The following is a 288,358-nucleotide window of genomic DNA, read 5'->3' as shown; positions in this document are numbered from 1 at the left end:
GAGATCTCATCAGTGGATGGCATAAAGGAGAATAACAGGTTGGAATCTATTAATAAGTTAGATAGGATGGAGGTGACATTTTAACCATGTCCTGGAGAATGAAAAGAAGTCAGAAGTGGGTTCTAGGCAAAGGAGGAAGCGTGTACAGAGAATCTAAAGTGGGAGCAGATTAGGTGTGTTCAAGAAATTTTAAAAACGAAAGAAGGGAGGGAGGAAGGAAAACCAGTATTGTTAAGTGATACAAGATAGAGTTAAAGAAGTCAGCTGTCTTAGATTCAAAGATATTTGTTTATGGCAAGTTTTTTTAAGTATTTTTTCACTCCAGATATCACTAAAAGTCATATCTGGACTTCTATCACTCCTTCCTTAACTCCTCAACTATGAACATTTCAGTTTAGCTACTATTTAGTGACATTTTAAATTGCCACATGAAAAATGATTCTGGTAAAATAATTAAACATTTCAAGAAAAATCTCACTTTAGCCTGAACCCAAAATACGGTTCACCCAAACACTTCCCTAAATCCCTTGCCTTTCACTGCTCTTCTAACTGAAGACATTGTTGTTCATTCAAATACTAATTAACTAAAGACCTCTAATGGAGTTGCGCACCTTCCACTGATGTCTGCCCCCCTGGGCTGAATGACAGGTAAGTCCCCAGCCTGAGAATATCATTTAAGAGCCCAAGGAATTCAGCCTTTTATAAAGGCATTGTAAAATTCGCTACCTTGGTACAATTTTCCAAAACTGAACCAGGAAGAAATAGAAAATCTTAACAGACCCATCACAAGCACAGAACTTGAAACTGTAATCAGAAATCTTCCAGCAAACAAAAGCCCAGGTCCAGACGGCTTCACAGCTGAATTCTACCAAAAATTTCGAGAAGAGCTAACACCTATCCTACTCAAACTCTTCCAGAAAATTGCAGAGGAAAGTAAACTCCCAAACTCATTCTATGAGGCCACCATCACCCTAATACCAAAACCTGACAAAGATGCCACAAAAAAAAGAAAACTACAGGCCAATATCACTGATGAACATAGATGCAAAAATCCTCAACAAAATTCTAGCAATCAGAATCCAACAACACATTAAAAAGATCATACACCATGACCAAGTGGGCTTTATCCCAGGGATGCAAGGATTCTTCAATATCTGCAAATCAATCAATGTAATTCACCACATTAACAAATTGAAAAATAAAAACCATGTGATTATCTCAATAGATGCAGAGAAGGCCTTTGACAAAATTCAACATCCATTTATGATTAAAAACTCTCCAGAAAGCAGGAATAGAAGGAACATACCTCAACATAATAAAAGCTATATATGACAAACCCACAGCAAACATTATCCTCAATGGTGAAAAATTGAAAGCATTTCCCCTAAAGTCAGGAACAAGACAAGGGTGTCCACTTTCACTGCTACTATTCAACATAGTTCTGGAAGTTTTGGCCACAGCAATCAGAGCAGAAAAAGAAATAAAAGGAATCCAAATTGGAAAAGAAGAAGTAAAACTCTCACTGTTTGCAGATGACATGATCCTCTACATGGAAAACCCTAAAGACTCCACCAGAAAATTACTAGAGCTCATCAATGAATATAGTAAAGTTGCAGGATATAAAATCAACACACAGAAATCCCTTGCATTCCTATACAATAATAATGAGAAAGTAGAAAAAGAAATTAAGGAAACAATTCCATTCACCATTGCAACGAAAAGAATAAAATACTTAGGAAATATCTACCCAAGGAAACTAAAGACCTATATGTAGAAAACTATAAAACACTGATGAAAGAAATCAAAGAGGACACTAATAGATGGAGAAATATACCATGTTCATGGATCAGAAGAATCAATATAGTGAAAATGAGTATACTACCCAAAGCAATTTACAAATTCAACGCAATCCCTATCAAGCTACCAGCCATATTTTTCACAGAACTAGAACAAATAATTTCAAGATTTGTATGGAAATACAAAAAACCTCGAATTGCCAAAGCAATCTTGAGAAAGAAGAATGGAACTGGAGGAATCAACTTGCCTGACTTCAGGCTCTAATACAAAGCCACAGTCATCAAAACAGTATGGTACTGGCACAAAGACAGACATATAGATCAATGGAACAAAATAGAAAGCCCAGAGATAAATCCACACACATATGGACACCTTATCTTTGACAAAGGAGGCAAGAATATACAATGGAGTAAAGACAATCTCTTTAACAAGTGGTGCTGGGAAAACTGGTCAACCACTTGTAAAAGAATGAAACTAGATCACTTTCTAACACCGCACACAAAAATAAATTCAAAATGGATTAAAGATCTAAATGTAAGACCAGAAACTATAAAACTCCTAGAGGAGAACATAGGCAAAACACTCTCAGACATAATTCACAGCAGGATCCTCTATGATCCACCCCCCAGAATTCTGGAAATAAAAGCAAAAATAAACAAATGGGATCTAATTAAAATTAAAAGCTTCTGCACAACAAAGGAAACTATAAGCAAGGTGAAAAGATAGCCTTCTGAATGGGAGAAAATAATAGCAAATGAAACAACTGACAAACAACTAATCTCAAAAATATACAAGCAACTTATGCAGCTCAATTCCAGAAAAATAAACGACCCAATCAAACAATGGGCCAAAGAACTAAATAGACATTTCTCCAAAGAAGACATACGGATGGCTAACAAACACATGAAAAGATGCTCAACATCACTCATTATCAGAGAAATGCAAATCAAAACCACAATGAGGTACCACTTCACACCAGTCAGAATGGCTGCGATCCAAAAATCTGCAAGCAATAAATGCTGGAGAGGGTGTGGAGAAAAGGGAACCCTCCTACACTGTTGGTGGGAATGCAAACTAGAACAGCCACTATGGAGAACAGTGTGGAGATTCCTTAAAAAATTGCAAATAGAACTGCCTTATGACCCAGCCATCCCACTGCTGGGCATACACACTGAGGAAACCAGAGTTGAAAGAGACACATGTACCCCAGTGTTCATCACAGCACTGTTTATAATAGCCAGGACATGGAAACAACCTAGATGTCCATCAGCAGAGGAATGGATAAGAAAGCTGTGGTACATATACACAATGGAGTATTACTCAGCCGTTAAAAAGAATTCATTTGAATCAGTTCTGATGAGATGGATGAAACTGGAGCCGATTATACAGAGTGAAGTAAGCCAGAAAGAAAAACACCAATACAGTATACTAACACATATATATGGAATTTAAAAAGATGGCAATGACGACCCTGTATGCAAGACAGGAAAAAAGACATAGCTGTGTTTAACGGACTTTTGGACTCAGAGAGAGAGGGAGAGGGTGGGATGATTTGGGAGAATGGCATTCTATCATGTATACTATCATGTAAGAATTGAATCGCCAGTCTATGTCTGATGCAGGATACAGCATGCTTGGGGCTGGTGCATGGGGATGACCCACAGAGATGTTATGGGGAGGGAGGTGGGAGGGGGGTTCATGTTTGGGAACACATGTAAGAATTAAAGATTTTAAAATTAAAAAAATAAATTAATTAATTTAAAAAAAAATTCGCTACCTTGGATAATGACTTAGAAGACCTAATTCCTTCTCTCAGAACTTTCTACAGACAGGCCCTTGGCTTAGGGCCCAGTCCCCTCACCCTCTGTCTTTCTGCTGAAGGAGTAAAACTAGAGAACAGTAGGGTCTAATCTGGTTCTGACGGTCTTTAAGCCTGGGTTGTAATCAGTCTTCCTGGGAAAGACTTGGCCTCTTGGAAATAAAAGATCTGGTAGACTACTCTGAGCCAAGGTTTCATAATGAGAAGCCTCTCTCTGCTCATTTCATTGTCCACCTATGTCTTCCCCTCTTCTAGTTCCAAACTTGAAAAGAGCGAAACTCCAGCCATTAGGAGATTCATCAGTTGGTCTAGTTTGAAAGAGTTGTATCATGTATGTGTGTGTGTATCATCATGGTGTACATGACATCCCTGATACATACTTATCTTATAACTGGAAGTTTGTACCTTTTGATTGTCTTCCGCCTGTTTCCTCTCCCCACAACCCCTCGCCTCTAGTAAGTACAAATCTGATTCATTTTTCTATGAGTTGGTTATTTGTTTTTGAAGTGTAAGTAAACTACAACCCTATGTTAGCTCCTCTTACACAACCTTGTAACTTGATACACATTTCAAAATGATCGCTACAGTAAGTCTAGTTATGAAATGTCACCATACAAAGATATTACACAATTATTGACTATATTTCCAACACATACAGTTCATACCAGTGATTCATTGATTTTGCATCTAGAAGTTTGTCCCTCTCAATCTCCTTTATCTATTTCTTACCTACTCTCACCCCTCTCCCCTCTGGCAACCACTTGTTTGTTCTCTGTATTTACATCCCTTATTTCTATTTTGTTATCTTAGTCTATTTGCTTTGTTCTTTAGATTCCATATTTAAGTATAGTCATGCAGCATTTGTTTTTCTCTGACATTTCACTTAGCATAATACCATATAGGTCCATCCATGTGCACACATATATATACACATATATGCTATGGAATATTGTATTATATTATATATACTGTATACTATGCTTTTGTTGTTGTTTAGTTGCTAACTTGTGTCTGACTCATGGTGACCCTGTGGACTGCAGTAACCCCAGGCCCCTCTGTCCTCCACTACTTCCAGAGTTTTCTTATATTCATGTCCATTGAATCAGTGATGCTATCTAATCATCTCATCTTCTGTCACCCACTTCTTTTCCTGCCCTCAATCTTTCCTAGAATCAGAGTCTTTTCTAATGAGTTGGCCCTTCACAAGAAGTAGCCAAAGTCTTACATTTCAGCTTCAGCAACAGTCCTTCCAATGAATATTAAGGCTAATTTCCTTTAGGACTGACTGGTTTGATCTCCTTGCAGTCTAAGGGACTCTCAGGAGCCTTCTCCAGCACAATTTGAAAGCATAGGTTCTTCAGTGCTTAGCCTTCTTTGTGGTCCTATTCTCACATCTGTACATGAAAGCGAAAGTGTTAGTCACTTAGTTGTGTCTGATTGTTTGCGACCCCATGGACTGTAGCCTGGAAGACTACTTTGTCCATGGATTTCTCCAGGCAAGCATAGTGGAGGGGGTTGCCATTCCCTTCTCCAGAGGATTTTCCTGAACCAGGAATCAAACCTGGGTCTCCTGCACTGCAGGCAGATTCTTTGCCATCTGAGCCACCAGGGAAGCACATCCATACATGACTACTGGAAACACCATGGCTTTGACTATAAAGACCTTTGTGGGAAAAGTGATGTCTCTGCTTTTACGCTCTCTAGGTTTGTCATAGCTTTTCTTCTGAGGAGCAAGCATATTTTAACTTCGTGGCTGAAGTCTATGTCCACAGCGATTTGGGAGCTCAAGAAAATATAATCTGTCAATGCTTCCACTTTTTTCCCTTCTATTTGCCATGAAGTGACAGGACTGATGCCATGATCTTAGTTTTTTAACATTGAGTTTCAAGTCAGCTTATTCATGTTCCTCTTTCACCTAATCAAGAGGCTCTTTAGTTCCTCTATGCCTTCTGCTATTAGAATGGTATCATCTGCATGTCTGAGGTTGTTGATATTTCTCCCAGCAATCTTGATTCTAGTTTATGCTTCATCCAGCCCAGCATTTTGCATGATGTACTCTGCATTTAAGTTAAATAAGCAGGGTGACAATATATAGCCTTGATGTACTCCTTTTCCAATTTGGAACCAGTCTGTTGTTCCATGTCTGGTTCTAACTGTTGCTTCTTGACCTGCATACAGATTTCTCAGGAGGCAGGTAAGGTAATCTGGTATTTCTATCTCTTTAAGAATTTTCCACAGTTTATTGTGATCCACACAGTCAAACATTTTAGCATGTATCTTTTCTAATTAGTGTTCTTATTTTCTTCCAATAAATATCCAGGAGTAGAGTTGCTGTATCCTATGGTAGTTCTATTTTTGCTTTTTGTGGAAGCTCCATACTCTTTTCCAAAATGCTGCACTAGTTTACATTCCTGCCAGAGGGTTTCTTTTTTCTCCACATCCTTGCTAGTACTTGTTATTTGTTGTCTTTTTAGTAATAGACGTTCTGACAGGCACAAAGTGATATCTCATTATGGTTTTGAGTTGCATTTCCTTGATTAGTAATATTGAATATCTTTTCATGTGCTTGATGGCCATCTCTGTGTCTTTTTTAGAAAAATATCTATTCAGGTCCTCTGCCCATTTTTTAGTTGGGTTGTTTAGTTTTTGATGTTGAGTTGTATGAGTTCTTTGTATATTTTTTATTTTAAGCCTTTATCAAATACATTGTTTTCAAATATTTTGTCCCATTCAGTAGGTGACTTTTCCATTTTGTAGACAATTTACTATGCCATGGTAAAATTTTTTAGTTTGATGTAGTCCTATTTGTTTATTTTTGCTTTTGTTTCCTTTGCCTGAGGAAACCTGTTCAAGACTGATGTCAAATACTGCCTGTGGTTTCTTCTAGCAGTTTTATGATTCCAGGTCTTACAGTTAAATCTTTAATCCATTTTTAATTTATTCCTGTGCATGACTTGAAAGAGTTGTCCAGTTTGATTCTTAAGAGTATCAGTTTCTGACTGGTAAGTGTTTTTCCAGTTAACTGATCAATGGAGAGAATTCTGCACTGTGCCTGAAGAGAGAAAAGTGAGAATAATCAACACTGATTTTTTAAAATAAACTAGAGCTAAAGTTCACATTAGTAAAATGAGATTAATAAACATTATAAGTAGATGTGAATCTTCTCACTTAGGTTCTTTAAAGAACAAATTACAGAGGCATAATCCTCGTTGGGAATTATGTGGATAAACAGTTATAAAATATGAAAGAGAAAAAAAAGGGAGAAGATTAAGAAATCACGGAGGAAGAGTAGAAGGGATTACCCAAAGAGTAGCACTAGAACCTACCAATAGACCTTATATGGAAATAAACAGGGAATTTGCGATGGTCAAATAAATTTGAGAAATAGTAAGTTAACAAAGGTCAACAAATTTCTCTACTCCAGGATTTCCTAGGAACTTTAAGATGCCAAAGTGCACAAAAAGTAAAATACAACGTTTTGCATTTTCTCAATTTTTTTCATTTTCTTTTCTTATCTTCCCCAAATCTTTGACAATGGAATCTCCCTCCACTTCATCATTATTTCTTGCTGAAGGACAGGGAAGCCTGGCATGCTGCAGTCCACGGGGTCACAAAAAGTCAAACGTGACTGAGTGAGTGAACAATAAAAATCTTATGAGGTAAATCACTTCCATCATGTCCAACTGTTTGCCACCCCTTGGACTGTAGCCCACCAGGCTCTTCTGTCCATGGGATTTCCTAGCAAGAATACTGGAATGAGTTGCCATGCTCTCCGCTAGGTGATCTTTCCAACCCAGTAATCGAACCCACGTCTCACATCTAGCATGTATTGGCAGGTGGGTTCTTTACCACCTGAGCAAAACAACCTGAGAAGCCCCGGCATACTGAGAAAAGTCCAAGGGATATCTACATCCATCTCTTAGCCAAAACTTCCAATGGCCCCTGCTGCTTACAAAATAAAGCCCAAGTACCTTATCATGGCCTGGAAAACGCTACTACCACCCACTCAGCCTCTTACCCACTGCTTCTCCCTATAATAAGTGTTTTAGCAACCCCAGCCCATTTGTGATTCTCCCAAAATACATCGTGAAGTACAAGGAGAAAAAGGAGAGAGGGGGCTAACAGAAGGAAACAGAAAAAAAGAGAATGTTAGATTGAGGAAGTGCTCAGTAGAGCCAAGAAATAATATTTTTTTCTTTTTAATGCTTTGATAGTTAGGGCACACCAGTGGCCTCAAAGAGAACAGTTCAATGAATTATGGTGGCAGAAGCTCAAAGAATTCTGATAGCATAGAGGAATGAAGCAGAAATGGAGAGCAGAGACAGCTCAGCAGCAACTGCCGAGTAACTTAATCATTAGATGAAAAGAAGCAATAGTTTGACTTTCAAGAGAAAGCCAAAATAAACAATGGAAGTTTTTAGGAAGTTAAATATTTAGGATAGTGTTTGATAGGAAAAAAAAAAATAGAGACACTGACAATATAGGCAAGGGATATGCCATCTTTAAGACCAAGCTCATCTACATGAGAAATCCCTCTTTGAGCAACCTTCCACACACACTCAAACTAGGTGAGAGGGCATTGCATGTCACACAGGACGCTGTGCACACCCCTATCATGGCAACGATCTTTCTAGATTGAAAGTCTTTGTTTATGGATCTTCTCATACACTGTAAGGCTCTTAAATGAGCTTCTTTTTGTGATCACAAAATTAGTGGCTTAAAACAAAACTTTATTATGTTACAGTTCTGGGCATCAGAAGCCCAAAATAGCTGTTAAGGGCTAAAATCAAGTTGTTGGCAAAACGGTTCCTCTGGAGGATCTAGGGGAGAATCCATATCATTGCTTTTCAGCTTCTAGAGGCTGCCTTCACTTCTTGACTTTGACTTTGACTTTGACTTTGACTTTGACTCTTGGTCTTCACATCACCTGGATCTCTGCTTCCATTATCACATCTCCTCCCCTCCAACTCTGGTTTTACTGCTGCATCTTTCCATTATTAAAAAAAAGTGACAGTGTTAGTCACTCAGTGGTGTCCAACTCTTTGCAGCCCCATGGACTGCCCATGGAATTCTCCAGGCAAGAATACTGCAGTGGGTAGCCATTCCTTCTCTAAGGGATCTTCCCGACCCAGGGATCAAACTCAAGGGTCTCCTGTATTGCAGGCAGATCGTTTACCATCTGAGCCACCATTATCAGGGAAGACCCATTATAAAGACCCTTGCAATTACATTAGACCTGCCAGATAATTTGGGTAGCCTTTCTATTTTAAGATCTTTAACTTAACCACATCTGCAAAACCTCTTTTCCCAAGGAAGGTAGCATATTCACAGACTGGGAAGATCAGGATGTGGAATTTGGGGTAGGCTTTTATTCTCTCTACCTCATCCCTCAATGGCAAGTATATGCCTCAGTCATCTCTATATCCCAGATTCCCAGATCATAGTCTGTGCTCAATAAACATTCATCATCCTCTCTGTCTGCACTTTGTACAGTGCTTTTATGTATTCTCTGTTCATTCAGTTTGTACAACTACATGCTTTGAGGGGGAAAATGTTGATTTTTAGGGGAGAGTGTTGCACTAAATTAGAAATTAAAGGTAAAGGTTCTTAGTTCCAGATTCCCCATTTCCAAGTAGGCAAATCAAAACTCAGACAGTTGAATGACTGTCATACCCAAGTGGTAAAGCTAGGAATTGAAACTTACTCTTTTTCCGGTAGTACACTAAACCATCAACCTAGACACAGGGTGTTCTACTATACAAGGTTTCTAATCAGCATCATACAGCTGATAAAAGGATTGGAAGGAGTAGGTATTTGTAACAGTGTTTCTCCTGAGATTATGTGTATGGATTTACTTAATCAGGAACCCTAAGGAGGTGATGCTTTACTCTTACCGAGTAATTTTCCTTTTACCTCATTTGATTTCCAACTGTTTATTTCCCAAGGAAAGAATAATCCATGAACTCGTGGACCTTACAGGGCCAAACACAGGCCACACTTCCCAGTATTGTACTGCTTCTGTCCCTTTTGACATTGGCACAAGCCTCCATCCAGATGAGACTGTTTCGTGTTCTCGCTGGAAATTTCCTCCAGTGCTCAGGCTGGCTGTGCTTGGCCGTGTTGGTTCACAGATGGGAATTCTGGCTGAGGTCACTATTACACTTTCCTGCTCTTTCAGGCTTTGAAAGCGCACTCACCTCTCACCCAGATAAAATTCCCACCTCTGTTCCTTCTTTCTTCCTCACTGCAAATCCACTTGTAAGTCCAAGTCTTCCAGGGAATTCACCCAGTGCCTTTCTAAACCAACAAGTATATGAAACTTAAGCCAAGTAACTGAGTCCACTGATCTTTCTATCAATAGACATTATTCTAGTCCTCAAATCATTTCCAAACTTTAGTTTATCTTACTTTTAGTCATACATCCTTGCATGAAATGTTCCCTTGGTATCTCTAATTTTCTTGAAGAGATCTCTAGTCTTTCCCATTCTATGTTTCCCTCTATTTCTTTGCATTCTCTTAGGAAAGCTTTCTGATCTCTCCTTGCTATTCTTTGGAACTCTGCATTCACATGGATATATTTTTCCTTTTCTCCTTTGCCTTTGTGTCTCTTCTTTTTGCGGCTATTTGTAAGGCTTCCTCAGACAACCTTTTTGCATTTCTTTTTTCTTAGGGGTGATTTTGATCACTGCCTCCTGTACAATGTTACAAACCTCCATCTGTAGTTCTTCAGGCACTCTGTCAGATCTTATCCCATGAATCTATTTGTCACATCCACTGTATAATCATAAGGGATTTGATTTAGGTCATACTTGAATGACCTAGTGGTTTTTCCCACATTCTTCAACTTGAGTCTGAATTTTGCAATAAGGATGTGAGAGCTGGACAACAAAAAAGGCTGAGAGCCAAAGAATTGATGCCTTTGAACTGTGGTACTGGAGAAGACTCTTGAGAGTCCCTTGGAGAGCAAGATCCAACCAGTCAATCCTATAGGAAATCAACCCTGAACATTCACTGGAAGGACTAATGCTGAAGATGAAGCTCCAATACTTGGGCCACCTGATGGAAGAGCCAACTCACTGGGAAAGACCCTGATGCTGGGAAGGCAGGAGGAGAAGGGGATGACAGAGATGAGATGGTTGGATGGCATCACTGACTCCATGGACATGAGTTTGAGCAAGCTCCAGGAGATTGTGAAGGACAAGGAAGCCTGATGTGTTACACTCCATGGGGTCTCAAAGAGTCAACACAACTGAGCAACTGAATAGCAAAATCATACATCCTACTGTTAACTATCCTACAATGCCTAAAAACTTCAAGTATTTACTGTCAAATATCTTATCATTGTCATTATAGTTTTTATTTCATATTCTCTCTACAAATTTGTCCTTTTTTCTCCATATTTTTTTCTATTAGTATTCTACTTTCTGTTTACTTTCTCTCCAAAGTTGGAAAATCTTAATTACTTTCTTCATCCCTGTTTTGTCTGATAGTTATTCCTTTTCCAGATAACTGCTTCTTTGGGAGTAACTGTTGCTACTGCCCTCAAATATTAATATGATACTGGGAGAGGGTTGCCAATTACAGCCCCCACCACCCTGATGCATCTCACACACACACACCACTTGTTGCAGGCCTGGGCAAGGGACGAGGAACTGGGCAGGTAGAGCCAGTTACAGCAATGTGACAGGCTCAGGGCTGTGACTAGGCTGCACAAAATCTTCCACTGTGGTTTATTCACACTGGAGCAGGGGGAGAAAGGTCCATCTGATCCTCTATGGTCGCTGAGCTGGGAAGATTTTCTTCAAGCCAAGAACCTGGAGCAATGAATAAATCAAGTGTGCCCCCTTAGCCATGTTGTATGGGGGAAAAAAATCTCTCTGCAACAGTAGAGAAGAGCACCACCAAGCAAAGGGAGCATAGATGCAGAGAAGCAGAGAGAGCCCTGATACCAGCTGACCTGAAGGCCAGTTCCACCCCATTCTTTCTAATCGCATGGACCAATGAATTCCCTGTTTCTTTAAGTTAATTTTAGTAGGGTTTTTATTACTTACAATCAAAAAGTGCCCAACTAATAGAACCCTTTTCTCCCACTCCTTATTGTTTTCTCATATTATATCCATATTATGTGTGTGCCCAGTTGCTCAGTCATGTCCAACTCTTTGCGACCCCAGGGACTATAGCCCTCAAGGCTCCTCTGTCCACAGGATTTCCCAGGCAAGAATACTGGAGTAGATGGTCATTTCCTTCTCCAGGGGATCTTCCTGACCCAGGGATCAACCCATGTCTCCTGCATCTCCTGCATTGGTAGGGAGATTCTTTACCACAGAGCCACCTGGGGAACCCCATATCCATATTATATCATCCTGGAGCAATGTCTTCTTTACAGCTAATTTTTAAACCCAAATCATCTTTTAAGCAACTCACAATCCCTTCAAATCTATAATGGGTAGAATAGAACTGTATCTTTCTAGAGCATCAAGAACCAGAAGACATACCAAGGCTGAAATGGGCCTTCCTAGAAAATACAGTCTCTGTTTTAGGTCTGTACGTTCCAGTATGCAGTGCATGGGGTATCCTGAAGAGCATTTCAATAATCCATGAACAGGATACGCTGGCTATCATACCTGAAGTCCTTAGGAGCCATTAGACTTGTGGAACAGGTGCACAAATGCCTGAGAAACTTGAACAAAACAAAGTGAACAGCTCTCAGCAATAGAGAAGCAGTTTCTGAGAATACCCCACACCCAATGAGGAGATACAGGATGCTGACTTTCTGTGCTACGCATGTGTGCTAAGTTGCTCAGTCACGTCCCACTCTTTGTGACCCCATCGACTGTAAGCCCACCAGACTCTTCTGTCTCTGGAATTTTCCAAGCGAGAATCCTGGAGTGGTTTGCCATTTCTCCCTCCAGGGGATCTTCTTGTGTCTCCTGCATTGGCAAGCGGGTTCTTTACCACTAGCGCCACCTGGCTGTGAGATGAAAGGAAAAAAATCTCATTAGATGGCAAAATCTATATATCTCATTATGTAAGATACATGAGTAAAAGGATAGGAAATGTAAGAGGCTAGAAAGATGGAAAGTGGGATCAAAGGAAGAGAATGATAAATGTAAGTCAACATGGTGGTGGAGTTGCGTTTCAGGGATTGGACCAGCAGTGGTGAGCAGCAGCTGCCCCGGACCATGGGAGAGAACACAGCAGAGCCTTACCCACAGAGAGTGGGCAGAGAGGAGACACCAACAGCCACCAGCTCTGTGCCCCATGCTGCACTGTGCTCCATTCTCACTGAAACACCTAGGGGCTCCATCTAAGCCATGACACCTGGCATATAGTTTAGCAGGAAGTGGAGGTGTTCCCTGTTCACTGTATCGAAACAAAACCAGCCTTAACGCTCACTTTGCTGGCACTGGATTGTAAACAGAAGTGTGGCATCTCAGTGAAGTCATTCCTTGATTTAAATTTTTAAATGAAAGGCAAAAGTCTACAAATGTAAAATGTAGTTGATAATCTTACAAAAAGAAAAAATAAATAGATTTCCATGTTCCCAGTTGCTTTAACCAGCACTGGACCTCATGGTTTGCCATGGGAGGAGGGAAACAGGAAGGAACGTGGGCAAAGGCGCTGTTGTGGGAAACAAAATAACTCCTAAAGTTCTGTTGAGAAAGTGACTCAAGACGAGATTTCCCCTCTGGAATGGCAATGAGCAGGAGGCTCCAGGAGTATCAGCATCTGGTGAAAAAGCTTAAGCTCACCCTTTTTGCCTTCCCTTTGCTTTTCCAAGCCAAGAGTTACTTTTGTTAACCATTACAGTTCAGCCCCACCAGTGCTTTTGGGAATTGAGGAATCGGCTTGTGAGGGTGTCTGTGTGCTCAGTCACTCAGTTGTGTCCAACTCTTGTGACCCCAGGGACTGTGGCCTGCCAGCTTCCTCTGTCCATGGGATTCTCCAGCAAGAATGCTGGAGTGGGTAGCCATTTCCTTCTCCAATCAGTGCAATGAAAGCAGTAGCTGCTTTGAGAGGTTGGTTATGAGCTAGCAAGGGATGCCCAGAGCACAGAGGAGTCATCTGGAACAGAATGAGCAGCTAAGGGGACAAGTCACAAACAGGATAGATTTGTGGGGCATGTGAGCATTCCTTGGGGATTCTCAGTAACACATGGGGAGGGGTTACAACAAAATACTGCATTTTCAATGGGTAAATGACAAAGACCTATTGTGTAGCACATGGAACCCTGTTCAATGTTATGTGCCAGCCTGGATGGGGGTGGGGTTTGGGGGAGAATGGATACATGTGTATGTATGGCTGAGTCCCTTCACTGTTCACCTGAAACTGCCACAATATTGCTAATTGGCTATACCCCAATACAAAATAAAAAGTTTAAAGTTACAAAAAAATAAAATAAAATGCTGCATTTTCTGTGCAATGGAAAGAACTCTTACATTATTCATCCCCTCTTTCTGCCCCTTCCCCTCCCTCTCTGCCTCTTCTTCCTCTCTAATTATTATTATTATTCAGAGTAAGGGGCTCCTAAAGTCTGTAGAACATGAGGACCCAAAGTTTACATTGAAAGCAAAGGAACTAAAAAAGAATGGGTACATGTATATGTATAACTGAATCACTTTGCCATATACTCGAAATGAACATAATGTTGTAAATCATCTATACTCCAATATAAAATTAAAAATTAAATTGAAAAATCTAAACTTATAGATTGTCACAGAGCCCCTGTTTGAGTTCCCTGAGTCATACAGCAAATTCCCACTGGCTGTCTATTTTACATATAATATTGTAAGTTTCCATATTACTCTCCCCATTCATCTCACCCGGCTGATTCTTGATGTTGAGCAGAAAACAACAAAATTCAGTAACAAAAAATAAATAAAGTGGTAAAAAAAAAAAAGTACAGAAAAAAACTTAAGCTCAGAAATAGTACCTCTGATATTTTTCTACTCAAAATGAGGTGCAGCAGGGCCACTGGCACCCACCTGTGAGTTTAGAAACGCAGGATCCCAGGTCCCAAACCAAACCAAAAAAAAAGAGAAAGAAGAGCAAAGGAAAGCATACCAGTTAATCCAGACAAAATTATTTATCTACTCTCTGTGATACTGGTGAACAGGCTTCATATAAGCCTACAGAGATAGAATAAGATGCCCCTTTCATAAACTGAAGAATGTACACTACTTTCTCTAGTTCTCAACCATATAGCATCATAATTATCATTTTTTTGGCTCAATGACAAATCATAATGTCATACGAAAAACTGAAGCTGGCTGCATCATATGCATTTTATAAGGGATAATTTTGATATTTCAAAGCAAACTGGTATCAGAAAGCTAAGTATAGTTGGGAAAAGATAATCATTAAATTACACCTCATAAGAAAAATGGAAGGAAAGTATTTTGAGGGTGTTTTAGCTACCAATCATGCAGAAATCAGAAAAAAAATTAATTGTACACACCTGAGAAAACATTTCCTCATAGAAAACATTTCCCCACTAATGCAAGTGAAAATTTTCTATCATATGAATATAATCATTGTATTAAAATAAGAGATGCATGACTGTGAAATCTGTAAAAGTAGCTGGTCACACTCAAAATGTATGATATCATTCCTAAGGTCACACCCAAAGTATATGATGTCATTAATAACTAATGAAGAACCCACTGATTTTAGCTAGGTGGGGGTTTCCTAATGAAGATTCTATTTTTAGTCACTTTTGCAGCAATATGCAACCATATGACCAAGTTCCTGCCAATGGGATGGAAATGGAAATGGTGTGCACAACTCTAAAAGTATCCTAAAAGGGATAAAATGTGATTCTTCTTTCTTTTCTCCTTTCTGACGGCTGATGTGGGCAAATAACTGGGACTTTGGTAGCCATCATGGATAACACTCAATGCTCCTAAGAGACAGCAGAGAAAAAAGCTGGAGGATGCCACATTCCTGACAAATTCATGTCAACCCTGTATGCTGATCTCTAGAGTAAAAACATCTGGAGTGGCTACATGAGGTAATGAAACATTCTGGGTTAACACAACAAGTTTGGTTTTTCTGCCATAAGACACTGAACAGGCTTCCAACAAATTCAAGAGGAAAACTAAATTACTTTCTTTTGTAACCTGGGCTTTGCAGCATGTAGATTCCTAAGAAAGTGTTTATTGAGTCACAAGTTTAATAACTACTAGTAAACTCGTGGAGCTGAGAGAGTTCAGTCACCCAGTTTTGTCCGACCCTTTGTGACCCCACTGACTGCAGCACGCCAGGCTTCCCTGTCCATCACCAACTCCCAGAGCTTACTCAAACTCATGTCCATTGAGCCGGTGATGCCATCCAACCATCTCATCCTCTGTCGTCCCCTTCTCCTCCCACCTGGAATCTTTCCCAGCATCAGAATCTTTTCAAATGAGTCAGTTCTTCACATCAGGGGGCCAAAGTATTGGAGTTTCAGCTTTAACATCAGTCCTTCCAATGAATATTCAGGACTGATTTCCTTTAGGATGGACTGGTTGGATCCCCTTGCAGTCCAAGGGACTCTCAAGGGTCTTCTCCAACATCACAGTTCAAAAGCACCAGTTCTTTGGTGCTCAGCTTTCTTTATAGTCCAACTCTGACATCCATACATGACTACTGGAAAAACCACAGCTTTGACTAGATGGACCTTTTGTCAGCAAAGTAATGTCTCTGCTTTTTAATATGCTGTCTAGGTTGGTCATAGATTTTCTTCCAAGGAGCAAGAGTCTTTTAATTTAATGGTTGCAGTCACCATCTGCAGCCATTTTGGAGCCCAAGATTAAGTCTGTCACTGTTTCCATTGTTTTCCCATCTATTTGCCATGAAGTGATGGGACCGGATGCCATGATCTTCATTTTTTGAATGTTGAGTTTTAAGCCAGCTTTTTCACTCTTCTCTTTCACCTTCATCAAGAGACTCTTTAGTTTGTCTTCACTTTCTGCCATAAGGGTGGTGTCATCTGAGTATCTGAGGTTGTGGATATTTCTCCCAGAAATATTGATTCCAGCTTGTGCTTCATTCAGTCCGGCATTTCACATGAAGTAAGTTAAACAAGCAGGGTGACAATATACAGCCTTGATGTTCTCCTTTCCTGATTTGGAACCAGTCTGTTTTCCCATGTCCAGTTCTAACTGTTGCTTCTTGACCTACATACAGATTTCTCAGGAGGCAGACAATGTGATCTGGTATTCCCAACTCTTGAAGAATTCTCCACAGTTTGTTGTGATCCACAGTCAAAGGCTTTGGCATAGTAAATAAAGCAGAAGGAGATGTTTTTTCTGGAACTCTCTTGCTTTTTTGATGATCCAACAGATGTTGACAATTATCTCTGGTTCCTCTGTCTTTTCTAAATCCAGCTTGAGTATCTGGAAATTCCTGGTTCATGTACTGCTAAAGCCTGGCTTGGAGAATTTTGAGCATTACTTTGCTAGCATGTGAGATGAGTGCAATTGTGTGGTAGTTTGAACATTCTTTGGCATTGCCTTTCTTTGGGATTAGAATGAAAACTGATCTTTTCCAGTCCTGTGGCCACTGCTGAGTTTTCCAAATTTGCTGGCATATTGAGTGCAGCACTTTCACAGCATCATCTTTTGGGATTTGAAATAGCTCAACTGGAATGTCATCACCTCCACCAGCTTTGCTTGTAGTGATGCTTCCTAAGGTCTACTTGACTTAACCTTCCAGAATGTCTGGCTCTGGGTGAGTGATCACACCATCATGGTTATCAGGGTCATGAAGCTCTTTTTTGTACAGTTCTTCTGTGTATTCTTGCCACCTCTTTTTAATATTTTCTGCTTTCTGTTAGGTCCATACCATTTCTGTCCTTTATCAAGCCCATCTTTGCATGAAATGTTCCCTTGGTATCTCTAATTTTCTTGAAGAGATCTCTAGTCTTTCCCGTTGTGTTGTTTTCCTCTATTTCTTTGCATTGATCACTGAAGAAGGCTTTCTTATCTCTTCTTGCTATTTTTTGGAACTCTGCATTCAGATGGATATATCTTTCCTTTTCTCCTTTGCCTTTAGCTTTGCTTTTTTCCTCAGCTATTTGTAAAGCCTGCTCAGATAACTGTTTTGCCTTTTTCCATTTCTTTTTCTTGGGAACGGTCTTGATCACTGTCTCCTGTACAATGCCATGAACCTCTGTCCATAGTTCTTCAGGCACTCTGTCTATCAGATCTAATCCCTTGAGTCTATTTCTCACTTCCACTGTATAATCATAAGGGATTTGATTTAGGTCATATCTGAATGATATAGTGGTTTTCCCTACTTTTTTCAATTTAAGTCTGAATTTGCCAATAAGGGGTTCATGATCTGAGCCACAGTCAGCTCCCAGTCTTGTTTTTGCTGACTTTATAGAGCTTCTCCATCTTTGGCCGCAAAGAATATAATCAATCTGATTTCAGTATTGACTATCTGGTGATGTCCACGTGTAGAGTCTTCTCTTGTGTTGTTGGAAGAGGGTGTTTGCTATGACCAGTGCATTCTCATGACAAAACTCTGTTAGCCTTTGCCCTGATTCATTTTGTACTCCAAGGCCAAATTTGCCTGTTACTCCAGGTATCTCTTGACTTCCTACTTTTGCATTCCAGTCCCCTATGATGAAAAGGACATCTTTTGGGGGTGTTAGTTCTAGAAGGTCTTGTAGGTCTTCATAGAACTGTTCAACTTCAGCTTCTTCAGCATTACTGGTTGGGGCATAGACTTGGATTACTGTGATACTGAACGGTTTCCCTGGAAATGGACAGAGATCATTCTGTTGTTTTTCAGATTGCACCCAAGTGCTGCATTTCAGATGCTTTTGTTGACTGTGAGTTAACTCCATTTCTCCTAAGGGATTCTTGCCCACAGTAGTAGATATGATGGTCATCCAAATTAAATTTGCCCATTCCAGTCCATCTTAGTTCACTGATTCCTAAAATGCCGATGCTCACTCTTGCCATCTCCTGTGTGACCACTTCTAACTTACCTTGATTCATGGATCTAACATTCCAGGTTCCTATGCAATATTGCTCTTTACAGCATCAGACTTTACTTCCATCACCAATCATATCCACAACTGGGCATTGTTTTCACTTTAGCTCCATCCCTTCATTCTTTCTGAAGTTATTTCTCCACTCTTCTCCAGTAGTATATTGGGCACCTACTGACTTGGGGAGTTCATCTTTCAGTGCCTATCTCTTTGCCTTTTCTTACTGTTCATTGGGTTCTCAAGGCAATAATACCATTTGCCATTCCTTTCTCCAGTGGACCACATTTTGTTAGAATTTTCCACCATGGCCCATCCATCATGGAGCTGAAGTGCTAAAAAGATAAAGACTCAGGTCAGTCATTTCTTTCTGTCTAGCCCACCAAAGGGTTGGGACAGAGTCTGCAAGACCCTGCACAGTTATATCTTATAAGCCAAAATGTGTAGATTTCTCCTACTTTGGATCCTTCCAACTTTCCTTGCTTATTTCCCTGCTATCAGAGTTTTGCTTTGTTTTGTTCCTTTTCATTTGAGGCTTTTCAGGCTCAAAGGGAATGGAGGCAAGTATTTTTATCCATGCTTGGGAAAAAACTGAGAAAAGGACCTTCTGACACTTCTACACCTAAATGGAGATGACAATCACAATTAGTGAGAAATCCTCAGTGAATATTTCCTATAGCTACCAAACCAGTGACATCTTTCTAGAACAAATTTTTGCAGTCCTCTCTTTGCTACCCTAAAATACAATTCAGAGATAATATAACTGATCTGCATATATAAATTTTAAAAAATCAATATAAACCTCAAACTATAATATAAAAGAAAAAAAATAAGAATAACATTTTTTCCAGGTAAGTGCTCAAGTATGATCACATTGGAAGACAAGAGTGCCCCCACATTTTCAAAATGTTCCCCAGGCAACTGTTACCATGAAAGGTGGTAAAACTTTGGGGTGGGAATAATGCCTCTTCTTCCCCTACAGGGACAATCATGAAGGCCTTGGTAGTTTTATTTTATTAATAAACATAGCCCTTTCCTAAAGCAGTATTACTACCAATGTATTCTAGCAAGCAAACTTCTGTTAATGAGTGTTATGTTATTTAAAAAAAAAAGTATAGTCCAATAGTTTAACAAACAATAGTTTAAATAGATCTGAATGCTTTTTTTCTTCCCCTAGGACACTTTCTTCCTCTACAGTCTTGAAGATAATCACTGTGTGCTGTGACTCTCATTTCCAAATGTATTTCACCATAGAACCTTTTTCAGAGGGACATCTCTTGGGTTCAGAGTCTTATGGAAGGAACTTACAAAACACTGCCTTACAGCCCAAAAAGGGAGGGTTTCTGGAAGATCTGAGATCTACTTGTGGAAGAGTAGCCTTTACTGAACTAATTCATTTTGCAGAAAAGTGGCCATGTTAGTCTTCCCTGGAACTTACAAATTTGCCCTATTTCATTTGTTTCATGAGACGGGGTCAAACAAGTCAAAGTAATCTGAAATCAGGAACATCTTCAGAAAAGGAGAATTTTAATGCTGCAGGAGGTATTGACATATATTTGTGTTCATATTTCACACCACATACATTTCTAGTTATTTTAACATCACAACTATTCTGCTCATAGTATTAACAATGAGGCCTTAGAAAAGAATACAGGTTGTTGGATATCTTTAAAGAATATGTTTTGCTAATAGTCTTCAACTTATTTATCATTTCTGAAGTTCCTATCTTGTATAAGGACATATTTATAACCATTGCTTCATTTCATCCATATAACATATCCATGAGAGATTGTTAGTTTCATCTTCCAGATAAAGAATCTGCAGCTCAGGGTTAAGTGCCAACGTCACAGAATATTTTAGTTGCAGAACTTGGACAGAGACCAAGTCTATCCTGCTTTTCTAAAGCCCGTGTTTTTTTCCATTGCCTCCCTTAATTAGGGGAAAATTTTAGAATGTTTCCCTTTTTAAAAAAGATCAGTTACAGCAATTACAAGTTAACCATCAACTATCAGGAAAACAGCCACCCATGAGGACCCAGAATCACTCATTGCTTGAGGGTGCCAAAGCCCATGCTTTAGTGCACATATTTTAACTGATGAACCTATACTGAACTGCTGAAAAGTTACAAAGTCTAAATGATTGTCATGTTTTTCTTCCTCCCTCTGTGTCACCTGGTTTAAACTTCAAGGTGTGTTCTTTGAAAACCGCTGTTTCCAGTGACTCATTTTGAAATCACTGATTTCATCTTCCTGGTTCTCTGCAAAGCCAGGAAAGGAGATCAACACCACATTGTTTTCACCTTCAAACACATTTACCCTGTAACCGGAAGAATCCAGAACTGTTATTGTTAATTCGTTGAATAATATGTTCTTGTTTCATCTTTCACAAAAGCAGAAATTCATTGTGAAAACAGGGTGCGCTGCTCACCATCTGATTAATCCACCAGCATTTTCAAAGGATTTTTGTAAAGGATTGCAAAGCATTCACCTATTCAATCAACACACATTTATTGAACACCTACTTTGTATCATAAATTGTTCTACATTCTGGGAAGGCAGTGGTTAGACAAACTAGATCTTTTCTCCTTGGTGGTTGTACACTCATGATAAGCATATAGATACAAATTATCTTTCCAGACACAGAAAATATCTATAAAGATGGTGGTATGCCACAGAGTGACTGAGTGAAAGGTTTCTGTAGATTTAGATAGACTTTCTAAGGAGGCAACATTTGAGCTGAGAGCAGAATACCCACAAGGAGACAGTGATGACATGATTTGGAGGAAGAGTGTTTCCAGGTGGAAAGAAGAGCCTTCAGAGGAGAACAAAACTTGAAAATTTGAGGAATAGAAAGGAGGCAGAAGCAGCTGCAGAGTGGTTAGAAAAGAGAAAAAAGTGGATAAGATGTTAACAGGCTCCAGGGCCCATGATAGAAAACTTAGATTTCACTCCAAGTGCAGTGAAAAGACATTGAGAGATTTTGAGGCTGCTGTTTGGAGAATTGACTTAAGGCTGGCAGAAATGGGGCAGAAAGACCTGTTAGGTCAACTGCAATAGACCTAACAGGGCTTTCAGTATAAACGAGAAGTACTGATGCTTGAACTGGATGATTCAGGGAAGATGGGAAGAAGTAAAAGTTTCTTGGAATAGAACTGCCAGAATTTGCTGATAGATTGCATGAAGGAAAGGGAAAAACCTCCAGAATTTTGCCTAAACAAATGGATTGATACTGAAGACATTTTCTGAACTGGGGGAAAGTAGGAGAGGCATAGAATTGGGAGAGAGGTAGGAAATCCAGGATAGAGTTTTGGACATGTTAACTTTGAGATTCCTTAGTCATCTAAGGGCTTCCCAGGTGGTGCTAGTGGTAAAGTATCTTCCTGTCAATGCAGGACACACTAGAGATGCAGGTTCGATCCCTGGGCTAGGAAGATCCCCTGGAGTAGGAAACGGCAAACTGTTCCAGTATTCTTCCATGGAAAATTCCATTGACAGAGGAATCTGGCAGGCTGTAGTCCATTTGTCAAGTAGTAGCTGAGTATACAAGAGGTGAGAGGAGGGGGCCATAGCTGGAGATATAAAGTGTCTCATAAGGCCCCTGAGAGCTGAACCCTTTGCAATATAGTCATTTCCAAGTCTCCATGTACAATTGATTTGCTCTGAAAAAGTGAGTCTCCATGGAAATATCTAGTTTCAGTCTGATTTCCCACTCACTGAGGCCTTTCTGGTCTCTGTTCCTTTGTCAATAATCTCTTCTTGTTCAAAAATAGACTAATAGCCACCTAACCCAAACTAAATGAAATTGCAAATCTTCTTTGGTAAAGCCATAATTTCCCTTCCAAGACAATCTAGAAGACTTTTGTAGGATTCTTAGGAAGGATGACTTTTGACCACCAGTCTGATCCTTGGACACTGTCTTCTCATTTCTTGTAGTGTCTAGATTTCAACCAATTGCCAACTAATCAATTTATTGGTTATTTAATGGCTTACTCATCTCCAGATATATTTGCTTTTTACCTGGGAGATTGAAAGAATGAAAGATCTTGAAGAACAAACAATAACTCTCAAGTGGTAGGAATTCAAGCAGGATTTCTCCAATCTTAATACATGGGTTGTTTCCTTTCCTAAGGCCTGTTGCATCAATTTATTTTCTCATACTTTCCGTCTTAAAATTTTCTTTCTCCATGAATTTCTGATGCACGTTATGACATGGATGAACTTTGAGACTATTATGCTAAGCAAAGTAAGCCAGTCACAAAAAGATAAATATTGTATAGTTCTACTTACATGAAATATCTAGAATAGCCAAATTCATAGAAACAGAAAGTAGAATGGTGGTTTCCAGGGGCTGAGAAGAGGGGGAGATGAGTTTCTGTTTAATTGGTACAGTTTCAGTTTTGCAAGATGAAAAAGTTCTGGAGATTAGTTGCACCCTGTGAATATACTCAACATTACTGAACTGTACACTTAAAAATGTTTACAATTGTAAATTTTATACTGCATGTATTTTACAATTAAGAATTTTAAGAAATTTAAGCTAGGAGTAAGAAAGTTAAAAGGTATATAAAGCATGAAAATGATTCAATTTGCTGTCACTTTAAAGCTGGAGGAGACCACCTAATGGGGAATTCAGGTAGCCTCTACTGGAAGGACTCAGCCAGAAAATAGAAACCTAAGTCCTATCACCATAAGGAACTGAACTCTGCCAACAACTTGAAAGAACTTGAAAGTGGATTCTTCCCCAAATCCTCTTTATAAGAGCCAGCCTCATTGACACTTTGATTGCTTTTTTCGAGACCCCAAACAGAGGATCCATTGAGTCATGCCAGACTTCTCAAATACAAATCTGGGAGAAAGTGAATGACTGGTTTAAATGCCCCCCAAAGTTACATTTTTTAACCTCAAACTCCCACTTCCATAAGATCCCACTCTGTCTCCTTTCCTTTCAGTTCAGTTCAGTTCAGTTCAATTCAGTCGCTCAGTCATGTCTGACTCTTTGCAACCCCATGAATCGCAGCACGCTAGGCCTCCGTGTCCATCACCAACTCCAGGAGTTCACTCAGACTCATGTCCTTCCCTTTACAGCCATACAATTAGACATTCAATGTCTACTTGACTTTTCTGCTGACTCTACTTTCCCACAAAATGCCAAGTTTCAGTGGATATTCCAAAGTTTTCTCTCTTGATTTTTGTGGGTTTTGATGCACCTACTTTCTCTTTTATGAAACCATTTCCTCCTATGGATTCTATAAACCCACCTGTCCTTGCCTGGTTTCCCTTTTTTTGCTTCTTTCCAATCTCCCCTGTAGAATCTACTGTCTCTAATTAAATCTTAAATTTATTGCCTCCTGGGGTTCTATTTTTACCCTAGCTTTTCTACTCTACATACTCTCCTTGAGAATATCACCTCTTTTTTATGCGTGTGTCATTGACTCCAAACATATTTCTCTGGCTTGTGCATGTATGCTAAGTCATTAGAGTTGTGTCTGACTTTTTGAGACCCTATGGACTGTAGCCCACCAGGCTCCTCCATTCGTGGGATTCTCCAGGCAAGAATTCTGAAGTGGGTTTCCAGGCCCTTCTCTGGGGAATCTTCCCAACCTGGGGATCAAACCCACATCTCGTTGTCTTCTGCATTGCAGGCAGGTTCTTTGCTGCTAGTGCCACCTGGGAAGCCCATTTCTCCGGCTTGTACCTCCTGGTTAAACTTGAGATCCCTAATCCAACTGCTTATGGGACAGCTACTCTTTAAAACCCAAAAAGTCTTCAAATTAATTATGCCCACTCATTCCTTCAATACCAAATCAGTGCCTTTTTCTTACAGTTGCCATCTAGATAAATATCACCCAAAGTAGAATAGGATAGACTTTGTCTATACTTTCTTTCCTCCCTTGCCAACAGGGCCACAGTCCAAACACTCACCCAGGCCTAGTAGATTCTACCTCCTAAATATCTCTTGAATCTGCCCCCACCACACACCTTTCTCTATACCTACTCTCATTCCTTAGTTCTTTCTTTAACCTCCTCATTCTTAATTATAGCAATAGCTTCCTAATTGCTTTTCTATCCTAACTGATCATGCTTTTATCAGTTCATCCCCATACAAGTCATTCTCCACCCCAGAATGACTTCTTAAAAGGCAAAGCTGATATTGTTTCCCTTGATTACACTCCTTTAACAACTCTTCATTTTTCTTGATAAAGTCCAAATTCTTTTTCTTAGTGTGCAACACCCCCACAAGATCTTGCAATTGCTCAACTCAACTCCCCAACTCATCCTCTCTTCTAGGTACCTTCCGTTTGGATCATACTAAATTATTACAAATTCAGTAATACGTCAAGATGTTTCTCATCTCTAGTCCTTTTGGACATGTTGTTCCTTATGTCCACAATTCTGCAACTCATTCTTCAAATCTTAGCTCACTTCCAACCTTCTTGAAACCTGTTCTAATGCCACAGTTGCATTGAGGTGTCTTCCTTTTATCCATCTATATCACATCCTGTGTAAATCAGTAGAACTGTTTTCCACAGGTCTCCTGAGAGTGGTCATTGGCCTCCTCTGGCTCCACCATGAGAAGGCACACTTCTTGAGGATGGAGGATGAGTCTTACTAGCCTTGTACTCATAGTATCTACCACAGCTTCTAGCGCCAACCAGTACCACAAGTATGTTTTAATATACAGATATATACAGGAATGAATTGTCCTTTGCTCATTACTTATTAAGAGCTGACCATATTCAAAAAATGATACCAACACAAAAATGTTATTTTTGCCAGCCTGGTAATAGTAATGATAGCTAACATTTACTACATTCAGCGTACTATGCCACTTTACCTTTGTGATTTTATTTGTACATCACTTCATGGGAAATAGATGGGGAAACAGTGTCAGGCTTTATTTCGTGGGGCTCCAAAAATCACTGCTGATGGTGATTGTAGCCATGAAATTAAAAGACACTTACTCCTTGGTAGGAAAGCTATGATCAACCTAGATAGTGTATTCAAAAGCAGAGACATTACTTTGCCAGCAAAGGTCCATCCAGTCAAGGCTATGATTTTTCCAGTAGTCATGTATGGATGTGAGAGTTGGACGGTGAAGAAAGCTGAGCGCCGAAAAATTGATGCTTTTGAACTGTGGTGTTGGAGAAGACTCTTGAGAGTCCCTTGGACTGCAAGGAATTCAAGTAGTCTATTCTAAAGGAGATCTGCTCTGGGTGTTCTTTGGAAGGAATGATGCTAAAGCTGAAACTCCAGTACTTTGGCCACCTCATGCGAAGAGTTGACTCATTGGAAAAGACTCTGATGCTGGGAGGGATTGGGGGCAGGAGGAGAAGGGGACGACAGAGGATGAGATGGCTGGATGGCATCACCAACTCGACGGACGTGAGTTTGAGTGAACTCCAGGAGTTGGTGATGGACAGGGATGCCTGGCATGCTGCAATTCATGGGGTCACAAAGAGTCAGACATGACTGAACAACTGAACTGAACTGAACAGAGAACATCTTTAAGACTTGTAAATATTACAGTTATCCCATATTCAGGTGAGGGAATGGAGGCATAGGAAAGTCAAGAGATTTGTTCAAAATATACGAAATCAGGATTCAAAACCAGGCCTTTCTGACCCGACTACACTAAATTGCCACCATATAATGAACTGTTTAGATGGCCTAGATTTTGAAAGACTCATTCCCCTTGTCAGACAATGTTCAGTTCAGTCGCTCAGTCGTGTCCTACTCTTTGCTACCCCATGAACCGCAGCACGCCTGGCCTCCTTGTCCATCACCAACTCTCAGAGTCCACCCAAACTCATGCCCATTGAGTCAGTGATGCCATCCAACCATCTCATCCTCTATCGTCCCCTTCTCCTCCTGCCCTCAATTTTTCCCAGCATCGGGATCTTTTCAAATGAGTCAGCTCTTCGCATCAGGTGGCCCAAGTATAGGAGTTTCAGCTTCAACATCAGTCCGTCCAATGAACACCCAGGACTGACCTCCTTTAGGATGGACTGGTTGGATCTCCTTGCAGTCCAAGGGACTCTCAAGAGTCTTCTCCAACACCACAGTTCAAAAGCATCAATTCTTCGGCACTCAGCTTTCTTTATAGTCCAACTCTCACATCCACACATGACGACTGGGAAAACCATAGCCTTGACTAGATGGACCTTTGTTGCCAAAGTAATGTCTCTGCTTTTTAATATGCTGTTTAGGTTGGTCATAACTTTCCTTCCAAGGAGTAAGTGTCTTTTAATTTCATGGCTGCAGTCACCATCTGCAGTGATTTTGGAGCCCAGAAAAATAAAGTTAGCCACCGTTTCCACTGTTTCCCCAACCAAAATTGACACACATACCTGGTCATGCAAGCAAATAGCTATCCTCACAGCTATTCTAACACACGTGTGTGTTCAAACAGCTCATCAGAAAGCAAGTTGCAGATTGACTAGATGTATTGTGAAAAGTAGTTCTTTTAACCACATTTGGGTTTATAAAAGCTTGCAGCAGAAGGTAACAAAGCTCCTGCTCCATAGAAGGGGTATGATGAATTTGTCAGATTGTCTACTGAGCTCCATCTGTCCTCAGTGTTGTGTGCAGGTGAAAGAAGAGCGATGGGAGAGATGCTGAAGACTGATGAGGATTTAAGTCTCTGAGATAATGCAAACTTTGTAGCTTCACTTTGATTTATCTTACTTATTAGACTTGTAAGACATTGTTTGGAAAACAAACGTTTTATATTAAATAAAAGTTTGAAAACATTTAGATCATGAAAGCAAATTTTCTTTGACTCTGTGTTAGTGGATTTCCCCAGGAAATTTTCCTTTGGGAGAATTTCCATTTGGATGATGTTTGCACATCTTCTACTTGAAACAAATCTTCCTCCTTTCAGTCAAAAGATTCTCCTCTACCTTTGTTGAAGAGTTTAAGCCTGAAATATAAAATATTCTGTTTCTCCGTCATGTCCAACCCTTTGTGACCTTGTGGACTATAACCCGCCAGGCTCCTCTTCCATGGTATTCTCCAGGCAAGAATACTGGAGTGGGTTGCCACACCCTTCTCCAAGGGATCTTCCCAACCCAGATATCAAACCCAGGTCTCCCACATTGCAGGCAGATTCTTTACTGTCTGAGCCACCTATGGTATTCTCTTAAAGGAAGCCTAAAACAACACAGTGTATATCTAGTTTTTTTTTTCCCTATGAAGACCCATTAACAAGATTGCAAAATTCTCACCTGACCAACCAATCAATGTAGGATCTAGTTAGTTAAGAACTCAGAAACTTCCAGAATGATGCTTATTCATCTTCTCCACCATGCTACTCCATGCTTGAGAGTTGAAATTGTAATAATTTGTTTTCCTTTGAGATTCTCCCCTGTCATTCCCAGTGGACCAGGGATGGCTAGGAGGCAGTCCTAAACCTTGCTTTTGTTTTATTTATAGTAGGATGCGAAATTGAATAGGACACATCCCCATGGTAGATTTTTAGTACTGAAGGGAAGACAGATCAGGGAAACTGTGATTACAGTATAGGTGTTGGCGCAGCAGTAGATAACATTTCTGCAATATACTAATGGTTTCCTTTTTCATTCTTCCTTGTGTGAGACTCTCCTCTACAAAACCAGATGCATTGTTACTTCTGGGAGGATCTTTTTTGTTGTTGTTATAGCTGAATGCAAAGAAAGAGTCACTGTTCAGCTTTTGATTTGTAAGAGAGGATCTTGAAGCCCATGGCAAGATTGTAGCAATATAAGCCAGAACTTGCTAAAAAATAAAGGTATCTCTAAAGTTCAGTAACTTGGCCTTTCCATACCAGGAGCAAAAAAAAAAAAAAAAGGGAAATGTTAAACATATAATTTTATTATAAGCTCTAAATATAGATAAATTTAAGCTTATAACTAAAGGGAAGTTACCATCCACTAAGGAGTAGGAAGGGGAAAGAAAGAATTCCTGACTTGAGGAACAGAGGTCAGATAAGGAGATTTGAAGGAGGTCAGAGCCCACAGAAAATACTCCTTATTGTCATATATGAGAGTTTTCAAAGAAGACTCTGTGTATGAGAGATGCTGGTGTTTTTCACACTTAATTTCTCTTTTTTAGTTAGAGATTGTGCTATGAAGACACGTGTTTTGAGAGAATGTATTTCTTGAGTGGTCTTAATGAGAAAGTAAATTTACCAACCTGTGGTTCAGCTAAAAGTGCTTGATTAACATTTTTAACAACTAAAAAAAAAAAAATTAAGGAGGTCAGGGCACAGAGAGCATGGTCGTGGGTCCCTGAGTCTATCCCCAGAACAGGGAGACGGGAGGGGTTTTTGGTAAGAGTTTGCCACAAAAACCCCAGACAGATTGAGGGAGAAATCTAGAGCATCCCTGCTAGCACTGCGTTCTCCCAGGCTGTCCAAACTGACCTTGAAGCAGCAAAGAGTGGAGACCAGGGACTGGTGTGGTGCACTTGACTCTGCCTTGGTACTTACGAGATGTGGAAGGAACCCCAAAGCTCCTGGATGCCTCCTGGGATGTGAACCATGCATGCTGGCTGTGAACTGGCTAGAGGCAAAGGCAGGCCAAGCAGGATATGAGGTGGAGTCCCTGGAACTCCTGGGAGTCCCTGAAGCACCATAAGGTCGCCGATTGGCAGGAGATAACAGCTGAGCTCTTCAGGAGGGATCACTCACCTTGGGATAACAGACTCTGAGTTTCAACAGTCAGATGCTCAGTAGCAATTTTAATGTGCACAGAGGCTGCCTCCCAAATAGTAGGTGAGATGAGCTTAACAGAGAATCAGAAGGAAGCAGAAAGGACAACACAGAAACCATTGACCTCTTCCTGGATAGACTGGTCCATGCAAACATTCTCCCACTCGCACTCCAACTCCTTTGAGAAGGGAGTTAGAACATTTGCATTGTCTGATTATCCAAAAGGGACAGAATTACTTCACAAGGAGCAAGTTTAAAGATTTCCAACATTCCAGAAATGAGAAGTCCAGGGCCAGATAAAGTCAGTTATCACAGAATTGAAAAGTGTTTGCTTTGGCCCACAATCTGAGTTGTGGGTCATCGCTCTTGACCTTTCTGCACTATGATTGATTACGCATCATGGCCTGGGAATCTAGGAGGTCAGGTTTTTTTTCAGACTGTGGAATTAGAAAACGATTCCCAGAAGAATAACATCTAAAGGAGAATTTTGAAGGGCAATCAAGAATGACCCAGCTATGAGGAAGCAGAAGTATATTTCAGGAAATGCAAAAAACACATGAGTCAGGGTACTTTGGTCAAAGTAAGTACAGCTTGCTCAAGGAAATCAAAGTTGTGTGAACTCAGGAGCAAAGGGAAGTCAGCTGGAACAAGTAAACTGCGAGGCTGCTCTGCTAATGGTTGTGGAGATTGTACCTGCACGGGACTTGGAGAGGTTAGGGGTTGAAACACTGCATGTCCTTTACTTTCCAAGGGCTTTGTGTACCCCACAGCAAAAGGCATGCTCCCTGAGATGCGACCACCCTTCAGAGGGTGTTCACACAAATGCTTGCTTCTCTTTGTAAGCTTACATCACCAGGCTTTCTATGCCTGCAGTGGGTGCCTCCTCAGTTTTGCACAAAAGCATCACGTAAATGAGCAGAAATCCTTGAAATATGGTCAGATTACGGCAGACCATGCAAGCTACTTTAAAGGATTTAGACTTGAAGGATGATCAGTGAGGAGCCACTGAGAGTTTCTGGACAGTGGTGTGATATGACAGAACAGATTATTCCACATAAGCTGTATGCATGGTAGATTGGAGCCAAGAGACTCAGGAAGTTACTGTAGTTGTCCAGGCATGAAACGAAAAGGGAGATTTGATGGTATCCATGGAAACCGAAAGGGAAAGATAGGGAAATTATTTTGAAGGCAGAAACAACAGGACTTGATTACTGATTGGACATGAGTGTTAGAGAGAGGCAGCAATAATAAATGACTCGGGGTTTTGAGCTTGGAAGCTATGAGAATAAATCTGAAATGGAGATGCTAATTGAGAGAGCTGCTTTGAGAGGAAAGACAGAGAGTTTGGGTGAAGGCATGTTGAATTTCACATCATCCAGAATGTGTAAGTGGAAATGCTCTCCACAGATTTGAAAGGGCAAGACTAGAGTAACATTCTTCCTTTTCTTTTCCCCTTCTTTCTTGCCTTCTCCTCCTCTTCCTTCTTCTTCCTCCTTTTTTGTTCACTCTCCATGATTTTGAGTGCATCTGAGGCTCTTTTTCTGAAGACTTTTGGGAATACATTTAGCACTTCCCTTGGGTTTCCCTGGTGGCTCAGATGGTAAAGCATCTGCCTGCAATGCGGGAGACCTGGGTTCGATCCCTGGGTCGGAAAGATCCCCTGGAGAAGGAAATGACAATGCACTCCAGTACTCTTGCCTGGATATTCCCACAGATGGAGGAGTCTGGTAGGCTACAGTCCACGGGGTCACAAAGAGTCGGACACGACTGAGAGATTTTACTTTACACTTACACACTTTCAGTAAATGTGAAAAAGTTTGTCACCCTTATCATTGTCAACTTTGTCTTCAAATTAACGTGAAGTGTTATTCAACACATATTTGTGTTTGTCGCTTTTGTAGACAGACTTCACCATAACAAACTCCATGCCCTTGAGATAATTTTGCTCTATGACAGACAATATTTTATAGGATCGAGGCATAGAGAACACACAGAATAGAGTAGTAATCATTGAACAATACCTCCCTGAGATTAAAAGTAGTATTCATGTTCTACAAGGAGGAAATAAGGGAAGCAGAAGGGCACTGGGCTAGACAAGACCAGGTAGGAAACTGGTCGGGAGGTAAAAGAGAAAACTGGCTAAAATTTCTTTTCTGGATAAGGCTAACATAAGTCATCATCGCCTTAGGAAAGAATCACAAATTTAGGATGCTGCTTGGATGATAGTTGTAATTTTCGTTCACTCAGGACTTAACACTTTGTACCCATTAACTCCTCGTCTCCATGGATTCCAGGACTTGTACAAGACAGCAGTTCCAAAAAAAGCTGGGCTCAAACAAAACAAATTTCCAGCCCAGCAGGTTGAACCACTTTAATGATGATGAGAAAGACCACAGTATTTCATGAGGAAATTCAACTACTTTCTGGAAAAAAAAAAAAAATCAGAACATAAGAACCCAAAAACATTGTTGTTGATGGCGGCTGCTCTGGAAAGCTCTCCTTCTCTACCTTTGAGAAACTGAGGGCCTTCTGCACGAATGACCCCAGGAGGCAGCTGCTCATCTCTGCCCACTGGACCAGCACATCCCCTGACTCAGGCATCTGTTTGCCCCTGCTGCTGTTCATTGCAGGAGCAGAGTGTGGCAAAGAGTAGCCTGCCATATCGTCTGTCTTAGAGAGGAGGGTCAACTTTAAGCAAAAAGAAAGAGGAAGAAATGGCATGCTTTCTCCCTTGCTTTTTCACTTAGCCAGTTTCCATTGCAGTCTAACACCGTGGACCAAAATCTGGGCTTGGAGTCAGGTGACTCAGTTTGGTCCACTAGTGGGCAGGTCATTTAAGCTTTGTGCCGGTGTTTCATCTGCTACTAAAGAGATTTAGTAAAGTCATGGATGGTTGTTGAGGAGATTAAGAAGCTCAATCAAGATGGTACCTTACAGGCAGAGGCACACTTCACAATCAAATGCTGTTGGTACCAGTGGAGTCCACATTCCCATCTTTAGAGAACTCTGGATTAATTTAAGTTTCTCTGTAAACTGTAACCATCAAACATTCGCCTTTAACTTACATAAGATGTTTTCTTCAAATTTCCCTTAAATTTTTCACTCTACCAAAGAGAGAAACTTTTTAAAAAAGCATCTTTATCTTTTGCAGCAAGTTCAATATGTGAAAGCTCGATTTCTTTGCTACCCACAGTTTCCTCTGGGGCCTTAGCCTTACCATCATTCTATGACTCACTGCTTTACTTTTCATAAATAGATGCTAAATACTGTCCCTGGTTCTATTGGAAATGGCAGATAAAAATACTCAAAGAAAAAAGCTCAGCAAATACAGTTAGATTTGAACTATGCCATGGATTCCGCCCTCTCTCCTCTTTTCTTGCCTTCTCTTGGGTTTTCTGCTCATCAGCCTGTCATAATCAGTGGCTGACAAACTCTGTCAGATAAGTCTGCGCTCGTTATTTCTCATTCCCATGAATGCATAGCCCTTTAATTAAAATGGGGGAAGGGGGCATCTCTAGCCCTCTTCTTTTTTCCCTCTTGTCTTTCATTTGTCCATTCTTTCCTGCACTGTATCTTTCTCCTCTCCTTTTCATTCCTTCTTCCTTCCCTATGCCTAGGCCAAGCAGGTATCCGCACTGGCCCCATAAATGTTACTTCCTCCTGCCAGAGATTTAGTTGATTTGTCACCTGATTTTCAATTTTTTAATTTTAGTTGTATTAATTTTTAAAATTTTATTTTTGGAGGATAATTACAACATAGTGTTGGTTTCTGCCATACATCAACACGAATCAGCCATAGGCATACATATATCTCCTCCCTCTTGAACCTCCCTCCCACCTCCCACCCCATCCCACCCCTCTAGGTTGTCACAGAGCATCCGCTTTGGGTTCTCTGCATCACACAACAAATTTCCCCTCGCTATCTGTTCTACATATGGTAATTTGTGTGTTTTAATCATCTTTATGGATTACCGAGATCCCTGGGAATCCTCAGGTGTTCAGAGCCAAGGAAGATAAAAATACCCAGCATCATTCTAAGGCCAGTTTGAGAGCAGAAACCAGAGGCAGTGGGGACCACTACATTCCAGTCAAGATGGTAGCCTAAAGATAGCAGTGCAAAAGGGATGGAGAGCCGCAGTGGGCATAGAGATCGCGTTCTTTCAGGACATTTTCTCCAGTGGACTCATTTTTCTGCACATCTCGTTAGCAAGGCACTGACTTCCTCGGTTTGGAAGTAGTGTTCAAGGATATCTGTACAGAAAGCAGCCTTGGAAGATAGAGCATTTTCCTCTGGAGCAAAGGGCAGGCTTCCTCATTGATCACTGTAATGGATTTGCGTTCCCCAAGCTGAGGGTAGCTCTCCTGTCATGAAACACTCTGCGTGTGCAGCTGTCATCTAGACCTCTTTGTGTCACCCTGTGAGAACCAAGACTCAAGGAACTGCCACAAGAAAATCCTGATACGCTACTTCTATGTCAGTGAGTAATGAAGTCTTTTGCCTCTGGCCCAGACGTCTTGTATCTTCTGCCGATATCTATGACACTGTGTGTGCTAAGTCACTTCAGTCATGTCCGACTCTCTGCAGCCCCATGGACTGTAGCCCACCAGGCTTTTCTGTCCATGGAATTCTCCAGGCAAGAATACTGGAGTGGGTTGCCATGCCCTTCTCCAGGAGATCTTCCCAACCCAGGTATTGTACTGCAACAGACTCATGTATTAAATTACAGGTAGGGTAAAACCTTAACCCTTTTGAGCTCTTAATAATTTCCAGACATTATAATATTTTAGACTGACAGTAAGAATAGAAAACAAGTAAAAATGTAGATGTCAATTTTTTATCTATTAATATCTTGAAATAAATATACCTCACCCCCTTTGACACCCACTTCCATCTAGTCTAATGTACCTTCTTAACCTTAATATTGATGGGCTCTAATGGACCATTTATTCAGTAGAGTGGATTTCTAAAAGCCATTTCCAGATTAAAGTTTGTGTGCCAGGATTACATTTGTTTTCATTAATAGAGAGAGGAGTCGAGCGGCAGATTAGAGTTGACTTTGCAATCACTTAATCAGCAAATGCAACCTGAGTACCTTCTTATTACTGTGTATAAGAGTTGCATAAAGCAGCCTCTGTTCTCAAAGCATGCTAACTTCCTTTACGCTAATAAAGAAACACTGCCCCATAAAAAGAACCCAAATGGTTAAGCCACTCATTCAGGCAGTAACCAGGAGAAGCATTTTTATAAGAGGGCTTTAAAAGTTTTCTCCCTGTCTATTCTGCTCCAAACAGAAAAGCAACATGAAGACAGACTAGATACCCTACTGATGCTGAAGAAACACTGACCTTCAGGGAACTCAGACTAAAGAGTCCAGATCTATCAAGCCAATATTTTTCTGGCACTACTGATTTATAGTAATCATAAAATCAAACATTGCTTTTTGTCATTTCCAGTTAATTCAATCCATAATGATAATTATTTGTTGGGAGGAAAGAAAGCAGTGAGACTTTAGGATCTGGGAAAGGAGCCATGCAAATACATACACACACACAATTTTCACATCAGCTTGAATCATGGCATTTTCTAAACAATAGTGTTCAAATGATAAAGGTGTTTTACAGTTCAATTAAAAACTTACAGTCTATCCATAAGGAACACCTGTGTGGTTGCCCACATGGAGTGGGAAGGGAAGGGATGGATTGGGAGTCTGCGGCTAGTCGATGCAAACCGTTATATATAGAATGGATAAACAACAACGTCCTACTGTTTAGCAGAGAACTATATTTAATATCTAGTGATAAACCATAATGGAAAAGAATATGAAAAAGTCTCTGTGGTCCCCAATTCAGTCCAGAATTTTACCTCCTAACCAACACAGTACTGACCCCTGAGGTTTCTGCCACTGTCTTGAGAGAGAGAGAGAGTAGGAGTACTGGGTACAGCTTGGTTACTGAAAGCCCACCAGGTTCTACAACCAGGGCACCGAGCAACTAGCCATTAAGGTAGTGAAGGGCTTATAAGGCTAGGAGAGTCTCAGGGCTTGCAGCCTTTCTGTTGGAGAGGAGGAGCGCCAAAGCTGTTCTTCTTCCCATGACCTGCCCCACCAATCACAGTTTGTGGCTTTTAGTAACACTGTCTTTTTGCTTTGGACTGGTTTCCCTGTGGAAGAAGGCTGGAGACATTCAGCAGAAGTGCCATGGGCTACACTGCTTGCTGTCTTGGCCCTAAGACAGGAGTGAAGATGAGAACCCAAGTATCAGACTCAGGTTTTCATAACTGAATAGGCAAAAAAATCGTTAAGACCTCCGCATGTTTCAGATTGAGGGGGGGAGTAGTCTAAAATGAATGATACTTTTATAACAGTCAAGACTTCGGTTTGATCATTATAAAAGGTACTAGTTGGTCTACAAGTTGTTATCTTTTCAATTAACAGCCAGTTATGTCTACAACTACTCATAATGCCTCCACTAAATGAGAGGGCTGAAAAAAAAAAGATGAAGTGAAGCATAGGAGAGAGTTATATCATTTCCAGCACTGTACACTGATGGGGAAAAAAAGGAAAATCTCCAGAAGTTCCAACATTACACAGACCTGGGCAGTAGTACTTTGGAAGCAGGGTCATTAAAGAAACACATGAGTGTGTGAATGCATGCTCAGTCACTTCAGTTGTGTTCGACTGTGTGCAACACTAGACTCTGTGCAACACTATGGACTGTAGCCCACTAGGCTCCTCTGTCCATGGGATTCTCCAGGCAAGAATACTGGAGTGGAGTGCCATGCCCTCCTCCAGAGGGTCTTCCCGACATGGGGATTGAACCCGCAGTTCCTATGTCTCCTGCACTGCCAGGTGGATTCTTTAACTGCTGAAATACAGCTGATAGAAGCTCAAAGTATGAATTCTGAGCAGTTGCAGAGAGCCTGAGAATTCTAAAGTAGTATAAGAGCTCTGATTCAAGAAATAAATCATTCCAACACAGACCTGTGAGGAATAAGGAATAGTGTGGCATACAGAAGATAACAAAATCACATCCTAGAACAAGATGAAAATGGGGAGGGGAACGGGGCATAGATATTTCCCTTAGGCATTCCTGACCAAATATTTACCAGTTCTCTAAGGAGTTAAGATGGGAAATCTTATGATTGCTTGAATGTGTAAGATTTGGTAATTTGGTATGTACCTATGTGTATGTATATTTGCTTGTTAACTACTTAGCAAGTGGGACCTTGTACATTCTAGGGTATGTTGTTTAATTATCCTCATGTAATTCTTCTTGTGTTCATTACCAGACCCAGTGTGAAACTCCACAGAAAATATCATAATAAATAATTACCTGGAATAGCTGTGCCCAGTGGACAATCATAATCAGATTCTGGTGATTTGAGTGAGCAGACATTAGCAACAAGCCTTCCAGAATGTTGCGCCAGCAAGATTATTCCTATCTGGAAATGCCATACCAACATACTGGCAGGGTACAGAGCTACAGAAGAAGGGGTCCAAGAGATTTTGTGTGATTTAAAACTCTCCCCATAGAGGTGCGATTTGATAGAACTTGATGACCTGGTCACCCACAAGCCATCTCCTTCATCAGCCTGACATGTGCCTGAAATTCTCCACTCCTTTTGTTGAGGCAAGCATGATGTTAACATGTAGTTGAGGGGAAGCGGTGATTGACATGCTTTGCTTCTACTCAGGCACTGCAAGGTTATTGCTTCAGATTAACTAGCAAGGAGTCTCAAATACAGTAAGTATATTTTTACAAGTCTAAAGCTGGGTCAAGGGGTTACAAAAGTATAAGTGTAGTTGTGAACTTTACAATTTTTGAAATCATAACAGTATTATAAGGACTAAGCTATTAAATCATCACAAGCATGGAATAGGGTCATTTTAATTGAAGGAGAAAAAGACAGGGCAATAGGTCCAGGTGGAATGGAAGAGGGTGGGGCCATCAGTCTCAGAGAAGATCACAGCAGTCACAAGTGGAATGGGAAGATGGGAAAGGAACGGGAATCGCCAGCTCTGAAAAGACAAAGTCACAGGGCAGCTCTGGGTGGCCCTAATATTTCCACTTAGCCCTTGAAATTTTTGCTCTAGTCTTCAGGTAAAGAAGAAGTAAAAGTGGACAAAGATAAATATGGATAGAATGGGTGCTCAATTCATGGTTTCCTGAGTCCCTATGCTGTGCCAACCCCTGACTCTCCCCACTGGGCCAAGGACCAGGTAGTGGAAGGCACGTTCCCTTAGTAACCCACCACTGAAGACTCCTCATGCCCCACTTACACTGAGCTTCTGTTCCAAATATTCTCAAGGCTTATCTCAAGCAGAAATAGAGTTTCCTTCACACTTCTGAGAAAGGGCTGTAATTGCTGATTCGTTATTTAGTGCCATAAAGCTTAGCGATAGTATGAAAACTTTAAGCACTAGGAAAGAAACAAAACAGACACTCAATGGCATGAAAGTTGTTTGAGTTTAAAAGATCATCATCTACCTGATATCCGAGCAGAATAGCACCAGCTTTTAATGCAGCTCTCAATTCCCTCTGCCAAAATGAGCTTCAAAAACATCTTTAAGAAATAAATCTCCCAGCCCTCACACCTCAAAAATATCATGAAAAAGCTAAATAGTTAAAATTAAAGCGATGAAGGATTCACTAAAGCAAGTCATGGTAATTCCTTTACTAAGTAGGAAAGCAACTCACTTCAGATTTAGGGGAAGGTAGACCTCAGTCAGACTTTGCCTAGTCAGTGGAGGCTCTTCCTGCCTTGGTTGGAGAGCTCCACCTAGTGTATCTACCCCACTACACTGCAAACAAAAGCCCTCCTTGGTCAGCATCCCAAATACCCAAGGCTTTGAAAGCCCAGGGCCAACACTAATATTTATAAGCATCAGTTGGACATAGGTGTCTTGGACTGGAGGATAAAGAAAGAGGAAGGAAGGGCCAGCTCTGAAGATTAGAAAGAGGAGTATTTTGGAGTGTGGAAGGACAGCTTTAGATTTCTTCTTACCACCCACACACCCGGTCTGACCCCCTCTACACCAGCCCACTTTCTTGGCCTTACCTGCCACCAGTCCTTGGCTCCAAGTCTGCACAAAGCTGAATTCCTCCTCATCTCTTAACGTTGTTTTCCATGGCTTCATTCATTCCATTCCTACTGCCTCAGCCTCACCTCCAAGCCAAAGCCTGTGCATCTTTCGATTACTAGTTAAGAACCTCTTTTCACTTCAATGCAAGCTTTCTTTCCAGTCTCTATGATTCCTCATACCGTGCACAAAGAGAAATTATTTCTCAATTAAACTGCTTAGTGATATCTCTTGGAGGTTTTTTATTTAATTCTTTTCTGGTTCACTAGGTATCATGTGCTTTGGGGTAACATCTCAACAGATTTTTAAGCTCCTGGAAGGCAGTGGTGATGCAAGATATTCATTCATATCACACAGCACCCAGAGCAGGGCCTTAAACCAGATCGGCGCTTTCTTTTGATCTTATGCCTTCTTCTTCAGAACTTCTTTCACTGTGCTCTGTGTAATTCCTCATAAGAACTTATCTTTGGGAGAGAGTTCTGAATCCAGTTGTTAATCATGTACTCTCTTACATTCACAACACGGTGAATGAGAGGATGGAGTGAGGATGGGCAAAAGTGGAAAAGAAATACCTGCAAAGCTGAAGACTGAATAATTTTTTCTTTGCTTTAGGGGTTCCTCATGACCCAATAAACCCAATAACCTAACAAGCTTAATTTTAATTACTCAGCCAATGCTATGGAAATTCTTGAATTCCTTGTTTTCATTAATATTTATAAACAGATTAATGTATATAGCCTGCTCTGAAGCATACTAGCTAAGATCATAAATTTTAGAAAATGTGTAAACTAAGCTCAATTTCCAGCTCTATCAGTTGTATCCCATGTAACCCTGGACACATTTTTTGATATCATCAAACTTGCTCCCCCATATGTAAAAGGAGATAACATTCACCTAAAGGGATTTTTAAGAGAATTAAATGAGTAATATACATAAATCACTTATTGCAGTGCATAAGAGTAAGTGTTGGTGATGATGGTGTTAATAGTCACAAAGTCTAACAGGAACCTGGCCCACAGGAAGTACTCAACACACTACACACACATACACATCAAATTAAATAGAACAGAGAATAGATTCATCCTATCCCAGACACTATGAACAAGTACCCCAGACACCTGACCAACCACTAGGTGATGCAAATCCACAAAGATCCACTCTTGGCCCTGCCTTCAGCATCCAGTACTTGTCGGAGCAGTTCATTTATTACAGTCTTCTCTTTCTGCTCTTGTCTCCTCTGAATCTCTGAACTCTTCTCCAAGTTTCTACTTCTGGCGCTTCTGTGCTGATGACCCAGTGGGACAGGCCCCTGTGAGTTGACCCCCATGCTCTTTGACCCAGCTGAGAAGCATAGTCTGGGTTTACATACTCTCTACTCAGTAAAGGTTGCTTCTGCTTCCCATCCTTCCAGGGAATCCCTTCTGACCTCATCAAGGGAGGGAAATGGGCCACCATAATCTGAATGAGTAACTAACAAAACAACAATATCCGTCATTTACTTGAAAGATGAATACACTCTCAATACATTTTGACCGGTTGCAGGAAAATAATGTATTCCACATTTTAACATTGTACATTAGCCTGTCTACTGTTTGAGATTAATGCTTACCACTGTTAATTTTTACAATAAACTATAAATATGTGTCCTGCAAATGTGATGTGCCAAAACCTCTTGCAACAGGATGATTATTGCACACATACGGAGGACCAAGAATGTGTGAACTTGACAAAGTTTGTCCTTGGTTTGTTTTAGCACCGTTTCCTGGCAAACTGTGTGATGCACTGTTTTTCCTGTTATTTTGCTTTCAGCTAGTTGTCAATGAATATCCCTCAGGTGTGAATTGACATTGCCTTAAGGTGTTTTAAGTGCAAAGACATATAAGTCTTAAAATACAATACCTCCCAGTGGTATTGCACTTTTATATGGAACTCTTGAGGTGAGTCCCAGGAGAAGGGCTCTTAGTGTAAGATTTCAGATGTCTTGAAAAAGGTTGGAAATTACATCGGTTCGTGAAATTACATCATTTGTGGGCTTGGTCACTCCTTCATCCCGCTAACAATAGAGCCCAGACAGAACAGAGAGTAGACAATAAAAAGATAGTGATGAATATATAAAATATAGGACTCCCTTCTTTCATTTGATTTCTGAGGTTAGAAGCAGAGCCATTGACTCACAGCTGATCCAACTAGAGTGTTAAAACAAGCAAGGCCAGCCGTGAAAAAGCCCCTCCTGATTTGGCTCCTGACAAACAGCAGCTTTTTTACGCAAAATAACAGCGCCTTTCCCTCAGGTAAAACCTGAAATGGCTGTGCTTTCTGTGAAATCCAAATTGGCCAAAGACTTTGAAAGGATATCATTTTGATACTGAAACCATCAACATGGAGAGAAAGTAGAAATGTTCTTTTTAGCAGGCAGGATGAGTCATAAAGACCGAAGATAAATCTATAGAACTCTACCTACGTTATTTCCGGATGGCTGGTGTGTATGCGTGCTCGTTCACTTCGGTTGTGTCTGACTCTGTGACCCCATGGACTGTAGCCCACCAGGCTCCTCCGTCCATGGGATTCTCCAGGCGTGAATACTGGAATGGGTTGCCGTGTTCTCCTCCAGGAGATCTTTCCCACCCAGGAATTGAACCCATATCTCTTGCATTGCAGGTGGATTCTTTACTCACTGAGCCAGCTGGGAAGCCCTCCAGATGGCTCAGGGCACCTACATTCAATGAACAACATAGTCCTAATCCTCTAATGTTGTATTCTTCCTATGCCCAGTTCAACAGCATAAAGCTCGCCACTTCATTTTGCTAACAAATTGAAAAAAAAAAAAAAATTTGGAGGAAACTGTGATGGAATCCCAAGCCAATCAGTAAAAAACACAACAGAACATTAAGTATGGACGTAACTTGGCCAACATGCCATAGAGGAAGGGAGGGGATTGTGGGAGACGCAGCATGTGGCTGGGGTGGAGAGCCTCAAGAGGAACCAATGATGACCACGGCCAGGAAATAAAGGCCCTGTGTGTACAGGGATGGGGAAAGGAATTACACCCCAATCCTGTAAGCATATTAGGGAGCATGTGAATATCAGAGTAAGCTTCGATGGAATGATTCCTACTACATTAATGCATCCTAAGCAAGGTCAAAGACTCTCACTAGATGAGAATTAAGCAGAGATTTCCAGTTTCATATTATAACCTCTGAATTGATGGGTTTTTTCCCCTATTTAAGCCTTAACATAACTATATGTTAAGAGTTTCTTGCCCTATATATTTCAAGATTTACTTCTGATAAAAGGAAATATGTTAACCCAAAAACAGTCTACGAAACTTATTGCCTGGTAAATTTATACAAAAAAGTAATGCAGAGTTATTAAATAAGAGGTCTGGAAGACATTTTATTCTAAAATCAATAGATTTATATAAAACCATCATGGCATAAGGTGTGAGATAACACAGAGAATGTCCATTAAAATGTGCAGTAGGGAAGTAGAACTATCTCTGGCGTCTTTTCCAAATTACACACATCTACCCATACATAGTTTCTGATGGAATCTCAAAGGAAAACTCTTCCCTTCCCAACTCAGAGAGGAAGACTGTTGTGGATGGACAGAAGTCATCAGGTGTGTTGACTGAGAAAAGGTTGACAGTCATCAGCAAAAAGAGGAAAACCACTGAGTTGAATGGTTTCAAACCATTCAAACCCAAGAATTGAATATGGGTTCCCACACATACCAAATACTTGTTTAGGGCTATTAAGTAACTTCTCCCTGAATCCATTTCCTTGTCTTCAAAAAAGAGCATTGAGGGGTAGTCAAAGCTACTTTACTAGTTTAAAGTAAACATTAAATAAGATAATATATGCAATAATGATATCAAAATAAATGTTAGTGGACTCCAAATTATATTGTGCTTTTCATAACTATTTATGATATTTTATCAAATAAATATGTCATATTCTACCCACTGTTTTCATTTTACCTATTTTCATTTATATCAACTTTCCCAGTTTGTACCAGAAGGATTTCCTGGATTGAATATTTTTAATCAATTTGTGGGAAAGGAAGTTCTCAAAGGAAAGACTCTGCTCTATATCCGATGAAATCACCGGCATAGTATTTAGAAAGTTAAGAAAAAATATCTTGTTTACAATTATTTGATTCAACATGGAAATTTCCTTAAGTTTGGATTTCTTTCTGTTGATGTCATTGGCATAAAGTCAAACTGCTGAATATAAAGATATGAATCTAGTGTTTATGGAACAAAGCTGTGAAATTCTATCAAGTAACTTATATTTTATTCTCATTGGTGTTATCAATTAATGTGAAGTTGGACAAATAATTTTCCCAGATTATGAGTTAGTCCATCTAAAAGTCTATGGAATGCCACCTACCTGTCAAAGAAATAAATACTAGCATAATTCCATTGTAGAATATCACAAAACTAGATTTATGTAAGTCTACACGCACAAGGATAAAGTCTTATTTGCCTGTTCCTATTCATGTATCACTAATATTTCTGTATTACTGATATGTATCTCAGTCAACACGGGTGTATATGCTGGGAACTCCATGAGATTTGCAGTTTAGTGGATCAGATGAGAAGATTATGCTGAGACCAACATGCTCCTTTCTTCACCTAATTGTTTATCCACTTAACTGAAGGTTACCATTCTCTTTGGAAATCCATAAGAGTTCTAGGTAAAACTGACAAAATGATTCATTTTCTTAGAATTTTGTGATGTAGTTAACATTCATCTTGGAACCTTCAACATTTAAGAAAAGAGTCAAGTGTAGAAAGAAATTCCAAAGGCTATTTAAGAAGCAATGGGAAGGAATTTTCCCCTTCCTCCCCATCACACACCTCGATCCTCTATTCATCTAAAATACTGAGAAATCAATACAGTCAAATGAATATGTGTGAATTTATCATTGTCTAAGAGGAACTGTGCCCAGGCTTTACAAGCTACATTTCTGCAGCTTCTAAGCTGTCATAAAACGTAGTTTCATTTAGCTGAGGTTGAGAATATTGGGCAGAGTCAAGGTGAACATCCTGTAAAGAGCTTTGGAAACACTCTAGGGAGAACGCTGAAGCCATTAAGTCACCGGAACAACAGATAAAGTGGATTGTTCTAGAATTTTCTCCTAGACCTCCTTCCCCCACCTCCACTTTCACTTTGGCAACCAGTATTAAATACTGGTTCTACTCTGTTCGTGAAATAATACTGAAGGGAACAGGAACTCAACATTTACTTCCATTTATCTCAAATCTAATCAAGAAAATATGACAAAATTTCTAACACTTCCCCTGAAAGATGTTTTAAAATGTAGCTATATAAAATACATAAAAGTATTTAAAAATCATATTAGTAATAAAAAATCATTCTTAGGCTCAGAAATTTTGCCTAAACAACATCCTTCTCTGGAGTGCTGATAAAGCAGAATAAATACTCCTCAGAAATATTCAATTGCAAAAGGTCATTTATGAAGCGACAATTTTACAAATGAAGAAATTAGGATTCAGAAAGTACAAATGATTTGCCCCATCATGGACCTAGTTCAGAGAAGAGCAAGTTGTTTCTTTCACTTACTATCATTTTTTTAAATCATTTATATATAATTCCTGAGTATCTATTGTATCCACAGTGCTGTCTAAGGGCTGTGCAGCATATAAACCCAGACAAGTCATGATTCCTGCTCCCAAATATATTATAATTAGACATGATACAGAAAAAAAAATGATAAGCATTATTTACCAAACATTTATCATGTGAAAGAAATTAGGTCAATGTCAGGATTACAGACATTATTTCTTTATCTAAGTGTTATTTTCTTCAAGTCACATATGGGAAAACCCGATACAAAATGGTCATGTAATTGTCTCAAGTCACTTAATTCATCTGAAGCAGGGGTCATATTTGAACCAAGATCTACCTGATTTCAAGACCTTAGCTCTTTACTACACCTCTGAAACTTAACACTTATCCTCAGAGGTGATGGGAAATACTTGAATTAAATGTAAAAGGCATTTTTGAAAACAAGCTTTATTTACCCTGGAATAATTTACGAGAGAAACCTACAGAATTTCATCTTCTCTAAGTAACTTAAAAGTAGATTAGATTTAAAAGTGGGCCTACGTGATTGTTTAATAGGAAATGAAACCAAATGTCATCTCAGGCTGTCTTCCAGCCTCTGACTCTAAAGAAAAACAATGACAACCAAAAAATAAAAACATCTACAAACAATAATGTCTTTCTCCTGTGTTTTCCCTTGCGTTCACATGAACTAAAAAGGTGATAAATATATTGTAAAAATAGTAAGTGCAATGTCGTGGGAACAGATGCATGGACTATGACACTTTGAGGTGGTCTCAAGGAGATTTTGCAGAATTTTTCATAGTAAAGCCTGGTACTGAAGTTTGGGCAAAGAGGAGTGTTTGTGTGCAGTGATGAAGCCTGTGTGTGGGGGAGGCAAACACTGCAGATGGCTGGAAAAGATGCTAATGCTGGAAGGCCCATGTGATCGTTGGCATCCCGAAAGAGAGACAGATGTTTCCTCAAAAGAAGAATTTTAGAACAAGTGGCTTGCAGTCCTATTCAGGCTGGGTTCTTTAGCTGCATCTCTGGGTCATATATACATTGCAGCAACTATGCTCTTCCCTCTGTATCCCAAGAAAGAGACAGAGCAGATAGCTAATAATCACAAGGACTTTAATAATAGTACCTTTCACCTGAAATACTTTTTTAAGTTTTCGAGATGTTTTCACGTTTTCTAACACTTGCTTTAGAAACTTTGCTCACAGAGTGTGGCCCTCTACAGTGCCCCCACAACACTCTGTACCTTCTTTTCCTCATAAACCAGTCCCCTAGTATTCAGTTTGTAATACACTATCTCTTCTCTGCTAAGCTATATGCTCATTTCATGGCAGGGGGTATGACTGCCTTATTAAAACCCCAGGGGCCCAACACAATGCCAGACCCTTAGCAGGTGCTCAAAAGCATTTTTTCTCAGCACTCCTGAGAATATCTCTAAATATTCTCAGACATTCCAGAGAGGCAGAGTTCTTTCATTAGGCTGCCTAGACAAAATCATTCATTCATTTATTCAACAAATAATTTTTAGTTCATATGTGTCAGACTCTGCACTAAATGATTGGGAGATTGGGATTCTACAATGAAAAGAAGAAAAGGGACAAAAACTTTATACTCATGGAACTTGCATGAAAGCATAACTATATTTGAGATAGAAATTTTAAAATCCAGCAGTTTGACTACAAAATCCTTTAGTTTGCAGATTACATATGTGGCAAAGGATCTCACAGATTTTCCATCTTGATCGGGTGGAGATATGTGTCCATATAACCAGGGGAGTTTTAACTTGAGAAATAAAGGGATAGAAATTTATTGAAATGAATATCAAAGCCACCCAGGGCCATTCTTCCATGTGTAACATTAGAATATTCCCCAGTGGCTTTAGCACGAATACATGTGTCCTGTTGTTTCTTGCCATATACTAGGGTTCTGAGTAATGGGCCATAGGTTCCGATGGGAATAGAAACTTGTGAAGTGCAGAGATATGTCCAGAGAAGGAAGGTGAAACTAACATGTACCAAACTGTTTGCAGGTGCTAAATTATGGTTGATGTTTTCACATACTACGTCATCTCATTTAATCTGGACAATAAACAAATAATAAATTAAATCATATGCTGCTGCTGCTGCTAAGTCACTTCAGTCGCGTCCGACTCTGTACGACCCCATAGACGGCAGCCCACCAGGCTTCCCTGTCCCTGGGATTCTCCAGGCAAGAACACTGGAGTGGGTTGCTATTTCCTTCTCTAATGCATGAAAGTGAAAAGTGAAAGTGAAGTCACTAAGTCGTGTCCGCCTCTAGCTACCCCATGGACTGCAGCCTACCAGACTCCTCCGTCCATGGGATTTTCCAGGCAAATCATATGGGCTCCCTTTTATTTCCTATCAAGTGAGGAAATAGGGTCAGAAGCAGAGCTGTGTCTTTACATATCAATAGAGAGATTATAGCTTCTGCAGTGAACAGAGCTTCTAAATCACTTATTAACTTCCCAACTAACAAATGTATGAACTTGCTTAAAGAGTGAATAAATGAATGGTCTCTCCAGATACTAAGAAATTTGTTGTTCATGACCCTGCGCCAAAAAAAGAAATTGGAAACCATCAGACTAGAGAGAATGGCTATCTACTTTCTATTCAGCCAGGCAAGATGCTGTAGAAAATATGGAAACTGACTACAGCTGTTGCTATTTAAAGAAATCCTGACTTTTCAGATTCTCCGCTCCCTTTCTTAACGGCAATTTTTTCCCCTGTCCTTTAGGTCACAAGCTTTTCTCCAGCTGAAAACACAGCTGTCTTACAGAAACACTGCATAAGAAAATTAATAACAAGAAAACCCAGAGGAATCAGGGAAGTTGTGATAAGACTGCTTGATGCTTTTTCTTTATTCAACTGGGAACTTCCTTTGGGCTTCACTTGCTGAGTGCTAAGAGGCCAGGGGAGAACTCTAGGCATATGGAAGGGGCTGGGGTGGGTGGAGAGAAGCAAAGAAAAGAGAGAGTAAAGGGAATTTTACAAAGGAGAAAGGTCTCCAGCTGGGGCTGGTCCAAGGAAAAATCAAGGTCAGCAGAGGGGCTTTAACACAATCCTCTGCACCTCTCTCTCTGCCTCCCTCGCTCTCTGTTCTCTGCCCTGTTCTCATCACCTTTCGTTCCCATTCCCTTCCCAGCTGCTCTGTTTTCTATCCCCTTAAGCACCTGAAACAACAAATGCTCTGAAACAGGAGTTAGCCCTGTGTGTGCAGTAGAGCCTCGTTTTGTCCAAAAATTGTCGGGGGGGGGGGGGGTGATGAATGCTTTTTATTTTATATTAAAACATTGGACACTACTCATGTTTCCCTTTGAATGCAACATTAGCAAATCAGTTTTAGTTTTACGGGTTCTAGAATATACAGATTTTTTTCTGTTTTTAAAAAATTTTATTGGAGTCTAGTTGATTTACAGTTTTGTGTTGGTTTCAGGGGAACAGCACATTTAACTTTTATTCTGGCTTTAGAATCTAGACCTGCAACTAATTACTTTTAACTTTCAACCACAAACAAACCTGTTAGCATGCATTAAGGTTATAGTGGCTCAAGAGTCCAAACCAGAATGGAATATACCCTGCAGGCAGGAATTGACACTCCCTTTCTCCTTCTGAAGTTTAATAGGTACTTCAAAGGCGGAACCGTTGTGTAGGGCCAGATATCAGAATATATATATTCTTTTTATACCACTTTTGGTCTAGATCAATGATAATCAAATTCCAACATGCGTAAATACTACTGGAAAGCAAAATACCTCTAAACAACTCTTACGACTCTTTAAACATTAGCTAAGAGCTTTTCAAACAAAACATTGCCTCTAAGTTTTGACTTTTGAACATGCCCAGGTAGCAAAAGTCACTTCCATTGTATGTATTTTTTTCTTTTTTTCTGGAGAAAAAGTCTTTGAAATACTCTCTAAGGAATTTAAAACCACCCAAGGTAAGAATCACTTCTCTTCCTATGTCAAATCTCTCTCACATCCTTTTCCCTCAGGCATATCCTATCCCCTTGCTAAATTACTATGGCTTAACTGATAAATTAATCGGAGTTCAATTTTTCCTGGTTCCTGTACCTGCCCAGCACACGTACTTTACAAAAGACTTTAGCACCCAAACCCGAGAGAGTAGGTGATTTGGGGACATTTCAAGAACTTTGCCAGGATCAGGAAGGGAAATGTTTGAGTAAAGGAGTCAAAAAGGATTTTTAGAGTCTCTAAAACCACACCTTATAAGTAAGAACTGCCTCCTCCTTAAGGAAATTTCTTCTTGGCAATCTATCCATCCTACACCATTGCGGGTATGTGGCACCATCAATGTGACTCTAAATTGCCTGACTCTAAAGATCTTTAGGGGAATAAAAGAGAAAGGACCTGAGAATCTTGAAGCAAGAGTGAGGTCTTGGGGGAGAGCTTCTTAGGCTTCCACCACCCCAATCTTCCATCTCTTGAAAGAGAAGAGAATAAAATCGGCAAATATTATAGCCAAGCTCCTGAGATCCATCTCATGCCTTCAGGTCAGACAAGTATACAGAAATTACAGATCCCAAAATGATTCAACACAGTTGGCATTCTTTGCCTCTGGGAAGGGTTGCTGTTAAAAGGAGGTTGGCACACAGGGCCACCCCCCAGCCAATTCTGGGTAGGGAAAAATAACACTGGGAGCTCCCATTCCAACTGCCACACCAGGTAATTACTAATGCCCACTTGATCAGTCTAAAGAATCCACAAATTCTCTACCTTTGGGGAACATTCTCAGGTCATCCCCACTTAAGCAGCAGCTCTTTCCCTCCACAAAGCAAAAATCACCAGGACAGTACACCTCAGAGCATGCATGTGCAAAGCAATAGGGAAAGCTGAATCCAGTGTCTTGTAGAGATTTGATTATGGCTGAGCAATTACATGAATAAAAAGGCTAGAGATAATAAACACCTTTCACTCAGAACACTGCATCTGCACTTTGGGCAACTGCAACTAGAAATACAGAAAATTCTATGCAATTAGATGTAAAACCAATGAAGAAAGTAATCTATCTGCACATGGAGTCTGGGACATAAGAGTGTGAGGCACAGCAGAATAGCAAGGTAGGCCCTGGATAAAGAACTAACACAAAAATGTTTGTTTGCTTTCTTTGGTCCTGTCTAGCAGAGGGTTTCACCAGTTCTTTGGGCTGGAGGAAGCAGAATTACTACCAGAACAGGGTTTTTAGTTTGTTATATACTACTATTTGTTCATATTAGCTATGTAGTCAAGTTCATATAATTTTCATTTTATAATATAGACTCACTAACCACAGATTAATTCTTCTATTTTCTTAATAAAATCCAAGATAAAGAATTTCCTCATATATTGTTACATCAAGACTTCTGGACTATAATGAAACTTCAATGAACTTTGCAGTCAAGATTCTCATATCCAGACAAAAATTCTAGGTAAACAGCAGGTACTCTTATTCCATATTTTTGTTTTACAAACAAGAAACATAAAGGATTGAGGGATATATTTCCCCTTCCAATGTCCCATGGATTTACTCTAATCCTTCTAGGTTTTAAAAAAGATGCAATCACAGAGTCAGGAAGTAGAATTGTTCTCCATATAAAGCTAACAGGATTGCATACTCAATGACTTTCCATCTTAGCCTCAGAAACATGGCCCCATATCACTCACTGAGCCCATGTAATGCCTGGCACAAAGGATCTGCTCATGCTCACCATTCATGTCTCTGTTTCTCAAAAAACATCTCTTGCCATGTGACTTCTTCAAACTCTATCCAACAAGCTTAACCATATTATTATTATTGTTTTGTTTGTTTGTTTTTTGATTGTAGAAAATGGCTCCACCAACAGCCTTGGTATGCGTTCCCTTCTATCAGATGCCACTGGGACTTTGAAAAGTAACTGGTCCTCAATTTGCTGATTTGTAAAATGAGGGTTTGGTCCAGAAGGTAATTTGTAAATTGTATATTTAGAAGAAACATGAGTAAATGGTACTCTTCCCTGTGAAAAATGCGTTAACAACAAAGAGATAACACTACATACCTATTCAAACGGCTAAAATCCAACATACTGATAATACTAAGTGCACAGAGGTAAGTGAAGCAATAGGAACTCTCATTTAAAGCTGGTGGGAATACAAAATGGTACATACACTTTGGAAGACAGTTGCTTATAAAACTAATAGTCTTATAGCAGTTGTGCTTCTAGGTGTTTGCCCAACTTATTTGCAAACAATGTCCATAAGAAGCTACAGATGAATGTTTATATCAGCTCTATTCATAATTGCCCAAAACTGGAAGCAACAAAAATGCTCTTCAATAGGAATGGATAAACAAACATTACTTCATTAATACAATGAAATATCATTCAGTGGTTTAAAAAAAATGCTGTGTACTTCCAATTATACGACTTTTTGGAAAAGGCTAAACTATGGAGACATTAAACAGATCAGTGGTTGCCAGATATTCAGGTGGGAGGTGAGTGGGTAAGGTTGAATAGGTGAAATGCAAAAGATTTTTAGGGTGATGAAACTATCCTGTATGATCCTGAAATAGTGGATATGTGACACTACACATTTGTCAAAGCCCGCAGAACATTACAACATAACGTGCAACCTTAATGTATGCAAATATTTAAAAAATCATTTTGGAGGTCAGAGGATCCCAGGATTGAATTTAGACTGTGACAAAGGAATCTAAATATATTATAGATTTATGAAACAACCTCAATGAAGACAGCAAAGAATTAGGGTGCTGTCCCAAAAAACACTGGAAATCAGGGGAGTCTATAAGTCTAAAAGGGTTCTACATGTTCTATAGTTGATAAAGTTGTTTCCTGTGAAATATAGGTTAACAATTCTAAAACCACTAATGGATATTGGAAATGAATTAGTGCACAAATGGATAGCAAATGATGGAAGCCAGGTTTCTCACTATTGGAGTGGGAGATTACAGACAAGCAATGGGAAGAGTCTAGAACAGTCCATGTGGTAACAAGTTAGAGTTGGAGGCATCAGTATAAGCTAATATTTAACTTAACATAGATACAAATGGTGCATACAAAAATATTTATAGATATGTGTATAAATACTGGTAAGAATACATACACCTATCTCCTTGCTTTGTCATCTGAGAGGACTTAGAAGCAATGACATTTCAACAGCAATGAGCACTTCTGGTGCCCAGCTCTTGGTTTCTAACACCATTCTCCAAGAAAAGAAATGAGAATTCCTTGCAGAAATAGATGATTTTAGGACTTCCACATAAAATACGAAAAACGAGCCTAGAGCAACTTGTAGTGTCAGAAAGCACGCAAAGCAAAACAAAACCCTGCACTGATGAGGGGTGGGGGAGTGTCAAAGTATACGGGAGCCAACTGAAACAGTTCCTAATGACAAGCGTTGAAATAATTTCAGAAAAAAAAACAACGTTGCATTGGATTCTAACCCAAAGCATAAAGTAAGTATCCATGAGTTCACACTGATGTAAATGATTAGATAAATAAGTAAGTAAAGTAGAAATAAATCTGAGCAGAAAAATTCCAAATAATGTTTGTAGATACTCCACCCTAAAGAAAATGCAACTTATCCCCACTACTTAAAGATGGGCTCCGCATAATGATTTTCTTCCAAATAGTACAAGGGAAGGGGAGAAACAAAAGAGTAACATTGTATAGTGAAGAAACCTGAAAAACACTGCCTCAAGCCAGGTGATCAAAGTTAACACCAACAGTGATAAGTCACATGGTTAGTATGTACCCTTGATATGATTTAGTGAGAATGACATTCTACCTAAGTGGTCATCCTCCCCAAAGCACATTACCCAATCCAAGCATGAGAGGAAAAAAAATAATCAGACAAATCTCAACTGAGGGACATTCTACAAAATATATGACTAGTGTTCCACGAAATTTTCAAGGTCCTCAAAACAGAGATGTCTAAGTTGTCACAGCCATAAAGAGACTTGATTACTGAGTGTGATATTGTGTCCTAGATGTTGTTGTTCAGTCGTTCAGTCATGTTGGACTCTTTGCAACCCCGTGGATTACGGCATGCAGTTTCCAGATGAGATTCTGGAAATTAAAAGGATATTGGATTTTAAGAAAACTAGAGTTCACAGGATTTCTGAACGAAATCAATGAAAACTGAAAGTGAAAATGTTAGTCACTCAGTCATGTCCTACTCTGTGTGACTCCATGAACTGTGGCCCACCAGGTTCCTCTGTCCATGGAATTCTCCACAAGAATACTAGAGTGGGATACCATTCCCTTCTGCAGGGGATCTTCCTGACCCAGAGACTGAACCCAGGTCTCCAGCAATGAAGGCAGTTTCTTTATCATCTGAGCCACCAGGGAGGCTCATAGTATCAATGCTGCTGCTAAGTCGCTTCAGTCGTGTCCAACTCTGTGCGACCTCATAGATGGCAGCCCACCAGGCTCCCCCATCCCTGGAATTCTCCAGGCAAGAACACTGGAGTGGGTTGCCATTTCCTTCTCCAATGCATGAAAGTGAAGTCGCTCAATTGTGTTCGACTCTTAGCGACCTCACGGACTGCCCCCTACCAGGCTCCTCCATCCATGGGATTTTCCAGGCAAGAGTACTGGAGTGGGGTGCCATTGCCTTCTCCGCATAGTATCAATATTGGTTCACTAATTGTGATAGGTGTTCCACACTAATGTAAGACATTAATAATAGTGGAAACTGAAAGTGGAATATATGGGAAGACTGTACCATCTTCACAATAATTCTGTATATCAATAAAACTGTTCTAAAAAGAACATTTATTTTTAAAATTATCCATAGTTGGATAATTGGATAATTTAAAATTTATCCAAATGTTACTATGCTCCTGCATTGTATTGGGCTGTTGTCTATAAGGTGGCGAGCAAAACAAACCTGCTTCATGCCCTCAGGAACTTATCATCTAATTTGAACTGATGACATTCAGCAAATACTCAAAGAGAGAGAGAGAAACTATGCTGTGAGGATTTTATAAAGTCTAATGGCTACAGATATGTAAAGATGTCCTAAGACTGAGCCCAAAGGAGGAAGCAACATCCTCTGTCCATGGAATTTTCCAGGCAAGAATATTGGGGTGGGTTGCCATGCCCTTTATCCTTCACTCTGGCCCCACAACCACAGGCTGACTTTTAATTCAGCTAGCAAACACTTTCTGTTGATGACAAAGAAGACTCTATGAAAGGTGGGGTAGGCAGGACTTGAATGGATCTAATAGAATCAGAAGATCTGGCATCAAATTCCTCATCCCGTCCCTTATTAGTCTTTTAATTCCCTGAGCTACAATTTCCTCACGAATAAAATTTAGATGATAATACTTACATTTAAGAGTTGGTATGAAGATTAAATGTGATTTTATAAACTGCCAGGCACACTTAATGTCTATTTTCAGGCCCAGCTAAAACCTTATACAAGTTAGCTCCCTTAGTCCATGTTCTGTCCCATAATGCTGTCTTCCTTTTTCTCGAGTAGATCACAAATCACAGTCTTGCCAGGTATGCTTTCTCCTTTCTCCCCACATATGCTTCTTTCTCCTTGAGAACTCTTGTCCCTCCACACCTGACTTTCTTATCTATAAAAGCCTGCTGTGCAATGACACTACAACTCAACAGAGCTGCCCAAAATGGAAAAAAATCATTTTTTTCTACTTGCTTTGCTTTCACACAAAGAAGCTCAATTTATCTTGCAGAGGGCAAAAGGAAGTTTCTTCCAATTTATTTCTGGAAGCAGGGAATATGTTACAGAGAAAGAGAAAAAATTAGAGGACACAACTGCATGTAGGAGATGTTACCTCATTGACTTGTATACCGCTAACTCAGACTTTTTGATAATTAGAAGAATCCAAGTGTTTCTATTGAATAAAAATACAGGCTAGTAGTTGCAGTGCAATATGTTTAGTGGTATATTCTATTTAAATTAATTGACTTGATAGAAACAAACCCATGTTAAATTACATTGATGTTATATGAGCACACTCTTCTAGTCATTTTATATGTATTAGATAATTGAGTCACAACCATATTCTGGATATGTGATGTTGTATAGCATTAGTAATGCCAAGGATGCTAAAACAACCAAAGGGCTCAACAAACATACAATAGCTGTGTGTAAGATGATGACAAAAAAAGGTGTTGTTAGGATAGGAGTGAAAGGAGAAAGAAATACTTGGAATGTCAAATAAGAAATGTTCTCAGGTGAACAGTCATCAGAAGTCCCAAATCCATTGCCTGGTTAATCTTAATTTTTAATCTAATTCAGATGATGGTGTCTAGCACCTATTGAAAAATTGAGCATATTAATATCATCAGCAGCCCTGAAGCAAGCACAGAATTAAACTTTATCCCTGCCTCCCCTCTCCCCATCCTAAAATGTGATTGAGTTAGCATCTGTTTAGGTAGGCTGATTCTAATAAATCTAGAGAAGATGTCACCTGCAACAAGCACTAAAAAGACTACAAAGAAGATTTTGACAAATACATATTCTTAGTTCATTCTAATGAATTCATAAATATGTATTGCATGCAAGTATGCTAATTCACTTCAGTCATGTTCGACTCTTTGTGACCTTATGGACTGTAGCCCACCAGTCTCAGTCCATGGGATTCTCCAGGCAAGAGTACTAGAATGGGTTACCATGCCCTCTTCCAAGAGATGTTTCCAACCCAGGGAACAAACCAACTTCTCTTATGACTCCTGCATTAGCAGGTGGTTTCATTACCACTAGGGCCACCTGGGAAGCCCTAAATATATGGTATATACTGCCAAAACTATTGATTCATTAAAATACACCTCTTTAAGAATATTTCATAGCTTGGTGTGATCCACACAAGTCAAAGGCTTTAGGGTAGTCAATGAAGCAGAAGTAAATGTTCTTTTGGAATTCACATGCTTTTTGTAGGATCCAGCGTGTGCTGGCAATTTGATCTCTGGTTGCTCTGCCTTCCAGCTTCTAGTCTTCTCTCTAGAGAAGACTCTAGAGAGGCCCTTGGACAGCAAGGAGATCAGACCAGTCAATCTTAAAGTAAATCAACCCTGAATATTCATTGGAAGAACTGGTGCTGAAGTTGAAGCTCCAATACTTCGGCCACCTGATGAGAAAAACTGACTCATTGGAAAAGACCCTGAAGCTGGGAAAGATTGAGGGCTGGAGGAGAAGGGGACAACAGAGGATGAGATGGCTGGATGGGCATCACTGACTCACTGGATGTGAGTTTGCACAAACTCAGGGAGATAGTGAAGGACAGAGAAGCCTGGCGTGCTGCAGTTCATGAGGTTGCAAAGAGTTGGACATGATTTAGTGACTGAACAACTGCCAAAAATATTTATTCACTCAAATACACCATTATTTCTCTACTAATTTTAGCTTGAATACTATTTGAAATATTTTTCTTGTAGTACTTCCAAAAGTATTATGAAAAGCTCTCAAGTAAGAAAAAGTTGTACACATCTTCTACAAAGAAACTAAGAAAGTACTCTCAATGTCTTCTGTTTACTATTCTGTCATTAATATCATGCACTTTGCCTTTTCACAACAGTGCCCTTTTCACAACATCTGTCATCTGTTTTAAAGACGGTGAAATAATTTTAGGGATACTAAATGCCTGACTTAATGTCTTGCAACAAGTAAATGATGGGCCTCCTTGCCTAGGACCAAATTACAAGTCTCTCAGTGTATAGCCAGAACTAGACCTTTATAAGATCGTATTATTTGCAGTACAGCTGCACTGAGAGTTGTTTATTAAAAGAACATTTTTCAATTTAACTGTTTATAAAACACATATTAATGAGACTGAGAATGTTAAACTTTGCAGTATCAGAGGAAAAGGAAATTACCCAACAATCTGTTCTGTTAATTAATGCTGACAACAAATCACTTCAGAAAATCGAGTTAAACCCTCAACATTAATTCATCTGAGAGAGACTCATTTTGTAGGATATAACTAGTAATGGAGAACTTGGGGATAATCTTGGGAATTCTGAAGAACTGGAAGGATTCAGAACAGAAAAAGTAACCGTGTTCAGAGATAAACAAACCACTCCTTCCTTCCACGCTTGTTTCAGTTGAGATTCTTTTTGTTGAAAATAAGAGACACTAACTTAGCTTTGTTTAAACCAAACGTGGACATTTTTATTATAAGGACTCGGTGCTGTACAGAATCCAATATTGTGTGTTTGGGGCTAATGATTCTGAAGGCTCTATTTTTAAGCATTCTTTGCTTGGAGGGAAGAGACCAGAAAATAGAAAAGCAAGTCTAGAGAGGACTCAAATGGTAGAAAAATCTGAACAGACTTGTTTCTGCATGTACAGAAACGCTCTCAGATTCCCATAATTAAGATACTCAGACATGGGTGGGGACTACTAAGTTACTGGAGTTCAATAAATGAGGACAAAGGAAAATTTTGGACATTCTTGGCTGAGACGGTAAAGAATCTGCCTGCCCTGCAGGAGACGTGGGTTCGATCCCTGGGTCAGGAAGATTCCCTGGAGGAGGGCATGCCAACCCACTCCAATTTTCTTGCCTGGAGAATCCCATGGACAGAGGGGCCTGGTGGGCTACAGTCCATGGGGTTGCAAAGAGTCAGACATGACTGAGTGAAGCACACGCTAAGGTAGCTTTATTTCTTTCCACAGAAGAAGCCTGAAGACATGAATTACACAGAGACTAGGAATGAGATACAAAAGAGGGACAGGGATTCTCCACAGACCAGTGAAGAACACAGCATGAGATTTCTGCACCAAAGCTGTCCCTGATCGGTGACTTTGGTGCAATGAAATGGCTTTAGCATGGGGAAAAGCTGGGGGCAGTAGGTAGGAGGGAGCCAAGGCAAGCACCCTGGGCAGTAGCATCTGCTCTTTGGCATTGGGAAACGTGGCAGCAGGCCCTCCCCTGGGCAGAGAAGCTGTGGCTGGGAAAAAAGTAGAATGGTGTTTGTGCCACGTCCGTTATAGTGAGACTCTCCCTAAGGACAGCTCAGAAATAATCCATAACAGTTTTAAAGGAGTCAAGTGAATAGGCAGAGTGAAGGAAATAATATATTTGTCCTGATTTTCTGATCCTCTTCTTTTACCTCTTACCCAGTGTGGCTTGGGAAACATGATGTATAATACATCACTAGAAATATGTGACTGTATCTCTCTATCTCTAATTACCTTGGAGCCATACTATTCACGGGACTTGACGGTAGAAAAGCTGTTTTGTACATTTGTCTGCCCTGGCCTGAGCACTATTTGACACACTGTAGGGATTTAATAAACCTTGGTGTTTATGACAAGCCTGATGCCTTACACATATGGTCTCCTTTCAGGGTCATTTCTGTTCTCTTCAAAGGATTGGTCAAGATGTCAGTAAGTAATACATATGGAATATAGCAACATAGATCTTTTGAAACCCAGAACACGTCTATTACATTCATTTTATTAATTAATTAAAGAATTCCTTTTGGCTGCCCTTGGTCTTCATTGCTGCGTGCAGGCTTTCTCTAGTTGCGGCCTAGCTGTGGTGTGCGGGCTGCTCTTACTGGTGGCTTCTCTTTTGTAAAGCATGGATTCTAGGGCACTCAGACTTCAGTAGTTGTGGCATGCAGGCTCAGTAGTTTCAGCTTGTGGGCTCACGATACTTGTAATACTCCATATAATACATATACTACCTACATTCCTGAAAACGCTATGCAGTGAATTGCATATATAAGCAAATGCTATTTTAAACAATGATCACTGAAAAAAAATCCAGAGTGAGAATTCATTTGTAAAAGAAATAATCACTTATTCATTTCTTTTGTAGATTTGTCTTGCTTCCTTAGTCGGTTTTCAGAAAGGGGATGACACAGCAGTGTGAGAAGAGCATGGGATTAAAATCAAGTAGACTAAAAATCAATTTTTATCTACCATTAACTAGGTGCGTGATCTCGAACAAGTTTCTAAGATTTATTGAGCATGCTTCCTCATCTGTAAGCAAAGCTATAATCTCACAGTTTACTGGGAGGAACCATATAAGGAGGTTGTACATATTAGACGCTCACATATGTCATATTTTGTATTTTTCTCTTTCTCCATAATTATATATATTCATATGGAGATTAAAATATATGCATATATACTTTTGTTGTTGTTGTTCAGTCGCTAAGTCATCTCTGACTCTGTGACCCCAAGGACTGCAGCATGCCAGGCTTCCCTGTCCTATACTGCCTCCTATCTCCCGGAGTCTGCTCAATTCAAGTCCATTGCGTTGGTGATACTATCTAACCCTCTCGCCCTCTTCTACTGTTGCCTTCAATCTTTCCCAGCATCAGGGTCTTTTCCAATGAGTCAGCTCTTTGCATCAGGTGGCCAAAGCACTGGAGCTTCAATGTCAGCATCAGTCCTTCCAATGAATATTCAGGGTTGATTTCTTTTAAGATTGACTGGTCTGATCTCCTTGTTGTCCAAGGGACTCTCAAGAGTCTTCTCCAGCACCATAACATAAAAGCATCATTTCTTTGGCACTCAGCCTTCTTTATGGTCCAACTCTCACATCTGTACATGACTACTGGAAAAACCATAGCTTTGGCTATATGGACCTTTGTCAGCAAAGTAATGCCTCTGCTTTTTAATACACTGTCAAGGTTGTCAATTCCAGGTTCCTATGCAATATTGTTCTTTACAGCATTGGTCTACACAAAAAAGATCTTAATGACCCAGATAACGATGATGGTGTGATCAATCACCTAGAGCCAGACATCCTGGAGTGCGGTCAAGTGTACTTTAGGAAGCATCACTACAAACAAAGCTAGTGGAGGTGATGGAATTCCAGCTGAGCTATTTCAAATCTTAATAGAAGATGCTATGAAAGTGCTGCACTCAATATGCACACACACAAAAGAGAATTCAAAAAAAAATCTACTTCTGCTTCATTGATTACACTAAAGCCTTTAACTGTGTGGATCACAACAAACTGTAGAAAATTCTTAAAGAGAGGGGAATACCAGACCAACATACCTGCCTCCTGAGAAATCTGTATGCAGGTCAAGAAGCAACAGCTAGAACCAGACATGGAACAATGGACTGGTTCTAAATTGGGAAATGGTACTTCAAGGCTGTATGTTGTCACCTTTCTTATTTAACTTATGTGCAGAGTACGTCATGCAAAATGCCAGGCTGGATGGAGCCCAAGCTGGAATCAAGAGTACCAGGAGAAATATCAATAACCTCAGATATGCAGATGCCACCACCCTTACGGCAGAAAGCGAAGAGGAACTAAAGAGCCTCTTGATGAAAGTGAAAGAAGAGAGTGAAAAAGCTGGCTTAAACTCAACATTCAAAAAGTGAAAATCATGCATCGAACCTGGACTGGTGATTTGTTTAACATGTGATAATTTACATGTTTCAATGCCTTGATACAGGGTACTCAGGGCTGGTGCACTGGGATGACCCAGAGGGATGGGATGGAGAGGGAGGTGGGAGGGGGTTTCAGGATGGGGAACACATGTATACCCATGGCGGATTCATGTCAATGTATGGCAAAACCAATACAATATTGTAAAGTAAAATAAATAAATAAATAAAACTGAGATTAAAAAAAAAAAAAGAAGATCATGACATCCGGTCCCATCACTTTATGGCAAGTAGATGGGGAAACAATGGGAACAGTGACAGACTTTATTTTCTCGGGCTCCAAAATCACTGCAAATGGTGACTGCAGCTGTGAAATCAAAAGATGCTTGCTCCTTGGAAGAAAGCTATGACCAACCCAGATGGCATATCAAAAAGCATTACTTTCCCGACAAAGGTCCATCTAGTCAAAGCTATGGTTTTTCCAATAGTCATGTATGAATGTGAGAGTTGGACCATAAAGAAGGCTGAATAACAAAGAACTGATGCTTTTGAACTGTGGTGTTGGAAAAGACTCTTGAGAATCCCTAAGACTGCAAGGAGATCCAACCAGTCAATCCTAAAGGAAATCTGTCTTGAATATTCATTGAAAGGACTGATGCTAAAGCTGAAAATCCAATACGCTGGCCACCTGATGCAAAGAACTAACTCACTGGAAAAGACCCTAATGCTGGGAAAGATTGAAGGCAGGAGGAGAAGGGGACAACAGAGGATGAGATGGTTGGATGGCATCACTGACTCAATGGACATGAGTTTGAGCAAGCTCCAGGAGTTGGTCATGGACAGGGAAGCCTGGCATGCTGCAGTCCGTGGTACTGCAAAGAGCTGGACATGTCTGAGTGACAACTGAACTGAACTGAGGTTTGTCATAGCTTCTCTTCCAAGGAGCAAGCATCTTTCATTTTCATGGCTGCAGTTACCATCAGCAGTGATTTTGGAGCCTGAGAAAATAAAATCTGTCACTGCTTCCATTTTTCCTCCTCTAATATCATATATATCTATGCATATATAATATGTATATACACATATATAAGCTATGGGGTTTCTCTAGTGGCTCACATGATAAAGAATTTGCCTGCATTGCAGGAGACCCAGGTTTGCTCCCTGGGTTTGTAAGATCCCCTGGAGAAGGAAATGGCAACACACTTCAGTATTCTTGCCTGGAGGATTCAATGGACAGAGGAACCTGGCAGGCTGGAGTCCATGGGGGTTACAGAGTCGAATACAACTGACTGACTTTCACTGCTACTACCACCACTATTAATATGTAACATATATAATATTCACATTTTTTGTTTCCAAATAAAATAGCATTTTTAGAATTTTTAAGTAATATATACAGAAATAAAAGTTTAAAAACTATACAAGACAGGAAAAACATCATAACACCTCAATATTCTGGATAAAAACTATTAAATTTACACTTTTTAACCATTTCAAATTTACTTAAATGAGCAGCTTGCCTTACCCTTTTATTACTACTTTTGACTAAAGTTGAAAATTTCAACTCAATTCCTATTAAATAAAAGAATAAATGATTGAGATGCACTTTTCTACATCCCTCCATCTCTATGAAAATTCCAATCAGGTGGTCAGTCCAAACCTGCCAAAGAAACAAGACTGTATAAGTATTTCAGATCAGATATTTAAACATCCTTTTGTTTGTTTGTTTTGCACTGAAATGATACATCTAGCTTCCCCAAAATTTTATTGTTGGTAATTTTATCTATCCTCTAAATTATAGGAAAAAAGTTTGCTCAAAACAGCAATGAATTCCAAGAGTCAATTTCAGATAGCTTTTCTTCTTGTATAATTTAGTCACCCAGATGCCATGTTTTATATATTTTATAACATAGTCACTCAGATACAATGACTATTATTTGCTGCTCCAGTTTTAATATTTTTGTATTTGCAGCTGCAAAATGGGCTTCAAATATGCTCAAAAACTGGTGTATTTCAATCACAAGGTTTTTCCCAGGAGGAAAACTAGAATAAATTTTGTATGGTAAAATCACTGATTTGCATTCTGCGACCTTAGCTGATTTCTACAGTAATGTGGAAGAATTACAGGAATCATTTCTGGAACACATGCGTCATTGAGTTTGCTAGAAGTGAGTAATCTGAGAGCTTAAAGAGGCCAAAGTATGAGTTGGAAGAATGTGTTCCTCAGTGTTGGGAACTCTGTGTCAAAGAAATTTGTCAACGTGTTTATCTCCACATAGGACATTCATTCTTATTTTTAGATTCTCATTAAACCCAGTAAAGTAAGTGTCTGCATAAACCGAAATTTCATTGACATGCTTGGGATGCATATGGGTAGAAATTACATTGCTTCTTATTGTTGGTAATGCTTGCTTTAGAAGCAGAATCTTAAAAGTATTTTAGTAACCGAATTTAAAAAGCTCTTTAGTTTCACTCTTACTCAAGTGGTCAAATCCTGTTATCATAAATGTAGTTTCAGAGAAAAGAAAATCACTAGCAAAATATTGGTTCACAAGAGCCAATGTGTTAACACTGAACTTAGGTGCTTCAAATTAAGTGATACAATTTGAGATTTGAGAATGACCTTAGAGATTATCATCTTATCCAACCTACCTCTCTTTATAGGTGAGTGAATTTAAGTCCATAGCTGTATCTCTTGTTGATCTCATAGCATCAGACACTGATATGCCGCTTTCACGAGCAGTCTCTCACAGGTTGTGAACATTAAAAGATTTTTTTCCCTAATAAGTGCTAAAACTAACTGTGTTCTCACCCTGTAACCAAGCAAGGACTCTATGGGGCCTTCCTGTAACAGACACCTTCCCAAAGTCCTCCACCTGCCTCTTTTCTGTAGAAAAACTTTATCCTCCCAGACCTTCCCCAAGTTCTGAAGAGTAAATTTAATCAGAGAAGACAGAAAATGCAGAAAGAAAGGAAAATGGTCGAGCAAGAAAGTAATAGCAGTTTAACCATTAATGCAAAGAAATAGAGGAAAGTAACAGAATGGGAAAGACTAGAGATCTCTTCAAGAAAATTAGAGATACCAAGGGAACATTTCATGCAAAGATGGGCTCAATAAAGGACAGAAATGGTATGGACCTGACAGAAGCAGAAGATATTAAAAAGAGGTGGCAAGAATACACAGAAGAACTGTACAAAAAGAGCTTCATGACCAAGAGAATCACAATGGTATGATCACTCACCTAGAGCCAAACATCCTGGAATGTGAAGTTAAGTAGGTCTTAGAAAGTATCACTACGAACCAAGCTAGTGGAGGTGATGGAATTCCAGTTGAGCTATTTCAAATCCTGAAAGATGATGCTGTGAAAGTGCTGCACTCAATATGCCAGCAAATTTGGAAAACTCAGCAGTGGCCACAGGACTGGAAAAGGTCAGTTTTCATTCCAATCCCAAAGAAAGGCAATGCCAAAGAATGCTCAAACTACCACACAATTGCACTCCTCTCAGACACTAGTAAAGTAATGCTCAAAATTCTCCAAGCCAGGCTTCAGCAATACGTGAACTGTGAAATTCCAGATGTTCAAGCCGGTTTTAGAAGAGGCAGAGGAACCAGAGATCAAATTGCCAACACCCGCTGGATCATCGAAAAAGGAAGAGAGTTCCAGAAAAATATCTACTTCTGCTTTATTGACTATGCCAAAGCCTTTGATTGTGTGGATCACAATAAACTGTGGAAAATTCTGAAAGAGATGAGAATACCAGACCACCTGACCTGCTTCTTGAGAAACCTATATGCAGGTCAGAAAGCAACAGTTAGAACTAACTAGACATGAAACAACAGACTGGTTCCAAATAGGAAAAGGAGTACATCAAGGCTGTGTATTGTCACCCTGCTTATTTAACTTATATGCAGAGTACATCATGAGAAACGCTGGGTTGAAAGAAGAACAAGCTGGAATCAAGATTGCCGGGAGAAATATCAATAACCTCAGATATGCAGATGACACCACCCTTATGGCAGACAGTGAAGAGGAACTTAAAAGCCTCTTGATGAAAGTGAAAGAGGAGAGTGAAAAAGTTGGCTTAAAGCTTAACATTCAGAAAATGAAGATCATGGCATCCTGTCCTATCCCTCCATGGGAAATAGATGGGGAAACAGTGGAAACAGCGTCAGACTTTATTTTTGGGGGGGCTCCAAAATCACTGCAGAAGGTGATTGCAGCCATGAAATTAAAAGACGCTTACTTCTTGGAAGGAAAGTTATGACCAACCTAGATAGCGTATTCAAAAGCAGAGACATTACTTTGCCAACAAAGGTCTGTCTAGTCAAGGCTATGGTTTTTCCAGTGGTCATGTATGGATGTGAGAGTTGGACTGTGAAGAAAGCTGAGCACCGAGAAATTGCTGCTTTTGAACTGTGGTGTTGGAGAAGACTCTCGAGAGTCCCTTGGACTGCAAGGAGATCCAACCAGTCCACTCTAAAGGAGATCAGTCCTGGGTGTTCATTGGAAGGACTGATGTTGAAGCTGAAACCCCAGTACTTTGGCCACCTCATGCAAAGAGTTGACTCATTGGAAAAGACCCTGATGCTGGGAGGGATTCGGGGCAGGAGGAGAAGGGGACAACAGATGAGATGGCTGGATGGCATCACCGACTCGATGGACATGAGTTTGAGTAAACTCCGGGAGCTGGTGATGGACACAGAGGGCTAGCGTGCTGTGATTCATGGGGTCGCAAAGAGTTGGAGACGACCTAGTGACTGAACTGAACTGAACTGAACCGTGAATAAAAGTGAAGGACCTTCAGTTCCTCCTCAAGCGCTATCAATAATATTCTGAGACATATCCTAATGAAACCCCCACCAGGTGGAAAAAGTTAACTACGTGCTGCCCACAAGTGTGTGGACCCCAGATGGCTGGAACCAGAAGGTTGATGGTGTTCATTCATGATTAGCTCACCACCAACCAATCAGAAGACTGTCCACGAGATAAAAATCACACTCCACAACCACCTTCTGCCACTCTGTTTTTGAACCCTTTCCCTGAGGGCCTTTGGGGAGTTCGGGCCTTATAAGCACTAGCTACCTGGATGCCTTGCTTTGCACCCTGCGCTAAACACTGAACTTTCCTTCATCGCAACCTGGTGTCAGTAGATTAGCTTTACCTCAGGCAGGCAAGTGGACCCGAGTTTGAATTAGTCACAAGCACACATCAGTTTCCAGGCTAGGGAGCAGGCTCCCTTCAGGCATCGCATTCTGACTCCATAACTGTGTAGCCACTTTCAGTTATTCAAATAAGCACATTGTGAATTTAAAAACTGAGTGTTGCTTCCTTTGACTTCAGTCTCAAATTTGATTCTCAGTCCTCTTTCTCCCTGCCCTGGCAAACTAGACTAATGACTCCAGAAACTTGGAGGAGGGTGAGGAGCACATTGCTTGACTTTTCCCCCTTTCACCCCTCCTCTTCCTGCTTCCTATCCTCCTCTGATGTGGAGTCAGGGAGGAGAGGAAGTGACAAGTGAACAAGGCTCCTGTTCTGATCTGCCCCCCTGAGGTTTCCATCTTCTCCCTGATGGTGGTTTCCCCTTTCTGTCTTGCCTGGGCAGGCTAGCAATCCATCCAGTATGACTGACATTCAAATGCCCTGAACCTCCCCTGTCATCTATTCTCCCTTGCTTCACTGGTAATGTCACCCAGTCTGGTAGCTTTATACTAAAAACCCATGACATCCAACTGTCTGATCCTCATCTTTACTTGGATGCTCAACAGGCTTCTCACAGTGAACATGAGCATAAAGCCCGCTCCATCTGCTGTCTCTCCCGCTCAGCTGACGGCAGCCCCATCCTTGTTGCATAAGCCAAAATTTGGAATCACTTTTATTCTTTTCTTCTTCTCTTACCCCACATTCAATCTTTCCACAAATTCCATCATCTCTCCTTCAAAATTACATCCAGAATCCACCTCTTTTTACTGCCTCCCCTGCTGACATCCTCATCTAAGCCATCACTGACTCTGACTGCAATCCATAGCAATGGATTTCCAGCTTCCAGCTCAGTGTGGTCAATGGGGAGCCCTGAAGGAGAAGGGAGGGTGAGAGAAATGGACATGTCAGGGGTGTAATAGAGATCTTTTAATGGGTCTGCCTTGCTTTCCACAGTTTTTCTCAACACAGCAACCAGAGTTGATCCTGTTAAAACATAGATCAGATCATATCACATATATGTGTAGTTTAAGTAAACAAATGCATGTATCTATGAAACAGAAAATGACACATAGAAATGGAGAACAGACTTGTGGTTATGAAACAGGGAGGTGGAAAGGGAAGGAATTGGAGTTTGGGATTAGCAGAGGCAAACTCATATATATAGGATGGATAAACAACAATGTCCTACTGTGTAGCACAGAGAACTATATACAATATCCTGTGATAAACCGTAAGAGTTTAACTGCATGCGTGCTAAGTCACTTCAAGCGTTCTGTCCAAATTTTTGTGACCCCATGGACTGTTGCCCACCAGGCTCCTCTGCCCATGGGGATTCTCCAGGCAAGAATACTGGAGTGAGTTGCCATGCTCTCCTCCAGGGGCGGGGGGGTCTTCACGACCTAGGGATCGAACCCACATCTCTTATGACTTCTGCACTGGCAAGCGGGTTCTTTACCACGAGTGCCATCTAGGAAGCCCAATAGTTTAATTAACAGATCCCAATTAAACTCTGACATCTCCATTTCTCTCATCCTCCCATCTCCTTCAGGGCTTACCACTGACCACGCTGAGCCAGAAGCCAGCTGACACATGAACCTAGCAAAGAGCCTACAGGGATCAGCCCACCCAAGCAGGGGCAGGGCAAAGATTGGATCTGAGGGCAGCAATCAGCACTGCACCAAAGCAAGAATAAACACATTTGGCAGAATTTGAAAATTTGTTCAATAATTCCTATCGAAATAGATGCTGTTTCAGGACATTTCAAAATGCATGTTTTAACTTAAACAAGATTAAATGACTTATGCGTCCTTAGTTTCCAAAAAATTAAAGCTCCCTAATGCTAAAACATTATTAGAATAGATAACAACTCAAACAGAGCTTGTAAAGGGAGCTCTTGTTGGATTCCACCGCATAATAATCCTATTCTGTTGGCCTTTATGGCATAAGAGATTGGTAGCGGTGAGGTGAAAAAAAGGTTAGAGGTTAACATGTTATTTCTGGCTACTCCAGTTGCAGCATAGGAAAAAAAAAACAGTAATGGTTCAGATTTGATCTTGATATTAAACTCAGTTTTTTATATTTTTAGAGAAATGAAACTAGTAAATAAAATTGGAAGATAAAGTTTCTTTTTCTTCTATTGGACATTGTAATATTATTTTAACAATTAAAATATTTTACTCTGTAAAAAGATTGTGTCATAACATTCAAGAGTCCATAGTCTATAATTTGTTAGGCAGAATGTTATGACAAGAATAACAATCAGACTATTATTGCATGAAGATTATGATAACTTAGGAGCAGTAGAGAGTGAGTGCCCAGCGTTTTGAGTTCCAACACATGAGTCTGAGTGTCACCTGGAATACTTTCCTAGCTGCGTGTTTTTAGACAAAGAACTTGACAACTCCGAGTCTTGGGTCTTTGCAAATAATAGTACGATCACAGCACCACTTGGTGGTGATGACTTAAAGAAATAAAGTTGGTGACTATGATTGCACAAACGTTGGCTATTGTTTTCTTTTTTATATCAGGGACCCAAGAATGAACCTTCCTTTTATTGCATGAAAAAACATGGAGCACACACATTATGTAGTCAGAAGCAATCTAAAATAGCCATGATATAATTAACCCAGTCTCCAGAAGAGAAAACGATTATAGGAATAGAGAAGGGAAAACAGTTTTCTATGCCTTATCCATGGCAGCAGCTGAATGAAGACCTTCAAGCTCACTGATGGCCTCCATCTATTTTACTGAATCTTTGTGCTCAGTTGCTTGTTATGTGCAACTCTTTGTGACCCTATGGACTGTAGACCACCAGGCTCCTCTGTTCATGGAATTTCCCAGGCAAGAAAATGGAAGTGAGTTGCCATTTTCTCCTCCAGGGGATCTTCCCAACCCAGGGATCAAAACAGTGTCTCCCACATGCCCTACATTGCAGGTAGATTCCTAAATAGTCCAGAGGTATAGGGCTTACCTGGGTCTGGTAAGCCATGAAATATGGTAACCAATGATTTTCCACAAGACAGGGGTTTAAATAATCACAAGACATGAAGATCACCTGAACATTTTTGTCTTAAAATAATTGACACGGGGTTAGGAAAAATATTATTTTATAAGTCCATGTTTCCTGCAGCAGTTTTCTTATTTAAATACCTTGTGGGAAGCTGTTTGTGTAATCAAATCACCAAATCAGTTTCCAATTGTATTCCTCTCTAATTCAGACCCTGAGAACTGCTCTGTCACAATTCACTCGCTCTTCTTTTCAAAGGATACTTTGTTTTTCTTTTCATAAAAGTACTTTTTCTTTTTTTCACAAAATTACCTTCAGTTTAGTTCCCTGATGGAGTACAACAAGGAATTCATCATGCCACGAATAGTTACAAACCTCCAGTTGCCATGCCCTCATCTAGGCTCTTGGTATACATTAAGAAATAAATAAAGGTCCATGCCCTTGTGGAGCTTATGTTCTACTGGGGGATACAGACAATAAATAAGAACTATAATAAAGAAGTAAGCTACATAATGTGTTACATGGTTAGTATTACATGGTTAGTGTTAGACGGTTAGTGTTAGGTGTGTTGGTGTTATGAATGGTAGCGCAGGATCAAAACTGCTGAGTTGGGTTTGGGAAGGAGGCAGATGGTTCTCCCCTGCCCTCTCAACCATAACATTTAAAGAGTGGGGATTCTCCAACAATATAAAAAGATCATACATCATGATCAAGTGGACTTTATTCCAGGGATATAAGGATTCTTCAGTATTTGCATATCAATCAATGTGATACACCATATTAACAAATTGAAAGGTAAAAAACATTTGATTATCTCAATAGATGTAAAGAAAGCCATTGATAAAATTCAACACCCATTTATGGTTAAAAAAAAAACCAAAACTCTCCAGAAGCAGGCACGGCAGGAACATAACTCAACATAATAAAAACCATACATGACAAACCTACAGCAAACATTATCCTCAATGGGGCAAAATTAATAGCATTTCCTCTAAAATCAGGAATAAGTCAAGGGTGCCCACTCTCACCATTACTATTCAACATAGTTTTGGAAGTCCTAGCAATCCAAAAAGAAAAATAAATAGAAGGAATCTAGATTGGAAAAGACACACAGATGGCTAGACACGAAAAGATGCTCAACATCTCTCATTATCAAAGAAATGCAAATCAGAACCACAATGTGGTATCATCTTACTCCGGTCAGAATGGCCACCATCAAAAAGTCTACAAAAAATAACCACTAGAGAGGGTGTGGAGAAAAGGGAACCCTCTTACACTGTTGGTGGGAATGCAAACTGGTACAGTCACTATGGAAACAGTGTGGAGATTCCTTTAAAAACTGGAAATAGAACTGCCATACAACCCAGCAATCCCACTGCTGGGCATACACACTGAGGAAACCAGAACTGAAAGAGACACATATACCCCAGTGTTCATTGCAGCACTGTTTACAATAGCTAGGACATGGAAGCAACCTAGACATCCACTGGCAAACAAATGGATAAGGAAGTTGTGGTACATATACACAACGGAATATGACTCATCTATTAAAAGGAATGCATTTGAGTCAGTTCTAATGAGGTGGATGAAACTGGAACCTATTATACAGAGAGAAGTAAGTCAGAAGGAGAAACACCAACACTCTAAATTAATGCATATATACGAAATTTAGAAAGATGGTAACAGCGATCTTTTATGCAAGATAGCAAAAGAGACACAGATGTAAAGAACATAATTTTGAATCTGTGGGAGCAGGCAAGGGTGGGATGATTTGAGAGAATAGCATTGAAACATGTACATTAGTTCAGTTCAGTAGCTCAGTGTTGTCTGACTCTGTGACCCCATGAATGGCAGGACACCAGGCCTCCCTGTCCATCACCATCTCCTGGAGTTCACTCAAACTCACATCCATTGAGTCAGTGATGCCATCCAGCCCTCTCATCCTCGGTCGTCCCCTTCTCTTCCTGCCCCCAATCCCTCCCAGCATCAGAGTCTTTTCCAATGAGTCAACTCTTCGCATGAGGTGGCCAAAGTATTGGAGTTTCAGCTTCAACATCAGTCCTTCCAGAGAACACCCAGGGTTGATCTCCTTTAGAATAGACTGATTGGATCTCTTTGAAGTCCAAGGGACTCTCAGGAGTCTACTCCAACACCACAGTTCAAAAGCATCAATTCTTCGGCGCTCAGCTTTCTTCACAGTCCAACTCTCGCATCCATACATGACCACTGGAAAAATCATAGCCTTGAATAGATGGACCTTTGTTGACAAAGTAATGTCTCTGCTTTTGAATATGCTATCTAGGTTGGTCATAACTTTCCTTCCAAAGAGTAAGCATCTTTTAATTTCATGATTGCAATCACCATCTGCAGTGATTTTGGAGCCCCCCAAAAATAAAGTCTGACACTGTTTCCACTGTTTCTCCATCTATTTGCCATGAAGTGATGGGACCAGATGCCATGATCTTTATTTTCTGAACGTTGAGCTTTAAGCCAACTTTTTCACTCTCCTCTTTCACTTTCATCAAGAGGCATTTTAGTTCCTCTTCACTTTCTGCCATAAGGGTGGTGTCATCTGCATATCTGAGGTTGTTGATATTTCTCCCGGCAATCTTGATTCCAGCTTGTGCTTCTTCCAGCCCAGCATGTCTCATGATGTACTCTGCATAGAAGTTAAATAAGCAGGGTGACAATATACAGCCTTGACGTACTCCTTTTCCTATTTGGAACCAGTCTGTTGTTCCATGTCCAGTTCTAACTGTTGCTTCCTGACCTGCATATAGGTTTCTCAAGAGGCAGATCAGGTGGTCTGGTATTCCCATCTCTTTCAGAATTTTCCACAGTTTATTGTGATCCACACAGTCAAAGGCTTTGGCATAGTCAATAAAGCAGAAATAGATGTTTTTCTGGAACTCTCTTCCTTTTTCAATGATCCAGCGGATGTTGGCAATTTGGTCTCTGGTTCCTCTGCCTTTTCTAAAACCAGCTTGAACATCTGGAAGTTCACGGTTCACGTATTGCTGAAGCCTGGCTTGGAGAATTTTGAGCATTACTTTACTAGCGTGTGAGATGAGTGCAATTGTGTGGTAGTTTGAGCCTTCTTTGGCATTGCCTTTCTTTGGGATTGGAATGAAAACTGACCTTTTCAGTCCTGTGGCCACTGCTGAGTTTTCCAAATTTGCTGGCATATTGAGTGAAGCACTTTCACAGCATCAACCATATGTGAAATAGATGACCAGTGCAAGTTTGATGCATGAAGTAGGGCACTCAAAGCCAGTGCTCTGGGACAACCCAGAGGGATGGAATGGGGAGGGAGGTGGGAGGGTGGTTCAGGATGGGGAGACATGTGTACACCCACGGCTGATTCATGTCGATGTATGGCAAAAACCATCATAATATTGTAAAGTAATTATCCTCCAATTAAAATAAATTAATTAATTTTTTTTAAAGAGTGAGGATTTTGTAAAGACCCACATCCTTTCCTCTAGAACAAGGCTTCATACTGGCAAGTAATAGCTTGTTCCCTTTCAGTTCAAGCAAGTAATGGCAATTTTATATAGTCGTTTTCACTCTTAATTTCCAGATCTGATTTTATGGAAACTAGGATACTCTAGTTTCTACATCCATCATATTTCATTAGGGCTAATTTAGCTTCTCCATCTCCAAGTCCTTGATCCTTCCATATTCCCTTCACAAATAGAATAATCACCAGTTCACATCTGTTGACATCACAATAGTCCAATCAGTCAGTGCTTTAGCAATTCAGTTCTAAGACTTTCCTGGGACCTCATTTGAACTTCTACCAGTACCAGCCCATCTTAATAAGAGACATATTTTGTTATGTGGCAAAATTGTGGGGTAGTTGAACACTGAAAGGAAGACCCTCCAAAACTCATTTCTGAGGTTCTTCACCCATTTTTTACTATACTTTCCTTCTCCCCTCCCTTCCAAGGTACAGTGTTCTGATGGCAGCCCAACTCTGTAGTACAACTCTCCCCAGGATTACCTGGTGGGTGGCACTTCCTTGAGGACTTTCCACATAACCTGTGTATCAGTGGTTGATACTGAGTTAATCCACCATTACATGATCCAACTAAAGTAAAAAAATTTTAAGGGGGGACGTGGTTTCTGGCCTCATCTTATTCAGCCTTGTATCTCTAGGGCTCAATGTACCTTAGTACTCAATGCATGTTTGACTAATGAACAGTTGGATAAATGAATGAATGATTAACACTAATACATGAAAATATGATCCTGTCGGAGGGAAGGAAACAATGTGAATTTTAAGTTGTTGAAACTGAGACGACACCTCTCCTATATTCTGCTTTATCACCTATTTGTGCATGTTTTCATTTCACAATATTTCCTTTGTCTCTTTGTCTGCCTGTCTCTTCCACTGGATTCTGAGCTTCTTGAGAGACTCTACGCATTTAGCTGCTTCATTTCCAGTCAGCAACATCCCGGATAGGAGAAAACTTCTTTCCCCACTACTTGTTTCCAGCCAGAGAGGACCAGGAATGTCTTTTTTTCCTTCTAAGAAAATCGCAGGAGGAACTTCTAATGTCTCTCACAGCCCTCCCTCACCCCGTTTAGACTGCTTTCTTCATTGGGAAGTGCAGGGGAAGAAACCACACACACTCACCTCAGCACCATCTGCCTCCCCGTTTGGGCTGACTGCCCTCAGAACCTCGGTATTCTGTCACTGCCCTGGGGTAAGTGTACGAGGTAGGCTGGAGAGTGAGGACTTGTACTGTCCTTCCAGCCCTGGGTGGGTAAGTCTGCCTCATCCAGGAGTTAAGTGTTAGGTGGTCCACTGGAGATGCTGTTTCTAAACCATGTTCCCTAATCAGGCTTACCAGCAAAGACAGTTTTGTATCTCTGTGAAATTCCTGCAGCTGTGACTGAATCCGCTGAATGCCATATCCGGCAAAGGGCCTGGCTCATCACATGTGCTCAAAAGTGGGAGTTTAATGAAATAATATTGTCGGGGTCTTTGTGATACTTGACAAGAAATGTGAAGGATGAGCTAGATCAGCACAAGGTAACTTCGATGCTCAGGAAAATGTAGAGTCAGTTCTGATTCCAGTCTAGGACTCATTCATTTATTTGGTACTTAGAGGAAAGGAGTAAAATAGGGGGAGACACAGAGTGTCTGACCTCAGCTCTGTGTTTCCTTATTATTATATCATCATGTCATTAACATCTTCAGCCTGAGCTGCGGCAATACTTGTTGTCTTTATCCTGGGGATGCCTTTCTCAAAGTATGTCCCATGGGATTCTGCTTGAGGAAGATACTCTTTGGGGAAAAAATCATTTTTAAAGGAAGAAGATAGAGCATTGTGGTCAAGACCATGGATTCTGCAGCCAAACTCTTTTGGTTCATATCACAGCAAAGCCACTCACTCATAATGCCCTTGGCAAAGATATGAAAGCATTCCTGGCCTCGGGACTGTCATGCCAGAAAAACAAAGATGTGCCATAGAATTGTTATATGGATTAAACGAGGTAACCTATGCAAAGCATTTAACGTAATAAACAGTACATAGTTGTGTGCATGCTCAGTCACATCCAATGCTTTGCAACCCCATTGTAGCCCGCCAGGCAAGAATACGGGGGTGGGTTGCCATTTCCTACTCCAGCAGATCTTCCTGACCCAGGGATCAAACCCACGTCTCTAGCATTGGCAAGCAGATTCTTTACCACTAGCACCACCTAGGAAGCCCAGGAGGCTTGGTAAATGCTGACTTCCTTGCATACCTTTGATAACTTTATTACTTCCCTCTGTTAGAGATTCACAATTACTGGAAGTATCCTAAGGGCTCTGAAGTACACTACAATATACATTGACTTCCTAAATGTATTTCACCATGAAATCTTTGTGTGTGTGTGTGGTTTTAAAATTATTTCCTAACATCCATGTAAAAACTTTATGCACCACCACCATAGGATTTTGAATATAGCTAAGAGCCACAAACACCCTGGTGGTCATCCAACCCTAAAAAAAGGAAACACAATTCAAACATATATCCCCATCTGGCTGGAGGGGCATCTCTGAAGCCTAACAGTGCAGCGTCCCCCACCATCTGCCTTTTCAAGACCAGTGCTACACTCAGGCCCTAGTTAATTGAACATTCAAAGTGCCGCCTGCAGGCAACGATCTCAGTGTCTATTTTGACTCATCATCCGACAAAATCAAGAGATGAAAGCAACATCTAATGGTGGCGAATACATAAATAGCCATTTCCATTCACTTTCAATTACCCTGCAGAGGAATCTGGTCACAGATGAGTTTAGTAAATTCACAGTATGTTATCCTCGATAGCCACGCTGAGCAAAATCACCCAATTTGTTAGAACATTAATCCTCTAAAAGCTTGCAACCCTAATGATTTTATGGCTTCAGATTGCTTTAATGGTAAAGCTGAGAGGACCACCCAAAGAGGCCTAGGTGTGCCCATCAGACGTGCAGACAGGCTTCTGATAATGTACATGCAAGTCGTGTTGCCTTGATACCTGCTTTGCACTGGGGTGGCAGGTGTGCAACACTCTTCTTTGACTATAGGTCATTCACAAAGTCACCTCAGAGGAATGTCCGGTCCTTTGAAAGTCAAGATTGCATTCCATTTACTTCTGAATGCCCAGTAGTGGACAAAATATCAAGCCCACAGAGTCTGCACAAAATGTATTTGTTAAATAAAAAATCAAATAAGTGACAGGCATTTACCCTCAGGAAAGAGGGGAAAAGAGAAAGAAGGAAGGAAAGGAGGAAGGAACAGAGAGATGGGGAGGAAAAAGGGGGGAGGGAGGGAGAGAAGGAGCAAGGGAAGAGAGAACGGTCATTTTTTCATACTTCTCAGTCTGAGGGCTAAGGTGAAGGCCCTCTTGATTCTACTTGTGAATCTGAAATTCAGAAGCGCTGATAACTTCACAGTACCCCTGGTAGAGTTATGCAACAGCTCAACGTGGACTGTGGACCATCCTACGTGGGTTTAAATCTTGATGTCTCTTCGTAGCTGTGTGACTCTGAGCCAATTATTTAGCCTCTCTGTATCTTAGTTTCTAAACTATCAGACAGGGATGATAATGAGGACGAGCAAGAGGACTGAATATATAATCTCGGTACTATCTATCTGTGCATCTCTGTTTGTCTGTCTACGTAGAAGGTCTGGTACACGGTAAACACCATGTAAGCCTGAAGGACTAGGAGAACAGCGGTAATGAGCTTATGATCCTTGTTTCCATGTCAATGGCTCTCTCTTAACGTAACACACTGATCCCTTTTCTGCATCTCTTAGAATTCATTTCTCAACAGGCAGAGGCAACGAAGAGTGTGCGTGTGTGCTCAGTCGCTTCAGTCTTGTTTGACTCTTTGCAACCCTGTGGACTGTAGCCCACCAGGCTCCTCTGTCCAAGGGATTCTCCAGGCAAGAATACTGGAGTGAGTTGCCATGCCCTCCTCCAGGGTTATCTTCCTGACCCGGGATTGAACCCACGTCTCCTGGGTCTCCTGCATTGGCAGGAGAGTTCTTTACCACTAGTGCCACCTGGGAAGCCCCAGCCAAGAGTCTAACAATAAATAGTATGTACATGTTTATCTGGAGAAGGAAATGGCAACCCGCTCCAGTGTTCTTGCCTGGAAAATTCCATGGATAGAGCAGCCTGGCAAGCTACAGTCCATGGGGTCGCAAAGAGTCGGATACGACTGAGTGCGCGTGCGCACACACACACACATACCCCTATTTGTCTGGCCTTTGCCCCCTACTCGGATCTCTCTGGGACCTAGTGGAAGTGGAGACTAGTCAGACACTGTTTACCACCTGGCAGACTGGTGCTCTTTGGCCTCCCCTCTTATCGCTCCTGGGGGGGTCTCTCATTCATACTTTCCATTTGCAGAGACCATGATGGATTGCAGCCATGCAAAACCCCCACAGCCTCACCTGGGGACCTATACTCATCCTGCCTTAGACAGTGAGTCAGTGTAAGGTGAATTCATACGGCTAGCAGGATGACAGTTGCTGGCTGACCAGTGATCATCTCAGGGACTCATGCTTCGTAATGGCTTTCCTCTTTCGCAATGAAAAGTGCTTTTTTAAAAATTAACTTCAGGGACTTCCCTGGTCATCCAGTGCTTAAGATTCCATGCTCCCAAAACAGAGGGCCTGGGTTCATTCTGGTCAAGGGAACTAGAGCCCACATGGGGCAACAAAGACCCAGTACAGTCACACACAAAAAAAGAAAAAAATCAACTTAATTGAAGTATAAATTATATGTAGTAAAATACTCCCATTTTAAACGCTCAGTACAATCAGTATAATAAGATTTGACAGATGTATACACCTGGGTAACTACTACCATCATGAATACATTTCCATTCCTCCAAAGTTTCCCGTGTGCCCCTTGGTAGTAAATTATTCCCACACCAGTCCCTAAGCAATTACTCATTTCCCACTACAGATGAGTTTTGCCTTTGCTAGAATTTCATATAAATTCACTTTTGTGTGTTCTCTTTTATTCAACATGTTTCTGAGAGTTACTCATGTTTTTACATATTGCAGTAGTTTGCTTCTTTCTGTTGCGAAGTAGTAGTCCTGTGAATAGATATAATTTGTTTTATTCAACTGTTGATGGACATTTGAATTATTTGCAGCTTTTGGCTCTGATGAATAAAGTTTTTGTGAATGTTCATGTACAATTTTTGGTGTGACATATGCTTTGGATTTCTCTTGGATAGATTCCTAGGCATGAATCCTGGTCCTGTGGTAAATCTGTGTTTAACTTTATAAAAATTGGCCAGATTGGTTTCCAAAGTGTCTTACCATTTTATGTTCCTATAAGTAATGTACAAGAGTTCCAGTTACTCCACATTATTGTCAATTCTTGATATTATCAAATTTTTTTTTAATTTTAGGAATTCCAGTAGATGGAGAAGGCAATGGCACCCCACTCCAGTACTCTTGCCTGGAAAATCCCTTGGATGGAGGAGCCTGGTAGGCTGCAGTCCATGGGGTTGCAAAGAGTCAGACACGACTGAGCGACTTCACTTTCACTTTTCACTTTCATGCACTGGAGAAGGAAATGGCAACCCACTCCAGTGTTCTTGCCTGGAGAATCCCAGGGACGGCGGAGCCTGGTGGGCTGCCGTCTATGGGGTCGCACAGAGTCGGACACGACTTAAGTGACTTAGCAGCAGCAGCAGCAATTCAGTAGATATGTGATTATATCTTATTGTGTTTTAACTTTCATTCTCTGATATTGAGTGATGGTCACCACCTTTTCATGGGCTACTGGCCATTTGTATGTCTTTGGTAGAGTTATCTGTTAACTCTTTTGCCCGTTTTCTACTTTGGTTTCTTTTGTCTCCTTACTATTGAATTATAAGGGTTCTTTATACATTAAAGATACAAGTTTTTGCCATATATATACATATATATATGCATGTGCATGTATATATATATATATAAACTTTTTTTAATTGGAGGATAATTGCTTTACAATTGTGCTGTGTTGGTTTCTGCTGTACAACAATGCAAATCAGCCTATATCCCCTCCCTTTTGAGCCTCCCTTCCACCATCCCCATATCCCACCCCTCTAGGTTGTCACAGAGTGCCAGGCTGGGCTCCCGGTGTTATTATACAGCAGCTTTCCGCTAGTTATCTGTTTTACACATGATAGTGTATATATGTCAATGCCACTTTCTCAATTTGTCCCACCCTCTCCTTCCCCTACTGTGTCCTTGGGTCCATTCTCTTCATCTGCACCTCTATTCCTACCCTGCAAATTGGCTCATCGGTACCATTTTTCTAGACTCCATATATACGTGTTAATATGCAATAACTGTTTTCCTCTTTCTGACTTACTTCACCCTGTATAACAGGCTCTAGTTTCATCCACCTCAGTTCAACTGATCCATATTTGTTCCTTTTTATTCCATTACGTATACATATATATGCCTATATATTGAAATATATATTTTGAAAATACTTTTTCCTATGCTTGCCTTTTCATTTCTTAATGGTATCTTAGGAAGATCAGAAAATTTTCATTATGATAAAGTTAAAATTTTCAACTTTTTCTTCACATTTCATGTTTTTTGTGTTCCTAATAAATTTATGCCAATACGTGTTCACAAAGATTTTCTTATATTTTTCCTTTAAAAAGTTCATAGTTTAGGCATTCACATTTATGTCTGTTCAACATTTCAAAGTACTGTGTGAGAATGATGTGAAGTACAATGCTCATTTTTTTCTAAGTGGACACCCAGTTGTTCCAGCATCATTTGTGAGAAAGACTTTCTTCAAAGTCAATTCAATACACACACACACATATACACACACTATCTTCTGTTCTAGCCTTACATCAGTACCATGCTATCTTGAGTACCATAGCTTTTAGAAATCTTGAAAGCAGGTAGTGAAAGTTCTCTACTCTTGTTCTTCTTCAAAATTGTTCTGACCTTGTAGGTCCTTTGTATTTCCATATAAATTGTAGAATCAACTTGACAATTTCTCCCCTGCCCCCCCCCACAAAATTATGCTATGATTGAGGTAAAATTCTATGTCCTTGAGAATTGATATCTTAATACGGAGTCTTCCAATTCATGAACACATATCTTACCATTTATTTAAGTGTCCTTTCATTTCTCTCAGCAACATTTTGTAGTTTTCAAGTTTCATAGTGTTACAGTCTTAATACCTAGTGTTAAGTTCATCCTTGACTACTTCATGCATTTTACCCTCCTCTTTGGAATCACTATTTTTTTCTTGGATCCTCCAGTAATTCATGGCTAATGTATAAAAATACATTTTTTTTTTGCATACTAACTTTTATCCTATGACCTTTCAGTTAATTCTAATGGATTTCTTATAGATTCCTTAGGGTTTTTCTACATATATGATCATGTCATACTTGAATAAAGGCAGTTTTGCTTCTTCCATTGTAATTTGTATGCTTTTTTATTTGTCTGCCTTTATTGCACAGACGTTGACCATGTACTAGGACCAATGAGGTGCTGAATAGAATTGACAAAACAGACCTCCTTGTTTTGTTCCCAGTCTTACGCTGAGTGCGTCACCATTAAGTCTGATCTTAGACATGATTTCTTTTTTTTTTTTGTATATATCCTTCATCAGATTGAAAAGTTTCCTTTTATTCTTAGTTTGCTGAGATATTTTACTATGAATATATGTTGAATTTTGTTCAGTGCTTTTTCTGTAGGTAATGAGGCTTATATTGTTTTTCTTCTTTATTCTGTTGACATGGTGATTGATATTGATTTTTTAATATACACCAGCTTTGCATTCCTAGGATAAATCTTATTTGTTCGTTTTGTATTATTTCTTTCATGTATGGCTGGATTCCATTTTCTGATCATTTGTAATTTTGTTTCAATGTTTATGAGGAACACGTGTCCACAGTTTTCTTGTAATGCCTCAGTCTGTTTTTTTTTTTTATCTAAGGCTGGCCTTACAAAACAAGTAAGAAGTACTTATATTTCTGCTGTTTTCCAAAAATGCTTGTATAAAACATGTGGTTTCTTCGATAAATATTTGGTGGAATTCACTAATGAAGGAACCTAGTAAATTGGCAGTAGTCTTTATAGGAAATCTTTTAATTTTGAATGCTATATCTTCTATAGATATAGGACTACATAGACACTATTTTACCTGAGTTGGTTTTGATAATTTGTGCTTTTCAAGAAATGCTTTTTTCATCTAAGTTGTCAATTTTTGGCATAAAGTGGTTCACAATACTTCCTCATTTTCCTTTTAATGCAGCAGGATCTATAGTGATAAATTCTTTTATTCTTTTTTATTGTTTATTGATTGATTGACTTGGCTGCCGCTAATCTTGGTTGCAGCATGCAGACTCTTTCCACATGGTGGGTGGGTTCTCTAGTTGCGGTGCTTGGGCTCAGTATTTGTGCTTGCGCTTAGTTGCCATAATGCACGTGGGACCTTCGTTCCCCCAGCCAGAGATCAGACTCCAGTCCCTGCATCGCAGGTCGGATTCTCAACCACTGGACACCAGGGAAGTCCCAATCCTTTTATTCTTGATATTTGGTAAGGTGTATCTTTTTTTCTTTTTTGTCCTGATCAGCCTGCCTAAAGGCTTGTCTATTTTATTGCTTTTATTTTTTTCAAAGAATCAGCTTTTGGTTTTATTTTCTGGTTTCATTTTCTCTCACTTTGTATTTAATAACTTTGTCCTTATCTTTATTATTTTTTTTCTTCTGCTTATTTTGGGTTTCATTTCCTCTGTAGTGTACAACATGCAGATCATAATACCCTTTTTTATCCTGGTAATGTTCCTTGCTCTGAGTCTACTTTATCTAATATTAATACAGTCACTCTTTCTTTTGATTAGATTTTTCTTGGTATTTTTTCCCATTCTTTTAACTTTAACCTGGTTTTTCATACTTAAAAATAGGTTTCTTACAGGTAGGTTTCTTTCTCTCACAGAGTTGAATATTGCTTTTTTTAATCCAGTTTGGCAATCTTGGTCTTTTATTTAGGATCCTTAGTTCATTTACAGTTCATAAATTATTGATATCAGTTCAGTTCAGTTCAGTTCAGTTGCTCAGTCGTGTCTGACTCTTTGCAACCCCATGAATCACAGCATGCCAGGCCTTCCTGTCCATCACCAACTCCCAGAGTTCACTCATCCATCGAGTCAGTGATGCCATCCGGCCATCTCATCTCATCCTCTGTTGTCCCCTTCCCCTCCTTCCCCTAATCCCTCCCAGCATCAGAGTCTTTTCCAATGAGTCAACCCTTTGCATGAGGTGGCCAAAGTACTGGAGTTTCAGCTGTAGCATCATTCCTTCCAAAGAAATCCCAGGGTTGATCTCCTTTAGAATAGACTGGTTGAATCTCCTTGCAGTCCAAGGGACTCTCAAGAGTCTTCTCCAATACCGCAGTTCAAAAGCATCAATTCTTTGGCACTCAGCCTTCTTCACAGTCCAACTCTCACATCCATACACGACCACTGGAAAAACCATAGCCTTGACTAGATATAGCTGGGTTTAAATCCATAATCTTGTCATGTGCTGTTTGTATTTGTCTGAATAAGTTTCTTCTCATCTTTATTTTCTGAAGGATGTTTTTGCTTAATATAGAATTCTAGGTTAGCAAGTTTGCTTTTTTCTTTGTACTTTTATCAGCATTTTAAATGTTTTTCCATTATGTATTAGAGCTCACACTCTTTCTAATAAGTCTGATATCATTCTTATCTGTTCTCTTATATAATATGATATTCTCTGGCTGTTTTAAAATCATCTCTTTATCATTTATTTTTAGCAATTTGATTAAGATAAGCCTTGGTGGGTTTGGGGGGTTTTGCTTGTTTATGTGGTTGTTCATTTTGGTTGGGGTTTGTTGAGTTTCTTGACTATATTATTTTATGGTTTATATCAAACTTTGAATTTTTTTCTTTATTTCACCAAATACTTTTTCTATCCTTTCCTTTCTTATTGGATTCCAGTTACACATATGTAGAGTACTTGAAATTCTTGGAAACATCACTGAGGAGCTGTTCATTTACTTTTTCTTTGTGTGCTTCCATTTGGGTAGTTTCTATTCCTGCATCAACTTAACTGATCTGTTCTTCTACACAATCTAATCTTCTGTATTTTCATTCTGTAATATGTTTCTGTTAGATATTGATTTTTTCATTCCTGGAAGTTCCATTTTCTTCTTTTTAAATTTTTTGTTTCTTTCCTCACTAATTTCAGTAAAGAATCTGTGTGCAAGACCCAGGTTCAATCCCTGGGTCTGGAAGATTTCTTGGAGAAGGAAATGGCAACCCACTCCAGTATTCTTGCCTGGAGAGTTCCACGGACAGACCATGGTTTTGCAGAGTCCGACATGACTGAATGACTAACACGCACATAGACACACACACTAACTTCATATTTCTCTGAGCATGTTTTTTTATAGCATTTATATACCTGAGCATATTTTTATAGCAGTTATAAAGCTGTTACATGTTAATTTTCTCTCGTCATTTCTAGGTTTACTGATTGACTTTTTCCTGGTTATGGGTCACATTGTCCTGCTTTTTACACATGTAATAACTTGTATTGGATGCTGGGGATTGTGACTGTTACACTTTGAATGCCTAGATTTTATTGGTTTTTATTAAAGTGTGTTTAAGTTTGTTTTTCCAGTAGTGATGTATGGATGTGAAAGTTGGACTATAAAGCAAGCTGAGTGCCAAATAATTGATGCTTTTGAGCTGTGGTGTTGGAAAAGACTCTTGAGAGTCCCTTGGACTGCAAGGAGATCAAACCAGTCAATCCAAAAGGAAATCAGTCCTGAATATTCCTTGAAAGGACTGAAGCTGAAGCTGAAGCTCCAGTACTATGGCCACCTGATATGAAGAACTGATTCTTTGGAAAAGTCAGAGAAAGATTGAGGGCAGGAGGAGAAGGGGATGACAGAGGATGAGATGGTTAGATGGCATCACCAACTCAATAGACATGAGTGTGAGCAAGCTTCAGGAGCTGGTGATGGACAAGGAGGCCTGCAGTCCATGAGGTGGCAAATAGTCAGACACAACTGGGCAACTGAACTGAACTGAACTGAAAGTTTGTATTGGCAAGAGATTAATTTCTCTGTGGATCAGCTTGATCTTTTTGAGGTTTTCTTTCAAGTTTTTAGGAATATCAAGAGTAGCCTAGGGTTAGTACTCTAGGGTTAGTCTAGATTTAGTTCTAAAGTGTGAGCTTTCTGGAGTCCCCATTTAATGTTCAGTGTCTTACTACTTTGGCTACTTGGAACTCAAATAGATTCTAGTCAAGTGTGATCTCTGAGAATTGCTTGTTTTACACCTCCCTAGTGGTTCCTTAATTGGCTTTGATGGGTTTTCATCCTCTGCATGCAAAGCTTACAATTCATTTATAGACTCCAGTGGACCTCTGGGCAAGTGTCGGGTGCTCTTTCTCTGCACGGTGCCCTATGGTCCAGTTCCCTGACCTAGAGGCTGCAGCTGTCTGAGCCTTCCCAGTCACTGGTTTCTGTGTCCTCAATGCAAAAGGGTCACTGCACTCTGCCTAGACTCTCCCTCTATGAGCTGAGGTCATCGAAAGGGTGACTCCACATTGCTTTCTTACTTTTATTGTGATCTCTTAAAGATCACAGTGCTGCACTGCCTATTACCCAAAATTTGAAGTTGCTGATGTTTAGTTTTTAAGTCATGTCTGACTCTTATGCAATCCCATGGCCCTTAGCCCACCTGGTTCCTCTGTCCATGGGATTTCCCAGGCAAGAACACCAGAGTTGGTTGCCATTTCCTTCTCCAGGGTGTTTTCTTGACCCAAGGATCAAACCCACATCTCCTTCATCAAGCCACTTGGGAAGCCCAGAGTCTGAAGACAGTTGTTTAACGTGTTTTTGTCTAATTTTCTAGTGTTTCTGGTGGGAGAACAAGTCCAATCTCAGTTACATCATCATATTTGGAACTGAAAGTCAATTGCTGTTTTTTCTGTTATACTTTAAGCAAAATGATCTTCTGATTTAAGTAAAATTAACATTAAACTACAAAAGACTTAACCTTCCCCTTCAAGGATCACAGTAATCCCTTTTCATCATTGAAAAAATTTGGGAAAGAGAAAAGAACAAATGGTCAAAGAAATCCTAAATGGTTACTTTGTCAGGATTTCCATTAAATGAATGTATGCACCTCTTCACTTAGCAACAACTCTCTGCCTCACTGCTTTTGTTAATTTGGATTCTTGGTTCTGGATTCCCCCATGTAGTACACATGTTCCCCACTTCGTCCAAAATGTCTCTCAGCAGAATTTCTTGCCTAATTATCCATCTCTTCAGAGTCCAACTCCCCATGCAGGGACCATCTATGTAGGCCACACTTCAGTGGTGGTGGGAGACCAACTCAGGGTTTATTGCCTTTGACCAACGTAACATCTATTATTATCAGCAGACACCTTCTGAAGAAACACTTCTGCCTTTATTGTTTAACCCAAAAGGGTACATCTAATCAATCCAGGAAGAACAAAGGCCTCTTGGCCAGTCATTGGAAGTGAACATTTTAATTAAATAAGGTCTTTAAATGTCTCCAGGTGGGCAGCTAATAAAACAAGAGAACTTTCAATGACATTTAACCAAAATTTATTTCTCTCCCTCCAGTCTCCAGAAGAGCAATAGAAGGAAGCACTCAAAACAATTCCTTCTTAATTGACTTCCAAGGGATGATACAGTTACCCGCCAGGCAGTTACAGGCTAGATGTTTATTTTATTTTGTTTTTACTATTTTAATTAATTTGTTAAATTGCATTTTCATTTATTTATTAATTCAGAAATACTGAATTATTTATTTCACTCTTATTACATGTCATGCCTCATCCTAGCCATTCCCTATTGGCGGCTGGAGTTGGTGGCTGTTCCCAAGATTCTCACAGTCTCCTAAAGGAGCAGGATGTGTAAGTGGATCATTATAATATAATGAAGTCATTTTAGGGAGATGTGCTCTGAGCTACAGCCGTACAGAAGGAGACATTCTCTATGCCTGGCAATAACTCCCAAGGGGTTACCATTTCAGCAATGATTATGGTCAATATATCTGAACCTCTCAGAATTGAGCCAGTCTTGAACTGGATACATGGTAAGAAATATAAGGGGAAGTAACACAAAAGGAGAGAAAATAGTATAATAGACCCCCATGTACTATTCATAGTTTCCATATTATCAACATATAGCCCATCTTGTTTCACCTATACCCCATCTTCTCACTGGATTAAGGTAAATATACCATATCATTTTATCTATATACACCTTAGCATGTTTCTTTAAAAAAAAAAAAAGGGTTATTTATAAAAACAAAAGGTATTGCCATTTTTAACATAACAAGTGTCATTATTTCACCTCCCAAACTGAAGTAAATCTTCGGTATCATCACCGCACAAATTTCCCTGCATAAGAGCCCAAAGTCCGCTTTGGGTTGAGAGGTCTCCCGAAGTTCACTCCATGGTGACCTGTCCAAAGCCTCCCCGCCAGGGCCCTCAATACCCTTCCCCTGCAGCTCCTGAGTCCAAGCTGATCTGGCCAGGATTGTAGCAGTGTTAACAATCAGCAGGGAGATCTGAAAACTATTTTCCTTGCCATACCTCTTATCAGCTAGAGCTGAGTCTGAGTTTCCTTTGTGCTCCTGCTTACTTCCCTGATAAGTTTCCAACCATCTGACTACTGCACACGTGACTATCTGTGGTGACTCTAAACCTAGCTACAAATTCTTCAATACGTTTTCTGTTGAGAAATGATGTCACTGCCCCAGCTGAATCAGGATGAGTTTGGACTGCTGATCAATACAGTCTAAGTGATACAATGTGACTTACAAGGCTGGGTCATAAATGGCCAGGGAGCTCCAGACATTGTGGCTGCACCCGTCCACCATACGCGAGGCATGGAGAAGTCACAGGCCACATGGAGACATCACATATGGACATTCCAGTTGAGAATTCCAGTCAAACCCAGTCTTTATACCACTTCAGCAGGCACCACACCAGCGGTTGAAGAAGTTTCCAGCTAATTCCAGTCCATTACCAGTTGAGTCATTCCAGAAATCTGAGTCTTCTCAACTGAGACTTGAGGTTATTACAAAGCAGAGACGAATCATCTCCACTTAATTTTTATTAGAGACTGTCCCACCTGAAATCCTTACCCATAGAATAATGGATTCAGAATAATTAAATGGTGAATGCTTTTGTCACTAAATTTTGTGGTAATTTGTTACATACAACATTAATAACCACCCTAGTTCTCTAGTTCTTGCACGCCTGTTTCCTTAGAGCATTGAAAGTGAGAGTGGTTGTCACTCAGTCGTGTACCACTCTTTGCGATTCCATTCTCTGTCCATTTCTCAGGCAGGAATACTGGAGTTGGGTAGCCATTCCCTTCTCCAGGGGATCTTCCCGTCCTAGGGACTGGAGGTGGGTCTCCTTCATTGCAGGTAGATTCTTTACCGTCTGAGCCACCAGGGAAGCCCAAAGGAGTGAGATGCTATGTGTACATCACATGTGTGTGTCCGTGCTAAGTAGCTTCAGTCATGTCCAGCTCTTTGCGACTGAATGGACAGTAGCCCTCCAGGCTCCTCTGTCCATGGTATCCTCCAGGCAAGAATGCTGGAGTGGGTTGCCATTCCCTCCTCCAGGGGATCTTCCTGGCCCAAGGATCAAACCCAGGTCTCTTGCATGGCAGGCAGATTCTTTACAGTCTGAGCCACAGGGAAACTTTTGCCACAAGGAAGAGGTTATTTGTTTGCACTGATCTCTCCTTACCTGTTGTTCTTGTTGCTGGTGCAGCTCGTTCTGCTCCAGGTCCCCCACCCCTCAGAGACCATAACTACTTGAAACAGAGGAGGACCCTACAGGGCCATCTCCCTACCCAGGATAGACCCCTGCCTCATGTCCTCCACTTGACTTTTGTCTGTAGAAAATCTTTACCCAAAGAATAAGTTTAATCAGAGAAGTGAGAAAATGCAAGAGCAACAATCAAACATGACCAAATAATTGTTTAGGCATTTGTTGTTGTTGTTGTTGTTTTTTGGTTGTGTCTAACTCTTTGTGACCCCATGGACTGCAGCACACCAGGCTTTCCTGTCCTTCACCATCTCCCAGAGCTTGCTCAAACTCATGTCCGTTGAGTCACTGATGACATCCAACCATCTCGTCCTCTGTCATTCCCCTTCTCCTCCTGCCCTCAATCTTTCTCTGGTTTTTCCAAAGAGTCAGTTCTTCATATCAGGTGGCCAAAGTATTGGAGCTTCAGCTTCAGCTTCAGTCCTTCCAAGGAATATTCAGGGTTGATTTTCTTAAGGATTGACTGGTTTGATCTCCTTGCAGTCCAAGGGACTCTCAAGAGTCTTTTCCAACACCACAGTTCAAAAGCATCAATTCTTCAGCGCTCAACCTTCTTTACAGTCCAACTCTCACATCCATTAGGCATTAAAATCAAAGATCTTTAGTTCTCCCTCAAGGGCTATAAATAATATTCTGAGCCATATTCTTTGAGCTGTTTTGTATATACTGAAACCCTCACCAGATAAAAGAAGTTAACCACATGATGACAAGACTGTAGTCATGATATAAGCTTGCCACAATTCCAAGAACTGGCCTCAAGGAAACGGGAGCAATAAAGGTGATGCTGATTAGACCACCTCATGATCAGTTTCAAGATACTGTCAGAACTGATGGTGCTGCTTTGCATGGAGCCTCCCCCTCCCTCTGTCTATGCATCCTTGAAAGTTCCCCTTAAAAGCTCTTGCTCATTGATTGTCAGTGGGGAATCAGCCTTTGATTGCTGGTCTCCAAAATAAAGCAAACTTTCCACTAGCCTTGCCTCTTGAGTATTGGCTTTGGAGCAGGCAAGCAGCTGGACCTCACTTTCAGTAACAAACTGACACAGAGCCCCAGAAAGGAATCAAAAGCCTCCCTCCCCCGGAACATGGTCCTCACTTATCTCAATGAAGTTATGACAGTGGGAATATCTATTGCCTTCAGGGGAAAGCCTTTCCCCATGGCAGGGTGTTATATGGTTCCTGGCCTCAACAAAATAATTTGGTACATACTGGATCATCCTTACTGCGACTTTCATTCATATTCCTGATTATCTTGGCTCGAGGTCCCATTTATCGAATTGGACCTGTTGGCTGGCTGGTTAGGATACTAAAATTGCAAGAAGCACTTTCTTCGGTCTCTGTTGGCCAGGAAAGTCAGGCAACTCACTAGCGCAGCAAAATTAAAACAAAGCCACAGTAAACATGCAAAAATAACAAAATAAAAATTACTAGGGAGAAAGACAGGAGGGAGAAAGTCTAAAGAAGAGTCAGAGTGGCAAATGCTGGCAGTCAAAGAAAACAGCTGTCTCTGGAGCTCACTGAGAACTTGTGGTCCAGGGGAACATTCACTGAAAGGGCATCTGACTTGTTACTTGTGGCAGTCCATAGAACACAGCAGAATTCAGAGTGTGTCATGTTCAAGGTACTCTGATGGGTTTAGCTCAGCTGCCAAGGGAGCATGTATTACTTGGTCTTTAATAACAATAACATTTGGGCTTCCCTGGTGGCTCAGTGGTAAAGAACCCATCTGCCAGGGCAGGAGACATGGGTTCAATCCCTGGTCTGGGAAGATTCCACATGCCGAAATGCAACTAAGCCCACGGGCCACAACTATTGAGCCTGTGCCCTGCAGCCTGCGAATGGCAACTATTGAGGCCACGTGCAGCAACTACTGAAACCCACACTCCAGAGCCTGTACCATGCTAAGCTGCTTCAGCTGTGTCTGACTCTGTGCGATCCCATGGACTGTAGCCCTCCAGGTTCCTCTGTCCATGGGATTCTCCAGGCTAGAATATTGGAGTGGATTGCCGTTCTCTTCCCCAGGGGATCTTCCCAACTCAAGGATAGAACCGGTGTCTCTTACATCTAACCTGCATTGGCTAGTGGGTTCTTTACCACCGGTGCCACCCGGGATGCCCTGCTCCACAAGAGAAACCACCACAGTGAGAAGCCGGCGCCCTGCACTGGAGAGTGGCCCCACTTTCCACCACTAGACGAAGCCCATGCAGCAGCGAAGACCCAGCACAGTCAAAAAAATAAAATTTAAAGAACAAGAACATTTATGGCAGCTTATGAAATGTATAGGAATTTTCATAATCACAATCTTACTTGATCCTCACAGCCCCAGGCACTGATAGTTACAGCAGTATTACTGCATTTAAAACTGAGCAAAGTAAGATGAAAACAAGAAAAAGTTATCTTCTCAAAGACTCCCCATTTCACATTTCTTTCAAAACATCACAATGGACTTTGGTTTACTAGAAACTCAGCTCTGGAAGTTATGCAGTGACAGAGATATCACTCTTCTTTATTCAGAAGAGACAAATAATTAACAAGAAAGTGGCTATCAAGGATTTTCCAAGTGAGCAAGTTCCAGTGTCCTATCTTATTCACTCCTCCATCTACCTTCATAAGGAATAATCATAGCCCATTTATCGAGCATTTAATGGGATCAGCATCTTAGATGCTTTATACAAACCTGCCAACAAATGTGACTGACCTTCATTTTAATGACAAAACTGAGGCTCAGAGAGGCGAAGTAACTCACCCAGCATTGCATAGTCAGATAATAACAGAGTCTGAATTTGAATGAGTGCCTGAGTCTAAAGTCTTGGATCTTTTTTATTAGTAAGTATTAATAGCTGACTTACAATTTTGTGCAAATTTCCTCTGTACAGTGAAGTAACTCGGATATATATACATATTTTCTCACAGTCTTTTCCATTAAGGTTTGTCATGGAATATTAAATATAGTTCTTCATGCTACACAGTATGATCTGTTGTTTATCCATCCTATACATGTATTAGTTTACCTCCACTAATCCCAAACTCCCAATCCTTCCCTCCCCTACACCCTCTCCCCCTTGGCAACCACAAGTCTCTTCTCTATATCTTTGAGTCTGTTTTCATTTCATAGATATATTGAATTGTATCATATTTTAGCTTCCACACATAAGTTATATCATATGGAATTTGTCATTCTCTTTCTGACTCACTTTGCTTAGTACGATAATCTCTAGGTCCAACCGTGTTACTGCAGATGGCTCTGTTTCATCCTTTTTGATGGCTGAGTAATATTCCTTTGTGTATATACCACAGTTTCTTCACCCATTCATCTGCATATGGATATTTAAGTTGTTCTCATATCTTGGCTATTGTAAATATTTAAAGCCTTGGTTCTTAAAGACCACATCTTATTGCTTTGGTAAGCAACAATGGGCTAAGTCACATGTGATGTGTCTTATCTTTGAGTTAAGGGAAAGTTAAATTCTTTCCAGCAATCACCATCAAAGAATGTCAGCAAGTGTTATATATAAAAATATTGGCCGTGGTGGTGGGGAGGGAAGAGGAGCATCATCAAAATCTAGTTTAAATGTTTTGACTTAGTTAAACTTTAGTGATCTGGAGGGACTACTTTTCCAAATTACATTTTTCCTTGCAGTTCACTGCACATGAGTTGTTATTCCACATTTACTTTGTATATATGCTCATGTTCAATTGTGTCCAACTCTTGGTGGCTTTTTGGACTGTAGCCCACCAGGCTCCTCATGTTCAATTGTGTCCAACTCTTTGTGGTCTTTTGGACTGTAGCCCACCAGGCTCCTCTGTATGTGATTTTCTAGGCAAGAATACTGGAGTGGGTTGCCATTTCCATCTCCAGGGGATCTTCCAAACCCTTATCTTTATTATTAGTATTTTGATTACACTATTATCTCTATTTACATAAAGCAAAAGGATCTTCTTCTAAAAATAAAAAAAAATCTTGATAAGTAGTTAAAAAAATTTACAAGTACATACCCACATAATTTTTTGCATATGAATAAGTGAATAAATGTGATATATTCATACTGGATTCTTATGGCACATTTCTTTTCTTTGTGACTTCCTCTTCTTTGAACCATTTCACATTTCGGTCATTTCTACCTTCCTGTGGTTATGTTTTGAATAAGGTTTCCCTTTTGCCTTTTCATTATTTTTGCTGGTGTGATCAAGCTGCTTTCAGTCCAGTTTTTCCCCTGTTATTTTGCAGGTTTCACCCCCACTTCATTTCATTGATGGCTGCAGTCCCTTTCCTGTGCTCTCAATCATGCTCAGGCTTTTCTCTTTTATTTGAAGAAGAGATACCATTGGTTTCTCCTCTACCCTAGGTGTTCTATTTTTTCCATTTTCTCCTGATCCTAATGATACCAAGTTTTAAAATATACTCATTCCCCTTTCACTTCCTGTCCTTGACAGCCTGCCTTCCTCACCATGAAACTTCAGGAATGGAATATTTAGTCCTTCTTCCTATCTCCAACTTTTAGATTTTGTTGAGATCATTAAAATCTTTGGTTTGTCTTTTCAAGAGACAAATATTTATCACTTCCTATTATTAAAATGGGCTTCCCTAATGGCTCAGATGGTAAAGAATCTGCCTACCATGTAGGAGACTCTGGTTTGATCCCTGGGTCCGGAAGATCCCTTGGAGCAGGCAATGGCAACCCACTCCAGTATTCTTGCCTGGAGAATCCCATGGAAGGGAGCCTGTACAGTCCGTGAGGTCACTAAGAGTTGGCTACAAGTGAGAAACTAACGTTTTCATTTTCATATTAAACATATTAAAACCTCCCAGGCTAATATTATCTATTAGATTTAAAATAAATACATCTTGCAAGCCTGGTTTCTCACCACTGTTTCCTCCCCTTGACGTTTCCATACTGATTGTGTTTTTCCATTCCTTTGTTTGGTGTCATTTCTAGAATCATTTCTTCATATGGAGAAGATAGATGCTAGAGTCTCTGATTACTAGCACGACCACAATTTCATCTTGACAGGAGAATGATCATTGGTTAGTGTAGGGTTCCTAGATTGCAGGCTTTTTTTTTTTTTTAAGTAGTTTTTTGGGATGTTAGTTTGCTGTTGCTTTTACCATTATGGATAAGAAGGCTGATTCTTCATCCCGTGTAGGAAATCTTTTTTTTTTTTCTTCCTGGAAAGTCTTTTTGTCTGGAAGTTTGAGATTTTTCTCCCCACCCTTAGAATTACCAAGACAGGTCTTTAAAAAAAAAAAAAAAACAATACTACCAGAAACTCATTGATTCCTTTCAATATGCAGACTCAATTCTTTCATAATTCTGAGACATTTTCTACTATAATATAATAAATTCTCTCCTCCTGTTTCTTATTGATTTTTTTCTTCTAGGACTTCTTTTAAAATTACTGCTACTACTACTTTTCATGTCAGGACTCCTAAATATATCCTAGGAAAAAAATATATTTTCTCATCATTTCGACTTTGCATTTTGGATTTATTTCTTGCTATAATTCTTCCAGACCCACTAGTCCCAATCAGCAAATGTTTGGTTAGGAAATCATCTTTTTGGGGTCAAGAAAGTCTCTTCCCTCTCCACATGCTGGCTGTTCTTCAAGTGTATTTTATGATCCTTCTGTTCGAATGTTCCTCTCTCCCCATCAGCAGCCCTACTTCCTTGTGCAGTGTTATTTGTTCTGGCTAATCTTCCTTCTCTAAATTCTTGTTCACTGGGAGCATGTCCTTCATGAGCTCCCAGGAGCTCAGGTGGATTGTTGGGGACCCTAAGCAGTGGCTGGATCACTGAATCTCTCGGAATCCACTGCTTTAAGATTCTCACTGGGGCTTCTCTAATGGCTCACAGGTAATGAATCTGCCTGCAATGCAAGAGACCTGGGTTTGATTCCTGGGTTGGGAATATCCTCTGGAAAAGGAAATGCAACCCACTCCAGTATTCTTGCCAGAAGAAGTTCATGAACAGAGGAGCCTGGTGGGCTACAGTTCATGGGGTCAGAGAGGCAGACACGACTGAGTGACTATCACTTCACGTGTTGATTAAAACAAAGATTGTAACATTAAGAGACTTCCTTGATGATCCAATGGTTGAGATTTTGCCTTTCAATGAAGGGGGTGTGGGTTCAATCTTTTGTCAAAGAGTTAAGGTCCCACAGGCCTCATGGCCAAAAAACCAAAACACGAAACAGAAGCAGTATTGTAACAAATTCAACAAAGGCTTTACAAGACAAAAAAGTCTTTAAAATAAAATAATAATAATAATAATAAAACTGTAATGTTGAGACGCATTCTCCTCTCCAGCTGAGGACCGCTGTGGACTAGCCACTGCGGTGGGGAGAGAGGTCCCAGCCTTCTCTTCCCTCACTTCCCTTTGGTCCTCTTCTGCCAGCTTGCCAGTGTCCCTGACCCAGCGGCACCAAAGCAGGGAGATGAAGAGCAGTGAACAGAGTGGGAGTGTTTAACGACAATGGAAGGACTGATGTTGAAGCTGAAACTCCAATATTTTCACCACCTGATGTGAAGAGCTAGCTCATTTGAAAAGACCCTGATGCTGGGAAAGATTGAGGGCAGGAGGAGAAGGGGACGACAGAGGATGAGATGGTTGGATGGCATCACCAACTCGATGGACATGGGTTTGGGTGGACTCCGGGAGTTGGTGATGGACAGGGAGGCCTGGAGTATTGCAGTTCATGAGGTCACAAAGAGTCGGACACAACTGAGTGACTGAACTGAACTGGACTGGACTGATATTTTTCCGAGATGGCTTTGCTCTTTGAATTTGGCAAGTGTTACAACTGGCGTCTTCTCTTGTGCCAGGACTTGGTGCTCTCCTGAGCGCTTCTGCCATCTCTAGCCAGGCCATGGGCATCGTCATGCTGTACTTCCCACAACACGAACAAGAGAGTTTCCTGAGGCTTACTGGACGCCTTAACATTCAGGTTTGTCTTCTGTCTCTTCACTGAAGACCCTTCGCTGGGATCCCCTCTTTGCTCATCTCCTACTCATCCAAAGCGGTCCTCTCGGACAAGATTCAGACCAGCTCCTAGTTGGTCCTAAGTCACATTCCCACAACTGGAAACACTACCCAAGGACATGACGCAACAATCTCTGAGAACGGAAACCAATCTCAAGGCAGGACCATGTTCTTAGTTGGTACCATCAGAAAAACTAGCCAAGCCAGTCAACTCTCTCAGATTTAATTTCCTAGGGAGAAGCTGTATCTCCCCAGGGGCAGGGAACAAATCAAGCTCTTCAAGTAAATTCACTGAAGATCCACTCTTTTCAAGGGGTTCACACCCCAACTACCTCCTTGAGTGGAGAGAACGGTTTACAGCTTTGCTCTGTCCAAACAAATCTTTTCCTAGGTACAACTCTCAACCTTTTAGACCCTCAGTGTAGGGAAAGGTTTAAAATTTGCGTCCTGTATAGGGAACAGACTTGTGATTGCCAACGGGGCAGAAGGTGAGAGAGGGATGGATTGGGAGTTTGGGATTAGCTGATGCACAGTATTACCTGTACAAAAGATAAACAATAGGTCCTATTGCATAGCACAGGCAACTATATGCAATATCCTGTGACAATCCATGATGGAATGAATATGAAAAAGAATGTGTATGTATATAACTGAATCAGTTTGCTGTACAGCATAAATTAACAGAACATTGTAAATCAACTATACTTCAATTTAGAAAAAAAATAAAGATTTGTGTCTTGAGTTTTCAGTTACCTCCTTTTCCACGTCCCCAAGGGTGGCTCATCTCACTTTGGAATCTACTAGCTATTGTATCTTGGCATCTCAAACATGACTTTTAATCCCATATCCTAATACAAATGATGTTTGCACTTGCCAAATTCATAGCCTGATTTCTAATTCAAATGTTTGTTTTGCACTTCCTTTCAAATGCTTTTGAAAGATTTTCTTCCTTCAATATTAAGTACCTTGCCACAAGTGGATTAGGAACAGTTGTTTAGAGTAAAGGTCCCCAACTTCCAGGATCTAATGCCTGATGATCTGAAGTGGAGCTGATATTAATATAATCATAATAGAAATAAAGTACACCCAACCCATACCACCCCCCACCCCAATCCATGAGAAAAATCATCCTCTACGAAACTGGTCCCTGGTGCCAAAAAGGTTGGGGATTGCTGAGAAATCACAGAGAATGTGGAGTGCTTTATAATTCAAAAATATTTATATCACAACATCCTCAAATTGATTAACCCAAAGGAGAGACTAAATACTAACAAATGCCCTTTTCTCCTTCTGGTTTGTACAGCTACACAGATATTCACAGCCTGGAGCCAGGCCACTCCACTGACACAGATGATCCAGAATCAGGGTCCATCTTGGTAACCACAGGAGCAGGCAGGCAGTGACATCAGAAGCCAGCACTGTGACTTCTGTTTGCCTAGTGCTGCTGTGTTGAGGAAATCACAAGGTGGTGTAAGGAAAACATTAGACAAAAAGCCTTTCATTCCTGTTGAGAGGTGCTTGGGAATGGGTTTTAAAGGAAGTTTCTGAATCCCTGCAGCCATTTTTAAACCTTCAACTTGCATTAATAAAAGGTATAGTAGAAAAGAACTTAATTTGAAAGTGATGTAAAGTAATGAGAATGCAGATTCAAATAGATCTACTTTCTATTTTTCATTATATTATATATATATATACACACACACACACATACACACATATGTATGTATATATGTATATATAGGTTTCCCAGGTGGCTCAGTGGCAAAGAACCCGCCTGCCAATGCAGGAGACCTAAGAGACATGTGTTCAATCCCTGGGCTGGGAAGATCCCTGGAGGAGGAAATGGCAACCCACTCCAGTCTTCTTGCCTGTAAAATCCCATGGACGGAGGAGCTTGGAGGGCTACAGTCCATGGGGTCGCTAAGAGTCGGAAGTGACAAGCGTCTCAGCACCAGCACATACATTCTCTTTAAACCAATTGTTAGTTTTGGCTTTTAGTTTGACTATAAAGGCACCCAGCTGTAGGGTGGTTATGCCATCACCCCAGACTCAGTGAGACTTGTATAAAGTCATTTTCATATAAACACAAGTTGGATGCAGTTATTAGGCTGGACTATGGTGTTTATTGATTTCTGCTTGAACCGTGCTTTTCCTAATGCTCCCCTTTCCTTCCAGCTACACTCTAGGCTCTCATATTACCTCCTCACACCTGTTCTGCTCCATCATGCCTTCCAGCTTCACTCATTACTTTTCAGGGCATCTCTAAAACTGTACCCTGAAATAACATGCCACACCAGATTTATTATTCAGAATACTCATGCATGTAATATATTTGGCCTAGAGCCTCAAAAAAATAAGTTGGAGATTTATCCCACTAAGAAAATTCACAAGCCCCATCGTGGAGATAATAATTAGCACTTGGTTAGTTGTTCTCTGGGCAAGAGAAACAATTTTCTGGCTGCACTGACTATTAAGATTATTAAAAAGAGGGGCCTTCAAGAGAAGCTGAAGGGATGTTCCTGGCGATGCAGTGGTTAAGACTTCACACTTCTACAGCAGGGGACATAGGAAACTAAGATCCCACATGCCTCACCATATGGCCAGGAAAAAACAAAACAAAACAAAAATAATAGTTTAAAAAAATAGAAGCTGAATGGCCCAGTCTATATGAGTTCCCGATATCTTGGCAGATCATTACTAATGATTAAGGGAGGCCTAACAACCGTCTCAAAGAAAAATCCATGTCACATGAGATGTGCAAAAATGAGAAAAACTCTACAAAGAAATGTCATCTAGCAGCCGTCCAACACATTCATAGCCTGACTCAAAGGACAGCACTCCAGCCCTGAGATCTGCCAGGTTGCAAGCCACTGCTGATGGCTACACAGGCCATGTGACACGACCCAGGACTTCAGGCTATGCTGACGAACCTGCTCAGTGACGTAGTGGCCGTGTCACGCCTCTCTGGAGACACAGCTTAGCTGGAGATGCAGGACTTCTGACTTAGGACTGCTGACTCCCTGATCCATTAGGTCGCCCCGAAGTAAGTGTCTTGTCTCTAAGGAGTCCCTCCCAGGTGGAGGAGGAAGGCCCAAAGAGATGACCCTAGTGCTTTAGCAGGACTGGCTTTAGAGAAAGACATATACACAAAACATCAAGACAAATCTTTAGAGTAACTCTTTTTAAAATAGTGTTTCTGAGTTCAAAAATAACTGATCCAAAGACAAACATTTTAAAACTCATTTCTTGTGAGCTAATCGGCTAAGTGAATGGAAAAGTTGTGGGACTTGTACAAAACCGATTGTTTCTGCAAATGGGTTATCCGACTTAAAACAAGTCTGACTCTGCGATCGGGTGGACTGAAGCCTGCCAGTCTCCTCTGTCCATGAGATTTCCCAGGCAAGAATACTGGAGAGGGTTGACATTTCCCTCTCCAGGAGATCTTCCGGACCCAGGGATCAAACCCAGGCCTCCTGCCTGCATTGCAAGTGGGTTCTTTACTGACAGAGCCACAAGGGTGTGCTCATACATGCCAAAACTTGTTTTTACAAAGAGCAGCTATGAGGATGCTTGCTCTTACCAGGGTGACTCCTCTGCACAGCAAAATTGTGTAGTATTATTTAGCAGTGAAGCGCACCCCCTGGTGGACATAAGTAGGAATTTAAAATCCATAAAACCTTTACATAAATTTCATTTCTATTTAATGTTTAAATCACAGAATTAAAAATTAAAAGGGAACAGCTGCTTCATTTGGTGGGCCATAAGTGCTGTAGGATTGTAGAAAGCTTTATGTTAATGTCAAGGCTTTTTAGGTCTTTGTAAGGGTTGAGATGAAAAGCCATTTTAGGGTTTGGAATGGGACGGGGTCTCTCAATCTTGGCACTATGGACATTTTGAGCTTGACAATTCTTTGTCTGTTCTGGGCACTGTAGGATGTTCAGCAGATCCCTGGCCTCTATCAAGCCGATGTTAGTAGTAGTAGTAGTACTACACACACACACACACACACACACACACACACACATTGCTAACACTACAAATAACCCCCAGTTGAGAACCACTGGAGTAGGAGTAGAGGGATGACATGATATGATATGATATCATTTAATAAGATCACTCTCTGCTTCTCTGTTGAGGCAGGCAACAGCTAGGCATGGAGATGGTAAAAAGCGGTCAGATTCTGGATTTATTCTGAAGTTACAGCTGACGGAAATTTTGAAGGACAGATATGAAGTGAGAGAGAGAAAGAATCAAGGCTGACCCCCAAGATTTTGGCCTGAACAACTAGAATTACGTTGCCATTAACTGAGGTGGGAAAACAGCAGGAAGACCTGGCTCTGGAGCTGTTTGGACTTGAGGACCCAGATCAGGAGCACACAACTGTGGATGTTAGCTTTGAGAGGCGTTGTAGACACCCAAACGGAGATGATATTATTAGACAGTCTAGAAATCAGGAGCGAGGTCCAGACTGTTGCTGTAAGTTTGGGAGTCAGTACCTTACAGATAATATTATAGATAATGTTTAATGAACTTAAGAAATAAAAAAAATTATATATATTTATGAAAAAGGGTGATGTTCTGGAAGTCATGTGTCTGTATGCAGATTTTTTTCTTTTTAAAAAATGGTTTTATCTTAGTAGCCCCTTTCTTAATGTTATCTTTAGTGAATATTTATAATTTATCATACTTTCTGCAATAACTTAATTACCTGGTTGTTTCTAGATTATGAGCTCCTGAGAATGAAGATCTATCTTGCATCTTTGTAGCAAATGGCACAGTGCCTGGCATCTAGTACATAAAAGATGTTTATAATTTAATAAGAAATTCACTCCTCTGAAACAAAATTACCTGTACAATAAGATGACAGTCATTGAGATTCTCAATTAATTCGAAATTAGCAATAACTCAGACATTATTCTAGTCACTAAGATCTTTAGATTATGTGGCATTATCAAGGACTCTTAGCCACCAACATGTGCTGTAGTGAATCCTACAATGAAAGGGATATCATTCTTGCCTTGACTGCACCAAAGTGTCTCAGCTTTTATTTGTTTCACACATTGGGACTCCTGATAAGATTTCACTTGATAAAAGAAAATTAGTTCTATGGTAAAAAACTGTGAAGTCATGAATCAATCCCAGTAGTCTGTTGTCATCTGATTCATCAAAAGATGTGCTTGAAAACTGAAAAGCACAGTCTTCATGTTATCTTTAAAAAGTTTTAGTTGATTAAGTAAAAACTGAGTTAGTACATGTTGGTAGCTAAGAGTCCTTGATAATGCCACATAATCTAAAGATCTTAGTAACTAGCATTATGTCTGAGTTATTGCTAATTTTGAATTAATTGAGACTCTCCATGACTGTCATCTTATTGTGCAGGTATTTTCCTTTCAGAGGAGTGAATTTCCTATTAAATTATAAACATCTTTTATGTACTAGATGCCAGGCACTGTGCCAGTTGTTACAAAGATGCAAGATAGATCTTCATTCTCAGGAGCTCACAACCTAGAAGAAACAACCAGATAATTAAGTTATTGCAGAAAGTATGATAAATTACAGGTATTCACTAATGATAACATTAAGAAGGGAGCTACTAAGATACTTAGCTACTAAGATTTTTTAAAGAAAAACATCTACATACAAAGACACATGACTTCCAGAACATCACCCTTGCTTGTTTATCTTTAGTTAGGTAGTTGGGGATTGAAATGTACACACTGCCATATTTAAAATGGATAACCAACAAGGACCTACCTTGTAGTACAGGGAACTCTGCTCAGTATTAGGTAACAACCTAATAAGGAAAAGAATTTGAAAAAGAATAGATACATGCGCTACAGTGAATCCTACAATGAAAGGGATATCATTCTTGCCTTGACTGCACCAAAGTGTCTCAGCTTTTATTTGTTTTACATAATGGGACTCCTGGTAAGATTTTACTTGATAAAAGAAAATTAGTTCTATGGTTAAAAACTATAAAGTCATGAATCAATCCCAGTCGTCTGTTGTCATCTGACTCATCAAAAGATGTGCTTGAAAACTGAAAAGGCACAGTTAGTCTTCATGTTATCTTTTTAAAGTTTTAGTTGATTAAGTAAAAATTTGCCTAATCATGTGATATGTCTACTATGTGCCAGAGAATATGTAAAGGGCTTTGTATATTAATACTTTATCTTATTTAAATGTAACAATGCTATAAATTCTTAGTGATACAGATGAGGAAACCGAGACTCAGGGATAGTAATAAATATACTCCCAAGATATCTAGTTAATAAATGGCAGAGTTGGCTTTGAAACCAGATTTGATTCCAAAAATAGTGGGCTCTACTGCCATACATATACGCCTATGAAATGACTACAAATGGTTTTATAATGTAGGAATTGCTTTTGTGATGAAGGTAAGGGGAGAAAGGAAGAATGAAAATAAGAAATTAAAATTATACTGTAACATGATCATAGCCCTTACAGATAATGCTAGAAGAATATGTGTGCAACAGAAACATGAATGTCCCAGCGGTGGAAATGTGGGTGGTTTTTTTTCCTTATATCTAATTTCCAGATGTTCAAGTCGGTTTTTTTAGAAAAGGCAGAGGAACCAGAGATCAAATTGCCAACATCCGCTGGATCATGGAAAAAGCAAGAGAGTTCCAGAAAAACATCTATTTCTGCTTTATTGACTATGCCAAAGCCTTTGACTGTGTGGATCACAAGAAACTGTGGAAAATTCTGAAAGAGATGGGAATACCAGACCACCTGACCAGCCTCTTGAGAAACGTATATGCAGGTCAGGAAGCAACAGTAGAACTGGACACAGAACAGACTGGTTCCAAATAGGAAAAGGAGTACATCAAGGCTGTATATTGTCACCCTGCTTATTTAACTTATATGCGGAGTACATCATGAGACATGCTGGGCTGGAAGAAACACAAGCTGGAATCAAGATTGCCGGGAGAAATATCAATAACCTCAGATATGCAGATGACACCACCCTTATGGCAGAGAGTGAAGAGGAACCTCTTGATGAAAGTGAAAGAGGAAAGTGAAAAGTTTGGCTTAAAGCTCAACATTCAGAAAACAAAGATCATGGCATCTGGTCCCATCACTTCATGGGAAATAGATGGGGAAACAGTGGAAGCAGTGTCAGACTTTATTTTGGGGGGCTCCAAAATCACTGCAGATGGTGATTGCAGCCATGAAATTAAAAGACGCTTACTCCTTGGAAGGAAAGTTATGACCAACCTAGATAGCATACTGAAAAGCAGAGACATTACTTTGCCAACAAAGGTCCGTCTAGTCAAGGCTATGGTTTTTCCAGTGGTCATGTATAGATGTGAGAGTTGGACTGTGAAGAAAGCTGAGCACTGAAGAATTGATGCTTTTGAACTGTGATGTTGGAGAAGACTCTTGAGAGTCCTTTGGACCGCAAGGAGATCCAACCAGTCCATTCTAAAGGAGATCAGTCCTGGGTGCTCATTGGAAGGACTGATGCTAAAGCTGAAACTCCAATACTTTGACCACCTCATACAAAGAGTTGACGCATTGGAAAAGACTCTGATGCTGGGAGGGATTGGGGGCAGGAGAAGGGGACGGCAGAGGATGAGATGGCTGGATGGCATCACCGACTCGATGGACGAGTTCGGGTGAATTCCGGGAGCTGGTGATGGACAGGGAGGCCTGGCGTGCTACAATTCATGGGGTCACAAAGAGTTGGACATGACTGAGCGACTGAACTGAACTGAACCCTTTTTTTTGGTATTGTCCCTGATTTTTTCAATAAAGGTGTATTGTTTAAGGTAAGCCATAATTCAGCAGATTTGATAGTGGTGGTAGTCATGGTGGTATTTTTTATTATATAAAAATAACCTACTAAAATTGAACTGAAGAGTATAATAAATTGCCATACACCAATTGCTCATTTCTGATAATTACCAAATACAGTCAATCCTGTTTCATTTATATTGCCATCCATCTCCCTCCCTCTATTGTTCTGAATCAAATACCAAACATGTTATTTCACTGTATTTTAGTAGGTATCTTAAACATAGCTGCAATAAAGTCTAACAAGTAAACATAATTCCTGTTATTAAATAACCAGTCAGTATTCAAATTTCCAATTGTGTCATAAATGTTAGAAACTTTTTTCTTTTTTTGTTTCTTTAAGAACTAAAGATCAGGTCCACCCATTGTGATTGGTTGATGCCCTCTTGGTGGCTCTCACCTTGTATGTTTCCCCTTCAACTTCCCCCCGTCAGTTTTTTCTCCTTAAAAGTTACTGAAGAAATAATTGTGCCAGTACCATCCCTTTGGTGTCATTCAACAATATATGTTGTTCTCTTAGATGCTCGATCAGATTTAAGTTTGATTCTTTTTGACAAAATAACTCTATGGGCAGTAGTATGCGCCTCCCTCAGAAAGCATGTGATGCAAAGAAAGCATCTCTGTGTATTTTAAGCAGCTCATCAATAGCATGAACAATGTTTATTATCTTCACTAATTCTTTGGAAGGTGCAAAATGATATTGCAATTCCATCATTCCCTTTTCATTCATTAAGTGGAACTTGTTTTTTTTTTTTTTTTTTGTTTGTTTTTTTTAAGAAAAAGGGTCCCTCATTTACTGTTTGCATACCCAGAGGTATTGGAGTTTGTATGGGAACTGTAGGAAATACTGAATTACTGTTTATCTACAACTTTTCAAAATGATGAGCTAGTTTGCTAGCATCCTCCAATGGTGAGCAATTGGTGCTTCAGTTATTGTATGGTGTGTTTGTCTCTTCATTTAGTCTCATTTGGATTTTTGTGTTTTAAACATACTCTGTTTCCACCCTCTTACAGATATTATTTCCTATATCAATGTTCAAATTGTGCTATCTTCTGCCTGGCTCATGAGTCTTTTGAGAGTCCACTAAATTGTCCTTGATAGTTTCCTTGCTATCTGACCTGACAAGATTTGTAGGCTCATTTTACACTTTCCCTACTGAATACATCTATTTCTTCTTAAAGTAACTTGAGTTTATGCTGATAGTTCTAATTAAAAACAGGATTACATTAAACTTCCATTTATATTTCCTTTCTCTTTAGCCAGGAATCCTAGTCCTAAACAATGAAGAATAACGGAATTAGAGAATCACATAATTATTCTCTTGACTTATTCCACAATGTTTTAATCCCACACAATAATCTCAGAATGCTGACGCTGTCACCAACAATAGGACTGTCAAGAGCCTAAGATGATTCTGGAGTTCTTTTTTTACTTTAGGATACGCCTACTAGGGAGGTACAAAGTACTGCATTTATGGCAATTATTATAGTTATCTGCTGGCAGCAACTGGCTATACATTTGGGTACATTTGTTTCATTTATGTTTTGTTTTATAACTTTGTAAAAATACTTAAATGACTCCAAAGTCAAATCAACAAAACATGGTATAATCAAAGAATTCCAGCTTCCAACATTGTATTGTCCCTTCCAGCCTATTCCTACACCCGTCCCTTATTGGTAACCATTTTTTAAAAATCATGGTTAAACCTTTGGTTTTAGAAACATATAAGCAGATATTTGTATGTGTATAAGAGTGTGTGTGTGCGCATGTGTAGAGCCCTATACTTCTTAAATAGTAACCTGCTTTTAACATACTTTCCTCTAGTTTGCTTCTCTCAATTAACAATTGAGAGAAATTGTTTCTAGAGATTTAGCTATTTTTATAGCTACATCATATATATATGTATATATATTATGTATATAGTATGTTCATTACATGGACATACTATAGTTTTTAAGCAATCTCTTAAACATATATATATAATTATATATTATATATTCAAAAACATATATGTGTTTGAGACAGATTTTTAGAAATTGGATCGCCAAGTCAAAGCACAATTGCAAATGTAATTTTGATAGTTATTGAAATATACTTCCATAGTGACTGTTTTACAATGACAAATAGGAATGCAGGAGAGTACTTCCCCAAAACTTTTTCAACAAATATTTTGTTAATTTGGAATATTGCAAACCTATTCCCAGGAGGCAAAATGGCAAAGCAGCTGCCTGCCAATGCAGGAGATGCAAGAGATGCAGGAGACACAAAAGATGCAGGTTTGATCCCTGGGTGGAGAAGATCCCTTGCAGAAGGAAATGGCAACCTACTCCAGTATTCTTGCCTGGAGAATCCCATGGACAAAGGAGTCTGGTGGGCTACAGTCCATGGGGTCGCTAAAATCAGATATGACTGAGGGACTGAACACACACACACAGACAAACCTATAGGTAAGAAATGGTGACTCCATAAACTTCTAACCAGCTATCAAACCCGGGCCCCCTGCACTGGGAACATGGAGTCTTAGCCATTGGCCACCAAGGAAGTCCCTCCATGTACTTTTTTCATTTTTCCTACTATAAGTGAGGTTGAGTATCTTTTCACAAGGTTAAGAACCCTGTGCATTTCTCCTATGAACTATTCATTTCTCTAGCCTCGTTTTCGATAGGGTTGTGGGTCTCGTCTCTATTTTGGAAACAAGTCAATCATTTTAGTCAAAATCGTTTTCATACTGTGTGTTTCTTGAAAAGTGGTAACTAGCACTACATATTACAAATACAACCCTATTACATTAAACATGAGAGAAGAAACACTGGGCTTGAATCATCTACCATTTCCTTGTCAGTTAAAAACAGTCTGTGCTTTATATGTCAAGTCATTGCTGAGAATGGAGATTTCCTCTGCCCATAAGCTTGTTGCATCCAATTGACTTTCCTCCCTATCCTCAACTTAACTCTGATATGACTACACATTTCTCCCTAAAACTGATTTTTAACTGTTGCAAACTGGCTAGTTACAAATCACTTAAACCAAGCGACCTCAAATGCTTTTTAGAAAATGTCAGGACATTAATAAAAGTCAATACTTAAGTCATTTGCCCTTGCCTGCTCCGTTTCTTTGGCTATATAATAAAGCAGTTGGAAAAAAATGATTCTGGTCTCATATCTCTTCCTTCTATGGAGATTCTACCCAAACTGCTTTTAAAATGCATGTCCAAAACCTTTTCCAAATTTATTCTCCAATTCTCAACATGGCTTCCACTCAATATCCCTGAAACCTTCTCATGCTTTTTTAAAAAGCTGCTCATTCTTAAGGTGTGGGCTCTGCATCAGAGGAATCAGGCTCACCTGAGTCTGAAATGTCTGTCTGGGGCCCCATCCCAGAGGTATGGACTCAAGAATCGGGCTGAGCCCCACCACCCCATCCCTGACTGACACATGCTCAGGATCAAGAAAACAATGATATAGACTAACCTTGCCCACGGTTCTGGGAATGCTCGTGCTGAAAGCTGTTAGCTTCTATTGCCTTTTTTAATACTGAAGTTCTAGGTATTTTTTCATGTATATTATCTCCCCAACTAGGCTATAAATTCTGGAGAAGTGAATGGTTACCCACTTCAGTATTCTTGACTGGAGAATCAGACAAAGGAGCCTGGGGGGCTACAGCCCATAGGGTCGCAGTCGGACACGACTGAGCGACTCACACACACACACACACACAGGCTATAAATTAAGAAGTCATAATCTTAAACTCTTATTCTATCATAACTCTCATTCTATCACCTAGCATGGTTCTAGTCAAGTTCCAGCACTTGCAAAGGCTTAATTACATAATAGCTTAATGCATCTATTGTTGCTTTGAAATAGCACAACAAAAATAGAATTTTTTCAGAAAAGTATTTCACAAAAGCAGTCTTAACAGGTAGGAAAATTACATTTGGCCTGCATCAATGCTCTCACATCTATTTAGAGCCTTGTACTGAGAAAACTGTGGAAGTTTATGGCAGCCTCAATAATGTTGCCTCGAGTAGTCCAAGTCCTAAACCCTAGAACATATAAACAACTATGTTCCCTTACATGATAAAAGGGAGTTATGGATGTAGTTAAAGACTTGAGACAGGGAGACTGTCCTGATCATCCATGAGCTCCCGACAACGTCCTCATCCTTGTAAGGTCCTAAGAAGCAGGAGGAGACACTATGACCAACAGATCTATGACCACAGAGACAGAGACTTAAAGATGCTATAATTTGAGTGTGAAGATGGAGCAAGTGGCAAAGAACCACAGAATATAAGGAATGCATTCCAGAAGCTGGAAGAGGCAAGGAGACAGTTACTCCCTAGAGCCTCATGAAGGAAGCAGCTCTGCTCACACCTTGACTTCACCCCCATCAGACTGATTTGGGGCTTCTGACCTCCAGAACTTTAAGAGAACTGATTTGTGCTGTTTTAAGCCACTAAATCTATGGAAAGATGTTACTGCAGCAACAAGAAACCAATACAAAGTTTTTGATGAGTTTTTATTGTGAAATATTGGATTTAGAAAAAAGTACAAAATGTCAATGGTCAGATGTGTACAGGTACAGTATTTCAATAGTCTATACATGTGAACAGCTTAACAGGTTCACTGCAGAATGCATATTTAGACCAATACAATCTAAAAAGGACTGCAATATTCACAGGCTATTAATACATAAATAACTGGAGCCAAAATGACCCTCACTGGTAAATGCTAATCAATAGCTGAAAGCAGCCTAAAAAAGCACAATATACGGCACACCATAGTATCTCCTTACAGGTCCACATTGAGAGGATATTAGGTCATTAGGTCAATACACTACAGATCCAGGTACTGGGACTCATTACTAATTTATACAATTGCAAAATAATTAAGTTATAAAACCAGGTCATGGAATAAAGAGAGGCATTTAATTAGGACTAAATACTGTGAAGCCCCTAAAATGTTTTAGCCTCTGAATTTACAAAGCTTAATTATTTAGACTGATTTCAATTTTTAATCGCTTACCTACAAAAAAGGGTAAGGGGCACCTTTCTTTTGTAGCAGCTCCAACAAGGTGTAAGAACTATTACACAGTTTATTTTAAAACCACAATGACCACTGTGGATTGACAAATGGCTATGAATCCAGAATACAAACAGTATAAATTTTAAAGAAAGGTAATGACTGTATTACGAATTTAGCAAATCCTGAAAACATTAAAATCTGTGTTAGGAAGGCATTAGCTATCATTGTTGAGAATATTAAATTTAGGAAATTTATTGCATGAGATCTCATAAAAACAAACTGGTTTAATTTTTCCAAGTCTGACTGATTCAACATTTTACTATCACTTGAAAATTACCCTAGATTATATGTTTCCAAACTGGATAAAAAATTATTTGAAATCAGTTTAAAATGAAACTTAGGAACAATCTACTGAAACATGAATTATGTTAAAAACAATTAAAACAATCATCCTGTGTTCTGAGGAAAGAGGATATGACATTCTTAGAAACCAATCTTCAAAACTGATAAATTTAATAACAATTTACTAAAAACAAATTTATCCTTGCCCATAAATTCCTAAGAGGAGACTTTCTACTCTATACAGTATACCTGGCAACGTTTGATACTTTAAAAATGAACTGCAAAGTCTGAATTGGCATTTACTAAGTAGGAGATCAATTCTATTACAGGCTGAAAACCACTGGATCAGAATGCAATTAGTCAGTAATTTCTCCTAACCTATCCCACCCTACCCTTAACCTTTTATAGACAATTTTAAAGACTCTGATATAATTTTCTTATAAATAGTGCCTGAATCTTACAGTAGATTCCAATTTATTCAAAGATAATCACAGAATGATTTAAAAGATATTTAATTTTTCCAGATTTGCTTTAAACTTACAATTTAAGTATGGTATACATAAATATTAACTTAGATAACCACATATTATAGAGAAAGCAGATATATGGACCATTGAAGAAAAAATTTTTTAATTTTAATAAAAGAAAATAAAACATGTAACTCACAAAATATGAACATGAAGCCATATGACACAAAAAATAAAATTATTCTACCCATACCGATTTAAAATTAAATCTTTTGGGAACTATTTTAACATAATTCAATGAATTCAATGACCAACAGTTTCCCATACCACACAAAAACAAACCACGAAGTCATCTCAAGTCTAATGCATTGTCAGTTCTTAATGCAATCTCAAACATTTTACTAGCAACTTTTCCTTCTGAAATAGGCTTCTGTACATATGAATTTATATACAAACATTTATTAAACATGATTTTAAAACAAACAGTATGTACAAAAGATCAGCATTCCTATAAATAAAAACATTAGGTGGCAAAAAGGCACTTGTAAGTAAAAATCTACAGTAGTTTTTACAAAACAAACACATTTTACCTTGGATACTGTACAATAAACATTAATTCCTATACCAATAATGAAAATACTAGTTTACTAACTAATGTTAACAATGTAACTTTTAAAAACATATTTACATATACTCTGAAGTTCATTTAATAAAAGCACCATGATTCTCTCCTATTTCATGTTGATGAAAAGTATAAACACAATTACCAAAAAACCAGTGTTCACAATTTTTCTTGTTCAAAAGTTTTTGTATTTCTGAATTGAAAACTATTTATATGAAATTAGCATAGTGTAAAACAAAAAACCAACAAAAAGCCCTGCTGTTCTGACTTCCGAAAACCATACCTACTCTATTATTGCATGTTGCATTTTATAAAGGGCACTAGTCATGCACTCCTTTACAACTGTTTAATACTATTGCTGGCAAAAAAGTTCCTGGATATCAAATAATTAAAAAGTTACTTCAAACCAGTTGAAGTTTCATTTGAATGTTTTACAACTTAAAAAATGCTGTATATCAATTACAAAAGTGAATAGGAAACACGCCAATTCATTTGGTGTGCAAAAATATTTTTTCACTACACAGAATTTAAGGGCTTCACAGAATTTTTTTCAAATTTTACATTTGCAGCAGAAACACTTAACAAATAAGCATTTTCTCAAGGGGATGTTAATATACTTCCACTTTTGTCAAACTTTTTACCCTTTGACAATGCTGCAACCTGTTTGAGTAGCTCTCTGTTTTTGGCCTGTGGGAGACAAAAACATTTACCATTAAAAATATTTCAAATATTAAGTCAAGCTGAAGAATACACACTATCAGAATGAAAGAGGTGATATATTTAGGCTCATCTCTTTGATATGTAGAAGGAAAACTTTAGATTGGTTTGTCAGCCCCCTTTGTAAATGTTTATATTAATGTGACTGTTGTCCAAAGATTCAACTGGTTACAAAAAAAGCAACTTAAAGTAAATACATTTAAAAGAAGGTCAAGTTTTTAAATACAGGGAAAATATTTCAGCTTTACTGTAAAAACCATGAAGCAAAAGCTATGAATATAAGTATTATTTTATAATGAATGAGATCAAGTAATTCAAGTGGTAATTTGAGAGGACCATTTCCAGAACAACTACAAAGACCTTCATTTTGATGTGTATACCTGTTTATAAAACATGCATAAGAGGTCCTTTCTGCAAAAATATACAGACTTTACTGCTTTGCCAAACAGACTACTCTGTTAATGATACTTAAATAATATTTTTTGAAGCACCCATCAGAACCACATCTTTCTGGTCTTTTTTTGGTTGTTCCTTTTAATTGCCATACAGTTAATCTGGTATTGGCTTTGATATAATTTGAGCAGTTATACATCATCACTGTGGCTTATGTTTGAAAATCATTTTCCTTTACAAGTCTCAAGATTTTTTTATTATCTAGACTTTTTTAACCTCAGTGTTTTATCTTAATTTTAGCCTTTGTATGGCAAGGTAACACTGCCTTCTCAGTTTACAATCTTACAATACAAACCTGTCTCAGGCTTTGTACTTAGCATCTCCCTCACCCTTCTCCAATCAATTCTCCTTAATTAATACCCATGACAACCCCCAAAATGCAAATTACCTAGCTACCTTACATTTGCAAGTCCAATCATTTTTTAATGTTTGACTGCATGATTAACAGCATTTCTCTATTCCATGATTATTAAATAATTAAGGTTATAATTAGGAGTTTCGGTTTCAAATTCAATTTCAGAAAACCATAAAGGATCTAAAAGGATTTTTATTTTCCCTTTAGAACTAGTTTGAGAAACTCAGAGGACAAATCAATGAGAATGCCTGGCAGTTAGTGAAAGTCAAATACACACACTCATTATCAATTGGTGTAACACTCAGTTGACCATCCTAGTAAATACGGTAGTCATAAATTGTTTTCTTTTCATTGTTAGCTACATATATTACTTAATTTATAATAGACTCACTGGCTAAAACAAGGAATCTTAAGAAACAAATTTTAAAATACAAACTAATGAAGGGCATAAAAAAAGGAAATGTTTGCAAAGTTGCTCCACAGAGATCTGTCAGATCTATAAGCTACATTATATAGAAGTGTTTACAATGACATAGCAAATCATTAAAAAGTTAACTTTTAAACTACCTTTTCTCATTCATGATTAAAAAATAAAATATCAATGAGTTTATAATTGTCATATTCTAAGTATGAAATACAAGAACTCAAATGTTAGATATTACAAGGGTGGGGGAGAAGAGGGAGAGGATGAGATAAATGGAAAGCAGCATGGAGGCACATACACCAACATATGTAAACACGCAGTCAGTGGGAATTTGCTGTTATGACTCGGGGAACTCAACCTGGGGCCCTGTGATAATCTAGAGGGGTGGTGATGGCGGCAGGTGGAAGGGAGTTCAAGAGGGTGGGGACATATGTACATCTGTGGTTAATTTATGTTGATGACAGACATCAAACCAATATTAGAAAGCAATAATCAATCAGTCAAAAATAAATATTAAAAAAAACATTAGGTATTGAAAGAAGTTTTTCCTCTTAATTCTTTAGCAGCGAATTTTCAATCTGCATGTATTATTTAGTATCCTAATCACATCATTAAATTTGCTGATAAACTATGTAAGAAAAAAGCCTTTAAGAAAAATCAACGGTCAGTTGCTAAAAGGAGACAAGTCTAAATCTTATTCTGATACAATTAAAATACATTTTATAATAATATTTAATTATATGCATTAAAAATGTTTTATCCTAGTATTTATTACTTCTTTATTACACACCATGCAAAAATCAATTATTTGAGAACTCTTAAGCAAGTTGAAAATGTTTAGAAATGCTGGCCTAAAGGAAAGAACATGTGGATTAAGAACCACAGATCCTTCTCTGATTCCTGGTTCTGCCATTTATCTGCTATGTAATTGGAAATTTATTTTCTCATATGTAAAACAGAACTCAAAACATCTACCTCAACAGGGGTTGAAAGAACTAATCAAATATACAAAACACAGCCTAACACAGTGGCTGGTATACAGCAGGCATTCAAATGTTATTTCTCTTTTCCTTTTTATCACCTTATCCCCTAAATGAAGGTGTATTTTTTATTAGGTATTCCTGATATTTCAGACAATCTGGTTACTATTTGGTTGGCTGGGTTTTGTTAAGGGGTTTGTTCTTTCTGGACAGTTTCTTTCTTGTGTTACTCAGTGATTTTTCAGGTGTGATAATTTCAAATGTTTTGAGAGCTATTAGAACAAAATAAATTTTCTGCTTCAGTGTTCAGTTTCTTATCACAAAAAGATGAGAAAAACAGTTTACTATATTTACTCAGGTAGAGAACCTTACTAGTACATGGCTGCTAAGGGGAATGGGGTTAAAAGAGGATACTTAACTGTGACAGAAGGTCACCAATAATAACACAAATAGGGAAGTGGTCTAACAGCAAGAATGAACACAAAACCTGAGTAACCTGAGGTGGGAGGCAGTGCAGAACAGGAGAAAGTATAGTTAAATCTGAGTTAGAAGATGTAGGTTTCTATGCCACTTCTGGCTATGTTTCCAGTTTCATGTGTAAAATGAGGACACCACATAACTCAAAGTTACAATAAGGTGCAAATAAGACCGCCTATGTAAAATTATGTTGAAAATGTACACTTCCATGTAATTATTAGTTATTATTCTATTATATGAAATTTCAGCTATCAACCAAGAAGAGGTGGGCTAAGGATACTAAACAGACTAAAATGTCAAAGAGAAGTCCCCTGTGCTCACAACTACAAAATGAAACAACGAACTGCTCTTCTGAACAGTGAGACGTACTAAGGTTTATCAAATTTAAGTACTGCTCACAGGTTTTTTGCTGTATCATTCTGAATTTATTCATGTTTTGGCTACATCAAACTGGAGATCACCATGCAGAAGATTTTATTTCTAGTAATCACTCAGCACTAATAACCGAATGAGTAAAACAAAATAGAACTACTATTTGCTGGTGGATGAGAAATGATAATGTACAAGAAGCCTAGTATATAAAAAGGGCAAATCTCTCAGAAAAGAGGGCTGATGGGTATTTCCATAAATCACCACTCATTCGGCAAACTATCCGAATGTCTACTATGTGTCAGGTTCTACTCAAGTTTCTCTTCACAATTCTTTGTAACAGTAAGATCAGCATTAGGACTAGACAACCTCTACCTTGAATTTCAGCAAGTTCCTAAATCCACTTTACAATCTTACTCAATGTAAGCTATGTTTAAACAATGAAGAACACAAAACCAAAAGATAGGAAGAGCAAATATCCCCTGGTGTTACAATGTCAAAAAAAAAGAAGGTAGGGCAGTATTAATTCCTTCCTTCCCAAGCTGCACTCTTGCAACTAATGGACCAAAGTCTGTGTGCTGCCATCTTCTATGCTTTTAAGACAACAAATGTCAGAATGTATAAATTGACAGAGTAATTAACTTAGTGCGTCTGATTTCTAAATTCATGAGACCGCAGGGAAAAAAGGCTTGAAGAAGGGGTAACCTGTGTCTATTTTGGATGCTCTCCATCTCTGTGTGCCAGACCTCAGACACCACCCTCTTTGTCACTATGGTGACTCCTGACATCACCATTCAGTTGTTCTATATACAGAAACCCTACTGAGTACACCCTGCAGTACTTGGAGGCTGGCTTGTACAGGATCCCTCCTGTGGATACTGAGAGCCCTATTTGCTGCTGCTGCTGAGTTGTTTCAGTCGTGTCCAACTCTTTGCAACCCCATCAACTGTAGCCCGCCAGGCTCCTCTGTCCATGGGGATTCTCCAGGCAAGAATACTGGAATGGAATACCATTCCCTGCTCTAGGGGATCTTCCCAACACAGGGATCAAACCCAGGTCTCCCACTTTGGAGGCGGATTCTTTACCGTCTGAGCCACCAGGGAAGCCCAGAGCTCTACTTGGCACTTTGGAAATCATAGTCCAAAGGTTAAGGTACACTCTTGGGCCTTGCATCTCTGCATGCAGCATGAATTTCCTTCACTTGAGGTCCCTGAAAATTGGTGTGTACCTCTACTTCTCCTCCCACCATCTGGGAGGAAACAGAAGAATAGCTACACAGTGTACTAAACTTAATTTTCACCTTAGTTTCATGAATCTGAAAACTCCATCTAAATTTCAGGCAAAAGTTTTCAGATTTAATCTACTGAACCCCCTCTATCAAAGTGATTTCAAGCAACTACTTTTAATGGGAGCAGGATTAAAAACTATTATAAACTCAAAATCAAAGCTGAAAGTGCTCGGGATATGCATAAAGTAGGGATACCAATATGACTCTTAAGAGAAAGAATACTATTAACCAAGTTTAGCCATCCTTGCCTAACAGTTTACATGAATTATCTCATTTACCTGGAGTTGTTCCACTGTTTCTTTGTGAGCTTTTTCCATACTGTTCATCTTTGTTCTCAAGTTTGACTCTTGGTACTGAAAATCCGCCTTAAGCTCAGTTAACTGAAAGGTTAAAAAATATATAGATATATAAATATCCATATATATGCATATATACAACCTGATGAACACACATCATTTTAAATATTTTTCACAGTAAACTCACAATTCATTATAAAATGGAGATTCCTGCGTTTTGTAATTTATCTAGAATTTCTGTTTTGTGAAATGAATTTTATCTAATTTACTAGTTTAACACTAATATTAAGATAATATTGAAACATCAGTAAAATTTTGAGAAGTTGCTGTTTTTGTTTCTTTTTAAGGTAGTTTCACTGGACACAGAATTTGGCAACTGGTATGCCAACAGGAAAGCTTAGTGGTTAATGTTCTGGAAAATGCTTTGGTTAAAACATACTTTGCATATAAAAACAAAGTAAACTGTACAACTGGTTTCGGGTTAAAATAATCTTTCAATGATAGAAGAAAAAAGGTTCACATTGGACAAGTATGAAAAACAGAGAAACAGTTGTATCAACTGAAAGCTATACTGCTTTTCCTTTAAACTTTATGTCCAGAACTCCGTATCTGATACCTCCTAAGTTCTGAGGTAAAGATGGAGAACAAAACACAGAAATACAACTAACATGGAATGAGAAAGGAAAGAGGGTTACTTTAAAATTTGCACTTAGACAACTTAAAAAAGTTAAGTGATTTGAGAAAGACAGCTACTACATGACAATTTTTCTTCATAAATATAGACGGCCTAAAGATATAAAATTTCATGACTTCACACTAAAAAATAAATTGGTATTACATAATTTCAATAAAAAAACCAGGTAGAAGAAAGCTTTTGGTCATTTTTATTTATTGATTGATTTTTATTATTTTTTTAAATTGGAATATAGTTGCTTTTCACTGCTCTGTCAGCTTCTGCTGTACAACAAAGTAAATCAGCCTTACATATATGTATATCCCCTCTTTTTTGGATTTCCTTCCATTTAGGGCACCACAAAGCACCAAGTAGACATCCCTGTGCTACAGGTTCTCGTTAGTTATCTACTTTATACATAGCAGTACAGTATAGTAACGTCAATCCCACTCCCACCCTTCCCCTTTGTATCCATGTTTGTTCTTTACGTCTGCATACCTACTTCTGCTTTGCAAATAAGATCATCTTTACCACTTTTGTAGATTCTACATGCTTCTGGTTATTTTTAAATGGTTTTCATTATGTAAGTTTTAAAGGTTTGCAGGTTCTTTTCTGTAACTACCTACCCAGTCATCACTAAACAAAGAAGTACACCAAAAAGAGAAAAAGGAAGTCACGGTGTCTTATATTCTGATTTTCTGAATAAAAGCTCTCGCTTTTGTCAAATTCAAAGAATAACTGAATTCTGTTTTCTATATTACAGAGGAATTCCTGTGCTGAAACACCAGTTCACTACAGATAAACTATGATATTCTCATCTCTATATCCTAAGTTGCCTCCATATTACTAAATTTCTGAAAAATAAGAACATATCTCTTTTCTTATTATTCTCTCTTTTTATCCTTCTGATCTAGTATGTGGCTGGCTGCAGAAGTCACTGAATGAAGTGAACTAAATTCAAGCAAATAACATGACTGTCTTATATTGTAAGAAAAAGGTGTAAATATGTAGCTATTTTAGGCTTACTATTATTTTCCTCAAAATACTGCGAATTTCCATGCCCATCAGTGTTTAAGAAAAAAGGAACACTAACAAAAACAGAAAACTTTTACCTAAATGCACTAACAGACTAGTCATGCTAGAAAAAGAAAACAAAATCTAAGGAAGCCAAAATTCCACAATTCATTACTACTTGGTTTTGGAATCACTGCTATTTTATAGTAAACTTAACCATTTTACTCAACTTTTATCTAGGTTAGTACAGATAGACCTGTCTTTGTGTAATGGAAATTTCTCTAAAATTTTGAGTGTAAAACAAATTTTCATTAAAACTAACCGAAAATATTCTATTACTAAGCAAAAAGAACCATAAGACACTCATAATTTTGCTACTTTTATGTCAATTCTAAATTTCATATACTGAATTTGCTTAAAGTAAGGTACAAATGTAGTAAAATAAATTTAAATCTGTTAACCGTCAAGGTGAGGGAAAATGTAATGTAAAAGTTACATTTTTTTCACATGAATGTCAGAAGTACAAGCCAACTTAGATTCAAGCTTTACCGTGGATACTCAGAGACAGCTATATTCATAATTATGTCTTGTTTGTAATTTTAAGAAGAGTATTTTTAATGTTTTCCTATTGCAATAATGTTTGAAGTAGGTCAAACTAGATAGTCCAGGACCATAAAACAAGTACAGATATATAGGTTCTACCCTCAAAAATGACCAGACCCCAGAAATAGCAGCTATGAGCACTTATACAAGGACTTTACATTTTCATTTCATTACAATCATCCTATGAGACGGTGTTAATACTCTCACTTTTAAGATGGGAAAATTGAGGGCCAAAGAGGTAACATTCAGCTCAAGTGCACAGAGAAATATTACAACTTTTTACTAAACAGACTATGTATTTGATTATTCCTCTTGATCTAACGTATAAAGTTCTAATAAGCAGACTTACTTTCCACCTTATATATAATCACTATCACATAGGAAATTCCCAGAGCATTAATTTTCAGTTATTTGATCCTGATTTAAATAGACAATTGGTATATAAAAGACTGCATTCAATTCAATTACTTTCTTTTATCAAAAGAACTGACACAATATTCACTTATACCTCATTTTTAAATTAAGACATTAGACCTAACTTTAGATTTCTGGCTTAGTGAAACTAATATCCAGAAATTATTAGAATTTTATAGCCCTCAACTAATTCTGAGAACTAAAATTCTGAAATACTGTTTTTATGTATCATCATTAGATGGCTTAGGTTCCAATTTGCACCTCTGTGTCTTGTAAGAATCATGCACAACACACATTACCAAGTTATTAAAGAAAGTCTAGTAAAATTTGCAGTTATCAAGCAACAGTCAAGATGTAAATCTTACCAGGCTTCAGTGAACCATGTACTTACCTTTTTATCTTTTTCTAAAATGGTCTGGTCTCTCTGCTGTAAGAGACGTTTAAGTGACATCACTTCTTCTTTCAGTTGACTTATAAGGACAAAATTGTCTGTTCCCCCACTATCTGCTGACTGATTTATAGAGCTACTAAAAAGAAAAAAGTAAAACACAGTTAAATGAAGTAGAAGGAAAATTAGCAGGTGTTCAAATTGCATAAATTAGACAATTCCACAAACATCCTTAAGGCTAATGCAAAAAAATATGTACCTGACAGAAATGGATGCAACTGGCAAATTACCTTACTAATGGCACACATTACATACACCTGCAGAAATATAATTCAGTATTAGCTTTTAGGGGGTCAATACTTCTAGTGTAAAGCAATAGGCAGCCAATTTGTACAGTAACATCAGCAAACTTTTGGCTAATGAACTAAAACAAAGTCACTCTCATAATACTTTAAATCTAAAAACATTTTCCAAGCAGGTCAATCTCAAATACCACAATTAGTTTTGTGTTTCACTGAAGATTAATTAAGATACAGAGAATTCAGACTTTTTTTTCAAAACCCAAATTTATGCCCCAAATAGAATAACATAGTTCAGTGCCACTTTCTTATTACTAAAATCAAGTTAAAAATTTTAACTGATTATGTTTACTCTTCGAGGTGACTCAAAGAAGTCAATGTAAAAGATACCTGTTTCTATTCTTTGACCTAGTAATAACTGGCAACCAGCCATAATTGTTCGACTAAGTTGAATTTTCACAGCACTAAAGGAATTAATTTTTACCTATCTCCATTAGATGGCTTAGATTCCAATTTGGGCTTTTTCTTTGGAGTTTCATTCTGAATTGCTGCAGAGGATTTATGGCTGAAACCAAACATTAACAAAAATAATTAGAGTAAAAAGGGAAGAGGCACCAAGGGAAATTTATTTTTCTTCCCCTAAAACATTACTGAACATCAATTTTTTTAAAGCCTAAGTAACAAAGTTAAAGAAATGTCACATTTTTAAAAATACATGTCAAAGTATTTCAGGAAATATATTAACATATTTACCTCTGTTTCCACAGTCCCTGTTCTTGTTCTGGACTCAGATTGCTGATTCTGAAAAAGACACAAATGACATCTAATAACAACATTTAAAACATCAACATTATAACAGCATTCTTCCCAATGGAATCAAATGATATATGTTTATACTCTTTTGATCAATGAAAGGCACATTCAACTAAGTTTTCAGACTAAGCTAATATATATTGAATAAACCACATTTTAATAAAATAAATTCTAATCAAATGACTACTGACCATCTTGTTTAAGAAAAGTACAATGACAGGGACTGAATTTTCTTTTTAATTAGGATTTTTATAATTCAATATCATATTAAGGGTTAGGGTATATGAGCATGAAAATTAACCTAACAGGGTTCTATAATGATAAAGTCTGAAAATCATCCTACTTAGGCTACCCTTACTATTTTAGACAGAAGATATTTTATCTTAAAGTTAAGGCCTTCCTAATAATCCTACATGGAGATGAGCTGGAGCAACTCAGGTAGCTCAGAATAGTGCGTCAGGCTAAACCAGGAAATATCTGAATTTCTTTCTTTCTTTCCTAGTTTTCCTAAGAATCCTCTCCTCTAAAGTCTCCAGTCTTTCATTAGGCTGTACTCTACAACAGTCAAGCTGCAAATATTGGGAAATCGCACAGAAACAAGTGATTTTACTTTTCCTTATAATTACTGCTGCCGTTTAGTCACTAAGTCATGTCCAACTTTTACGACTCCATGGACTAACCTGCCATGCTCCTCTGTCCATGGGACTTCTCAGGCAAGAATACTGGAATGTGTTTCCATGTCCTTCTCCAGGGGATCTTCCTAACTCAGGGATCGAACTTGTAGTCTCCTGCTTGGCAGGCGGATGGATTCTTTACCATTTAGCCACCTGGAAGCCCCTTGTAATTACTACTACAGTACTACTTCTTTTGCATTATGCCACAATGCTAATTACCACTTAATAATTCACTATGAAATGTCCATACCTTTCTCCTGTATTTTCACATTACCCAATCCTTCACTAACCTCTAGTTTATTCATTCAACACGTGCAAAGCATCTCCTATGTATGTATCAGACACCACGTAAAATGCTGCCTCTTGAACAATGTGGGGCTTCGGGGACACTGATCCTCCAAGCAGCTGAAAATCTTTGCACAGTCAGTCCTCCATTTAGGAGGTTCTGCATCTAGACTCCATCACCCACAGATCATGAACTATAGTAAATGTTTAGTAAAACAAAACAAAATCTGAGTATGTAAGTGGACCTAAGCAGTTTACACTTGTTGTTCAAGGGTCCACCTGAACCTTATACAACGTAAGAGGTGTTAGATGACCTGGGCTGTGCGACCTTTTGCAACTTACTGAAAATCCCTGAGCCTCAGTTACCTCATCTGCAAAATGGATATAATGCATAGCTTATAGGGAATATGAGGGTTAAATGAGTTATGTATGTAAAATATTTAGTACAGTGCTACATACACAATAGAAATATGTACATGTGTTTGTGTATGTGTATATAAAATTTATTGCTGTTGTAGGTATAGAAGTTTTTTAACCATGTTCTTAAGTGAAAGTGAAAGTGAGGTTGCTCAGTCGTGTCCGACTCTTTGCGACCCCATGGACTGTAGCCTACCAGGCTCCTCTGTCCATGGGATTTTCCAGACAATAGTACTAGAGTGAACTGCCATTTCCTTCTCCAGGGGATCTTCCCAACCCAGGGATGGAAGCCGCGTCTCCCGCATTGTAGACAGACGCTTTACCGTCTGAGCCACCAGGGAAGTCCTGTTCTTAAGAATCAGCTATAAATAAATAAGCCGGGGAATCAACAGCTGAAATTCTATCAACCTGAGCTATTTTCTACTTGTGGTGGGAAACAGCAACCCTACTGAGGAATTCAGTTGCCATTTTCTCTTACAAATTTCATTAAAAGCACTGGCAAGTCATATGCACTGGCAAAGTCCAGACCTTGAAACGAGAAAAATCACAATAGTGACTTAATAGAAACACTTGGAATCTCAGCTTTCTGAGGTGGGCTTTTCTTGTATCCGTATCAACCTGAGTTTCTTTCTTCCTCCAACCCCCATCAATTTGTATCACAATATGTAAACTGTCTGTAATCATCCCCATCCACTGAATTTCAAATATGACTCCACCGACTGGTTGCCTACTCATCACATACAAAATATTTACATTTCTTAAATAATCAAAAGGAAAATTTAAAAATCAATCCATTCTTTTTCCCTTTACTTTTGAAACCTGTCATTCTTTCAAAAGATTAAGTTATTGTGACAATGTTAGATCTCAATAAACACAATGTACATGTGTCCTTTCACCTCATGCTAGAACAAATTCATCCATAAAGGACAAGGACAAGAGATATTTCAGCTGACTCTGAGAAATAGGTCTGCCAGTGACCATCACGGTAGTTTTTTTTTCATATTTTTCCCTAAACCGAGAAGTGAAAATAAGGAAGATTTATGTTCCTTTGCTCCTTGTAATTCTCCGATACGGAGATCAGAACATTTTTTCAAAGTAGCTAGGTTAGAAAGCACTATGTAATCTACCACTGTTACGTTCAGAAAGCACTACAGCACAGTGACAAATGAAAAATGGCTAGAGAAGCAAACAGTATCAGTGCCTCAATGAACCCCCATAATCTACTACATGTGCTTGCCTAAAGTTTAGAGTCAAATGTTGTCTATTAGACAGACCTATAAAATACTACAAAAACATCATCCGTGTTCCTAAATATGGCAGAGATCAGTTTTCTGTACATGAAGCCATGTTTTAACTACCCAGAACTTGAAAAACATTCAGAGAAATTTGAGAAAATATAATAAATTCTCGTGAGTGTGTATCATGTCCCTTTTTTCTCCATTTTAATTTTTGTGTTTAATTTCCATTTTAATAGTCTTGATTTTCCCTGAAGACTAAAGCCACACTTAAAAAAAAAACAAACCTTTACACACATTAAGGGTTACTATATTACTACTATTTAACTTTTCTTCCCAAGACAATTTAAAAGTCAAGTAGCAAAAAACATAAAAATAAAAAATAAATAAATAAATAAAAGTCAAGTAGCTGATATTTGAATACAGTTCCTGTTTTTAAAAACAGCAAAGTACCACCAGTCAGATTTCTGTCTCACATTTTGGGAATCTTCAATGTTTAGAATGCTTCTATCACAGTCACAAATGACGTACAATCTGTTCTCCAAAAATACAAAATACATTTCCCAGTCACTGGTTAAAATTTATTTTAATTAAAACAAGTTAATAGTAACTGTTGCTGCTGCTAAGTCACTTCAGTCATGTCCAACTTTGTGCAACCCCATAGACGGCAGCCCACCAGGCTCCCCCGTCCCTGGGATTCTCCAAGCAAGAACACTGGAGAGGGTTGCCATTTTCTTCTCCAATGCATGAAAGTGAAAAGTGAAAGTGAAGTCGCTCAGTCGTATCCGACTCTTCGCAACCCCATGGACTGTAGCCTACCAGGCCCCTCCGTCCATGGGATTTTCCAGGCAAGAGTGCTGGAGTGGGTTGCCATGTTCTTCTCCAAATAGTAACTGAGGCAAATGTAATTTTTACAAGTAAAATCCTAACAATTCTTAGAATATTGAGGTTTTTGATATCATGAATCAATGAAGTATTAACTGTGTACTTATATTTTGACTTCATTACATGATAACTTTATTACGTAATTCCCGAAATATGTGATCTTCACATTTATGGTAAACAACACACTTACTATGTGTAATTCTGCACACTGAATAAAGTGAGGAAATAGCCCTAGACACTCAAGAGGCTTACCACATACTAAACTAGTACACAGCTAGCATTTACAAAAAGTTAACCACCAAAATCAGGTATTAAAATGCCACAGAGAACTTTGGAAAACATGCTTTCAAAGTACTTACTTATGATGGCTACTGCTGTGACGATGGTGGTGGTGATGGTGGTGGTGGTGGTGTTTTGCATGATGCTGGTCTTTCTCAGTAAGAGATGAAGATGATGAATTTGAATGTGAAGATCCAAGGCTCTTCCTTTGTTCTTTTGTCTTCTGTAAAACTCTCTTGTATGATAAAGTACAAAGCCAGCATAATAACTTCCCATCAACCTTTTAAAAGACAATACTTACATATTAGATTAAATGTACCTGTAACTGGCTATAAGTGAAACCAGGTGAAGATAAGCTGTTAAACTTCTGACTCTCTCTCTTGCACACACAGAGTTTTGCAAAATGGAAGTAAAATTAGACTTTTTCAATCTTGGGAAAACACTTGTTTAGAGGCTCACAAAATAGCAAAGGATGATATATGGACATCCATTAGTTTGATGAATTTGAATTTATAGAGAGAAATTTGTTTCTTATTACTGGCAAATAAACATAAATTGATGACAGATATATTTCAAAGAAACCTTATCTAAGCACTAACCTGAATTCTTAAATCACTGTTATTACTAAAAAGACAAAGTATCTATCATGACAGCAAAACTGTTAACTTACAGAAAAAAAGGAGAGATTGAATGACACACAGAACCAATTTTCATTTGCAAATTCACCACCTACAAGCTAAAAACTGTCACCCCTAAATCAACTTGCAGCACTTTTGTGATCATTCACCCACATGCATCTCTCTCTAGTCACTAAGTCGTGTCCAACTCTCGTGACCCCAGAGATTGTACAGCCTGCCAGGCTCCTCTGTCCATGGGACTCTCCAGGCAAGAATACTGGAGTGGAAACCCACATGCACAGAGCAGCTCAAAATGCTGGACTGCAAATGTTCCCAGATGAGGTTGAACAAGGTGATGTTCTGCTGCCTTTTTTCAGCTCTCACATTATAAACAAGTATCCTTTTCACAGTCTACTTAGTGTTTTTTATTGTTTTATTTTTATTCTATTTATTTTTTATTGTTTTTTTACTGTTTTTATTGGTGATTTCACTGTTAACATTGTCCCCAAGTGTAATGCTAAAGTAATGTAGTGTTCCTAAGCACAAAGTGGCTGTGTAATTACGTGGAAAACTGTTGTTCAGTTGCTAAGTCGTGTCCGACACTTTTGTGACCCATGAACTGTAGCCCACCAGGCTCCTCTGTCTGTGGGATTTCCTAGGCAAGAATACTAGAGTGCGTTGCAATTTTCTCCTCCAGGGGATCTTCCCAACCCAGGGATTGAACCCATGTCTCCTGCATTGGTATGTAGATTCTTTTATCACTGAGCCACTTGGGAAACCCTTACGTGGATAACACCTATGTTAGGTAAGATTCAATCAGGCAGTTATAGTGCTGTTTGCTATTGAGTTCAATGTAATCAATCAACAATGTATATTAAGTAAGGTGTCTTTAAACAGAGACATATACAAAACAGGATTAGATATTGATTGACTCTACCACATTGTGACCAGAGGCAGGAACCTAATCCTGTATTGCTCTAAGAGTCACAGTTCAGTTTTCACTAACTCAGTGTTCACAGCAAGTTTATAGAACAAAACTATGACAAACAATGGGGAGGAAAGATTTCTTTCCAAAATTATTAAGACTAAATCTATAAAAATCAGGTTTCTATCTTCTATTTGTTCACACAAGAATGCTGAAGGGACATGTTTTCCAACTAGGGTACATAGTTGCTGTAGAGGGACCTAGGAGAGCCCCTCAAAGTGACAGTCATCCTCCAAATCAACTGACACTGACAGACATCAGGAAGCCTGTGTGAATGCTCAGCAGCACAACGTCACACACATACACATACTTTTACAACAGGGAGAGGGAAAAAAAACAATGATATAAAATATGAGCCTCAAATCAAAAGGCACATGACTTAGAAACACATATATGTTGAAGCGTCATCAGGTTTTTTTTTCACACTAGCAACATCAAGTAACCAGCAAAAGGTTAAGTAGCTGAAAGGATTTAAAAGCAGTCAGCAGTTTTTTGCACACAAAATGTTGGATAGCCAAATAGTACAGAACAGCCATCACAGAATACTTTTTAAAGTACGTGTGCTGTGCTTAGTCACTCAGTTATGTTCGACTCTTTGCGACCCCATGGACTGTAGCCCGCCAGGCTTCTCTGTCCATGGGGATTCTCTAGGCAAGAACACTGGAGTGAGCTGACATGCCCTCCTCCAGGGGATCTTCCCAACCAGTGATGGAACCCAGGTCTCCTGCATTGCAGGCGGATTCTTTATCATCTGAGCCACCAGGGAAGCCCAGGAATACTGGAGTGGGTAGCTTATCCCTTCTCCAGGGGATCTTCCCGACCCAGGAAGCAAACCGGGGTCTCCTGCAATGCAGGTGGATTCTTTACCAGCTGAGCTACCAGGGAAGCCCCCTTTTTAAAATAGAGTAACCTTGATTGATCAAGATGAATCTACATATGATGCCAACAAGGAGAAAATGTACTGTTTGAGCACTATCATCTAACCACCTGCTTTCAGGGACTTAAAGAATACATCAAGCTTCAGTAATGTATTAATCATAAAAACTTCCAACTTGTTTGTGATGTATTTAATTTCCAGAAGACGTCATAACATAAATAAAACATACCTTTCTTCTTCCTTCCTCCTTCCGATCAAAAGCACATTGTTGTTTGCACTGCTCACAAGTCTGAGGTGGTCCATATTTTTTTTCTGAATTTGTGCAACGCTGACACTTTGTACCAATAAATGCCGCAATTATGTTACAGTACTGACAGGGCTTAGGCTGAAAAAAACAGATATGTATTTTCTTTAACTGAGACATTTAAAAATACTAAAATTCTGGTGTATAACCTAATCTCAGTGCACAGTACATATTCCAGGAGTTAATTAAGGAAATGTCATAATGGGTGAAAAAATTTGTTAATTATGTTGCCCTATTATAGTCAAAGACATTTACTTTATTCGTTTACTAACACTTATTTCTACACTCATGAAACTTTTTACTCTATTAAATAAATAACACCATGAGAAATGTATTTATGATTCGCACAGTATGTTATATAATACAAAAGCTACACGTAAAATAGTTCCAATCAAAGGAACACACTTATAGAAAAGTTTCATATATCCATATTTGAGAGAAAGAATTTCTACTAATGTCCTGTTAGCTTAATTACGTTATCATTTATTCAGCATACATTTAACAGTTTTCATCATATAAGTACAGATGATGCAAGGAACAGATGAGTTTTCAACTAAAAAATTTGGCACAAGCGAATTCAATTCAACTATAACAAACATACCTTGATTTTCTTTGATATTCAAGACAACCCAGATTTTAGAAAGCCTTAAGGCGAGCAATTTTACTAATCATGACTTTAATATACCAATAATGAGTGCAATATACATAAAAGAAAAGAATTATACTAGGATAACTTCTTGACTTTTGAGACTAAATTCCTGAACACTGTGCCGTATACAAAAATTGTCAGAGATTCTAAGGAAGGGGGAAAATATAATTATGCAAATTATAACATGTAGGTTTTCTAAAATCAGGAGTTTGTTATATTTGACTCTTTAAAGAATAAGATCATAAATATATATATTTATGTGCATATATATAAACATGCACATAATATGACTGTTTTAAAATATTGTCTTCCCAGTTGATCCTCCATAGAAAGTTTCTTTCCTGAAATATTTCGCTACTTTGAAACATTTACGAACACAGCAATATATTTTTTAAAAGGTGAATCTTTGTGAAAACATTAACAGATCTGTGCCAATAAGATAAAAATATAATATATACTTACAGTGCCAAACTGCTTCACATTTTGAGCACACTTCTTACAAATTGTATTAGTTTTGCTGAAAAAGAAATTGTATATAGATGATGAAACTTATGCAGCACAACGTTGAACTAAAGCACGTAGTCAAAGTGTACTATCAGTAAAAGTGTACTATTTGCTTTAGTAGTACTTAAAACTTATTCTAACACAGAGCAAGAATTTTTCAAAAATACCAACGTAAGATCTTTTCAGGGCTGTATATTATCTAAGTTTACTCCTCTTAATTAAGATAAATGTTTTTACATGTTTTTATTGCATATTTTAAATGGAAACAAAACTAAAATTCTATCATTTCCTATTTAGTTTCAAAATCTTCACTTGCCACTATGTATGCACAGCATCAGTGCCTACATAACCTTCCACTGTTTGTTCTTCACTATTATGATGATTATATCTACTTGTGAAGAAATTATTATTCTTCATTATCTTTTCATAAGCTCTTCTATGGGTACTGAGCCTCTAACAGGAATCACTCCATTAAAAGATATGTGTTTTTCTTCCACTGGTGACAAGTTACTAGACTTTGCTATAGACCTTTCCTCAAATCCATGTCAGTACTAATGTTCTACCTTTTTAAGTTTTTTTGATGTGGGCTACTTTTAAAGTCCTTACTTGGACTTTAAACAAACAAGGCATGTTGGATCTTAGCTCCTTCACCAGGGATGGAACTTGTACCCCCTGCACTGAAAGGCACTTAACCACCGAACTACAAAAGATGATCCTGTCATTTTTTTTTCACATCTTAACAATAACAATTGATATTTGCACTTTTCATTAGCAAGGCTGTATATTTTCCTTGCAATATTTTTTATTTCCTCAGGTATAAAGTATAGCTGTAAAATACTAATTTTTGGCGAACATTCTCTCTCCTACTATGTAGAAACATGTATTAAGCGCTTACAACTAAAATTCTGAGAAACTAAATCACTTTATTTTAAAAAGCTTTAATATATATATGGGGTTACAAGCCTCAAGTATTCCTTACAGACAATACTTTGCCTTTAACAATCAAAAACTGTTCAATATACAAACCTCTCTTGTTGAAATTCTGATCTGCAGTAAGTACATTTTACAATAGGATGTGCAATCCGACATTCCTGTAATAAGACAATATATTAGTCAGTATCTATCTCGAAGTCCCAAATTTCACTTTTCTGGTGGAAAATTATTACTCAACCTAGTCAAATGCCTGAAATGTCAATAAAATCTGTCCCCCAACGAAGACAATTGAGTGATTTTATCAAATAAGTGGCCAATTACAGCATAATTCCTTAGGGAAGGCTTAGGTGTCTTTGTCTTTATTAGATGTGGGGGGTACTCAACAGATGAAAATTACAGAAAGCTGTCAGGGCCGACCCCGAGGACTGGTTAATGTGAAACTACTTGTTATTTTGCACCGTCGCTCACAGACAGCATCCCGGCTTTAATGGGATGGGAGGAGCTCCAAATCTTAGAGCATTCTGTTCCCAAGCCAGACGCTTCGCTTTCCCGGACAGGGAAGGAGGATGCCATCAGCTCTGCGGCTTCGGGTTCCTAGCAAGAAAGTGCAAACACCGTCCTCTGCCTCCCGGTGGAAGGAGAGGACAGACCATACAGAAAACCGAGAGGAAAACGTCTCCACCCCGGGGTCTCTGCGGCATAGACAGGTGGCTGCCTCACGCAGCCCCACCCAGAGACCCCCTCAAACGTTGCTGGGGCCCGGACCCTTCTCGGGCCGCCTGGAAGAGGGCAGGGCTCTGTCCTCCTCTCAGGGGCTTTCCCAGCGGATGCCCAGGTCCTCGGAGAACCGGGTCTCTGGGTGAGGAGGCGAGAACTCCAAACCCCCAAGACGCCACCGAGGAGAGACAGAGAGAGGGGGTGGGGGGGCTGCAGTGCCACACGGGCACCCAGCTCCCTCGGGCCACGGCCGAAGAAACCCCGCCCGCCCGCCACCCAGCGCCCACGGACCTTGCAGAGCTGCTGGCCCTGGGAGAGCTCCTCGAAGGGATAGCGCTGGGTGCACTTGGTGCAGGCGTACAGGGCCGAGGCCGCCATCCTGCTCCTCAGCCTCCTCCTCTACCGCCGCCCGCTCCGAGGCGGGGCCCCACGGGGAACTCGGGCGCCGCCGCCGCCGCCGCCGCCGCCCGGGCCGCGCGGGCTCCTCCTCCTCCTCCCCCGCCCTCGGCCTCGCGCCCACCAGACCCTCGCCGCCAGAGCCCGAGGCCCCGCGGCCGCAGCCGTCTCCCTCCGCCTCCACTTCCGCCCCAGCCCACCCAGTGACGCCGTCCCAGCCGCTCCCGCTTAGGCCCCGAGAGCGGCGGAGGGAGACGAAGCGGGGAGTTTCGCTGCGGTTTAGCTGCGCGGCGGCAGATCCGCTTCCTCCTCGGCCTCCCCTTCCTCACCCCTGATTGGCTGAGGCGGCGACTGCGTCACTCGGCCGCCCCGCCTAGCTTTTGACCCCCGCTACGCCGGGCGCGCCCACAAAGGGAGGACGTCGCTGGCCAATAACAGCCAGACGCCCTCAGCGCGCGAAAGCAGCTTTAAACTCGCCCCGCCCCGAGGCCCCGGTCGCGGCTATTTCCAGCAGCCAGTCCCAGGTTTGCGTGGGAGCTCCCAATCTAATTGGGCAGTTGTTCGTGGAGGTTTACTCTCTGCCCCGACTTTTTTTTTTTTCTCCCCTTGACTTCCATTGGACCAAATCTCTAGGCCCCTCCTTATCCTATTTGTTATTGGCCGAAAGGGAAGTACCTCACCTGGAGAGGCGTCCCCGGGTCAAACTCAAGCTCTCTCCGGCGTTTAGCCCGAGGGAAGTGATGGAGGGCTTTGAGCTTCGAATTCGGCTTTATTTTATCCCACTCGACTCACTCGCCACTGGAGAAACCAAAACCCCTGGCCCAGGTTTCCCCCTCGAGAAGGCCCGCCTCTGCGGAGGAGCCCTTCAGGAGCGCCGCCCGGTTGCCCGCCGCGACCCGGCGGGGCTCCGTCGGCGACGAGCTACATTGTGACGTCACCGAGGGAAGAGGCGGGTTCTCCCGCCACCGGAAGACGCCTGCTCTTTTGATTGGCTGCTCAGGACGTCCGTTAGGGCGTGTGTTCCTTCCGTGTGTGCTCCAAGCGTGGGCGCCCCGCCGGGGGTGTGTGGCAGGGGTTTCCAGACCCGGCACCAGCACCCTAGCCCCTTCCATCAGGGGTTCGGCTCAGGGTCGCCCCTGGCGGGCGGCTCGCGAATCTTGAAGAACAGCCACGCGAACCCGGAGCGTACCGGGGCTGCGGAGCTCCCCTGGGCGGGCTGGAAGATGGCGGCAGCATCGGTCTCTGAGACTTCGGCTTCTCAGTTCTCGGTAAGAAGCCGTTGACCTCCGAACAGACCCTGAGTCGGTCCTGGCGCCCCCTGTGCATTATCTCACTTTTCAGAGCGCTCTCGGTCCCGCCTCTCCCCCGTCCTGGGGAGCCGCGGGGTACGCCTAGGTGGCCCCGTTGCTGCCTCGGCGCCCACTGCTTCGTTTGAGGCTGCACCCTGCAATTGAGACGGCCCAAGTCTGTCTCCCCGCCACCTTTCGGCGTAGCGGCTCTGGTTTGCAGAACGTTGCCTGGACTCGCAGGGATGGCTACCTACACCTTGGCCCGCGAAAACCGCGTTCCCGGGTCACGTGGGTGTAACGGCCCCTCTTGAAAACTCTCCGAGACCAGGTGGGCGCTCTAGTTAGTCGGCTTGATCGGCAGATGTTGAATTGTACGCAGTCGAGTGCTTCTGCGGATTTCTTTGCCTTCAGTGCCTCCTCCTTTCCTCCCAGTAACTTCGATTTGTACTTAGCCTACCCCGAGCGCGCGGGCGCTCTTCCCGCTTCCACTATATTACGGTGACCCCAGGTTGCAAATAAGCAGGAAGAGCTGATGTTAAGTACTGTATTGACCTCTAGAAGAATCGCTAGCCTGTTAAGGTATTAGTATTTTGTTGGAGCGGGACCCTTCGCATTGGGAGTAGATAGGCAGTAAATGAATGTGAAGAAGCTCAAGTTGGAGCCATTAGCTCTTCGTCTAGCAAACCTGAGTGGCATACAGACAGGCTCTAGGATTACACAGATGAATAGGGGAGAATCCTTGCTACTAAGGAAGAAAGCATTGAAGAGAAGCTACACGTAATTAGGTTCTTAAACAGTACCGTTTGATAAATACCACCCTGCTAGAAGAACCTACGTGAAAGTGATTAGCAGTTCTTGGGGTAGGGAAGATGGAACTAGCTGAGTGGTGAAGGAAAAAGGGAGGAGAAAAAGGCACCGCAGGCAATTTGGAATATGTGCCAAGACAAGTGCTTTCAGATAATTTGAAATAGGCAGAGGTAGTGTGAAGGTAGAGTTAGGTTAGGTGAATTGTTAAAATATGAGAAAAGAGAAAGAATATTAGGGTAAGATTGTCATAGAAGTTAATGGGGAAAAATTTAGGGAAACAGCAGAATCACCTTGGCGAAAATACACCTTTTCCCAGTTTTACCTTTTGGTGACTGTTGCTAAAATTTGTTTTGCTGAGGCTAGAAGTGATATTCAGGGTTCCAGCACAATGAAGGTAGCAAAGTGTGTGGAGAGGTCAGAGAAGATTAACAGGAAAAAAGGAAGGTAACAACTGGAGTTATCCAGGAACTAAGTCAGTGAAAGGGAAGATAAAATACAAGCTTAGCCTATTAAGTGTAAGTAGATGGATGAGATTATTTCAGTCAGTTCAGTTCAGTCACTCAGTAGTGTCCAACTGTTTGCGACCCCATGGACTGCAGCACACCAGAACTCCCTGTCCATCACCAGCTCCTGGAGTTTACCCAAACTCATGTCCATTGAGTCGGTAATGCCATCCAGCCATCTTATCTACTGTTGTCCCTTTTTCTCCCACATTCAGTCTTTCCCAGCATCAGGGTCTTTTCAAATGAGTCAGCTCTTCTCATCACATGGCCAAAGTACTAGAATTTCAGCTTCAACATCAGTCCTTCCAGTAAACATTCAGAACTGATTGTAGGATGGACTGGTTGGATCTCTTTGCAGTCCAAGGGACTCTCAAGCGTCTTCTCCAACACCACAGTTCAACAGCATCAGTTCTTTGGTGCTTGGATTTCTTTATAGTCCAACTCTCACATCCACACATGACTACTGGAAAAACCATAGCCTTGACTAGATGGACCTTTGGTGGCAAAGTAACGTCTCTGCTTCTTAATATGCTGTCTGGGTTGGTCATAACTTTCCTGCCAAGGAGTAAGCATCTTTTAATTACATGGCTGCAGAGACCAGCTGCAGTGATTTTGGAGCCCCCCAAAATAAAGTCTGTCACTATTTTCCCATCCATTTGCCATGAAGAGATGGGACCAGATGCCATGATGTTAGTTTTCTGAATGTTGAGCTTTAAGCCAACTTTTTCACTCTCCTCTTTCACTTTCATCAAGAGGCTTCCTTTCATCAAGAGGTTCCTCTTCACTTTCTGCCATAAGGATGGTGTCATCTGCATACCTGAGGTTATTGATATTTCTCCCAGCAATCTTGATTCCAGCTTGTGTTTCTTCCAGCCCAGCGTCTCCCATGATGTAGTTTGCATATAAGTTAAATAAGCAAGGTGACAGTATACAGCCTTGAGTACTCCTTTACCTATTTGGAACCAGTCTGTTGTTCCAAGTCTGGTTCTAACTGTTGCTTCCTGGCCTGCATACAGATTTCTAAGAGGCAGGTCAGGTGGTCTGGTATTCCCATCTCTTTCAGAATTTTCCACAGTTTATTGTAATCTACACAGTCAAAGGCTTTGGCATAGTCAGTAAAGCAGAAATAGATGTTATTCTGGAACTCTCTTGCTTTTTCCATGATCCAGCAGATGTTGGCAATTTGATCTCTGGTTCTTCTGCCTTTTCTAAAATCCAGCTTGAACATCTGGAAGTTCATGGTTCACGTATTGTTGAAGCCTAGCTTGGAGAATTTTGAGTATTATTTTGCTAGCATGTGAGATGAGTGCAATTGTGTAGTAGTTAGAGCATTCTTTGGCATTGCCTTTCTTTGGGATTGGAATGAAAATTGACCTTTCCATACCTGTGGCCACTGCTGAGTTTTCCAAATTTGCTGGCATATTGAGTGCAACACTTTGACAGCATCATCTTTTAGGATTTGAAATAGCTCAGCTGGAATTCCATCACCTCCACAGGCCCCCTTGACTTCACATTCCAGGATGTCTGGCTCTAGGTGAGTGATCACACCATCATGATTATCTGGGTCATGGAGATCTTTTTTGTACAGTTTTTCTATGTATTCTTGCCACTTCTTAATATCTTCTGCTTCTGTTAGGTTCATACTATTTCTGTCTTTTATTGAGCCCATCTTTGCATGAAATGTTCCCTTGGTATCTCTAATTTTCTTGAAGAGAACTCTAGTCTTTCCCATTCTTTTGTGTTCTTCTATTTCTTTGCACTGATCACTGAGGCTTTCTTATCTCGCCTTGCTATTCCTTGGAACTCTGCATTCAAATGGATGTATCTTTCCTTTTCTCCTTTGCTTTTCACTTCTCTATCAGATCTAGTCCCTTAAATATAATTCTCACTTCCACTGTATAATCATAAGGGATTTGATATAAGTCATACCTGAAAGGTCTGGTGGTTTTCCCTACTTTTTTCAATTTAAGTCTGAATTTGGCATTAAGGAGTGCATGATCTGAGCCACAGTCAGCCCCTGGTCTTGTTTTTGCCAACTGTATAGAGCTTCTCCATCTTCAGCTGCAAAGAATATAATCAATCTGATTTCTGGTGATGTCCATGTGTAGAGTCTTCTCTTGTGTTGTTGGAAGAGGGTGTTTGCTGTGACCAGTGCGTTCTCTTGGCAAAACTCTATTAGCCGTTGCCCTACTTAATTCTGTACTCCAAGGCCAAATTTGCCTGTTACTGCAGGTATTTCTTGACTTCCTACTTTTGCATTCCAGTCACCTGTAATGAAAAGGATGTCTTTTTTGGGTGTTAGTTAAGTCTGTTCATCTTCAACTGCTTCAGCATTACTGGTCGGGGCATAGACTTGGATTACTGTGATACTGAATGGTTTTCCTTGGAAACAAACAAGAGATCATTCTGTCGTTTTTGAGATTGCATCCAAGTACTACTGCATGTCAGACTCTTGTTGACTATGATGGCTACTCGGTTTCTTCTAAGGGATTCTTGTCCACAGTAGTAGATACAACGGTCATCTGAGTTAAATTCACCCATTCCAGTCCATTTTAGTTTGCTGATTCCTGAAATGTCGACGTTCACTCTTGCCATTTCCTGTTTGACCACTTCCAATTTGCCTTGATTCATGGACCTAACATTCCAGGACCATATGCTATAGTGGTCTTTACAGCATCAAACCTTGCTTCCATCACCAGTCACATCCACAACTGGGTGTTGTTTTTGCTTTGGTTCCATCTCTTCATTGCTTTGGCTCTCGTCTTTCTGGAGTTATTTCTCCACTGATCTCCAGTAGCATATTGGGCACCTACCGCCTGGGGAGTTCATCTTTCAGTGTCCTATCTTTTTTGCCTTTTCATATTGTTTGTGGGGTTCTCAAGACAAGAATACTAAAGTGGTTTGCCATTGCCTTCTCCAGTGGACCACATTTTGTCAGAACTCTCCACTGTGACCTATCTCGGATGGCCCTACACGGCATGGCTCATAGTTTCATTGAGTTAGACAAGGCTGTGGTCCTTGTGATTAGATTGGTTAGTTTTCTCTGATTGTGGTTTTGAGATTATATAGGAGTTGTGATTAAATTTTATTGGGAGAAGAAATAAATAATATTAGGAGAGAAGTGTTTTTCACCACTCTCAAAACACCATTTGGAGACTGAGAAAGGAAAATGCCTATAAATATTGACTTGAACTGAAGTCTGCCAAGGCCATCTAGTCAAAGTAGTTACTGGCGTGTGGTCAACCCTTAGTATTTTAAGGTAACCTGGACAGAAATCCTGAAATGATAGTGAAGTGCCTCAGTTGTGTCCGACTTTTTGCAACCCTGTGGACTGTAGCCTGCCGGGCTCCTCCACCCATGGGATTCTCCAGGCAAGAATACTGGCGTGGGTTGCCATTTCTTTCTCCAAGGGACAGTTCTATAGAGTTTTTAATAGGAAACATATATTTTTATATCTAAGCTCAGCTTTAAGTGGATTCTCAGCTTCCAGAGTACTCTTAAGAATATCTAGAATGCTTTACACATCAAAGTGTAACTCTTTTAACTTGATGTTTTAAATCAGAATGTCTAATTTGGAAGTCACTATGTCTCAAAACAAAAATGACAATTTATCGATGTATAATGGCCATGCTTTGATACTTTTAACTGTCGTATCAAAAATAAGCCTGGCATTTATAACAGAATTTATAAAGCACTTTAGCTTAACAGACGACTGCTCATAAAATAAGACAACAAAAGACCTTTTAAACCTACAACATGAACTCAGCAGGCTACTCATAATGAGATTTCAGAGTTGTGAATATTAACAGTTTTTGTGTATTTAACATTGATAAACCCAGCATGGGTGCTCAGTTGCTTTAGTTGTGTCCGACTCTTTGCAACCCTCTGGACTGGAGCCCGCCGGGCTCCTCTGTCCATGGGATTCTCCAATCAAGAATACTGGAGTGGGTTGCCATGCCCTCTTCAGGGGAACTTCCTGACCCAGCGTTTGAACTTAGGGCTCCTGCGTTGTAGGCAGATTCTTTACGGCAGAACCAAGGGGGAAGCCCCAGACCCAGTTTAGGTGTAATATAAGTGGAGATGTTTTTAGCAGGCGAGGATTTTTCTTAGGTATATTCACAAATAACACAATCTGTAAGTAGCAGTTGAGGTGTAAATCTCAAATGTGAACACTGTGGAAGTAGGTGATACATTTGAATTGTTCTTATAAGCCTTTCGCTGCAACAACAGCAGGAAGAGTGACAGCTAGCAGCTAACATTTATTGAATGACTGCTGTGTATCAACTCACTAGTGGAGAGTATCAGGGAAATATTAGTAAGTATGATCAGGCATAATGATACAAAGTATATAGTCAGCATAGTGTTGTAACAATATCTTTCCTGTTGTTTTTTTTTAAATTTGTTTTACATTTTCCCGTTAATATAGGTCAGTCTTTCCTTTTGGCTCAGCTGGTAAAGAATCTGCCTGCAATGCGGGAGACCTGATTTCGATCCCTGGGTTGGGAAGATCTCCTGGATTAGGAAAAGGCGACCCACTCCAGTATTCTGGCCTGAGAATTCATGGACTGAATAGTCTGGTCAACACACTCTTATATCACTTTGGACTTAACAAGCTAGTCTCCTAATTGGTCTCTCTGGCTTTTTATCCAGGCCCATTAACAAACTTGCTCTTCATTTATTTTTCTGAGAAGAGTTTTATGATTGTTTCATAGATTTCTTACGAGATTTTTTTGGGGGGAATCATAAAATGAATACATTCATGCCCCTTTGTGCATCTTCCTGCTTTTGTCTTTTACCCTCACTCTTTCACACACACATTTTGAGGTTATAATAATGTGTAATACTTGTGTAGCACTCATTTTCTGGCATGCACTTTAAATACTTTTTATATATTAACATATCTAATCCTTACAGTAATTTTATGAGATTGGCTTTAGTATCTGCATTTTCAAATGAGCAAAATAAGGTACAGAAAGGTTAATTCAGAATTATACAACTAGCAAATGTCGTCTTTTTGTATTTCTGTGTAGTGTAGTATCTTGATGGGCTTTGGAGTTTTTAGGGTTTGTTCATGTTTGCCAGCTATACTGAACAGTCCTGTTGTGATCATCTCTGTATGTTCCATATGTGCAAAATTTTCTCTACAATGGTAGTTTTCAGAATGGTCTGAAGACCTTTGAGGAGATCTTCAGTATCCTTCCTTACCCAGCCATTTTGTGGGAAACCAGATTCTTTATATACATCAACCAAAACAGGGTGAATACAGAAGCAAATAAAATCTAGCAGCCTTCTTTTAAGGCAAGAATTAAAGAGATTTGCAGAAATGTAAAACAGTGCCACTTAATTTTTTGGGTGATATAGTTAATTTTTGTTCAAAAATTATATTTATGGTAATATGGATTTATTATTTTTAAGGTAGTAAATATCTTTAAATTTTCTCAGTTTTAATTTTTTCATGTGATAAATAGCAACTGATGTAACCCACTTATAAGGAAAAGCTTGTTGGGGGTCTTAAGCAATTTTTGAGTGTAAGGGCTGCCTGGCAGCAAAAGGTCTGAGAAGCAGCGATTTTACAAGTGATGGTTGGGCTGTGAATTGCAGCTCAGTAATGGGTTGTAGTATATGTTCAGAAACTTAGAACACTTTTCTTTAAGAGAATACAGAGAAAATAGTTCAGTTAATAATTTAATGAAATACTGGGTCATAGAGTAGGTGCATCTTTGACTTTATTTGGAATTGCTGAATTGCTTGCCAAAGTGATTGTTACAGTTTACATTCCCATCAGCAATCTCCTTTAGTCTATTTTAATAGGTCTGTCCTATTTTAACAGGTGATGTTGTGTCTTTTTGTTGTTGTTGAGAGGTTCTCTGAAGTGATATCCTGTTTTTTGTGCTCCCTCTTCATTGATGAAGATGCTTTTTTTCTTTTCATAATTTTCCTAGTCTTGTGGGTTTTGTTATTCTATGAAATGCCCATTGGTAATTTTTGCCTGCTTTCTATTGGTTTTTTTTTTTTTAACTGATTTATAGTCATTCTTTATGTATTCTAGGTGTTTATTATCTATCAGGAGTATTCTAGTACTCTTTAGTTTGTCTTTTTATGATATGTTTTGATTAATAAGAGTTCATTGTTTTAATGTAATAAAACTTATTTTTTCTTTCAGGATTATTATTTTTTGGTTAAATTCTTCCTTGGTTAAGTTCTTCCAAAGCCTTAATGATATTCTTCCATATTTTTCTCTACATATTTTAAAGTTGGGGCCTATTGTCTTTTATTTGCTTGAAATTAGTGTGCTGTGAGGTAGGGATCCAATTTCATGTTTTATTTAAGATGCACAATTATTTCAGCATTACTTGTTGAAACTCGTTCTTTGCCTAGTGGTTTACAGTTCCAGCTGTCAGTATATTAATTTCCATATGTGTGTGGCTGTGTTACTGGGCTGTTTGTCCCATTGTTGTATTCGTCTGTGCCTATGTCTCTACTCACTTTGCTAATGATTTTGATTTTTTTTTTAAGCTGAGTGCAACTATCTGCCTTGTTCTTCAAGAGAAATGCAGCTATTCTTGGTCTTCTGCTGTTCTTCGGTGGAAATTCTAGAATTTTATTGAACAGGATAATTCAGTATTATAAACATTATGAAGTTTTCATATTTTGAAGAATATTTATATAATTCATTGAACATATTAAGCATTTACTGTCTGTTTGGAACTTAAACTCTTAATAGGATGACTGTTTTTTCAACATGCAATTTTTCTGTGCCAACTGGGTGTCCCATCAGTCAGTTCTGACACTAGCTGGAGATAGTGCAGCGCAAAAATGCAGGTTAGGACACTAAGTTTCACAGGACGGGCCCCATTTAAGTTGCCACCTGCAAGTTCCAGATGTCCCTAAGGAATCTATTTCTTCCCAGCCAACTGCAGGTTAAGGAGTTCTGCTAACTCTCCCCCATCACATTCAGTAATTTGCTAGAATGACTCACAGAATTCAGGAAAACACTACACTTACAGTTACAACTTTTTTCATTTTAAATAAAGGATACAACTCCAGAACAGCCAAATGGAGAGATACACAGGGTAAGATGTAAACGAGCTTCTGTGACCAGTCTGGACACTCCTGGGGCCTCATTGTTCAAGAGGTTTTTTTATGGAGGTTTCATTATGTGGATATGATTAATTAAATCATCAGCCATTGGTGATTGAACTCAATCTCTATCCCCTTCTCTTGAGGGCTAATTGCCTGGTAGGTTGTTTGTTTGTTTGTTTGTTTTTTTAACTATCTGCCAGAGGCCCCAATATAACAAAGACAGTCCATTACTTAAAAATTCTAAGAGTTTTAAAAACCTCTGTCAGGAACATAAACTAAATATATAGTTTTTATTTTTCCACAGGACATAGAGATAATAAATATATCATGTAGAAATAAGTGTTTTTAAAAGGGTAAGAAGATAGAATGACAAAGAGTGCAACTTTAGATAGGTAGGCAGGGAAAACTCACTGACAGACTTCTCTGGGGTTTTATCTCACTCCTTCTTCTGGGACAGAATCTTCTGCCTTTTAACTTTTTTAATTGTATTTTTAATATGGAGCATAATTGCCTTATAATGTTGGTTTCTGCCATACATTAGCGTGAATTAGCCATAGGTATACATATGTCTTTTCCCTCTTGAACCTCCTTCCCACATCCCACTTATCTAGGTTGTCATAGAACACCAGGTTTGAGCTTGCGTCATACAGCCAATTCATACGATCTGATTTACATATAGTAATGTATGTTTCAGTGCTACTCTGTCAATTTGTCCCAACCTCTACTGACTAAATGTAAGACCAATAACTATAAAAGTCTTAGAGGAAAACATGGGCAGAACACTCTGACATAAATCACAGCAAGATCCTCAACGACCCACCTCATAGGGTATTGGAAATAGAAACAGGAATAACCAAGTGAGACCTAAATTAGACTTTAAAGCTTTTGCATAGCAAAGGAAACTAAACAAGGTGAAAAAAACTTGAAAAATTATCCAAAAGACAACCCTGAGAGTGGGAGAAAATAATTTTAAATGAAATAACTAACAAAGGATTAATCTCCAAAATATACAGGCAGCTCAAGAAGACATACAGTTCTATTATACATTAATAAATCTACTAATAAACACATGAAAAGATGCTCAACATGGTTCAGTTCAGTCCAGTCGCTCAGTCGTGTCTGACTCTTTGCGACGCCATGAATCGCAGCACGCCACGCCTCCCTGTCCATCACCACCTCTCAGAGTTCACTCAGACTCGCGTTCAGCGAGTCAGTGATGCCATCCAGCCATCTCATCCTCTGTCGTCCCCTTTTCTCCTGCCTCCAGTCCCTCCCAGCATCAGTCTTTTCCAACGAGTCAACTCTTCGCATGAGGTGGCCAAAGTACTGGAGTTTCAACTTTAGCATCATTCCTTCCAAAGAAATCCCAGGGTTGATCTCCTTCAGAATGGACTGGTTGGATCTCCTTGGAGTCCAAAGGACTCTCAAGAGTCTTCCCCAGCACCACAGTTCAAAAGCATCAATTCTTCGGCGCTCAGCCTTTTTCACAGTCCAACTCTCACATCCATACATGACCACAGGAAAGATGATAGCCTTGACTAGACGGACATTAGTCGGTTTCTGCTTTTGAATATACTATCTAGGTTGGTCATAACTTTTCTTCCAAGGAGTAAGTGTCTTTTAATTTCATGGCTGCAATCACCATCTGCAGTGATTTTGGACCCCCCCAAAATAAAGTCTGACACTGTTTACACTGTTTCCACATCTATTTCCCATGAAGTGATGGATGACCGGATGCCATGATCTTCGTTTTCTGAATGTTGAGCTTTAAGCCAACTTTTTCACTCTCCTCTTTCACTTTCATCAAGAGGCTTTTGAGTTCCTCTTCACTTTCTGCCATAAGGGTGGTGTCATCTGCATATCTGAGGTGATTGATATTTCTCCCGGCAATCTTGATTCCAGCTTGTGCTTCTTCCAGTCCAGCATTTCTCATGATGTACTCTGCATATAAGTTAAATAAGCAGGGTGACAATATACAGCCTTGATGCACTCCTTTTCCTATTTGGAACCAGTCTGTTGTTCCATGTCCAGTTCTAACTGTTGCTTCCTGACCTGCATACAGATTTCTAAGAGGCAAGTCAGGTGGTCTGGTATTCCCATCTCTTTCAGAATTTTCTACAGTTTATTGTGATCCACACAGTCAAAGGCTTTGGCATAGTCAATAAAGCAGAAATTGATGTTTTTCTGGAACTCTCTTGCTTTTTCCATGATCCAGCAGATGTTGGCAATTTGATCTCTGGTTCCTCTGCCTTTTCTAAAACCAGCTTGAACATCAAGAAGTTCATGGTTCACGTATTGCTGAAGCCTGGCTTGGAGAATTTTGAGCATTACTTTACTAGCATGTGAGATGAGTGCAGTTGTGTGGTAGTTCGAGTGTTCTTTGGCATTGCCTTTGGGATTGGAATGAAAAGAGAAATGCAAATCAAAACTACAGTGAGAGAAAATGGCCTCATTGACAGATGATGGACAGAATGGCCATCATCAAAAAATCTACAAAGGGTAAATGCTAGAGAGGGTGTGGAGAAAAGAAAACCCTCCTACACTGTTGGTGGGAATGTAAATTAATACAGCCACTATGGAGAACAGTGTGGAGATTTCTTACACCAAAAAACAAACCTAGGAGTGAAACTACCTTATGACCCAGCAATCCCACTGCTGGGCATATACCCTGAGAAAACCGTAATTGGAAAAGACACAGGTACTGCAGTATTCATTGCAGCACTATTTACAGTAGCCAGGACCTGGAAGCAACCTAGATGTCCGCTGACAGATGAATGGATAAAGAAGTTCTGGTATATATACAACGGAATATTATTCAGCCATAAAAAGGGATGAGTTTGAGTGAGTTCTAATAAGGTGGATGAATCTAGAGCCTGTTATACAGAGTGAAGTAAGTCAGAAAGAGAAAAGTAAGTGTAATATATTAATGCATATGTATGGAATCCAGAAAAAATGCCTTTTCATTTTGATTTTCTTTCTGTGATTGTGGTTTTCATTCTGGAAGCTGTGGGAAGGTAGTTCTTCTAGCTTCTTCTGTCTGCTCTCTGGTGGATGAGGCCAAGAGACTTGGGCAAGCTTCCTTATGGAGCAGACTGGTGGTGGGAAAGACTGGATCTGACTCTGGTGGGCAGGCCAAATGTCCCATAAAACTTGAATCCAAGTGTCTGCTGGTGGGTGGCACGCTGCTGCACCCCTGTCAGTCCTTTTGCTTGAGGGACCCAGCCCTGGAGTCTACAGACTTTAGGTAGGACTAACCTCCAAGATTGTGTGGATCACAATAAACTGTGGAAAATTCTGAAAGAGATGGGAATACCAGACCACCTGACCTGCCTCTTGAGAAATCTGTATGCAGGTCAGGAAGCAACAGTTAGAACTGGACATGGACCAACAGACTGGTTCCAAATAGGAAAAGGAGGACGTCAAGGCTGTATATTGTCACCCTGCTTATTTAACTTCTATGCAGAGTACATCATGAGAAACACTGGACTGGAAGAAACACAAGCTGGAATCAAGATTGCCGGGAGAAATATCAATCACCTCAGATATGCAGTTGACACCACCCTTATGGCAGAAAGTGAAGAGGAACTAAAAAGCCTCTTGATGAAAGTGAAAAAGTAGGTTTAAAGCTGAACATTCAGGAAACTAAGACCATGGCATCTGGTCCCATCATTTCATGGCAAATAGATGGGGAAACAGTGTCAGACTTTATTTATTTGGGCTCCAGAATCACTGCAGATGGTGATTGCAGCCATGAAATTAAAAGACGCTTACTCCTTGGAAGGAAAGTTCTGACCAACCTAGATAGCATATTGAAAAGCAGAGACATTACTTTGCCAGCAAAGGTCTGTCTAGTCAAGGCTATGGTTTTTCCTGTGGTCATGTATGGATGTGATAGTTAAACTGTGAAGAAAGCTGAGCACCGAAGAATTGATGCTTTGGAACTGTGGTTTTGGAGAAGACTCTTGAGAGTCCCTTGGACTGCAAGGAGATCCAACCAGTCCATCGTAAAGGAGATCAGTCCTGGGTGTTCTTTGGAAGGACTGACGCTAAAGCTGAAACTCCAGTACTTTGGCCACCTCATGCGAAGAGTTGACTCATTGGAAAAGACTCTGATGCTGGGAGGGATTGGAGGCAGGAGGAGAAGGGGATGACAGAGGATGAGATGGCTGGATGGCATCACCAACTCGATGGACATGAGTTTGGGTGACTCCAGAAGTTGGTGATAGATAGGGAGGGCCTGGCGGGCTGCGATTCATGGGGTCGCAAAGAGTTGGACACGACCGAGCAACTGAACTGAACCTCCAAGAGGGCTTATGCCAAGGGGGCCACCTCCCAGGCCTGCTGCAGCCAGTGCCCCGTCCCCTCTGTGACCCCTGCCAGCCCACACCTCCCCAGGAGACCCTCCAACGCTAGCAGGTAGGTCTGGTTCCGTCTCCTGTGGGAGGGATGTCTGCTCCTTTCCCTGGGCCCTGGTGTTCACAAGATTTTGTTCATGTCCTCCAAGAGTGGAGTCTGTTTCCTCCAGTCCTGTGGAAGTTCTGCAGTCAAATCCCACTGGCCTTCAAAGTCAGATTCCCTGGGGAGTGATCTTTGTCAGATCCCTTTGTGAGATCCCCAGGTTGGGAAGCCTGATGTGGGGCTTGGAATCTTCACAACAGGAGAACCTCTGTGGTGTAATTTTTCTCACAGTTTGTGTGTTGCCTACCTGGTGGGTATGGGATTTGTTTTATCATGGTTGAATCCCTCCTTCCATCTGTGGCTTCTCCCTTGCCTTTGGTATCTTTTTGGTGGGTTTCCGCATCCTCCTGTCCATGGTGGTTCAACAGCTAGTTTCAGTTCAGTGCTTTCACAGGAAGAGATGAGCTCACTCACATCCATCTATTCCACCATCTTGAACCAATCTCCCCTTACCTCACTGACATACTTTCAAATAGATAACTGAGTGGTGTGTGGAAGGGAGCTTTCCGAGCAGAGTAAATGTAACAAATGAAAATGGAGTGTACTATGCATTGTAGAAATCCAAAAGTTGGTCAGTATGGTTGGAAAATCTGGGTGGCAGGGGAGTGGCGGGGTGGGGGGGGGGGCGGTTGGCGGGTAGGTAGTTTAGAGAGAGACTGGTGAGGAATGAGGTCAGTGTCAGCCTGGTGTCAGATAATGTGGAGCTATAGTAAGAATTTTGGATTTTATTTTGTGACAGAAAGCAATTGGGAGGGTTTTGATTAAGGACATTACTTGAATTATTTTCTTAATCATAACAACTACTATCTGGAAAATGGAGTTGGGGGGACTGTGGCAAGAATGGTTCAAGTGGCGGGGGGCTGTTACGGTAGTCCAAACAGAAAGATCACAGAGAATTAGTAGTGGAATTGATGAGAAGTTGCAGAGTTTCTGGCTATATTGTGAAGACAGAGACCCAACAAGAAAGATTGGATGTGGAATATATAGGAGAAATGACTCATCCACGGGTTTTGGCCAGATCAGCTAGGTAGGTAGTGATACCAGTTATTGTGCTGTGCTTATGAGAGGAGTTGGTTTGAGAAGTAGATTCAATAATTTGGTTATAGACACATTGTTTGGGATACTCATATTGACATCCAAGTGGAGGAAGCACGTAGGAAGGTTGATTTCAATATGGAGTTTCAAGAGGGAAAAGTGTGTATTCCATACTTAAACTTGGAAGTTATCAGCAAACAGAGGCTTTTTGAAAGCCCTGAGAGTTGATGATATCATCAGAGGTACCCATGTAAATGGAAACAAGAGGAGGAAAGACTAAGCTTTAGAGAACTCCAGCATTAAAGTTAGAAAGGGGAAGGTGAGAGAGAGCCGGAGATTCTGATGGAGACACTGGCGTGTTAGAAGGAAAACCAGATTGTGGTGTTCTTTCCACTGAAGAAAGTGTTTGGATGAAGTGATCTGCTGTATCACGTGCTTCTGGGAGATCAGTGAGTTCAACACTGTGAAAGTCATGGGTGAGCTTGAGAAAGTGTCTCTCTGAATTAGTGAGGACTCGAGTCTGATTGTTGTTGAATTGCTAAGTCATGTCTGACTCTACAACCCCACGGACTGCAGCGCGCCAGGCTTCCCTGTCCTTCGCTATCTCCTGGAGTTTGCTCAAACTCATGTCCATTGAGTCAGTGATGCCATCCAACCGTTTTGTTCTCTGTCACCCCCTTCTCCTCCTGCCCTCCATCTTTCCCAGCATCAGGGAATGAGCCGATGAGTCAAATCCTCGCATCAGGTGGCCAAAGTATTACTATCTTAGGTGTTTATATACTACCTTACCATCTTTGTAATTGAGTCACTCAGTCCTGTCCGACTCTGCGACGCCATGGACTGTAACCCACCAGGCTCCTCTGTCCATGGGAGTCTCCAGGCAAGAATACTGGAGTGGGTTGCTATTTCCTTCTCCAACCTTACCATCTTAATCATTTGTAAAATACAGTTCAGTAATATTAAATAGATTCACATTGTTGTGAAACAGATCTTCAGAACTTTTTCATCTTGCAAAACGGAAACTCTAATCCATGAAACAACTCCCCTTTGCAACCTTCCTTAGTCTTACTAATAACCATTTCTACTTTGTTGCTATGAATTACTTTAAATAGCTCATGTAAATAGAATCATAAAATATTTGTCTTTTTGTAACAGGTTTATTTCACTAAGCATAAATCCTCGAAGTTCATCATTATGTAGCATGTGACGGGATTTCACTTCCTAAAACTGAAGTACCACATTTTATCCTTTACAATTTTTAATAGACACTTTGTATATGTAATTGTTATCAGTTTCTTATTTCTTGGTTTAATTTTATTTCAGAATAGTTCTTATAATTAATTTTTATCCCTGGTAGCTCAGACGGTAAAGCGTCTGCCTACAATGCAGAAGACCTGGGTTCGATCCCTGGGTCGGGAAGATCCCCTGGAGAAAGAAATGGCAACCCACTCCAGTATTCATGCCTGGAAAATCCCATGGACCAAGGAGCCTGCTGGGCTACAGTCCATCGGGTCGCAAAGAGTCGGACACGACTGAGCGACGTGACTTCACTTCACTTCATAAAGCTGTTTTATTTTCTGTCTTCCTTTTGTTTTGGGGTGACTTCCGATTCTTTGCTTCAGACTTCTGGCAGCAAATGAAGACAGAGATCCAAAGCGTTCATAGTAAAACTGACTTTCATTGCTTAAACCCTGATGTTCAAAATGAGGTGACAGACTTAGAAAATGGAATATATTTAGAATTACTAGTCAAAACAATTTCATTATAACTTGCCATATTAAAAGACTTTTAATAATTTTTGTCAATTGACTCAACCCAAGCAGTATTTTGATGATATATATGTAACAGATTTTTTCTGAGGTTGGAATTACTTTTATTGGAGCGAGAAATACAAATTTTGAACTGTTCACTTTACAAGGTCTAGTAGGCAATGAATTTAGGAAAGATGGTTCTCGTTTTTTGATTTGGGTGTTTACTTTTTGTTTTGGTTTTTGGTAATTATTTATACACAATCCTTTTGTTAATATCTGTACCGTGTTTGGTAGTACTAATAAAATTTGTTTTGAAGATCATAAGTTTATTTGCTCATGGTTTATATGTTCCTTAAAATGCTTCCTAATCATTGTTCTTTGAATAGTAGTTAAATGATAGGATTCTCATAGGTTGTATGGAGATAAAAGGCTCTCTGTGAAGAATAATACTTAAAGTTATGTGAATATTCATGGTGTTTTGCGAGAGCTTTGGTGGTATTATATATTTTAAGAATTGAAAGACACCCTATTTTCCAGCCACCTCCAAAACTTGATGTCAGTTTGCCCAAAAGTTTGGAAAATGCATGTGAACAGACTTTCACAGCAGAGTAGCATTGATTTGAGAACCTAGCTTCTGGTTCTCACAGCTGTAGTGTGTGTTTTGTATTTGCTTTCTTAAATCAGCTGCAAAATTGCATGGCTTTTATTGTAGAAATACAGTCCACCATTTTTAATAAGAATAAAATAAAATATGGTTATTTTGATGGCCTCTGTTTATCCCAGAAGGCATTGTACTGTATTGTAAATATTCATTGTTCATTCTTACTTTTCTGGACTCAGGGTATTACGAGTATACTTTATAATCATAGTTCCCCAAAGGTAAGAGTTGAGAACCTAGTTTACTGTGGCTATTTGAATAAGAAAATGAATGTCAGCGTTTTGAGCAGCTAGGAGTCATATCTTCCACTTGAGCTTTTCCCACTCTGGGTCTTTCTACCAACACTTCACCTACAACAAGCAAAAAAGTATCGTGCACTGAAAAATCATCATGTAAAACATAATCCCAAATTGAACAACATGAGAAATGACAAAATGATGTACATGTGGAAATAGTAAAGTTTTATAGTTAGGTGTTTGATAAGACTTCGTGTTTTCTAGTAGCTCCTCCCTTTTTCCCCCCTACCTGAATGTAAAATTGTTGAGATAAGGACTGTACCTTATTTTCTTTCTGTATTCCCCCGGAATTTTGCGTTTTGATAGATACTTAGGAAGTGTGTAGCTGACTGGGAATAGACTAATTTAGTCACTTTGTAGCAGTTCCTGATACAGTAAGAAGGTAGTATTTACTTTTCTGAGTATATATCTTACAGTAGGTATTTTTAAAAGAGAGTAGTAAATTCATTGTGAGTACCACATTTAAGTATTTCTGTGGAGCAGTTGTATTCAAGTTATGTGAACATTATTTCCTTTTTATAGTATTTGGCATATGGCTACATTTAGACATGTGAAGCACTTTAAAAGTTTTATTATTTTTGAGTAATGATTGAATTCTGTTGTGTATGATCATTGACTTTTATTTCTTCTTTTGTCGCTATCAGTGGAACATAGGTATATGTACATAATATATGTGATTTAAAATTTTGAAAGGTAATTTCGCATTTTTATTTTTCAGAACATCTTAGCAGAACCATCAAAGTCTGATGGAAGTATGGTTCGCCATTCCTCATCTCCATATGTAGTATATCCACCCGATAAGCCTTTCCTTAACAGTGATCTGCGACGCTCCCCAAATAAGCCTACATTTGCCTATCCGGAAAGCAACAGCAGAGGTAATAGAGCCTAACAAAATAGGTGCTGCCTTTGTGTGTTTGTTGTTGTTTAGTTGCTCAGTCGTGTCCGACTCTTGTGACCCCATGGGCTGTAGCCCACCAGGCTTCTTTGTCCATGAGGTTTCCCAGGCCAGAATACTGGAGCGGTTTGCCTTTCCTTCTCCAGGGGATCTTCCCAACCCAGGGATCGAACCCAGGTCTCCTGCTTTGGCAGACAGATTCTTTACCACAGAGCCACCAGGGAAGCCCTTTGTGTGTTTACTCAGTGCTTAAAACTCTTAATTTATGTTTTCCATTTATTTTAAAATTAAGTAAAGTCCCTCTTCCTGTTTTGTGTTTTTTAATCTATTTAGTTGCAGTAGGTCTCAGTTGCGGCATGTGGGATCGTTGGGGCATACAAACTCTTTGTTAGGGCTTGTGGGATCTAATTCCGTGTTAGAGAGAGAGAGAGAGAGAGAGAGAGAGTGTGTGTGTGTGTGTGTGTGTGTGTGTGAGAGAGAGAGAGAGAGTGTGTGTGTGTATAAGAGTGTGCGCGCGCATGCTTAGTCGCTCCGTTGTGTCCGACTCTTTGTGACCCCATGTACTGCAGCCCTGACCAGCGATCAGACCTAGGCCCCTACACTGGGGGTGTGGAGTCTTAGCTGCTTTACCACCAGGGAAGCCCTACCCATTCCTGTTTTTAACCTACTCAAAATACTTTGTTTTTTCTTTTGTTCCCTGAGTTAACATCATCATCCACCTAATCATCAGGACTAAGTGATGAATTATCTAGGACTGCTTTTTTCATTTCCAGCACCACTCAGGAACCAAGCCTTGTGTTTTGCTTCTGAAATGCCCCCCAAACTTACTGGTTTTGTCTCTTCATTCTCATTGGTTGGTTCAGGTTTTCATCATCTGTTGCACTGATAATTGTTATACAACCTTTACTCATACCCAGTGAACAGCATTGCTGCCACTTGCTGTTAGTCATCGTCTCTCCCACTTTAAAAGTTTCAGCATCTCTCCATGCCTTAAATAACACTTGTAGATTTCTTATAACCTGGACTGTACCTGCTTTACCAGTTTCATCCCTGTCAGCTCCTCCGTTCTTCCTTACCCACACATCCTTTGCTCTACTTTGAAATATGTTTTTGCCCTGAAACTTACCATCTGTAATAGTTTTCTTGCTGCCTTAACAAATTGCCACAAATTGAGCAGCTTTAAATAACCAATATGTACTGTCTCACAGTTTCTGTAGGTCAGAAACTTGAATGACCTCAGCAGGGTTCTCTATTTAGGGTCCTGCAAGGCTGAAATCATGGTGTTGACTGGCCTGCGTTCCTTACTGGAGAGTCTAGGCAGCACCTTCTGCTAGCTCATTCATGTTCTCGGCCAGTTCAGTTCCTTGTTGTTGAGGTTCACTGTCTTGCTGACTTTCAATCAGGGCCAGTCCGTGTTCCTAGCAACTGTCCGCATTGTTGCGCTTTTCTTAAGGTCCCCGTAGGAATGGTGGGTCAAGGCGCTCTCATACTTCAGAGCTCTGATATCTCCTGTCCGCTTTTAAGGGTTCATGTGTTTAGTTACGTTGAGCCCACTCAAATCATCAGAAATAATTTCATTATCTGAAAGGTCCATAGTTTTAATTACATCTCCCAGAGTCTTTTTTGCCATATAACAGGTATTCAAGGCTTCTTGGATTAGGACATAGGCCTCCTTGGGTGTCCTTTCTGCCTGCCATGCCAGCCACATTGTTGACAAGCACTTCTCATGCTGTACCCTCTAGTGAAATTTTCTGTTGTAGAATTATACTCTTTCTCTGAAACCGAGGTTATATATTTCTTCTGAGAAGCCGCCTCTACCAACTCCCTCAACACATGCCTCTCTCTGTCTCCTCAGATGTCTCTTCTGAACCCGCTGGGCCTTTGTTCATGTCTCATAGCCCCACACTTTGTTTGGGGGCTGATGGTTTCTGTCTCTAATCATCCTGTGTTAAAAGTCGTTATCACTGGATTGGTACCGAAAACCACAGTAAAACTATAATGGAGCTTACTGATTATCCTGGGGCATTGCTAAGTAGTTCATAACACTACATTCTGAAAGAATAAAAGAAACTTACTGCCTTCCACATTCTTTTTTCTCTTGTTTACTTTCTTCTTCTTTTCTTTTCTCTGCCCTCTCTCTTTCCTGAAAGCCACTAATTACTCACAAGAAGAATTTAGCTTTATTATGAACACACTAGATAAAACCCTTGCCAACTCTTCACTGAGTAAATTTGCCTTGTTTAATTTTTCTTATTCTTTAGTAATTTGCTTTTCTCTGAACTTTAAAAAAAAGGTTGCTTTCTTTTTAATATGAATGTAAAGATCAGAATTAGATATAATATCATGATAGGTTTGATATCTTATTCTTAGACTTTGTGTTCCTGCTAGAACTCCGGCATGTTTTTGTGTGTGCTTAATTTTTTTAAAAAGTATTACTAAAATTTAATTGAATTTTGCTCCACTGTTGATTTCAGCTGTTTGTTTTTTGCTTTTTTGGATGTTTGAAAGTTATACAACTTTTGTTATTTTTCTAAATTGCCAGTCTTTAACTGCTATATTCTGATGAGTAGCACTTTATCAATTGCTTTATCAACCATTAAATTAGCAATTTCTTTATCATCATCTTTGAGATACAGTGTCTTATAAGATGTTTCTTGGTAGAAATCCTTAAAAAACACTTAGATTTTTAAAATTCTTAAAAGACCTCAGATTAAATTTATTTCAGCAAACAGTTTCAAGGCCCCATTACAGGCTAGAATTTACATTCATAACCATACTTGGATACTGTTATCTACCTCGTACTCCATTATACAGTCAGTGCATAGTTTACAAAATAATGTTACTGTAAGATTAATTTTTAAGATATTTGCAATGCATTTCTCAGTTGAAACAAAAGGGTGCCTAAACTAATTTGCAAACACCTGTTTAACCCATATGTGAATAAAATATAACACTTCTTTTATCTAGAAATTCATTAGTAATATAATTACCACAGCACGAATGATTAAACACAATTTTAAAACATGAAAAGAAGAAAATGCAGTAACATTTCAGACAAAGCAAGTATATTTCATGTAAACCTCTCAGAAGAACTGTATAAGGTGGTTATATTGAAAATGACTGATGAAGAAACATCTCAAAAGATGGTCACTTTCACATAGGCAGTATCACAACCATTTCCTCTTCCCACTTTTTCCCCAGTTTGTTGAACGAACCTTCAGATATTTACTGAATGAGTGAAGGCTTATTTGGAATAGATATTCACTATAATAACTTTTTCTTTTCTACTTAGTCAACGTTTTTTTCTCACTAATGCTTGAGAGGCGGGAAACTAAACCTTTTTTTGTTTAGTTATGGTTTAGCATTTTCATTAATAAATTACAATTCACTTTGCTATCTGAAAATCACTTTGAAAGTATAATTTGACTAATGCCATGGAAAGAGATAATTAAACTGTTCTTGTTGTATTCTAACATTAATTTTAAACTTCAGAAAGAAATGAACAAATTTGGAATTATTACTGACATCAAAAAATGTACTATGACAACATCATCCCAAAGACTTTCAGTATAACTTATAGCTCATGTTATTCAGTACGTTTCAAATGATAGTAATGTGACAAATGGCTTAGATGCTTAAAGCTAGATAAGTAGCTGTAAGGCAGTTCTTCCAGGCCAGTGCCTTCTAACCTTTAATCACATACCGTAGTACCTATGGACAGTAAAATGGTAATATATGTACAGCAGGCTGAGATAAACTGATGGGGCTGATGGCAGGTAATCTGAGGTCTTTGCTTGTCCCAAAACAAAAGATCTTTTTGTTGTTATTCCCCATAGAAACAGAGAAAAAACATCTTGATGTATCTTTTACAAATTCAGTGATATTGGGACCAATAAAGGAGTCAAATTATAGCTATTCTCTTAGATACTGATAACAATTTACAGTGCATCTGATCTCCTTTAAAGTGTTGGTTCTTAGATTTTTATTTATTTATTTTTGGTCTAGGAAACCCATTACTTTTGTATATAAGATTTTCAGTGACGACTATTTTCCCGAATTTAAAAAACGTACTACAAAGAGTAACATTCTTTTATTTTACACTATGTAAATCTCTTATTTCTGGCTTAATAGAAGACAGCTTAACTTGGATATCTACTTTTGCATTCCACTTATGATGATAAATTATTTTGATTAAAGTGTGTGGGAAAGAAAATCTGGCCTTGCACAGGCATGCAGTTGGGAAAAGAGTAAAATTTTAATACCCTTTTAACAATTTGTGGCTATTCTTCCTTGATACTTCATCGCAACTTGACAAATAATAGTTTCTTAAAATTTTGTTGCAATGTGGATTATGAAAACAAAGGTTTTTATATTCTGGGACCTTGGGACCATCTACACTGTTGCAGATTAAATTTAAGATTCAGAAGCAGTTATAATTACAACTGTTGTTTATTACAGTGGCATCTGGAGAAATCCACATTCAGACTTCAGAAGTTTTTTCTCCTGGTCACGCAAAACACACTTCTTCCTCCAGCAGTAAACTGCACAACTAGGCTTAGAGACAAGGGCTCTTATCTGGAGTCAGTTCCACAAACACTTTGTGCCTGCTTGACCAATCATGATATTTACCATAAAGCACATTGTTTATATAGCCTAGGCAGACTGGTACAGCAGGATTCAGTGCCCTAGTCATACAAAGCTGCCTTATCAGTTAGTAACCTAGAGAACATTCCAAAAGTCAGTTCCTAGAAGTTAAATGTTCAAGCCTGTAAACTTTTTTTTTAGTGCCTTTCCACTGAAATCCATTGGTTTTGTTTTGAACGTTGCGTTGCTCTTTAGCCATGCATGATCTTTTTAATTGTATTGACTTATCCACACTTTCAAAATCTGATGTTTCATTATACAGTATCAAAAAATTAATTTGCTAGTATCACTGATCTCAGTAGAAGAAAATCTTGATATTGGGGAACTATAACTCTCAGAACAGATAACTTTTCATTTTTCAGGATTTTAACTTTTACTTGAATTTTATCACTGACAGTAGTTATTGTCAGATCTTTGAAGGCCCAGGTCATTCCAGAAATTCAGGACAAGCTCATTAGATTCTCGGAATGACTACTGAATTCCTTACATCTAAATAGTCTTGGTCTAACAAAAATGCTTTCAAGATAAAATTGGTGTTTCCTTGAAGGAAATGGTTTTTGTTCAGTTCATAACTCAAACATTCATACATCAGGACAATTGGCCTTTGTTATGTACTTTACAGATGTGTTATGTATTTTACACAATATTAAGTGGATGTGTACTCAAGGCTTGAGATTGAGATTTGATTTTTACTGCTTTATCAAGGGCAACAAACACGACTTTGTTTTTGTTACTGGGAGCAGTGGTGAAGAGTACAATGCCAAAACTATATAGGGCCAGGACCTTGATTTGTGCTAAAATTAACAATTTTACCCAGCATTGCTTTCGCATCATCTTTACAAATATCAACACAGTGAAAAGAGTAAATATTAAAATCTCAGTATTAATAGTATAATGGGAATACTAGTGATCTCACAGATCTCACAAATACAATGATCTCACAGACCTGGTAATAAGCACTGCCCCCTCCACCATATGGCCATATGCTGTGCTTTGAGAACCAACATAATAAAGACTATGAGTACATGCAGAGTAATGTTTGTTTCTGTGAGTATTTTTCATCAGATGTAGGAAGAGTAGATAATAGCTTCTCTTTCCAGAAATTAGATAGTAGCTCCTTGAAAGCAAGGACTTGTAATTTTCTCCTTTATCTTACAGAGTGTTCTGTAAATGTTTGTTGGATTGAAATTTTGATCAGAAATTAAACTGAAGCAATGCCTGTTGGGATGGAGACTGGGAGATTTAGCCATATTTTTGATGTGGGCAGTGAAGAAGGAGCAATCTTTGAATCCAAGATTTTCTGTTGTGGATAGTGTGATTAAGACAGATTACAGGAAAACTGGGATCTTTCCAAGAAAGATAATTTAATTTTGGCTATATCAAATTTGAGATGCCTGTGAGTTAAGTGGAGGTGACTAGTAAGCACAGGAAAATAAAAGTGAAGTGTAAGAGAACTCTGCACTGATGAACTCAGGCATGAACAGGTATACAATAGTGAATGATGCCATGTGTATGGAAGGATTTCTCTGGAGAGAGAGGGGGCAAAGGGTACTGGAAAATAGCACTGTTTAAATGGTGAACTAAAAAGTGGAAATAGCCAAAAGGGTAGAGAGATACCATGAGAGAAAAACAGTAGGGAAATTGAAAAATGTGTACTAGTGATTTGGGTCTCCCCCTCACCCTACTTAATCTATAGCAAACGTGCTGATGCATTAGTGATAGAAAGAAATATTCTAGATAACAAATAGACCCAACTTTGTTGTTAATGAGGTGATGCTGAGATCTGCTAGGCTTAATCCACCCCAAGTTATGAATGAGTGACAAACTGGGATTGTAATGAGGAAAAAGTCTTTGTTTTTTTAGTGCTCCTAGATGTTGCTAGAGAGTTTTCAAACTTTTGCATGTTAGAATCACCTGAGGATCTTCTTGGATCTATAGCTTTCATTCCAAATGTTCTTTGATATTTTTAGTTTACTTGTTTTTATGTGTTATGTTCTGGGCATTAGGATTTTTTAAAGTTCACCAAATAGTACAGGAGAAAATGCAGCAAAGGAAGGGAATCGCTAACTGTCTTAGGCAAATGGAATGAATTATAAATTAGTAATAGGAGGTTTAATCCTGTTAGGTAAAGAATTCAAGAGGTTGCTGCCATTTGTTTCTAATTTTAAATTAATCATGGAGACTTTCCTGGATATGTTTATTGAACATTATCTGCGTACCACCTATGTACCATACAGAGTAGGTAGCATTGGAGTTTCAGTTATGAATAATAGGTTCTCTCTTTCCAATATGGAGTTCACATTTCAGAGATGATTAAGTAAAGTTTAAAGAGAACTCAATATCTGTCTTTAATGCTAAGGTTTCCAGTTTTCTCTCATACTCAGCTATCCAAAATGTATTTAATATTTCAGATGTGTGTTCAAGGTTACTGAGGGTGAAGAGGATAAAAAATTTATATCTAGTGTTTGCTGTGAAAGGTCTGTTTGTGAAAATAAAGCAAATATGTATGACATTATATTTCAGTATGTCACTCTTCCTTCTTTCAGTGTTTGAATATCCTTCTTGTTCTAGAAATGTATTTCCCACTATATCCCTTCCCAGTAAATATATGAAGTTAAAAAGCTCTGAATTTTTCGTTATTCATTTCTACATAAAATATTTTTCACTCAAGGGTCTTTCTAGGTAATGTAGTCATTTGAACATAAATGACGCAGTGGTACCAGAGCTCACTCACATACTTTTCTACGAGAAAAGAAAAACAAGAGCAATCATTTCGTCACCTAGAATGTTTTTCTATTAACTCTTAAAGTGAAGATATAATGTAAGTTATTTAGTCATCTGGATCAGAAAATAAATGGATGGAATAAAAGTTTGTCATATTTCTTACATGAACTCTTTCTGTGTACAATTTCATTTTTGACATTGAAAATGTTTTCAGGGATGTGTGTGCATATAAACTTAGGTTTTTATATATTTTTAAATATAGGTCATTGGTAGAATAAAGTCATTTTTTGTCTTCACGGTACTAGATTTATTTAATAAAACTTAGAATGGAAAAAGCAGCCAATAAAAACTTAGTTATAAGAAATTCCCAGTATGAAATTAGCTTTGGCAAAGAGGAATCTTTTTGGTTTACAAACATGCAAGGAAGGATTGAACAACCAAGAAAAGAATGGCAGATACACAGATGGGCTTTAAGAGCATTGGAAACCAGGTACTCAGACATGGCCGATACTTTCTCTCCATCTGTTTGTTTGTTTGTTTGTTTAATTCTTCTAGCTAACTTCACTCTCTAGCCACAGACTCACTTTTTCCACATATCGGTAAACATGGCTACTAATACTTGAGTTTTAAGTTGACTTCACCTTTTGGACCAGAGTCCAAAAATCCCAAGAAGAGAGCCGTTGTCTGGGCTTCATTTGAGTGCCCTTATAGGTCAGTCAGCGGTGGCCAGGTTTGTGAGAGGATACTAAACGGACACTTCAGTTATAGTTGTAGCCATGTTGATGTAAGAGGAAATTGCTGAGAAAAGAGGTGAATAAGACAAACGAACAGTTCACTATACTTATAGTAAAATAAAGTAATGAGAAAACCAAGGAAACAAAATTAGAAAACATAAAATACAGTGAAAAAATAGGGCAACCTTTATTACATATGATGACAAGTGTGACTGTGTTTGAAAAAACAACTCAAAAGTCAATTTATGCTCAAACAAAATGACACAGATTAAAAGTGAAAAGTTGGCAGAGACAAGGAACATAGCAAATAAAAAGGATGATGACAGCATTACTGTCAGAATAGTGTCATAGACAAATAGCAGTTTTGTATAACAAAAGAAGTAAGACCCAGCTTTAAAGCAAGAAAGGAAATACCTAGGTGCCAGAAATACAGTGAATTTAAGGCTGAAAGCCTCAGAGACACTGATAGTCTTGATATCATATAAAAGCCTTAGGAATTAGGGTACAGTGGGGGAGAATGGCATCACTGACTCGATGGACATGGAGTTTGAGTGAACTCCGGGAGATGGTGATGGACAGGGAGGCCTGGCGTGCTGCGATTCATGGGGTCACAAAGAGTCGGACGCGACTGAGCTGAACTGAGGGCAGAAGTTGGGATTTTAAATCCAGGTAGCAACTGTAGATAAAAATAGGCCCAGATGAAGTGACTTCCTTTGGTAGTCTAATTGGAGAAAAGGAACTGGAATAGCCCAGCCCCCTGGCCTGGGAAGGAGGCTGTGGTAGAAAAGTCCCATGTGGTATATCAGCCTAGGCTTGTTCTGTGTGCTCTGCTAAGAGAATACTTGAAGACCTGAATAGAGCTGTGCAGTGTTCCTCAGTGGAAACTTTAATACTATGAATATCACTTAAAAGAATAATGTGTGAGAAGTGTACCTTTTAATAGAAGGCTTCACTCAGATAAAGGATGGCCTCACCATGTCAACTAATAATAGATTGTAGAGCTATAAAAATAGGAAGTGTGGAACTGGTACAGAAATAGACATTAGTGGAATAGAAAGTTCATAGCCAAGTATGTACAAAGATGGAGTTCTAGAAATGTACCTATAGATTGACATGGAGAAGTACTAAACTTATGGATTGTAGTAGTTGGAAGGAAATTCATATAATCTTAAATACTTCTAATTATCAAACAAGAAAAGAATGAAAATAATTGAGTATTGTTAACACTGCTGTATGATACATAGGAACTTACAGTTATATGAAATTCATATATCAAAATATTTAAATTTTTAATAGAAATGTAAAATAAAATAACTGGAGTACCCTGGATTTCTTAATCAGAATGGCAGTGACATTGTAATTAATAATGGTCTGTATTGGCAAAGACAGGTACTTCTGATAAAAGTGTAAATTGATAGACATTTTTTTTAAGGTATTTTGCTCTATTCAGGAACCTTTAAATATGAATATTCTTTGATCTAATAACTTTGTTTTTCAACTCCTAACTGATCACAGGGAAATAATCTCTTAAGTAATGACCAAAATTGATAGTCATTATCTCTTGCTAGTAGTTCTTCGTTGTTGTATTTGCCTGCTACAGTGAATATGCATTATAATTAGAAGCTTTTTGAGGGGCAGAGTGCTTAGGGTCTTTTGGAGATCAAAAAAATTGTCCTTTTTGTGCTTTTATGTGTGTGCTCAGTCACATCTGACTCTCTGCAACCCCGTGGACTAGCCCGCCAGGCTCCTCTATCCACGGGATTTTCCAGGCAAGAGTACTGGAGTGGTTTGCCATTTCCTTCTCTAGTTTTTGTGCTTAACTGTTTTTTCCTCTATAATTGGATTCTGCATGTGATCTTACTAGTAAAACAAAAGATTGATAGTTAATAATATGCCTTAGCACAGTTCATGGCTTTTGTATGATTAGCTAAATATTTTTACCATTTTATAAAATCCTTGAAATGTTTTTACCGTGGCAGAATTTCAGAGATTCACAAGATGTCTTTAAATAGATTTTTTGAAGCAACTATCATGTGATCCTAATTAATTCCCAGAGTTATCCTCCATCAATTTTATTTTTTATTTAGATGAATTTATTTTTTTTCAGTAAGCTTTTCCATGGATAGTATCTTATAGTATCCATATTTGTATTTGACAGCTATATTTTCTGCTCTGAAGAATCTTCAAGATAAAATTCGACGTTTAGAACTTGAAAGGATTCAGGCAGAAGAAAGTGTGAAAACCTTGTCTAAAGAAACAATTGAATATAAGAAAGTATTGGATGAACAGATACAAGAAAGGGAGAATTCAAAGAATGAGGAATCAAAGCACAATCAAGGTTTGTTTAGTTATGAGGGAAATAAAACACCATCAAAATAAGTATTATGAAATTACTCTTTAAAAAATTACCCTAAAAGAAATTCCACATTAGTGTTTTCTAGTGCTTAGTGTCTTCTAGCACTACAAAACTGCATTATATTTGAGTGCATTTTGAGGAACAAGTGCTGATGTCCTGCATTAAAATTATTATCTGAATGCAAGGCCAATTAGACTAACATACAGAAAGTGAATGACTTAGGTCCTCTGAAAATGCTTCCAGAGGTACTGGAAAATGTTTATTATATATACTGTAGATTCATGTTAAACAGATTGTTAAACTGTCCTGTGAGTGAGCTAATTTCTGTTTTTCTTTTTAGAACTGACATCTCAGTTGTTAGCTGCAGAAAATAAATGTAATCTTTTAGAAAAACAATTGGAATACATGCGGAGCATGATAAAGCATGCAGAAATGGAGAGGACATCTGTATTAGAGAAACAGGTTTGTTACTTCACAGAGTCATTCTCAAGAAAAGTTAGCTATGGAGAAAATCAGGTAGATATAAAGACCTTTTTACTCAGTGAGGACTAATGGTGCTGTTACAAATAGTCAGTTCTCTCTCTCTTAAAAGGTAATAGTACCTGTCATTTTGAAGAACTGCTAGTGGAAGCGTTGGGAGAAAAGTAGTTTTTTTTTTTCTTTCAGTAAAGCTGTAGAGAAGAGTTTGCTTTTTGGATGACCCTCACACACACTCACATATCCTCTGTAGCTTCTGCTTTGGGACAGTATAATAGCCCAGGACTGAAATTACTTGGGATCAGTTATGGTGTCTGAAGATTTGATTGTTCTCCTTCATTGTTGTTGATGTATTTGATAGAGGTTTACTTATATTGGAAAAATACTGTCACTTGAGTTTTCAAGTCATGTTAACTTCTTTGTACATTATAAAAAGCATAAATAAGCATATTATGTACCTCTCTGCTTCTTGTATTTTGTTTAAAAGACTCAAGTCAGGAAGCGTGTTTCAAAGTTCTTTATACTCTGAAAAGCTCTTCACAGTTGTTACTTTAGCAAAAATATTTTGTTCTGTCATATCAAAGGTATTTTTATTTAAGTAACCTATACATTTGTGAGAGAACATCTTCAACATCAGCCTAAATATATTTTTTAAAACATGCCTCATTTTCCTATTGTAAATCTAGAATTTGAATTAATCATGAATACTTTTTTAGCATCTTAATTTTGTTATACAGAAATGGAGTATTTTGTTGAACACTCTGCAGTGTGAAAGAAATTGAATGCTTTCCACCTCAGTTAGCCTTTAGTCATAGTTGGAGATATTAGACCTAAAAGAAATACTTGATTGCATGACAGTTAAAATTCTCTTAAATAGAGAATGTTTCAGCAGTTCTTTAGTGTGAATTATAGTTCTCTTTACTGTGCCATTGAGTTTATTGTGACCTTATATTCTTGTTTCCAGTTGGGTCTAACATTTTTATGTGATAGTTGGAGTGGGGAAGGAGGTGATCTGCCACATGATTGGAAATAGCCAAGCATGTTCAGTAAGCAATATAGTAATTCTCTTTATTAGGATATTTCAGTTCACAGGTTAGAAAACACCTATAAAATGGTAGTGAGATGTCTTGACTAATACATCTATTATACATAAATATGTCTTTGAATTAAGCTCTATTTTCATCAGTAAACTTTTAATAAGAATGGTTCCAGTACTGAAAAAACGTGATTTGTGGCAATTTTTAGCTTAACGTATTCTTTTAAGGACAGTTACTATCCACTAAGGTGGGTAGGAGGCAATTGGTAGCTCACGCAAATTCCTGAGAAATGTATTGCTTTGTATTACTTTGTCGTATTCAAATTTCTGTTAGTATGATGCCTACTGCTGACTTGTATATGAAGATAAACTGTTCAAATGGTTAGTGTTTTGACTTTTTATGTGTATACTTCAATTTAGCATATTTCCACTTCTTATTCTAGCTTATCCTGTGACTGATAGTCACTAAATCTGATAGGTGGTCGTCTTCAAATCTTTAACTATAAACCTCAGAAAAGAAAAAAATGATGGATGCTTTGCATAGAATTCAGAGGAAGTGTTAAATGGTAGATACCAATACCATGACTGTTGCCTTAATTAAAACTGTTTAAGAAAACCAGACAAATTACAAGTATTTGTGTGCAGCCTGTGTGTCGTGTGAATACTGTCAAGAGTATTATCAGTGTATAGAACCACATGTTATGATGGTATATGATAAGATTTCATCTGTATTTGTTAACATTTCTATGGTTTCATCTTAATACTGTTTTCCTAGAATTTCTCTGCAGTATCTAAGTAGTTCTGTGAAAAGACAAGTAGCCTATTATACTCTGTAATAGTTTTTTCATTTTTTGTCAGATTATCATGCTGTATTTTCATGCTGTATTTAATATTGTTTCCCAGGTCTCCCTGGAAAGAGAACGACAACATGATCAAACGCATGTTCAAAACCAACTTGAAAAATTGGACCTTCTTGAACAGGAGTATAACAAGCTTACCACAATGCAGGCCCTTGCAGAAGTCAGTGAAAATTTCTTCCTCACCAGTGCATAATATTGGTTCTTTTGTAAAATTGGTCATTTTGTAATACTAGATATTTTATAGGAAAAAAGTGACCTTATAGCAAAGAAACATATAGGAGTTTTCTTTTTAGGAGGAAACATAAATTTGGAGAGAAAGTTCACATTTTGCAATAGTAGTGTACCTAAGGAAGTTCTTTTTGAAAATATTGACAGATGAAATGTTTTTCAGTATCCGTAAGTCTTGTGTCACTTTAAGTTTTTCTCTGAGCTAATTTTACTTTTAATTGATTCATTTGGGAAGTTCTTAATACCACTGAGACTGTGAGGTTCCAGATGCAGCAGCTGTGCAGCCTACAGGCCTTCACACAGAGGCTGTGCTCTTGGCCATGGATGTCGCTCATAATTCTGTGAAGTCTTCAGGCAGAGTCATGGACGCTGGCAAGCCCAGAGCCATCACTAGGGTGAACTCACAGGCTTATGTTTACCATGCTAAAAGTTTATACTTACCTATGTTGCTTATATTAAAGTTTTGCAAATACACATTGAAAGTCTTTTCACTATTACCACTTTTCATATTTTTATCACTAGAAAAAAATGCAAGAGTTGGAAGCAAAACTCCGTCAGGAAGAACAAGAAAGGAAACGAATGCAAGCTAAGGCAGCCCAGGTAAGTTGAAATGTCAGCAGGTAAGCGCCTCACATTTCCTGCTATTCTTTATATATAAATAGATGTAGATGTGGACTGCCTTGACTATTTATATTTCAGAATGGTCCAGTATATAAATTTGCAGACTTAGCTTCATGTGAAAAATATAAATGTTTTTATAGGCAGATAGTAAACGCTGAGCAATTCTTTAGGGTTTTTCCAGTTGTAGACTTTTAGCCAGCTTTTTTTTAATCAATAGACTAAAAAATATCAGAATCTATACACATAATCATATAAAATTTTACAGTCATATAGAGCTTCACATCAGTCACCTTTGGAAATGTTTGAAATCCTCATTCAGTATCCCGTCTTGTAAGAGCTTCTCTTTTCTGGTGGCCTCCAGACAGCAGGTCAGTAGTGAAGGTAGTGGGCTGCCCAAGAGTTGGTGACCTGTACTAATTCACTAAAGCCACCATATGAGGAAAATGAACGCTGCTCATTCCTAGCCCTGGATTTTTATCCCATGCAGTGGTCGCCAGGTAGGATAGGTGAAGCAGTGTGATGATCGGAATTTTTCTCAAAAACTCAGACAATTTTGTTTCATAGGCAGGTTTGAAAACCACTGTTACAAGACAACACAGACAGGTACATATGTATATAATTATATTTGTTAAGGAAAAGTTGAAAACAGCAGCCCTTTTTGAAATCCTTAGTAGTTGCTTATGGAATTTCTACTGTATTAAATTAATGTAGTTACTAAACTTCTAGAGAAAAGGGCTTGATTACATTCTCTGACATACCTTCCAGTTCCTTTGGACATAGATTTCCAGTTCCTTTTTCTTACATTAAGTGTATGAGCTTTTAAAAGAGGAAGATTGTACTTTGTTGTCCAGCTGCTTTGTGTCTAGCACTGTTGTACATGTGGTGTGTGAAAAGAAGAAAATACTGAAACTTCGGTTGAGTTAGAAATATTGGCTTTAACTTGTTAGATAAAATTTAAAGACCAACCTCAAATAAGGAACTAAAAGGAGCCAGGCTAAGTGAAAGGACAAATTATAGGACAGTACTTCAAGATAAAATGAGAGAGTGGTATTGATTTAAAATATTGGACAAATGTTCACAGATTGACTCAAGACATAGTTACACAGCTGTGATGTGTTTTTTAATCTGTACTGTATGATACTGCTATAGGTTTTGTATAGGCGTTTACATGGCATTGAATCATAACTTTTATTTCTTCAGTATTGACTTTAGGCTCTCATGTTTTTCCTAGTTGCAGACTGGTCTAGAAGTAAATAGACTTATCTATGAAGATAAGGCAACTTCATGTGTTCCCAATACAAAAAGAATTAAAAAAAAGAAGTCAAAACCACCAGAAAAGGTATGAAAAAAGAACCGTGAGGTACTGTTTATTGCTTGACATAGTTTATGTGAAAGTACTCATAAGCCATGTGGTCCTTCAATCTTGGATGAGTAAATCTGTTTCATTCTAAGTTTCTTCATTGGGAAAATGGGGATAAGTAATACCTACTTGTACATTTTAACCCTAACAGTGAGATAATGAATATGAAAACATTTTAGAACTACATAGCACTGCACAAATATTAGTTATTATTCAGTATTGCATTAATTACCCTGCTCTTGAAAGTTTGTGTGTATGTATATACATATGTACATGCATATAGACACACAGAGAATTTCTCTACTGAGACTGTAACTGCTGTTTCGTCAGGTACTATTTTTTTCTTTCTTAGCCTTTCCTTAGGGTAAGATATGTGTTGACAAGTATTATGAGGAGCACTGGCCGTAATGCCAGTAGAGATAAAACAAGCAGGAGCCCAGCAGTTACATGAAGTTTCAGATTAGTCTTATATAGGCAGCTCTTATCGTCATGTGAGTAAAATTGCTTTCTTTTTCTTCTCTTCCATGCAGAAGGCTTCTAGGAACTATCTTGCTGTACAGCCACACTATCGATTATGCTTGGGTGATATGCCATTTGTTGCTGGAAAGGTGAGATGGTTGAACTCTGAATTTTTTTGTACAACTTAGATCTTTGAATTAAATCCACTCATTTGCCTGTATACCTATAAATGGTGAAAACTTATTCTGCTTTTTTACCAAGGGATCCTAGTGTTGTAAGAAAGAGATGGAAGAAAGTTTTATAGGACTGGGGTGCAGGGGGAAGCCTCGGTGGGACACTTTAAAGCAGGTGAAGTGTATATGGAAGGAAGTAATGAACAAAAGCAGAGACCCTGGTTTGGTGAAGGTATGGTTATGGATAGGAAAGGAAATGGGAAACTGTATATTTCTAGCACTGGAATTTTCATATCAGCCCTGTTGATTTGTATTTAGGTATTTAAGTGAAAAGAAGTCACGTCCTCTTTGTCTTCATGTGCTTATTAAGGATTGATTCTCCAAGAAGCTGCCACAAATAGACTTGAATCTTAAGTTCCTTTAGTGCTTAAAAATGTGGAGATGGTAATTTTGTCAAATATCAGCAAGTACTGGGTGATTTCTAAGAAGTGCTTAACATTGTGTTAGTTTATACCACTTTTTTCATTAATGTTTGTGTTTCTGGTTGTTTCAATACCTTGAATACCCAACTCTAGATAGTGAGTTTGAGAGGCTTGAGGAATAAATTTTACTTATTTATTTTAACCCACAGTAAATTCTCAGTGAAAGCTTGGGGAAGGAACAATTTCCTAGCTTTTCCACTTGTCCTTTATAGATTTGCCTGGCACAAATCATTCCTTAAAAATTTTGCCATTGGCTGTCCTTTACCCTAAATTTAACCTCTTCTTGGATTGCAGATATCTTTTGACCTACGTTTTTTCTTGTATCTGTTGCTCCTAACCATGGTTCTGCTTTGCCATAGAATCTCTGAGTTGGGTTGGAAACAGTTTCTTAAAGAACGACCAGCTGTATCAGAATCATTGACTATGTATTTGAAAAAGCAGATTATGAAGTCTTGACAGAAATCTACTAAATCAGAATTGTTTAGGTATGGAGCCTAGAGAGTATATTTAATTGGTGCCCAGTCTCAGTCTGATGTTCAGTTATATTTGGAACCCATTTAATAACAATTCCCCATCCAGTGTTTTCATTATGTAAACATTCAGCATAATGGTCCTAGACTCTGTCCAAACACACTACTGATGTAACCTCATTATACCTCAGACAGCCCTTCACGTTTTTATAAGGCTTTACTTGGAAATGCTTAAGTGACATGAAATATGTCGTCGTGAATTCTACTCAGTGGGGTTTTCTCTGCTCTCAGGGATACACATGGATGATGATGAACTTTTGAAGATAGCTTTATTTTTATTCTTACCTTCTTCTAGGTTACTAAATCTTTTTCTTCAGCAATTCATAAGATGTGCTTTGTGAGTTTCTTAATCACTTCATCACCCCATTCCTTCCTAAATCGAATATAGGCCTCTCAATTTGTGACTAGCGCAGAATAGAGTGTCATGTTCTGGAGGTCTGGGAATTCAGCCTAGTATCGAATTCATGTTACAGCGAAGCCATAGCATCCCTTTCACTCATTAGTTCCAGAGTCAACTAAAGTTAACTTTTACTCAGGTCTTTTACTTAGTCTTAGGATCAGCCTTTCTAGGTCCTATATTTGTGGAATTGACTTTTTTACACAGAATTTTTAATTAAATGAAGCACTATAGGAATTGATTCACCCTTTGCCAACAAAGGTCCAACTAGTCAAGGCTATGATTTCTCCACTGGTCATGTATGGATGTGAGAGTTGGACTGTGAAGAAGGCTGAGCGCTGAAGAATTGATGCTTCTGAACTGTGGTGTTGGAGAAGACTCTTGAGAGTCCCTTGGACTGCAAGGAGATCCAACCAGTCCATTCTGAAGGAGATCAGTCCTGGGTGTTCATTGGAAGGACTGATGCTAAAGCTGAAGCTCCCAATACTTTGGCCACCTCATGCGAAGAGTTGACTCCTTAGAAAAGACCCTGATGCTGGGAGGGATTTGGGGCAGGAGGAGGAGGGGACGACAGAGGATGAGATGGCTGGATTGCATCACTGACTTGATGGACGTGAGTCCGAGTGAACTCCGGGAGTTGGTGATGGACAGGGAGGCCTGGCATGCTGCGATTCGTGGGGTCACAAAGAGCCATGGTAGATTAGAATCTAGTTCAGTTTTCTGTTGTATTTGTATTATCCCCAAATTTAATTTGCTAACTTTGCTAATTCCCTTTGAAGTCATTAATACAGAGATTGAACAGGGCAGGTTCAAAGATAGGGTTTTTCAACCCAAGGTCGTCTTGTCTTTTTTCAACTTTAAAAATTTTAATTGGAGGCTAATTACTTTCCAGTTTTGTAGTGGTTTTTGCCATACATTGCCATGAATCAGCCATGGGCGTACATGTGTCCCCTCATCCCAAACCCCCTTTCCTCCCCATCCCATCCCTCTGGGTGGTCCCAGTGCACCGGCTTTGCATGCCCTGTTTCCTGCGTCGAACTTGGACTGGCGATCTCTTTCACAGATGGTAATACACACGTTTCAGTGCTATTCTCTGAAATCAGCCCACCTTTGGCTTCTCCCACAGAGCCAGTATAACAGTGTTGTGATAGTTTCAGGTGCCCTGAGGTCTCTAGAAGTAATAATTTGTACTTTTTGTGAAATATTATTCAAACAGCTAAGAATGTGCTGTCAATTTGAGTATATCCCAAACTGTCTAGTGTGAAGGCCAGTTATTTTTATTTATACATTGTCATAAACTAATATACTTGTAAAATGCAATAGAAGTTAATGGCTAGAAAAAAATGAAATTTAAGACAGAATACAAGTTCCAGTTTTTTCATTTCTAAATTCAATAGACATAAAATTATCTTAAGGAGAGTCAGAAAAGTAACAGAAGAAAGAATTTCAAAATTCTTTAAGCTTTTCTACTTCCTTTGTTTTTCCATGTGAATTTTAGAATAAACTTCTCTACCAAAAATATGTATTGCTGGGATTTTGATAGAAACTGTATTAGTTCAGGAGAATTGACATCCTTGTTGATAGCCGTGAGAATGGTGTATCTCTTATTTATTTAGATCATTGATTTCTTTCATTAGGCCTTTCAACATATTAGTCCCATACCAGTTTTTTTATATTTGTATTAAATTTTTTTTTAGCAGTTGTGAATTGTGTTGAGTTTCAACTTGTTTCTACATGATCATTAGTAGTATATTTGGACTTTGTATGTTAATCTTACATTCTGTGACCTTGAATTCACTTATTAGTCCTAGGAATTTTTTTTTATTATTATTTACTTAAGCTTTTCTACGGCCTCACTGACTCCATGGACATGAGTTTGCGAGAACTCCGGGAGTTGGTGATGGGCAGGGAGGCCTGGCGTGCTGCAATTCATGGGGTCGCAAAGAGTTGGACACCACTGAGCGACTGAAGTGAACTGAATTAACTGAAGCTTTTCTATGTAAAAAATGATGTCATATGTAAATAAGGATAGCTTATTTCTTCCTTTCTAATTTGTGTACCTTTTTACTTTTCTCTTGCATTACTGCACTGGCTAGGATTTCCTGTATCATGTTGTAACAATGATGAGAGTGGACATCCTTGCCTTTTTCTGTTCTTCAGGGGAAAGCATTCAGTCTTTCACCAATAAGTATGATATTAGGTTAGGCTCTTTGTCTATGCTCTTCATCAACTTGAGGAAATTTCTCTCTGTTCCTAGTTTGCTGAAAGTTTATACCCTTAATGGGTATTAGAGTTTTTCACATGCTTTTTTCCAAGTGATACTGATTATGTGGTTTTTCTTTCTTACGTTATTGATATGCTGGATTCATTTTCAAATACTGAACTATCCTTGCATCCCTAGAATAAACCCCACTTGGATGTTGTATATGAATCTTTGTATATTGTATACAAACTCAGTCATGTCCAATTCTTTGTGATCCCATCGACAGTAGCCCACCAGGCTTCTCTGTCCATGGAATTCTCTTGGCAGTAATACTGGAGTGGGTAGTCATGTCCTCCTCCAGAGAATCTTCCCAACCCAGAGATTGAACCCAGGTCTCCTGCATCGCAGGCAGATTCTTTACCACCTGAGCCACCAGGAAAGCTATATATATATATATATATAACTAAATTTGATTTGCTACCTAACCATAAAAACTAGGGTAAACAAAACATCTGTTTAACTTAGCAGAGTGGTTTGCAAACCTGGCTGATCAGAATCAATTGGCAAATTTTAAATGTACATTTCTAAGCCTTGACCCTGAACTGATTGAGTAGGGAGTGCTGCCCAGGAATCTGCATTGTAAACAATCTGTCTAGCTGATGCTTATGGAGCCAAGTTGGCGCAACTGTCTGTTTATGCACTGAAATTGCACGTTGAGACAGTTGTTTAGTATTCAAAAACAAAGAAGTTTTGAGAGGGCTGCCAGGTTTTTCCTGTTATTTATATGACAGACATGAACTTAGTGCTTCCTACTAGAGGATAGCAAAATGAATATGGTAACAGTCTCTAAAATCTGGAAGTACTTAACACTATTTCATAGGTGAAATAGACATGCAAATACACTTAACAATCTACTCTAATAAATGCTGTGATAGAGATAAATGCCATAGGTCATCCGAGACTAGACCAAATAATTAACTGGAGGTTTTAAGAAAGTCTTTACAAATCATATAATGAACTGTGCATTTTTCTTTTTAAAAATTGGCACATGAAAGAAATGGCATGTGCAAGTACAGCTTATTAAAAGAGTGGAGAGCAGGTAGGACAGTGGGACATAGAAGTTGTAGCTCAGTGTCCACAGGGGCTTGATTTAGAGTCAGCAGGCCTAACGTCAGAATGTGTTAAATAGGAGAAGAACATGACGAGAATAATAAGAGGGGAACTGATAGCACTATGGAGTTAAGAGACGGGGAACAGGGGGAACAGACAGTTGGGATGTTCTTCCATAACTGACAGAGGTGGGCATGTAAGCCACGTGCATGACAGTAGGGTGGAGAGTAAGAGGCAGACTGGAAATGCGCTTGTAATGTTGGAAGTTTGTATCATAGGGTTTTCTGTGGGGAAGGACAGAGTCTTTTTACCCAGGTTAGGGGGTAAAAACATTTTTCCAGAAGATGTGGCTTCAATTACTTCTCTTTCCTTCAGTCCACCAGCCCCAGCCATGCAGTGGTAGCCAATGTTCAGCATGTCTTGCATCTCATGAAGCAACACAGTAAAGTCTTGTGCAACGATCGAGTAGTCAGCAGTATTCCTTTGGCAAAACAAGTGTCTTCACGAAATGGGAAGAGCAAGAAGTCAGCAACGCCTCCCTCCTCTAGCAGCGTTAATGAAGAGCTGTCTGAAGTCCTACAGACTTTACAAGATGAATTTGGGCAAATGAGCTTGTGAGTTTCACTGTTTGTTTGTTTGTTTTTTAATTTCATTTAATTCTAAAACCTCATTTTAACTTCTTGGTGACTTTAATAATTCTATCATATTTAAATACTTCAAGAAATATTTACTGAATACAATCATTTTACCAACCACTCAACAAGTTACTAGGACTTTAACAAATAACAGCTCTTCTGGGCAAAGTGTCTCCTTTTTCTATTACTGTTAAGTGTTTTGAAGATCAAGGTTTATATTCAAGTTTTTTTTCCTTGTTTGGGAGCTTGTTAATACATTGTTATCTAAACATAACTGATAAGTTAGGAAGTGAGTGAGTGAAGGACAAGAATCCTTCTCTGCACTTTCCTTTTCTACATTATGTAATGCTCTGTGGGGGAGATAGATGATTAGTGCTTTAACTTTTTCCTTTGCATCTGGTACCCTTTTTGGACTTCTTTACTATCACTAATAATAGGGACATTTGTTCTGTTTTTAAAAATGGAGTCACTTTTTAATGGGCAAAGCAGGGATCCCATGGTGAGGGAGGTGTAGTGGACAGCCATGTAACATGGGAAACTAAGACCTCTCTCTGTTTTATATAGTGATCACCAGCAGCTTGCAAAACTTATCCAAGAATCACCGACTGTTGAACTGAAAGACAACCTAGAGTGTGAACTGGAGGCATTAGTGGGAAGGATGGAGGCAAAAGCCAATCAAATAACTAAAGTTCGAAAATATCAAGCCCAGGTAACTGTTTTCCTTTATTCATTTCTAATGATTAAAAAACAAGAGTGAAACAGAACAAAAAAACCCTTTCCTTCAAATATATTGATGATATTTATCATAGTTATAAGAAATATTTCCTTATTATAGATACTAATTCAGTTCATTAGTTATTAAGAATTGGTGTTAAGCAGGCTAGGAAGACACTGTCTTGTAGTCTGTTTTAGTAGATTTTATCATCTGAGATACATCTTCCAAGTACTGAATTTTTTTTTTCATTTTATTTTTTTACTTTACAATACTGTATTGGTTTTGCCATAATATTCTTACATCAGTGAGATTTATCCATCTGTTCGGCTGCACTGGGTCTTCATTGCCTTTGGCGGGTTGGGTGCGTGGGCTTCTCGTGGTGGTTGGCTTCTTTGGCGGAGCACAGGCTCTACTGTGGGCTTCCGTGGTTGCAGTGCGTGAGCTCAGTGATTACGGTGTGCAGGCTCAGGAGCTGTGGTACATGGGCTTAGTTGCCCTGAGACGTGGAATGTTCCAGGAACCAGGGATTGAATCTGTGTTCCCTGCACTGGCAGGCAGATTCTTAACCACTGGACTACCAGGGAAGTCTGTTTTCCATACATTAAATTTACCTTTTTCTAATTGAACACCACCAGCAATTTATTTTAGCCAACAGCTAAAGTGAAAATAAAGCTCCCCCTTTGAAATTATTCTAAAAGAGTGATAATAAAATTTAAAAATCCTTTTCATAGTACTAATATATAACCATTACATTCTATCTATCCAGAACATGCTTCTCTCTGCTCAGACTAGTTTCAAGAATGCCTTTCTCCTACTCATTTATTTAAAATCCTTCTTGTCTTCCATTACCCGTGTGGGAGTTTTTTGCCTCCTTCTTGACTTCCCCCGAAACCTTCTTGCTTCTTACATACCCTGTTCTGCATTTGGCAGCATTATCTTAACTTCTGGTATAGCACCAGAATTGATGTTTTTCATCTTGTTTACATGTTTTTATGTCCCTATACACTAGTACAATAAGTTTTTGAAGGTTTTAAAGAAAACCAGGGGGAAAAAATATATATGCGTTTTCATTGGTATGAGAGTTGAAAATACCAGTTTTTCCAAGCATATGTTTTTATTAATTTTTCCTTTTTCTTCCTTGCCTTGTTTTTTTGGCATAGCTGGAGAAACAAAAGTTGGAGAAGCAGAAGAAGGAATTAAAAGCCACCAAAAAGACTCTTGATGAGGAAGGAAACAGCAGCAGCCATTCTACAACCACAGGGACCACAAATAAGAAGGACTTTGCCAAACCGAGACCTGGAGAAAAAAGCAGGAAAAATCTTCAGTTATTGAAAGATATGCAATCCATACAGAATTCATTACAAAGCAATAGTTTGTGTTGGGATTACTGACTGGTACCAGGTCATAAATTTTATTCACATAATCTGTACCTCATCAATCAGATACTGACTTTCCAGGTCTCATGTTGGAATTAATTAGTAGCAGGCATTTAGGGACCCAAGCTTCATTACACAGGCTTCTTGTGCTACATATCACAACTAAATGTTTAGCCATCTAAACAGAAACTGGGGGTAGTTTTAAAGGCCAAGAAGCCACACATACTCTGTTTCTTTGTTTGAGATGAATTTGCTGTACTGAGATATTGCACTTTGTAAACAAATTACCAATTTTTTACTTGTGGGTGTGATTATTTTAATAGTTCTATTATATAAGTAAAATTAGGTTTAAATTATCGAAGTATGAGGCTATCCCATAGGCAGTATTTGTTTGAAAAGTCTCATTTTTAAATCTTCCCTGGCATGAATCGCCTGCTTTTGCTTTTCAATACAACCATTAAATATGCTCCATTTTGACTACTGATGGAGGTTTTCGATATTTAAATATTTATACATATTTAAGAAGATAGCTTTATTTTGCTTTTTGACGTTACAGACATTGGTCAGTATTAAATACACTTGCATTGATGTTAATTCACCATTAAAAATTTTAAAGATGCATTCATTTTAAATCAGTTAAATGTGAAGATCACAAAAGCATTTTTAAAACTATAAACAAATTGTTAATGATGTAAATGAGGTTTTGGAATGAAGAGAGAAAGGGAGGTGTTGTAAAGTATATACATATGTATTTTTAGATAATACCTGTTTGTAATCATGCTATTCATTTCAAGGCATTATGGTTTTTAATCTTAAACTCAAAATCCCTTGGTTATTTAATTTTGTGTACAGTATGAGTGCAGTATTAACTGTACACATGTAATTGTCATTGTTAATAATGTGAATCATAGTTTTGAATAGTTCAAGACTTGTTAACTTTATAAATTTGACACTGAAATCAATAAAGCAGCTTTTTTAAGGAAACACTGAAATTTTCCTTAGCAGCCTGTTAATAAAGGCTTTATTTGTTGTAATCTCTCAAAAAAATACATTTTTAAATAGAACATTAACCTCTTACAAGAAACAATAAGAATATATGGTATTTAATACATAATTTGCCTTTTTCATGCTTACATAGAAACCAGATCCAACAAAACTGAACTGTCTCACAGTATATAAGATACTCTTTGTTGTTGTTAAGTCTCTCAGTCACGTCTGACTCTTTGCAACCCCATGAACTGCAGCACACCACGCTTCCCTGTCCTTCACTATCTCCCGAGTTTCCTCAAACTCACGTCCATCAAGTCAGTGATGCCATCCAACATCTCATCCTCTGTCGTCCCCTTTTCCTCCTGCTTTCAGTCTTCCCCAGCATCAGGGTCTTTTCTGATGAGTCTGCTCTTCACATCAGGTGGCCAAAGTATTGGAGTTTCAGCTTCAGTCCTTCCAATGAATATTCAGGACTGCTTTCCTTTAGAATGGACTGGTTGGATCTCCTTGTAGTCCAAGGGACTCTCAAGAGTCTCCTCCAGTCCCACAGTTCAAAAGCATCAATTCTTCGGCACTCAGCTTTCTTTATAATTCAACTCTCACATCCATACATAACTACTGGAAAAACCATAGCTTTGACTAGACAGAGCTTTGTTAGCTAATGTCTCTGCTTTTTAATATGCTGTCTAGGTTGGTCATACCTTTATTTCCAAGGAGCAAGCATCTTAATTTCATGGTTGCAGATTTTGGAGCCCAAGAAAATAAAGTCTGTCACTGCTTCCATTGTTTCCCCATCTGTTTGCTGTGAAGAGATGGGACCGGATGCCATGATTTTCATTTTTTGAATGTTGAGTTTGTAGCCAGCTTTTTCACTCTCCTCTTTCACTTTCATCAAGAGGCTTTTTAGTTCCTCTTCACTTTCTGCCAAAAGGGTGGTATCATCTGCGTATCTGAGGTTATTGATATTTCTCCCAGCAATCCTGATTCCATCTTGTGCTTCCTCCAGCCCAGTGTTTCTCATGATGTACTTTGCATATAAGTTAAATAAGCAGGGTGACAACATACAGCCTTGATGTACTCCTTTCCCAATTTTGTGCTAGTGAACACATTGACTAGACATTAAGGAGATTCCTTTTTGCCTGGGGTTGAAATGGAGTTCTAGGATTTTATCTAGACAAGCAGCATGAAATGCAGTGGCTCTGTGGTCACTAACCGTATTAGGCCTTTTACTGCGTTGATTATGCGTTTCGGGAAAGTGGTGGGTGGCATGTGTACAGTGCTGTGGTGGTGCAGAGGGAGGCAGGGCGCGGCAGAGAAGGGAGTGAGGAAACAAGGATCATTGCCTGGAGAAGACAATGACTCCTTGCCTTGACATCTACAGGATAATTAAACTGAAGCAAGGATGCAGGAATCTGCGCGTACATGGAGAATTGGGACCAGTTGAGTAGTACTTGTACATAAAAGTTGAGTGTATGGCAGTGAGAATAGAAAGGTAAGCAGACAAATGCCAGGAGACTTAGGAGCTTTGACTTAACCACAAGTTTGTAAATCTCATATCCCTAATCACAAAGGAGAAAGTAGACCTGTGCAACCAATAGTCAGATAAAGTTAGAAAACATAGTATAACTGTAGATATAAAAAGTGCTAAGACTGCTCTCCCCAGCTTCCAAACACACCCCAATGGATTATCCTTTAGTTCTGTTAGGAACACCTTTATTACAAGTGTTGTTTGTTTGTTTGAACACATGCATTACAGAATGCGTATCACTTGCATGCACTGAAATAACACTGCTGAATACAGCATCAAGTAGCTTTGTTGGGAACAATATTATGTCTTCCTAAATACTTAACTACATGCATTTCAAAGTGGGTATCACTTCCAATCCCTGAAACGACACTGCTGGAACACAGCTTGTAAGTAGCTTTGTTAGAAACATCTTTATTGTAAGGAGGTTTTCAAATTGAACAAATTTGACATGTAACATTGTACAAATTCAAGGTGTATAGTGTGTTACTTTGCTATGTATTGTAATATGATTGCCACTGTAGTGCCATGTATCACATTATATAACTATAGTTCAATACTGTCTGCATTCATTACATTGTGCATTATCTCTATGGATTACTTACTACTTGTTGCAAGTTTGTACCCTTAACATCAGTCTTGTCCCTCTAAACTCCATCTCCTGCTAACCACTATTTTACGGATTTTTATAAGTTTGATGTTTTTAGATTCAACATGAGACCATTCAGTGTCTTTCTCTTCTCTGACTTAGTGTAATGTGCTCAGGGCTCCTCCATGTTGTTGCAAATGACTGGAATCCTTTCTCAAGGCTGAGTAATATTCTGTATGTATATGTACATTATTTGTATCCATTCATTCACTGATGGACTTAGGTTGCTTCCATATCTTGGCTGCTGTGAATAATGCTGCAGTAAACATGGGAATGATGCATTATTTTCTTTGAAATCCTATTTTCATTTACTTTAGTTCTTTACCTGGAAGTATCAGATCTATTTTTAATTTTTTGATGAACCTCTGTTTTACATAATAGTTGGACCAGTTTACATTCCCATCAACAGTGTACAGTTAACCCTTGAACAGCATGTCTGCACCCACAGATCCAACCTCAGATCATGTCGTACTGTAGTACCTAACTATTGAAAATCATCCAGGTGGACCTGCACAGTTCAGACCTCTTCACTGGCAACTGTGTAAGGGTTCCCTTTTCTCCACATCCTCACCAGCCAGCAGCGGTTATGTATCTTCTTGATGATAACCATTCCAACAGTGGTACCTCCTTTTATTTTTATTTCCCTGCAGATTAGGCATGCTGAACATCTTCATGTACCCACGGACCACTCTGATGTCCTCTTTGGAAAAACGTCCATTTAGTTTTGTCCATTTTACATTTGGATTTTTTTCATTGTTACCAAGTTGTATTTTTGTTTAACTATATTTTGGATATTAACCTCTTATTTAATACAGATCATCCCCTAGTATGATCCAGTTCCATTCCAAGAGCACATTTGTAAGTCTAATTTGTAAGTACAACAAAGTTAGCCTAGGTACCCAACTTACACAATTGGTTATATACCACTGCTTTTATGCTTGCTTCTGTACATCCTGGGCTTGAACTAAAGTACTATACACTGTATGGCAATGTACACCACCATGTACATGTACACCACCATGTACATGTAACGCACCACCACTTGTAGAGGATGCAGGCACGTGATTATGTATGCCAGAGACATGAACTTCTGTGATTGGACCTGTGAAGGCCTGTTTGTGTCTTTGAGAGTTCCCAGCTTGAAGGTTTGTTATAGTGGGGACTTATTCTATGTGGTGTATAAAAATTTTCTTCCTTTCACTAGGCTATTTTTTCTTCCTTTGTCTCTTTTTGCTGTGCAGAAGCTTCTGAGTTTGATGTAGTCTCCTCCGTTTTCTGCTTGTTTTTTGTGCTTTTGGCATCATGTCCCAAAAAATCATTGCCAAGACCAATATTGAGTATATTCTTCCCTTCTAGAAGTTTTATGGCATCAGGTCTTATGTTTAAGGCTTTGATCCATTTCAAGTTTTTATTTTTATTTCAAGTTTTATTTTAATGCATGATTTATGTCAGTATATTCAAAGCAGGCCTTTGATTACATTTCAAAAATTGCCCCTCATTGCCTTATTAATATCACATTAGGCTGTTTTATTCACAACACTTACCACTATTTAAGTTTTGTGAATGGTGTTAGATAGGCATCCGATTTGGGATTCCCTGCTAGTGCAGCTGGTAACGAATCCACCTGCAATGCAGGAGACCCTGGTTTGATCCCTGGGTCAGAAAGTTCCCTTGGAGAACAGATAGGTTATCCACTTCAGTATTCTTGGGCTTCCCTGGTGGCTCAGACGGTAAAGAATCTTCCTGCCATGCAAGAGACCTGGCTTCGATCCCTGGGTTGGGAAGAGCCCTAGGAGGAGGGCATGGCAATCCACTGCAGTATTCTTTCCTGGAGAATCCCCATAGACAGCAGAGCCTGGTGGGCTACTGTCCATAGGGTGGCAAAAAGTCAGACACGACTAAGCACAGTACAGGCATCCAATCTGGTTTGTTCTGCATGTGTTTCTCCAGTATCCCAGAACTTTATTGAAGAGACTTCCTTTCCCCATTGGGTGTTCCTGGATCCCTCATCAAATGTTCGTTGACCGGTGGGCCTCCCTGGTGACTCAGATGGTAAAGAATCTGCCTGCAATGCAGGAGACCAGAGTTCGATCTCTGGGTCAGGAAGATCCCTGGGGAAGGAATTGGCAACCTACTCCAATAACATTGCCTGGAGAGTTCCATGGACACGAGCCTGGCAGGCGACAGCCCATGGGGTCACAGAGTTGGACACGACTAAGCTACCAACACTTTCACTTTTCTCTCAGTGGGATTTAATTCTGGTCTCTCTATTCCAGTGGTGTGTCTATTTCTTGTGCCAGTAACATACTGTTTTTATTACTGTGGTTTTGTATTAATAGTATAGTTTGAAATCTGAAAGCATGATTCCCACAGCTTAGTTCTTTTTACCCAGGATTGTTTTGGCTATTTGGGGTTTTGTTTTGTGGTTCCACAAAAATTTTTGGATTGTTTCTTCTGTGTCTGTAAAGAATGCCTTTGGTATTTTCATGGGAACTGCATTCAATCTATAGATAGCTTTGAGCAGTAACAGTCATCTTGACAATTTTAATTCTTCCACTCTGGGCATAGGATGTGTTTCCATTTGTGTCCTCTTTGATTTCCTTCAACAAAGTCTTTCTTGTAGTCTTCATTGTACAGATCTTTCACTTCCTAAGTTAAACTTTTCCTCAATAGTTTATTGCTTTTAATGCTATTTTGAGTGGGATAGTTTTCAGGTACTTCATCATTATTGTAAAGGAATACAACTGACTTCTGCATAACTTTACTGAAATTGTTCATTAGTTCCAAGTTTTTTGGTTGACACCACGATTATATCCATATAAAATCAAATCATCAGCAAATAGAGAAGTTTACTCTTTCCTTCCTGATTTGCATGCCTTTTCTCTGTCTTGCCTAGCTGCTCTAACCAGGAATTCCAATACTATAATGAACAAGAGTGGTGAGAGTAGGCCTCACTGTCTTCTTGATTTTAGAGGGAAAACCTTCAGCATTTCTCCATTGATAGCTGTTGGTTTGGGGCATACAGCCTTTATTGAGGTATGTTCTTTTTTTTACCCAATCTGTTAAAGGTTCTTATCATGAAAGGATGTTGTATTTTGTCATGAAAGATGTTTATCTTTTTTTGCATCTACTGAAAATGGTCATGTAGCTTTTCTTTCACTTTACTGACATATTACATTTATTGATTTGCATATGTTAAACCATCCTTACATACTAGGGATCAGTCCCATTTGGTCATGGTATATAATCCTTTTTAAGTGTTCTTGAATTTGGTTTGCTCATGTTTGGTTCAGAATTTCTGTATCTATATTTAGCAGAGATATGAGTCTCATTTTCTTGTATCATCATCTGGTTTTGGTATCAATGTACTGCTGGCTTTGTAGATGAGTTTGTAACTGTTCCCTCATCCTCAGTATTTGCAAGTGTTTAGAGGAAGATTGTGTTGATTCTTTATATGACTGCTAGAATTCACCAAGGAAACCATCTGGCTCTGCAGCTTTCTGTGTTGTGGCATTTTTTATTTTTTGATTACTGATTCAATCTCTTTACTAACTACTGGTCTGTCATGGAGATTCTCCTCAGAAACCCAGGGTGTTGCTGAAGAGCAGTAGGACCGTCTGACTGCAGCCTCAGGGCTGGGCAGACCTGTACTCGCCCCTTTCATGTTCCCCCTCCTCTGCTGGACAGGTCGGCGCTCCTGCTGCAGCTGGTGTCGCCACAAACCTCCGGCTCCCAGGCCTCCTCTGGGGGTTCATCCACCCAGTTTCAGATACGCAGACGGAGAAATCTCAGGTGTCCTGGTGTGCTGTGCAGAGGCACTTCTGTCCAGTTATGCATGTCTGATTCGTTACAAGTAAAAGAGAGAGAGAAGGAAGCACTTGTGCCATCATGATGCTGACGTCTTCACTACAGGGTTATCTTGAAGGCACTCCATTTTGGAGACTCCCGCACAAAGTAAGTGAAAAAAACCACAAAATGGATAGAGAACGAATTTAGAAAAGAAAACGTAGCTTTAATATTGATGGACTGGTCATGTAAATACTGTTATAAATTTTCTTATTAAAAATTTCAGGCAATGACCAAACCATTATGGTACCACTTTTGCTAATCCTGTTGTTCAGTTGCTCAGTCATGTCCAACTCTTTGCAACTCTACGGACTGCAGCACGCCAGGCCTCCCTGTCCTTCACCATCTCCTGGAGTTTCCTCAAACTCATGTCCACTGAGCCAGTGATGCCATCCAATCGTCTCATCTTCCGTCACCCCCTTCAATCTTTCCCAGCATCAGGGTCTTTCCCAATGAGTCAGTTCTTTGTATCAGGTGGCCAACGTATTGGAGCTTCAGCTTTAGCATCAGTCCTTCCAATGAATATCCAGGGTTGATATCCTTTAGGATTGACTGGTTTGATCTCCTTGCAGTCCATGGGACTCTCAAGTCTTCTCCAGCACCATAGTTCAAAAGCATCAGTTCTTTGGTGCTCAGCCTTTGTGGTTCAACTCTCAAATTCACACATAACTACTGGAAAAACCTTAGCTCTGACAATACAGACCTTCATTGGAAAAGTGATATCTCTCTGCTTTTTAGTATGCTGTCTAGGTTTGCCATAGCTTCTTACAAGGAGCAAGCATTTTTTAATTTCATGGCTGCAGTCACCATCTGCAGTGATTCTGGAGCCCAAGAAAATAAAGTCTGTCACTGTTGGTACGTCTATTTGCCATGAAGTGATGGGACCAGATGCCATGATCTTAGTTTTCTGAATGTTGAGTTTGTAGCCAGCTTTTTCACTCTCCTCTTTCACTTTCATCAAGAGGCTCTTCAGTTCCTCTTCACTTTCTGCCATTAGGGTGGTGTCATCTGCACATCTGAGGTTATTGATATTTCTCCCAGAAATCCTGATAGAACTTGAGTTTCATCCAGCCTGGCATTTCACATGATGTACTCTGCATGTGAGTTAAATAAGCAGGGTGACAATACACAGCCTTGACATACTCCTTTCCTAATTTGGAACCAGTGTGTTTTTCCATGTCCAGTTATAACTGTTGCTTCTTGACCGGCATACAGGTTTCTCAGGAGGCAGGTAAGGTGGTCTGGTATGCCCACTCTTGAAGAATTTTCCAGTTTGTTGTCATCCACCCAGTCAAAGGCTTTACTGTAGTCAATAAAGCAGATTTTTTTTTGGAATTTGTTATCTATGACCCAACGGATGTTGGCAATTTGATCTCTGGTTCCTCTGCCTTTTCTAAATCCAGCCTGTACATCTGGAGTTCTCGGGTCACGTACTATTGAAGCCTATCTTAAAGAACTTTGAGCATTACCTCACTAGCCTGTGAAATGAGTGCACTTGGGCAGTAGTCTGAACATTCTTTGGCACTGCCTTTCTTTGGGATGGAATGAAAACTGACCTTTTCCAGTCCTGTGGCCACTGCTGAATTTTCCAGATTTGCTCATAGATTGAGTGCAGAACTTTCACAGCATCATCTTTTAGGATTTTAAAGAGCTCAACTAGAATTCCCTCTCCTCCACTATCTTTATTTGTAGTAATGCTTCCTAAGGCCCACTTGACTTCGCACTCCAGGGTGTCTGGCTCTAGTTGAGTGATGACAAGATTGTGGTTATCCCAGTCATTAAGACCTTTTTTGTATAGTTTTCTGTGTATTTTCGCTATCTGTTTTTAAAATTTTCTGTTTCTGTTAGGTCCATATCATTTCTGTCCTTCATTGCTAATACTGGATATATTAATAACAGAAATTATACTTACTCACTGCAAAATCAAGAGAAGGGCATAGGTTCAGCCTACTGAGTTAATGAGTAAAAAAATGCTATTTTTGATTATTATTTATCAGTTCAAATTGTACATATCTTTTTTTTGGCTGCAGCATGTAGGATCTTAGTTCCCTGATCAGGGATGGAACCTATGCCCCCTGCAGTGGAACAATTCAAATAACATTTCTGCAAATGCAACTTAAGACAACTTAGAACAAGGACAAAGTTTAAAAGTCAGTCGAAATTTTCTTTTAATTAAAGACCTAAGGGACAAGAAGCTCCTCTGTGTTACAGTACATAACATATGGCTCTTATACAGATTAAAACAGATACCAGGGAGTCGAGTGTTTATACCAGCGCTAGACTCTTCCTGTAGCAGGCAAAAAGTGAGGCAGGATTCCCTTTACTGGCATGGAGACTGTAATACATCTTTACATGCAATAAGTTCTTTGGTAGACTTAATCATTTGGTGGAATTACAGAATTTGCAAAGAAAAGTAGCAGTAAAATATTTCATGTAAAATTTGAGCACAGTACTTCTCATCATATGCTCTTTATGCAGACTTCATAAAAACGTCAATCCTACTAAACTTTTAAATAGAGCCTCAAAACTCACCCATTTACTTCTGTCTTCAGAGACATACAAAAAGTAAATAAGATACAGTAGGGCAGATAATGAGTTTTTAAAATACGTTTTATGATGTTTCCAATAACTGATCTGAAGGATGTGGACTCTCTGAAATCCTGGACAGCTGCCACTCTCCCTTGCAGTCTCCTCCCAAGCACATCTGTAAGGCATCATTTTGGAATAGCTACCTAATATATCTTAAATTAAGCACATAAATAATGACGGCAATAATTTTCAACTACTACTACATCATAATATCCTCAATATCATAGACCCGATTACATATGAAGAACATGGGTTTTGCATGGTAAAAGTTAAATTACTACAAAAAAGACAAACCCATGAAGTTGAGAAAGGAGCATCAACCCATCTTGATTTATCTACACAGGGCCCAGTATGTCCAAGTCCACGGAATGTCAGGATTGGCTGGAAGACTGATGCTCCACCTTCTGTGCAATGAGCGCTCTTCTGCCAAGAAGTGTTGTTCTCCAGTGGCTTGTGTTTTGATTTTAGCAAATACCAAAACTTCTGAGACAGTATTTGAAAATCAGAAACTTGTTCCCACTGTGGAGCCAGGATTCAAGCATTTTAATATTCTTTGGGCGACTTAGAAGATTAGTGTTGTAATCATGTAATTACATGTGAGGTTATTTCCCTTAAACCACCTGCACTGCTACAGTTCTGAACTCATCCTAGAGAGATCTGAAATAAATAAAGTGACTGAAGTTCTCTCACAGACGAGTTCTATGTTCAGAAGCCCTCCTCCTCCTGAAGCTGCCACTGTCATCAGAGTTCACCGCGACCGCGCCCCATCAGGCGGCGCTCTCACACGACCGTCTGCACAGGCGTGACGCACTGTGCCGGGGAGCCGGCTCTCTCTGACGATGAGGTTGATCGGTTGGAAATCTCTCTCTGTAGCTCCTCTACTTTCTTCTGAAGCTCTGCCCGTTTAGCAAGAAGCTCTTTATATCTGTTATGAATGGGCTCCTACAAGAACAATACACCATAAGGTTACTTAACTAAGCAATCTGGAACAAACCCGAAGTCAAATCATTCTTATATTTAGCTTCTTCCCTAAATGTTCAGTGTGTGCTTTCAGCTATGGGACCATGCCCTCCCGAACAGCAGTGAAAATTAACTTCAACAACTCCACTGACCCGCGGCTCTTTCACTGACCTCCCTGGTCTCCCCAGGTGTTTCCACAGAACACCCTGAAACTGGTGCTTGGCCAAATACAACAAATAATTAAGTAACAACATAATCTAAAAGCCAGTACTTAAAGATTTCCTGTCATTTAGTTGCAGACTTTTACCTTTAAACAGTTCTAGGCAGCAAATATTCTGTAACATTTTTAAAAATGGCTTTTAACTCCCCTAAAGCCATTTTCCCCAACCTCTAGAAGTTATCCAGCCCAGCACCCTCATTTAACGGAGGACAGAAGACGAGAATGAGCAGAAGTGATCTGTGCAAGGCCAAAAAGCCAGTCACGACAAGAGCCAGGGCACTACGCATCCCCACCACAGTGCTGCCTCTACTGTCCCATGTGACTGTTAACAGGAAAAAATGGAAATTTTAAATATGCACAGATGACTTTTCTAGCCACTTTAAAGGGGACAAAAGTAATTCATACAACTGCCTGGATAAAACCTCTCACTGGATATTGCAGGGCATATACCTGGGGCTTCATCCGGGGGTTCCACCTTACATAATATCCCACCCAGAGCTCTAGGTGGCGCATGCTGGCTACTGGGTAAAGGACATGATTGGAATAGCTCCCGTAGAGGGGATTAGTGAAGTCCTCCAGCTGGCTATTTATGTAAGACCACAGCGACACGGTCCTCCTGGGAAGATTCTATAAGAAGGAAAAATAGGTTAAGGTTTTCCACTACACAAGCTAATTGTACTTTAGATGAAATTTGTCAAAAGGCATTTGTGATCATTTAAACTGCTTTAGAGGGACAGAACTCAGATACTTTGGCAACAGCACAACTTCAATTAAAATTAGAGGAGTGGAAAACAGTGCAGTTCCCCAAAAAGGCAAACAGAGTTACCATGCCAGCAATTCCACTCTTTATATACATCCAAGACAAGTGAAAACACATGCACAAGCAACCTTGTGCACAACGGTGAAAGTAGCCATCGGTCACAATGACCGAAGAGCAGACACAACCCAAGTCCATCATCTGACAGATGGATGAAATGTAACATAATGATACAGCAGAATACCATTCCGTAATAAAAAGGAACTGAAGTAATGATACATGCTACAAATTGAACCTTGAAAACATTATGCTAATTGAAAGAAGCCAGACACAAAGGCCACACCCCAAGTGATTCCATTTATATGAAATGTCCGGAAGAGGCAAACCAACAGAGATTACAGTGTCTGCTAGGGTCTGAGAGGAGACAGGAACGGGTAGGTAGTAACTACTAATAGGCATGGGGTTTCTTTCCAGTGTTCTGAAATTAACGGTGGTGATGACTATACAACTCTAGATATGCTGAAAATTACTAAATTATATGCTTTGAAAGTGAATGTCATGGAATGCAAATTATAGCTCAGTTTTAAAAACTTTTTTTTTTAAGATATAGTAAGTCCTACTTGAGGCTCTCAAAAACTGAAAGTCTCTTTGAAAGTTATCCACTGATCATCTAACATTCAATCAATTCTTGACTGGCTTGTGTGCATAGAAATATTTACTGAAGATGTAAGGGTGATTTTAAAAATTTAACATCTATCTTCAAGGAATTTCTAGTCTAGGAAGCACTTACTACATTGCCATTATCACAGTGTTTTGTATGGTTTATTTTATTTAATCCTTACAATAGTAAGCACTATTAAGTACGTAAGTTAAGTACTATTATCCCTACTTTACAGAAGCTGAAATTAACTTGCTCAACTTCACACAGTAAGTGAAAGATCTTAGATTTGAACCCAGGCAGCCTGGCTCCAGAGCAAGCATTCTTTGCCACTAGGCTTTACAGAAAAGCATGAAGAAACTGAGAGTCACATTTTTTAGAATGGAAACTGAAGCAGAGGGAGACACTAATCAAGATAATTTAGAACTTCATACATAAAGCAGATGTGTTCTGAGGAACACAGAAGTAAAACTTGAAACATAATCATTATACATTTCTTATAAATAATATCAACCACGGAAAAGTGCTATCTCTAGGCAAGTGGGGTAAGAAATTTAACTTTCTCCTTAATATCTTCACAGTGTTTGAATGTTTTATGCTATTATTTTACAATTAAAAAAAACTAAACTGGTTCATATGTATGAGAATGTATCTGGGAATTGAGCTGTGCATTCATTCAAATGTGTATTTTTTGCTAATTATATCTTGCTGCACCTGCTTTTGATGGACTTCCATCCTGCAGGGAGTGTGGTAACAGGTACACGAGTGCTCCTAAGACACCGCATACTTCAGTTTCCTTCAGCAGATGCTGCCTCCTACCCATCCTCATGACAGAGGTACTTTAAGACAGATCAAGCTAAGATGTATGGAAAGAAGTGAGCATATTACAGTATATAAAAGAACACATGGCCAAAGGCATCATGCAAAAGAACAACTGTTCAGCTGAAAGCCATCCCAGGCTGCACTCAGCAGAGAAAGTGTGTATATACAGACAGAGGCGGGATGGGCAGGGATCGTGTGTTACCTCTTTGCCTCTCTGCTGTTCACTGTTACAGAGGAATGTTCCGAATAAACAGCTATATAGGTGGTCCAAAATGGTAATGAGAAAATATTCATTGAATTCAAACGCTGTAGGAAACTGCAAATCAAACATCAAAACACACGAAATAATTAGGACAGCTTCCCAAGCATGTTCATCCCTGTACATTGGTGGGTGCTTTGTAAAACTGCTTAAAATTAGGCTAAACAGTATTCAAAAACTATATATTTCTAAGCTATTATGGTATTATTAATATTTGCTTGGTTTTCTGTTCAAAAAATACCACTCTGCTGAGATAATTTCTCCTAATATCTCCTTTTCTTGTACAGTAAGAATCTGAATGCTCTGATCTTGCTGTTCTTCTGTCCATTTATCAGTTAACTCTCAACTTGAGGCTGATGTGACTTGTCTTTCTCTGCCAAGAATGACCATAAGCAACACAGTAAGATTTTTCTTTAAATTTTCAACGGCATAGTTTTTAGGAATTACACAAAAAATATCAATGTCTCGAGAAAAGGAGATGTGCAGCTCATTTAAAAGCCAACCTTACTCATCTTTTCAAGGAACATGTACTCAAACCATGATATCTTATAATCCAGTACTTTGGCAGCCTTTCTTAAAAGAGGAAATTCACTCTTTAACTAGGACAGGTGTTTGACTGGATGTCTTACACAACATAATTTGGGGGTAATTTATCAAGGACCAATTACAGATCCCAGGAAGGTAAGGGATTTAGTATAATCCATCTTAACCATTTACTGTTTCAAGAATTATTTGAAAGCTTCTATGTAAGACTGTACCATTTATAGGACTGTGAAAAGGAATTCCATGAATATTTGGATTGTGGGTTTAGTAAATAAATACTGGTGCCAAGTTTTTCTTACAATGATCCCTACCCAATAGTGGATGAAAACAGCATAAACTGCACATACAAGGGACAAGAGTGAAAACAACTTTGTCTTCAAATTTCCTAAATTCATTAGCAGGATAACAAGGCAAATTTATCTTCTTAAACAATTTACTCTTGAATAATAATTTTTGTGGTTCTGAAGCAAATGAAGCAGGTGATAAAGCACATGCCAACATAAAGCCAATTAATCATAAAAAACTTTGTCAAATTCCATCCATACATTTACAGAATAAATCCCATCTCCTGTACTGTTACTCTTAAACAGCTTATTTATTAGCCAACCATGAATGCACCCTACATCATTACATAGCAATTCGAAGGAGTTAAGCCTATGATTAGCCTTTTATCTTCTTGGCAAAACTATTAGCTCAGTTATGAGAAAACAGCTTAATTAGTGGAATTTCCTCACAAACACTACTAAAATAGCATTATTTAAATAGAACATTGTCCCTGCTATTGTTTTTAAAATCCTGAGCAAAGAAGGAATATTTTGTTCTCCTTATATGTTTAAAATCTAAAGGGCCCCTTCATCCTGCTTCCTGATCCCAGCAGTAAGAGATGATGATGAGGGCAGGAGGAGACATAGAATCTGGCTAATTGTAACACAACTGGTCTTTTTGATAAATTTGCTATTTAAGTCTCTGCATAAACATTCAATTATTTATAAAACTGGTGACTGCCAACAAATATTATTACTATTTCACATGGTGAGGAGGAAAATACCAAAGAAAAATATAAGCAGACATGTATAATAAAGTATATTTATTATATACACTTATATAATGAAATATATTTTTTTATTTATACATATATAGTGTATTTTAAATTCTTCAATGAAATAAGATTTAATATTACTTAGCAACGTAAGCTCAAAATCAAGAGTTAAACTGCTTTTAGATGTATGGCATACAAAAAGTTAACACAATTACTAAGAAAGAAGTACATTTGTCATGTATTCTCCTATGCAATCAGTAAATGTGATCTATTTTGTTTTTTTAACAAATATACCAGAAGCAAGAGTTACTCCTTTCAAGACACTCTCCCTGGAGAGCAGTACACTTAACCATCAGCGACACATTTTGTAGTCCCCTGATAAGGCATATTTGATTTTTCCCAACACTGTCAAATACTATCTTAAAATAGAATATGGTAATAGTTTAAAGTGGGTCCAGACTTCCCTGGCAGTCCAGTGGGTAAGACTCCACACTGCCAATACAGAGGTACAGCCAAAAGATTTAAAAAAAAACTCTTATTTCGTTTTTCTCTTAATGAAGTAAAGAATATTTCATTGAAGCTGAAACAGAATGCTAATGCCAAGCAGAGCCAGCAAGTGCCCTACTGTAATTCCCATGGCAGTCCAACAAAAAACCAACCAGGCTCCCAGTGGTTTGAGGTCTAATAGAACTCCTGGATAAATATCTGATATACCACTGAGCTGTACCTAACTTTTGGGTTTTCAGATCATTTATCATGAGTTAAACTTTTTTAAGACATGAACTCTTTACCTCATTAGTAAAGTTATCCCATAATAAATCAGGTATTTTTCAATCTCCTCTTGTATCTTTCCAAAGCACTAAACCTATTCACAGTAATATTTCAAATCATTTTCTAGAATGTTGATAGCTCTAAAGCACGTATCTCTTGCTCCATACCTAAAAACAAAAAAACTGAATCTATTTTATATATATGTTGCCATGATTTCCATCTAAACACATTTTCTCATCAAAACTGCCTAAAATAGGATTTCATTTTGAGTTACCTTGCCTATTTCATTTCTTTACCTCCTTTAGCAATGTATAAATGAATTTTTGAGTGGCTATATTATCATTATCTAACATAAACTTAAAATATTAAATAAAATAATTTAATGTGATAAAAAATACTTCTAGTATCTAGGAAACTTATAAGAACTTCCACTTTACATGAAATGTAAGACAGTCAGTGACTAAACCCATCTCTGACTGGAGAGCTTAAAAGAGAGCTCTAAGAATGGATACCCCAGATAAATTACCTGTCTTGTCATCTGCCAGACACAGTCAATAAACTGAAGAAAGACAGGTGATCTGTCTGCATCTGCATGGTTCTTATCTCCATGGCCAACTCTCTGAAGCAAAGAGTGAAATATTATATGAGCTTTGTAGGAATTTTTACCTTTTGATGAAAGTAATTTTATTTTTCAAGAAAAGTAACATTTTCTCAATATTTTATAAATTCAGAAAATCTTTTTAAAAGAGCACTGCAAGAAAAAACAAAAATCACTAAATTCCACCAAGGAGAAATGTCTATTAGCGTTTCAATCTGCAACCTGTCCAATTATTTCCTGGCAGGAGACACTTGTAACAGGAATTACAAGTCTGTTTAACAAATGAAGCTTAGATCCTAAAAAGCTGACAATGGGAGACAGGAACAGTCAGACCTCAGAGCCCAGATTTTTGTCCCGAAGATTTACTATGCCCTGAACATTAACAGTTCCCTGCACACTAGCCCCAGGAAGCACAGATCTCCTTTAACACCTTGGCCAGGGCATGAGGGGGACCTACTGCATTGGAGCTCTAGGCGGTCTTTCAGAAAGAATCACATCAGCACAAACCTCGGAAAACTTTAAAAAAATGTTTGACATCTCCCCTCAAGCATCTGCACTCACCTACTTTCTTATCTTTTTTCTCCTCTGAGGACCTCTGCTCCAGATGACTGAGATAAACACCTACCCTATACCCCAAGGCAGCGATTCTAAGAGTGATCCAGACTTCCAGCAGTGGGAGAGATCTGTGCGTTCAAAACTATTTTCATAATATTACTAAGACATGATCCACCTTTTTCGGAAGGTTGACATTTGCACTGCGCCGTGCTTAGTTGCTCAGTTGTGTCCGACTCTTTGCAACCCCATGGACTACAGCCCACTAGGCTCCTATATCTATGGGGATTCTCCAGGCAAGAATACTGGAGTGGGTTGCCATGCGCTCCTCCAGAATGGTGTAAAGGGGATGAAGGAAGAAAACTTTTGGTACCTTAGGAGAAAATCAGGAAACAAGGCACTGGAATCGAGCTATACTGTAATTATTATGTTTGCCCTGCCAAACACTTGCAGTTAAAGAAAAAAAGCTAATCTCTCTTAAGCCAATGTCCTTGATGAAGCAGTAAAAATTATTATTAACTTTAATAAATCTCCACATTGGAGTATAATTTTTTAAGTATCCTATGTAACAAAATGGGAAATACACATAACATGCTTCTGTTGCAGGCTTAAACAGAACGTAGGAAACACAGCTTTTGCATGGACCATCATTTTAACTTGAAAGAACAATTGATATATGAGTTATGGTTATTAAGATCTTAATATCTTGTAGATATCTTTTTTGAAAATATACAAAACTGAATGTGTCACTCACTTCAAGGAAGACAATGGACAGTATTTGTTACCAATGATGAAATTCAAGCTGTTGAATGAAAGTTAAATTTGAGGGAAAATTTTACCTGCCACAATGAGTTTGATAATACTTAAAACATTTTTCTGATAAAATTAGTAGTAGTATTAATATCTGTGATTTTATTACATATAATGAAATGCATTAAGACTGGAGCTGTGTAAATCAGTAAGCCAGTATCTTCCCAATTACCAACACATGATATTACAAAATCATGCACAGGTAAAAGATCTACTTATTCAAAGTGCAAGACGTACCAAAGGAATTAAATAGAACAAACACCAAAAAACCCATCGAGCTAGTTTTAGATTCCACATTACAAACAACCACTAAGAAACTACCATTTGCCCAGTTTTGGCACAGTAGCAAAAACTATCCACAATTCCCTGGAAAAAATTAAAATACCCTTTTTTTCAACCTATATATCTGCATATGGTTAAATTTTCCTCATATCTTCAATCAACAGAACATATTGCAACAAACTGAATGCAGAAGTAGATAAGAAACTTATCTTCTATTAAGCCAGATATTAAAGAAACTTGTAAAAAATGCAGAATAATGCCACTCTTCTCATAAAACTTCATGCTTGCCTAACATATTATGCTAGTTACTTTTCTTTAAAATGTTATTCATGCTAATATATAACAGGACTGTGGGTTGAATGTTTGTGTCCCCCAAAATTCACATGTTGAAAATCGAATTCCCAATTTGATAGTTTTAGGAGCTACCAAGGTCATGAGGGTGGAAACCTCATGAATGAGACTAGTGCTCTTATCAAAACGGACAGGCCCCAGAGAGCTCCCCAACCCTCTTTCACCATTAAAGGTAACAGTGAAAGGTTGGCAGTCTGCAATCTGGAAGAGGGCCTTCACCAGAACCCTACATGCTGGCACTCTGAGCTTGGACTTCCAGCTGTCAAAACTGAGAAGGACTAAGAAAATAGATTATTTCCTTAAACAATACATACATTTAAAAAATTTAATTTCTAATATGGAAAATACCAATATAAACAAAGTCCTTTGGGGTCATCAATAATTGTTAAAAATGGAAAGAGGTCCAAAAATCAAAAAGTTTGAGAATTATTACCCTATATTAAACATGTGCACATACCCTCTGAATCAGATGTGCTTTGTCAAATCCTGCTTTCAGATAACAATCAGGAGGGGGAAAATGGAGTAGGTAGTCAGAGTCAGCAATTTAGGAATCCACTGCAGCTTCAAACAGTCTGAAATGTTTATGATTTTGGTTACACTTATATGAACATGTGCAGCACTGGATGACTGAAACGTCACTCTTTTAACAGTCTTATCATAGTAAGTACATTTTATAGAGAGTTGAAAAATATAAGCCATCTGAATGGATAAGCCATTTTACTTAACAGTTCAAGTTTAAAGCAGCAGACTAGCTTTAAATGTCCATTTCTTGCAAGGTTTTTTTAAATAAACACTGCTAGTGGATACTAACAGCTAACATTAGAGACAGCATCTGGGCAAACATATTTCAGAAAGTCCTTCAGCTAACCTAGGAAAATGCTGCCAAAAATCACACTCTCAGGGGCTTCAAGGCCTCCGAGAATCTTACCTCTCATCTCCAGGATCCTCTAAATAATCTGACAAGTTTCTGTTGAGCAGTTTACCCCATTAGAACAAAGGGTCAGTCTTATGTGAATATCAAGTGAATGAAAGACATGATCTTCACACGCCTTGTGTGAGATGCACATGTGATACCCTGAGTCAAGGTTCTTCACTCACAAGCTGAAATCGATGTCCAAAGCTCAGCCACTCTTTTTCCACAAGGACTTCAAACCCTCGGATGGTGCGGTAGTATCCGTCCAGCATGAGCATGGCCAGGGAGGTCAGCTGGGCCGTGCGGTCCCAGCCATCGCTGCAGTGCACCACCACAGACGTCTTTCCTGACTCCACCCTGTCAGCAATCCTGAGAGCCCCTGCAAGAATAAGCTGAAAAAAGGATTTTTTAAATGAATTTTTTTTAATTAAAGGCTTTATTCCTCAAAATTTGTAATAGTTTTGTTCAGAGATAACTATCTGAAAAACAGGTGGAGAAAAGAACATCAGTCCTTTCCTAAAAGGAATTTTTGTGAATGGTGGAAGATACTGACGCTTTGCTTTTAAAACTGAAAAGTCTCAAAAATGCAGACTCCTATTAATCCACACAATGAAATAACGAAACAAAAGGTACCTTCGGGTTCTAAACAAATCAAGAGTATGACTAATAAGAAAGAAGGATTAAGTTCCAAAGAGATCTATTTCTAATATTCTTCAAATATTCCAACATCATCCATTTAAGTAAAAATAATATACCAATTGAATTCTTACCTGTTACTTAAAATAGTGATACTTAACAAAATCAGAATAAATATGAAAGCAGTAAAGTTGGATATTTTAAAATATTCTACAGTTTTATAGCATTTATTGTACTGTTTTTATACCACACAGCAAGCAAAGCATAAAATTTTAGAGAAAGCTGACTTTTACATATTGGTATGAATGAAAAATTCTCATTGGACCAATATATTATCATGTCAATTTAACTGGTATCTAAAATAACTTCAGGTATTTTGTTTAAATATGCAGGCTCTCTCTGCAAAATAATTTACCTTCTCTAAAGTTGATCTTGAGTTAAAACTAGACAGAATTAGATGTAACCTAAAGAGAAACACACAGTGTAATATCCTTTAAACTGAACAATAGAGCCCTCCTCTTCTCTGCAATGGCCCAATCATACTTTAAGAACAGCATGATTACACAAACATAGATAAGAGTGAAAGAAAAGACATGCTATACTAGGCTTGGAGAATCTCATGATGATCTCCTTTTAATCATAATCGTAGGCATATTTTGGAAGTGGGATACTCCAAAGGAATCTCAATCTTGTCTATGCATCAGAGTTATCTGTGAGCATTAAAAAAAAAAAAAGCCTGGTCTCCATTAATCCTAACTCACTCTTTTAAATAACTTCCACCTGTAATTCAAATATGGGGCTTCCCAGGTGGCGCGGTGGTAAAGAATCCACCTGCCAATGCAGGAGACACCAGAGACGCAGGTCTGATCTCTGGGTTAGGAAGATCCCTTGGAGAAGGAAATGGTAACCCACTCCAGTATCCTTGTCTGGGAAATCCCATGGACAGAGGAGCCTGGTCAGCTGCAGTCCATGGGATCTCAGACTCGGACATGACTGAGGGAATGAGCACACACAGGGCACATAAGTCAAATATATATGCAAAATTACACGTCACTGACCTAACGGGTTAGAACAGTTGGAAAGCTAAGACAACAAGGAAGAGTTCTCCAAAGTGGTCATCTTCATCCATTCATTCACTTAGAAGATAAACATTTATGGAGTCCCCTAACGTGGTAGGCACTACTCACGGTGCTGGAACTATAGAGCAGCAAACCGAACAAAGTGCTGGCCTAATGAAGTTTATATTGTACTTAGGTGAGGCCGGCCAGATGCAAAGAAAGAAAGAAACAGTGTGTCAGATGGCAACAAGTGAAAAAGTACCATGCAGGACTAGGTAAAAAAGTACAACAGAACCAAATGCATAATACAGAAACCTAATTCATTCAAGCACCAAAACTTAAAAGTAGTTCTAAGGCAGAACTGTCACTGTGTGTGGAGTGGTCAGGAAAGGCTTCTCTGAGAAGTTGATGTCTGAGCAGAGATCTGAAGAAAGTGAGCGGGTAAGCCTTGCAGGTGTGAAGGACTGAAGGGGGAGAAGGCGGTCCAGGCACAACTGTGCCTCTTCCAAGGAAATGTGTTTCTGTTATAGCCAGCTTTTTGGAGACAATGTTGTACCTACTAAAAAATGATCTGTAATTTACAGAATGCTGCAGTGAATGTCAGTTCCAAATCAAGCCTTATGGTTTTCTATTTACACATCATACAATGTAATAGATGGTCCCCATGACCATGCTAACAGAAGAATGTTCATGTACTTTGCTACATTCAAGCTTCTATGTTTCTAGAAGAGAAACAATAATCCAAATAGTTTATAATTCTCAAGAAGTCAATTTAGCCTTCAAATTTTTCTTAATTTTAGAGCTCTTAATGTGAGTATAATCTACTCTTTCTTAACAGGAAAAATCCTATTTCCATTTATTTCCTAATATTAATATATGTGCTTATATATTATATAGAGATCTATATATAATATAGAGAGATCTATATTTTGGTAAGCTATGTTACTGAAATTCAGACCTATCTGAAAATATTTATAACTATATTAACTGAAATAATGTTTGGTGCTTCAAATGTTATGTTTAGGCAAGCTGAGGTTCATACAGTCTCCTTCATTTAACTACTTCACCTCATGTGCCTGACCAGAGTGGTTTTCAAAAGCTATGCAACAATTATTTACTGGGTGATTTATTTACATCATATAGTGCTACCCTGGCTCCTGTGGGGACAAAGAAGAAATATGATTTATCCTGTCCTACTCTCCATGAATCAGCAATCCACATTAATTGAGACATAAAAGTAATTAAATCAAGTACATGGGAGCATCTGATTAGCTGGAAAGAAAAGTAAAATGAAAAGCTCAGAGAAAATGGAAATGAATTCCATCTGAGAAGACTTTATCAAAGAAGTGACCCGGGAACTGAAGGATGGGCAGATTCAGATAGGATAGGAAAGAGAGGGGAAAAAAAGTACAACAGAGCCAAATGCGTAATACAGAAACCTAATTCATTCAAGCACCAAAACTTAAAAGTAGTTCTAATTATCAAAGTAGTTATCAATTTTCACTGTTTGAAAAGGTACTTTCATCTTGATTTCAATTGTAAGAGCCAACACACAAGAGGGCAGAGAAAGTCCTCGTATGATAGTCTCTAATAGTTTAAAGAAAGAGTAACATATACCCACCTTAATGTGTTCCAGCCAGTGAGTAGATTCCAAGTTAGACAACCAGTGGGTCTCCTCAATGTTGGGGTACACAATCTCCTTGAGTTTTCGTAAAGATTCTCTCATAACATGGATATTATGGATATCTAGAAAAACTAGTTCTGCATTTTGATAGGCATCTTCACTTTCATAACCTCCACCTTTTGCCTGGAAAAATAACATCACAGGAAATAAAAAATGAATGCATATCCATTATATGATGACATCCTTGAAAGAGTGCCATAAAATACCCAAAAGCATCAAAGATGACACATGTCACTGATGGACAGGAAACTCCATGGGAAAATGTGGCTGCCTCAGGGCAACTTAACACAACCACGCTGTCCCACATGTTCTTCATAAAACAAGAATATACATGCTCACCCTGACTTCCTCTTGTTGCTGTTACTAAAATTACATATGATAACATATAGGAAGATACTTAAAGCACTATAATTTCACTCTCCAAATCTCAAGTCCTACCCAAACATAATTTCATACAGAAGACTGAAGCTCCATGTGCAGGGACATCTGTCTAGTTTACACCTGACCACGCTTTTCTTCATTTCATCTTAATATTTGCAAAGTGCTTTGCAATCATGGTGACTGACTTTTAGGGTAACTGCACAATTATTATTAAATAAAAAGACAAAACAAATATAAAAGCACAGAGTACTATAGAATAATAATATCACTATTTTCAAAGAGGTAAATCTACATCTACAGAATAGAATGAGAAATATTTGCTGTTCACAGTAAGCTACATCTGGAAAGAACCAAATTTTTCTGGGTTGAATCTTTCTCTGTTTTATGAATAAAATATTCTTTTGCCTTTTGGATAAAATATACCTCTTATCTCAGGTATAAAATCATGCCTCTTTGAGTACTAATGGAAAAAAAAAATTAGGAATATACTGGAACAGTCACTGTAGTTACATAAAATTAAGAGATCACATTTTTGAAAACAATAAAACTTATCTCTTAACCAACAACAAATTAGTGAAGACTAGACATTGAAGTCTCCTTTCTGACACTGATAGTGTGGGAAATGGTTTAGAGTCAAGATGGGCACAAGTACAAAATTAACAGCATTTCATTAGGACCCTGTTAACAAGGATTATTCTGGAGAGTCAGGACAGGTCACATCAGGGGCAGAGGGACATTCAAATGTTTTGCAACAAATCCTAGAAACAAGGCAGTATTGCAGCTACACAGAGCCTGTCACGAAAACACACAGGACGAAAATGCTCTGGAATCAAGACTCGTACAACTTGATGAGTATGCCAAATGTTGTCATGTAACATTGAAAATACACTAAAAACACTGATAAGAATCCATTTTATGTAAATTATATTTCAATACAACTGGTATTATTTAAAAACAGAGCAACTTGATAGTAAAACCGAAGACACACAAAAAATCACTGAAGACAGAACTAGAAGACAGAGCATTCCATCAGACCCCAAAACCACCAACAGTCACAAGATCTCGATGCTATCGGTGAATGTGTAAGGAAATGCAGAAGGAAGCAACGCATATAAGATGGACTAGAGAACAAGGGAATCAAAAGAGAGTCTTACAGTTTTTATTGTTCTGCTTCCTGGTTTTAGCTCTCTTCCTCCAGAACTACAGGAAAGAACAGGTCAATCTAAGAAGTGCAGCTGAAACCAAGAAGGGTTCTGTCCATTCTAACAGATGAGTTATTAGAGAAACTCACAGATTAAGTGAAAGAACTTGGAAACAAATAGAAATAAAAGGGAAAAAAATTAGAAATAAAGACCAAATTAGAAGAAACTCAAGAGTAAACGAATACAGTGGATGTTAAAATAAAAGAAACAGACAGTGAAAAGTAAAATATAAAACCAAAGTGGAATTAGAAAGACATAAAAAAGATTCAAGAGAAAGTGACAAATGATGAAGAGAGGCAAAGAAGAGACAACCCAGGAGTAATAGCAGTCCTGAACAAGAAAGCCAAAACAAAAAAATGAAATAAATACTAAGAACTATGATTAAAGAAAACAGTCATGATGCTTTTAAATTGAAATTACTAACGAAAACAGCACACATGCATACCTGATAATATAAACCCAAAAAACACAGCATTAAGACATATTCTGGCAAAATAACTGGACTTCAAAGAAAAACAATACACATAGAAGTAAAAAGAGTGACTCAGAAAGAAAAGAAATTTAGTTTATGATCAGACTTTGAAACTTTATGACAAAAAAAAAGGCAATATATTTAAGGCATTCAAGAAAATCAAATGCAAATCAAGAATTTTATGCCCAGGAAAACCAATATAAGGAACATAAGCTGGTCCCCCCAACCCATGTCCATGCTCAGTCATGACCAACTCTTTGGGACCCCATTGACTGTAGCCCACCAGGCTTCTCTTTCCACAGAATTTCCAGGCAAGAACACTGGAGTGGGTTGCCATTTCCTGCTCCAGGTGATCTTCCCAACCCAGGCATCAAGCCCACGTCTCTTGTGCCTCCTGTACTGACAGGCAGATTCTTTCTGCTGCTCCACTTGGGAAGTCCCTTATAAGCTGCTATCAGCAGGTGAATAACTCAGAATATTATTTCTATCAGCTCTGCTCAAAGAAGCACAAGCTGGAATCAAGATTGCCGGGAGAAATATCAATAACCTCAGATATGCAGATGACACCACCCTTATGGCAGAAAGGGAAGAGGAACTAAAAAGCCTCTTGATGAAAGTGAAAGAGGAGAGTGAAAAAGTTGGCTTAAAGCTCAACATTCAGAAAAGGAAGATCATGGCATCTGGTCTCACTTCATGGGAAATAGATGGGGAAACACTGGATACAGTGTCAGACTTCATTTTTGGGGGCTCCAAATCACTGCAGATGGTGACTGCAGCCATGAAATTAAAAGATGCTTACTCCTTGGAAGGAAAGTTATGACCAACCAAGACAGCATATTAAAAAGCAGAGACATTACTTTGCCAACAAAGGTCCATCTAGTCGAGGCTATGGCTTTTCCAGTGGTCATGTATGGCTCCTTGGAAGGAAAGTTATGACCAACCAAGACAGCATATTAAAAAGCAGAGACATTACTTTGCCAACAAAGGTCCATCTAGTCAAGGCTATGGCTTTTCCAGTGGTCATGTATGGATGTGAGAGCTGGACTGTGAAAAAAGCTGAGTGCCGAAGAATTGATGCTTTTGAACTGTGGTGTTGGAGAAGACCCTTGAGAGTCCCTTGGACTGCAAGGAGATCCAACCAGTCCATTCTAAAGGAGATGAGTCCTGGATGTTCACTGGAAAGAGTGATGCTAAAGGTGAAACTCCAGTACTTTGGCACCTCATGCGAAGAGTTGACTCATTGGAAAAGACTCTGATGCTGTGAGGGATTGGGGGCAGGAGGAGAAAGGCCGACAGGATGAGATGGCTGGATGGCATCACCAATTCTATGGACTTGAGTTTGGGTGAACTCCGGGAGTTGGTGACGGACAGGGAGGCCTGGCGGGCTGCAATTCATGGGGTCACAAAGAGTTGGACATGACTGAGCAATTGAACTGAACTGAACTTCAGACAAAAGAAAAAGACTAGAAAGACTTCCACGTAAGAACTGGTTATGTGAACAAAATACAGCTACTTGTAGAAGTCAGAGGTAAAAAGGAGAGTAAGTGTACAGAAGGGAGTATAAAGACTCCCTACTCTGACAATGTACAACACATGTATTTTACAATGGGAGCAAGTCCAAAAAAATTTTTCCCTAAATGTACTGGGGATACTAGTAACACTATTATTCTAGCACCATGGTAGGATAAAGCAAGTAATTATGTAACATAACAAATCTTATCATTCCCTCTGACTTTGAGAATCAGCATTCCTGGTGGGGAAGGAGTTACACATGTAATTTTGAAGAAGTTACGTTAGAACCTGCCTGCCAATGTAGGTGACATAAGAGATGGGGTGTCAGGAAGATCCCCTGAAGGAGGGCATGGCAATCCACTCCAGAATTCTTACCTAGAGATTCCCATGGACAAAGAGCCGCCTGGCAGGCCACAGTCCATAGGGTCATAAAGAGCCAGACATACATATGCATGCACACAGGTAAAAACTCTTAACACTGAATTCAAACTGAAAGCACCATGAAGTACTTTATCTTTAAAAATATATTAACATTTCCTGGCTCTATCCATTACCTAGTCTATTCAGAAAAGACTCAGAAATTGGACCAGCCCAGTAGCAAATAAGTATCCTTAGCACCAAATTATGGTTTCAAATACCATCTCCTACTAATAGAAACCAGAACTTCTTAGGGACATGGTTATTCCAAGTCTGGGGAAGGAAACATACAAGATTTCCTGATGACTCTGCTGTATCTTATCATACCAGATAGCAAAGATTACGATGTGTGTGGCCCAGACACTTCAGTTGTGTCCAACTCTTTGCGAAGCCAAGCACTGTACCCCATTAGGCTCCTCTGTTCATGGGATTCTCCAGGCAAGAATACTGGAGTGGGTTGCCATGGCCTCCTCCAGGGTATCTTCCCGACCTGGGGATCAAATCCACGTCTCCTGCATTGAAGGCAGATTCTTTATTGATGAGCCACTAGGGAAGCCTAAAGATTACTTACTATGATCATGCCAAACACACTCGGGAGGTAACTTGAAAAGTCTCCTTTTGATCAAAGGTGGAAAAAAAATTTTAATACTATCTGCAATGAATTAAAAATTGCTGACTACATACAAACACAATATGTGCTTAGTTGTGTCTAATTCTTTGTGACCCCATGGACTACTGCCCACCAGACTACTCTGTCCATGGAATTTTGCAGGCAAGAATACTGGGGTGGGTTGCCATTTCCGACTCTAGGAGATCTTCCTGACCCAGAAATTGAACCTGTGTCTCTTGTGCCTCCTGCACTAGCAGGCAAATTCTTTACCACTGCCCCACCTGGGAAGCCCCAGTGCACTCATAATGACACTTTAAAAAATCAGTCATACTCCTGGGATGGGAGGGAGTAAATTTATTATTGGGAAAACTGGTAAATAAGGAAAAGGAATCAAGTATTTACCCTGGCTTTCTTATATGAACTGAACTGCTGATTAAACACAATTTAGATAAGAGAAAGTGCTTCTTTTTAGAAAGAGTTCAACTAATAGCTGAAAAGAAAATTATGAACTTAAGAGTATCACCATTTTGCAACCCCACTGAAGTAACAGATCTCAGCACTGAGCTTAATCAGTTGCTAATATCCAAAAAGAAGAATCAAGCACAAATTGTGTGCCTCCTGATGTATCCCCTATAGCTTTGCCAAAGGAATTGAACCTAAATCTGAATAAACCTCTGAATTCATGTGAAGGAAATTCAGAGGACAGAAGAACGGTACCATAGCACAATCAGCAAAGTCTGGACTGTGGGAAACTCCACAGTAAAATATACTGGAGAGAAGGGGGGAATCAGGGAGGGAAGCGCAAGGGGAAGACTGTAGATGAAGAGAGACTTAAAAGACATACAAACACAATCTTAACAAGGCGAGGCTAAACTACAGAGACTAGTGATGTGTATACTTCAGTAACAACAGATTAAGTAATGTAAGCAGATGACTACTATAAAAGAGGATAGTGGTTACCTTTAGCTGGGGTAGAAGGCAAATCTGATTGGGGTAAGGCGCACATGGAAGGCTTAGTGGCTAGTAAAGCTTTAATTCTTGATATGGCTCATGACTGCAAAAGAAGTTGCCGCAGTCACACGGTTCCACACATATTCACACTGTTTCACACATTTCACACACTGTTTCACACATTTCACACACTGTTTCACACACTGCTGTATCACACAGATTCACACTATTCACACATATTTACACTGCTAAAAAAATACTCTTACCATGAAGATAAAAAATATTTATTGCAAAAAATATGTACGCTTTTGCAAATTTTAAAAGGGAGATAGAGCAGGTGGATATTGGGTGAAGGTGGTCGAAAGGTACCACCTTTAAAAGATAAATAAGTTGTGGGGATATAATGTACAATGTGATGACTATGGTCAACAACACTATATCATATATTTGAAAGTTGCTAAGAGAGTAAATTTAAAAAATTCTCATCACAAGGAAAAAGACACCACAACTATGTGAAGTGATGGATGTTAACTAAGCTTACTGTGGTGATCATTTCACAATATATATATATTTCAAATCAATATGCTGTATACCTCAAACTTATATACTTTTCTATGTCAATTATATCTCAATAAAACATCAAGAAAAAAGATATCTATCTAGCTGGTAAACTAACTTTCCTGAAGAATGACGGCAATATGTGCAAAACTTTTAAAAATATGAATATTTTAAATTAGGATACAGTAATGGTATAGCTAGGGAACAAAAATGTCAACAAAAGGTACTTGTCTTAGTTATATTTAAAATACTAAATATTAAACATCTAGTATTAAAATTAATATTAAAACTAATTAACATTAAAACTAATATTAAAATTAAAAATGTCAACAAAAGGTACTTGTTTTAGTTATATTTAAAATACTAAATATCAAACATCTAAATTAGAGGAATGATTAAGTAAACAATGACATAGCTATATGATGAGTACTCTAAAGTATTTCTCAAGAACAGTTATTGGAAAGAAATATTTTTTATAAAAATGAAAAACAATGAAACAAAACAATCAATATTTAATGTATAGAAAAAACAGTGGGAGAAAATATATCAAAGATCAGTAATTATAGGTGCTTTTTATTCCTTCACTTTGCCTACCCCTTCCTGGATTTTTGTTGTCTATTACATATTTTATGATCAGAAAAATGTCCCAATACATAAAATATACCAGTCTTCATTAAGAAAGAGATTTCCATAGTGAAATACATGTGGGAATCATTTTATAAGGAATATAACATTTTGCCTACTCCCTTTTCTGCCTTATACGCTTCTCAACCTAGAAAACATCTTTCTAAAAAAATATATTTTATTTATTTATTCAGCCATACCAGGTCTTAGTTGCGGCATGTGGGATCTTGTTCCCTGACCAGGCATAGGACAGCATTCCCTGCATTAGAAGCATGGAGTCTTACCCACTGGACCACCAGGGAAGTCCCTCATCCTAGACAATGAGTCTCATTCCTGCTAACTCATGGTATAATAATTACTGGGAAAATACACACCAGTCCCTGGGGAACCAGTTTCATATGTACAGTGTCCTGTTTCGCCTTTAAGGGGAAATATTTACAGTTTAACAGGGAATGCCTGGAATTCAAAATGTCCTCAAAACACTAAACAGGATAGAAATAATTAAGTACATGCTCCATAATTTAATTAAAGGATGATCACCCCAGCAATGTTTATAATAGCAAAAAAAGAAAAAATATAACCTAAATAACCAAAACAATTGTGTCTCTTATTTAGTTATAGAACTTGGGGTGTTTTAGTTTTGGAGGGAAGCCGTGTGGGTTTTTTTCTTTGTCTTACCTGTGAGGCAATTTTTTAAAGCTAAACTATCTCTCTTCTCTTTTCTTCTCCAGTGGTAGTAGATTTTTTCAAATGGACCAGAATCTCTGTTTCCACAATGCTAACATTTATTGTATAGCAGAAATCAGGACCACTGCTCCAACTAACTGCCAGTCTTCAGTGTGACTAGCCTGCACAGGCAGAGGCTTGCCAGAAGAGAGCAGCACTGGTCACTGAGAACTCTGCATGATTCCTACAAGGGTGCTGGGCAGAGTTCAGTCTCACAGACTCAGTTTGGTGCCCAGTTTGGAGAAGGGAGAGTCTTGCTCCTAAAACAAGTTTATCAGGTGAGTTTTGCCCCGAAAACAACTCTGTTACTTTTTATGATTCTCATTTTACAAAAAAGCCAATTAAAGTTACTAAAAAGATTAAAATCAAATGGGACTGACATGTACACACTGATATTTTGAAAATAGAAAACCAATAAGGACCAATAAGCACAGGTAATTCTGATCAATATTCTGTAATAACCTATATAGGAATAAGAATTTGAAAAAGAAAAGATACATGTATAACTGAGTCACTTTGCTTGTACACCTGAAACACAACATTGTTAATCAACCATACTTCAATATAAAATTAAAATTTTTTAAGTTATACTATCAAGTAGAAGAGCCAGGATTAGAATCTGTATCTTTAGCATATGAAAAGCCTAAGCTCATCCTACTGCACTGTGTACATGTGCGCACGCTCAGTCACATCCAACTCATTGTGACCTCATGGACTGTAACCCTCCAGGCTCCTTTGTCCACAGAATTCTCCAGGCAAGAATACTGGAGCAGGTTGCCACTTCCTACTCCAGGGCATCTTCCCGACCCAGGGATCAAACCAGGGTCTCCTGCATTGAAGGCGGATTCTTTACCACTGAACTACCTCCTGACAAACTCATGAAACTGTAAGTATAATCTTAATTACTGAAAGAGGATCTCACCTTATTGGCAACTGCATTAACACTTGGCCGGGCGTCAAATATAAAGATTTTATGAGATTGGGCATTGGAGTCCATAATAGCTTGAAGGTATTTTTCATCTTCTTTGCTTCGCTTCCCACTTACCCCTACCATGGGCTGGCTACACCGAGTGATTGTGGCTTGACTTTCAGGATGAATCCATGACAAAACCTTAATGGGAGGAAAAGTGGCAACAACCCTTTGACATGCTTCTCTAGTTATAGTTCTTCCCCAAAACATTACTCAGTAAAACTCTATTTTCTAACTGGATTCAAAGCTGAGCCATGAAAGGAAATATGAACCTGCTATAAAAAAATCATCATTTTTCTTTCAAGTCAACTCTGGCATGTGGAAAATTTGGTCTTATTAGTTAATCAGATATTGATTTTGAAGAGTCATTAATTAAAACTATTGTCTCTAGGAAAAAATACATTAAAAGGGGGCTTAAGTAAACTCCATTTTTAAAGTTCAGCAAAAATGCCCAATTATAGCATTCAGAGTCTACACATTTTTGTACCTAAAATTATTAGAGCTTATCTTTCCAGAATACAGAAATTCATCACAAATTTGTACAGTTTTCTTCATTTCAGGATTTAAAGGAAGAGAGCATTTATCACTATGACCAACTATATAAGATAAAGAAATAGTGAATAATACCAGAGCCAACTCTGACTTCAAGTTAAAAGCCATGCAATTCTGAGCAGCTCTTTTATACCCATTTCAAACTCTCCAGAAACCTCTTTAGTCTAAGTCTTTCCTCTGGTTTTAATTTTACTCAATAACTCATTTCCTAATAGCCCCACAGAGGACCCGCTGCTGTAGCTATTTTTATCCCGCACCCAATCCCCCATTCATTATCCTCTGTACTATGTGGAGCACAAAAACAATGAGGAAGCTTCAGCACAGCTTCACACTTACTGGGATACGGCCCCGTGATCTGAAGGAAGCCACTCTCTTCAACTCTTCATCAGGGATATTTGCCGGAACAACCAAGAGGGCAGGGTAGGTATCACAGAGCTCATATCGTTCATTTATCTTTGTTATCCTCCAGCTTTCATTTGGAATTCCCTACATGTTAAATAAACGTAAGACAAATCACTGCCTAAGAGAAATATCTGAAAATATTACAACAGAAGGCTCCTACTCAACCTCTCTTTAACTCCACTATCCATCTCTTAAGTTGTTGGAATAGTTATTGTCTGCCTATGGTGATCAGGCTTTTAGGATGAGACCTTGTAACACAGAAAATCTGTATTCATTTTGGCACTCAGTTTAATGTTAACAGATTTATTATGTTATTAAATACTGACTGAGTGCTGGGTCTGTCCTAAACATATCAAACAAAGGAAATAGTAAGACTGAAAATAAAAATGTTCTTGTCTTTAAAAAGAGCAGTCTCATATAGTTTGACTGGATGACTGACTTTGCTGCCATTCATCTGTACAAAGAAATGTCTGAGGGCAGGCACTAAGCATCCACTAGAATGCTAGGCACATATTTATCACATATACATAAAGTGAATTTTACAGCATTAATGTCGCTAATGTAAAACATATGAGAAAAACAAGAAAGTAACAGAAGGCAAAGCCACCCCCCCAAAAAAATAAGCAAGAGAAACATTTTTTTTAATACACATCAATTGTTAAACTTTGGTCCTTACAGGTTTGTTATATTTATAACTGGTATACCACTTCACATATACAATTACTTAATAAGACACTTTAAAATTTCCATTCTCCATTAGTATAGAAAATAAAGCTGTAACATTACAGCAAATGGTTAGAATTAAGAAAATACATTTATTTTTAATTTTATTACCTCTGACAACTCATAATAAACAGAAAAAGAATTGAAAGAAACCAAATTACAGTAAAAATATGTATATATATTTACTGAGCATTTACTATCTGGAGGTGCTATGCCTATACATGCATGTGTGTCCACACACACACACTTTACTGTACTCAGGTTTCATTAACATCACTGTAGAGATGAAGAAATTGTGGCACAGCTTATAACTTGATTAAAGGTAGTAAAAAATTCTATGTAAATTCTAAACCTATCCTTTTTATAATAAAATACAGTGTGCCTCAAGAAAAACTTCACTATCCTGATTCACAAAATTGTTATAAAAACCTGAAATCAAAGTGCAGGAGATACTTCTCCTCCAAAGGGGTATTTCTCAAGCTGTTGCCAAACACCCAAAAAGATATTAAAATTAAGAAAGAAGGGAGGACTTCCCTGTACTAGAGTGGATGGGAATATACCTGCAAACGCAGGAGACAGGGTTTCTGTCCCTGGTCCAGGAAGATCACAAATGGCACGGGGCAACTAAGCCATGCGCCACAACTCCTGAGCCTGTGCTGGAACCTGCGTGTTCCAGGACCCGCGTGCCGCAGCTCTGAGGCCCACACCTGGGGCCCCTGCTCCGCAGGAAGAGAAGCGACAGTGACGAGAAGCCTGTGCACTCAGAGAAAGCAGCCCGAGTCCAGTGACAAAGATACATCGCAGGCAAAAGTAAAAATAAATTTACTAAATTTTGATCAGAAAGAAGGCGAAATTCGTTCCCAGTAATCATGTGATAAATATTATCAACAGAGTTTCCATTTACACTAGCCATTTTATCATCAGTGCCTTACACACTATTTACCCCATTTATTTAGCCTGGCCCTAACTTGCTACCTATGATCTACATATCTCCTTTCCTCTTGCCTTCCTCAACTTTATACTCAGGTAAAATCCAAACTTATTTTCAGAAATAAAAGAAAGGTTTAATTAAAGATGTTTAAAACGTATTTACATGTAATAATAAAAAACATAATGTACAATGAACTGGTGAGTTTATAGAGGAAGTGCTCAATTAAGAAACTTCAGTCCAGTTCAGTTGCTCACTCGTGTCCGACTCTTTGCAACCCCATGGACTGCAGCACACCAAGCCTCCCTGTCCATCACCAACTCCAGGAGTTTACTCAAACTCATGTCCATTGAGTCAGTGATGCCATCCAACCATCTCATCCTGTCTTCCCCTTCTCCTCCCACCTTCAATCTTTCCCAGCATCGGGGTCTTTTCCAATGAGTCAGTTCTTCGCATGAAATGGCCAAAGTATTGGAGTTTCAGCTTCAGCATCAGTTCTTCCAGTGAATATTCAGGACTGATTTCCTTTTGGATAGACTGGTTGGATCTCCTTGCAGTCCAGGGACTCTCAAGAGTCTTCTCCAACACCACAGTTCAAAAGCATTAATTCTTCGGCGCTCAGCTTTCTTTATAGTCCAACTCTCACATCCATACATGACTACTGGAAAAACCATAGCTTTGACTAGACGGACATTTCTTGGCAATGTCTTTTCAATATGCTGTCTACGACTGAGCGACTTCACTTTCACTTTTCACTTTCATGCATGGAGAAGGAAATGGCAACCCACTCCAGTATTCTTGCCTGGAGAATCCCAGGGACAGAGGAGACTAGTGGGGTGCTGTCTATGGGGTTGCACAGAGTCAGACATGACTGAAGTGACTTAGCTAGGTTGGTCTCAGCTTTTCTTCCAACGAGTAAGTGTCTTTTAATGTCATGGCTGCAGTCACCATCTGCAGTGATTTTGGAGCACCCCCAAAAAGTCTGGCACTGTTTCCACATCTATTTGCCATGAGGTGATGGGACCAGAGGCCATGATCTTCATTTTCTAAATGTTGAGTTTTAAGCCAACTTTTTCGCTCTGCTCTTTCACTTTCATCAAGAGGCTCTTTAGTTCTTCTTTACTTTCTGCTTACATAAGGGTGATATCATCTGCATATCTGAGGTTATTGATATTTCTCCCGGCAATCTTGATTCCAGCTTGCAATTCATCCAGCCCAGCATTTCTCATGATGTACCCTGCATATAAGTTAAATAAGCAGGGTGACAATATACAGCCTTGATGTACTGCTTTTCCTATTTGGAACCAGTCTGTTGTTCCATGTCCAGTTCTAACTGTTGCTTCCTGACCTGCATACAGATTTCTCAAGAGGCAGGTCAGGTGGTCTAGTATTCCCATCTCTTTCAGAATTTTACACACTTTGTGGTGACCCACACAGTTAAAGGCTTTGGCATAGTCAATAAGGCAGAAATAGATGTTTTTCCAGAATTCTCATGCTTTTTCAATGATCCAGCAGATGTTGGCAATTTGATCTCTGGTTCCTCTGCCTTTTCTAAAACCAGCTGGAACATCAGGGAGTTCACAGTTCACGTATTGTTGAAGTCTGGCTTGAAGAATTTTGAGCATTACTTTACTAGTGTCTGAGATGAGTGCAATTGTGTGGTAGTTTGAGCATTCTTTGGCATTGCCTTTCTTTGGGATTGGAATGAAAACTGACCTTTTCCAGTCCTGTGGCCACTGCTGAGTTTTCCAAATTTGCTGGCATATTGAGTGCAGCACTTTCACAGCATCATCTTTTAGCATTTGAAATAGCTCAACTGGAATTCCATCACCTCCACTAGCTTTGTTCGCCGTGATGCTTTCTAAGGGCCACTTGACTTCACATTCCAGGATGTCTGGCTCTAGGTGAGTGATCACACCATCATGATTATCTGGGTCATGAAGATCTTTTTTTTATAGTTCTTCCGTGTATTCTTGCCACCTCTTCTTAATATCTTCTGCTTCCATTAGGTCCATACCATTTCTGTCCTTTATTCTGCCTATAACTGCATGAAATGGTCCCTTGGTATCTCTCATTTTCTTGAAGAGATCTCTAGTCTTTCCCATTCTGTTGTTTTCCTCTATTTCTTTGCACTGATTGCTGAGGAAGGCTTTCTTACCTCGCCTTGCTACTCTTTGGAACTCTGCATTCAGATGCCTGTATCTTTCCTTTTCCCTTCTCTTCTTTTCACAGGTGTTTGTAAGGCCCCCTCAGACAGCCATTTTGCTTTTTTGCATTTCTTTTTCTTGGGGATGGTCCTGATCCCTGTCTCCTGTACAATGTCATGAATCTCCATCCATAGTTCATCAGGCACTCTGTCTGTCAGACCTAGTCCCTTAAATCTATTTCTAATTTCCACTGTATAATCATCAGGGATTTGATTTACATCATATCTAAATGGTCCAGAACCAAGAAACTGACTGCCATCTTTAACTCATCCAATCAACAATCAATTTTTAGGATTTTTTTTCTTCCAAAAGCACCAGAAAACTTTGCTCACTCCTCTCAAGCCTCACTTCTCTTCTGTACCTCTGCAATCCATTCTCCACACTGCCTCAAAATTCTTTTAAGATGCAAAAGTTATCATGTCATTCTTCTGCCTAAAACTATCAATGGCTACCTATTTCTTTTCAGATACATTTAGAACTCTAGACAGGACTTGACAAAGATCCTCACACCCTTGCTTTTCCCCACTGATCTCTGGCCACTCTGCAGCACTCTCTGGTGCTTGCTATAGTCCAGCCTAAACCAAACACCTTCTGTTTCCAGATGGCATCATGTTCTCTCACAGGAGTACTTGCTCTATTAATCACAGGATTCAGGACCATATATTTTGATTATTAGTTTATTTCTTTGAATCTGCCATTAAACATGTATCCTTTGGGAGTCAGGATTGTGTCTTTCTGTTTTAGCCACTAACACACACTAGGTGATACATGAATCTGATTAATGAATGAAGAAATCAATGAACCATAAGGAAGCTTCTATAAGAAGAAAAACTGGCTTTTGAAGTTTTCTTAGAAAATACAGAGTCGAAGCTGAAAGGGTCACATCTCTTGAGATCCTAGTGTACCACCTTGAACCCAGGTATTTAACTCCTCTCTCTCTCTCTCACCGTCTTCCCATATCCTTCAAAAATCACTGCCAGGGAGAATTGCTGTAACCACTGAGATTGTGTCATCTTCTTCAGAAAAAAACAAAAACAGGCTCTCCCGGTGGCTCAGCAATTCAAGAGCCACAGGAGATGAAGGTTCAATCCCTGGGTTGGGAAGAGACCTTGAAGGAGGGCTTGGCAACACACTCTAGTATTCTTGCCTTGAGAATCCTGTGGACAAAGGAGCCTGGTGGGCTACGGTCCATAGGGTCACAAAAGACTCAATCGGACACAATCCAAGTGACTGAGCATACAGCACACTTCAGAAAAATGGCTAGTATGGAGTAGAATCATTGAGGTAAGCCATTACCTGAAGGGCTCTCGTTCTCCTCATTCTTAGAGAAATTGACATAACTATCTCCACTAAAGGAACTGCCTTCCAAGCAGCAAACTGGAGTTGGCTAGTCAGCACATACTTTCTTTGTAGACACTGTTCAAAGACATACTGACAACTATTGATCTCTGACATACATCTTTCTGCTCTCCACAAAATCACTGCCCTTCAGTTAATGTATCCATTTGTCAGAGTCAATTTACAACCAAATTAACTGGATTATAGCTTTCCTTGTTAGTTACATCTCAGCTCTGAGAATAAAATTCTATTTTCCTTGGCTGTACTTGAGTGCTCTCAGATTTGTTAACCAAGATATCTACCATATGATTATTTGTGCAGAAGACCATACTTATTTTTTCTTTACTGATTTTTACCATTTTAGCAACCTGATGATTTCTCTTTACCTTACCCACAAATTTCAGAGTCCTCTGTAAACCACTATATGTGTCAAGAGACAATTAAACGAATATTCACCCACACAGAAAACTTAAATGGTTATTCATAGTTTTGTCCATTTTAAAAATATATGATCTAATTTCTTTAGACATGATAATGGATAAGTCTATGCATTTAATGTGACTTTCCTTTTGTGTTTCAGCAACAGTACACAAAAAAGCCAACCAATCATGATTTGTTTTTAGAGCTTTACAATGTAATAAATATAATAATAATCATTTAGATAGATTTCTATGGTTTATAATGCACCTTCCTGCATATCACACTAACTCCTCAAAAAATCCATAAAGGTAAGTGAAAAATGAAGGCACTGTGGCACACCTCTAAGTGTGAGAACTAAGCAAGAGCTAGAGCTAGCATTCAGAAGTGGAGTCTCGCAAATGCTCTGGCAGCAGACCGTGGTGACAGCTGCACAACTTCATATGTTAAACAATAGTGGGCTGTACACTTTAGAGTAGAAAATCTTATGGTATGTGAATGATATCTCACTTTCAAAGAAAAAAAGAATAGAGTGGCCCGTGATTCTGAGATGGTATAATCTCCAAAATGTATTAAATGAAAAGGATATATACAGTGTGCAGAGAATGCTATTATCTGCTTTAAAAATAATAATAATGTACATCATGGCATCCGGTCCCATCACTTCATGGGAAATAGATGGGGAAACAGTGGAAACAGTGTCAAACTTTATTTTTGGGGGCTCCAAAATCACTGCAGATGGTGATTCCAGCCATGAAATTAAAAGATGCTTACACCTTGGAAGAAAAGTTATGACTAACCTAGATAGGATGTTGAAAAGCAGAGACATTACTTTGCCAACAAAGGTCTGTCTAGTCAAGGCTATGGTTTTTCCAGTGGTCATGTATGGATGCGAGAGTTGGACTGTGAAGAAAGCTGAGTGCCAAAGAATTGATGCTTTTGAACTATGGTGCCGGAGAAGACTCTTGGGAGTCCCTTGGACTGCAAGGAGATCCAACCAGTCCATTTGAAAGGAGATCAGCCCTGGGTGTTCTTTGGAAGGAATGATGCTAAAGCTGAAACTCCAGTACTTTGACCACCTCATGTGAAGAGCTGACTCATTGGAAAAGACTCTGATGCTGGGAGGGATTGGGGGCAGAAGGAGAAGAGGACAACCGAGGATGAGATGGCTGGATGGCATCACTGACTGGATGGACGTGAGTCTGAGTGAACTTCAGGAGTTGGTGACGGACAGGGAGGCGTGGCGTGCTGTGATTCATGGGGTCACAAAGAGTCAGACACGGCTGAGCGACTGAACTGACACACAAACATATATATACATACATATAGTAAGATACAGAAATCACTCTCACTCTAAATGGAATTATATTGCTGTTCAGTCACTAAGTCATGGCCAGCTCTTTGAGACCCCATGGACTATAGCACAGCAGGCTCCTGTGTCCTCCACTACCTCCTGGAGTTAGGTCAAATTCATGTCCATTGAGTTAGTTATACTATCTAACCATCTCATCCTCTGCTGCCCCTCTCCTTTGCCTTCAGTCTTCTCAGCATCAGGGTCTTTTTCAATGAGTTGGCTCTTGAATGGAATTTTATTCAGCCATGAAAAAGAGCTTGTCACTCTGTGACAACATGGATGGAACTTGAGGACATAAGTTAAATAAAACAGAGAAAGCAAGTATTGTACGATGATCTCACTTACATGTGGAATTAAAAAACAAAAATGACCAAGAAAACCCAAACTCATATATAAAGGGAACTGACTCATGGTTGATTACTGGAAGTAGGGAGTCAGGAGTGGGCAGAAATGGTAAAGGAAGTTGTAAGGTACAAACTTCCAGTTAAAAAGTAATGTAGTTACAGGGATAATATAAGGCATGGTAACCATAATTAATACTGTAGTGCATATCTGAAAGTTGCAAAGAGAATAATCTTGAAAGATCGCATCACAAGAAAACAAATTCTGTAACTGTATGGTGACACAGGTGAGCTATTAACAAGTACTGTGGTAATCATTTCACAATACACATAAATATTAAATTATCATCTGATATACCTGAAACTAATATAATGTTCTATGTCAATTATATTTCAATGAAAACAAGGAAAGAAACAGAAAAAAGAGATTATCTTCATTTTCTTTGGTAATAAACTACAGTAGTGTCCTCTCCAATAGACTTTAACGTAGTTGACCCAGAGACAAAGTGCCTAACTCTCCAGCAAAAAGTTAATAAATTAATGGATTAATTTTTAATCTTTTGAAGTCAAAGACCATAAAGCACCTGTATAGAGTTCAATGCTCTATTCTGACTACTGTATTTCCTAATCTCATAATTCTCTTTTCTGAATGTGTGTATCTGTTTATTTACTCTTTTTTAAACTGAAGTACAGCTGATTTACAATATTGAATTAGTTTCAGATGTACCACAAAGTGATTCAGCTATGTATATTTTTAAATTTTTTTCCATTATGGGTTATTACAACAAAAAACCACATAACTATATAAAGCTGTTTGTTCACTTCTATTCATGAGTTTTGTTGTATTAAAGAATATAGAATATCAAAAAAAAATTTTTTAAGTACTTACCTGCCTTCTATACTCCGAAAGAGAGTCATATAGCTTCCACCCATTTTCAGGGAATACTTCTTTATACTCAAAAGCAAAAAGAGACTACAAAAGGTAAACAGAGTTAATAGCTAAAAAAGACCTTTAAGAAGGTAATGAATCAGAAATGTACCATTATCATACCCCAAGTTTTCATTGACTTATCTGAAAGGATATTTTGTACTGGTATCCTTTTTTTTCAATTGTTGTTTTAAGCGTTTGTTTTGTAATTTTGAAAGTTTATTGCTTTTTTTGTATTTTTCAAACACAGAAAAGCACAAAGGCCTGCCACCAAGATTTATCAAATGCTAACATATTACCATAATTCCTTCAGATATCTTTAGTAGCTGTTTTAGGTTTACTTCTAAATAATGAAAGACATTACATAAAAAAGACAACTTCTGATATAATTAATTAATTAGACACCATAGATGTCAGCAATTAAGCAGCTTTACAGATAATGCAACATATTCTAAAACATACTGAAAAAACTTTTTATTTGGGGGCATGCAATCTGTGTATCAAAAATGAAAATTTATCATTAATAAGGACAGAATGGCAGGAACAACTATGATGAAAACCATTTAAACTTGAGTCAGAAAACCAAAACCGATTCTAAATTTTACTCTTTACTAACTGTGCCACTGAGTTAACTGCTTACCTGCTTCTGGTTTCAATTTTAAAATCTGGATAAATAATATTTACCACCATAGGGCTACTTTGGACGTTAGATTATATAAAATAAATGAGTAAACCTAACACTGTTAATAGCACGCAGAAGAAACTCAGTTCTAAGTATTGATCCACCTTTCCTCCAATATTGCTAGACTTAACTCTCAGCTCTCAATGAAAAAGGAGATTTCACATACAGATTTTCATCATGGAAACATCCTGGATATAAAGATCACATAATTAAACAATGTCAATCTGCAGGAATGAACCTCAGAAATCAGTCCAGTTTCCTCGTTTTATATCTTGAAAAGACTGGTCCCATAGATTGAATTAAACCTAAACTACACATCTGGTTAAAAGGCAAAGTGAGACTGCAAACACCAAGATTCTAGATAGCCTATACAAGTTTCTTTACAGTACACCAATAATTATAATAGATTTTTCAAAGAGAGAAGAAATCTCTTACCAGGTTATTAGAGACAGGAAATGCATATTTCATTAGATTTTCAAATATTGATCTTCTTGTTCGCCCCTCAGGTTTATGAGCAAATCGTAAATTCCGAATATCCTAGAAAACAGTCAGGATTCAAGTCACCTATCACTGTTTGCTAACTTTTTATTTAATGAATAAATAAGGCAACTTGGAACTATCTTGTAAAACGTTAAGATCTGTGAATGAGGGATACAAAAATAGATCAGACAACAGCCCCTGGAGGAAGGGAAGTTACAATGCCTTATTAAGAGAAATAAAATAAACACAGGATACAAGGTGGGATTCAGAGAATAGAAAATTCTCCTCTGTTTATGAATTCAAGTTGGGCCACTGAAGGAGGCAGCACCTGATGTAGGCACAGGAGATTAGAGATGTTACATCTGAAATCACAGTATCACACGAGTCATACACACACTGTCAACAGTATGTCCTTCCCCATTAAAGGCCATTTTCTGTTATGAATTTCCCCACCAAAAACCTGATTAGCTATTGTTACATATTTCATAAAGTCTTCACTCCAATTAAGCTTGGTGATCATTTTCCTATTTATAATTCCTTCCCAGGACTCACTTCCATTGATCTTTAATTCATAAGTCTCTGGCTACTAGACTGATAAAACCAAAACTCTGCCTAAAGGTCTTCCTCCATTCCAGGTCCCAGGCTCTTCAATCATCTACTAGCAAAAATTCTGAATAGTTTGGTTGATATCATCCAGGTTCTATATTCAGATATAAAACCAAAGTTCCCTTCCCTTACTTGTTTTCAAGCAGGTTTCTATACTCAGACTGAATGTAGATACCCACATTCCAATTTAGTAAGATATTAGCAGCATGAAAAAAAATTGGGATTAAGAATAATTTCAAGACTATTCATTTTGTTTTCATCTAGTTCAGGTCAGGTCAGTTCAGTTCAGTCGCTCAGTCGTGTCCGACTCTTTGCGACCCCATGAATCGCAGCACGCCAGGCCTCCCTGTTCATCACCATCTCCCGGAGTTCACTCAGACTCATCTAGAAAGAATTCCAAATAGCTTCATTAAACTGCATCCCGTAAAAATGAGCACAGGAACTACAATGCCCTTACAGAACATGAACAAGTAGAACATTACAAATCTGATCCAAAATTAGAAACCCACCTTCTTAAACAAATGTGTCAGAACCTAAGCTTTTTGTTTTTCCTTAGTGAATACTTTTACAGCAAATAGATATTCATAATCATTCTGTTAAACACAGAGTTTTCCAAAAGTACTGTAGCAGTGGCCCTACAAATGTTTGAGTTTACTGATAATGGTCTTACTTTATGGGAAAAGTTTTATTTAAACTGATCAAAATTTCCCAATCACCCTCTTCCATGCCCTCTTATATCCATTCTATGCTGTATTTACTCCTACACCACAGAAGAGTAATCAGGAGACAATGTGCCTGTCACTTGGTTGACAGCTCAGTTCAGTTCAGTTGCTCAGTCGTGTCCGACTCTTTGCGACCCCATGAAACGCAGCATGCCAGGCCTCCCTGTCCATCACCAACTCCTGGAGGTCACACAGACTCACATCCATCGAGTCAGTGATGCCATCCAGCCATCTCATCCTCTGTTGTCCGCTTCTCCTCCTGCCCCAATCCCTCCCGACATCAGAGTCTTTTAGAATGAGTCAATTCTTCACATGAGGTGGCCAAAACTGGAGTTGGCTTTAGCATCATTCCTTCCAAAGAAACCCCAGGGCTGATCTCCTTCAGAATGGACTGGGTGGATCTCCTTGCAGACCAAGGGACTCTCAAGAGTCTTCTCCAATACCACAGTTCAAAAGCATCAATTCTTCAGTGCTCAGCTTTCTTCACAGTCCAACTCTCACATCCGTAAATGACCACAGGAAAAACCATAGCCTTGACTAGACAGACCTTAGTCAGCAAAGTAATGTCTCTGCTTTTGAATATGCTATCTAGGTTGGTCATAATCTTCCTTCCAAGGAGTAAGCGTCTTTTAATTTCATGGCTGCAGTCACCATCTGCAGTCATTTTGGAGCCCAAAAACATAAAGTCTGACACTGTTTCCATTGTTTCCCCATCTACTTCCCATGAAGTGATGGGACCGGATGCCATGATCTTTGTTTTCTGAATGTTGAGCTTTAAGCCAACTTCTTCACTCTCCACTTTCATCAAGAGGCTTTTGAGTTCTTCTTCACTTTCTGCCATAAGGGTGGTGTCATCTGCATATCTGAGGTGATTGATATTTCTCCTGGCAATCTTGATTCCAGCTTGTGCTTCTTCCAGTCCAGCGTTTCTCATGATGTACTCTGCATAGGAGTTAAATAAGCAGGGTGACAATAGGCAGCTTTGACGTACTCCTTTTCCTCTTTGGAACCAGTCTGTTGTTCCATGTCCAGTTCTAACTGTTGCTTCCTGACCTGCATACAGATTTCTCAAGAGGCAGGTCAGGTGGGCTGGTATTCCCATCTCTTTCAGAATTTTCCACAGTTTATTGTGATCCACACAGTCAAAGGCTTTGGCTTAGTCAATAAAGCAGAAATTGATGTTTTTCTGGAACTCTCTTGCTTTTTCAATGATCCAGCGGATGTTGGCAATTTGATCTCTGGTTCCTCTGCCTTTTCTAAAGCCAGCTTGAACATCAGGGAGTTCACGGTTCATGTATTGCTGAAGCCTGGCTTGGAGAATTTTGAGCATTACTTTACTAGCATGTGAGATGAGTGCAATTGTGCGGTAGTTTGAGCATTCTTTGGAATTGCCTTTCTTTGGGATTGGAATGAAAACTGACCTTTTCCAGTCCTGTGGCCACTGCTGAGTTTTCCAAATTTGCTGGCATATTGAGTGCAGCACTTTCACAGCATCATCTGTCAGGATTTGAAATAGCTCCACTGGAATTCCATCACCTCCACTAGCTTTGTTCGTAGTGATGCTTTCTAAGGACACTTGACTTCACATTCCAGGATGTCTGGCTCTAGATGAGTGATCACACCATCATGATTATCCAGGTCGTGAAAATCTTTTTTGTACAGTTCTTCTGTGTATTCTTGCCACCTCTTCTTAATATCTTCTGCTTCTGTTAGGTCCATTACCATATCTGTATTAAGCTCTTAAAGGCCTTCCAATGATAATGGAAAAGCATACAAGTAATTACTAAGGCATTAGTTTCAATACTAGATTGATAAAACTTCTAAGATTGTCATAAGAAAGGATCTTTAAAGTTATGAATGTGGTGTTGTATCCTGCTTGAAGACATGTTTCTCCTTCTTGAGAACCTTCTGACTAATCTTGTTATTTGAAAATGTACATTATGGGAGGGGGTCTGGTAAGATCTCTCTATTGTTAGTTCTAATTCCATTATCTTAAAATGTAAACCAAGGGAGTGGGTCTGATAAGACCTTTACAACCTTGAGACATTCTTCTGATTTACTGTAACAGCCAACTGAAAAGGTATATAGCTCCCTTTCCTAAGACTAGCAAGGGGGCACTCTCTCTATCCCTCTTCTGATGTCTATGTCAGAAGCTTTCCCTGTCCCTTTTTATACTTTAAAAAAACTCTGCTACACAGAAGCTCTTCAGTGATCAAGCCTGGTCCCAAAGAAAAATCTTCAGAGATCACAAATCTAACATTGTTCACTGCAAGTGATAAGTATCAATGCATTTACAGAATGAGTTAGATAATAAAATACAGAAGGTCTACCAAATGAGGTCTTCCCCACTACTGTTTCAGAAGCAGAAAAATTATGAAAACTAAAAATAGGAAAGAGGTAAATACATCATAATCAGTTCTGTCACTACCAAGTACTACGAGTCTTAACTGCTCAGACAGAGCCTTATGTTTCTAATTTTAAAATTAAATTCACAACAGATCACCTTTTTATTACTGCTAAATGTTGTTTTATCCTACTAGAATGATGCTTCTAGCATGAAATCCATTTGATATTTTGGAAACCAATTTCTAAACACTGGCTCTATTTAATAGAAAGCTTTCCAAACCAAAAAAAAAGAAAAAACTGCATACATATTACAACATTTACCTTGCACACAGTTTCCAGTCCATAAGAATTTTCACCACGACTAGAAGCACCACCAATTTTTTCTACTCTGCTTATAACACCAAGAGAAGCATCTAAAACAAATGGGGGATCCTAAAAGAAGGGAAAAAAAAAAACATTAAAACCGAGCAATACTGTATAATTATAGCTGAGAAAAATACTTAATTATTTAACTAAAAATGATTAAAGATGAACAAACAACACAGAGATGTACACACACAAAAAAAATCTAATCCAGCAAGTCTTACCCGTTCCATGCTTTTGAAATATAACCTGTAGTTCGTAACAGTCAGAGTTCCTCGTACAGCACCAGTGAATGGACATATATAAGTTACATCTTTGGCTGAAAAGAAAAAGAGCCCACAATTTACTCTCTATTGTACACTATTAAAAACTGCACTCCGATCTTTCACAAATAACATTTAACAGCATTCTGACCACTAGTTTAAATTATGCTTGAAAATCACGGAATCAGTGATTCCAAGAGACCTCGGGAACTAAATCCAAGCTTCCAACCACGCACTACAATCTGGGGAGGGAAAGCAGAATAAGTGGGAAGGACTAAAGAAACAGAGGGACATCCTTTACTCTGGACAGACACAGGGAAACAAAGGCAGACACTCTTCCTGATGGACAGAACAGGCACGGCAGTTGGAGCAGTGAGTGGAGGAGGGGCGGTGATGGTGGGAACAGCCATCAGCGTTTCAAGTCCCTATCCCCCCATCATTTAATCACAGCTCCGAGATCTTCTTCCCCAGTCTACTGGTTTTCTTCTGACCGTAGTCTAGTTTGTCAACATTCCTCTGAACATACAATACCTAAAACATAATACCAGTAACTCCTGATCTGATTATATTTATGGGGAAAATACTGTAGAGAAAATAAAATGTATATGAACTATGATTTCTTAGAAAAATATACTAGCATAATAAGAGGGTATTATGTACCTGATTAAGAAACAGATGTCAAACTTTGTAGAGAAATAATCACATTGTTAAATTAAATGTTAAATGAGGAATCTATACAGTATTATTTCTTTTTAAAACATGCATTAATTAAGCAGGATAACTTGACTACCACTAGCTCAAAGTATGGAGAAGGCAATGGCACCCCACTCCAGTACTCTTGCCTGGAAAATCCCATGGACAGAGGAGCCTGGGAGGCTGCAGTCCATGGGGTTGCTGAGGGTTGGACACGACTGAGCGACTTCACTTTCACTTTCATACATTGGGGAAGGAAATGGCAACCCACTTCAGTGTTCTTGCCTGCAGAATCCCAGGGACAGGGAAGCCTAGTGGGCTGCCGTCTCTGGGGTCGCACAGAGTCGGACACGACTGAAGCAACTTAGCAGCAGCAGCAGCAGCAGCTCAAAGTAATACTTAATATGGTAGCGTTCATATGCCCAATACAAAGGTTTTTCTATTTTAAAATATTCATAAATCCCTGTTATGTCATCATTGCAGCAAATCAGCAGATAAAGGAGTATCTTCATTGTTCCAAGAAACTAAGGCACAATTAGAAGCAAAAAACTTCTAAGAACCTTTCAAGGGGCTTCTGGGAAAACTCAGGAACATGAAATATGCTTAATAAAGCATGCAACTTCCTGAGTTTGCTTTCTATTCCTCACTGTGAAGGACTGACTGCTTAGTATGGCATTTGAAATGAGACTGATCTTGTAACATACATTTCTAACCTTCAAAATGGCTCCCTTGGGAATATACAAATATGAGTTACATTTTTTTTAATCACTGTTTCCAATGCATTTCCAATGTTTCATTTAGAGGGAAGATATTAAAATTAAACAAACCCATCATTAAAGAAAGATACATAAACGACTTGCATACAATTTCTTGCCCTTATGAATTTTTACCTCAATTGGGAAAGCTTTATTCAGTGTTACTATTCCTGGATTCTTTCCAGAGCCAATTTTCTTCACTCACACAAGAAAATCAATCTTATTATTCTGTACTCTTCTACAGGATATGTCCCTCTTAGTCCCAGTCCAAAGTTTTTGCTACAACTTCCTCTTTATTATAAAACCATGAAATAATGTGCTTCCAAAATTAAAAGTACTCTACTAAACACAAGAGCTTATAGCTATGTTACTATTATCATCATTAGGCTCTGCTTTGCTCTGTCCCTTTTATCTTTTTCCTCAGGCTGGTAGCAACTAGGTCACTCTGAAGAGAGAATTTATGCCTAGCAGGGCTTGTATGAATTAGAAGAAAGACTGTGACTAGGAACCTTATCAGAGCAAATGACAATAAAACCACCACTGACAGAATTTATAAAGTACTTTTCACCTGAGTACCTGCCTTAACCTTCAAAATCACCTTTAAACATTAAGACCTCTAACTATCTACAATTTTCAGATGAGAACACCAGGGTTCACAGAAGTAAAACAAATCGCCTAATGCTTCAGAACCAGTAACTGCTAAGATTAGGACTTGAGTGCAGTTTCCATGACTGCAAACTCAAACCTCCTTCCAGAGCATCATGCAAATGACTTCCCTGGTGGCTCAGATGGTCAAGAATCTGCCTGTAACACAGGAGACCCTGGGTTCACTTCCTGGGTCTCCTGCATCAGGAAGAATCCCTTCCCCTGAAGAAGAGACTGACAATCCACTCCAGTATTCTTGCCTGGAAAATTTCATGGACAGAGGATCTTGGCGGGTTACAGTCCATTGGGCCACCAAGAGTTGGACACAACTGAGTGACTAACATCAATTGTGTCGCTTTTAAGCCACTTTTAAGCCACTCAGGTAACACGGTCTGTCTCCTGTGTTAAAGGCTGAAATACTGCAGTTGGGGCCATCACTACTGCTGATGTGCCCAGGCCAGTACCTTTCAACTATTGCTGCTACTGTTAAAACATTCTGTAGATGTCTCTAACACCACTGTGACTTTTTAAAAAATATATAAACTGCAAATTTACATTAGGCCAACTAGGAATGTTAGTTGGCCTAATGTAAATGAATTTTTTTAATGAATTTTTTATATGAACTAATTTTCTATATGAATTAATACACTCAAGGGTACTCTAGCCTCATGCTTCCCTGGTGGCTCAGACGGTAAAGCATCTGTCTGCAATGTGGGAGACCTAGGTTCAATCTCTGGGTTGGGAAGATCCCCTGGAGAAGGAAATGGCAGCCCACTCCAGTACTCTTGCCTGGAAAATCCCATGGGCGCAGGAGCCAGGTAGGCTACAGTCCATGGGGTCGCAAAGAGTCGGACATGACTGAGCGACTTCACTTTCACTTTTCACACTTTATATTACATTCAATTTTTTGAATAATCAAGTCTATCTGATTATTTGAATCAGAGTATTTATTTAATATATTAGGTATTTCTCTAAATTTTGCAATACTAATACTGCCAGATGCCGAAAGAGCTTAAATTTACTGATCTTCTCAAATTTTCCCTAAGCTCACAAAGAATCCATAATAGTTTCTATGGGATAGATGAAAATGACTGAGAATACATATCTATAAGGGTGAAAAGTATATGCACATAAATATAATGTACAAGAGCACACAATCTGTGCAGAGAGGCATAAAAACACACTCTAAGCAATATAAAGAAGGAAAGTGCACTAAGCTATGGGATCAGAGAGGGTTCAAGGAACACAGGCATGAGAGCTGTGCCCCAATGGTTAGGACCCTTTAGATGGGTAGAGATGCTAATACAGCATTCAGTAAAGAGAAGAACCTAAAACACAGACGTGGGAAAGTAAAGCAATTATTTGGACAAAGTATACAGTCTGGATTGCTCTAATTTATACTGTATCACATTCTCTTCATTCCTTCTTAAATTCCTCCTCATTGGTTCTTCTTCTACCATATAATTGTAAAATGCCTACCAAAGCTATGTTCTTGGCCCTGTTTTTAATCCATACACTCTGAGTTATTTTCATAGTTTCATTTTCAACCAATATCCATATTCTGATGATTCCAAAATATGACTTCTAACCTGATCTCTCTCCTAAACTCCTAAAAGTTTCTCATAGGTACCTGAAATTCAACATAAATACTATACCAAGGGCTCATGAAAATTCAGAGAAAAAGGTAACACTCAATAAATTTTTGGAGATTGCTCCTCTGGATCTGGTAACTGACTGAATGTCAAAGCTCAGAAAAAAAGAGCAGCTGAAGATGACTCCCAGATTTCTGCCTTGAGTGAATGGACAACCAGTGTTAATGTTAACTGATGGAAAGAAGAAAAGGAATAAATTTAGAAATAAAGGTGATGACTTCAGTTTTGGATATGTTGGGTATAAGAGTATCTATAGAATACCCATGGCCATGTGTCTAAGATGCCGGCATCATTTATCTGTATTAGGACAGAGGTTCACATTAGAAGCAACAAATTTTGGAGTCATCAGTAAATACATGGTAGGTAAAGCTACTAACTTAGATATCATCAAGCAAAAAGAACAAATGAGAGAGGAATGGGAAAGAAGCCAAGGATGAAGTCCTAAATGGAGTGCTGCTATCTAAAAAAGATGATAACAAAAGAGACTTAGTGATAACGTGAAACTCTTTTACAAGGTCATTTATCATAGTGGAAATAGCATATGCTTTTAGGCTCAGAAGAGGGAAAAAAAACTGTCACAGTGCTAGATATAACTTTACTAGCCAGGCAGTCTTCCTATGCCTTAGTTTCTTCATCTGCAAAATGCGATCAGCCTCTTTCTCAGAAGGTCATTGTGAGGATGATTAAATCAGATGGTGAGCACTCAGTAATGATAATTATCATTATTATATAGTATCAAGTAGTAATAATACATAACACCTTACTGAGTAAGTGGCTCAGGAGAACTTAGGATACCTAAAGTGAGTAGGGGGAGAAAAGGAATGGGCAACTATTCAACCAAGAGTTACAAGTAACAAGAGAGAAATGCTAAACATGAAGGAACTAAATGTGCCACAGGCAACAACACCACAGAGGACAGGTCCCCTTTGGCCTGCTTATTTTTACACAAGTAAATGACCCTTGGTTTAAGACTTCCCCAGTGGCTCAGATGGTAAAGAATCCGCCCATATTGCAGGAGGTGCAAGAGATGCGGGTTCAATGCCCAGGTCAGGAAGATCCCCTGGAGAAGGGAGTGGCAACCCACTCCAATATAGTAGCCTGTAGGCTACAGTCCATGGGCAAAGAGTCGGACACAACTGAGCAACTATCACTTTTAAGTTCTTTTTAAAATTATGATTGATGATAAAATGAAAGGTGACTAAGAAATCATTTACTGTATTCACCTACACATTACTTTATTTCTCAAAAGCTATGAGTATTTTAACAGCTGTATAATATTCCATTGTGTATGTGTGTGTGTATATGTGTGTATGCTGCTGCTAAGTTGCTTCAGTCATGTCGGACTCTGTGCGACCCCGTAGATGGCAGCCCACCAGGCTCCACCGTCCCTGGGATTCTCCAGGCAAGGACACTGGAGTGGGTTGCCATTTCCTTCTCCAATATGTGTGTATACCACATCTTTTTCTCAATCATCTTACACTATTTCTTTAGAGTTCTTTGGTGAATACAAGCATACAACCCTTTCATTTTTTAAATGACATGTACTTGCTGTACTATACAGTTAAGTTACAGGTATATTTTAAAGGTAGTATTCTGTTGTTATTATAAAATAATGGTTATATCCCCTGTGTTGTACAATACATCCTTGTAGCTTATTTTATACCCAAGAGCATGTATGTCTTAATCTCCTGCCCCTACACTGCCCCTCCCTCTTCTCTCTCCCTACTGGTAACCACTGGTTTGCTCTCTATACTTGTGATGAGTCTACTTCTTTTCTTGTTATATCCACTAGTTTGCTCTACTTTTCAGATCCCACATAGAAGTGATATCATACAGCACTTGTCTCCTCTGACTGACTTCGTCTAGCATAATGACCTCTAAGTTCATCCATGTTGCTATAAATGGCAAAATTCATCCTTTTTTATGGCTGAGTTGTATTCCATGTCATACACACACAAACATTCCCATATATACACACAAACACTCCACATGTTCTTTATCTAATCATCTACTGACGAACACTTAGTTCACTTCCATATCTTGGCAACTGTAAATAATGCTATGAACACTGGGGTGTGCATATCTCTCTTAATTAAGGCTTTTCTCCCCTCAGATATACACCCAGGAGTGGAACTGCTGGATCATATGGTTATTCTGTATATATTTCATCTTCTTTATCCATTCTTCTGCTAATGAATACCTAAAAAGGAATGAAATCTTGCCATTTGTGAGAATATGAACAGACCTGGAGGATATTATATTTAATATGTCATATAGAAAGACAAGCATCATATATTTCCACTTATATGTAGAATCAAAAACCAAAAGAAAGGAATAAATATAACAAAACAGAACAGACTCAGATACAGAGAACAAAGTAGGGGTTATTAGGGGGTAGGGGGTGGGGAAAGGAGCAAAACAGGTAAGGGGGATTAAGAAGTACAAACTACCAGTTGCAAAATAAACAACTTACAAGGATGTAATATGCAGCACAAGGAATATAGCCAATATTTTATAATAACTATGTATGCTGTTTAATCTTCAAAAATATCAAATTACTATGCTGAACACCTAAACTAATACTGTAAGTCAACTATACTTTGATAAATAAATATCTTAAAAATACAAAAGCTATGGGTGTTTTGTATATTATCACACAAATATAACAAAGTTAAAGCATAAGGACAAAAAAATAACTTGAAAGTGTGTTTCCAGTCCATACAATAAGTTAATACTTAGTTACTTAGGTTGGATAAAGAAAGGCGCTGACATGCAAAGGACTCACTTTGCAATGTAGATGAAATATGTTTATCCAAAAATTGACAAATTTATTCAGAGGAGGAAAAATAAAGAAGTAAAAAAAGAATGTGTTTCAAGAAAAATTACTTGTACAAAGTGACAATTCAATTTTTTATCTATTCAACCCACTATCTAACTGCAGTAATTCAAAATAATAAAATTTACTGTGATGGAATTCCACAACAGTTTTTAAAATAAGTCACCTTCTTTCAAACCAGAAAAGCAGCAAAATATAACTCGATGGCATGTTTCCATTAGTCAAAATCCAAACACAGTCAATAGGTCTAGATCAAGAGCACACTGGAGGCTGGGAAGGCTGTCAGGAACGAGTCTGTCAAATAGGAGGTGTCTGCACAGTGAGCCTGTTCTTTGTACACTGGAAACACTGAATAGTCTGTACAGTCACAGAGGAGGAAATTTGACAAAAAATACCATTACAGACCCATGTCTTTAATATTTTCTCCTGGAAGCAAGGGCGGTTCTTCCATTTCTGCTAATTTGTTAGACTCCCTCAGGACCTGGATTGGAAAAGAGAGGAGAGGGCAAGAAAAGAAACAATTTTTTATTCAAAGGCTAATTTTTAACTTAAATTTCAACTGAGTATGCTTGGTCTTATTTAAAGTAACAGCATTATATCACATATACTATTATATGTGATTATAAAGACTGTAATGTTGGCATGTATAACACATGAAGCTGCTATTTTTCTACAAAACATTTACCGAGTGCCTACTTTGTAGAAGGTACTACACAAAACACTTTATGTTTTTTTATTGACTCCTACAATGGCCCTATAAGGGAAGGTATCATTATCCTCATTTCCTAGATAAGGAAAAAGAGGCCAGAAGCAACAATTACCTTATACAAAATCCTATAGCTAAAAAGCGTCAGAACCTAGATTTGAATTATAGTTTTGGTGGACTACAAAGCTCATTTTCTTTCCCTTCAGCCATATCCAAGTGCCTTATTGCATTAAGACTTACATAAAATCAAACTTTTATGTAGATTTAATGTTTAGAGGATCTGGAAATGATGTTGATTAAGAGTCTTGTTGAAAAAGAGATATTTAATAAAATAAAGATCAACAACACTTATTGAGTAGTTACCTTATGAAGGGTGTTACACTGGATTCCAAGAATGTAAAGATACAGAATCATGGTTTTCTAATGGACAACCCACAGAACACATGTACACACACACACAAGTGCATGCATGCGCACATGCAACTGTTTTATGCCAAGTATACCCCACGACCTTTCAATAGCCTTAACTTTCACCTCTTTCACTGCCAAACAATAACCTTCACTGTCTCCAATTCTTTACCTTCCATCAGTTCCTCAACCTTCTGCAACCTGGCGTTGCCACCTAACCCAACTTTTTGCAGGGAACCTGCTTTCTCCCCAATAGAAAGTGAAAGTGAAGTCGGTCAGTTCTGTCTGACTCTTTTGCGACCCCATGCACTGTAGCCCACCAGGCTCCTCCATCCATGGGATTTTCCAGGCAAGAGGACTGGAGTGGGTTGCCATTTCCTTCTCCAGGGGATCTTCCCAACCAAGGGATCGAACCCAGGTCTCCCACATTCCAGGCAGAGGCTTTACCGTCTGAGCCACCAGGGAAGCCCTCCCCAATAATCTCCTCATTATTAATGACAATGGCTATTTCTCAGTCTTTATTTCTATTTCCTAGCTACATCTGATACTACCCGCACTTACCTGCTCCTTGAGAGCACACTCGCCTGGCTAACGCTTCCTTCTCTGGCCACTCTTTTTCAATGACCTTTCTATTCCCTTTTCTTAACCTTACTTATTCCTCAGAGGTTTGTCCCATTTCTCATTTTACTCACTTCCTGTTGATTTCATACTATGACCTTACCTCACTTCAATCTATATCATTAGTTAATATTTTTCTTGGACTCCAGTTCCACACATCCAATTGTTTAATGTCCCTCTCCTTCTATATGTTCCACAGACACTTTGAAGTCAAGAGATCTCAAATCGATCTGTGTTCCATACTGAGCAAGAGGCACTACTAGCCATTTGATTGTCAAAGTCAATTTCGTAGGAGGTGGGCGAGCAGTGGTCTCTATGAGCAGACTCAGACCTTCTACTTCAACCTTCATTTGTTTCATTAGACTGAGAACCAAAACAACTAGAAAAAAGATTCTCAATTTTTTTTTTTTGTTATATAGCATTTGACTTTTATTTCCTTCCATCCAAAAAGTAGACTGAGAGTCCTCAAAAGAAGCTAAAAAGGAAGAAAACACAAGGTACTACAACTGCCTTACAGGTCACCTCCCACAGGCCATCGAAACTAGGTCAGAGGTCTGCAGGCATGACCCCCTCTCTGGCACTTACCCAGACTGTGGGAAGAGACACCACAGTGCACACATTTTTGAATTCCCAACAAAAATAAAATACGAGACACACACATAATATTTAACTATCTTTGAACAGTAAAAAAGTAAAAAGAAAGTCAAAATTGGTTTTAATAATATATTTTACTTAATCCAACAACTCAAAAACAGTCATTTCAAGATATAATAAGTATTTTAAAGTAAAAGATACTTTATATTCTTTTACTCATATTAAGCCTTCTACATCCAGAGTATGTTTTAGAGGAGCGCCTCTCCTCCCTACCAGACTGTGGGAAGAGACACCACAGTGCACACATTTTTGAATTCCCAACAAAAATAAAATACGAGGCACACACATAATTTTTAACTGTCTTTTAACAGTAAATAAGTAAAAAGAAAGTCAAAATTGGTTTTACTAATATATTTTACTTAATCTAACAACTCAAAAACAGTCATTTCAAGATATAATAAGTATTTTTAAGTAAAAGGTACTTTATATTCTTTTACTCATATTAAGCCTTCAACATCCAGAGTATGTTTTATACTTCTAGCACATTTCAACCAGACCAGCCACATTTCCGGTGCTCAACAGCCATCAGTCTAGTGGTGCCTGAATTGAGCAGCACTAATCCAATGAATCTAATTCTTACTGATAATCAAGTCATTCCCAAGTTTAAGCTGTGCACTTAGGGGGGATGAGACAAAGGGTTAAACATTACTGCCACAGCCCAACACTCATCAAGGTTAATAAAGGAAGAACTACAAAGAACGAATTACTTCTGTTTACTACATCTGCAAGCTGAACAAATTCACTTTTGAAAATTTAATGATTTGTTTCATAAAGCAATACTTAAAGAACTAAAATATATACACACATATATACTTTTTTAATATTCCACATTCTAGAACTCAAAAAAGGTCACATTTTTAATAGTATCTCATTGCTAGTTCCTGATATAATATTTTATGTAGTCATAAAAGAAATGTAAGCAAAAAGGAAGAGAGATAAGGAGGGAAGGAAGGAGCGAGGGTGGGCCTATGAAGATACAGAAAATCAGGATGAAAACTTGCACAATGCAAATATACACAGACTTCTTGGCTTCAAATTCTAACTATGCTACATGCTATGTAGGTACTCTTAGACAAGGTGTTCAATTTCTTTATGCCTCATTTCCCCCACCTATAAAATGGTCATAATCACAGTACTCCACAAAAGGGTTATTATAAATTAAATTAGTTAATACACAAAGTATTTATATTAGAGTTGACACAAAAATATACTTAACAAGTATTTTCCATCAATAATAATAGCAAAATATTTAGACTAACAAGGCTGCCAGAATCTGGTAAGAATTTCTACTAATTATGAAAACAAAAGATACAAATAATAACACAATCAAACACATGTGAAAGATCATATAAAGGGAAGATACTTTATTCTGTGCCCATTGTCTACCACTTGATTTGGAAATTCAATGTTCATGTCACTTACAAAGCTGGACACTAGTTCTCTACTGCACAGATTTAATTCTCATAGTTGTTAGTGTTGTTCCCCATGATTTCCTCTCTATTTCTGCATTCATTAGGAAGCTACAATCCCCAGAAAATATGTGCACTGCAGACAGGCATGGAGACAAAGGCAGTTCTGGCAGAAGCATGGGTGCGTGATGAGATATAATCTTCATAAGTAAAGCTTTGCAAAGTGAGAAAAGACACAGAGAAATGCATGTCAGTAGTACATGTCAAGAACTGTAGGCTCTCTCATACTCTCTGACTAGAACGTCAGAGAGCAAGACAATGAAGAGAAGCAAGATGGACAGCATTGTTTGGAAAATCTGCACCAAATGACAGACTTTTAGTAACAGGTATACACTGGAGGTTTTACATGAACAACTCACTTAGAGCTCAAGATACTGGCATAAAAAGAAACTCAAACAACTGAACAAGGCAGGCCAAGGGCAATTCAGACACTTCGTTTACTGGCAAACACTGACTCTGAACAAATTTATCGGTAGCAAAGCCAAAGGAAAAAAAGGGAGGAGGGGGAGCCTAGAAAAAAAGATTATTTGACAAGAAGTATCAGCTTAAAGCTCAAAAAAAAAACCCAGCAGGCTTCTGAAAATAATTTCTACAAGCATTAGTAGAAACAATCTGTAAGCTATCTGCATACCTAAAAGTAAATGAGCCATACCTCCCAGGAAACAGGAACAGGAGAGACAGAAACTAAGAGAAATGGGTAAAATAAGGAACTGCTTACAAAAAATTTTAATGTAATAACAGAAATAAAACCTGTGCTGGTATTAATAAAGAGTTGAATGAATTATTCAGAAAGCAGCACTTATGCAGAGGGCAAACATGGAAAGTCCTCTTCAGAATTTGTAGAGAAGAACAGACATAAAAATCATGAGGGAAGATGATAACCAATAAAATAATTCTATTCCCTAAAGGAAAAAATTAAAACTGGTTAAAAGTAATAATCCAACTTGTAACTGAAGAACATGTTTTTGAAATTGAATAAAGAGAGTCGGACACGAATGAAGCGACTTAGCAGCAGCAGCAGCAATCTATGTTTGCTGATCAGACTAGTTTACCGTGTTCCAAATAAAAAAAATCAATGAACAGAGACATATATGGGTGCATCTTAGCAAAACTTTTTGAACTGTAATGAAAAGACAAACTATGGCTACATAGACAAAACTTTTTGGAGAATTTACATACAAAAGCAAAACCCAGCAATCTTCAGGTTTCTCTGTAAAACTATATCCCAGAAAACAATAAGAAAATGTTATTGGATGCTTAAAGGAAAAGTCTGTGATCACTCTAATACGGAAGTCATTCTCAGATATGCCAAGTCAACAAAAATATAGCCCATGTGTCCTGCATTTGAAAAAAAGAAAAATAAATTACTTGAGGCAGTAATTAAGCTGAAAAGGGGGAATGAAAATTAAAATATATATAACAAATTTGTGGTATCCAGCAAAGATAAGTTTTACATCCTAACTACCCTGCAATCAAAAAAAACACACACAAAAAAAACAAAAACAAAAAAACATTTACTGCCACCATACACCTCTAAGTCTTAGTTTCATCATTTATATTATTAAGGTAATATTAATATCCACCTTACTTTGTGAATATGAAATGAGATCACTGCATCATAAAGGGACTTGCAAGGTGCTATTAAAATGTAAGAAACACTTATTCACTTAACAGAAGCATCAACATAAATTGGCACTGTCTCTTGTCACAATGGCTTATTCACATGGTGCTTTATTTCTCTCCTCTAAAATACACAAGGATTAATATTTGAGATAGGATGTCATAATGGGAACCATATATTTAACTCTTGAACTATAAAACTCCTAGACTTAGCTACAGAATAGCAAGCAACTTACTGTTCTAAAGAAAGCAGCAAGAGGAATGATGTTAGCATCATGGTAGCATGTCTCTTGTTTTTGTTGCCCTTTAACATCTAAAATTTGGCATCTAACAATGAACAAAAGTGCCTCATGGGAGCTATGGAACCCAGCATCATATGCTGAAGGACCTAGAAGGAGCCTCATCCACCTGCGCAATGTGTAACAAGCAGAAAGAACCTGGTACAGGATGTGGAGCCAGCAGGAGCCTGTGAACTGACTGTAACCCCTCTTAACTGCAGTACCTGGAAAACACAGCACTTGGGCAGATACCCACATATGAGAAAGCCTTTATGGAAGTTCAGGTTTCTAAAGAAGTTCCAGCACTCCCATCAGAACAACAAGAAAAATACAAGTATGGACATTAGAGTGGGTAGGAAGACCTTTGCCAGTATCACCCTTCCCAAGAACATAAACCAGACCAACAAAAAGTATCTCTCAGCTAGTAAAGATTAGAGGAGGTTAACTGTTACTTCAAGTGCCAAAACAGCAGTGTAAAATGACAAGGGACATGAAGAATAAGGGAAACCTGACACTCCAAAAGATCATAATCATCCTCCAGCAACTTAAGGCAAAGATACAGAGAAAAGTGATTGATCCTATAAAGAATTCAAAATAGCCATCTGAGGAAACTCAATGAGCTACAAGAAAATGAAGACACAATGTTACAAAACATGAAAAACAATACATGATCAAAATGAGAAATAAACAGAGACAAATCATTAAAAGAACTAAACATAGATTCTGGAGCCAAAGATTCAATGAACGAAATGAATGTAAGAGAAAGCATCCAGAGCAGAACAGAACAGGCAGAAGAGAGAATCTATGGTTAGAGGACAGAACTTTGAAATAACTCTGTCAGAGAGAACAAAGAAAAAAGAATGAAAAAGAATAAAAAGGAACTACATGATCTATAGGACACCATCAAGAATAAACAGCAGAATCATTAGAGTTCCAGAAGGAGAACAAAAGGAAAGGGGTAATAGAGCTCATTAAAAAAAAAAAATAGCTGAGAATTTCCCAAACCTGGAGAGAAGGCTGCACATCCAAGTTCATGAAGCTAACAGATTCCCCCCATTATCTCTAAGACACATTATAATGAAACTTGCAAAAACCAAAGACAAACAGACCAGTAAGATAGACTGTAACCATTAGGCCATCAGCAGATCTCCGAGCAGAAACCTTACAGGTGAAGAGAGCGGAATGAATGACATTTCACATTTCTTTTAGTCAAAGAAAGAAACTACCAGCTAAGAATACTTTATCCAACAAAGGTATCCTTCAGAAATGAAGAAGAAATAAAAACTTTCTCAGATGAATAAAAGTTAGGTCTGTCACACAAAACCATCACTACTAGATCTGCCCTACAAAAAAAAAAAAAGGCTGAAAAGAGTTCAAGTTGAAATGAAAAGACACTAATAGTAACATGAAAACATATGACAATGTACAACTCACTGATAAAGGTAAATATACAGTGAGATTCAGAAAACTCAAATTCTGTAATAGGACAGGTACATTAACCACTTAATTTTAAATATATAGTTTAAAGGAAAAGACTATTAAAAATAACTAGAGCCAGTATAATTTCTTCATGAATATACAATATAAAATGAAGTAAATTTTGACATTAAAAAAGCTCAATACAATCCCTATCAAAATTCCACTGACATTTTTCAACAGAAATAAAGATCTTTTGTATGAAACCACAAAAGATCTTGAATAGCCAAAGAAATCTGGAGAAAGAACACAGGTGGAGGCATCATACTTCCTGATTTCAAACTATATTACAAAGCTATAATAATCAAAGCAGTATGGTATTAGCATTAGAAAAATACATAGATCAACAGAATGGGATAGACAGCACACATATAAACCCACTAATACATGGTCAATTAATTTACCACAAAGTTGCCAAGAATATACAATGAAGAAAAGACAGTCTCTTTAACAAATAGTGCTGAGAAAACTGGATAATCAAATGCAAAAGAGTGAAATTGGGCTCTTATCTTACACCAAACACAAGAATCAACCCAAAAGGAATTAAAGACTTGAATGTAAGACCTGAAAAAATTCCCAGAAGAAAATATAGAGGACAAGCTCCTTGACATCAGCGACATCAGTCTTTGCAATGATTTTTTTGGATTTGACACACACACACAAAAAGGCAACAAAAGAAAAAGTAAACAAGTGGGACTATATCAAACTAAGGACTTCTGCACAACAAGGCAAAGCATCAACAAAATAAAAGACAACCTACCAAATGAGAGAAAATATTTGCAAATCACATTAATTGATAAGAGGTTAATATTCAACATACAGAGAATTCATATAACTCAGTAATGTGTTTGGAAATTTTTATAATAAAATACACGGAGGGAGGAGAGAAAGGATATTAAACTTGACCAGTCATCTAAAGGAAGACCACTGCAGATCTCTGACAGAGGTAAACAGCATGGTCAAAGAGGTGCACAAAACTGATATGATAAAGATGAGACAGTAACAATATAGGAGAGAAACACCAAAATCCTAAATTAGTCCATGATGAGAGAAATAAAGAGGGATAAGAGATAAACTGTTGGAAGAAGTGATCAAATTTGACCCTAGTTTATAAAACAAATGCAAACAATTACTTCATCACGCATGATGATTTTTACTTGAAGAGAACTGCATTTCAGATATGTCACTAATGAAAAAGGAAACATAGATTAAATGAAAAAAGGAGTTAAGGTCAAAACAAAGAATTAAAAAACACAAGGGTCCTACCTTTCTAAAATGAGAGTAGAGAAACTAAGACAGCAAAGCCAGACTGATCAGGCATGTCAGCACTCACATGCAAATATCTCCAGCAGAGAGGAAGTTATGTAACACCCAGATATGAGAGGAAGAGAGACATTCCCCTCAGGAGACACCCTCTGGAATATATAAGATGTGTTCTCCTACTGAACCAAAGCCACTACCATTGGCTCGCCAATCTGTTCCCGGTCAGCTGCATTAGACGCTGACTTGACTCAGGAGCTCTGGCTATATCAATAGATGATGATGTTGTTCAGTGGCTAAACTGTCTCTCTCTGCAACTGTGACTCTGCAACCCCACAGACTGTAGCACATCAGGCTCCTCTGTATTCCACTATCAATAAAGATTACATAAAATCTGTTCTTTAATAGCAGTTAATACAATATTTAACCCTTTTCAAAGAAAGTCTATTGAACACATTAAAATCTTGCTGGTGGAAACAATAAACAAACCAAAAAACCCACACAGATTGAAATTTATAACTTTTTTAATTCCTAAAACAGAATTCACTTTTGCCCTATCTCCAAGCATGTTTCTTCCCCATTTTCTTCTATGGCCTTTTTATCAAACTATTTTCAGAGTGCTCAGTAACTTTCCATGAGACTCTAACCAACCTCCCTTTCTCTCCTCTCTGATTAGGAAACTATTATAAAGGAAATTCAGAAACCTTGTCTATAACGATGATCTGGAAATTGGCAAGCTTAGGGGTCAGTTTTCACATGGAATGTAAGATAACAGAAAAACAGGAAAAGAATTCTTTCTGAAATCTGCAAAACACTAAATTATAACCACCTAAAAGGGGAAAAGGAGTCTGTAGATGTTATAAACTATCTTTCACAGTTTCTTTATGTACTAAAACAGTAAATAATAATAAGAATAAACATCCTTCATTGGATAATTCTAGGAAAAAATCATTTCACATCAATTTCACTTTATTGTTATTTTTTTATACTTGACAAACCACAAAGTACGCAAATGAACCATAAAAACCAATCTGAGCAGGGTAGAGCCACACACTGGCATCTGGGATGTATCTTATTGGTTATATATTTGAAAATACATCCAAATTCAAGCACAAGGAAGCCCTTTTTTATAACACTGCCAAGGAAAATTTGGTTTTCAGCTGAAACCACAATTAGTAAGAGCTGGATAATATTACATCATCATCAATGATTCAACAATGACCAAAAAAAGGGAGAGTATGCACACAGGAGCAGGCTGGAAAGCATCACTTCATGCTACAGGTTATTTAAAGATAGGGAGAGGTACTAACTGATGGCACCTGGGAACATGACCTTATTTAGAAATACAGTCAGTGCAGATGCAGTTGGTTCAATGAGGATATATACTGGATAGGGTGGACTCCTAATCCAGGATGACCGCCGTGTATGTAGGATGACATCCCTATGAAAACACAGAGACACACGGATAATGTCCTGTGAAGATGGAGGCAGAGATTAGTGTGATGGATCTACAAGCCAAGCAACAGCAAGAATCATGGGTCTTCCCCAGCAGCTGGAAAAGAGGTATGGAACAGATGGTGAGGGCTCTGAGAACCTCTGAGCCCTCAGAAGTAACCACCCTCCCAACACCTTGATTTCACATTACAAGCCTCCTAAAAGGGGGAAAAAAAAAAATTTGTTTTTCTATCCTCTCTCTCAACACTTCTGACATAGATATGTGGGTTTTTCCATACCAAGGAAATCTCCAATTCTTGGCAGATACCACCTGGGTATCCTACAACTCAGTTACTACACTATCAACGGTGGTTAGTGCAGGTCACATGTTTTAAGGGCTTATTAGTCCCACAAGACCGCCCCTACATTTCAAGCACCAATCCCAAACCCTAGACTGTCATCTGTATTTCTGGGCAAACATTCATATAGCAAAGTTTCCCACAAGCTCTTCTTCAGTTCAGTAATTTACTAAAATGGCTCACAAAACTCAGGGAAACATCTTACCTACATTTGCCAAATTTTTATGAAGGACAGCACTTAGATACCAGTATGTGGTATAAGGCTGTGTGGGATTTCCACACCTTGAAATTTCCATACCCTTAAAGTGTGCACCAATCTGGAAGACCTCTAAACCACATAGAGTATCTTTATGGAGGCTTCATTACTAGATTGACTGAATTACGGCCATTAGTGGTCAACTCAACCTCCAGCCTCTCTCCCCTCCCCAGAGATGGAAGAGGCTGAAAGTTCCAAAAGCAATCAAAGGTGGGCTCCCACGATAACCAGGCCCCATCCTTAGGGGCTTTCCAAGAGTTATTCATTAACACAAACTCAGGTGTGACCCAACAGGGTGTACTATGAATAACAAAAGATGCTCTTTACGTTTATCACTCCGGAACCAGAGACTAAAAAGCCAAATATTATATCCCAAGATGCTTCTCTGGCTCTTATCACTTAGATGATGACAAGTTTTAGGAGCTCTAAGAGCTACAGATGAAGACCTATATATATAAATATATTTCTTATTACATACTCCAGAACTGTGAGAGAATAAAATTCTGTTGTTTTAAGCCACCCAGTTTGCGTATTCTGTTACAATAATCCTAGGAATGAATATACCTGATACGAAGAAAATTTTTCAAGTTTAAATCTTAAAATGCAAGGTGTTCGATAACTGTTAAAACTTGAACGCAATTGAAAAGTCCTCCAGTAAGTAAATGGACAAACTAACTGTGGTGTATCAATTCAAAGGAAGATTAGTTAGTGATGAGAAGAAATGAGCTATCAAGCCCTGAAGAGACATGGAAGACTCATGAAGGCATATTGCTAAGAAGCCAATCTGGCCATGTACTGGATGATTGCAACTATGTGACATTCTGGAAAAGACAAAACTATGGAGACACGGAGAAGACCAGTGGTAGCCAGGGGTTCAGGGAGATGGGGGAAGGACAGGGAGGTGGGGTCAAGAGTGCTCTCAGGGTAGTGAATCTACTTTTCATGACACAGTAATGGTAGAAACATGTCATTATACATTTGTTGAAACCCAGAGAACATACAATCCAAGAGTAAACCCTCATGTAAACCATGGATTTTAATTAATATTATGTGCCAATATTGGTTCATCAATTATAACAAATGCAACATACCAATGCAAGATATATCAACAACCTCAGATATGCAGATGACACCACCCTTATGGCAGAAAAGGAAGAGGAACTAAAAAGCCTCTTGATGAAGTGAAAGTGGAGAGTGAAAAAGTTGGCTTAAAGCTCAACATTCAGAAAACGAAGATCATGGCATGTGGTCCCATCACTTCATGGGAAATAGATGGGGAAACAGTGGATACAGTGTCAGACTTTATTTGGGGGGGCTCCAAAATCACTGCAGATGGTGACTGCAGCCATGAAATTAAAAGACACTTACTCCTCGGAAGAAAAGTTATGACCAAACTAGATAGCATATTCAAAAGCAGAGACATTACTTTGCCAACAAAGGTCCATCTAGTCAAGGCTATGGTTTTTCCAGTAGTCATGTATGGATGTGAGAGTTGGACTGTGAAGAAGGCTGAGTGCCAAAGAATTGATGCTTTTGAACTGTGGTGTTGGAGAAGACTCTTAAAAGTCCCTTGGACTGCAAGGAGATCCAACCAGTCCATTCTGAAGGAGATCAGCCCTGGGATTTCTTTGGAGGGAATGATGCTGAAGCTGAAACTCCAGTACTTTGGCCACCTCATGCGAAGAGTTGACTCATTCTAAAAGACTCTGATGCTGGGAGGGACTGGGGGCAGGAGGAGAGCGGGATGACAGAGGGTGAGATGGCTGGATGGCATCACTGACTCAATGGACGTGAGTCTGAGTGAACTCCAGGAGTTGGTGATGGACAGGGAGGCCTGGCGTGCTGCGATTCATGGGGTCGCAAACAGGCGGACACGACTGAGCGACTGAATTGAACTGATAATAGAAATATAAGTTTCTTTTGGTGATCTATTTTATGATAGAAGTATAAAATTGTTGTTGATTCATACATATCAATTCTGGCTTTTAGTATGCCTTGTAATTTTTTGTTAAAAGTTGAACATAATGCACCAGGTAAAAAGAGCTGAGATAAACAGGTTTCTAAAGTGGTGGTGAGGTGTGGAGGCAGGAGGAGAAATGTCCCATAGTCCTGTGTCTCAATCTCTTAATCCTCTGCCTTTTATAAAGACTGTGACATTTATAAGTGCTTCTTTCCTTGTGGCTCAGACTGTGAAAAAAAAATTTGCCTGCAATGCAGAAGACCAGGGTTTGATCCCTGGAGGAATAAATGGCAAGCCACTCCTGTATTATTGCCTGGAAAATTCCACGGACTGAAGAGTCTAGCTGGTTACCGTTCATGGGGTCACCAAGAGTCGGACACAACTGAGGGACTAACACTTTCACTGTCCCCACCTCCACCCCCATAGGACAGGCTGGCCAGAGGGTGCTGCAGTTTGCATTTCTCTTCACCCATGGGGAAGGTTAGAGGAGGCTGGAATTGGGTATCTCCCTTCCCCCAGATCAGTTAGGCTCTGACAAAACCCACAGGCTAGGCTAGCAAAACAGGTTCTTTTGAGGGCAGGTTTAAGAAAAACAGAATGTTCTGGACATTTTCAAAATAGCTGCTTTTCCTCTCCCTCTGCCAGTATCAAAAGAGAATTTTTCTAAGCCTTCACTGTAAGAACCTGGTAGGGCTCCTGTTGGTAAATCTCACAAAACTATGAAGACCCACCTAAGACTGGGACGCCCCTGGAATTTTTCACTTTCTACTTGTCTATGCTGATTCTGCAGTCCATGGGGTCGCAAAGAGTCGGACACGACTGAGCGACTCTACAACCACCACCTAATTAAATATCCTCTAGGCACAATTTTACTTATTTCTTTACCATCAACTGAATATAGTCATTATTATCCCTGCTGCATCATGACTGTATTAAATATACTTTTATGTTCATCAGTTTTTCCACACTTTCTAATTTTTTAATAATTTCTGTATTTATTTCTATTATAATTATTTGGCTGTTTTTACTGAAACTTTTAACACATTTAAAGTTTTTATTCTTTTAAGCCTTAATGACATTAATATTATATGTAATATAATCTGCAAATCACATCAAAATAATTACAAACCCAATAAATAGGCTACAGACCATTGAACAGTATAATAGGCAAGACTCTACTTATATTATAACTTAGCCAACTGCTGACATCATAAACTTATGGTCAGTAGAGTTGAAGAGCTTTTACTCTGATACCCAAAAATTCTATATAGGAACTTTAAAGGAAGATGTTTTTTGGGGTATCAAATGCTTTTAGGGAACTTTTAGGGAAGATTTGTTTGTATACCAAAGAGATGGTGACAGTAGTAGAAGCACTGGTGATTTTTACTTTTTCCTTAACCCTGTTTCTATTTTCCACAAATTATCATTACATTGTATTGCTTTTATAATTAAAAAGAAAAAACCTCTCAAGGTTATTATAAAAGATACAAACTTTTAGAAAGGAGAGCCAATGGACTCTGGAGAGAAAAGTTTCAGTAAAATGGAAATCATAAGGGTATGGTCTAAAGTCATTTATTTATTAAGCATGGAAATGAGTCAACCATAAACCCCATTTTCAAGGGGATTTCCATGAAAGAGGTGCACATTAGTGACTGCCTGTGTCTTTCAAATTCACCTCATATAATTTCTGTAAAGTCTTTCATCATTGCTATCTTTCTGACTTATCTAAGTATCTTCTATCAGAAAATAAAGATCATAATGGGCCAGAAGGGACAGAGGTGGCAGGGAGTCTGTGATGAACAGACTGAGCATCATTTGCTTCACTGAAGAGCAGAGTACACTCCAGATATGTGAGCAAGTGAGCATGAAAGGAAGTGAGATGAGCACATTTTGTGTACAGGTGAGAGACTATCTGAGGAATCCCTGAAGAGGTGGGGTCATACTTGGTGACAGTGGGCGATACAGTGTGACAGCTGTGATAGGACCAAACACAAAGAACCCTGAACACAAGGCTCAGAAGTCTGCAGTCACCACTGTAAGAAACAAGGATCCCCTTGAAGAATTTTTAAACCGGGGTATCACACATGGAAAGTGATGTCAAAGGAAGATGAGCTTTATGATGGTGCATTAGCTTCAACAGACAAAGACAAGTCTACCAGACCTAAGAACTAGGGGACTACTAAGGATGGCAAGTAAAGGGAAATGAGCATTCTTCAGAAGATAACGACATTTTGTTAAAAGAGAAAATAACTGAATATTTCTCATTTTCTTCAACTGATTTAGTCAAAACACTTTTCCTGGGTACCTTCCACATTCCAAATACTAAACTCTAAGGATACAAGAAAGGAAAACAGATACATTCTTACCTGTATATATCTTATAGCATATTCTCTTTTTCTTTCCATAAAGTTTATTTTTCTTTGAATTCTTATTTTTTGTGAATACCCTCCAAATACTTTAAGTGTGTTTAAATGTAGTAGAACTTTATTTACTTATGAACTGTTTTAGAATGCTCTGCCCTTTCTGCTTCCAAAGTATACCTTTGTGATAGTACCTGTCACATAATAATCACTGATTTACTTATGTCCTTTTCCACTACATGATTCTAACCTTCACGCTGGCTGAGGCCAGGTCTTACTGGATACTTTCTCCCCACTCAAGAAATTTCAAGAGAGGGCAGTGAGTTAGTGAATCCTATTTAGTTGTTAAGCCATGACCCCATGGACTGTAGCCCACTAGGCTTCTCTGTCCATGGGACTTTCCAGGCAAGAGTATTGGAGTGGGTTGCCATTAAATGCATAGATTTCATTGGGAACTATGAATAAAACACAAAATTTTCTTTAGTTTCTTAGATGTAGCCAACAGGTGGTTTCAAATTTCAATTAGGAGTGCTCCTCAACCTTTTCCACCAATTAAATACAGCAAATGGGAGGATGAATGTTCCCAGCATCCCAGGGAGCTTTAGGTTGCAACTGGCCATATGTGTAAAATAGATTTTAAGTCACATTGATTCAGGCACTATTCTACAAACTAGAGAAATAACCAAGGCTCCTGCCTTTGCAGAGCTTAAATTGATAGAGGTTAAGATGAACAGCAATCAAATAAACAGGAAAAGTTCGTTACCATTTTAGCATAATAAAATTTTATTTTTTTATAAATGAAACTTTTAAAATTTATTTTTTATATCTTTTAAAAAATACGTATTTATTTGGCTGCATTGGGTGTTAGCTGCAGCACTCGGGATCGCGGCTCACAGACTCTCCAGTGGCGGCACGCGGGCTCGGCGGCGGGGCATGCAGGCTGAGTTGCTCTGTGGCATGTGAGATCTTAGTTCCCAGACCAGAGATCTTCCTAACCACTGAACCACTAGGGGGGCCTTCTACAGCTTTTCTTTTAAGGTTAATACTTTGGGTCTTATATTAACGTTCTCTTCTGACATGTTATAAAGACATTATATTATAAATTTTTGATTTTTCAATGTTAAGTCTAAAGAATTCAGTTTTTGTGTTTGAATTAAGAATTCAATTTTTCTTCTCCAATATGGCTAACCATATGGCTGATATGGCTGACTACCAAATAGTTCATTCCTCCCCCAATGACCTATTATACCAACTCCAATACAGAGTTCCTATAAATATGTGTTCTTGAGCTTTGTTATTTTTCATTCATCTATTTCTGTACTAATTACTTTAGCTTTATATCGACTAAATGAATCCTCCTGCTTCATTTTTCTTATTAGTAATCTTGACATTTTATCTTTCCATATAAATTTTAGGATCAGCTTGTCAAGTTCTACAGGAGCAACTGGAATTTTGTTTGAAATGACACTGAGTTAAGTGATATATTGAAAATATTTGACATTCCCAAGCTTTTCTGTCTGCTCATATATTTGAGATAGTTTTAGGCTCTTTAGTAAAGTTTTATAACTTTCTCCATGAAGTTGTTACATATCGTTTATTAGACAAGTGATGTAATTTTGTTGCTCTTGTGACTAGAGTATTTTTTAAATCACACTATCTAAACATTTTTGCTAAAGTATAGAAGCATGATTTTTTTTGTTAAATTATCTTATATCCAGCATCAGTGCTAGAAGTGTACATAATAGATTTTTCTTAAATCTTCTGTATCAACAATCATCAATAAACAATGAAGGTTTTGCTTCTTTTCATTCCTTATATTATTTACCCTTTTCTTATTTTACTGGCTAGGACTTCTAGCATAATGTTGGAAGCAGTGACAGAAACCAGCATCATGTTTCTAAGTTCCAAGTAAATGGCTTCTAACACATTTCCATTAAGGATGAGGCTTATAATGGAGTTTTTAGTGGATATCCTTTGTTTGCCTAAGTTGTTCTTTTCAATTTGTAGGCTGTTAAGAGGTAACATTGGTATGAGAGGTGGTGGTGTTAGTCACAAATAAGGGCTATCTTCAATCAATTTTTGCTAGGGCTATTAAGATAACTATGTATAACAGAAACTGTTCTCCGTTTACCTAACATCTGCTCTATGAGCCTTAACTCATTCTGACTAGACCTGCATACTTACAGAATGTGTCAAAACAACATTCACATATATACTCTAGAAGAAATAATCCAATTATCTGTGACCTTTGGTTCATGAAGAAATATTAATAATGTAACACAAATTTTGAATGGATAATCACATTTGCTTGATTTAAGCCCATTAATATTTCAAGATAAGGAAAGATGGTTATAAACAAAACCCAAAATACTACAACTTTTATCTCAAATATACACATATATAAACTATATAAATACATATATATATTCTGAGATCATATGTCTGAGGACTTCTAAAATAATGGGATAAAAAACACAGAATACAGTATCAATATAATTTGATTTTGAATTGCAGACAAACATCATTATAAGTGCCATATCACAAGCATCAACAAAGGAAAGGGAATACTGCATAGCCTGACTTTTAACTTATCTTTAATCACCATCATTTAAGGAATACACTTTAATTAAAGCCCAATGCCATATAAATTACATTCTATAAATAAATAGAGCTGTGCATTTGAATTTTAAAGTTCTATCTTTCATGAGATTTTTGTCTTTGGTAAACAAATAAATCAACCAAACACAAGTTTCCTAACTTCTTAATTCTCCTGTCAAACTCTAAAACTATGTTCTTAGTAGGAACATAGTTGTATTAAAGAAAGCTTGCTTTTTAAAACGGAAAACTTATTTTAAAATAATTTGATGATTAAAATTTTTATATGAAAGGATTTTAAGTTTTTTAAATGAAATTCAATAGGCCAAGTGCCAAAGTGAAGAACAAAGCAAACAGAAAACACTACAAGTATTATCACTGAGGAAGCATGAATCAATTTACCAAGCCTGAGACTGTGCTCAACTTTTCAGAAACACATCTACTGGATTAAATCTGTATATGACTTTTTCCAGAACAAACTACGCTTACAAGATGAAAAAGTAACACAAACGGAATTCTACCTGAGTAAATACCCCTTATCCCTGATGATGTTCGATTCTGCTTTACTGATGCGGGAGCAAACAACCTTGTTTGAATAGGAAATTCTTAACAGAAGCTTTCACAGGTGTTACTCTTTTACACCACTATCCTTTGAGGAAAGAGTCACTTCATGGTACTTGTACCAGAAAACCTATACAATCTGATTTAATATTTTTAATGAAACTGAATTAGCTTTTCAACACATTGTGTTCTTTCTACTTCTATTTAAAAGCTGTTATTAATGGAGCTTATAAAACACTGAGGTTCAGAGCAGAGATAAACAGTGACACTCTAAGGAAAACTCAAAGCCCAGAGGTTAACCAAGTTCAAATCATCTGTGAATGACGATTTGCAGGCCAAGCCCCTCATCTCATAACAAAGCCAAACTGTGATCGGTGAAAGAAAAACACATAGCTGTCTGCAGTGAGTTCCACCTATAATTAACTAGAACACTATCTGAAATATCAACAACTAATGAAACTGAGAAAGGGGAAAAATCAGACTTTATTAGAAAAACCCTCTTTTAGAATTAGAGAGAAAAGCAATTCTCATTTATTAAGGAATGCTGAAAACTGCTACTTCTACCTCAAAAAATGGCTTAAAGATACTTCTTTGAATTAAGAACTTCTCACTTCACATTCCCTGGAGAAGGAATGGCAATGCACTCCAGTATTCTTGCCTGGAGAATTCCATGGACAGAGGAGCCTGGTGGGCTACCATACACGGGGTCACAAAGAGTCAGGCACGACTGAGTGACTAACAGACACCTCACATTTGAAAAAACTTAGCAGCAAAATCACAGGAGCACAGTCTCTCTGGGTAACATGCTGTACAGGAATATGACCAACCCAAGACCAAATAAAATGGCAACACCGAGCTGTGTGTCTTTAAGCACATCATTTAACTCAGCTGTCCTGAGTATCAGGCTGCGCCTCTGTCAAATGGGATAGTTATATCTGTCTCATAGGATTGTTGTGATGAGCCAAAGCTTGCATAAATATTTATCCAGGTAACACACTGGATTTTTTTTAATTATGAGTAGCACATCCTTCCTTTCATCCTACACATACATTTGAAATCAGGCTTCATTTCTTAAATGATATTAGATGCTCCTCATTCATCTCCTTCCCACAACTAAAAAAAAAGACTGTGATTCAAGTAAAGATTATATCTAATTATCAAAGGTATGTTTTAAAATGAAGGAACATGAAAACAATCAGCCGAAACATATTAATTTCCTTTTTTTCTCTGCCTTTCAGGCACCCTACCGTGGTAAGTACAGTTAACCTTTGGTGTCCAAAATGATCTTCTCCTTAATATAACATTTAATACTCCTTACTATAACATTTAACAACTGTCTCTTCATTTTTCTAATGAAAATTATCTCAGGGCCCCACTCAGCTGTAAAAGATACTGAGCTAATAAGGCACTAATGGGAACAATCCCAAAGTCATGGAGCTGATGTATAAATTTAACAGATTCCTTTAGTATGCTACTGCTAAGAGAGTCACTGACTGAGGACATTTGTGTGTCTACTGTTAAACCTAAAGAGACAATAGCATAAAGTAAGACTACTCCAGACAAACTTGTATATGTGATCACGATTCTCATTATTTCCAAATAGGATGTACACAAATGATCTTTTGCTTTAGAAGGAGAAAAAAAGTCCTGTGTTACCTTTTTTTGTTAAAAGAAAGAATGAGGGGCTTCTCCAGGAATCCAGCTTGCAATGCAAGGGACACCGGTTCCATCCCTGGTCCAGGAAGGGTTCCCATGCCACGGAGCAACTAAGCCTATGAGCCACACCGCTGAGCCCAGGCATCACAGCTACTGAAGCCCTCGTGCCAAGCGCCTGTGCACCCCGATGAGAAGCTCCTGCAAGGAAAAGCAGCCCCCGCTCGCCAAAACTAGAGAAAGCCCACGTACAGCAATGGAGACCCACCACAGCCAATAAATAAATAAAAAGTCTTAAAAAAAAAGAAAGAAAAAGAGAGGGAGGGTGGAGGAGGGAAGAAAAAGAAAGTGAGCACGCCTGGTGCCCAGATCTAGCTTTCAAATGCCATTTTCCAATAAAACAAAACTGGCCCCCTGAGAAACAGATGATGATTCCAGGCCTGAGGCGGGAAGCATCAGGATGAGCGTGAAGCATCTTACAGTGACAAAAAGTAAGGAAGAGTGACTAAACAAAAAACAGATGAGAAAAACAACCACAAAACACCATAATGGGAGTATGTCAAAGGGACACAAGATCTGACTGAAAGAACTCCCAATCTGAAGCTGAAACAAGGTTAGCAGCAAAGTAATACTGCATTGTAACATATATAAAATAAACATCCATGAGTCTACACTGATACAAATAAATAACTGCATAACTCAATAAATGAGGCCACTGCCGCTAAGTCACTCCAGTCGTGTCCGACTCTATGTGACCCCATAGACGGCAGCCCACCAGGCTCCCCCGTCCCTGGGATTCTCCAGGCAAGAACACTGGAGTGGGTTGCCATTTCCTTCTCCAATGCATGAAAGTGAAAAGTGAAAGTGAAGTCGCCCAGTCGTGTCCGACTCTTCATGACCCCATGGACTGCAGCCCACCAGGCTCCTCCGTCCATGGGATTCTCCAGGCAAGAGTACTGGAGTAGGGTAGAAGAGACAAATCTCTCATGCAAAAGAAATAAAAAGTGTTCCACTCTATCTGGGCTCCTTAAACAGGGACTGTGCATAGTTACTTCATTCAAAGAGTACACTGTAAGGATAAGAAGCGGGGAAGAAAGAGTATTTTATAGTGACAGAACCTATCACTACCTGAACCAAGAGATTAAGGTCAACACTGACAACTGACAAACTATATTGATAGTACATACCACCTTTGATATGATGTGATGAAAATGGTTCTTCATCTCTGTGGTCTAATACGTAGCCCCAGTCTAACTAAGGGTAAAACATCAAACATTCTACAAAGTATCTGACCATGCATGCGTGCTAAATCACTTCAGTCATGTTCAACTCTGTGCAACCCCATGGACTGTAGCCCACCAGGCTCCTCTGTCCATGGGATTCTCCAGGCAAGAATGCTGGAGTGAGTTGCCATGCCCTCCTCCAGCGGATCTTCCTGATCATGTCTCTTACATGTCCTGCATTGGCAGGCAGGTTCTTTACCACTAGTGCCAGAAAGAAAGAAAAGAAAGTAAGTCTCATCAAAAAGAAAGTCTGAAATCACAGCCAAGAAGTGCCTAAAGAGACACGGCTACCAAATGCACTGTGATATGGACCATGGAACACGAACAAGGACGTTAGATAAAAACTCAAGAGGATATCTGAATACAGCATTGACTTCATTTAATAATAATGTATCAACATTGGTTCACTAATTTTAACAAATATACCATACTAATGTATTCTAAGATATTAATAACAGGGGAAACTGGATGTCAAATATATGGGAACTCTGTAGTATCTTTGCAATTTTTCTGTATATCTAAACCTGTTCTAAAATTAAAACTTTATTCAAAATAAGATATTAAAATGTTTAACATATAGTTTAACATTCAGTTCAGTTCAGTTACTCAGTCATGTCCAACTCTTTTGCGACCCCATGGACTGCAGCACGCCAGGCCTCCCTATCCATCACCAACTCCCGGAGTTCACTCAAGCTCATGTCCATTGAGTCAGTGATGGCATCCAACCATCTCCTCCTCTGTTGTCCCCTTCTCCTCCTGGCTTGACCCCTACTTTTCCCAATGTAAACCACTCCCACGTACATACAACATCCTGAGGAAATAAAGGGGGTCTGCACGCAGACAAGCTGACAATGGAGGCCTTCTTTCAGCTTCCTACAATGTACTGCATTTCACATGTGTGCCCAGGAATTTAACCAAATTTAATGTAACCATAAGGAATTTAAACAAACTAACTCTCACAAGAACACACAAACGGTTTAACATATTTTAGGCAAGAAATAGCAGGTAGAATATAACATTAATAATGTGAGTATAGGCTAGAAATAAAAGCAGTATTTCTCCCATTCCTAATATGAGTTCTTTATCAGTCACATGAGGTTTAAAATGATAGTTTTTAACTAATAAAAGCTGATCAGAAGTAGGCCAAAAACTTCAAAATTATCAAGAGGCCCAGAGGCCCTTAATGCATTCTTTTAATGTAATGAATAAACCAAAGTTAGATACATATATCAAATGTGTATTTTAAATAGTAATAAATTAATGAAAGGTAATAGTAGATTTATATGCACTATCATTAATGATAAGCCCTGCCCTAAATGTATGTTATGCTTCAAGATAACAGTTAATGATATTATGAAGCCTTTTAAATCAGTACAACATATATTCAGATTCTAAAAATAAACATTTATCATTTGTAGTGATGTTTAAAGTGCTACACCCTATTTAGTATTTTGTGACATTTCACAAAAGATAATGGCTAATATGCAGACACCTTTACAGATGTTTCTATCCAGTCTTTTTACATTTGTTGTAAAAAGGAAAAGGAGTACATCAAGGTTGTATACTGTTACCCTGCTTATTTAACTTATATGCAGAGTACATCATGAGAAACACTGGGCTCGAGGAAGTACAAGCTGGAATCAAGATTGCCGGGAGAAACAGCAATAAGCTCAGAGATGCAGATGACACCACCCTTATGGCAGAAAGGGAAGAAGAACTAAAGAGCCTCTTGATGAAAGTGAAAAGCTGGCTTAAAGCTCAACATTCAGAAAACGAAGATCATGGCATCCGGTCCCATCACTTCATGGCAGATAGATGGGGAAACAGTGGATACAGTAGCTGACTTTTTATTTTTCTGGGCTCCAAAATGACTGCAAATGGTGACTACAGCCATGAAATTAAAAGACGCTTACTCCTTGGAAGGAAAGTTATGACCAACCTAGACAGCATATTCAAAAGCAGAGACATTACTTTGCCAACAAAGGTCCGTCTAGTCAAGGCTATGGTTTTTCCAGTGGCCATGTATGGATGTGAGAGTTGGACTGTGAAGAAAGCTGAACACTGAAGAATTGATGCTTTTAAACTGTGGTGTTGGAGAAGACTCTTGAGAGTCTCTTGGACTGCAGGGAGATCCAACCAGTCCATCCTAAAAGGAGATCAGTCCTGGTTGTTCTTTGGAAGGACTGATGTTGAAGTGAAACTCCAATACTTTGGCCACCTCATGCAAAGGGCTGACTCACTGGAAAAGACCCTGATGCTGGGAAAGACTGAGGACAGGAGAAGGGGACAACAGATGAGATGGTTGGATGGCATCATCGACTTGATGGACATGGGTTTGGGTAACTCAGGGAGTTGGTGATGGACAGGGAGGCCTGGCGTTCATGGGGTCACAAAGAGTCAGACACGACTGAGCGAATGAACTGACTGACTTATAAACTACAATAAGTTATGTAGCAACCACAGCACAATATTTAAGTGACTTAGCTCCAGAACTGGACTACATGAGCAGGAATACTGACAATAAGATTTATTGGCTATGAGACCTTTGACATGTTATTTAATCTCTCTATGAGTTATTGTCATCTGTAGAATGGTGGTAATAATAATTTCTACCTTACAGAATTGGTGGAAGTATTATAAGAGATATTTCACTAAAGCACTTAGAACAACATTTGGCACATGGTAGGCACTCAATAAATATTAGTTATGACTGGGAGTAAAGCATTATGGGAGTATTCATGAAAATCTTTTATACCACTACAGAATTCATTAATTACCTTTTGGCAAAGAACTTAGAAGACATCAAACTCAGAAATGAAACATATGCTTTTATTTTCTTTTTATAGATAAGTAAGAATAGCCTGTTCTAGGATATTACATACAGATTCAGGTCTTTGAGAATGCCCCATCAATGTCTCCTGCCTAATTAGTTAAAAGTTATATTGATAGTGTGGCCACAAACAGCTGATAGCAAATACTTCACTAGGACTTAGGAACAATATACATACCCTCAAATCAGGAGAAAAGTTCTCTGCAGAAGTTGATATGGAATCCGATGAGACAACAGAAGCTGATTTTGTATGCACTGAATTCTCTGAATGAGAAGTGGAAGCACTACAAGATATAAAAGCACAGGACATTTGAAAAATGGGCATGTTAAAAACTCAGAAATTTAAAAAAATTTTAAAAATTTTAAAAATTCAGAAATTTTATTAACTGTAACCCCACTGTTTATTAAAATTTCTACTGCCAACCAGTCCAATACTGCCTATTCAATCTTATCTCTAAATACTGATAAATTGCAAGCTCTATTTCTAAGAATAGGGCTAAGTAGTCTTACCATCCACATTCCCTCTAGACAGGCTTCCCCAGTATTTATGAATACACTCCAGATTAATTCTTTCTTTTTATCTAACCATCCAATTAATCACTCAATTATCAGGCCAATGTGCAAAAAACCATTACACCAGGCGCTATGACTTGGAGATAAATAGGGCAAAGCTCTCATGTTCATAAAGCTCACAAGCTTGTGGAAGAGACAGATAAAGAGCACAATGTGATAACCCTAACTATACACATACATACACCCCCAGGTGGACAGAGAGCAGAGAGACAGAGAAGCACCGTGATTATGAATCCGGAAAAAGGAAAAGAAAGTACCTAACTCTACCCAGGAAAGTTCAGGGAAGACATCACAGAGCAGGTGATATCTGAACTGAGTCTTGAAAGATAGGAAATTGCCAGGCTGACAAACAAGCAAGGGAATTCCAAAAATAAACAAAAATCACTAAAAGTATAGAATTATCAAAGAGCACAGAACACTTGAGAAACTACAAATAGTTTGACAGGGTTAGGTGAGCAGAAGGAGAAAAGATAATGATGGAAAGACAAGCCTGTCTTTGTACCTTGTAACTTTCCCCCACAACCAAATTGTGTGTTTTTTAACAAGCCTGTCTTAAATATCCACTTTTTCCATTACACTAAGTAATCACACTCGATACTTTTATTCTCTTAAATTGTTATAGACCTTTGGATACCTGATCACATACTGCCTTTTACTGTTTATTGGTCTCAAATATGTAAATGTTGTCTTACCAATTAAAATTTCAATGTCCCAAGAAGGACAACTGTGTCTTTATTTTCTATAAAATCTACTTCAGTGCCTTTGTATATAGTTAACGTGTATTATGTTTATTAAACTCAAAAATACAGTGACAATAAACTGATGCCACAAACTGAATGATTTACATCATTTCCTTTCATCAGTAGAAGAAACAAATTATTTAGGGAAGAAAAATCAATGGTAGGAAAATCTCAGACATTTTGAACTGAAACTTAAAGTTCTGACTAAGAAATAAATACATTTTTCTAAAGCTTCATTCCCAACATATTAAAAGCCTACTTCACACAAAAAGTCAAGATTCTGATATAATAATCCACCTTGAGGTTGTGATATTTAGAAACCACATTTTTGTTTTAAAATTTGTCCACTATAATACCTGCATGTAGTGACTACTAAATTATGTTTACAATGTAAAAATCATCTCCTCTCAGATAGCTGTCAGTTCATTTTTATTGAGGTTTGGATACTAAAAATATTGTATATATTTTAGGTGTACCACATGTTATTCTGATATATGTATTCACTATGAAATGATCACCACAATAAAGCTAATTGAGACACCGTCACCTCACACAGTTACCTTTCTTTCTGTGGTGAGACAATTTGAGATTACCATCTTGGCAATTTCAAGTATACAATATTATTAAACTATAGTCACTATGCTATATATTAGGTACCCAGACATAATTTATATCTGAAAATTTGTCCCTTTTGATAGGACAGATTTTTCCCCCTTATCAGATAGGATTTGAAAACATTTTCTCTCACTCTGTCGGTCACTTTGATATAGTCCTAATAGTTTGTTTTTGCTTTTGTTACCTCCCCTAACAGTGGCAAATCCGAGAAACCATTTTCAAGACCAGTAACAAAGAGCTTTTCCCCAATGTTTTCCTCCTGGAGTTTTACAGATTCAGGTCTTACTTTTAAATGCTTAATCCATTTTGGTTGATTTCTTGTGTGATGTAATATAAGGGTCCAATCTCACCCTTCTGCATATGGATATCCATTTTCACCAACACTATTCATTGAAGAGTCTATCATTTCCCCACTGTTCATTCTTGCTGTTTTCAAAGGTAGATTGACTGTGTACACATGTAGTTCTACCAATCTGTTCTGCTGTCCACTGTTTTGAGAACCACAGCCTTGCCATACAGCTTGAGGTTAGGAAGTGTGATGCCTCCAGCTCTGTTCTTTGTGCTCAAGACCACGTTAGCCATTTTGGGTTTTAATGGTTCCATACTGACTTCAAGATTGTTTTTTCTATCTATGTAAAATGCCATTAGAATTTTTATGTAGCATGCATTGAATCTGTAAATCACTTTGGGCAGCAATGACATTTTAACAAGATTAATTTTACCAATTCATTAACACAGGATAACTTTCTATCGATTTGTGTCTTTTTCAATTTCTCCCATCATCATTTTATAGTTTTCTTCATACAGGTCTTTAACTTCCTTGGATAATTTTATTCCTCAGTATTATATTTTCCTTTTTTTTTTAATGCTATTGCAATGAATTTGTTTCCTTAGTGTCTTTTTTGGAAAATGCATTATTAGTATATAGAAACAACTGACTTCTCCATGTTGATTTTGTATCCTGGTACTTTCCTGAATGTATTAGTTTTTTGTCCAGTTTTTTTTACAATGTTGCATGTATAAAATCATGCTATCTACATTTTTATATATTTATACAATGAGAAAATCATCTCCCTCAAAATAATCACTTCATTTAAATGAATGAAAATGGCAAAAAAAAAAAAGAAAGAAAATGGCATTCCACTGCAAACACGTCAAAAAATTTTTTTCAAATACAAACATCTCTATTAACTATTTCAAAGTATAATTGTGGTTAACTGTTTTTGTGGCCAAGAATCTATAATATGACAAGGGAACAGTCATAAGAATTCTATTATCTTTAGATAATAGAATATCTTTAGCTTTATAGTGTAAGGAAAGAGAAATTGATAGGCTGAGAATGATTTCTTTTTTTCTGTACCAATTTATGATTAATTAAAATAACACTAAACATAACATTAAAATAACAAGGAAAACAATAAAAATTTAAGCACAGTACTCTGACAAATATTGTTCTCTGCCTACTCCATATACATACACATTCCTTTCTTTCCCGATCTGCATGAGGACAGTTATGGTGAGCCCAAGATGACATGCTTGCTTTTGGTTCTTTTTTGTCTAGGAGACAATGTGACACAATTTTGGTCAGTGAAATTTAAGCAGAAGTCTGTTCCATTGTTTTGGAAGCCTTTTATTTTCTTAATAAAGGAGAGCAGAAATAGCAAGGCACTTCTTAACCTTTCCCACTTTCTCTTGCCTGGACCAAGAATGCAAAGCTCAGAAATACTGGGCATCCTGTAAATGGGAGCAAGTGTTGGCCTATGTAGGACATCAAAGGGCATAAAGTCCTGGTGAGCAGGTGAATCCACCCCCAACAACTCCCTACTTTGGGAGTCTTGGTTATGTAAATTAAATGAAGTTCAATTTTTAAAGTCACTGTAATGGAATCTTCTATTCTGTACAGCCAAACACAAGCCTCTAAGTGTTATAGCAATCAACACTTTATAAAGTCTATTTCAAACAAGCTGAAATGTGTAACACTGCTTTTATGTGTATGACCTGAGAAAACAGAACTATGTAAAGGCAACAAAACACAACTTGGAATTAGGGTAGTGCAGACCTAGGGAAAAACAGTATCAATAGGAATATCAGAGTATGTCCCATTAGGACACCAAACAGTTCTTTAGAGCCAAAATATGAAGAAAACAAATCTAAGGGAAAATAAACAAAACCAGGTATTGTAACTAGTACCTTTCAGTCTCAAAGAATCAGTCTTTCAAGCAGAAGTGTGGAAAACAGCCTTTAATTAGTAACTTTTTTCAGATACACATAAATATAAATAGATATGATCTACAACATATTTGAATAAGCACTAGAAGGTTTTAAACTCCAGGCAAGATACGAGGGGCTGGAGGGGACACACGTGTGACCATATCATAGTACTGTTGTTGTGATTATAGCAAACACAAATACACATACACATACCACTACCATCACCACCACAATTGCTGAAAGTTCTGGTATAAACATGAAGTGGCTACTCAAGACTGAAGGTGGCTACGGAATGCAGAGCTCTATTTTCAACAGTTATTTTTCTCCTGTCATATGGGCTTTGTACATGCCTCTGATCACCATGGCTACTAGGATAATATAACTTCATTTCCACTGTTCTTTTCCATTTCTCCACTGCTCTTCTTGAGGTCTAGCCCTCTATGTTTACCTTTTATGAACTGTTTCATAAATAAGCTCTGTATTTCCCTGAATTCATACCACTGCTCATGCAACTCCAAAACAGAATGGCCATTTCTCTTCCCTGGTTGCTCAGACAGTAAAGAGTCTGCCTGCAGTGTGGGAGACCCAGGTTCAATCCCTGGGTCAGGAAGGTCTCCTAGAGAAGGAAATGGCAACCCAGTCTAGTCTTCTTGCCTGGAAAATCCCATGGACAGAGGAGCATGGCAGGCTACAGTCCATGGGGTCGCAAAGAGTCAAACATGACTGAGCTAATTCTTTCTATTTATTAACATCCTATTGTTACTTACTCTTTAAGACCCAGTTAAAAGGCCAGTTTTTCCAAGAAGCCTTCCCAGGTCATCCAGTGGAATAAAACTCAATCATCTATACTTCTGCCTATACTCTATAATGGCATTTAAATCTTTAGACTAGAGCTCTTTGGTTACACTGCTCCTCCTTTTAAAAGATAAACTTCTAGAGAGTAAGAATTGGCAAGGCATCTGAACTCAGAGCAAAGACTGCAGTCTGCTAATCTCATTAAGTCTGGAGAAGGAAATGACAACCCTCTTCAGTTTTCTTGCCTAGAGAATCCCATGGACAGAGGAGCCTGGTGGGCTACAGTCCATAGGGTCGCAGAGAGTCAGACATGACTCAGCGACTAAACAACAACAATCTCACTAAGTAACCAATGCCGCTTTGGTCCTCAGTTTTCCTCGGCCCATAAACTTCAACACACAAACTTCAATCCAAACATTCTTATTATCCTTGTCATCGTGAACCTCTTCAAAAATGCCAAACCTTCAAGTCCAACTCTGTTTCCTCTGTCCATTTTCCCTGCCCAAGTCTTCTTTCAGCTAACTTTTCCTTTACACTGGACTTTTTACGCCATATGGAATAAATTCTCTTCTATCTTCAACCAAATTCTCCCCTCCACCTCTTTGCTTCCGCTGAGATCTCCTTCCAGGAGCCCACTTCCACGCAGCCTTTTCTAGAGAAGACTCTTGTCCCACATCTAACCAAATCCAAAGGTGAAGCCAGCATTCCCCCAGCTCCTGTCTCATGCTTCCACTCTAGTGTTCCTTTTCCATCTCCATATATAAAAGCCTTCTTCCTCCGAGGTGCTTGGTATTTGTGCAGACAACCTCTCTTACTATCCCCCACCTACCTTTTAATCACTGCTTCTCACATTAGCAAAGACTTCCTACTAACCTGGCTCACTTTCTCCTCTTAAAGCTTCTTTCTACTCTGCCTTCATTGCGGCAATTTTAATGTCCATAGGGACAAACTAGCAACCACCTAGCTCAAAATTCCTCACTTCCTACATTCCTCATCTACATCCCCACCTGAGCAATGTGTTTCTGCAGCACATACCCCACTTTACCATTTCTGGAAACTACCCAGTCTTTGTCATCAAAAACTCAAGGAAACCAGTATCTGACCGCAGATGCTATTCTTTCCAAACATCTCACTTTCTTAACTTTCCCTACATTGAATCGTCAATCCAGTGGTGACAACTCATCCCTCAACTTCTCCGTTTGTCCTTATTCTTCATGCTTACTTTTCTCTCTCCCCCGCTTCACCTCCTTCTCCATCCAACCGCAAATACCCAGTTTAACAGTTTACATTCTCTTTCAGCAAACCCTCGGAGTCCTGTTTCTATCCACTGACCACCCCTGCCCTGCTAATCCCTGAATTCAGATCAATATAACTATCTACCTTCTTCTGTGCTAATGGAGTAAATCTTCACATTGGGGCCATCTTAAACTCACCGTTAGAAACATTAGCTAGACCCCAGGCAGTGCTCAGCAACAGTCCCACTTCCCAAGTGAGCTTTCTAAACCATCACCATTTTTTTCCCAAACCAATCGCATACAATCAATCCAAAGTTCTATAGAGTCCACCTCCCTACCATCTCTTGAATGCATCCTTTTCATAACCTAATTTTTACAGTCTTAGTGCAACAACTTTTCCCTCAACTACTCATTCAATACATCATCCCAAACTAATACCAAAGTGATCTTTCAAAAACAGATCTGATTCTATCATTCCTCTGCTTAAGACTTTTTTTAAAAAGCTGACATATAATAAATACAGAACATTAGTTTCAGATGTACAGCCTAACGATTCAATATTTGTATATATTGTGCAGTAATCATAGAAAATCTCATTAACATCCATCACCACATATATTAACAATTTGTTTCTTCTGATGAGAACTTTTAAAATCAACTCTCTTAGCAACTCTCAACTAAACATTATTATTAACTATAGTCACCATGGTATACATCACATCCCCACAAATTGTTTATTTCATAACCAGAAGTATGTATTTTGACCACCTTTACCCATTTTACCCATCGCCCCCAACCCAAATCGCCTGCCTCCTGTCAACCACCAATCTGCACTCTGTACCTATGAGTTTGGTTTTTGTTTTTCAGATTCCACATGTATTTGTGAGATCATATAGTATTTGTCTTTCTCTGACTTATTTCACTAGACAATAATGCCAAGATCCACCCATGCTGTTGCAAATGGCAATATTTTCTTCTTTTTATGGTTAAATACCACCCACTGTGTGTGTGTGTGTGTGTGTGTGTGTGTGTGTAGCACATTTTCTTTATCCATTCACCCATCAACGGACCTTTAGGTTGCTTCCATGTCTTGGTTACTATAAATAATGCTGAAGTTAACGTGGGACCCTTTCAAGTTAGTGTTTTTGTTTTTCTCAGATAAATATCCAGAAGTCAAATTGCTGCATCACATGATAGTTCTATGTTTAATTTTTGGAGGAACCTCCATCCTTTTCCTGTAGTGGTTGCACCAATTTATATTCCAACCAACAGTCTACCAGGGTTCCCTTTTTATCCACATCCTGACCAGCATTCACGATTTTCTGTCTTTTTGATAACTGCCATTCTAACAGGTATGAAGGACAGGGCAGCCTGGCGTGCTGCAGTCCACAGGGTCTCAAAGAGTGGGACACGACTGAGTGACTGAACAGCAACTAAACAACACAGATATGAAGTGATATCCCACTGTGGTTTTGACTTGCACTCCCTGCTTAAACCTTCAAAGGAGTACATCAAGGCTGTTTATTGTCACCCTGCTTATTTAACTTATATGCAGAGTACATCATGAAAAACCCTGGGCTGGAAGAAGCACAAGCTGGAATCAAGATTGCCGGGAGAAATACCAAAAACCTCAGATATGCAGATGACACCACCCTTATGGCAGAAAGTAAAGAGGAACTAAAAAGCCTCTTGATGAAAGTGAAAGAGGAAAGTGAAAAAGCTGGCTTGAAACAACATTCAGAAAACGAAGATCATGGCATCTGGTCCCATCACTTCATGGGAAATAGATGGGGAAACAGTGGAAACAGTGTCAGACTTTTTTTTGGGGGGGGGCTCCAAAATCACTGCAGATGGTGATTGCAGCCATGAAATTAAAAGACACTTACTCCTTGGAAGGAAAGTTATGACCAACCTAGACAGTGTATTCAAAAGCAGAGACATTACTTTGCCAACAAAGGTCTGTCTAGTCAAGGCTACAGTTTTTCCAGTGGTAACGTATGGATGTGAAAGCTGGACTGTGAAGAAAGCTGAGCACCGAAGAATTGATGCCTTTGAACTGTGGTGTTGGAGAAGACTCTTGAGAGTCCCTTGGACTGCAAGGAGATCCAACCAGTCCATTCTAAAGGAGATCAGTCCTGGATGTTCTTTAGAAGTACTGATGCTAAAGCTGAAACTCCAATACTTTGGCCACCTCATGTGAAGAGCTGATTCATTGGAAAACACTTTAATGCTGGCAGGGATTGGGAGAAGGGGATGACAGAGGATGAGATGGCTGGATGGCAACATCAACTCAATGCACATGAGTTTGGGTGAACTCTGGGAGTTGGTGATGGACAGGAAAGCCTGGCGTAATCCGATTCATAGGATCGCGAAGAGTCAGACACAAATGAGTGACTGAACTGAACTGACTATACTGCCTACAGAATCGCACCCAACCTCCTTAGCACAACACCTGAAGTCTTCCATGATCAGGTCTTTGTTCCATATATCTAGCCATAGCTTCACTCAACTGAACCCACTGGGAATGGCGTGCAGACTCTCTAAGCTCTTTAGCCATCTCATGCATCTGCACCTTCGCTGCTGACTCTGCTGTCTTTCCCTGTAATGTCCTTCATACACTTCCCTGTTTGTCCCTATTCAGCTTAACCTCTTCTTCCTTCACTGGACACTGTACATATTTCTATTGCAATACCTGTAAAATTTTACTGTATTTACTCATCTATGAGCTCCTCTTCTCAGACATTTTTGTTGTTTGTGTTGCTATTCCAAGATCCTTCACCATAGATCATTTTCTCAACTTGGTTACGATAAAATATGTAAAGTGTCTAAAAAAAAGCACCACATGACTAACTGCTATTATTTACAACAAATGTTATTACACAGAAACTACCCTACCCCAAGTCAGATTAGCTGCATAAATTTAAAAATTATAATGGCAACGTTGCTGTTTCACTTCTCATTATTACTACTTCCAGCTGTGACATACAAGTCAGAATACAAATGTGCCTCAGTGACTATACTCTTAGGTTTATAAGGGGTGGGGGTGGGGAGGAGACAGCAAGAACTGTAATTAAAGACCTGGTATTCACAAAATAAGAAATTATATCTTTTGGACAACATTACGTTAGATAATATGGATTCAGAAGTGAAAGACATCCAACTTGAAACTGACAATATAAAATTAACTTTTTCTATACTAAAAAGCTCAAGTGTTCTATAAAGTAATAAAAAGGACCTGGTAGTACTACCAGAAGACAACTAATTATGTCACCAAAAATAACCTTTCTCTGGAAAAAAATCAGAGTAAAAACTAATGCTCTTTTGCCTATTATGTTTTCCACAGAACTACTTTTCCCAAAACTGTTTACTCCAATTTGACAGCCATTTCAATTGCATGAAGTCATGTCCATTAAGGAACAGTTTATTTTTTTCTTCTTCTTCCCTTCCTTTCTTTCAAATTGAATAGGATTTTTATTTCGCATTTTCATGTCTCACTCTAGCTCAATACACTTTGGATGAAAAAAGCCAGAATCAGCTTGTAACTGGATGCTCTGTGATGTTAGTCCCATCACTTTTTAATATGTAATATTCAAATCTATAAGAATAATTTTCTTCTAACATCACTCCAACAATTATTTAACACTTGTATTCATTATGATGAAAGTGCATATACTGTTACCCAATTACCTCCAAATCAAACTAAATATCTTAACAGTATTCACAGTGCCAAGGTACTCCACCATATCTCATTCTAGCTCAAGTTTACATTTCATTCCAGCCAGACACAACTGTTCCTTGCCACTGGTCATGAGAATCAGTCTTAAAGTTAAATATTTTTTTAACTTAGTCTCCAAACTGTCTTCTCTTCTGACCAACTCTGGTTTTCAACCACCCCAAACTTATCCTGAAGGTATATTTTCCACAATAAATCAGTCCTGTTATTCTTACTGATTCAATAAGTCATTGCAAAACCTTTGCAATTGGTTACGTTTATACTGATGTACTGTTTACACTGATTCAATTTTGTCTATCTTGATTCACTGCATAACACACATATTTCTTCAAAGAAATTAACAATGATAAAACCCTATGTACAAAACGCTGCTGTACATCTGGCTGCAGGATGTAGCTCTTCTCTGGCTGCACCCAGATTTCCCACACCAGATCCAACTCCTTCCTTTACCTTCCCCTGACGCCCAGAAGAAATGGAGTAGCCCTCATAGTCAACAGAAGAGTCTGAAAATGCAGTACTTGGGTACAATCTCAAATGACAGAATGATCTCTGTTTCCAAGACAAACCATTCAATATCACAGTAATCCAAGTCTATGCCCCAACTACAGGGGCATATGGTTGGGGCATGGACTTTAGCTTCAGCAAGAAGAAGCCGAAGTTGAACAGTTCTATAAAAACCTGCAAGACCTTCTAGAACTAACACCCAAAACAGATGTCCTTTTCATCACAGTGGACTGTAATGCAAAAGTAGCAAGTCAAAAGCTACCTGGAGTAACAGGCAAATTTGACCTTGGAGTACAAAATGAAGCAGGGCAAAGACTAATTGAGTTTTGCCAAGAGAACACACTGGCCAAAGGAAATACCCTCTTCCAACAACACAAGAGAAGACTCTACACATTGACATCACCAGATGGTCAATTCTGAAAACAGATTGATTATATTCTTTGTAGCCAAAGATGAAGAAGCTCTATACAATCAGCAAAAACAAGACCAGGAGCTTACTGTGGCTCAGATCAGGAATTCCTTATTGCCAAATTCACTTAAATTGAAGAAAGTAGAGAAAACCACTAGACCGTAGAGCCATGACCTAAATCAAATTCCTTACAATTAAAGACTGGAAGTGACAAATAGATCCAAGGGATTAGATCTGATAGACAGAGTGTCTGAAGAACTATGGACAGAGGTTTGTAAAAGAGGCAGTGATCAAGACCATCCCCAAGGGAAGAAATGCAAAAAGGCAAAATGGTTGTCTGAGGAGGCCTTACAGATAGCTGAAAAAAGGAAAGAAGCTAAAGGCAAAGGAGAAAAGGAAAGATATACCCATCTGAATGCAGCTGCTACTGCTGCTAAGTCGCTTCAGTCGTGTCCGACTCTATGCGACCCCATAGACGGCAGCCCACCAGGCTCCCCCGTCCCTGGGATTCTCCAGGCAAGCAGCACTGGAGTGGGTTGCCATTTCCTTCTCCAATGCATCAAAGTGAAAAGTGAAAGTGAAGTCGCTCAGTTGTGTCCAACTGTTAGCGACCCCATCGAGTGCAGCCCACCAGGCTTCTCCGTCCGTGGCATTTTCCAGGCAAGAGTACTGGAGTGGGGTGCCACTGCCTTCTCATCTGAATGCAGAGTTCCAAAGAATAGCAAGTAGAGATAAAACAGCCTTCCTCAGGGATCACTGTAAAGAAAGAGAGGAAAACAACAAAATGGGAAAGACCAGAGATCTCTTCAAGAAAATCAGAGATATCAAGGGAACATTTCATAAGGACAGAAACGTTATGAACCTAACAGAAGCAGAAGATATTAAGAAGTGGCAAGAATACACAGAAGAAAGATCTTAATGACTCAAATAACCACAATGGTGTGATCACTTAAGTAGAGTCAGCCATCCTGGAATGTGAAGTCAAGTGGGCCTTAGGAAGCATCACTATGAACAAAGCTAGTGGAGATGATGGAATTCTAGCTCAGCTATTTCAAACCCTAGAAGATGATGCTGTGAAAGTGCTGCACTCAATATGCCAGCAAATTTGGAAAAGTCAGCAGTGGCCACAGGAAAGGAAAAGGTCAGTTTTCATTTCAATACCAAAGAAAGTCAAAGCAAAAGAATGTTCAAAATACCACATAATTGAACTCATCTCACATGCTAGTAAAATAATGCTCAAAATCCTCCAAGCCAGGCTTCAACAGCGTGTGAACCGAGAACTTCCAGATGTTCAAGCTGGATTTAGAAAAGGCAAAGGAGACAGAAATCAAATTGCCAGCATCTGCTGGATCACAGTAAAAGCAAGAGAGTTTCAAAAAAACATCTACTTCTGCTTTATTGACTACACCAAAGCCTTTGACTGTGTGGATCACAACAAACTGTAGAAAATTCTTCAACAGATGGGAATACCTGACCACCTCACCTGCCTCCTGAGAAATCTGTATGCAGGTCCAGAAGCACAGTCAGAAACAGATACGGAACAATGGATTGTTTCCAAATTGGGAAACGAGTAAGTCAAGGCTGTATACTGTCACCCTGCTTATTTAACTTCTATGCAGAGTACATCATGTGAAATGCTGGGCCGGATGAAGCACAAGCTGGAATCAAAATTGCTGGGAGAAATATCAAAAACCTCAGATATGCAGATGACACCACCCTTATGGCAGAAAGGGAAAAATAACTAAAGAGCCTCTTGATGAAAGTGAAAAAGGAGAGTGAAAAAGGTGGCTTAAAGTTCAACATTCAAAAAACGAAGATCATGGCATCTGGTCCCATCACTTCATGGCAAACAGATGGGGAACAATGGAAACAGTGACAGACTTTATTTTCTTAGGCTCCAAAATCACTGTAGATGGTGACTGCAGCCATGAAATTAAAAGACACTTGCTCCTTAGAAGAAAAGCTATGACCAACCTAGACAGTATATTAAAAAGCAGAGACATTACTTTCCTGACAAAGGTCTGTCTAGTCAAAGCTATGGTTTTTCCACTCGTCATGTATGGATGTGAGAGTTGGACTATTTAGAAAGCTGAGCGCCGAAGAATTGATGCTTTTGAACTGTCGTGTGGGAGAAGACTCTTGAGAGTCCCTGGGACTGAAAGGAGATCCAACCAGTCCATCCAAAAGGAAATCAGTTCTGAATATTCAATGGAAGGACTGATGCTGAAGCTGAAATTCCAATACTTTGGCCACATGACGCGAAGAACTGACTCACTGGAAAAGACTCCGATGCTGGGAAAGATTGAAGGCAGGAGGAAAAGGGGACGACAGAGGATGAGACGGTTGGATGGCATCACTGCCTTGATGGACATCAGTCTGAGCAAGCTCCAGGAGTTGGGTGATGGACAGGGAAGCCTGGCGTGCTGCAGTCCATGGTATCACAAAGACTCGGACACAACTGAGCGACTGAACTGAACTGATACGAAACACCAGATTACAGAACAGCCTCTGCCCTTGAGACTTCAGCCAGAAACAGACATTATACCACACAGACATATCAATAATACCATAAGAGCTACAAATAAGAATTGGGGAAAAAACTCAAAGGAAATGGTAATAACTTAAGGATTGGAGAAAAGAAGAAATACATTCAGCTGAACCATTTGAAACTGAGGGAAAAAACTCACAAGTAGAGGAAGATAAACAGAAAGTTTCATTTTCCTTCTGGAGTTACTGAGGATATTTTAGTATATATGCCATATACACAGTATTCCATTTCTACTGAAAACTTTCTTAGGACACTAGAGCAAACATTTTGTAAAGAGACTATGTCTTAGGGCTTCCCTGGTGGCTCAGTGGTAAAGAATGCACCTGCCAATGCAGGAGACGTGCGTTCAATCCTTGATGTGGGATGACCCCATATGCTGCAGAGCAACTAAGCCTGCAGGCCAGTACTATTGAGCTTGCGCTCTAAGAGCCGGTAGCTGCAACTGCTGAGCCGACGTGCCCCCAGTTATGGAAGGCCACGAGCTCTAGAGCCTGTGCTCCGTGAGAAGCCAGCACAGCGCAGCTCATCTCTGGTCTCTGCACTAGTGAAAAGCCTGTGCAGCAACAAAGACCACCATAGCCAAAAGCAATAAATAAATAAATAATTTCTTAAAAGAGAGACCATGTCTTACGTAAATGACAAATAATCCTTACACAACTGGTGGGAATTGTTTTTTGACTGCTAGTTCCCAAAAGGTTAAAGAAAAAGTTGTTGAGAATTAAGAAACCAGGATTTTAGTCCATTCTAGCTAACAGCGGTATCCGCAGTCGAGTGACTTAATCCCCACTCTCCATTATAGCTCCATTATCCCTGAAAAGTACCGATTAGACTATTTTAGTGGTTAGTTTTTTGATGGTCAGATACTTCTTTGAAAATCTCATGAAAACTATTCCCTGAACTGTTTCCAATGTCAGCCACTTTAAGGTCGAGAATCATGTCTAGATGGTCTCTTTTAGTTCTAACATAGTCCAGAGCTTCGGAAATGAGTATTCTACCTTTTGAAATAGTCACACAATTATCTATAGAAATACTGAAAAATGAAATTGACTGTCCGAAAGGCATATGTGCATGTATGTGTATATACACGCAAGTGTTTTCTAATGAAGTAATCAGAGACTTGAATAAATTTTATTTAACACTCATAGCCTAAACAGAAATATTCTAATATTGTATTTCATACAATAGAGTCAAAAGGAAACTAAATCCAACAGCTACACTTATTTTAGGAACTCTGGGCTATCATTTTGTAAACTCAACACCCCCAATTATAGATAAACAGAAATAATATTCTATCAAGAAATATTTTCATTGTTATAATATCAAGTGACTTTTATCAGAAACTATTTACCTTTCATTGTTTAAATATTTAAACAATTAAATTATTTTCATTGTTTTTATATCAAGTGATTTTATCAGAAACTATATCTTTTAAAATACACTTGAAAAACATTTTAATTAGCTAAGTAATGATTCTTTTTTCCTTTTAAAAAAAAAAAAACTGAACCACAGATGGGCCACAGAAGTCTCCCCATCATGTCACTTCAAGCACGATGCAAAGACCTTCACTGTCTGCCTCCCTGTCCCTACCACACATTATCAACATCTTCCTCCATTCAGATTCCTGAGCTTAACAATTCTATAACAAACATCATAAATTTCAAAAGATATCTGTAATAATTTACAGGAGATACCTCCGTAAAAATATAGTTTTCTAAATAAATAATTTCATCAGAACGAACGAGAACACAAGAACACAAGTCCAGTGACTCAGGAGCATCGTCCTTGCCGATGGCTGCCGTGACGCGGTTTACAAGGCTTCCTGGTCCGTGATCTGCACTCTTCCTCTAACCTGCGGCCTCAGCACACTGGACTCATTATTAGCGTCAGTGGCCTGACTCACTGGGGTGCTTAGCCTCTGCCAAGGTGAAAAAGGAAAACACATGACTTGGAGTAATCTTGGCACTTGCATTTCTGCCAACACACTCATTTTTTTTTCAAACACCACATGTGCTTTTCCTTCACCAGTCTCTTTCCAAATCTGCACGCCATATTCCATTTCTCAAGAGTTTAGCTACCTTCCACATTACAGCAAATGGTCTATCTTCAATGGTTCCACTTGCTTAGTACCCACTCCTTCCCCAATTCCTTCCACTTTGGCTTTTGACTCGACCAAGGCCTTAAAATGGCTCCTTAATATATTTATTAATAATGTTTTTCTTTTAAAAAAAAAAAGGTCTTTTCTCAGTTCTGATACTAAAAATTCAGCTCTCCTCACTAGCATATTCTTTTGGTTATTTCATATCTAAGTTTAATTTCATCACTACTGTTGAGCACCTATTATATGCAAGATACTACTATCCTAGGAGTTACTACGTATTAATACAGAGATAAACAACAGGGTTGCGGCCCCTAGTGAACTTTCACTCCAAAATACTTACTACACAACACAACATAAAATACAAAAAATAAATGAGAGAGAAAGAAGTTAAGGATCTGGACTAAGGGCTTCAGAAGGTTTTAAGAAAGAGGTAATATTTTGAAGTTTGAGCATTCTTTGGGATTGCCCTTCTTTAGGATTGGGGAAAAAAATGATCTTTACCACTCCTATGGCCTCTGCTGAGTTTTCCAAATTTGCTGGTATATTGAGTGCAGCACTTTCACAGCATTATCTTTTAGGATTTGAAATAGCTCAACTGGAATTCCATCACCTCCACTAGCTTTGTTCGTTATGATGCTTCCTAAGGCCCACTTGACTTTGCATTCAGGGTGTCTAGCTCTAGGTTAAGTGATCACACCATCGTGGTTATCTGGGTCATGAAGATCGTTTTTGTATAGTTCTGTGTATTCTTGCCACCATTTCTTAATATCTTCTATTTCTGTTAGGCCCATACCATTTCTGTCCTTTATTGAGCCCATCTTTGCATGAAATGCTCCCTTGGTATCTCAAATTTTCTTGAAGAGATCACTAGTCTTTCCCATTCTATGGTTTCCTCTATTTCTTTGCACTAATCACTGAGGAAGACTTTATTTGCTATTCTTTGGAACTCTGCATTCAGATGAGTATATCTTACCTTTTCGACTTTGCCTTTAGCTTCTCTTCCTTTCTCAGCTATTTGTAAGGCCTCCTCAGACAACCATTTTGCCTTTTTCCATTTCCATTTTGCATTGCCATTCTGATGGTCTTGAACACTGCCTCCTGTACAGTGTTACAAACCTCTGTCCAAAGTTCTTCAGGCACTCTACTAGATCTAATCCCTTGAATCTGTCACTTCTACTATATAATCGTAAGGGATTTGATTTAGGTCATGCCTGAATGGTCTAGTGGTTTTCTCTACTTTCTTCAATTTAAGTCTGAATTTGGCAATAAGGAGTTCATGATCAGAGCCACAGTAAGCTCCTGGTCTTGTTTTTGCTGACTATATACAGCTTCTCCATCTTTGGTTGCAAAGAATATAATCAATCAGATTCCTGTAATGACCATCTGGTGATGTCCATGTGTAGAGTCTTCTCTTGTGTTTCCTATGACCAGTGTGTTCTCTTGGCAAAACTCTATTAGCCTTTGCCTTGCTTCATTCTGTACTCCAAGGCCAAATTTGCCTCTTATTCCAGGTAGCTCTTGACTTCCTACTTTTGCACTACAGTCCCCTATGACGAAAAGGACATCTTTTGGGGGTGATAGTTCCAGAAGGTCTTGGAGGTCTTCATAGAACCATTCAACTTCAGCTTCTTCAGCATTACAGGCTGGGACACAAATGTGGATTACTGTGACACTGAATGGTTTGCCTTGGAAACAAACAGAGATCATTCCATCATTTTTGAGACTGCACCCAAGTACTGCATTTCAGACTCTTTTGTTGACTATGAGGTTACTCCAATTTCTTCTAAGGGATTCATGCCCATAGTAGTAGATATGATGGTCATCTGAATTAAATTCACCCCTTTCAGTACTTTAGTTCACTGATTCTAAGATGTTGATGTTCACTCTTGCCATCTGTTTGACAACTTCTAATTTATTTGATTCATGGACCTAACATTCCAGGTTCCTATGCAATATTGCTCTTTAAAGCATCGGACTTTACTTCCATCAACAGTCACATCCACAACTGGGCACTGTTTTCGCTTTGGCGCCATTCTTCTTCTTTAGTTCCTCTTCACTTTCTGCCATAAAAGTGGTGTCATCTGCCTATCTGAGGTTATTGATATTTCTGGAGTTATTTCTGGAGTTATTTCTCCATTCTTCTCCAGTAGTATACTGGACACCTAGCAACCTGGGGTGTTCATCTTTAAGTACACTCATCTCACATGCTAGGAAAGTAATGCTCAAAATTCTCCAAGCTAGGCTTCAAGAGTACGTGACCCGTGAACCTCCAGATGTTCAAGCTGGATTTTAAAAGGCAGAGGAACCAAAGACCAAATTGCCAACATCCACTGGATCATCAAAAAAGCAAGCAACTTTCAGAAAAACATCTAATTCTGCCTATTGATTACATCAAAGCCTTTATCTATGTAGATCAAAACAAACTGTGGAAAATTCTTCAAGAGATGGGAATACCTGACCACCTGACCTGCCTCTTGAGAAATGTATATGCAGGTCAAGAAGCAACAGTTAGAACTGGACATGGAACAACAGACTGGTCCCCAACTGGGAAAGGAGTACATCAAGGTTGTATATTGTCACCCTGCTTATTTAACTTATATGCAGGGTATACCATGAGAAACACTGGGCTAGATGAAGCACAAGCTGGAATCAAGATTGCTGGGAGAAATATCAATAACCTCAGATAGGCAGATGACACCACTTTTACGGCAGAAAGTGAAGAGGAACTAAAGAGGCCCTTGATGAAAGTGAAAAAGGAGAGTGAAAAAGCTGGCTTAAAACTCAACATTCAAAAAATGAAGATCATGGCATCTGGTCCCATCACTTCACGGCAAACAGAAGGGAAAACAATGGAACAGTGACAGACTTTATTTTCTTGGGCTCCAAAATCACTGTAGATGGTGACTGCAGCCATGAAATTAAAAGATGCTTGTTCTTGGAAGAAAAGCTATGACCAACCTAGATGGCATATTAAAAAGCAAAGATATTACTTTCCCAACAAAGGTCTGTCTAGTCAAAGCTATGGTTTTTCCACTAGTCATGTATGGATGTCAGAGTTGGACTATAAAGAAAGCTCAGCACTGAAGAATTGATGCTTTTGAACTGTAGTGTTGGAGAACATTCTTGAAAGTCCCTTGGACTGCAAGATCAAACCAGTCAATCTGAAAGGAAATCAGTCTTGAATATTCATTGGAAGAACTGATGCTAAAGCTGAAACTCCAATACTTTGGCCACCTGATACAAAGAACTAACTCACTGGAAAAGACCCTGATGCTGGGAAAGATTGAAGGCAGGAGGAGAAGGGGACTACAGAGGATGAAATGAAATGAAACCAGTAAATCCTAAAGGAAATCAACTCTGAATATTCATTTGAGGGACTGATGCTGAAGCTCAGACTCCAATAATTTGGCCACTTGATGCGAAGAGCCAACTCCCTGGAAGTCTCTGATGCTGGGAAAGACTGAGGGCAAGAGGAGAAGGGACAACAGAGGATGAGATCACTGGATGGCGTCACTGACTCAACGGACATGAGAGTTTGAGCAAACTCCGGGAAATAGTGAAGGACATGGAAGCCTGGTGTGCTGCAGTCCATGGGGTCACAAAGAGTCGGAGACGACTTAGCCGATTCAACAAGGAGAAGAAGAGGTTCGATACAGTCTCAAAAATTTCACTAAATAAACAACATGAAAAAAAAAGAAAAAGAAATAGGAAATTCAAGACATTTTAAGGCCACTGTTAGAGACAGACCACTCTGGCTGAAGCATGGGATACTTATAAGCTCAATCAGATATACAGCAGAAAAGGTAGTATTTTATTAGATTGTACAAGTCCTAAAAAATAACCTGATATCTACATGGTTCTGAAAACAGTGAGAAGACACTGAAAAGTCTCTGTGCTTGAGGAAAATCATCTTAACAGTGGGTCAAAGAATGGATGATAACAGCAGGAAAACCTATTTGGAAACTATTAGACCTCCTCAAGGTAGAGGTATTAAGGGTCTAAACTAGCAAAGAAAGGAAATAGGAGTGGATGCAAAGGACACTGGAGACAGAATCAATAGGACTCAACAACTGACTTGACATGATGAGAGAGGGAGAGAAAAGGGTCAAAATATGATCCCAAGTATTGCTGATGGAGAAACCAGTGTGCCAATTAGACCAAGCAAAGTAGCTAACAAGGTTCTTCCTGGAATTAACACTGAGGTGGCATCAAGGTCTCCTCATGCAGCAGTGGACCAAGATTTTACATGTTACTTGGTCAAGCACCTGTTTGTTCATTCATTCAGGCAACTTTGACTTACACTACATTTCTCTAGTCCATTATGTTTCCCATTCTTCCAGACAACTATTTCATATGGTCTTTTCTTTCCCCATCCTCTATTGCCCTCTCCATCTTCAATATTAGTAGGTGACCCATTTCACTAAAAAATACAGAGGTAATCAAAATAGATCTTTCACAGGCTCCCTCAACTACAATCTCTTTGCATGTGTGTCCATGTACTCTGCCTTTCTTTCTCTTACTGTAGGGAAGGCATCCATAATTTCATCTAAAGCCAGCTCCTCCACTGAACTATTATCTCCCCTCATCTTTGCAAGAAAATCTCTGCAGCAATTTTCCCTCTGGTTCTTGCAACAGAAAAATTTTCCTCTCCTCTCAGTCATTCCAGTCAACATAGAAACATGCTATTATTTCTCTTAACTTAACCCCTACTGATACCAATTCACTTCTTTGAGCTTCCTTATGGAAAAACTCCTAGAAAGAGAAGTCTACTCACTGCTTCCAACTCCTCGCTTCTCATTTTCTCTGAACCCGCTTCCAACAGGTCAACAAAAATGCTTGATAAAGGCCATCAAGAACCCCACTTCACTGAAGTCAGTTGTCAATACTCAGTTCCCATCTGTGAGCAGCATTTGACAGAGCTGAGCCTTTCTTATTCAAAGACTTCCTATCTTTGGCTTCCCAAATGCTGTACTCTTATCACTGCCTCGTGAGCCCCGCTTCCTCTCAGGTCTCCTATGGTGATTCCTTTTCCCTTCTGAACCTCCTAACACTGAATTCCACCTGAACTCTGTCCTTGAAAATCTTCTCCATGCACACCTCCCCTCCTTTATAATCTCATCCAGTCTCACAACTTGAACATTTCTAAGTTGATGTGCCCAAATTTAAACACCATCACACACTTTTCTCTTGAAATCCAGATTTCAATCACAAATTTGCTTAACACCTTCGGGTGAACATCTAATATACCCCAAACCAAATTCCTGCTCTTCTTCTTGATACCAACTCTAACATATTAGTAAATAGTAATTCTATCCTTCTCTGGATTTCCCAGGTGGTGCAATGGTAAAGAATCTGCCTGCCAATGCAGGAGACACAGACTCGATCCTGGGTCAGGAAGATCCCCTGGAGAAGGAAATGGCAACTGACTCCAGTATTCTTGCCCAGGTAATTCCACAGACAGAGGATCCTGGCAAGCTACATTCCATGGGCTGCAGAGTCAGACACAACTAAGCACATCCTTCTACACTTTCTTGAGCCAAAAATTCTAGAGTGAATTTCTGACTTTCCTCCTAGACTACATGTTCAGTACATCAGGAAATCTGCCTGGTTGCACCCTCAAAACAAGTCTCTTTACTCTTTTGGCTATAATCATCTGCCTTCTGGATAATTCCAACTGCCTACCAACCAGTCCCCCTGCTTCTGCATCCTAGTCTGTTCTCAACAGAGCAGTCAGATTAACCATTCTGAAACATTTGACATAGTAACCCCTCTGCGAAAAAACCTCCTGCTACCTTCCCTCAGCACTCAGAACAAAAGCCATGAAGTCCTTAAAATGCCCCCAGAGCCTTCCACAATCGCCCCTCTGCTTCTCTGCACTGCAGCAACAGCAGAGCTCTCGCTGTTCCTCAAACACACCAGGCAAGGTCCCACTTCAAATTCCTAATATTTTCTGTTTATCTATAACTGTCTTCTAAATATTGTACTTCTTTCTTTCTCCAGCCTTTTCACTCAAATGTTGCCTGCATAGTGAGACCTTCCCTGGCCATTCCATTTAAAATTGCAAACAACTCCAAATCCACCCACTCATTCTTTACTCATCCTCCCGGCTTTATTTTTCCAAATCTGATACAATTGTTGTTTTACTTATTTTCTGTTTTCTCCATTTAGTTAATACTCGCTGAGTACTTACCTACCATATGCCAGGAAGAGTTCAAATACTGGTAAAGATTAAATGAAATAATGCATGCAAAGAGTTTAGCATATTACCTGACAGAAACACCAGAACAATGTAAAATATTATTTTTATCTAATGGAGACTGGAATAGCATGCCTCCTACTATCGTCAGAGAACTCCAGTTTTAACAGAATGAGGTTAAACACAGAGCTGGAAAATTAAGAAAAATGACACTCTCAGCAATTTGATCCTTAAAGAAACAAGGAGCTAAATTACCCATAATCAGATAGTCTCTGCCAGAGAATATTTAATACAATTTATTTAAAACAAGACAAGAAAGCAAAAATAACTTCTGGAAAAGAAAGTTTCATATTTCCCTTCTAGCAATCCGTTCCAATTATTAAATCACTGTTGGAAACATAAGATCCTTTCTACTTTCATCACAAAAGCTGTGTACTATTTTATTTCATGACCAAAAAAGGATATCTACCATTATGTGTTTAATAGTGGATTACTATAAGTTACCATACTGAAAAGCATCTTCACAATAAGAAGCATGGGACATTTTGGCAGATGCTGACACATAACTAATCTCTCATTCTAACTGGGACATGTAAGTTTAAGCTACAAGATGAAAAAGGAAAATTAGGTCTCATGAGTCACAGAAAGTCATTTAGCCTCTCAGAGCCTCAAGTTCATACTGCAACAGGGATAAAAATACTCGTTCTTCTTATCTTACTGGATGGTTACAAAGACCAAGTGAAAATAATGTGAAAATACTATCTAAGCATTAAAATTATTTTCTATATAAACACCATTACTGGGGGTGCAGGGGGAGGACCAGAATTCAACACTGATAATGTATTAAAGTGAAGCTACTGTTAAAATGTTTCAGATAATATATGGGGCTATCTAAGAAACAAGGCATCAGGAAGACTTTCTAGACTAGCAACATTCGTCTCAGATGATTCCTTGAATACATACCCTTCTCACCACATTCATCTTTGCTTCACAGCTACTTTCTACAGTTCTTTGTTAGTGTTTTCAAGCAAGCTTACATTTTCTGGTTAGGTAAAATGCCCAAACTCAATAAATGTTTGCTTATTAAGCAAACTTCAAAAATAGCTCTTTAGAGATTAGCATTTACAACACATCTATTATATTTAAAATGACAGTAATAGAATATTAAGCCAGATCAATTTATACTAAAAAAAAATGTAAAAGGATAACTGATTTATAGGAAAAGACATTAAATAAATATTTGAGATGATCAAATCTATCATTACTAACAGTAAACTGTTAGTCGCTCAGTAGTGTCCGACTCTTTGCAACCTCATGGACTGTAGCCTGCCAGGCTCCTCTATCCATGGAATATTCCAGGCAAGAATACCGAAAAGGGTTGTCATTCCCTTCTCCAGGGGATCTTCACAACCCAGGAATCAAACTCAAGTCTCCTGCATTGTAGGCAGATTCTTTACCATCTGAGCCACTAGGGAAAACTGTAAGACAAACGATAAAAGACCTGTGGAAGTCACCAAATGTCCAAAAAAAAAAAAAAAAATCACGCCATCTTCCTTTTTACAAAATCCAGATTGAGTAGAATCTGTCACACAAATGAGAAGATGACATACAGAGTCACAGGTTCATGGTCCAAATACTTTTTTTAAATGACCAATTAGTGTCATTATAGTTTCACCGAGTGATTTCAAAAAGATTAAAAGAACTGTAGTTGTTGCCATTTAAATTAAATTATAGCCATTCCATAGCATCTGGTTTAATCACTAAATGCCACCTCCCCCTCATGACAAAAAAGATTTCTCCAAATGTAAGCATACATGAGAAACACAACTTGTTTCCAAACTTAGCAATCATTCTCCACTATCCATATTCCCTTTAACTGACAGGCTACCAAATGGGTCATTTCCTATATCCAGTGCCTCTTCTTTGGAGTGACCTCCAAAATGGTGCAGGAAGTGTTGAGAAAGTGAGGGCTTTGTGAACGATGACATTCAATGACATTCAATGAACTCAATTCAGTGATGACATTCAAGTCATAAGGAAGACGTGAGGGGTGGCGCTGCTGTACAAGATGGTCTCAAAAGTTCAAATCTTGAGATCCTGTGACTCAGAGCATACAATCTTAGACAGAAAATTCTAAGACTACAAATAAAGAGCTATGGTTCTAACTATTGGAAAAATTTGCTAAGCTGGACTTTATCACTTTTTAATATTCCTTTCAGCTCCTGGTAGTCAAAATGCCCCTGACTATCCCTTCCTAACACGCACATGTACACATACATACATACAAATAAACCATTGTCCCATATGAAAACGTGATTCAACGACTTTGCTGTCAGTATGAAAATGTGATTAACAGACTTTGCTATAAGTATTACTTCTCAGCTATTTTGCATAAACTTTCCCTATAAGAAGGCTGCCACACAGCACCAACATCATACAATTTTATTCATCTTCAATTAGCATGGGCATTTTTCTGCCCAAACCTTCAATCAGGATCATGAAGAAATAATATCAAATTATAATTATCCTTTTCCTATAAATCCTTTAATGGAGGTACAAAAAACCACCAAAGAGGTTCAAATATCTAAGCCATAAATAAATAGAACATTCCCTGCATAACCTGCAAGTAATTAACACGGTTCAAAATAATGGAGAGGTACGGGGGAGCCTGGTGGGCTGCCATCTATGGGGTTGCACAGAGTCGGACATGACTGAAGCGACTTAGCAGCAGCAGCAAGTGTACTTTGGAGCAAAAGCAATCCTAATACCTCAAGGGTAGGTAAAACAATTTTTGCCCTTAACAGTAGTAATACCTTTACTTAAATAAGTATGCTATGTCAAAAAAAAAAAAAGGCATAAATAAAACACCATTTAGAAATTAATAAGATTGTTATAGTGATTAAAATATAACTAGCACTGTGGAATACTCTTGCTAATAATACTAATTATTCTACATATTTATTCATATGTAGACTGCTTTTCTCAAGAGGCTAAAAAAAATCTCAGCATAAAACTGCCATTATATGCTTACACTCTAAATTCTGATTCATTATATTACCCTTAGGAAGAGCAGTTAAAGATTACATGAACATGCAAACAATTCACATTCACAAATGTGCTCATCCAAATTTGCAAAGCCACGCCCTCATAAATGGGAAACCACTTTCAATAGAATTCCCCTCTTTAACCCACTTTTCATTCTACCCTAAACTATACTATTCTCTGTACTCCTAATTTAAAGGAATCAAGTCAGTATTATTTTAATGTTAATGTCTGGCTCCGCAAAATAACCAAATGAACATACACACATATCCATGGAAGAATAGAACTTAAGTATATAGACAGTAAGAGGGGTAAGAAAGCAAGGAAATTTCAGAAAAAAAAATCTGCTTCACAGATTACGCTAAAGCCTTTGACTGTGTGGATCACAAGAAACTGTGGAAATTCTTAAAGAGATGGAAAATTCTTAAATACCAGACCACCTTACCTGCCTCCTGAGAAATCTGTACGGAGGTCAAGAAGTAACAGTTAAGAATTGGACATTGAAAGACAGGTTGGTTCAAAACTGGGAAAGGAGTACGTCAAGAATGTATATTATCATTCTGCTTATTTAATCTCTATGCAGAGTACATCATGTCAAATGCTGGCTGGATGAATCACAAGCTGGAATCAAGATTGCTGGGAGAAATATCAACAACCTCAGACATGCAGATGACAACACTTTAATGGCAGAAAGTGAAGAGGAACTAAAAAGCCTCTTGATGAAGGTGAAAGAGGAGAGTGAAAAAGCTGGCTTACACTCAACAGCTGAAAAACTGAGATCATGGAATCTGGTCTCATCACATCTTAGTGATGAGTGATGACTTAAGAGTGTCAGGAAGATGCTCGACATCTAAGCGTTTCATAATAGTACAGTGTGGAAGTGAAGGGGTATAAAAGATGCAACAGAAACACAGCAGAGAAAAATGGCAGAAGGGGAAACAGTGGAAGCAGTGACAGACTTTATTTTCTTGAGCTCCAAAATCACTGCAGACAGTAACTGCAGCCATGACATTAAGAGACACTTGCTCCCTGGAAGGAGTTATGAAAAACCTAGTTAGTGTATCAAAAAGCAGAGACATCACTTTGCCAACAAAGGTTCATCTAATCAAAGCTATAGTTTTTCCAGGAGTCATGTACAGATGTGAGAGTTGGACCATAAAGAAGTTGAGTGCTGAAAAACTGATGTCTTTAAATTGTGGTGCTGAAGAAGACTCCTGAGAGTCCCTTGGACTGCAAGGAGATCAAACCAGTCAATCCGAAAGGAAATCAACCCTGAATATTCACTGAAGGACTTACGCTGAACCTGAAACTCCAATACCTTGGCCAGATGATGCGAAGAGCTGACTCGGTGAAAAAGGCCCTGATGCTGGGAAAGACTGAAGGTAAAAGGAGAAGAGGGCAGCAGAAGATGAGATGGTTAGATAGTATCACGAACTCAATGGACATGAGTTTGAGCCAACTCCGGGAGATAGTGAAGGACAGGAAGCCTGGCTTGCTGCAGTCAACGGGGTTGCAAAGAGTTGGACAGGACTTAGCGACTGAACAACAACAAAGAGAAGCATAATACAGGACGGCTCTAGTCATACTATTTTTCAATAGTTCTGCCACTATGTCAGCCAGAGTGACACAGTTTTCTTTCCACCACAAGATCAAAACAAAAATTCCATCATCTGACTCTTAGTCATTCCCACACATTTACTGGTCTGCTGTTATTATAACAGAATGTCTTTTTCCCTTGCTACACCATTCCTAACAGCAGTGTTCCACCCTTTCCGTCTCAAAAGCTCTTCTATTTCAAAGTGTAGCATTTAGGTGAACAAAGTTATACAAACTAACTATTGGTAGGCAGGCAGAAGTTACTTTTTATATGCTTTTCAAAATAGTATCCTTAAATAAGATTTTCAACTCTTTGTTTCAATCAGATTTTAAGTTATACTTATTCCTGTAAGTTATAATTATTCTTGAGAATTAATCAGGCTAAAAACTTGCTACTTAGGACAGTCATGTCTAAACAAATGAATCTGGGTACCTACACAGAAGTATTTCTTACCTCATACTACTGAACTTACAGCATCCCTGATAATGCTGCAAAAGCAGAAAAATCTGTCTCCAGATACTGGTTTCTGTTCAGTTGCTTATCACGTTCAAATATTCCCATGCCTCAAAGTACCCCTCAGTTTCCTTGCCAGGATGGAGACTCGGAATCTCCACCTCCACTAAAGGACTCAGCCGTCTCCCCTCTGGTCTTCACTCTCTCCCTCTCCCTTTGCGGAGCAGTAACTTCCTAAAGTTGCCTGTTTCATACCCTCCCCTCTGACAGTTACTGACATCATCCATCTATCAGGGACTAGGGATAGTGTTGAAAACAGATTCATTTTCTTCATGGGACTTAAGAATACAACAAAGATGCTGGATATCTAAGTATTTTGTAAGAGAACAGAGTGGAAATGAAGGGATATAAAAGGATGAAGCAGAAACACAGCAGAGAATACAAAGCTCAGAGCACAGATGCAGACTCAGAAGCACTCAGGAGCTGAACACATGAGCGGCAGCGGCACAAAGACTTGGTTTCACCACTTAGCAGATAATAATTCAGCAAGTTACTTAGTCTAACGTCTTTCTTTATAAAGTAAGCTCATAAAATAAGGTAATGATACCTTATTAAAACCATAATAAGGATAAAAAAACACATGACATATAGAAAGTAATTAGTGCTAAACTCTTAACTGGTAGAAAGTGTTAAATCAATAGTATTGTGAAAATACAAAAGTACCCTGGTCAGAAGGGAAAATAAGATAAAATAAAAAATAAAGGTCTCCTTTCAAGTAACCCACTAATTAAATTAAAATGAAGCAAAGTCCTTGGCACTAAAAGTACTTTTCACTCAGATGTGCACTGTAAAATGTCCTCATTTGACTAAGATAACTAAATGTATAAACTTTTAAGCTTAAAATAAAAGTTTTACTTAATGGACAAATCACTTAATTCTAAGCACAAACATCACGGGGAAAAATTTTAAATATATATACATATGTATATGTTATACACATGCACACATGTATCCTGTGTAACTTCTGACAGATTCAAACAGAAGACTGGCCCAAATAAAACCAATTCCATCACCAGCATTTTTCAGTGTAACTATCAGCAATGTACCAACCCTCTTGACTCTGCTGTCTGCTGGGCTCGTAACAGAATTAATTAGCATCACTTTATTGTCAAACACACCAACACTTAGTGGTATTTCACAATAACAAACAGAAAAATAAAACTCAAGTATCAGAAGATACCAAAAATAGATTTATACTCCTCTTAGTTCTCCTGATTTAATAATTCAAAATCCAGTAAAAAATATTTCTATTATAGCAAAAGTGAGAAAGTGTTTGTGAAAATTAGGGGTGCAGATAAATATGCCCACACTTTACACTCCTAACTCAAGTGACAGGAAACAATTCACCTATCTTTTCACATATCCTAATCAACTAATGCCTCCCAAGAATCTGAGAAAACTTGCATTTCTTTTATTTCCAGTCACTATTGACAACAATCATTACAATAAGATTTAAATCACTTGCCTTATATAAACAGCTTCACTCCTACAGCCAATTTAATTTTTCTTCAGTATCCCATGGGAAGAAAAGGTTCTTTTCAAAAAAGTATTCTCCTGTAAGTAATGTCCTGAGCACATACATAGCATGTTTGTCCAAGTACATTAAAGAATGTACTCTACATTCTGACTGTGAACAGGCTTTTCTAGAAATGCAAATTTTGCTGTCAATACTTACACAATAGACTACAGTACATAAGCACTGTTCATGCTCTATTCATCATTCTGTTGAAAGTTTTATTAAAAATAAATAAAAGGCCTGCAATGTGTATAAAGCACTTGGGATACAAAAGACCTATTGTCAGAATATTTGTAGGATCTCCAAAATAGAAAAACAACTCCCCAAACAAATTAATTACAAATTATAGTAATTATTTTTTAAATGGTACACCAGAAACCTGAATTTTTTTTTTTTTACTTAACCAACCCATAGTTTAAAAGAGGTGGCACAGTGATCTTACCATCATGGCATCTGATTAACAAAGATGAGACTACATTCCTCTTCAGAAAAACAAAGGGGATTTGAGCTCTGAGACAGCTGGTGCAAGTTGACATCTGGAAAATCTCTAAGTTCTAAGGTACATGCAACCTTGGTTACAGTTTAATTTTTATTATTTTAGTTTCAGGTCTATCAACTACATTTTCCTAAGTAAAAGGTAGGACATGTTATTTGGTAATGCAAGAGAAAGTATGAAAAACCAAGTTGCATAGAAAATAGTTTACACACATCTTTTTTTCTACAGAGTACAGTTTCTTCAAAGATCTTATCTGGAAATATAAATAAATAGGTGAAAGCAAAAGTATTCTGGCCAAAACGAAATGTGCCTTTGGGGGATGAGGTAAGAAATGGAGAGCAGGAGGGACCATGAGTTCCAACATCATCAACAACTCCTTTTTAAAGAGTTTCTCAGGGACTTCCCTGGTGATCCAGTGGTTAAGAATCCGCCTTGCTATGTGGGGGATACGGGTTCAATCCCTGTTTGGGGAACTAAGATCCCACATGCTTTGCCACAACTAAGACCCAATGTAGTCAAATAAATAAAATAAATGAACAAGTTTAAAAATAAATAAATAAATAAAGAGTTTCTCAGAATCCCTTCAAAAATCCTGATTCAAACTCTGATGAGAGTAGAAATTAAAACTCACATGGTTTCATACAAAGCCTAGAGAGGAAAAGTTATGTATAGATCAGTTTAGCTGAGAAAGATTATTGGAAAGCTGATATGATTATTAGAGCTCAAAGCACACTACACAGATATTGCATTTCCTTTTAGAAACAAACAGTTCCATCCAAATTGAAGTATCAGGGCAGAAACACTACAAAGAGGAGAGTTGACCTATTCTGTAAATGCTTGCTCAACACTTTTACCCGAACAAATACAGAAAATACCTGGGGAATTCACACACTGATAAAGGACCTTGCGTGTAATTTTCTCATTCCATCATGCAAATATAATTCATTATTAAAACTCTGAAGTCACACATCTGTTCTTCCAGTTATCTAGACGGACATTTTTCCTTTTCCAAATCAGAGAAAAACAAATTATTACTATTAATTGGTCACAACCCCATCAACATGAGATACAAGTTTTCTGCAAAAACTTCAGTAATGTAAGTGAAGTTGACATAGGTTTTTGTTTTATTCTGCAGTCACTGAAACATTTTGTAGGAAAATAAGATCATTCAATGTCTCTTTCTCTTCCTAGCCTGGGATCTGCTACTGCTAAGTCGCTTCAGTCGTGTCCGACTCTGTGCAACCCCATAGACGGAAGCCCACCAGGCTCCCCTTTCCCCAGGATTCTCCAGATAAGAACACTGGAGTGGGTTGCCATTTCCTTCTCCAATGCATGAAAGTGAAAAGTGAAAGTGAAGTCGCTCAGTCGTGTCCGACTCTTAGCGACCCCATGGACTGCAGCCTACCAGGCTCCTCCATCCATGGGATTTGCCAGGCAAGAGTACTGGAGTGGGGTGCCATTGCCTTCTCTGTAGCCTGGAATAGTTACATTAAAAATCTAGTGTACTGGCATCATTCAGTGATTTATCCTCCCTTATTTTGAATACTATTCACTATTTACCAGATTAAGCTGGTTGCTTTTTCTTGCTTGTTTTTGCCTTTTTCCCTCAGGCTATATAATGAAGATGAGGAAAACATCTCTCTTTTAAAATATTTTTGAAGTAATTATACTTAACATTAGCATAGCCCTTTACAAATGTCAAAGAGCTCTCATACATATTCTCTTTCATACTTACTACCAACTCTGGAACTAGACTGTCTGGTACTAAATTACGATTCTACCACTCTGATGTGACTTCGAGGAAGTTACTAAACTCTCCGTGCTTCAGTTTCCTCATCTATAGTGATAATTCTCATACTTCACAGGAATATGAATAGAGAATTCAATGACTATACATAAAATACTTAAAACAGTGCCTATTACATAGTACACACTACATAAGCATTATTTTTTTAAATTACTGTCATCAAGATAAATCATCATATTCAGGTCTCACAACAATTCTATAAAGACAGCAAGTATCATTTTACCCTTTTTCCAGATAAAGGAATCAGGCTCAGAGATATCAAGCCGAGTCACAGTTAAGAAGCAGAATCCAAACTAAAAATACTCAGCCCTAAGAAAGTACCAAGACTTTTCACTACATTAGGTTGTATATATTACACAGGACAAATTTTTAGCTTACATAGTTCAATATACTTCTAAAGACTATAATTACTACTCTTTTAAACATTTAAACACTCAATTCTAGGCAGCACACACTGGTAGCCATGCTAAGAATATACCTTTTTTATTCAAAATAAACCTTCATCTCTTGCTAAGCATTTTAACAGTAGCAAAAGTGAGTCAGATTTCCAAAGAAAATAATTGGACTGGCTGGACAAGGTAAACCTATCATTAATTTTCCAATATTTAAGAGTTTATTTTTAAAAACAAAATGTATACCCCATGAAACTTGAACTCGTTCATACTATGATTTATGTAGGGCAAGGAAACAGCATGCATTTAGAGTCAAAGTTCAAGTTCTAGTTCAACCTCTTCTAAGCAAGAACAATGAACAGTCATGCACTCCTCTGAGCCTCAAGTTACTCATCTGTCCAATGAGAATCTCCTCACAAAAGATAATGTAGGTGAAACACTTTTCTAACTATAAACTACACCAGAATGTGTTAACATTACCATTAGTTACTTTGATTACATTGAGGAACAATACTGAACATTCATTCACTCACCATTTTTTTCCCCAAAGAAAACTGCTGACAGAAGTCTTGCAATACAGAAGTATCACTCTGAGTATTTTGTGTAACTCTATAAGGTGACGATCTGGACTGGACTACCACAAGAAAAGAGAAATTTCACTGGTAACCCACAAAGTATCTATTCTAGTACCATGTACTTCAAGAAGACACAGTAAAATCTGAACAGAAGAAATAAGAGAACAGACCATGTCACAAGCATCTGCGTATTTTTCTTTCTGATTTTAAATAGTAAATGTTTTTAATTTAATCATAAGAAAACTAACTGCACATATTATCACCAGAGCAGTAACCATAATACATTACATTTGTGTGATACTTTTACAGTGTTCAAAGCATTTCATACATATCATTATAGAAATACAATATTACTGTTTGCTCACGTGTATTTTAATATTTATAAAAATTCCACTCTCAGGCAAGTCCCTTAATGTCAGTGTCTCAACACACCAAAAAATGAAGGATTTACACTACATAGTAGATAAGTTTCCTTTTCAGAACTACCATCTGTACAATTTTAAGTCTGTGATTATAAAAAGAGTAAAAAAAGTATGTAATGGGAAGAAATTTTTAAATTACAAAAATACAACTTATTAGAAATGAGTATGTGATTTTAAATGTCCCTTTTTAAAAATCTTACAGTGAAAATATGTTCCAAAATTTCTGGAAAATTGAGTTAACAACATTTTATAGTGAAACTTTGTAGTTAATTTGAGAATTAAAGAATATTTCAAAGGAAATTGGATAAATACACTTACTAACGTAAGGTTAAAATTCAGTAATTATCAATATATCATATACAATACAATATAAAATACAACACTAAAATTAATTAACACATAGTTCAGAAAACACTTTAGAATATTTTCATACTCAGAGATATTGTGAACATAGGAACTGTAACAATGGAGTATCATACATACAAATGACTTCAACTATTTAAGGTCTCTGGCTTAGTATATAAAGTATCAACTTCTGTACAAAGAAAATAAAACCACTCCTAATAGTATCTTATAGAATCCAAAGGGGGAAAAAAAATTTTAACAGCAACTTGTTTATACTATTTACCAAACACCTACTATTAGCTACCATCATTCAAAAATGAAATCAGATCCTTCCTTTTCAGAAGCATAAAATTTAAAGACCAAGTAGAGATATGGCCATGGGTGCGGGGGAGAGAGGGGTTACTCTTTCTGGACTGGACTACGAGGGACTTTTTCCCACCCAGTGATTCCAAAATCAGAACCAGTCATCCATCTGACTGAAGATGAAGAAACAAACAGTTCATGTTCTTCAGTTATTTTTTTAGTTATTTTTTTCAGGAACAGTGATGAACTGCTTATGATTACACACATACACACTAAAACGGTCTGGCCTAACTGAAATCATGCCATGACTTGAAGTCTAGAAGCAGGAGTCAGGAGATCATTTCTGGCACTAATAATCTCTGTGACTTTGGAGAAAACACCACCAAACCATTCCTGGCCTTCAAACACTTATGGTGTCTTTGGGTTAAGTTACTAAACTTCTCTAGGTCTGTTCCCTCAACTACAAACTTACACAGTTGTACTAGAATCCAAAAATATCTGGATTAGTGGTTCTCACTTTAAGGAGAGACTCCTGGGCCCATTCCCCAGGATTCAGAATGTCTGGTTCAGAACCTAGGAAACTAAATGCTCATCAAGCACCACAAGTGACTGAAATGTGCAGGCGGGCCTCAGGCACACTTGAGAAATTAACTAGCTCATCTCTCACACCCTAACTGTTTAAAAAGATGACATTACTCACTTCAGCACCAAGGTCTTATTCAGGAATTCTAGATCTAGCTCAATGTGCAGGACATTATCTATGTTAAGCAAATATTTATAGAGAGTAAGAAAGGAAGGAAGGGAGCGGGTAAAGACAGAAGGGAAGGAAGGGAGAGGCTAGCTAGCTTACTGGTCATATTTTTGCCTAAGAAATACAGAACAATAGCAAAATTAAAACTGCATAAAACATACATCAGTGGCTGGAAAGTGAAGACCTCAGTCTACACACACATACAATTTTAAATACAACATCAGCCTTTGTCAAAGTGCAAAGTCTAGGAAGGAAAAAGCAAAAAATAGTACATGGAAGCCAAAAGAATTTTAATGGGAAATTACTGATGACTAAAAATTGGTGACTATTTACCCCAGGTAGAAGAGAACAGAATTTAAGGACTAGGACTTGGATTTGGGACTAAAGTTTGAAGTTATTGGTTACTCATACACATAAATTTCATTTGGAATAATATATGAACTGCAGAAATATTGTTGGCAATATTAACTTTCGTCCAATTTTTATTTCCATTTTCCCATTCACTTACATTATAATTTTTGAGATGTTTTATCTTCACTTCTGATGATCTTCAAATGTCAATGGCTCTTAACACATTAACTGTAAACAAACACAAAGGAACTTAAGAGAATTCAGATATTTAAGGAATCCTACAGTAAAATAGTCTAAAATATTCTGTAAAGCCTAAAGGAGAGGGACAGGCAGAAAGAGGTTTTGGCATCATGTTTATTCTTTATTAATTTATCTGTTATTCAAAATGTAAGCCTGTTCTTCTAACTGAAAGTGATACTATCCTCTTACTATTCAGGCAAAGAAAAAAAAATTATCCTATTTTTCATTGGAAGAAAAAAACATTCAAAACTGGAGAAAAACGGGGATGACCCAGAGAGATGATATGGGGAGGGAGGTGGGAGGGGGGTTCATGTTTGGGAACGCGTGTACACCCATTGTGGATTCATGTCAATGTATGGCAAAACCAATACAGTATTGTAAAGTAAAATAAAGTAAAAATAAAAATTAAAAAAAAAAAAAAACTGGAGAAAATTCTCTCCAAAGATCGAAATTCTGAACTTAATATACTGTGCACCTCATCCTTTTGCTCAGCAGAAAGTGCAACTGGTCAAGGAAACTCACTTCCCCGTCAAGACACCCACCTGACCTGCCTGGGACTGCCCTCTCACTGCTGAACCAAGTTCTGCCCTGGAGCTGGGGCACCAGATCGCCAGGCATGAGGAGTTCGTTTCAGCACTGAGCCCCTGAAGTTAAACAAAACTTGGGTCCAAATGTCAAACTGTTCTCCCTAATCTGCAGTTTTCTCATCTGTAAAAGGTGAATAATAATACTGCTTCTTTCATATAATTAGGAGGATTATATAAGAAAATGCATATAAGGAATTTTAGCACTATACCAAGCACACAGTAAGCACTCGATAAACGTTAAGTGCTTTTATTTACAATATTATTGTGACTACGGATATTATTACTATCGTTTACTAGAACAACTTTCACTTGAAAAGCAAAGTTTATCTCAGGTATTCATATTTTTAGGTACTGCTTTTGGTTGTAAAAGAATATTATCTAGTACCAGAAACAGAGGACATTTATATTATGTAAAATTTCATTCTTGACTTTTGCCAGGTGTCCTGGCTCAATTCAAGAAAATTAAGGCTCATGATATTAGCCCATCACGAGTCAAAGTTACTACACCTTTGGCTAACACACAACCTCCTAACAAAGTCTTACTTGAGCAACTACCCACTTGCTGGTTTCAGTATTGCCAATGCTGTTAGAAAGAAGATGGATGTCTGTTACTCATGCCTATCAAATCCCTTGAGCACAATGAATCACAGGAGTCTCCCAGAAGAGACTCCTCTACCCTCCTCCATTAATCCCCAATGATTAAACTCCTTGTGTTTGACATTACGTGCTTAAAATATTAATATTTAAGTTTGGTAACAAAAATGCATAGAACTTTTAGATTGAAGATATAAAAATAAACACAAGATATTGGCAAAAGCATTCATAAATTAACATGGCCCTGAACAGCCTGCTCTCCTTTCCTTATGAAGACCAAACCTTCTCAACTGAAATGAGAGAAAACACCTCATTATACCCTGATGCAGCATTCTGGGAGGATATTAAACACATGGATACATGGCCTCGAAATGAATGCTAAAGTGCAGAGGAAAAGCAGCGTAGGCCACTGTGCTCAGACCACCACTACTTTACCCAACAATTCCTTGAGCGTCTCAAATGAAATAGCACAGCTGGTCACTCTTCATTTGAATTCTACTTGCTTTTCACTTAATGCCACGGGAATAAATAAATGCATCCTTTTCACTGTATGGTCCTAGATTAAGATTATAAAAATCTAGCCTAAGATAATACACACACAAAAAAGTAAAAACCTTAAAAACCCAAAAGTTTAGAGGGCTCCAAGATACAGTTCTCATTTTTGGTTGCTACAACATATCATCTCTCTCTTTCCAGGCATTTTCCATTGTGATCACTGCAGCAAATCTAAGAATGTCTCTGGCACAAGTAAGTGTTGTACACTTCAACTGAAAAATATTTTCCTTGCTTTAAGATGATTTATCTGTATATATGGTAGAAGCTACTGCCTGACTTCAATACCTATTCTCTTCTATTCCTTAGACACACATTCCCAATTTTTAGTTTAGAATAAGGCCTCCCAGAGGAGACTACATAATCTAGCCTCCACTGTGGCTAGGTATGGCATGGGACCATGATCTGACCAACTGGATGTAAACTTAAAACGGTGGTATGTGACTTCAAAAAATGTATCCTTTAAATAGAGGCAACATGCCTTTCTTCTTCCTGTCCTCCTTTTTGACTCATGAAGATCAGTGATTAAAGAACTGCAACAGTAATTCTGGCTCTCATGGTAACACTGGAATGTAAGATACAGTGAGTTAGAAAGAGTCTATGTCCTGGATACTTTATATCCATTGTATCAGATCTGTATTAACTATTCCTGGGTTTTTATGTGGGGCAAAAAGAACACAAAATTATCTTTGTTTTATGACAAGGTTACTTTGGATTTTCTGTTATACTCGGCTAAACCTAAACTTAAAAACAAAAAAACGAAAAAGAAGAGTTTTCCAAGTAAGTGTATTTAGGTTTTTTGAAGTGTATAGGTTGAAATATTTTAAAATTTTTACTATATAGCATCTGCTCTTAATCTAGACTAAGAATTACTTAAACAGCCCAAGAGTTAATCATATCCAGTAAAGTCTTTTAAAGAAGGAAAATTCATCAGCAATTACTGCCACGGTACTAAGGTACTTGGCCAGGAGAAGAATTAGAAAACTTGCTCATAAGTGGTCTATAGTGATGACAACATTGGTACATATATAGAAACACATTAAGAGGGATACCCACAGTTAGTTCTGTGTAATAAAGCTACAGGAAAGGGTATTGAGGTCACTAAGGTTATTATTTTCATTAAAAGGGCATCTTCCCTGTCCCTTTAATTATAACCATCTTGTATCAATCTTTTCATTTTATATAGTTCCATTTTTAATCTGACTTCCTGTGTAAAGCAAGCTGATAAAATCACTCTCACCTCTCAATAGCTTTAATCCTATCCATTGATTTAACTAAATCATAGCGTAGGCCAAGACATAGCAAGTGCTTTACCGACTCAAAACTAACCTCCTTTAGAAAGAAAATACTCTATACTAATCTAGAGAATTTCCTGAATCACACGCAACCTTTGTCCCTGGTGAGTTTGAATACAATAGCATTAACTGGAAGCTTTCCAAAATAAACTCACTGTTTTCTGAACATCTGTATCTGGGTTATTTCCTTCCCTTCGACATAATCCTTTATTGGTTCAGGTGATAGCCTTCTGGAATTCTTTTTAATAGTTTCAAAAATTGTATGTTACCGCTAATGCATCCCACCAAGGACCTATTTTCATAAGCCCCAAAACATAATGTTTTGGTGTTCTTTCTTGTGGCTAAGAAAGAAAAGCTCTCAGGAAATTTCCTTAAAGCCAGATATAATAAATCCACAAGAGATGGACTTTTACCTTTCATTATTTCAGTCAATATTTTTATAAAAGTGCTCTCAAGTAATAGGCTTGGAGTTACTAAGCAACCATCAGTGAAAGACTCAAAACAGTGGTTCTCCAACTTCAGCATGCATCAGGATCACCTGGCTGTCCTGATAAAATACAAACACTGGTCTCCACCCCCAAAGCTTTGCATTCAGCTACATCTGAGGCAGGGCCAGGAAACCTGTATTTGAACAAATTCGTAAGGGATGCTGATGTTACTGTCTTGGAACTGCTGAGCTATATTAACAGAAGACTGATGATGACAGAGTAAGCAGGTAAAAATCATTCACAGGACCCAGTTTCAACTTCAGTATTAACCCAAACACTTGTGATCAATAAGTAATCTTTGTACATGTTCTTCCAGAAAAATACACACAAGTACTGATTAGTTTTAGGGTCCTGTTATAATGAAACTCAAAATAAGTAATTTTTAGGCTGTCTAAATGTTCAATGTCTGGTGTTAATAACAAGGCCAAGGTTGGAGATACAATCGATTAGCTTCACTTTGTTCTGTAGCTATAGTTTGCTAACTCAGCCAGCTGCCTCAGAAGTTATGCCAAGAGTCAAAAGGAGAACTGGTAAGAATGTGTCATTGGACACAAATCCATCACCACTACTGAAAAAAACAACCTGAAAGGATACTTCCTACTGGCATCACTTCTAAGTGACCTTGGGGCTGAAACCAGGAATGAGACCCTCCAGTGAAATGTAGTTTGGAAATCTTAAAAACTCCTACCTCTTCAGGTTATGTCTGTGTGTGCGTACAAGCATGCTAAGTTGCTTGACTTGTATTCGACTTTTGGTAACCCTATGGGCTGTAGTTGGCCAGGCTCCTCTGTCCATGGGATTCTCCAGGCAAGAACACTGGAGTGGGTTGCTATGCCCTCCTCCAGGGGCTCTTTCTGGAGACACTGAACCTGCATCTCCTGCGGCTCCTGCGTTGCCAGCAGATTATTTATCACTGAGCCACCAAGGAAGCCCCCTCCAGGCGGTAAGTATCATCAAAATTCATAGAAACAGAAATCCACGATCTGCTGTTTTCAAATGATGATAATTTTAAGGAAGACAAGCAATTCAAAAATGTAATTAGCTTGAGCTACTTTTTTGATTATATTATGTGCACCTCCTCTTTGATTGTTTTAATCTAAGTTAAATGTAAATATAAGATGCTCATAAATGCTAATGAATTTATACACTAGAAATCAACTAATAACCAAAAACAATCTGGGACAAACAAATGGTGCCCAGAGAAATTAGAAAATGAGGATATATTGGATGAAAGAAATACAGATTAAATAACTGACAAACTAAATTTGAGAGAAAGAGACCAAAGTAATCAAGACAGATGGAAAGTCCAGTAGGCTAAGGAAACAATGTTGTGAAGACAAGAGGAGTGGGCACAGAAAGATAATTCTGACAATAAAAATGCCCGGGGTGTCAAGAGGCTTCACACAAGGGCCCCATCAGCTCGAACCTGAACTTGTGACTTTATAGGCCACATTTCACTTTGGAAAACCTTTTAATTCTTTGAATAGAAACAACAAATAAGACAAGTGTTGAACATTCAGTCAACATTTCTTTATTCAATCATCTACTGGGTGCCTCTCTGGCACTAGATTTTTTAGCATGATTGTGCACAGTAAAAAATAATCAAAGAAACCCACTTAAGCAGTACATTCTCTAACAGTGTACAAACTGAAAGATGGAAAAAAACAGACTAAGAAGCCAGATGAATATCAGTATAGTCTTAAATTCTGCTGTATAACTTCTACAGTTCTGAAGCTCAGGTCTACCCTAGCTGCCATATCCAGCCCACAGTATTGTTTTATCAATAGTCTGACCACAAAAATCAGAGCAAAACCAACTGGAATACAGTCAGATAATCAGTGTGCTGAAATGAATTTTTTTCCACAACTCTCTCTCTCTCTGTGGGGCAGGACATGTGTGGTGAAGGCAACAGCAGGATATACAAGAGCTGCTGAACCGTTCACTCAAGTAGGCAATACCAAGCAGGACTCACCAAAGAAAATCAGCTTAAGCATGCAAGATGACATAATTGCTAATCAGCTGTAGCTGATAGAAACTACTATCTAAATATCATATTAAGAATGAAATTGCTCTTCTGTGAACAAAGATATAAGGCTTATGATGACCTAGAAGGCAAAGCTAGAAGCAATAGCAATTCTGAGCTGACTACAGATTTATAGATATACATAGACTGTGGATATATAGATATTAAAACTAACATATGTTTAGTGTGAACCACAGATCCCACAAGAGCCAATCACTCAACCTAAATTGAGTGTGTCATTTTCCAAAAAACAATGGGCAACCATAAGGGTTACAGTACTATTTTACAGATTTATATTTTTCCTACTTCCCAGAAGAGTATAAAACATTTTACAAATTAACACATTTAAACATAATATTTAAGCTGGCTCCATCTAATAGTAGGAGTATTTGAAGGAATTAAAGATGAATATATTACCAACTTCAGTTATAAATTTGACTGAAGACTTTTTGCCAAATTGAAGATGCAGCTACATAATTTCCATTTTGAAACAAATAGAAAACATAACCAAAATTTTCCTTGAAACTAAACTCAGCAGAAATTTGGTAATCTAGTGTGCAAATCACAATCTGTAATACACTGAATAGAATTATTAACTATTATTTTGCAAGAGATATCAAAGTAATTTCACAAGGCAATTATCCTAACTGAAAATAAGAAAACGAGAATTTTCTAATTGTATAAAAAGAAAGCAGAACTACAATTTAAGAATGAGATTTCTGCAAAAGACTGAAATAATACAGTTCAAACACCAATATTTCGCTTAATCATAGGATAACAAAAGTAGTAAACCTAATCTGGGTAGTTACGTAACATTGCTGTTGTAACCATAGTTGTCCACCCTCCCTCTGTATTAGAAGCACCTGTGATTGACTGTGACCCAAAATTAAGCTAACAAGTGTCTACAATCCAGCTATCCTATAATGTTGATTAAAGAGAGTGCCACAAATAGGTGTAATGATCCACAAAATAAAAGATATGAAAGAATTTAGCAGGATGAATTCTATAGACAATCAATAAATATTATTTTTCTACTTTTCTAGAGAACAGGAATGAAAGCTGGCATTTTCCTGTGAAAGTAGAGCCATACTTATAGTTTTGTCTGGAGAGGATGAAGCCAACAAACTCCAGTCAAAATTCAAGGAATTCTTAACTTCCCCATATTCATATGTAACCTAATGTTTCATTAAGAAGTTAAAATATATACGTATAAACTTTGAAGTTGTTGGGCTTTTTCTTTTACTAAATAAATGTGCTTAACTGGCAAAACTAACCTAGTTATGTGATATAAACATTTAGTGTAATTTCAAAAATTCAAAACAAAGGTTATTATCATTAAGATACAGAACTGACAGATTTTTAAAGCTTAAAGGGACCTTACAGATGTTCTAGATCAACTCTCCCTTCCCCCGCCTTATTTCAAAAGATGAAAAAACCGCAGACTGGAGAGGTTAAATGAGACAGGCCAAATGACAAACTGAGCCTAGGTCTAAAGAGCCTGAGCCTCCTGACAGCCAGTACTTTCTTTCTAACAAGAGTATGCTGCCTCCTGTGGTGCCAAATCCTCCCTTGGATGATATTACTTCAGCTGTCTCATTTGTTTTCTTTACATTCTATCTATCCTGAGCCATTTGTAACTTTCCCATAAAATTAAAATTTTCCAACCTGTTTTCTGAATGATTTTACAGCTGAGTGTAAATCCCCCAGTCTTCTAAATTTCATTGCAGGCAGATTCTTTACCTTCCGAGCCACCAGGGAAGACCTAAATTTCAGAGCAATAAACCTAAAAAGCACCTGAAACAAATGCACACTAGTGGTATATAATCAAATGCAAAATCACTCTCCGGCATAATTCAAACCACAAATTCAAAAAATAAAATTTATTAAGCACCTCTGACAGGCAGGGTCTCTGTTAAATGATGGTGATATGAAAACCAATACGATATGATCCTTGTCCTCAAGTAGCTGACAGTCTAGTAGAGAAGACAATTAAACCAACACTGTGCTTGTTAAAAACACTGTAAAAGGGGTGGGCAGGTTGCTGTGAACACATTTAGGAAGAGAATCTAATAAAGAAAGGTGGGATCAAGTAATGATTGACTTCCCAATGAGGTCCTGAACAGCAACAGAAAAAAAAAGGCAATATCACCCATATTTAGCAGAGCCCAAAACGAATTAAAAGAGAGCAACAGAATTTAAAGGCTCAAGAGACAGTTTTCTATGACAGTTAACCTGTGGTATCCTCTAATGCACATTAATGAAGTCTCCTTTATGTACAGTTGGGAAGGTCCCCTGGAGGAGGAAAATGGCAATCCACTCCAGTGTTTTTGCCTAGAGACTCCCATGGACAGAGGAGCCTGGCGGGCTACAGTCCATGGGGTCGCAAAAAGTCGGACACGACTGAGCAGCTATTAATAGTAATAATTCCAATTTATTCACGGGAAAAAAAATGAAACGTGCTAGTTTACAGCGATTTAGTATCTAATAACTAATAACAACCAGACTTTTTCAAAGGAAAAGAACCTGATTTCAATGTAGCAGTATAACAATACAGGTCTTCCTATTTCTTAATAAAATTTACTATTTTAAAACAACAGGAAAAAACTGCCTTTGAAACACGTCAAGTTAATATTCACGACAGCTCTGCGAAAAGCTACATAGTAAAATCCTCCTCAAAATTCCAGGGGGGGGAAAAAATCCCAGTTGATACAAGATGGAAACCTGGAGAACCGGTAGGTAGCCCAGGAAGAAGGAAAACTACCACTCATTACTCAGGAATAATAACGTTCAGCTGGAAGATTCACGGTGTGGGTACTCACATTTTAAAGCAAAGTTGGGGGGAGGGGGGAAGATCAGAATGCAAGGAAACCTAAAAAGAAGTGAGTGAAGTGACGGGAAAGAGCGGAAAGGGTGGGCAAGAACCCAGACACCCAAGACTGAAAGACGGATGGAAAAAAGACTGGAGAAGGGTCTCAGAAAAGAGTCGTCCAGGGAGAAAGGCAGGGAGGAGATGGGGGGAGGGGACAGAGTTGGGGAAGGGCTGTCCAAAAAATGAATTAAAGGGAAGTGAGAGATTAGAGGATGTAGTGGACTGAGGCGTTCTCGACCGCAGATAAAAACACCAGAATACAAAACGTAAGGCCGATGAAGAACCGCAGAGTTTTAACCTCCTCTTTCCCAGCCTCTAACCCGCAGAGAGGAAGAAAGAAGAGGTGCCCAGCCTGAGGGAAGGAGTTCCGGCGCAGCTTCCCAGTCCCGGAGCCCGCGACGTGGGGCACCGTCCAGCGGGTCCCGGGCTCCTCTTCACCCCCCCTCGGGCGCTCGGCGGGCCCCGGTTACCTGGACAGGGAGTCCACGCTGGGCGGCCGTGCTACTGCTGGCTGAGCGCCAAGGCTTTCGCAACTCGAGCTCTTCTCCATGGCGCGGCGCGGGGGCAGCCGGAGGAAAAGCCTGCGGCGACCTCCGCGGCTGCCCGGCGGGAGGAGCGGAGGGCGGGGTGCGACGGGCTGGGTCCGCGCTCAAGCCCGCGCCGGCCCGGCAGGGAGACCGGAAGCGGCCATGTTCCCCCAGCCTGCACCGCGCGCGGGCGCTGCTGGGAGCCCAAGGAGCCCGCGGCGCCCCGGGGGCGCCCGCCCTCGCGCGCTTCGCACGCCGCCACCCCGTGCGGCCGCCGGGGGCCGGGGAGCGCGTGACGGCGCCTGAGGGCCGAGGCTCCTCTGAGGCCGGCGGGAGCCGGGGCTGCAGGAGGAGGGGCCGTTTTAAAAATAATGAAGCAGCGAGTACTACGGACGAGGGTCTGAAGACAAGGACCTTAAGGACGGGGACGATTGTGACGGGAATGTGGGGGTCGGGGAAGAGAACAGAATAATAAAGGATGTGGGCAAACCGTAGGATGAGAGGCAGAGGGACGCGGGGGATGAGGAGGGGAGGACCTGAACACAGGTTCGCGTAAAGGATGAGGCTGTGAGAGGTGAGATGGCGAAATACTCATCACGTCAAGAGCTGAAAATGATTAAGTAATTGTTCCTTAAATCATAATTAAAGCCTACTTTAGGAGGCTTCCTTGGTGGCTTAGAGGTTAAGCGTCTGCCTCCAATGCGGGAGACCTGGGTTCGATCCCTGGGTCGTGAAGATCCCCTGGAGAAGGAAATGGTAACCCACTCCAGTATTCTTGCCTGAAGAATCCCATGGACAGAGAAGCCTGGTAGGCTGCAGTCCACGGGGTCACAAGGAGTCGGACACGACTGAGCGACTTCTCTTAGGAGAAGGAAATGGCAACCCACTCCAGTACTGTTGGCTGGAGAATCCCATGGATAGAGAGGAGCCTGGTAGGCTGCAGTCCATGGGGTCGCAGAGTCGGACACGACTGAAGCGACTAAGCAAGCAAAGCCTACTTTAAAGTTCGTGGATTCACATCCTGCCTCTCTGTTATTTGCAGTGTAGTCCAAGGCATGGAACATTAATTCTTTAATCTGTAAAACAGGAAAACAGCTTCACAGAGGAGTTCAGTTCAGTCGCTCAGTCCTGTCCGACTCTTTGCGACCCC

The 288,358-nt window shown here is 38.7% G+C and overlaps 3 protein-coding genes across 7 annotated transcripts; 1 reads left to right on the top strand and 2 right to left on the bottom strand.

Moving 5' to 3' along the window:
* Positions 1 to 105,235: 105,235 nt before the first annotated feature.
* On the bottom strand, positions 105,236 to 126,405 carry FAM76B (family with sequence similarity 76 member B). Of its 2 annotated transcripts, none has more exons than XM_068988460.1 (10): positions 126,319 to 126,405; positions 125,404 to 125,468; positions 124,336 to 124,390; positions 123,150 to 123,305; positions 120,522 to 120,721; positions 116,607 to 116,654; positions 116,338 to 116,418; positions 115,558 to 115,693; positions 112,445 to 112,546; positions 105,236 to 107,790 (listed from the first exon to the last, which is right to left on the bottom strand). In XM_068988460.1, the coding sequence occupies exons 1-10, from the start codon at positions 126,403 to 126,405 to the stop codon at positions 107,701 to 107,703; spliced, it is 1,020 nt and encodes a 339-aa protein (XP_068844561.1). In that variant the 3' UTR covers positions 105,236 to 107,700. The 2 variants fall into 2 exon arrangements, with proteins under 2 accessions (XP_068844561.1, XP_068844562.1); XM_068988461.1 differs by having other exon boundaries at positions 115,558 to 115,690.
* Positions 126,406 to 145,036: 18,631 nt separating this feature from the next.
* On the top strand, positions 145,037 to 169,288 carry CEP57 (centrosomal protein 57). 2 transcript variants are annotated; one of them, XM_068988686.1, is made up of 10 exons: positions 145,058 to 145,178; positions 155,459 to 155,638; positions 155,997 to 156,118; positions 158,073 to 158,189; positions 158,780 to 158,857; positions 160,110 to 160,217; positions 160,769 to 160,846; positions 165,968 to 166,206; positions 166,792 to 166,936; positions 168,103 to 169,288. In XM_068988686.1, the coding sequence occupies exons 1-10, from the start codon at positions 145,058 to 145,060 to the stop codon at positions 168,331 to 168,333; spliced, it is 1,419 nt and encodes a 472-aa protein (XP_068844787.1). In that variant the 3' UTR covers positions 168,334 to 169,288. The 2 variants fall into 2 exon arrangements, with proteins under 2 accessions (XP_068844788.1, XP_068844787.1); XM_068988687.1 differs by lacking the exon at positions 160,769 to 160,846 and having other exon boundaries at positions 145,037 to 145,178.
* An 8,209-nt stretch (positions 169,289 to 177,497) lies between these two features.
* MTMR2 (myotubularin related protein 2) lies at positions 177,498 to 287,270 on the bottom strand. Of its 3 annotated transcripts, XM_068989346.1 has the most exons (16): positions 287,152 to 287,270; positions 278,191 to 278,261; positions 244,445 to 244,550; positions 220,892 to 220,967; positions 213,867 to 213,961; positions 213,601 to 213,711; positions 209,561 to 209,662; positions 208,405 to 208,488; positions 200,142 to 200,291; positions 199,206 to 199,394; positions 190,768 to 190,953; positions 187,638 to 187,844; positions 184,473 to 184,565; positions 181,537 to 181,650; positions 179,548 to 179,724; positions 177,498 to 178,859 (listed from the first exon to the last, which is right to left on the bottom strand). In XM_068989346.1, exons 4-16 carry the CDS (start codon positions 220,935 to 220,937, stop codon positions 178,698 to 178,700), a joined length of 1,716 nt encoding a protein of 571 aa, XP_068845447.1. In that variant the 5' UTR covers positions 220,938 to 220,967; positions 244,445 to 244,550; positions 278,191 to 278,261; positions 287,152 to 287,270; the 3' UTR covers positions 177,498 to 178,697. The 3 variants fall into 3 exon arrangements, with proteins under 3 accessions (XP_068845447.1, XP_068845446.1, XP_068845448.1); XM_068989345.1 differs by lacking the exon at positions 278,191 to 278,261 and having other exon boundaries at positions 287,152 to 287,231; XM_068989347.1 differs by lacking the exons at positions 278,191 to 278,261; positions 287,152 to 287,270 and adding an exon at positions 275,820 to 275,878.
* Between the last annotated feature and the right edge of the window lie 1,088 nt (positions 287,271 to 288,358).

The sequence above is a fragment of the Capricornis sumatraensis genome, chromosome 16, assembly GCF_032405125.1.
Source record: "Capricornis sumatraensis isolate serow.1 chromosome 16, serow.2, whole genome shotgun sequence".
Taxonomy (NCBI): Eukaryota; Metazoa; Chordata; class Mammalia; order Artiodactyla; family Bovidae; genus Capricornis; species Capricornis sumatraensis.
Note: the sequence above shows the minus strand (reverse complement) of the source record. Positions and strands in the feature narration are given on the sequence as shown.

Bases quoted from the DNA above. Each gene is read 5' to 3' on its own strand.
- FAM76B (XM_068988460.1), bottom strand. From the start codon at position 126,405: ATGGCGGCCTCGGCCCTGTACGCCTGCACCAAGTGCACCCAGCGCTAT. The intron at 120,722-123,149 runs GTATGTTTTATT...GTCTTTTAAAAG, and splicing joins AGGAGGAAGGAAGAAGAAAG to GTTGATGGGAAGTTATTATG. The intron at 116,419-116,606 runs GTAAATATGTTA...GTTTGGTTTCAG, and splicing joins CAGGGACTGTGGAAACAGAG to CCATAAATCCTCTGCAGCAA.
- CEP57 (XM_068988686.1), top strand. From the start codon at position 145,058: ATGGTTCGCCATTCCTCATCTCCATATGTAGTATATCCACCCGATAAG. The intron at 155,639-155,996 runs GTTTGTTTAGTT...TTTTCTTTTTAG, and splicing joins GGAATCAAAGCACAATCAAG to AACTGACATCTCAGTTGTTA. The intron at 160,847-165,967 runs GTGAGATGGTTG...TCTTTCCTTCAG, and splicing joins TGCCATTTGTTGCTGGAAAG to TCCACCAGCCCCAGCCATGC.
- MTMR2 (XM_068989345.1), bottom strand. From the start codon at position 287,231: ATGGAGAAGAGCTCGAGTTGCGAAAGCCTTGGCGCTCAGCCAGCAGTA. The intron at 184,566-187,637 runs GTGAGTGAAGAA...TCTTTGCTTCAG, and splicing joins TTGGACATCGATTTCAGCTT to AGAGTTGGCCATGGAGATAA. The intron at 178,860-179,547 runs GTATATGCCCTG...TTGTTCTTGTAG, and splicing joins ACCCCCGGATGAAGCCCCAG to GAGCCCATTCATAACAGATA.